This window comes from Microplitis mediator, chromosome 4, assembly GCF_029852145.1.
Source record: "Microplitis mediator isolate UGA2020A chromosome 4, iyMicMedi2.1, whole genome shotgun sequence".
NCBI lineage: Eukaryota > Metazoa > Arthropoda > Insecta > Hymenoptera > Braconidae > Microplitis > Microplitis mediator.
In genome coordinates, this window is record NC_079972.1 from 10,711,692 (window position 1) to 10,965,322 (window position 253,631).

Sequence of the window (253,631 nt, forward strand, 5' to 3'; positions counted from 1 at the left end):
TAATAAATGTCATAGAAATCGGGCTATTGCATTTGTCCTTATGTTGAATTTTTTTTAATTAATCGGTTTCAACTCAAAACTTTTGATTAGCATTGATATTCAACCTCTGATATGAGCGAAGCCAAATATTTTTTAATAAGTGAACTTTGGAAGACATCATAGAAATACTTTTTTTTTTTTTTAACTTCCCGCTAAGAAAATTGCGAATTTTTTTCATTACTTTCATGATAAAATTTTTTTGTTGCAATAAAATTTTATAGGTTTTTAATTAATTAAAATAATTTCGTTAAAGGCTTGAATTCGAATTTTGAGGCGAACACACTGTGAAAAATCAGAAGTGAATTCGGAGTGATTACGGATTTTATTTAAATTTGAATTCAATTCGTTACTCGGAGTTTCGAAATTTTTAAAACAAATCACGTATGGAGTAAATAGGGAGTTTTTCTTTTCAGCGGAGAGATTTCAGAGTGGTCCGGAAATTATTTAAATCCACATTCACTCTGATTTGGAATTTTAATATTAAAATAAACCTTCCTTCGGAGTAAATTTTACTCTGAGGAGTTTAAAAAAATAAACAGTCATCTGCTCTGTATTCACTCCGAATTCACTTCGGATTTAATTAATCCACGTTCACTCGGCAAATTTTTCACAGTGCAATTGTCACCCTCGTTTATATAAAATATCATTAGCCAATAATCTCTGAAAATCCCAATTATCCACATGTTCAAATAATTTGTTGAACAGTAGTAAAATATTTATAAAAAATAAAATGGTTGATAATGGAGTTTATTTATTCATCGCAAGCTTTGTAGAATATTCAAAGCTTCCATTTGTATTAATAAATAAATTAATAACTCAAGCTATAAAATAATTATTTTCATGTTTTTGTTTAATTTTCCGTCGGTGTATTATTTACACCAGACAATAATTAAATACATAACATAATTAATAATCCTCACTGCCAAACAATATATTTTTTATAAATAAGATAATCATATTGTAAAATCTCAACAGGTGGTTATAACAAATTAGTATACTATAAAAAAAAAACCGGGGTAAGTCCAGGTGGAGTAGGTGTTATAATTTTCGGTGTTAAATTTCAACACCGCCACCGGTGTAAATATTCTTTACAGGTCCCGATTCAAAAAACAAATTCGGATTTAAGTCTCAAAGTTCTCAACGAGGTTTTTGTGGATCAATTTAGAATTTGAAGATTGACAACAGTATAGAAAGTTATCCTAGTTTAGTCCTCAAAGTAGTAGTTACGACCTATTTTACCACTTTGAGGACTAAACTGGAATAACATAATCTGGATTAGAGCCTCAACCGTGTAAAAAAAATTCGTTCCAAAAAGATTCCAAAAAAGTTCCGCATGTGGAACTTCTAAACATGAGACAGATTAGAACTTCGACTAGAACTTTTTTGGAACGTTAGTAATTTTGATGGTAAAAAAAAAGTTTTTATGACGTTCCAAAAATATTCAAAAATGGTCCAAAAATCATTACTTTACAACCTATTATTGAACTAAAATAGAAGTTCCAAAAACATTCCAAAAAAGTTCCAGAATCACCACTTTTGACTCTTTTACAAACTAAAAAAGGCGTTCCAAAAATTTTCCAAAATCACTTCTTTTGCAACTTTTGTAGAATAAAGACGTTCAAGAAGAAGCCAAAATAGTTCAAAAATCACTACTTTTGAATTTTTTATAAAACTAAAAAAAATGTCCATAAAAAATTCCAAAAAAGTTCCAAGAACGTCCTTTTGTGACTCTGAGTTTGCTCATACCATCAAAATTACTAACGTTCCAAAAAAGTTCCATTCGAAGTTCTAATCTGTCTCATGTTTAGAAGTTCCAAATGCGGAACTTTTTTGGAATCTTTTTGGAACGAATTTTTTTTACACGATTTGGCCAAATACTCAAAACATACAGGAATAAATTTATCCACATTTGAACCTCAAAAGTCTCATTCGACGTATCCTCTCCCCTCCCTTTTCTATCTAAAATTTTTCTAAGTCCGGAGTACAACTTTTTATTCGTTGAGGCTTTTGAGGACTGAACTAGAATTTGTTTCTTGAGTCGGGGTGTCAAAAAAATTTCCCGGTGTTGAAAATATTTTACTTAGTGAATATTTTTATTTACTCGATCTCTACAATTAAACAATATTCTTATTAATTACCGTCTGCACTAGTGTTACTATATTTTAACACCGCGCGGTGTTAAATTGAGTCCATTTTTAACACTGCTCTTTGTACAGTGTAATTATAATTTTAAATAAACAAACCCTGCAAATAAAACAAATAACAAAAAATTTCATGTGCGATGATATAACGCGCTATTTTCTCTATCAGCTCTAAACACACGAGAAACTCGGTCTATGTAGGTCATGCTAATTTAATGACACTGGCAATTTAATGTTGTTGTAGTATATTTTAACAGTTGCACTATAGATAGTTTAAATACATCGTATGCTAGGCCAAAGTAATTAAAAACAATTTCAATCGTATGTACTTATCTTTTATTTATTATTAGTATTTATCTTCGTTTTATAATTATTTCGAAATATTCAGGCCCTGGAAATATTTTCATTGCATTCATTACAGAAACATTCGGTGCTGAATATTAAAATATTTTTTTTTCCTTTACATTTTACTCATTTTTTTAGTAAAATGATTTGTAAATATTATTATTCAATTAATTGATTTTTTTTTTGTTTATTGAATGCAATATATTTTTTTTAGTTACTTTGTATTTTCAGTTTCAATGAAAATACTTTTCATTGTAAATGCAAAAGAAAGCTTTTAGTAAATTAAATGAAAGCATATGTAAATTCATATATATATACATATATATAGACGTAAAACAATAATATGTATACATAAAACTTATTATTAAAATTAATTTTTTAAAAAATAAATGAGATTAAAAAAATATAAGAAAAATGTTTTTCAAAAATAATATTTTTCGTAATGGAATCTTTGTCAAGATAAAATATAATTATATTTTGTGAGTAAAGAAACATGTGTTGAGATGAAAAAAATTTGTGACGAGTTAGAAAAGTTTTTTTTTTTTTTTTTTCACTTTGTACACTATGGAACAAAGAGCTTTTTTGTATTTACAATATACGTGTTAGTACAAAAGAAGTTACGTAGAAAAAAAATATCTAAAAGTTTTATTAAAAATACAATAATTTAAGAAAAAAAAAAAAAAAACCTAAAATTTAAATAATTTTTTTGTTAAATAAACTTTTTTGTATTCGCGTGAGTTAAAAAGAGAATTAAAAGTTTATGATTGAATTCAAAAAGCTTTAAGTGTATTTTAGTAACACGACAGTTTAATGACGTTCTGACAACTTGACGCCTCTTTGAATTTATTATCGATGTAGAGTTGAGAAAATAAAGATAAAACTTACGTAAATTAAATTAAATTCAGTCATCAAAGTTTTGCCTTTTTTTTTTAACAGATTAATGTTGATAGCCGACCGGAAAAGATTTTATTTTACGCACGAGTCCGCAAGCTTCGTTAAAAGTATCTGCAAACTTTAATAAAAAATTTTCTATGATCATTTTATTACTTTAATGTGTACATACGGCAGTCGTCTGAGTCTATTAAATAGTAATCAAATAAGTAAATAATTTTTTTTAATACCATTTAAATAATTGCGACTTCTAATTCAGTTCAAGTCGTTAAAGTGACTTTTAAAAAAATTAACTATGCTTTTTTATTTAAACTTTATTTTAAGTTATTTCACGAAATTGGAATTTTTAATTAATTTTTCTCTAAGCTTTGATGTTGTATTTGTTTATCATCATGAGAAAAAAATGTCTAATAGGTTAAATTAAATTGGTCAAGTATAATTACAAAGTAAACTTGGAGTTTTAGTGTATACACAACACAATTAGTACAAGAAAACACAATTATCGCTTCAAACTTACACTGAGAGTTGATTAGATATCTTGCGGTTATTTAATATCATAAACACTATTTTGCTCTTGTTTCAAAAACACATTTGGAGCAGTCGGGTAAAATTGCGTTACCCGATAATTTTTGTTAAATTTTTTTTAAAAGTGATTTCAAATTGTCATTTATTATTTTTTAAATTAAGGGATAAAACCCATACAAAGTCGCCGAGCTTTGAAATTTTCCTATAGATCGGCCGATGCCTGGTTTGCAATGATTGGCCAATAAATGGCTAACTATACTGGCCCGTGTATGGTAAATCATTGGCAGCCGTCTTTTTGCTTATAAAAACGGCGCACAATTAACTGCCATTCGTTGGCCAACGGTTTGATTGAGTGCTCTTGATACCAAGCTTTGGCCGATGATTGATTGCCACGATTGGCCAATGCTTGGCATGCCGTTATCATCCGATATTTAGCCAATCTAAGGCCGATGCTTCAAAATTGGTAGCCATTCACGACCCAGAAAGCCGATTCTATTTTTTGTATGGGAAACGGCCGCGCGCATTGACTATAAAAAATTCAAAATTTTTTAAATTTAATTCGGGTGGATTTTTATGGAAGAAAAAATAATTGCAATCATAAAAAATAAATAACTTCTATAGAAGTTTACTTTGATGATTTCATGTAAACAATTTGTTTTACTTTTCGAGTTTATTTCAACCCAAAAAATTTTTTCAGAGTAATAAAAAATAAATTGACTAAAAGTAAACAGTAAAAAAATTTTTTACTAAATATTAAAAATGAAAAAAAAAACAGATCAAAGCTAAAAAATAGTGCGTTAGTGTTCTCAATTTATTTATCAAATTCAAAAAATTTATAAAGAATAATTATCTTTGAATTCTATGTAAATTTATCGGTTATTCAAAAAACAATCTCGAGTTTTTGTATTACTATACACTCTTATTACACTATACACACAATTTACTGGCTATTATCAAACTTACAATTGAGTTATCATTTCGACATGGTTTAAATCAATTCGCTGACCGGAAATTAAGTTCGATACTTGCTAGAAACACGACAATATCATATATATATATGTAACACGAGGTTTATCTGGATGGTCACACGTGGCTATATTTTCATGGTTAAATACAAATTAATACAATATACATTACATGAATATAAATGATTGCGTATGGCAGTCGAGTACTGCCGCATTTATCATTCTCAGTCTATCAAATATCAAATTCTAGATTATCTGTGTAATAACGCACAAGCATATGGATACCGAAATCAAATACACCTTCTCTACCGCGGTGCAGTGATTGATTCCGATATCAAACCGTTTTCAGAGAGAATTGTTCATAATTAATGTAACAATCATCAATAATTAATGTAATAATTGACTAGTTCTATTACAGACAAACACTAAAATTTGTGTTGACCAGCATTTAAAAATTAATATACAGGACTGAAGAGGGTAAAACGGACCCCTTAGAACTTTAAATAAATCATTTACGACTACACGGAAAAAAATAGGTAGGAATGGTTACTGTGCTACATAAGAATGATCGTAAAGGATGTAAAAATTAATCTCAGCATATTACTAGTTTTCGTTATAATAGGAATGGGTCGTTTTTACATACGACTGAGTACGATCCAAAATAGCAACCATTATTATGTTACACATTATGTCGAAAACATGACTGGTTATCGTGTTCAGTCACCATTCGCTATCCAGATAATACAGGTTCCTTTCAGCAGTCGATATGTTACTATATAAAATAGGTCCTGTGTGGAGATGCGAAAGACTCCCCGGACAAATGCGTTCCATTGTCGTTCAGCATAGTAACCATTCCTGTGCTGGACACAGGAACTGTTGATTTCAGTCACATGTCTGATTACTGTTTGGCGGGAACTAATGTTGTAAACAGCACTCAGACATTTAATAGTTCCTGTCCAGCACAGGAATGGTTACTATGCTGAACGACAATGGAACGCATTTGTCCGGGGAGTCTTTCGCAGCTCCACACAGGAGCTATACCTATTTTATATAGTACCACATCGACTGCTGAAAGAAACCTGTATTATCTAGAAAGCGAATGGTGACTGAACACGATAACCAGTCATGTTTTCGTCATAATGTATAACATAGTAATGGTTGCTATGTTGGATCGTACTCAGTCGTATGTAAAAACGACCCATTCCTATTATAACGAGAACTAGTAATGTGCTGAGATTAATTTTTACATCCTTTACGATCATTCTTGTGTAGCACAGTAACCATTCCTATCTATTTTTTTCCATGTAACCATCCTGCCCAAAATTTTGAATTGTTTTACAGTTCGCCCATGATTATTCTGAAGATTTACTTGGGGCTAAAAAAGTGAACTAGTAAAAAAAATCACACTATTGATATTTTTTTTAGAGAGACCATTTTGCCTAGATCTTTTTCTCAATTATGTTAAGGTAAATTAAACAGAATATGTGCATTTCAGTATTTGATATGCGGTTAATATTTTCATCCACGTACTACGTGGATATAATAGTAACATGTAGTCTATACATGTACATGTATTCCATTTGAACGACAAACTTAAGTAGGGATTCAGAGATTAACGTTGCGTATAACATCCCCTTGAGAGCTTCGGAGCCGATTTAAACTGAAAATCCTATCTTGAAGCACATAAGCATATAGGATTGCCCAGTCGTAACAACTGCAGGAAACTTATTTGAGAGTGCATCATGAAACCCAACGAACGTATAGTATATTGCTAAGGCAAACTAACTCAATAAAACTTACAAACTCTTTTTCTTACTTTAAACTTGAAATATTGTTTTGTTAAACAATTGCGCTTTTGAATTAACAATAAGAAAATATATAAATCTACTTGTTACTTATTGCATACTTTAATGCATTCGAAACAGAAATTACAAAAGTACTGAAACAATTGAAAAGTTGGATAAATTCTTTGCCTATGCTATATATATATATATATATGCAAGGATATTTTAAATAGTTTTCTCATTGTTCTGTTCAAGTATTATAAAATCAATTAAGTTTTATGCCGCATTTCCATTTAATCTATTGTATTTCATTTTGTTTTATTTATTTTTTATTCAAATATATTTAGCGCCAAAAATCAATTGATTTAAATATAATTTAGTACTTGGCGCTTCGTACTATTCGGCGAATTACTTAAACTCTATCCTTTAAACTTGTCAACTTATATTCGATCACATAATTTTACTAGATATATATATATGTATATAGTAGTGTAGTCTACAAATCGATTTACTTCACGTTCATTCGTCACTTTAATTGAATCCCAACAGACTCGATATCACTGATAACATAATCCAATCTACGAAAGCGAGTCACCTGCACTCGATGTTTGCATCCAAGAACATATTATTCCTGAGGCGTTTCTATACTATGTTGATGTTGATACCGATTTTCAATACTAAGTACATTTGTGTATTACTTTCCAAGACTGTAGGGTTTTTTCTTTGTCAACAAAGTACAAGAGTTGTTCAACTATTCAACTGGATTTTCAATAAAATACTTTACGAATCGATACCGATTATTGTTAAACAGTTTTGTGAAACACGAAAAATTTTTTTCTATAAATTAAAAAAATATTTAGTTACAATACAGGGAAAAAATTCTGTTTTCTTTTTTTTTTTGATTAAAGAAAAAAAAGTCGTGGTCTAAATAAATTTAAATTTAAACTGCTATTGATGTAGATAAGGGTGTAGTTACATTATCAAAATAGTTCATGCAAATTTTATTACTATCGAGGAATGTCTAATGGGGAGTACGGGATAAAGCACATATGAGACAGCAACATCGATTAGAAATTCCATAATTAATCGAGTAAGATCTCAAACACGGATATTCGATCTTCATTATTATTATTATTAGAGAAATTAGTAGAGCGAAATTATAGTACGTCTTATCTTATTATAACAGTTATTATTTTTTTGTGTAATAGATGGGGAAAAAATTAAAATTGAGTATAATTAAAATTTAATTGTTTTATTTAGAATGTTACAATGAATGTCATACGGCTTAAAAATTATTAGGTAATAATTCTTAAAAAAAATATATACGTTTTGGAGCTAAAATTGACCAGAACAGTTAGGGTAGAAGCACCATTTGTGGCCACTGCTATATTTTTGAACATTTAATATTTTATTTTGATTCATGAAAAAGTATAAGAAAAATTCTATTCTAATACAGTAAAAAAATTGTCTTTGAACGAATTATAAAAACTAATTACGTCACTGTAAATATTCCTATACAGCATAATAATGGTTACATTACTCTACGAGCTGAAAAAAACCGTAATACTTTCCATCTTAACGAAGTAACTATTCCCATTCTAACATTTGAATAATTTAATGAGCTTCTGAGCTTGAAAATACTATAATTAATAAATTTTTGAGCTCTTTAAGCTCAAAAATATTAATGTCGGACCGAAATTAATAACTTCCCTTTCTCGAAAATTTTCAATTTTCTTAGCGGAAAGTCAAAAAAGACAACAAGGATATTTTAATTGTCATTTGGTGTATAAAATATATTTAATCATAGCATAAACGGCTCTTACTATCATTCCCAGAGCTACTCTCAATAACTAACACTACATGGGGACATATGGTAATTTGGATTGGCATATGCAGTTGCATACTGCATGCTGACGACATGAGATTAATTATCACCATCAAGTCACACGTCTCCGCTCTGATATTCACGTCTGGATAATTTTTTAGATTTATATTTACAATACTATAATATCTATGCACATACGAATTGAATTTTTTTTAATTTTATTATTTATTTAAAAAATTATTTCGAGATTTTTCATTTATATTCAAATTCGGTGACCTCATTCTAATTAAATGTATTCAATTTCTTTATTTTATTTTATTTTTTTTTTCCGGTAATTATAATTAAGATCGTCATTTTTCTTTAGGACGTGAAAAAATAAAACTTATTTTTCTAAAGCGGAATTTGAAAAAAAAATTTTTTTTTGTTCTACTAAAATTATATTTTAGATATCAAATTAAAGCTGATGATCTATAGATTCTTGTAATTGTTTTAATATTTCAATAAAACCCAACAAAAATTTGAAAAAATTACCGTGATTTTGAAATTTTGAGGTTCGAAAAAATTTGGGAACACGTTTTCTATATTTTTTAATAAAAATTTTATAGTGCGGGCCAATAGTTTGTCTAAAAAAAAAGTGAATGTGTGGTTAGTTACGAAACATGAGAATCAAAAAAGAGAAAACTTTTTGATCTATTACATAAAGTGAATTATGAGTATCAACCCACATTTATAAATTTAACGGATTTTAAAAAAACATTTGATAATGACTCTGGTACATCATAAATAAAAATAATATATCCAAAACAATAGATGGTTCTTTAATTCTTTTTTTCATTCAACTCATGCTCAGTGGCATTTTCGCCAGCAAATGATGTATGATACTATTGATAGGAATATTTTTATGTAGTGTACAATACTCGAGTTTATTTTATATTTTTTTACCGATAAATTCATTGAGTGGAATGACACGATAATGGCTGGTTGAAAAATGTCATCCCATTTATTGTTGATTTTTAAACTCGATCTCTAAATGAAAAACAAATTTGCATTTTGTTTTACCGTCACTAAATGCTCTAGGCAATATATATTTATATATATAATTTCTCTTTAGTTCACATTTTGTATTGTTCAATATGTTTCTATTTAATTAATTCCATTGCTTTTAATTTCGCTATGAAAAAGATTATTTTCCTAAATAAACACTACGATTTTATTTACTCAATATGTGACTGTAGTTACAAATTTATCGTTGCACTAAATATGTTATTTTTAAATCAAAATGATTATTTTTCTTCATCATCATTATTATTTCACTAAAAAAAATTGGGATAAGTCCAGGCGGTGTATCCCTGAAATTTCCCTCTTAGAACCTAATTGGGATTGCCCAGTTTGGAGTCCACTAGGGATTTCCTTGTTGGGACCTAACTGGCATTGCCCAACTTGGGCCGGAATGGGTTTTGCGTGATATCTCAATATGCGGTCTCAACTAGGGAACCCAATGAGGGCCCAATCGGTTTTACTCAGAAATTTCTGGTCGGGTAGGTGTTAAAATATTTTACTTACTCGATCACTACAATTAAACAGTGTTTTTATTAATTAATTAAATTATTGGTGATTGAAACGGTGGGCGTAAAATTTTGTAATTTATAAATAAATTACGTATAACATAAATAATTATTTAAATAAGTACAAAGCAAAATTGAACACTGAAAAAAAAATACAGTTTTTAAGTATCTGCGTGTTTAAATCCTCCCGAGAAAATTAATTGTTTAATCTTAGTAATAATGTACTCCAACCAAGAATATTTTCTTAAAATAAGTATGAAAATTCTTAAATCAAGAAAATATTACTTGGTTGGAGTATATTTTTACTATGATTAGACAAATATTTACTCGGGAGGATTCAAACACGCAGATACTTGAAAACAGTATTGTTTTTTTTTCAGTGAAATTTCCTCCAGATAATATTCATTAAATTCTTATATTTTTTTATATGTAATACATTTTTTTTTTAATTTCTATACTCTCTAAAAATGAATTAATGAAATTCTCTGAGGTTTATTGAATATGTACTGGGAACCAGCTATAAGTATATACTATAGTATACTATGGTTGAATTAGTGGTTTACTTATAGCTATAGATATAGTGACTATTCACTGATTTGCAGTGAATTCCACTAATTTAACACCGCCAAATTATATCGCCTACACCAGTGTCATTTTATTTCAACACCGCGCAGTGTTAAATTGAATCCATTTTTAACACCGCTCTTTTCACAGTGTATTATTATTATTATTTTAATTGGACTTACCATAAAGTCAGTTACGTAAATTCCTTTGATTTGAACTAGAGAATAATATCGGATGGGTTTATTTTGATTAGAAGTGATGTAATACAACACAGTTTCATTAAGTGAACGATCAATTTCAGTGCTCATTGAACAATGGGAAACGTCTTCGCACTATTGAGCTCCACCACTTAATGTCAAAGCCGATCGACAATCCAATCAGTCTTTCCGTCCATTGCAGTAATTCGTCTCAGGTTAATTAACCTATAAGATTCCACGCAATTAAATTTATTGAAAAGATACTATAATACCTACACTCCTTGTCCGACTTATTGATAATTCAAATTTATTCACCCGTCGCTCATCATAACCACGACCTATTCAACCCTCTAGACTCCAGTACATCAACTTTGTATGGATGCATGCTTAAAAAAGTTATTAAATCCACTTAAAACATACTCACGAGATTTTCATCACTCGCACTCGCACTCGTACTCATAATTATATATTTCAATTACTTTAATCCTGAATCTATCTAAAAATAATAATAATTATTATTTAAAAAAAATGTACATATTTTCAAGCGTTCATTACATTTTAAATTTCAACTCATTAATTTATTTCACTTTGATTTATCAAACATTCCAATGTATTTGGTATAATTATTTTTAATTAGAAGCATTGCAAAGGTTAAATTTCATAAAAAAATATCAAGCAGCACAAAATAGTTGGAACCAATACTAATTATTTCTGTATTCGATTTCAAAAAATTTAAATGACTATCCAAGCGTAAAATGTTTATATTTATCAAACAAAGTAAATTAAAGTATACTCAGTTGTATGTATTTTGTAACAATATTGATTGGTTTAGTTACGTAGAGTCACGTTTGTTATAAATGTGAACATAACTCATCTATTTTGATTCCTGAAACATGAGCTTTAACAATTTATGTGAACGCCGGGAAATTGATGGACAGCTGGTGCTCATATATATATATATATATATATATATATATATAAAAACAACACACTAGGTAAATTTTATTTTCAACATTAAATGAAATAAATAATAAATTATTTTATCCATGAAAATCCCCCAAGTTGATCTGATTCGCTCCGTCAAAGAACAAACTTTCAGTAAAGACTTAATCATCGTGGCGTCATAAATTACATCTTACTGTACTAGTGGACTTGGAGGTTGCACAAGAGTTTGAAGGCCGCCGGTGTGTACGATGATATTAATCAAATTATTCATTGACCCGGAATAGAGCGAAATCAGAGGGTTATCCGAGAGAAGTCGGGGGGCCAGAGGTTACTAGTTACATTAGAGACGGTTATACACTGGCTGCTACCTTTTAAGATGAGTTAGATCCTCTAAACTCTAAGGCTGATAGCCGGTTTAACGACACTGTGGAAAAGATATAGCTCTACAAGCGCCAGAGTGGAAATAATCGCATTCTAAGACAAGGCTACTCTTCCTCCATTTAACCATCGGCAACATATTAATCCTCTTGAACAAATTCTAATATCCTTTTAATAGCTTGCATCGTGAATTCAATTATTAAGTAATTTAAAATACAGGCAGTTTAAATTTAAATCTAAATATACATCTACATGACAATAATAGACGACGGCTTAAAAAAGGGGTACAGACGTGTATATAACTTATTGTATCACTTGGAAGGGTAATAGCCAATGTAATTAGCTCTCACGATCGGCAGTTTCCCCTGTTGAGAGATTTCGAGGTCAATGGGGTATTCAATAAGCACACACGACCCTCGCTTCAGTGGCGCTTGATGCCCTGCATTTGCATACTCCAATCTCTGTCCTTTAATACTTACACACCAAACCAAACTGGGTAAGCTTGAATTGAGGAAAGGGGAACGAGGCCAGTATGGGTTTTAGTGCACCAGATTATCACATCGCTGAATTTTACCCTACACACCCGCACTCGCCTTCACCAACGTCAACGATAAGCTTTTGGTTTCACAAACATTTTCCCTCTCATCATCGGCTTACACATTTCAACACCACTATTCAATTGGTCTTTCTGATGTCAAATCACTTTGCTTAGATTATACACAATTATCTGTTCAAAAACTAAACAAGCCTTTAATTGTTGGCATATAGTGATGATTTGCCACACAGTAAAAAATATTGTGTTAAAATCAACACAATCTGTATGTTAGAAACGGTCAACACAATACTTGTGTTATTTTTCAACACAGACTGTTTGTGTTAAAATTTCAACACACAATTCGAGTAATATGAGAAGTAACTTCAACACTTTTTAAATGTTAATGGCGACACAAAAAAAAATTTTAACTTTTACATTTTATTTTTGTACCACACGGAAAAAAAAAACTTTAAAAATTACTATTTGAAATTATAACTTTGAACCCGGTTGTCAATATGGGGAATTTTAACATTCAAATAGTAAATTTTCTAATACCGTGTCGTCAATTTTCTAAGTATCATTTACGATTTTTAAAGTTTAAATAATAATTTTTCTTACATAGACAATAAATTTTCATACTTATCCTGTAATTATTCACGTTTTAATCATAAACGAAAAAATTACTATTTGGAATGATGGTATTTACTGATCACTTTATCATTATATTACTTGTCATTCTCAATTTATTTATTATATAGTTCATTTTTTTTTGTGCATGAATTATTTTTAAGTTATCAAAAGTGTCAACAATTATTATTTAACATTGAATTATTTTGTGATAGTAAACATGATCCTAAAGTTAGTAGACAGTTAACAATTTTTGAATTTTTTTATCAACAAATCAATTACGAAAAAAAAATAAAAAATAAAAATGTGCGCACGTAGAAAAGTAAAAAAGCCACAGATGCAATTTTTTTTTTTTTTTTTTTTAAACTATACGAATCATGAACTTTGTCAACTTTTTTTTTTATGTCTAATTGAAAATAAATAAAATCAATGTCACAAAAATAATAACTAATCAAGCAAAACTGATGCTCAATGGCGCTTTCCGCGTGAATAGAAGAAAGTCATTTTTTTAACACAATTCAACTGTCACTTCAACACTTTTTTTGTTGATTGTAAAGTAACACTTAATAAATGTTGATGATATTGACTTTTGTACTAGGTAACACTTTTAAAGTGTTGAATAGTAGATCGATTAAAAATGTTTGAGTAACACAGAGAATTGTGTTGATTTGACACAAAATAATCAACACAAAAAATTTAACACGGGCCGCTTTAAACACAGATACACAATATTTTTTACTGTGCAGTATAATAAGACAGTCTATATAAATTAGATTGTAGATTATACATATATATATTTCTGGAGTAATTTTGGTTTTAGTTGTCAGATTAATAATAAAAGCTTCCGGCTTACACTAATGGAAACTATAGCTGGATTTCATTCGCAATAAAGTCCTGGTGGACTTGATTGGTTTTGAAAGATCTACGTACAGATATATATGTATATATATGTTGCGGATGAATAGGATAGAAAGGAGCGAGAGAAAACTGTTGTAGTACTACAGCGGATGAGATGAACACACAGGTTGCCCTAGAAACCCACTACAGCTTTTGTGCTACGGGCGCAAAATTATGTAGTGTTCCATTACCAAAATTGCTCAGTCACCAGACAGGAAATACTCTTAACAGCAATTACTTTTATAAATATATTTAAAATCCTCACTTTGCTTTAAATTAATTTGAGAATATTATTTTTTATTCATGCGCATTTTTAAACCAACAAAAGATAAATATTTAAATGTATTGGCAGCTATTGAAGCACGAGTTTGACATTTTTAGTGTTTTTTTAACTGATGTGGTGACCTTTAAGAATATATTGAGTTGTATGCACAACTGTGGCGGCCCGCTAAGCAAAGATGAAAGAAAGTTTAAAGAGCAAACCAACTCGAGTCAAAAGGGTTCATAACAAGTGCGTATTAATAACCAAGGGAACTGATGTCAACTGTACTGACAGCTGACGGCGACAAAAGTCCCGAACTAAAAATCATTATCGATGTCACGTTCATTTTTCTTCATGTAAAAAGAGCGGTGTTGAAAATTAACTCAATTTGATACCGCGTGGTGTTAAAATGAAATAAACCACGTGTTAAATTGGTGTAAAAAACAAATTCCACTTATAGAAATTAAATGAATATTATCTGGAGGAATTTTAATTTTGCTATGTACTTATTTAAATAATTATTTATATTATACGTAATTTATTTAAAAATCACACAATTTTACGCCCACCATTTCAATCACCAATTAATTAATAAAAATACTTTTTAACTCTAGTGATCGAGTAAGTAAAAATATTCACAAAATAAAATATTTTCAACTCCGAAAAATATTTTAACACACAGTTAGAAATTCTGTGTATTTGTGTTAAAAAATTATTTGGTTAAATTTTTTGTGTTGATTTTTAACACAAAAATCTATTAATTCAACACAAACCGTTTGTGTTATTTTACTTTAACAGATTTTTTATGTTAAATCATTAGAAAATCTAGAATGTAACACATTTCTTGTATTATTCGAAAATTGACACAAACTTTGTGTTGTTTGACTAAACGTTCCCGCGCAATTCTTCATTACTATAACCAAGCGAAGCATTGTAGCAGCATTGTCTGCAGGGAAATTTGGATTATAATTTATTTACAATTAAATATATACATTTTACAATTAAATTTAGATAACTTTCATATCTTTTTGACCCGGTTCAATAGTTCGCTAAACTGACATAAGTTCTACTAAGGGTAGATCAGTATACTTGAGTTGGTTAGGTTATGTGCTTATGTTTATTAGTTGATTTTAACACGGAAAATATGTTAAATTTACACAAATGTTCTGTTAAATGTACACAAATTTTCTGTCAAAAGAACAGATTTTATGTGTTCAATTTTATTTAACATAAAATTTGTGTTTAAGATCAACACAAACGCAATGTGATGAATTAACATTAAAATTTGTGTAGACCGTTTACAACACACGATTGGTGTTGAATTTAACACAAAATTTCAAACTGTGCACCATGAAATTTTTCTGACTCCGGTAAAGAATATTTACATCGCCGACGGTGTTATTTTAACAACACCCTAGCAGATCCAAATTACGGTAATTACCGTAATTTACGGTATCCGGCAGCATTACCGTAACTTGCGGTAATGTACTTTAAATTACCGTAATGTACCTAATTTGCCGTAAATTACGGTAAAATCTCGCAAATTACTGTAGAATGCCGTAAATTGCGGTCTAATACCGTATTTTTGTCGTAGTTTGCCGTAACTTACGGTAATTCTGCTGGATACCGTAAATTACGGTAATTACCGTAATTCGGATCTGCTAGGGGCACTTTCAGTATTAATATTTAACACCGAAAATTTTAACACCTACACCACCTGGACTTATCCTTGTAACATTCAATCATCATCTGTATTCATGACGTGTCGAAAAATTTTTACGTTTTGGTCATCATTCAAAAAATTTTTCCATATAACATACTCGATTATATTCTCTGACGGGTATATTTGAATGTAGTGTGTCAGGAGTTTCATAGAATTTAATATTCTGGTCTATGCCAAAAAATAAAAATTCAAAATGTATACTATTGTTTACGTGGATATTTTGGTAAAGTCTCTATGATATTGCATGCGGATCAAGTCTTGCATATGTTAGTGTGAGGATGGCAACTTCGTCTTGGGTAACATTGTTCCAGGGTCATAATACACGTTCATGTATATACAGTATAGTCGACGACAAATGCCCTCGGGAACAAAATGATACGATATATGAGTCTCGTGAGAGTCGTCGCGGCTCGCGTATATTCTCTCGCCTACTCTTCAACACATTATATGTATTTCTGTATTTATATTATGTACTGTATACAGTATACAGTATCCCTGCATCTAGGTACTATTCTATATATTAAATAACTCATGCCCATGTGTGCGTATCTCCCTCGTGGTACTACGTATCGAATCCATTTGCCCGTTTCCTGTAGTACATGCCAATATTTCGGGGAATACGTGAATTCCCTTGGCGAATATAGAGAACCCTCAAAAAGAAACACTGAAAGATTACTATCGAGAAATGAAATTGTAATATATATTTAATTCATTCGGGTTTATTAATGAAATCGGTTTGAGTGATTAATTATTTTAATCAGTTCGTTTACCCCGGGGATTTATCATTTCGTACTTTAGTTTATTTGATGTTTTGGGTCATTTATTAAACTCAAGACTGAATTAATCGATAAATATTTTAACTAAAAGCATGATATTTATAGAAGTATATCTAGATCATCTTATATTTAATAAATAAAACAGAATTTTTTAACACTGATTTATAAAAACATGAAAGGAAAAATTTATCAGCAAAATGCGGCTGACAAGATCCGAAACATCTTTTTGAATTAAATATTTGACATCCTCTTTGATTTTTATTTTCATCAGAAAAAGTAAAAAATAAAAAAGGTACAGCTATGGCTTTTAGCGTCACACGGTGTTTTCTATCTTTTCTGGTGGTGGGTTCTATTGGAGAAGAGAGCAAGTCGAAACGAAATACGGAGACGGTAAATACTTTGAACCATCTCTCGCCATATACATAGACATTTGGCACGGCACCAAGTCCAGTTGGACCTTTCTACTACTTCTCTTTTTCCATCTGCTTTTTTTATTTTTATTCTATTTCAAATTTTTTAACTCCCACTACTGTCTCTGATCTTTCTTTCTCTCTGCACTTGCACACACTTAAACTTTTATCCTCGTCGCGGGATTCGCACATAACCAATGGTCCCAAAAACTTTACGTATTTTACCTACCTCATCTCGTTAGCCGAACCAAAGAGTTTAGGATTATTTGGCATCCTCACTGGCTGCGGGTGGTCCTTTAAGCAATTCTCTGGAATAAACGATAGAAAAACTTTTTACCTTCCTCGTAAATATAACCTTGCGGGAGAAGAAAAAAAACAGAATACGGCGATATAAATGATAACTCTGTGGTGTCTCAAATAAACGGTTCACTCTCTTGCGACTCATAAAATCCAAAAATATCGCATCCGATGAATTTTTTAAGTTTTTTTTTTAAATCCACGAAATTAAATTTTCTGTATATACCAGCTATAAATATACTTTTTACTCTATATATTTAGTATGTCTTCGTGATATATAAAATTAAATAATAAGTTTTTTCCAATGGGAGATCGTCTATTGAAAATTTAAACTTTAAATTATATTAAAATAATTGAATAGGGAATCCAATTGGAAAATCTCGGGTTTTATTTATTTTTCAATCACTTATAGACTTATTGTGAAAAGAGAGGATCGATTGTAAAACAAAGATTCTTAAAAAAAAAAAAATTGGGGCAAAATGGATTTAAAAAAAAATTATTTTTAACTTCCCGCTAAGAAAGTCGATGATTTTCAAAAATTCGGGAAGTTATTGTTTTCACCCCGATTTTAGAAAATCGAGTTTTCATCAGATGTCGGCGTTTTGAGGTCTTAGGAAGCTATTCTGACTAATTTCAAGATGATGTCTGAGTGTATATATGCATGTATATACGTACGTATGTAAATACCTGTATCTTTTGAATGGATGAACCGATTTTGAACTTTAAGGTGTCATTCGACGCGGCTTGTCAATACCTTGAAGCTGTAAGAAAATTGAGCTTGATCGGTAGGGCTCGTTCAGAGATATTCCAAAAATAAAATTTTTTCAAAAATGTTTTTTTTGGATAACTTTTAATGTGCTCGATGGATTGATTCCAAAATGGACTGGGCTCTAGAGCTTTATATGCTGCGTCGATTGCCACCTCAACCATCAAAATCGGTTCATTCGTTCAAGAGAAACCGTTGTCGAAAGAATTAAAAAAAATTTTTTTTTTTAGTTTTTTTGAAATATCTCAAAATCGACGCAATAAATCAATTTCAAAATTTGATCAGCTGTAGAACTTGATAAAACGCGTCGATTGCCACCTCAACCGTCTCAATCAGTTTATTCGTTTGAGAGATATCGTTGGAGAAAAAATGGTAAAAAACGTTTTTTTTCGAAAACAACAGCATACAAACGTATTTTCGAGCTCGAAAATGTATTCACAATAATGTTTTCGAGGTTCTTGAGCTCGAAAACAGCGGGAAGTTTTGGGGCTGGCCCGCAGGGTCAACTGACAGACCGATTTTTTAATCATTTTTCGATAAAAAAATTCAGAGTTAACTGATTTTTCAGTATTTACTGAAAATATTCAGCGAAAAGTTTTGTGAAAATATATCTTGTTATTATAAATTCAGGATGCGTAGTACCGTAAATTCATTAAACCAAAAAAATATTTTTTCAACGTGAAAAAGCCACTAAATAAATTTATTCCAATATTCTACCATATGAATATTATTTAGACTATTGTCTGAATGGAATCGACGCACAGAAACTTGAAAAAATAAAAAAAAAAATTCCCATGAATATTGATAAAAATAAACAAAATAAGTGTTCCATTGACACAAAATGTAATTTGCATTTAAATTGAGAATAGGGAAAGCGTGTAATTTTTTTATCACAAAATTTGTTTGTCATAAATTAGAAATTTTAGTAATCAGGAATCATTAATTATCAGAAGGGCGCGTTAATCACGTTCAAAAAGCAAGGTATCTGCATTTGTCATCGAACCGTTGACGTTATGACCACAACGGCATATCAGAACCGCGTTCGTTAACTAGACGTCATGCCCTCGGTTTAGATCGCTCTGTCTCTCGAGGGGTTTGTGATATAAGTGGTGAGGGAAATTTAGCTCGATGATTTCATCGTCAACCAACAACATTTCTCGTCAGCAGAGTAGGTACAGAATACTCACTCCCTCGTATCCAAGTACACCCGATACGAGTAAATGCGCGAGTCGAGATCTGGATTCCTCAAATACGTGACCTTACAATTTGTCATTGTTCAGATTCCCGATAAACCACCTACGCGGCAAGACTTTACTTGGCCAATTTAATACCGTGATGAATTACCATCAATTCAAAATACTTTTCTCGAAAAATATTGCGCTACTATCTGTACCTACAGTACACTTTTGTTAAAAATGATCCAAACATATCACGGATGAAAAATCGTATAAAATATTTTGTATAGAGATAAAATTCACGTAATTGTGATATGTAAAATGTATGAATGTTGACAAACATCTCTTGAAAAATATATATTGTCCCGATTTATATCTGTTTATAAATATAAATGTCGAGATGTATGAAAGACATTCGTCGAATGAAATTCTCTCATATATATTTATATAAATATGTGTGTACATAATCAGAAATATATGTCTACAAAATATGTATAGATTTATACATAACTATCGATATAAAGTATATATGAGTTTTTTTTTTTTTTTTTTTTTTTACACCTACAAGATAAACGGATGACGCCGAGTCATGAAGTATATTTACAATTCGTGTTCGTATATTTCATAAAGCTGATTTATGAATTTATGCCAAGTCTCGGAGAATCGTAGCAGGAACTGAAAATGTTGCTACGAGGTGTACGGGTCGACTAATCCTGGATTTTACTCAACTCAGCAAGCACCAGAAACTCTGTATTTATGTATATATATAGATATAGATATATGCGTATATATTTTATGTATTACTCCCTAAGGGAAGCCTCTAAATTGACGACAACTGGGAATTTCATTTTACACTAACGAACTCTGTCATATGATGAGTTTTTCAACGGCTCAATTCGTATGAAATTATCATACATCTTAGATATTCATTACTCTTTAATACTACTGTTAATTACATTTATTTTTTTGAATTTGAAATTTTTAAAACACAGTTCAAAGTTTTATGCTGTTGAGTAGATTAAATTCTTCTGGCGATAGCTTATCAGAAATTTGAATTTAATGAACCGTCCACATGCAGATGACGCCTTGAAAATTTTCAATTGCGGTAAAATTTGAATATCTTAATTGCTGTTAGACTATTAATGTATGAATACGTTTGTAATATCCAAGAAGTTAGTGGTTCTCTTTGAGTACTCTAAGCTGTACTAAAACTATTTACGACGCTTATATTGTTATTTTATTCATTAATCGTAACAATATTCTGCATAATTTTACATTGATGATCTCTAAAATATGGATCGTAGCCTTCAAAAAATTTGACCACAACAATCCCTTGTTTTTAAAAATATTTCATGGGTAAAGTGACTCAATAAATTGAATGAAAAAAGGAATCAAAAGTTTTGAATTTAAAAATAAACTGAAAAGTTTTATTATAATTTATAGCCGATTTTTAATCTTTGTCTAAACAAATAGACAACAACACTGAAAAAAATAATTGGTAGCAGCTACCGATTGGCAATTGATAGCCACTACCGATTATTTTTCGGTAACGGCTACTGATTATTCGGTAACAGCTACCTTAAAAAAATCGGTAGCTGCTATCGAAAATTAGGAAACTGGTACCGAAATAATCGGTAGCGGCTACCGAAAAATAATCGGTAGTAGCTACCGATTGCCAATAGGTAGCTGCTACCGATTATTTTTTTCAGTGAAGTATTTCGAAGAAAAGTATTTAATTTTTCTTTATGAAAATTAAAAATTTTCAAAAAAAAGGGAAGTTATTGGTTTCGATCTGAGTTTCGAAGCTTGAAAAGCTTTCTAAAGCTCAAAAACAGTGGGAAGTTTTGTGGTTGACCCACAGGGTCAACCGTTTTTTCTTATTTTTTCAAGGTGACCCATTTGAATTTTTTTTTTTTAAGGGCTGGGTCACATTGATTTCAAATATTTATTTGGCGACTAAAACTAGTGAAAATATTTTTAAAAAATGATACATTGAGCGAAGAAAATATTTTTGAACTTATGAACTCATTTTCTTGACAAATTAATTTATTGCAAATTATTATTCTTTCAATTTCTTGACTTTAACTTTTCGAAGTAAAATATTTATTAAATTCTCTAGTAGGGAATATTTACCCTCTCATACTCATTTTTCTGCTCGATGCACAGTATGTATTTTTTTGTCAGGCGACTCATCTTGCCCCTTTTCATACAGTATTAAATGCGTCATGAAATTTAATATAGATTATTTTCCGGCTATAAGACATATATGTATTGATGACACTTGACATTTTTTATCGATTTAGACTGAGTAAAAGAATTATCACGGATGCGACGACTCAGTTCCATTTCTCGGATATTGCGCACTCCTTGGGTTATCGATAAAATACCAAGAAAAGTAAAGAAACGAGAAACGGCTAGACAGTTAAAGCTACTAGATAATCGATGGTGCATTTCATGCTTCCAACAATAAATCCATAGCATACTTGACATTATACCACTCTCTCTATATACGTACACACCTTAAAATAAAAATTTACTTTTCGTGCATTAGCGACATCCATTTCCTCCAGACGATTTGCCATATAAATTATTCCCTATAATCTTATACTATCAAACCTATTTTAATACAATTCAAATAATCAAACTCAATTATTTTTTTTTTTTTCGGTGACCAGTCATAATATCCATCCCGGGAAAAAAAATTTAGATCTATTCAGATCAAATTAGATCTGAACAGATCTGCATTTTGGTCAGATCTGTTTAGATCAAATTAGATTTACTCTGATCAGAATAGATCTGCTTGGACCTAAACAGATCAAGGTAAATAAAAAACACTCTTAGATCTGCTCAGATTAAATCTGATCTAATTCGCTAGATCTAAATAGATCTGTTTTTTTATCTCTATCCTAATAAAAATTGATATGTCTGATTGAAAATATATCACAATAATATAAAATATATAGAATTGAAGCCATTAAAATTAAAAGTTAACGTTTCATGTTCCATATGAGATCAGCTTTATCTTCTCCTTTGAATGATACAATTGAAATTTAACAAAATATCCAATAGTTATTGATCACGACAGTAATACAAAATGAGTATAAGTAATTAAATATTGTTATAAATTAGAATGATTTTTTGTTAAATAAAAATGATTATAATCAATATGAAACATTTTGCATAAATATAATGGATCACTTTTTTATAAATAATAATGAAAGTAATCTCTTTCTAAGATATAGAATACTTATTTACCCAATGAAAATAATTTCTTAAGAAATATTTCTTTATAATCTGTACAGATCTAATCTGATCAGAGCAGATCTTAACTTTTTTTCCCGAGAAAAAGTTATATCAGCTCAGATCTGGTTTAATCCGTACAGATCCAATTAGATCTATTTATATTTACTTCATAAATTGATCGTTTAATCAATGTTGATCTATTTTAATCTGACTAGATCTAGGTTGATCTAACTTAATCTAGGTTGATCTGACTTGATTAGATTTGATCAGGGTAGATCTGGACTATTTTTCCCCGAAGAAAAATTTCATATCTGATCAAATCTAGTTTGATCTAAACAGATCAAATCAGATCTACTCTGATCTGGGTTCAGTATAAATTATGATCAAATTTGATCTGAGCTGATCTAATTTGATCAGAACAGATCTAAATTTTTTTTCCCGGGATCATAGAAAGATCCAGTGCAAAAATATCCATCGAAAAAATTATCCATTTATGCAGAAAATTAACGACTTATGGATATTTTTTCCACTGGATATTTTCTATTGGATATTTTTCATGGACATTTTTGCACTGGATCTTTTTACATTGGATATTCTGGCCTAGAAGCATTTTTTCAACCTTCAACTATACGTGACAAGTCGAAATATCAAAAATTAATTGCATTGATTTTTTTTATGACAACAAACTTTTTCAATTTCCTTGATCGTAAATAACATCACACCTTTAGCACCCTCCAGACTATCATTTTTACCTATTTGTTTCTCCGTGGAAGCAAAAAACCAATAAACCAACAGTAAGCCAGACCGAAAAAGTTTTGAATCCATTTCATACTTTACAAAAAAAAACAAATAAAATTTCCAGCAACTTATAACGAGCTGCGAACCACGCCAATGGTCAGCAATAAAGATACCTTCAATAGTTATCAAACCCTTCGGAGCACGTAGTATTGATATATACCTCTCGGTACAGTGTGTACGTAGGCGGCATACCTTCATATTCAAACTCCGTATAGACAAATAGACGGCTAGATACTCAGTCTACCTGGAATTCCATATTATATATACATATACATATGGAGTTTACAGTACGACTCCCATGTCATATATATATATGTTAACTTGGATGCTTAGATTTTAATATTTAATTAAAAAAAAAAACCATAACTTTTTTCTTGCATTGCTCAGCATCCACCTCAGTATAAGGAATGAAAAAATCTAAAAAAGCGAAACAGAAAGAGTAGAGAAAAAGGAGTAAGTAAAGCCGGTTGTAGAAGCGTTTGGTCGACGGTCTGATGGCGGCAATAAGTGACGGTTATATCGTGAAACCGAGTGTACAAGAGTGAGAGAAGAATAAAAAATGCCGTGGAAGAGGAATATAGCCGAAGAAAAAAGGATGATTGGATGGATTTACCAGTAAAATAGAAAGAGAAGGACAACAAAAATAATATATATATGTATACATATATATATAGGAATCCCTGAACCTTTCTCTTGCATCTCTACACACTTTTGCTCCCCTCTTTGGGTTTTTCTCTATCCGGTTTGGTTGTGCGAGCATAGTATAGCATAGCACACGAGAAATGAAGGCTCGTTCGGTTTGGTCTGTACCACTCGCCTGACGACGGGAGAGAACGACTGAGGCCGCGCGGAATGGAACATTTTGCGCGGGTGGTGGGTATGTATGGTGTACTTGTGTTGTGTGTACACTACTACCACCACTAATCTCTCTTTCTCTCTCTATCTCTCCGTCTATATTCATGCCAGCAAGAGTAAGAGTGAGGAGTAAACGGGATAGCAGAGGAAAGCAGTAAATGTGTGAGGGGAAATCATGACTGTGATAAAGAGAGAAGGGGAATGAGTAGAGTAGTAGAGTGTAGTAGTATTGGCGGCGGCGCCGTCGCGAGGTAGAGGGAGATGAAACGTCCGATGGGGTGGTCCGGCCCGTCAGTCATTCGTGCACTGTCGTAGGGGTGAGTTCGCGTTGTCGCTCGTCGACCACTCGTCTCAGTGTGTCACTTTACTCCTTACGATAAAAAAGTTATCGCGTGCCGGTGACATAACACAGCAAGACACCCTTCGGAATTTCGCTCTTTCCCTCTTATTTTAAAAACACGCGGTATATGTATAATTTGAATTGCTACACTCTGCCGTTTAATTATCGAGACAATAAAATGTTTTAAATATTTTACTAATATAAGAAACACTGAGTAAGAAGTCTTGATAAATTTTTTAATTGGACCAATTTTTTTTTCATTTTTTATATAAATTTTATTTTATTGTAATTGAACAGTGGTTCTTTAACAATAAAATTTTATTCGTCACGTGACTGTCTGGGAATGCTAGTCTTGTGTAATAATATTTTGGAGTGGCATTAAAGATTTTTCATTGCCAAAAAAAATTTTGTTATTTTTATTTGAGATTTTATTACTTATTATTTAAGTCGACTATATATTAATTAATTGAATTTATTTTTAAAATATATTTATTTACTTAGTGATCTATTTGGTACTGGAGTTGTATTACTCAGCAGTTCACAGTAAATCTCAATACCGTTATGCCAAGGTATCGTTTGTGCAAGTATATACAGGGTAAATCTTTTTCACCTCATTCTCTGTAACTCAAAACTTTACTGCAAATTAAAAATAATTGCGTATGTAGACTTTGGTACAGGGTAAAATTAAAAGTCACTTTGACATCTTGTTTTTTTTTTTAAATAAAAAAATCAAATTTTTTAGTAAAAAAGTTAAATTGATAAATTGAGTTATTAGAGTAATTAGTAAACTGAAAATTTAAATAATAGTAATAAGTAATAAGCATAGACGTAGATGCAATTTCTGTGGCCACGTGCAGACAATTGCGCCGGCCCAGCACGAGAGTCATAGGAGCCCACGCGTCTCCATCATGTAATGCAGTGGCACTCCCTTCGTATGTATGTACAATGCACTGATGTACTGGATGCACATAAACTTTGGTACTCTAATGCTATGTGTTTTCGTACATACAATTCTTTTGTTCAAGCCATGGCACAATCAACAAAAAAAGCCACTGTGCCACTTTACTTTTTTTTCATATCCCTATTTCCATTCAGTCTCCGGTTGCTATTGCAACTGCAATTGCAATTGTTAAATAATATACTGGATGATAATATATACATACTGTCGCTAAATTTTCTCGTTTCTTGGAGTTTCGTGTCGGCTTGATGCAATCATTACAATACTGTGCACGATCTGTCATTTCAGATTATTTCAAAGAATTATAATACCAAATAATAATAATAGTAACTTCCGTTAAATAACAGTTATTTTTTTCAATCATTAAATTGAAATGCAATAATAAATTTTAAATCGGAGTTTGAAATTTAAATTTCGTTACAAAATAATTTAAATAAAAAAAAAAATTAAAATTAACCATTTTTACTCTAAATTTTTAAATCATTAATTTTGAATTTTCTTTTAGAAATTAATTTTTTTTTAATTTTTAAATTGGAGTTAAAAATCGAAATTTTGAATCGGAGTTTAAATTTGATTTTAAATAATAAAATTAATTATTAAACAATAAATGAAAATAAAAATTTTTAATTTGAGTTGATTCTAAAATTTTTAAATCGAAGTTTAAAATTGAAATTTTATTACAAAATAATTTAAATAACAAAAAAAATAATAATTGACCGTTGAGTAATTTTTATTAAAAATTTTTAAATAATTAATTTTGACTTTTCTTTTAAAAATGAATTTTTTTTAATTTTTCAAATTGGAGTAAACAAAATTTTTGAATCGGAGTTGAGATTAGATTTTAAATAATAAATGAAAATAAAAATTTTAAATTGGAGTTGATTATAAAATTTTTGAATCGGAGTTAAAATTTGAATTTAAATAAAAAAATTAATTATTATTCAATTTTTAAGTAACAAATAAAAATACTTTGACTAAAATAAAAAATTTAAAATTGGAGTTTAAAATTAAGTAAATTAAAAAAAAATGAATGAGAGCATGTTGAAATGACAATAGAGCTTACAAAATATTTACATCCTTGATAAAAATTTCTCGCTTTCGCGTATTTCTTGCACTACCGCGCAATCACGATATTGAATAAACGTAAACCTCAGCTCAACTCAGAAACAAGAGTACGCAGACTAGAGTTACAAAACATCAGGCTGTTGAGTACAAGAGCCACAAAGTTGGACTCTAATACGAGTACTCAAGTACAGAAAATTTAATCAAGACTTTGATCAACTTCTATTGACCTAAGCGTCATTTGATCAGGTCCAGCATTTAACATCGTCCACCGAAAGACGAAACGTGCATCATCACAGCGAATCTGTTAAACTTAAGCTCTATTTACAGTCCACTGTTCTACTACAGTCTCTCCTCTAGTTTATTATAAATCTTATTAAACCATCAACAAATCAAAACCTCTACCATCTAACAAACGTCAATTATCCGCCGTAATTAAATTTAGCAACCCGATATAAATATTATTTACTTCAATATACAGTAGTTACATTTTAGTTTAGTAAACGTAAACTACATTATACACTTATATGTCCGTCCCTGACCTCGTCGACATTTCCGGTAACAAGTTTACCGTCAAGGCCTTTAACTTTTACCTGATGCAGAAACAACTGTTTTTATTTTAAATATTTTACACGCTATAAATATTTTTGCTCTCTTTTTTTATTTAAAAATAATTCACTCATTTTTTAATTTAATTTTTTATTCAAATAATTATTCTGTTAGGCTTTGTAGTTACTGATAATTCAATTAGAGACCGAAATTGTTACTCAGACGAGACACAATAAAGTTTATTGTATGATTGACTACACTATTCAATAATTTAATTGCTTGGACTAACGATCGTAATATAACTCCACTCAATCTTTATATTTATTTATATTATTATTTATTTTATTTAGAAAAGGGGGGAGGGCAAAATTGAGTACAAGGAAATACTAAATTTTTGAGGACTCAAATACGCTAAATATTTTTTTTTATGGTATCCAAAGTAAATAGAAAACATTTTCAGTTGCTGTCAAAAAAAATTTCACTTGCGGGCAAAATGGGATACCCTCTAAAAATGGTGTAAAAAAAAATTTCTAATTAAATTAAATTTTTTTGTAAGTAATTTACGTAAAGAAAAATTAAATTTTATATAATTATTGGATACAAAGGAAGAAAAAAAATTTTTAATAATTTTTATTATAAAAAAAAGTCATTAATATTTTTCGACTGACACTCGATTTTTGAAAAAGTTTAACAAAAAAAATTCAAAATAACGTTCAATTATATTTACAAAAGTGATTTTGAAATGTTTACAAAAATCCATTTTTAAAAAAGGATTTTTTTTTATAAAATTTTGAGGGTACCCCGTTTTGTCCATCTTTCCCTGTTTTGCCCCCCTCCCCCTAATAATAATAAAAATGACTAAATATTTAAAAAATAAATTCATTGTTAATCATATAAATATATATCTATATATATGTTTCCAAATAATTATGCAAAATTGAATCTAGCATTCCGCGATTGTCGCGTCGGCGCGTGAAAAATTAAAAACACTTGAGATGTATAAATGCTTGAGGCATAATTTTCAGTTTCTCAGTACGAGGGAGATAAAGTATTAAGTATACAAAGTAGTATATATAAATTTGTGGGTAGATCAAACGATTTTTATGTACAAAGAGTCAAGAGGATTAATTTTAAGTGTTGAGCCAACTAAATTTACGGTGGCCATAAAGTTTATACCATCTGAATTATATTTACAAAATCAACTTGATATTTAAACAATAAACTATTGGATTTAACTCCGTAATAAATAAATAAAAATAATGGGCATCGATTATTCATCGGCAACATATGATTCAAAAATGACTTTTAAAATATTTATTGGTTGTAATTCAATTGCGATATTTAGCTCATAAATAATTCTATTTTTTGAAATAGACAGAGTACATAAAAAAAAGGTATAACGTAAAAAGAGAGCTTACAAGTGAATTGGAAAAAATATTGTAAGACGAAAAAATAAAGACTCGAGAGTTAAGTTTTCTCAACGAAGGGAATTGTGACCGCTCCCCAGTCAAATGCCTTTTTCCTAGATGCTTCAATACCCAGGAAATCCTGAGTCTTTCCTTTTTTATTCCCTCCCTTACTGGTTCTGCTACTGGTGGTGTTCTTCTCAGGCTAAGGGGACGTAGTCCTTTTGCCAACCGAATCGCTAGCAGAGCAAAGGTAGAACTCAATAAATTGGGCGGATTATAAATGAAAAAAGTATAAGAAGACAAAGAGAATAAAACAAGAACTGAAGCAAGTAAAGATTTCAATCAACCGAGTTTAAGAATTTCCCATTTATATTTCTATGATACTTTTATATGAATTCCGTTGGAGTTGTAAAGTGTAAGAGGATAAAGGGTCAACGTGATCGTAGCAACTCTTGGATTCGATTCAGATTTCCATCTTGACTCAATGGCACTTGTGGTCATAATATTGCCGAGGTGATTTTCCTGATTGCTTCTGCCTTTCACCAGATCCGACTAAAATTTCCGTATTAAAAAGAACGTAGAAGAGGACAACCAGAAAACACTAAAGTCATCCACTTTATTCTCAAGTGCCGGTTGACAAGAAAGTCTGCTATTAAAAGACAGTAGCTAAGAAAGTTTAAGTCAAAGCTCGTGATGAACTGCCGCTAACTTTTAATTAAAACCAGTCAAGATCATCCTTACTTTGCTGCTAAACTTCTTGCTTCGCGACCCAACTTTCCGGAGCTAGACGAGTTCTGGTCACTTATTGAAGCTGCTTTTATGTAGCAACACACTATAGCTCATACAATACCAACCACACAAAGTATACTTTAGTATGGAGACTGAGAGTCCGAGCTCAGGTATAAATCGACCTGGACACATATTTACTATTTGTAAATTAACGTGGGCTTGAAAATATATTTTCAGGCCATTTATTTTCAAGGTTGCCTTTTTTCTTGTCATTATTATTATTATTACTATTGTTATTATCGAAACATCCGTTTACCACGTGCTGATGTATGTCCAAGGACTTGACTCGTGAAGATTGAATCATCCAAGTCGGCCCCCAAATTTCGATCTGGCATCTTGTGTCGAGTGCATCAATAATTGCTTGGCTACTGCTGGTCTATGTCCAGTTTCCGGTATTCTGGTGTAATTCCATTCATCCGATTGGAGTAAACGTAGTGGGAGGGATATAAAACTAATAAATAAATAAATAAATTAAAAAGTGGACAACTGATAGAAGAGTCGCCACTGGCGACACGACGTGTGCGTGACCCATACAAGCAACTACTTAACAGCTTAAACGAAGAGCGGCGTTTCAGTTGTTCCATTGACGAGCTCGTGGTAACATTACGTCAATCGTAATATGAAAGTATAAGTGGCCACGTGTTGCCACTACAGTGTTATCGTCGGTTTATAAAATATTTAATCTTAAATTAATACGCAAGTGTGATATGATGAGTATGAGAAATAATCGTATTGATAATTTATTAAATTGTTAGATCGTTTATTTATTTTTATTTAATACTGAGAAAGGTGTAGATCAAAGTGTCTTTCTCAAGTGAAAGTGTGCGATCATGTGTATCAATAAATGGATGTTTAGTGTGAGCTTATTGTTGCTCGTGACTATTGATAATCGCACGAGAGCTTACTCCAATCAATGGACAGCTAAAATTCTTGGTGGTCCTGATGTTGCACAACGAGTTGCTATGGAACATGGATTTCATTATCGGCATCAGGTATTTTTTGAATATTCAAATTGTTTTTTTAAATTTATGACACGATATGACTGTGAATTATTCCGAGCGCTCTATTCTTATGGAAATTACGGTTTTTTTATTTTTTAGGGAATTATATTAAACATGGTTTTAATTAGACTTTATTGTATTCATATATTTTTGTTAAAATATAAATAGTTTCGGGTTATTTAGAATGTAAAAATTTTAGAAAGTAAAGTTAAAAAAATAATAATATACTTATTTTGTGAAAAAAATGATAAACAAATTCAAGGAGAAAAAAATATTTTTTATTTAATTTTACTGTAGTCATATATTTATTTTTTAAAAATTTAACATTTGAAAAGTTAAAAAAATATTTAATGTTTTTTTAAAAAATATTTATTGCGTTTTTGAAAATTTTATTGCTTTCCAAGGACTTGAGACCAAAGTTACATACAATTAGAATTTAATATAATTCTCATATATTTTATATATTATGATTTTCAAAAAAATTTAGGGTGTAAAAAGTTAAAAATTATGAAAAGATTTTGTAGAATTTTTTTTGAGAAATTGGAGAATGTAAAAGAGCGATTGAAAATATTGAAGAATAAAACGAAAAAAAAAAAAAAGTGTAAAGGAAATTGGAGTTGTAAAGTAAATATCGGTTTGAAGTACATCAAAACTTTATGAATTTACATTTGAAATTTAAAAAAAATATTAAAGTTACGAACGCGAAAAAATGAAAGAAAGCGTGTGTACACAGTTTTTTTTCGCCAGAAATAATCTAAACGTGAAACAGAATTTATTTTTCGAATTCTAAAATTCGATTTTTTTATTTTTTTATTCGACTCATTTAATTTTATTTTTCGGGATAAAAAAGCACTTATCGTTATGCACGATCACGAAACGGGAATTACTTTGGTCCATTGCGTCTGTTGCATTAGAAATAGCGAGAGAAATAAATGCACTACAAAAAAAAAAAAAAAAAAATTCTTATTAATTACAATATTTATTTTAATATTGAAATTATCTAGTAATTATGTATTTTTAATTGAAGTATTTAAATTGTATTCATTTTATTTCTCCGAGTGACGGGATTCCCGTCAGAACGTCAGTAGGTTTGCGAAATATTTAAATATAGATAATTTAAATGCGTGTTAAAGAACGTTTAATCACTTATAGTTCAAATAAATTATTTTAAAAATATCTATTACGTATCAGCGGGGATCAAAGTCTCATTTTAGATTAGATGAATTTAAACGAAAACATTTGATTCCGCGACGGAGTAATCTCTGGTATTTATATCGATAGATTTTGGTCGAATTAAATGTAAATATTTAGTTTTGTGTAAATAAAATCTTGGGGTTTTGGATCGCGTTATCAAGGATAAATATTTTTGAATATCGGCATGTCTGCATATAAAGTATTTCTCTATCATTCTTCGGAAAATCTAATTTTATATAAATGTACATTTTTTTTATATATCTAAAGTATGAAGAATAGTATAAAATATATGTGTATACATATATATTTTTTTTCTGCAGTATATATGCAGGTGAAAATATTTCATATTTCAAATTCGCGGTAATCCCATGACTGTATCGTATATGAATGAGTCAAATGTATATAACTTTATAAGAATATATTTTTATTGAATGGGATTTAAAAATAATAACTCATAAATTTATTTCGAAATCCAAATTTATCGAAATTTTTATTTGAGATTATCATTAATTTTTTTCATTTCGCGCGCTATTATTTGAATACTCAACTTTTTATAACCTATCAAAAAGTTAATAAACTTTGTCACTTAAACTCTACTATAAACAAGTGTATATATATTTTTTTATGAACTAAATAAAGATAGAATTAAAAATGAACCGTCAAATCTTTGGCGTGTAAAAATTTTATTACAAAAAAAAAGAAAATTTTAAAAACGGTGTTCAGAAGTTTATTCAAATACTAAGGGATTAAAAGCGAAAATAAACAATAATATATTTAATAAGTGTTTATTTTTTTTTTTATATTATATTATATGAATATAAAATATAAATTATGTATTATCAGACACTTATAGCCTCGAGTTCATGCATGAAGTTTTCCTTTATCGAGTGCATGAGTCGTCGCACGGAGGTTTTTTTAAAATATCACTCGTTCGCCTTGACGGTACGACGATCACGTGTACCTGTATAAAACGAACAAGAAAATGTCATAGTCTCAGAAAGTATACAAACATATTTACGTTCACACATATGTATACATTTATACATATATATATGAAGATGAACGTTTCATCTGGCAATAATCGCGGTATGATCAAACAACAACTAATAGTTTATCGTGCACTTTACGTCGACATAGAATTTATCTATTGTCATTTCAGCTGCAACCTATATAATCGTGCTTATTTTTTCCTGTTATTATTTTATAAGAGCACGATAAAAGTGCCTATTGTCTGTTTTTATCTTCTATCACTTTTTAAACATCAATTATTTATTACTTCTAAATATAGATTTTTAATTTATTTATAAATAAACATTTTCAAGGATAAATTTTGTATAAAAATTTTAAATATACAGATGATTAATTGGAGAAGCCAAAATGAAGACTATATTTTTTTTTTTTTACGGGCTTCAAAAATTAAATAAAAGAGTATTTTGCCCATGGGTTTCTTTAAATATTTCATGGAAAAATTTTTAATCAGCTGAAAAAATTAAATTCTAATAATTTAATAAGAATTTGACTCCAATGATCAAAAAATCATTTTTCAATTTCCCGCTAAGGAAATTGAAAATTTTCAAAAAAAAGGAAAGTTATTGCAATAACTATGATTCCGGTCCAATTTTCAAAAATCGAGTTTTCATGATATCTTGACGTTTTGAGGCCTTAGGAAGCTATTCCATTTCCGGGTGGACGTCCGCGTGTGTAAGTGTGTGTGGAAATTTATTTTTATCATACGATATCTTTGGAACGAATCAACCGATTTTGACGTATTTGGCGGCAATCGAAAGGGCTCATCAAGACTTAGATCGTGATAGATTTTGAAGTCGATCAGTCGAGTAGTTTACGAGTTATACGAAAAATAAAAACAGAAAATTTTCATTTTTTCAAGTTATTTTTCTACAGTTCATAAACCACTTACCCAATTTGCCTCGAAATGTATCCAGTACTAACTCTTGATGAACCCTTTCGATTGCCGCCAAGTTTGTTTGAATCGGATGATTTGTTCTTAAGATATCGTGCGACAAAAATTAATTTTTTCAAGCGAAATGAATTTTTTCGGTCGAACAAAAGAATAGTTTTAATAATAAGCATTTTTTTAGGTGGTCCATTTCACCCCCTCTCTTTTTCAATATATATAAATATTCCATTCAATTTAATTTCTATTATTAATTGAATATTTTGTAAATATTTTCTTTTTTTTATTTTAAAAATGTTAATAATTTGACAAAATCCATCAAATTCTTGATGAAGATAAAATCTTTTATGTTTTTTAGCTGTAGTTACTACTCGCATATTCCTATAGTCGTATTGTAAAATTTTTTCCGTACAAGTGGAACACAAGAGTGATTTTATGTGTATATTTTTTTTTTGTTCATTTTCTTGTTTTTTTCGTTTTATTTATTTTTATTCAACTGGTATCCGAACTGTGAAGCTCTACCTGAATTGCGTTCACGTTTTGTACGTTTAGTTACACGTTGTTTGATAGCAAGAGCAGAACAGGTGATTTTTTTTTTGTTACAAGAATTCGTTTTATATTTCGTAGTGCAAAAGGTTTTAAAATCGAAATAAGTTCGGATAGAAAAATACATCGAATTCCTTACATTTTCCAACACATATACATAATAGTAAAAATAAATAGAATTCACATATATGATTCAAATATTTCAGTTGGTGATTCAATAGCTAAAGAATTCTTAATTTAATATGGTTACTTTTTTTTGCATATGCATGTATAATAAATAATATTTCAACGAATAGAGGAACTAACAGTAATAATTTAAAAAAATGTTACCGCCCATAAATCTTTGAAGAGTATTACTCAGTTTAATTTATCGTAAACATATATTTTAAGTGAAAGAAAAATAATAAAAAATAAAAACAATAGCAAAGAGATTTTAAAAAAAGTATAATGAACTCAGGAGAAAATAAAATAAAAAATAACAAAAACAAAATAGAGTTTAATCGATTGAAATTCTCTTCTCGCGTCCATTTACTGTATGCTTGTCTGTAGGCCACTTTCAAGTAACTTTCAGGTGAAGGCTCCAAGTAAATACATACGATTTTCTACTGTAAAGGTCGTCTAGATTGATGTCTCTAATGTCTAAAAGTCGTTACTTGATCCACCTTAAATACTTGAGAAATTTAGAACGAATATATATTTTTTGTGGCATGTTAACTAAATACCGCTACGCCTCGGAGTTTTTAAATTTTTTGATTTATTTTTTCTTGAGACTCGCAGTAAGAGCTATATATTATAGACTTAGACGGTCTTTATGTTACCTCGGGCAATCATAAAAGGTGCATGGAAATGAGGCTGAAATATCTTCATTTAGCCTCAGGCTAAATGAGTTTTCAAATTTTCTGCCGTGCAGTAGATATCTTATCATAAAACTTGTCAGCTTTTGGGTATACTTTCATTATTTTTAATTTTCATCAACATTTTTTTTTATTACTTTAACATTAACATAAATTATTTGAAACCAATCTCTTATATAATAAAAGTTGTCAACTTTTAGACAGTTAATTTAATTAAATATTTTGCAACTTAGAATGACATCAATACGCTCCGCAATTTTTATAGTTTTTAGAACTTCTCGTTTAGTCTAGAGCTCTAATTTATACCCAACACGTAATTTTGACAAATGATTTCTTGTGATTCGCCATTTCTATTCCCTTAAGGATAAATAATAATCCTTTAAGATTTGATGTACCTGAAAGAAGACGGCGTTCCTGATCAAAAAAGTCTTCTGGAAGAACGCTAACACATAAAAGTGAAGTTGAAAATGACGAAAATTTATGTAATATGACTGCTAAGGTGACTTAAAGGGTAATTGGGGGTGGCTGCAACTTTCGGCTGACATACTAGTACTTGTGCAAAAAATTTCAAAAATCGAGATCCAGTAGACTTTTTACTTTTCATTTTATATTTTCTCCGCGAAAAACGTTCCGGTCTTCAGATACATAAGATTTGAAAAATTTAATTTAACTTTAATAAAAAAAACAATAAACTTTTATTACTGAAACTAAAAGCTAACAACCCATACAAAAAAAAGAATCGGTCCATTACTGGGTCGTGAATGGCTGCCAATTTCGAAGCATCGGCCGAAGATCGGCTAAATATCGGATGATAACGGTATGCCAAGCATTGGCCAAAGCTTGGTATCAAGTGCACTCAATCAAACCGTTGGTCAACGAATGGCAGTTAATTTTGCGCCGTTTTTATAAGCAAAAAGACGGCTGCCAATGATTCACCATGCCCGGGCCAGTATAGTTAACCATTTATTGGCCAATCATTGCAAACCAGGCATCGGCCAACCTATGGTAAAATTTCGAAGCTTGATGACTTTGTACGGGAATTCTAATAATGGATTCATAATTTCCGGCCAAAGCTAAAAAAATTAAACATTGAATTATTGTTATAAAAACTTTTTCATAAAAATAAAAACAGAAAGTAATTTCTGTATTAAAAAAATTAAATTTTTATTTATTTCTCGATTTTTACGTTTTATAAAAATTGATCAACGAGACTTTACAGTTTAGTCCTCAAGGAGCATTTTTTCCTCGATTGCTGTAGCAAAGTTACTTTTTATACTACAGATATAACTTATAGATCCGAGAATCCACGTTTTACGTTCTTTCATCATGCACTTCTTTTACTCGAGGGATTTACTGATTAGAGAACTACTGCGGGTAAAAAATCAAATGCAATTTGTCCTCCGAGCGTTTGCTCCAAGATATTTTTATCTCTTCTTTTCTTCTTCTCCATTTAATATTATCTTTAAATAAAAGAAACTAAATAAATTATCACTTCTAATATAAATTTCTTTACACAAATTACTTGGTTACAATACACTTGAGTTTTTTTCCTTTGTGCATATTACGTAATGCAAAAAATATATCAGTCGTATTTCATCATCTGTGAAATAAGTTGAGACTCTCGTGGTCTTTGAATTTATTTAAACTTGATTTCATTTTATCGATCGGTTAAAGGTTTCGCCAGCAATATAACCAAGTAAAGTTTTAAATGAAAGTCTTTGTCCAGGCTCATTATACATATTTATATATATATACAATATAAATATATATAAGTAAAGGTTTTCATTAGAAACACTAGACACTAGACAAAGTGACTGAACTTTCCAATAGTTCATTGCACTTAGCGTAAAACTAAAATTGGTGCTTAAACTTTGTGAAACATTGTTAGCAAAAGTTAAAAGTAAAACATAATAGTGTAATAAGAAGTAATAAAATCTATGAAGATGAAAATTTAATCATTTTATCATTAAGATAATGTCAAAGAATATATATTCAACGGTAGCATTAAATAGAATTTCATGATTCCTTCACTGTTAAAAGAGCGGTGTTAAAAATTGACTCAATTTAACGACGCGCTGTTTTATAATGGAATAACACCGGTGTAGGTGGTGTTAAATCGGTGTCAAAAAAAATTTCACGTATAGAAATTAGAAAAAAAATGTATTACATATAAAAAAATATCAAAATTTAATGAATATTTACACCGGCGGCGGTGTTATTTGAACACTACTTTCGGTGTTGAAATTCAGCGCCGAAAATTTTATCACCTACACCGCCTGGACTTTACCCCGTTTTTTTTATAGTGTATAATAATTATAGATTTGAAATTTATTTTCGTCAAACTTTTTTTAAGAGTCCATTAAACTTTAACTCTTTTTCCTATTTCTTATTTTTAGTTTATATCTACCGTATATTTTTGGATTAGTCTAACTATATTAAATTTAAAACCGGAAGAAACGACGAAAAGAAATTAAAATAAATTTATTTATGTATAAATACATCAGTGGAGATGAGTGTGAAAGAAAAAGTTTTAGTAAAATTTTAAGAAAAATAACATACAAAATCTTGTACAATATGGATAGTCGTAGGTGTAGGTGTAGATGTGGGTGATACATATATATATATATATATATATATAGATATATAAAAGATAAAAAGAGAAAGATGTTGACTTATTGTCGTCAGGTGTTGGTAACATGCTTCTGACAGTATAAGCTTTCAGTAGTTTTTATATTTATATTTATATATTATTTTTTATGTACATAGATAGTCGAATGCCTAAGCAGATAATTAATTTTTGTGACTTAGAGCACTAAATATAATCAGTTTCTATCTATTTTTAATTTATCTATTATTATTTTATAATCATAATTATTCAATTTTATTTTTTGGGCTCAATGGAATGCTCGAAAAAATTACTCTAGAAAATTTTTCTTTTTTTTTTCCGTGACCCATTTTACCCAATACTTAGTGTCGCTTTAAAATCGATAATAAAGTCATCAGCTGAAGATTTTTTTCTTTTCACTAATTTTTTTTAAGTGACCCCGTTGAGCCTCGGGTACTTCGTGTCACTCCGAAATTAGTGACGTAAATTATATCAGAAATTACCGTCAAAAAAATTTTAATTTATTCAAAAATTTCTTAATCTCAATCTACATATTTATATTGTGTCATTAAGATAAAAAAGTATGATTCAAAAATATATGACATTCATATACATTGATTTTTTTTTTTTCGAATAAATTAATATTTCATAAAACATGTGGGTAAATAATTTTAATCTATGAATTAATAATTTTGTAGATATTTAATATTTAATATTTTGCGTTGTCAGGAATGACGACTGATAAAATTAAAAATACGTAATTAAATATAAATTTTATAATATTGATATCTGTCGCTTTTGTCAAAAAGTTGTCTGTGACTCGTGTATTTACAAATGCTAAATAATATTCCCTATGTTTCATTAATATGCAAGTGCCCTGGGCATTTTTCATCATCAGTTAGTGAGATGATAGTGCTCTGTGTCCTGGTCAACATAATAAAACGTTTTGACGAAGGGCTTGTCACTATTTTGAACATATAAATAACCCTCGGGGAATAAACTGTAATTGCGTTGGTCATGGTCAATGACACGAATCCTTTTGCCACAGACAATGTATGTTAAATTGTGTGTTATATATATGGAACATTTAATTAAATAACACTTTTTTTATATATGAATAGAATTATTATCAAACAAACAAATTTTAAATTCATATTTTCATATTCAAATAATTATTTTACTCTGGAAATGTAAATTTTTATTTATAAAATAGATTGATAATTAAATTTTACATTGAACTGAAATATTTCATCGATTGATTGTATAATTTTATTACGTCATATTTTCATATATTCGAATGTTCAAGATTTGGAATCTCGTTTTTAATGAGTTTAATTTTTTTAATATGGATATAATTAATTTTTATCAAAGGCATTAAAGAAAATTTTTTTTTGAAAATGATAAAGTTCAAATTTTTATAGAAAAATTTTTTTAAATAATAAAATTTTTTTTTACCAAAATTACATTCAGTTGAAATTTGAATGAATATTTAAATTGTCACGATATTATAAATTAGAAGCTGAAAAAATTCGAAATCTGTTATCTATATTTTAAACAAAAATTTTTGTATTCAAAAAAATTATGAATATGTCAATTAATTACACAATTAAAAAATCGTAAGAAAATTAATGAGTAACAAAAATTGAAATTTAAAAATAATTTAAAAATTAATAAATCATAGTAATTAATAACTAGATTGCACCGGTTAACTTTAATAATTTTTTTCAATGAAACATATTCCAAAATAAATAATATGAAAATTTCTCATTTTATCGAGGATCAAATCAACACGTAGAATATTTTAATCATTCAATTAAAATTAAATGATTAAAAAATCGCATAATAATTATCAATCCGGTTTTATTACCGAGTAATTTAAAAACAAATATAAACAAAATAAAATATATATTAATTGGGTATTTTTGATGTTATCACGTTTCCGTTCTCACTAACATACAAATCATGCGTACCAGCAATTTAATATAGAATTTTATTAAAAACTCCATTACTCTTATCCATTAGACTGTCTCGTTTGTAATAAAATGGTCTACTTAATATACGACCTTATCACAGCATAAATCTTTAAAAAGGTGCATAATGGTCCGTGTTGAAGGTGCGCAATATACAAGGTTGGGTATATATTTAACAAATATGAGACCGGGTGATTGAATATTCAGTGACATTATATTGTAGCTTCTGGTAAGCCGAGGATCGATAATGGCAAGATTTTAATGATTATAAATTCCGGTTTAGTGTGATATGTACACGTACATAAATGTATACATCACCCTCAGTGGTGTATTGTGCTCGAATGCACGGTATAATCATTGAATTGGCCGCAAGACAACGCCCGATTTCGCCAGTAGAAACAGGCAATTTATGCAATCAGCTAAAGATTAAGCAACCAGGATTTACTAGATTATATAGTGGAGCACTTAGACATAAAATGCTTAGGTCAGCTCATTATTATACGGCTCGTCTTTTCTCCCCTCAATTATCGTTATCTACTATTTATGCAACATCACTCCTCTATATATATATCACTCTTATTATTTTATGTTCTGTCTACGCTATTTATGTACTCTAATTCATTAACTGTTTAACATTATTAATTTATGTTAATGCCACTATAAATTTTTTTTACAACCGTCTGCGGCAAATATGACTACGCAAAAATTATTATGATGAAAAAATGTTGTTGTTTCAAGAAAATTTATTTTTTGAAATCGATAGTTTTCATTCAAGACTTTTTTTCAATTAGAAACGTTCTTGCGCGACTCGTGAGTCAAATGAGGGCTAACTGTTTTAAATTTAATTCCGAGGCTATTAAATTTTTGACAAAATATCAATAGAAATTTATAAATTTTTTTGAACTATCAAAAATATTTAGGATAACAGTTATTGTAAAAAATGTAATTTTCTTAATTAGACAATACTTTGACTTAGATTTTTTTTTGTCATAATAAATCCGGCAATATCCCAGTTTTTAAATCTCAATATATACATATATATGTCAATACACGATTAATACATATCATGGATAATAATAATATGAATTATTATTATTATAATGTGAAAAATGATCATGCACAAAAAAAAAATCGGTAGCCGCTACCGATTAATTTTCGGTAACAGCTACCGATAATTTCGGTAGCAGTTACTGATTTTTTTTTCGTTAGCTGCTACCAAGTTCAATCAGTAGCCATTACCGATCAATTTTCGGTAGCTGTTACCAGTTAATTTGGTAGCTATTACCGATTTTTTTGATATAAGTTACGTACACACACACACACACACACACACACACACACACACACACACACACACACTCACACACACGCGTACGCACGTGCGCACACACACTCGCACAGACGCGCACACATGCACACACACGTGCACTCGAGCACACACACGCATGGACACACACGCGATTATTTTGGTAGCCGTGACCGATTGAAATCGGCAGCCGTGACCGATTGAAATTGGTAGCGGCTACCGAAATAATCAGTAGCGGCTACCGAAAAATAATCAGTAGCGGCTACCGAAAAATAATCGGTAGCTGCTACTGATTATTTTTTTCAGTGTGGATCTTTTGAAAGGACATTTGTTTAATTAGTTTCAAAATAACCTCTAATAATTTTATGATCTCCTATGTCTATATTTACAAACGTATTTTTATTCATCGTGTGCTGTTGCCGGTTTTTAAAATGGCCAATGACGTGACGTCATAATTTCAGTTTTACTAGCTATAATTATTTATAATTAATTCAAATTATCGATAAAACTATTTTTCTACAACGATGATGCCATTAGCATAAATTAAAGAATATTTTGAAACATTATTTGTCCCTGTGTCTATTCTAATTATATTTTTTTACAAAGTTGAAATATAAAAATTTATAGTTTTCTGTAAGACTCTGTGTTAAAACTTTGATTTTTGATCGGTAACTTTTTGAATGATCGATAACATACTTTGAAATTTTCGAGAACGATAACTAATGATTCATTTTTGCCAAAAATATAAAATTTGAATTTTTATCTAATGGTAAGCTTCGCACTACACCTGAGGATACTATTTTCAGAATATACATATGTATATATTAGGGTCACATAATATTGCTAAAACAGTACACAGTGTTTTGCCAACACGTATTATAACACATTAGGGTATTGCGCACAAAAGCTATACTACGCGAGAGCAGACAAGAGTAATCGAACCGGGAAAAGAGGATGAAAGAGAAAAGATAAAGCATATATATGTATGAATACGTATGGATGTTTGAAAATCTATATATGTATGTTTACACGTTCGGTTTTCACAGTGAAATATATTCTCATTGATTTGCACTCATGCTCGGGTAATCAGCGTTTTAAAATGTGCATTCACAGATCATTAGCTACTTATTTGACTGTCGAATTAGAAAAATTTATTATTTATTTTAGTTTAAAGAAAAATTCTGAGTCATGGGTTTTTTATCTTTTTAGAACTGAAAGTTTTCCTTGGGTTCTTGTTGGTGTAATTAAAATTAATGAATGTACATGTATCAGCTGATTGTTTTTTAAATTATGTTTGTCGTTGTATTATTTTAACTGAGTGAAAAAATTAAAAAGTATGACTTGATAAATGCTTAAAGTTTTCCACGTTGTTTGCTTATGTAATTTTTTCGAGGAAGTTAATTATTTAGCATTAGGGTTACGAGACGTGATAAAATGGGCATAATAATTTAATAAACAAACGACAAACTTTAATATTTTATTTTTTATTCAAAAAATTATTTATTTTTTTCTCGTTATCTGTAATGTCAGTATTTATCATTAGATATTAATTTATTGCTTCAGTTCAATTTTACTAGCTGGTGAAACAAATATTTTTATTTTTTTAAATGGTCAGGAAAATAAATTTTTTCAAACATCAAAAGTTCAAGAACTCAAATTTTTTTTTTAGGATTTCAGATTTTTTTTTACATTTATTTTATCCAAATTATATATCAAGTATTACATTGAAAATGTTCGATAGAATTTCAAAATATTCTTTGTAGTTTATTTTTAATAATTTGATTTGTTCAGAAATTTATTTGAAACTCAAAAGTATGTCGATCTTTGAAATTAAAGGCTTTAAAAATTAAAAAAAAACAGACACATGTTTATGTCTACACAGAATAAAAGGATTTCTTGGCGCAAGAAATTTTTTGAATTAAAATTTAAGACAAAAATTTTTCTAAGACTCAAAAAAATTTCTTTGCTCAAGAATTTATTTTGGACCCCAAAAAATTTTGGTCTTCAAATTTGTGATGAAAAAAATGTGTTGGGTCAAGTAAAAATTTTCCTGGGGCGAGTAAAAAATTTTGACCCTAAGAAATCTTTTTTTCTGTGTAACAAAAATTATTTAGCGCGGGAATTGTAGTTTTTATTTCAAAAAAAATAATTAATAGATATTTTTTCACTATCATACTTTGAATATTTATTAGATGATTGTTCGAAATAAAAATCATTTATGAATCAATAAATTTAATAATTGATATGGACATACGCAGCTCGTATAAACTTCCATATATTAATATTTAATAAAATAAATTCTTCTTGTCATAGAGCTATAAATAAATTTTTTTTATTACACGTCTCATATCACTAAAGAGACAGTACACAAAAAAATAAATAAGAACAAAGCATAAAATTGTCACCATCATAACGGCGACGCTATTATGTACAGACATTTTAAATTATCGAGATTTCCTCGAGAAAAAAAAAATTTAAAATCATCGCGACATGAAAAATATGACGTACATAAAAGTGTCTTTATTATCCTTAGTAGGATGAGATAATGGAGTGTTACAAAAATGTACTCAAGTTTTCATGATCACCTAAAAAAAGTTTACTGCATTAAATTATAACATGAAAAACTATTATGCGTATACTAGAAAGTAATAAAAATATTTACTGCTTACAACAGCATCGATAAACATTAAATAAACATAAAAGAATATATTAATATATACACAAATATTTTTAAAGTTGATATTTGTTTTTTCTCTTAATTTTTCTGTTTGTTAATGGAAATTTTTAGCGACGTCATTTCTGCGAAAATTATCCTTTAAATAAAATTCCGAAGTCAATGGTCAGAATCACTTGAATAAATCTGTCGTGTTAATATGATTATATACATTATTGTATATTTAACATCAACGTAATAATTTTTCCAATAATTTATCAATAAAAATTTAGCATCAACTTTTAAATATGAATTTTTATTATTTTTTTAAATTGTATATACATTTGTATTTACTGAACAAACACGTAATCCTTATGGTTATTATTTATAATTGTTACATTATTATCACTAAATTTATCACGACCTCGACAAATAACTAGCAGCAATTATTCGTTACGTATAAGATAAATTATTACTCTATTATAATTGCTGGAGATAAAATTAATGCGCACAAATAAATTTATTGTTTTTTTTTTATTTGATTAATATATCTGAAATTCGTGAATCACATTAGATGACTCATTACTATAATTCATTATCGTCAATCATTTTCCGCCAGTTACAAGGAAAAGTTGTTTGTATAAAATTACAATAACCGCGATAAATAATTAAGTGTTTATTTTTTTTTTTTCTTAGTTTTAACAAAAAGTATGTAAACGTATACATATATATGTATATTAGACTGGGCCAAAAAAATCGACTATTTTTCTTTTTTTTTTTAGTACATCGAAAATATTATTTGGAGTGACAAAAAAAAATTATTATGAAAATTTGAGCTCTTAATATTAATATTGTTAATTGATAAAAAATTGTCAAGAGATTTTTTTTATAGAGCATTCAATTTCCTTTAAGAATATTCATTAGTTTTTCCCGGAAACTTATTTTTACATAAATTAAAAAATTCCAAAGTTGAACAATCAAGTTTTAAAATCATACCAATGTTCAAAGCATGATTATAAGGAAAGGGTTCATCTGACGAAAAATTTCAATCAATCCTTTTTGGTAGAGCATCAAATTTCCTTTAAGAAATGTACCCAAGTCAATTTCGTTTATCTCGATGGTTTGAGAGCTATGAGACAAAAACCCGCTTATAAAAAAAAGTTTAAAAATTACGATGATGCACCTCTTAATATTTATATTAAGAGCTCAAATTTTCGCAATATTTTTTTTGTCATCCCATATAATATTTTTGATGTACTAAAAAAAAAAAAATAGTCGATTTTTTTGGCAAAATAATTAATTACTTAATACGCAAAATGTTTTACATTTTATTTAAATTTAAAGAAAATGAAATAAATGTTAAAGACTTGAAAAAAAAAAAAAAAAAAAATACTTTTTTGTTTTCATTTTCGGGGAAAACGGGTCATCTTGAAAAAAAAAAAATATATACAAATAAATAATGGATGTTGTAAAAAAAATTCACGGATGTTGAATTGCTTATAAAAAAAAAATTAGAATTAATAACTGGAGGCTTAAAGTCGATTTAAAAAATTTTTGTTCCATCAAAATATTTAGTCAGGCCATTTTACCCGATCCTTCCATTCCCCATTAATGTATATATGAAATTTAGTTACCACAAATGTGAGTAAAAGTCAACGTCCACGAGAGATGTGCTAAATGACGATAACTAAACTAACCGAACGTCTTTTTATAGCTACAGCGGATTTAACTCGATTGGCTTTGTGACGGGAATCTCGTTCAATGTACGCCAATGTTACTTAGCGAGTATTAGTACTAAAAAAAAGAAGTTACTTTTCGTTTAAAATGAAATTAAAAAGCAATATTACGTTGAATATTGATTATTGAATAATCGATAAGCTATAACGAACCATAAAAAGACGAAAAATTCACGTCTAGTTGATTACGATTAAAATCAGCTTATATATATCTACTTATAAAGAATCACATTTTCCAGTCGAGATGAGTCTATGATAATTAACAAGCAATAAAAACCATAACTCAATTGAACCCTTGATGAGTTTCGATTGAATGTTTTATTTATAGCTTAAGATAGAATACAGAGTTGATGATAAAAATAAATATGCATATAAATATATGATAAGAGTTAGTTGCGAGTAATTGTAGACATTGCGAATTAAGAGCATTTGATGAATTTGATGCATGTGCTGTATGTGACACACAAAGACCGTTTGTATAATGTAACTAAGATGCGGCAATGTAGCCACTTGTATACTATTGACTACTGCAGAGCAGAGGTCCATGCAAATAGACCCTGACAGAGTTAGACTATATAATACTGAACTATACCTAGTAGATCTAACGCGTGTCTCTAGCTATAACCAAGAGGAAATTCACTTTATGCTGTACTATATACATCCCACACATCACAAACAATTTTAGTACACCTGGATACATGTATGTTCATACTGTATGTATTTGTGTAATATGCGTTGATGTGAAAATACACGGTGATTTCATAACGACCAGACGACGGATGAGGAAATGTTACCTCGGTTAATCAATCGAGAATACATAAATACACTAATTTCATATGCGTGCTTATGTTTGTACTTCCGCTTGTATTATATTATTGTACAGGTAGATATATATCGGATGAGTTTAGTTTTTTCATAATGACATTTTTCGAGGTCGTTTTGTCGTATGTACTTACATTAATTTTTGTAAATTTACTTACTGGGGTCTATATTTTTAGTTATCAAAAATTTGTTTTCAAATTTGATGACTATTTCAGTCTAGTAAAAATGCGGGAAAATTTAAATGAGATTTTTCAATCCTTTTTTTAGTGTCTGTAATAAAACACTTGCAAATCCTTTGAGGACGGATGTCTTTCAGTTCCAATAAAACATAAAATATTGTGATCGATTTTTATGAAAAGTCTAGATATGAATTTTATTCATGCCAAGTCGGAAATTAAATTTTTATGTTAAAATATTTTTTATGATTTATATTGAATTTGAAAACAAAAATTACTGAAATTATATGTTGGCCAACCCGGATATACCCGAGTATCAAATTATAGCTTATGATCAGTAAATTCTTAAGTTATCATTTATACTGCTTTTTTATTGATTTATCTGATTATAAAATTCAAAATTATGTCCAGAATCTGACAAATTTTTTAACTAAAAGAACTTAAAAATTCAAGATGGCGGATGTCTATATTTTTAATCAAAATAATTAAGGTACATCTTTTTTTTTTTACAGAGTTATAATTACTTATCTGCTTTGAAATTATTTTATAAAAAATAATTCTATACGTTAATTTTTATTATTCGAATGAAATCGTCAACTTCCGGTCAAAAAACTTAAATTTGTTCTTTTTGATTAAATTTGGCGAAGTAGGTCAATAATTAACCAAAACCAAGTCAAAAATTAATGAAAAAAATATTTGATTTTGACTTGCTCTCGGCTAATTTGCCCCACAGTATCCATTTACATCAAAAAAGTCAAATTTGATTCAGCTTTTGCTTAGTTGACTTGAACTTAAGTCAAAAAAGTAAATTCTGAGTAATTTTTTGTTGACCCGGGGCTGTTACGTAAATATAAAACATATAGAACCTCAGGAAAATATTTACTCATGGGCTAAAGAAAATGGTTTCTCTTGTTGATTTAATATATATCCTCATTTTGACCAAACAATTGTACAAAAACAGTTAAGAAAATATTGTAACTTGGATTAAGAAAAAATAAACTAATTGTAAGTAAAGCAATTGTCCAGTTTTGCAGGTTTTTCATAAACGAATTCATCCAAAATTAATTTTATTTTTACATAACTTGAGGCTTAAAAAATAATACTGATAGTGTCATGTTGATAAAATTACTTAACCTTGTATTTAATTTATATGCCCACCGGCAAATGCCTTTGGTCCCTTTTAGCAGGTTTATTAAACGTAAAACTATCCTTCATATCCCTCTGCATATACACAGTTAACATTAAATTGTGTCGGGGTCATTTAGCCTCAATTATCCTAGCCCGTGCGCAATAAAAAAAAATTATACACATATTTTATCGGCGATATATCTCTCTGCATAATCTTTATCGTTTAGTTGCTTAACAATTTTTTATAATTACTTTTTACATAATTTCTTTCGTCTAATAGTTATTTTCAATCACAAAAAAAATATTTATTTACTGTCAGTAAAGAATTATAATTAATAGTATTTTTAAATAATAACTTTCATAAAATTATATATATTTTTTATACAACTGCCAGGACTTTGACCCTCAATACAAATGTGCGTGTCAGGGTCTTGGTGTACGTGACCTAAAATAAATAGTACTATTTATTGTATCAGGTGCATACTTGAAGACGAATTGCCTTACATGTTACTTTCGTGTATGGCTTGAATTACTTCTCCTACAGTCGCGTGTAAACTTCATCAGAGACACATATATATGTATATATACATATACGAACGTAAACTCGGTTTCAATGTTCCGTGACGTTGGCCGATTAGGGTTCAGTTGTCGTAATTCATGATCACACAACTTTTAATGCTCGTTTTGGATGGACAACTTTTCATAGACACTGACTCTCTTTTTCAATCATGAAAGAAAGGAGAGCAAAATTGCCATCCAGAATTTATAGTTTTTTTTATTGTACTTAGAAGCAACACAGGAGTTGTGGGGTAATTTGGATCATCTAAAATTGCTTATAAAAAATTTCTAAATCCAAAATCAGCAACACTAATGTTTTTTTGAATAATTTAATGAAATATTTAAACAATTTATAATTGAAAAAAAATTTCTTATTGATGATTGAACCAACCCGAGTCAAAAATCAAATTCTAGTTTAGTCCTCAGAAGCCTCAATTCCTTTGATGTTTTATTTGCCGCCCAGAAAGTAACTCTACTTTAGTATTCAAAATTCTCAATGAGAACTATGAGGTCTAAATGCGAATATTTTATCGATTTTAAATTATGAGTAAGACCTCAAAATCCTTAATGAATCAAAAGTTATATTTCGGATTTTGAAAAATTTTATAAACAAAAGGGAGGGGAGAGAATACGTCGAAAAAGACTTTTGAGGTTCAAATGCGGATAAAATCATTCCTTCATGTTTTGAGTATTTTGAGGCTCAAATCCAGATTATGTTATTCCAGTTTAGTCCTCAAAGTGGTAAAATGGGTCGTAACTACTACTCTGATGACTAATTTAGGATAACTTTCTATACTGTTGTCAATTTTAAAATTCTGAATTTATCCTTAAAAACCTCATTGAGAACTTCGAGACTTAAATCCAAATTTGTTTTTTGACTTGGGAAATAATTAGATTCGGGTCAATGAAATTGATTTTTCAACATAAAATTTGATGTCAGGATTACTCTTATGTGAAAACAAAAATTTGACTTTTTAGAGCGGCCTATTTTGCACCAAATTTTGAAATCTTTATGTCAGGGTTGTATAGTCCAGTCGAAACTCCGAAATAGGAGACATTTTTTGAAAAACAAAAAAACTTTCAAACAAAACTTGTAGAGAAAAAAAATTCACATAAAAAAGTATTAGAAATTTTTTTGTATCTATAAAAAATAACACGTAATGTATTGATACTGAATACTTTTTTGAGAACTAAAAAAAAGCAGAATTAGGAACCAAAATTGACTCTATTGACATTTGTCATACGTTAAATTTAATAAAAATTTATTTGTTTCAGGTAAGAGGCATTAACTAAACATTCAATACCAATCATGTACATCAATTTCAACACGAATATAAATGAAATATGTGAGTGAACAATTAATATTTACTTATGAATTATAAATTATGATTTATGATACAATTATGCAGGGTCAGTTTGATAATAATTATATATCTAAAGAGAAAGTTAAATGTATGTATTAACATATACTAAAATCAATATTAGTCTAAGTTGTAATGTCGCATCAAGCAGCATTAATGTTTCAGTATTCCCTAGTTGCCACTGATAACTTACCCTGGTTTCTATCGCGTTATATCTATATTCACTCGACATTCTTTGTAAATAATAATAATAATTATTATTATTGTTGTTATGATGATAAATAATATTAGTGTCATATTTTGTATTAATGCAACCTCAATTACTTTGCGGATGTCGGAGACTTGACTATAAAATTGATGATAAAAATATTTCGGTAAATATAGGATTACTGTTTGTTATCAGTTATCATATATTTATTTATTTATTTTAACAAAAATGTATATAATAAAATTGAGGCCGAGAAATGATAAAGTATATATAAAATGAGATAAAGAGAAAAACGGGAGAATAAAGAAATTTTCTGGGTAATCCCTTGTGTTGCGACCTTATACACGCTCACATCAAAGTTGTACCTTAAGATTTTTTGTCCTCAAGGACATATATAAGTATATAAAGATTCTTCACTACTTTGCCTTTTATTACGCTCTTTCTACTCGACCCATTTTTATTATATTTTATTTGGTTTAGCTGTAAAAAATATACTACTATAGTGATATTACGTTTCGCAATTTATTGGAACGAATCATGTTGATAAATAATCCGACGAAAAATTTTATAACTACTTTTTTGTTTATTTTTAAACATAATACATATGTTACAAGTCATTTTCTTTACAAAAAGTTTATTTACGAGTAGTTATTTCTACAATAGTTTCACAAGAAAAGTCAGGTTAAAACTTTGGTAGCTTTATACATAACTAAAACTTTCTTTAAACATTTTACGAATATATTTCAATAAGATTCTTCAATTTTAGTTACATTCTAAGTTGGAAATCATTTCCGACAAATCTTTTGTTGAATAACATATATTTTTTTTTGTCTTATCATTGTTTACACGTGTCATAAAATTATGGTGTTTGCCATTATGATTATGATAACGTTTAAATATATATTTTTACAATTATTTTTTAGTATGAACTTACTATTCGGACTCATTTTTTCAAAATTTTTTCTAGAAATTGTTTAGTTTCAATACATACTTTTATTTCAAATTATATTTTTTACTTAATTTCATACCGAAATCATAATTTTTCACAAATAACCTTTTTACCATACCTACATCGAAAGTTTGAATTCCTGCCCTGTTTAGAGGGAAGAAAGTCATACAAATGAGATAACAAATAATAAAAATTAGCGCATGCGCCGTTTTTCCTACACAGTTGAAAATTTTGTGTTCTTGTGTATAAAAATTCAATGGTTAAATATTTCATCAATTATTTGACACCATCAAGTGTAAATTTAACTAAAGCTGAATGTGTTATCTGATCTCAACAAGTTTTGAACCTGTATTATTGTTTGACACAAGTATAATGTGTTAACTTAACACAAAAAATTGAGCTGACCGTTTGGGCCATGTGATCTGTGTTCAATTTAACACAAATTTTTCAACTGTGCACAAACAGGGGCAGAAATATAAACTTTCAGGTGCAGATCTGGTGAAAAATTGTATACACACCACGGAGAAAAATACGTACCCATTATGCACGCGGTTTGGAATGTCCTACTTTCCTCCCTCGGTGTGTAATATACTACTTTTGCCCAAAATTCTAAAAATGTCTCTAATGTCAAAATTAAAATTTGTCTTAATTTTTATAATTATTCAGTTTAGTTAACAATAAATATGTATATATTATATATATATATATATATATATATATATATATATATATATATATATATATATATATGTATATATTTATATATATTAGATAAAGAGATTTTGAATATAGATAGGTCAGTGTTTACATCTTTGTACATATATATCTGGTATACGTGGCAAATTGTTATTACGTGCTGTATTCTGAATCGATGGCTCAGCACTGACTCGACGTAATATAATGTCCGCGAGCGATGGATATAGATAGAGAGTAGAGTAGTTGAATACATGTATATATATAGATATATATATATATATATATATATATATATATATATATATATATATATGCAGTGACCGTTATCCAATGTTCTCTTCGCGACTATACATCGATATCGTCGACAGTCTCGCACGGGTGATGAATCGTTTTATAGTTTCATGGAAACCTTTACTAATATGAATACATATATATGTGCATATATAATGTACATGTAGATGTATAATGAACATGGTTGAAATCATTGTCCTTCGTACATAGTACCGTAGAAAATTGTACTAATCTTGTACTCGAAATCGGATCAAATGACATGATGTCATTCGAAACCTGTCTAGGATCGTGTAGTTCAAATTTAGATCCCGATAAAACTTGTCAAATTGACCTCTCATTACAATTAGTGTTTATGTATGCTACTACATAAATACTAATTTCAAATTCGGTAACTGACGTACAAATTTTAAAAAATTTATTCCGTCTAGTCTGCGATCTGTCTAGATGTTAATTTATTCATTTGAATTTATAAATATTCAATTGTCTCAAATAGAATCAGTTCGGTTAATAATTACCATTCGTCTGATAAAAATATTTTTCAAAATAAATATTTAATTATCAGACATTCCAGGCTATAATTGCTTAAAGTTATAAATTAAATATTTATTTATTCACGAAAGAAATAAAACGAGCGAGATAATCTGGATGGCTAATAAAAAAGTATTTATTTATCAATAATTAGAACTTTTTCCAATCGTTATAACTTGACCCAATATCTATTCAATTTAATAGTATATTACACTACAAGGGAAGAAAGTTGAAATTCCTGCCCTGTGTGATATGATGCCCGAGGCGAAGCCGAGGGCATCATGACACACAGGGCAGGGCTTTTAACTATCTTCCCGTGTGGTGTATACGATTTTTCTTTATACCTGGTCGAAAGTACGTTTATTAATTACATTTTTGAATACTATAAACAACACAACCACGTTCTGCCTTCAGCTGACAGGTCGGCCATGTTTTTTTTATTTGCTCCCTATTGACGCGCCTCTTTCGGACATACATAAAACTTTAATTTTTTTCCGTCTCCCTTTTTTTTTTTGTTGCGTTTTTGATGCCTGCCCCGCGACATTTGAAAGCACGAGCGAAGCGAGTGCGTCTGGTCGGCGGGGGCAGGCATCAAAAACAAAACAAAAAAAAAGACATAATTATACTTATAAAAAATAAAAATAAAAAATAATTATTTTTTTTCGAAAGAAATAAATTTATGCCTATGAACAAGATTTTTTTCCTGCCAATAAATAATATATAAATGAATACATAATCTTTCAATAATTAACCTCGCCTCTGCATCAAAATCTTTTATCACCTCATCCTCGTCCATAGAGTCATCAGATGATACTTTTTCAGTCATTTTATTATTGCAAGTACACTGTTTACTTAAAATATCACAAACAACGAGACACGAAAACACTGACGTACATATAAATAAAGCAACGATCTATGATGTTATCGTCAAAAATTTTATTGATAAAGTGGTAGACGTTCAGTAGATGGCAGCAGTCGGCTGTTTCCGTAGGCACGAAAAAATTTTTTGCTCCCGGCGATGTAAGTGGGGCGCGTGTAACTCCACTAGGAGAGGGAAATGAGACTTTAGGCCTTAAAATTAGGGAGGGAAGTGCGTACTTTCGACTAAGGGATAAAGAAAAATCTTTTTGCTCACGGGTTATCCGCATTCTCATTAAAACCGTTGGAAAATCGTATTAATTCCTCATATTGAAATAATAATAAATAAAATACTTATATACGGATTAAAGTTTTTGTTAATGATAATTTTAATTTAAATAGCCGACAAACAAAATGAACATACAGGTCAAATTACTTTAACGTAATCCAAAATAATTAAATTTAAATAAATTTGATATAAATTGTCTACCCAAAGTGTGAAACCATTACTTTTAATTGAGGGATAAGATAAATTCCGGGTTAATAAATAAAAATTTCCTGCTCTGAAAGTTAAAAATGAATAATTGACAGTAGAAAGTTATGTAAATCCAAAGTGAGCACTATATACTTTTTAAAATTTATGATTGTAGGAAACAAATAACACACTTGTGTCTTTTTCGATAATTCTGTCACATCCAGTTCTATATACAGAGTCACGATTGGCTCGGTCATTGATATGAAGGGATATTAACTTTTACGATCGTACGACTGGAACGTCGAGTCCAGCTGACGACAATGCCATAAACTTTCTTTTCAACAATTTCAAAAAATTTATATATAACACAAGTGGGACGAAAAATTCAGCTGAGCGTACTAAACTCAAAGGGAATAACAATGAGGAAATATATATATAGATAGATAAATATATATTTTTTTTTCCTGGCAATTGTCTCTTTCGTTGACCTCAGATTTAAGTTTCCATTGACTTTGTATTTACGTTCCACTTCAGTTACGAAAGTTTGGCCGTAGTAGATAACCTCTGAAAACTTTTTTTTTTTCGTTGAGTTAAGTTCAATTGATTTTGTAAAGTTACGATAGTATTACAAATTTATATTATTATCAGATTTAAAAATTAGATTCAATAGTAAATACTTTTAGTTGAAATTACATGAAATATAATTAAATTTATCGCGAGGAATTTGATCATTTGATGATTAAATGAAATAATTTTCTTTTATTCTGTTATTATAAATTAATGTAGAGTTATGTGAGGCAAGTGTCCGCAAACCCATTCATTTTGGGCTGAAATGCATGGGTTTGCGCACACTTACTCTACATGACTCTATATAAATATAAATATGTTCTCTATAGTGTCACTTTCTCATTTTTTGATGAAGAATTTTTCAAATATACACAATTTGTATTTTCCGATTGATTTTATTTATTGAATATTTCAATTTTGTCCAAAATATCAAAACTATCCTGAGAATTTTAGTAATTGAATCTATTTAATTAATTTAAATTAAAAGTTACTTAATAATTGTAGAAAGTTATTAATTAAAAAAATTTTCTATTTACTGTACTAATTTTAGCAAAAGTTTTATGACATATTTAATATCCGTTTACAAATAATTACCCTGACATAATTGCTTTCAAAAAGTTTTTAATTGTGAATATGATAGAAATTATCAGTTTTTTTTATAAAGAAATTAAGCTGCGGAATTTAATATAAAATTTATAATGAAAACACAAAATTTCACTCTGAAAATAACGAACTTTGATAACTTAAAATTGCAACATTAATATAAATATTTAATTAAGCAGAAGTTTAACTAATGAACTAGTCAATGTTAAATAACCGTTACATTAAATTTTCGTTGAATCGTTTATTAATTTATTTTATCTAGAATTATATGCTTATGTTATCAAAAGTTGTTTTATAATAGATAAAAAAAATTTTGATCTTTTTGTTCAATTTCAATTTTTATTTTCATCAACTGACACATTAGTCCACTAATTCGCGTGCCAACTGCCAAAAGGGCGTATAATTTTTTTTTTGGTGCCAATCGTTTTGTAAACATGTTCTAAGCCCAAAAGTGGAAAGAAAATTTCCAAAGCCAAAAGGGCGTATGTTTCAAATGCCCCAAAAGGACGTATATTTTATGATACGTATTTTTGGCTTTAGTACGTCAAAAAATTTTTTTTCTGCAGATCTTTACGTTTCGAGCGATTCTAAAAAGAATGGCAAAAAAAAATTTTTTTATACGCCCTTTTGGCATGGAACCCTATCTAACTGCTGTAATACGCCCTTTTGGCATTTGGCACCCGAATTGTTTTGAATTAAAACCGAAAGCTCACTCTCAATTATTTTAATTAAAAATATAGACAACAGATGTTGTACTTTTGAAATTTCCTGAAGTTTTTGAGTCAGTTAAGACATCAAAAATGCCTTTGAAGAAACCTTACAAGAATTTGTTGATCTTCATTTTCAATCAGATGCTCAACATATAAATTTTTTTCAAATTTAACAATACAAATTTGAAGAAATTTCGATTCCCTTGGGCTCTAAAAGAACTTATTTTATTTTCCTGCCAATTTTTATTCTAATCTTCTATTGAAAACAGCATTTATCAAATCAATTCTATATATAATGAAAACAGTAAAAAAATTCCGTAAAAATCAACACAAGTCGTGTGTAAAAAAAAGTAACAAATCAATGTTACAACTATCCGGAAACGAACCATAAATTTTTGCCCACATAAATGTCATCTGTAAAACACATAAAATGTTCATTCCAACATAATGGAATCGTGTTTGAAACGGAATTTTTCTCGACACACGCTAAATTTATGCCGCGTAAGTATTCCATCACAGTCACCAAAAATTATCAAAGATTTCCGAAAATTCAATTCCTCTTAAAATTTTTTCAAATACTCCTTTCTATTCTATATCTTATCAAATTAAAAAATCTACTTTCTTAAAGTTGTAAAAAATTATTGAAGTACCCCCACATTTACTAACTTCATACAACCGTTTCTTTTGTGCGATAAAAGAACTTATTGTTCATGCTCATAGTTAAGACTAAAAAGTACTAAAATTTTTAAAAAACTTTTTTATCTCAGCTGGTATCTAGTTTCGAGTAATAAAAAGTAGTGCATTTTTAATGAGAGTAATAAATTTAATGGACATTAACATCAATGTAAGTTTATGACATTGAAACTTTATTTATATAGAATAGAATGAATGAAAAAAAAAAAAAAAAAAAAAAAAAAGACAGATATTGATGACTGCTAGCTGGTGATATTCGGAATATCGGGTATGTTGGGTTCGTATTAACAATAGTAGTAGCATCAACCATAAAATTTACAAGTAGACATGTTTTACGATCCGATGACGAACAACGGAAGATCTGCCAGTAGACTTGTAAAGATCCACATTGATATGAAAATATATGTCGAGTAAACTCGAATGTAAATGCACCATCAAACAATGAACTCACACTCGGTAGTAGGTTGGAAAGCTTCAACTCACGCTTTTATTATACTCACGCTTTTGTAGATGTTTTGAATTCTTGTGCTTTCTATCACTTCTTTCTTTTCCTTTTTTAAACATTTTTTATTCCTTTCAGACGTACATATACACATTCAAAGTCTACTCTGCCATCGAGTTGACACTGCCATATACTTTACACTCCCATGTAAATACAACTTTTAAAAATCCTTTTTATTTTTTTACTACCGAGCATGATCGCTAAATTTGATACCTAAAAAAATTTTATATTTATTTTTCCTTTGACAATGGGACCACGGGTTTTTATTTTTTAAAACTGAAAACCTCTGATAGCATTTAACGATCGGTTTACCCATGAATTCGAACCCATCTTTTTTTTATTTTTTATTTTATCTATTCTACTCTTTTTCTCTTTTTTGACAATCGATTCTTGATTAGAAAGCCACCGAGTACAATTATTTTTTTTTTTTTTTTTATACTCCACCGTTCTATTAAAATCGTGAAGGAATGAGCGAAAACTTAAATCTAAAAGGAATAAAAACAATCTGTGAAAAATGTTTCCGATTACCATTTGCGAATATATATTTTATCGACTCAAATTAAAAGTTGCAATTAAAAAATAATTTATAATCAATAACCTCATTTGCATACTTTTATTCCTCCTTTAATCAGGGAAAAATAGTTTCAACATAAAAGTTTAACAATTAATAAGTTTACTTGTAAATAAAAATTACATCAATTAATAATATTAAATTTTAATATTATTGTAGAAGCTCTCGTTTATTACCTAATGTCATTATTTTATGTACTTAATCAACAGGGATTGTAATTACGAGTTTTTAAATTAATTATTTTCCCGGCTCAAAAAAGTTGTTTCATAAAAAAGTAAAAAAAAAAAAAAAAAAAAAAAAAAAAAAAAAAAAAAACTTAAGCTCCGGAGATTTTTTATTTTTACAAGTTTTCCTTCCGCAGTACGTTAAATTTATTCACGCACACTTACTAGGGATCACAATATAAGGGAAGGAAATTTATTCTTGCACACGTAAGCACAGCACGTTTTTGAATTCTATTTACGTTACAATTCTGTTACATTTAAAGTCTTAAGTTTTTTTCTCTTTTTTTTTTATTTTACTGTTTATGAACTCACCTTTTGTTAATTTATGAATTAAACTCAACACTGAAATAGTGTAGACATGGAATGTTTTTTGAAAAGAGTAATGAGAATTTTAGAATGTCCGTAATAGAAAATTTTTCAAGTCGCATCAAAATGTCTCTCATATTTTATAAAAGTTAATTATCAACATTCCCTGCAGAGAATTTTCTAACAATTTCATTTTTTTAGAGACAAAAAAAAATCACAATTTTTTTTAAATTTTCGGTCTGTTGTATTAAAAAAAATCGTTTTTCATTTAGAAGTTATTCTACTGAGGACTTCGATATACTTAAAAATCGACATATATCTGTTGTAAAATTTGTCAGAATTTACAAGGATTTTTACTAAATGAGAAAAATCAAAATTTTAATTCTCAAAAAAGTCGTTCTAGTTATTTTTGAATTTTTTTTTGACTAAAGTCACATGTTATATGAAATTGAAGCTTATGATCAACAGATTGTTATAATTTGTTTCTAATGATGTGTTTAGTTACTAAATCCAAAAAAGGTTTTTAAAAAATAGAAAGAATTTTAATTGAACTAAGAATAAAAAATTTTTGGATCATTATAATATGAAAAATATTAATGCGTACACAGCGAAGAAGGATTTTTGGCGCAAGAAATATTTTTGACTCTTTAGTAGAAAAAAAAAAAAACCTCATTTGAACCTCTACAGTGCAGAAACAGAAATACGCGCAGCATAGAGGTTCAAATGAGGTTCTAAAATATTTTTATTTGCCGCCAAAATTTAAAGTTGAAATTGAGGTTCAACTTTTCAACCCGGGTTATAAAATGAAATTAAAAAATTTCTTGGCGCAACAAATATTTTCTTGCCTCAAGAAAATGTTTTCAATTTATAATTCAAAAATTTTCTTGGGACGAGTAAAAATATTTTGCGTTAAGAAATCGTTTTTTTTCTGAGTATGTATTTTTTTTTTAACAACATCAAAGTAAATAGAAAAATTAATAGGGACATTAACTCAAATTCGCCAGCTTCAAATAAAACTATTATCATTATAAATTTAAATTGAAACTTTAAATGAATGGGTTTAATTAAAATACTTAGAATTATATATAAATTATAACACCAAGTTAACATGTAAATTGTCCATTCGGGATATCTGCTAATACTCGGTTGAGTGTAATAAATGAATGCAATTTAACAGAAGTACTGTGTTTGTGGTGCAGTACTGAAATTCCAAGAGTAATTTGATAAAAGCTTAGTATAAGACAGTCTAGAGAATTTCAAGTAAATATGTATATAAAGATGTATGTACCCATTATATATGTACTATACTAGTGACTAGTGCATTTGGTAAGTAAAGGATGATCGATTGTTTTAACAAGCTTTCGTTCGTTTACCTGAGAGCGTATACGTGCAGCGGTCAATGCCACTGAGAGATCAACAGGTTGTTCTGACAAGGATATAACTTTAATCTTACCAATGAAAAGGATATCATCCATGAATTGCAAGAAATCATAGGATAATGTCCATCCATTTTTTAAAGTTCCTCTTAAATCATTTTTAAACTAAAAATAATTTTTAGCTTTCGTGAAAATAGTAAATTATGCATCTAGTACGATTATGTATAAAATGCGAGTTGTGAAAATTGATATCCGAGCTAGAGGCGAGGTTGTCAACACACGAGCGTCTAGTACGTAAATTGTAGCAGATTTATTTATTAGATTTTGTAAGAAATATTCTAAAAGTACAGCAATCATTGCTTATAGTCGGCAGTTTATAAAAGACTTTTATAAATATAATGATAAATTTTGCCACTAGATGACTCAGTGACTTACTTCTGTTTGTATAAACGCTACCCATATTTCTGTATGATTAAAAATATGTTTTTATGTACTCTGACGTCATAACAAACGATTAGGTATCTTCATTATCTACTGTAAGATACTAATATTTAGTGATGCGGAATGACCGTCATTTTGAGTTTTGGTCACAAGACGGTTCGCTGACGGACTTGTGACCGACGGACCTAAATGACGAGCCTGTTCTAATGCGAAATGACCGTCATAAATTTTTCAGTCAGAGTCTGTCATTTTGGACCGGCAAAAATCTAGATGATTTGTGACCGTCATTAAATTTTTGATCACAAATTTGGGCTTGGTCACAAATTAACGTTTAATGAAGAATTTTTTCAGTCACAACCAGCTAGATGATTGGACGCAGTCTTTTTTTTTGTAAATGATTGAAAAATTTATTTTTCCCTTCGTATTCTTATCTCGTAGTATTTTTAAGAAGTTGGCGGCTTCAAAATTTGAATTTGTATAAAAGTTATGATGGCTTTTGTAAGAAGTCACCACAATTGTGACGGTCCGTCATTTTATGAACGGTCCGCTGACGGTCTTTTGACCATGACGTGACGGTCAAAAAATGACCTGACGATCAGCTTCACATCACTACTAATATTTAAAACTGCTGACTGTAGGCGGCAAATGTACACTTTGAATATTTATTACAATATTTATTTTGCGGCTCGCTAATAAAAGATTTTGTCTACAAATTATCAGTATCTTAGTTTTGGAATGAGTTTAAAATCCTGTAGATATTTAAGAAATAAATTGAAACTCAAGTAGAAGTAGAAGCGCAAGTACTTTAGGAAAAAAGATAAAAAATAATTGAAATTGAAATCCAATTTTCTTAGGTATTCTCTCAAGATCTAATTTTGTCTTGTGTTAACAGGCTATTTTCAGTGTAATCGAGATATTGCATTTTACTTTTTTATTTTTAGACATAACATAAGCACGTAATTATTATTTTTTTATTTTTTTTTTGACAACAGAAAAAGAAATTAAAAGCTTGAGTATATCGTGAGCTAGAGCTTAAATTTTAATTTAGTCTCAGAATTTATTAATATTTAAAAATAATAATAATAATATTTAACACACCTATTTGCTAACTGGGAATATTGGAAGTTTGAAATTAATAATCGTTTATTGACGTTTTGAAATAGCTTCATTATTTTGAATAGAGAACATATAATCAAACCGTATCGTGAATAACGTATTATATTTACACACATGCAGTGTATTGCATTTAAATTTGTAATATTAACCTCCATCGTTAATGAACTGCCATAGTGCTTTTATGGAAATTTTCAAATATTTTACTTGATATATTATTTCAAAATAAATGAAAACAGTTATTAGTATAAATGATTTTTTTTTTTCAATGCACTGTAAAAAATTCGGGGACAGAACACAGATTAAATTTAGAGTGAATGCGGAACGGATGACTGTTTATTTATTTAATCCCCTCGGAATCAATTCACTCCTAAAAAATATTTATTTTAATATTAAAAGTCCGAATCGAAGTGGAAGTGGATTGAAATAAAATCCGTAATCACTCCCGATTTTTTGCAGTGCGGAGTTAAAAAAATTATAAAACAAATTTTAAAGATTAATTTTTGCACACACAGAAATAAAAAATTCTTGACTGATAGAAAATATTCTTAATTCAATAAATTTTTTTTGAAAATCTCAATTTTCTCAGATAAAGTAGAAATCTCCTCTGACCAAGACGACTTTTCATAGTTCAAGAAAATCCTAACCTGGTTCTCAAAAACGTTGACTTCCAAAATATTTTCTTGACTCAAGATAATTTTTTTCCTCTGTACATTTACGAAACATAAGACAAGTTTTTAATTACCATAACTTTTTATAGTCTCGTTTTCGAACCAAATGAGTCATCTTTCAAAAATTAAAAAAAAATGTTTTTTCAATGTTTTCAATCAAATTTATCAGAAATAGTGACATTAAAGGAAATTAAAGTAAGACATTCAATAATATCATAATTTATGAGCGAAAGCATAAAAATAAAAAAATAAAACTTCTCAACTCCCATTTTTTGCTCAGTTTTCATCTGCATTGTTCAATTATTATAATCAAGCAATAATTAAAGTGTGATATATTTATAGTTACACACACAAAATTTGTTATAAATTTATGACTAAGGCATTCGTTAAAATTCACTCGTGAAATATAAGTTTGCTACAATTAAAAGGCCTTTTCATTGGACTTTAACGAGACAAAAGCGCGCCAGCAATTTAAATTCTCATTGTTTTATAGTTAGCTTGTTAATTTACTTGACAATAATAATTTATATTAATAAAAAAAAAAAAAACATGAATTTTTATTGTAATTTACATTGTATACTAAAATTATTAACTTCCGTATGCGGTAATATGATATTATTATTATGCAAATATTATGTGAATTATGAGTAAACCGGAAAATTTAATAATTCAGGCCATAAGAAGTATTTTTTGTTTTATTTTTAAAAACAATATTTTTTAATATGCCGCAGTTTATAGTGCATATTTATCATTTTCTTGGTTATTGAATTTTTGCAGTTACTTTATGATCATACATTTACGTATAAATATCCGTAATTAGAAGCAAAATTTTCCCGAAAAATTTTTTAACATAAATTTCTAAATGAAAGTAGACTTCAATAATTGCTTTTCCGATATTTTTTATAAATTTCGTAATAAAAATGAAGAAAAGTATTGTAATATTAACGAGAAAATTTAAATTTTCTTTGTTCATAACGAGTCTTTTTTTTTTCAAATGCCTTATGAGTTTTATAGTGAACGCGATATTGGAATTTGCCGACATGTTTTGCTGTGAAGGTTTTTTTTTATTTATTTTCATGTTTCATTGAAGTTTGTAAAAAAATATTAAAAATAGGTAGGAAACCAATCTCGAATCTCAGTATCGCATATCAAAAGAACTTATTTGCTATAAATAAATATATGTATGAGGTATAATAGACATTCGTCAAGTAATTTGAATGAAATATAAATATTGCTCGATGGCAATCAAAAGTTATGTAGCAAATATTATTTAAAAAATCTCAATTAGAAAAATTATTCATGTGAAAAATCAAACATCAATAGTAGAGTTTCATATGTGTTTCGATACTTGTATTACATATATATAGAGACGAGTGATATTTTTTTTATACAAGTTTTGTTTATATTTTGATCGAAATACCTCTGACTCATTAATTGCTTTTTTTAACCTTTTGAATTATCGTTACAAACAGAACAGCAAATTAACAAAATACTCATGAGTCCACAGGGAGTATTTTAAAGTGTCCATGGACACTGCGCCGGTTCAGTTCTGTGATGTAGAAAATCGAGGCTTGTCGGAAAATGCTGGGTATCGAAAATTTCTTTTTTTTCTGAGCATTGTGTCTGACATCTCTGAAGGCAAAAAATAAATTATTTGAGCCCTTTGGTCTTCTCCAGATCTTTCTAAGAAATTCGATAGAAAATTCATAGAAAATCGACTCAGTGGCCTACGCTGGCTATCGAAAAAAAACGTATTTTTCCTAATGGTATAAACTATTTTTTATTTTTTTCTGACCACTGTATCTGACATCTCGGCAAAAAAAAAATTATTTAGACTCTTTAGTCTTCAGATTGCTTCCGGAGAAATTATAGAGAAAATCTATTGAAAATCGGAACTCGTGTTTACTGTTACTGATTGATTTTCATTTGACTTTCAGTTTAAAAAGCGGTATAAAACCCGATTATACACAACAGTGAATATCAATGAATTCCCACAAAAATTAATCCGACAACACTTTGAAATCAATGATATGTATGATGATTGAATATTATTTAGATTTCAACAATTTCTCAAAAGTTTACAATTTTCCATTCTTTGTAAATGTACATTTTCTCTTCCATACTATTGTTGAAATTCAAGTCTCTGGAAATTTATTTATCTAAAAAAATAACTCGATAAAACCCTGTACTGATATAATTACATTTTTTTCATGCACTTTATCCGAATTAGTGGTTACTGTTTATTTTTCAACGAATAAAAAAATGAAGTAATTATTTAACGAATTTTTTCTAAACAAATTTAATCATAACCGCGAAGATTTAATTAATAATTAAATAATATTTAACAAGACATATTTCACTACTTTAATGGTACGGTGAGATAAAACATGAAGGATAACTAAAGCAACTACCAACACGTTGCATGAATTTATAATGAACGCGTTGTGCGTTTCCTCACGTTTGTTAGTTTTTGTTTTCTAAAACTATAACTAGTGTTGATAAAAAAAATTAATTTTCATTTATTACACTTTAAAGTATAAAATATTTTTATATAAATTAAGTAATTTATTAAGTTTAAATATTATAGAGATGTTTTTCACTCTGCAATATGTCACTTTGATAGTTGTAACCACATTTAGATATAGTAAATGTCCGCCGTAGCAGTACAGGGTATAATTTGAATACACTGCCTCTTGTTTTCTCTCAGTATGTCTCATACGTGTTTTCCAGACCAGTAGTCCATAAGTGACTAACGCTTCACACAATCAGACATCTTCATATATGTAATATTAACTCTGTGACATTATATCGTCTTTGACGCCGACATTTGCGAAGTTTAATCTGTTTATTAAATGATTTAAACTATAACTCGTATGACTTTTGTCTTTTCTTAGCTTTATAGAATATCAGCTTTATTATTATTATTATTATTATTATTATTATTATTATTATTATTATTATTCTAATCTACAAAGTATTTAAAAGAAAATAAATATAAAGTTACCGCTTATCGAAATTTAATTTAATCTCATGAAGTATCAGCTTATTTTATCTCTTGTTCTCGTCTTGGGCGTAGAAATATATGATTCACATTATATGTCATCACTCTTATGTATCATACAAATATATATAGATATATTGTGGAGCATCTTGTATATTTCTATATCATATATCAGATATGAAGGTGAAAGGCTAACAAATATACTGGAGTAAAAGATTGATGATAAAAAAAGAAATTCTGCAATTTAAACTGATAGTGCAGATGTTGAAAACGTACATATATATATATATATGCATTGTATATATATTTATATTTATGTATGTACATACGCAAACTGCTTTTGAATAAGCTTCTTTGGAATTCCTATTCTGAATATACCGAAAAATGTAAATAAAATTTGAATTGTTGTTATTTATTCTATTGTTTTTTTTTTTTTTTGTATAGATATATATATATTTGAGTTGAGATATTACTTTCGAATACTCAAAAAAACAGGGGAAAGATTGTTGAAATAGGCTGTGTAAAGAAAGTTGAAAAAGTGATGACTATTTTAAACTTCAAAACGTGACACAGTGACGAATTTTTTTTGAACGTTTTTTAAACTTTTGAAAATTTAAGAAAAGTCAATAAGTATCTTAATATTATTAAGATATGCTAAAACCAAAAACGTTCAGAAATATTTCAAAAATAGTACACGCTGAAAAAAAATGCTAACTATTACCATCTTGCAATAGAGAATGATTACCATCTGTATGTGATAATCATTATCATGCTTTTATGTTACCTATTCGTTTCTCGTATAGTAATATTTACTATTGCCGATAGTAATAGTTACACTGAGAGAAAAGTGCATGGTTGTGGTAACTAGAAAGGGATGGAAATGAAAAAGTACTCATCTTAACTAATATTTCTAGTTTCTTAAGCTATATCATAGTGTCCGAATCTATTTGAAAGTGGTAATTTTAACTAAGCATTTGTTTTGTTGTGGTAACTATTTAATATTATACTTCAGCAGAATCACAAGTGTTTCAGCAATTGTACGATTATAATTTCATTAATTTGGCATCATTTAAGTCGTCGATGAATATAATTAAGGATTTTTCTTCATTTTTTTTTTTTTGGTAATAAGAATACCATTTTTTACTTAGTTACGTTCGCTATTGTCATTGTTTATTGAACTATAACACAGTTAAAATAACTATGATATCATCGTACATTTTACAACTATATATTAGTTATCTGAACTGAGGGTAATAGTGGAGGCTCCATTGAACTATGTTTTTCATAGTTCAGAGAACTAGTTTTTTCTCTCAGTGTACCATCTAGATAGTACTATTTCATATGTCTGAAAAATTTTTGATTTTGCCTTCTAAGATAGTAATGATTATTATCACGGATAAGAATGGTTACTATATAGATAAGAATGCTTACCATCTTCGATAGGAAAAGTTAACATAAACGAATGACAATCATTAAAATGTAAGGATGGGAATAGTTACTTCGTTAAGATGGCAAGTATTACCATTTTTTTTCAGCGTGTAATTTTCTGTACAAATTAAAAGTTGAGGCGCCAAAAAAAATTTTTTGAAAAAAAAATTAATATATCCCATTTTGACCGATTTTTTATATCTGCAATAAAATATTTAAAAAACTACTTTGCGATAATTTTATATTTAACTTTTAATCTTATTTTCAAAGTAAATTAATTCAATTTAATAATTAATTGAATCATAAATTAACTTTTAACTTCTATAGAACTGACTCATTATTCTCAAGATATTGAGTCAGAGTTTTAATGTATTAATTTATATATATCCATTTTGTTCATTATACATTGTATTTAAATATCTAAGCGTCTGAAGGTTTATAACTCGATCTTAACTTTTGAGTTAAAAAAAAATTGAGTTTAAATAATTGATCAACTTATTCGTGAGGTTTCGATAAAAAACAAAGTACTTGAAATGATTTTTCTTTAATAAGTGATTTTAATAATAATGATAATACTAACAATGTTTAATGCTAAAACACAGTGTATATAATAATAATAATTTAGTAGCAACAATTTATTTGCGGTAGAACTCGTTAGCAGGAAACAAGTGCGTGTGAACTCTTGTTAAAACTAAATGTTTGGATCGCATGTTACACAATTAACCATGACACAATTCGCCACATTTTTCTCTCAGGAAAATATATAGCATAGCAAATATTCAAGAGCTCTAACGAATTTCCACACCAACTTTAAATGTATTATATTCTTGTTTATTTACAAAATTAATTAATTCAACGTCAAAAGCTCATAAACTTGAAAATTTATTTTGTATAAACGTTTTGTCTCATGTGTGCAAAATTTTTAAAAATTAAATAATCAGATTTTTTTTTCTTTATATAAAAAAAAATGTTATTATTAATTGTTTCATTAAATTAAAAGTTTAATCATACAGTGAGTTTTTAATTTAGCTAATGCATACGACTATCTCTTATCTTCAATTATTTTTTCTCTTTTCCTCTTTTTCATGCTTAATAGTCGAGATGTCATGATAATTTACAAAAATAATGAATGCAGTGATAATTATAATAAACACAACTCCTTGTTAAAACATCAAATTTAAGTTTATGATAAATATATTCTTTTCATAATTTTAAATTATTTAATTTGTTAAAACGCTTATATAATTTTGAACGTACGTCTTTAATTTTGAAAATTTATGTATCTGAAGACCGGAACGTTTTTCACGCAAGAAAAATTAAAATAATTTATGTAATTTGACTTTAAAAGCGACTCAAAGGGTAGTTAGGAGTGACCTGCAATTTTCGACTGACGTGCGAATCATTTTAGAAATCTAGATCCCGGAGGTTTCACTTCATTTCGTTTTTTTTTATTTTCGTTCCGTTAAAAACGTTCCGATCTTCAGGAACATGGAAATTTAAAGCTCAAAAAATTTTTAAAAAATATCAGGATTATGCTGCTTACATTTTTGAAAAAAATTATTTATAATTACTGTCTAAGTCTTGCAAAAAATTAATCGAAAATAAAAAATGTCAATAAATTACAAAATTTCAATTAGACCGAAGCCAAAATTTTTTGATTTATTCTACGACAAATGCGCCAAGAAATTTTTTTTTTGTGTGTACAGGCATGCATGAATGATACTGAAATCAACTGACATCTAATAATTTTTGGATTACTTTTCAAAACACTAAATTATAAAAAAAAGTATTTAAAAAAATTGCACCTTTAGTTTATTTAATTTTCTAAATGTGCATATTTTTAATTTTTTTTTTAGTAATCGATTTGTTGAAAAAAAAATCCGAAAACTGTTGATTGCCTGTCAATTTCAGTATCATACACACGAATAGAACATCAAAAATAACATTTTTATTTTTTAAAAAATAATTTTCATTATCATTAAGTTAATCAAATAGATATATATTTACATGGGATATTAATTTAAATGTGTAACATATATTATAAAGGAAAATCTAATAATATTTAAACATTACGAAGTACCGAGTGTATTTATTATACTGGGATGTGACGGCTTCAATGGCCCTCCACAGGTTATTGCGGAAAGTCTGAGGGGTCTTCATAATTACTCTTTGAAACTGCAACTACTGCGTAATTTTGTCCAACACTCGAGTCTCTCTCAACTCGCATAGTAGTGAGAGCACAACCCGCATTACTTATATTATATACCAACGAATAGAACCAACCAACACTTTGGCTATTACTGTTGGTCGGAAACTTTCGTCTCATTGCATGGCAGCGCCATATTTTTATCTTTCACTTTGCAAACTATATCACGGGTATTAGTCTGACAACAAGATAAAACCAAAACTTTTTTTCCTTTCACTCTTTCGAAATTTTTCACAACCAATCGGTATAATTTCGTCATGTGTAAATTCGTCATGTAAAATTGAATTCAGGTTCCTTCATATCGACTGCTGAACAAAAATAATAAAAAAATCCTTGATCGATTTTATTTACAATCACTTTTTCATCCAACCGGAAATTTCCCATCTTTTTTTTTTCTTTTCCATTTTAATTTTTTTTATCCTCAATTCATCGTCAACTTTTTCCGTCATGGTACAACTGCATATGACACTCACTCAAGTACATTATATCCGCTTAGAGAATTTTTTCATGATCAGTGTCAATCGAGAAAATATTCGATCTAAATAAAAATTTACATTTAACGTTTTATTATTTCCTGTCATGCTCGATTTGAAATTGTAAATATATGTATGTATACTTAACTACACGCCTCTTCATTAAATAAATAACAGACTTTCTTATCCTCTGTCGAACACACTGAACGTATTTATAAATTTCATACTATTAATACAAGTAAATAATTACTTAACTACTTAAATACTTAAACAAAACTATTAGAGCGGATTTCATCATAAATATTATCAAAGTTTAGCTGACCGTTTATTTTCTTATGGAAAAGTTTATTCTGGACAAAAATATCTATAAAAGACGGTCAGGCAAAATGAAGAACCCCAAAATTTTTTGTAAATTTAATACCTCTGGGATATTTTTAGAAAATTTTGTTCATTTCATGCAAAAGTGAAATAAAAAAAATTTGATCAAAAGTTGCCCCTCTGGGCCAACTCCAAAACTTACTGTTATTTTCGAGCCCTCATTACTCTACTTCCGTATAGAAGGTCAGTAATTCGACGGTCAACTACGAAAATGACCAATACTAGCCCGCATTACTTTACTTTGGTAAAAAGTCAGTAATTCGTCCGTCAATTACTGGCTTCTGCATAAAATAAAATTTGTTTCTATACTTTTCGGGGCTAGTATTCTCCCAATCAACTTGTCTGATATCTGTAAAATCTAAAAATATCCAACCGAGGCCCTACACAGTGAAAAAGGATTCGTCAAAATCAACACATGTTGTGTGTAAAACGAACGTTTTACACTTATTGATATATGTTATTTTAACATGTCATGAGTGTTAAAAAAGTAACACATGTATATGTTAAAAGTAACAAATTTTCCAAGAATTTTTTTGTGATGGTCAAGATTATTTTTAACATATTACTGTGAAAATAAATACTGTGTGTTAAATTTAGTTTTTTAGTTTAGTTTATTAACAATTATGCCAAGGCTACTGTCAAATAGCAAAGAGAAAATATACATAAGAATTTTTACATTATTGTGCACTTTAAACTACACGGAAAGAAAATTATGGCAGCGGTTCCCATAATTTTGTGAAATTTTTTCCTATACCAACATAGGAATTACGACCATAAATTATGGGAGCGGTTCCTATAATTATAGGAATGTTTCCCATAATTATAGGAATAGTTCCTATAATTATGGGAATGATACCCATAACACTATAGGAATGGTTCCTATAATTATAGGAATGGTTCCTATAATTTATAGGAATACTTTCTATAATATTATGGGAATCATTCCTATAATTTATGGAAATGGTTCCTATAATTTATAGGAACCATTCCCATAAATTATAGGAACCATTCCCATAATATTATGGGAATGGTTCCTATAATAGTATGGGAACTATTCCCATAATATTATGGGAATGATTCCCATAATGCAATTGGAATGGTTCCTATACCATTATGGGAATCATTCCCATAATATTATGGGAATAGTTCCCATACTATTATAGGAACCATTCCTATAATATTATGGGAATGGTTCCCATATTATCATGAAAAAATTAATTTAAAGAAGTGTGGTAATCACTTCTACAATACACAGAAATATTATTAAACATAAAAACAAAAATTCAAAAATTGAAAAAAAAAATCGTATTTGGCAAAAAAACATTAAAATTTTTAACAAGAATTTTTTGTCAGCACAAAACATTCAAGAAAATTCAAATTTTGGGAAATTTCTACATTATTGTGCAAAAAAAGAATTTTATGATATTATAGGGATGGTTCCCATAACATTATGGGAATAGTTCTCATAATATTATAGGAATAGTTCCTATACCAATATAGGAACCATTCCCATAATAGTATGGGAATGATTCCCATACCATTATGGGAATGGTTCCAATAATGATATGGGAATGGTTCCCATAATATTATGGAAACCATTCCCATAATGGTATGGGAACCATTCCTATATCATTATGGGAACCATTCCCATAATGGTATGGGAACTATTCTCATACTATTATGGGGATGGTTCCCATAATATATGGGAACCATTCCTATAGTAGTATAGGTACTATTCCCATACCATTATGGGAACCATTCCCATAATGCATAGGAAAGCTTCCCATAATTTTCTTTCCGTGTACATACATTTGAAATGTTTTGCATAACAATATATTAAGGATAGATAAAATTGAATTGATATAAAATTATAAAGAATTAACTAACAAATTTAAGAGTCATCGAGATAACAGTAAAAAAACAAAAAAGGAAATTGGAATTATAAAGAATTTACATCTTATAAGTTCACTAAGAATTTAAAGACTAACAATAAAAATAAGAGAATTGACTAATAGTTTAGGATTAAACATCAAGATTAAATAAATAATCAAACATCTTGTTTTTGAAAACTTCCAAGCTAGACGAATTTGACACCCAAAAAGTGTTAAAAATTCAACACTCAGAATTTTAACACATGCTTATTTTTACACTTTGACTATCCGTTTTTTACTGTGTAGTTTTTGCCAGGATCTTCTTCTTAGAAATATGTATATCACAGAATAGGTTCCTAGGACCTCAAAATATCGATATCTGATAAAAACTCGACTTTCAAAAATCGGGGTACAAACAATAACTTGTCTGTTTTTGAAAATTTCTAACTTTTTTAACAGAAAGTTCAAAAAATCCTAATTAAAACTTTTAGTATTGTTATATTTCATGTAGATGTGACTAAAAAATATGTATTGCCACATTCTCACAAGAAAAAACAATACTTACATTCAAAATATCGACGAACTCAAGTAACCGATGTTAAGTTTACAGTAGAAATTGAATCTCTAAATTTATAAACTAATTCTAAAATAATCACTTGGAAAATAATTATCCGCAAGAGCTAGCGTAGAAAATTCTCAGAAATAAGTAATAATTAAAACGCAAACTTTGAAATAATTATTTGAACTCGGCAACCATAAAAAAGTCCAAGCTCAATTTGCGCGCCCGGCCTTCGCCATTTAAATGAAAGCTTCTAATGAATTTAAAATCGCATCAGACTTGTTTATTAAAATAAGCCCTTTGTTCTAGCGTCCTTTAGTACAAACTTATCACATAAAAATATCAACAGTGAGAATATTTGAATGCAATAAACGAATTAAAATTTTATAATCCCGTATTAAATTCTCAAGAATAAGAGATAAAAACTAAAAGGCAGTAAATAATATTCCTTAAGTAAAATTCCATTACGAGAAATCCCTATCGTAATTTCAGCCTCAAGATACCTATATATACATATATACATATAATAGAGCTGACTATCCATTTATGAATAAGAATCATATATTGAGTTTTTTAAGTAACGTAAAGAGAGTAAATGACAAAAGAGCCGTTATAATCCGCGATAGTCCTTCTATACCTCTAGCCTTTAGCTCTGTGTTTAAAACCCCCATTGTGCAACATATATACATATACATATACATATCTATATCTATATCCATATCCATATACATTACCCAGCATTCTACACGAGCCCTTATGTACGTTCACGCGACAAAGGCTCGCGGTATTTTACTTCCTCCCATTCTACTCATCTCACACTCGGTCCTCGGTCCTCTACTTTGTGTTCGTGGCATGGATAGGACACACAGACGATATAGGATCCGAGAAAGCAATAGAGGCCGCTAGTGTTCAAAGCTCGACCACCATCGCACAGTATCCACCACCATCGCTCGTACTAAACCCTAACACCCGCTACCCCAACCCCGGCTTTTATACTACACTCATATATACATTTATTAAGCGACTGCAGGAATTAACGTATCCCCTTTGCTCTGTCCTGCGTCACATCATCAACATACCCACCCACACACACATGCACACACAACTCTGCCATTATTACATTTCATTTCACCGAATCCCTTTGTTCTCATCTTACCGCCTGACATCTATAAGCCCAAGATGTCGCATTTGCTCACAAAATGCGGCATGCGGACTATATACTTCTTTCATTTCATTTTCTATATAGAATAATATATAAATCTATGTGTACATATATAAAGATAAGATACAGTCGAGTAGCTTGGAGTCGGAGAAAGATAATACTAGTGTGAAATTCTCCACAAAACTTTTCCGCTCTTAATTCTGTTCACGATGAAAACCTGCCACCAAGATACCAGACTAGAATCCTAAATTGCTTCGTTACTTACTTTACTCTTACTCTTCCTCTTCCTATTTCTCTCCCTGTCTCTTTCTCTGGGTTTCTTCTCTAAAACTGTAGTAACATCTCTTGGCCAATGATATCGATCCAATCCTCGCCCTTATACTACCCCAGCTTTCACAGAATGCGATCATTTAAGCGAGTTAGCTTTGTGATTTCCCTTACAGATACGATGAGACGAAATAATAATAAGACCCTCTTATTTTATCTCGCTAAAAAATAATAATAGCCCCCAATAAAATTTTACTTGAGTATTAAGTAAATAATTGCCAATAACGACGTATTTTTTTCCCTCTTCATTTCGTTTAATCAGAATTAGTCGCAGCGTTTTTTGCTGTTCATTTGAGTTTTATTTAAACTGTAATTATAAATTAAATTCACTGTACTGGGAATTCGGGCAATAAATGAATAAATTTATGTACGAGTTGTGTGTTGAGAAAAAAATAAATTAAAAAATGGGGAAATTAAAAAGAAGAAACAAGCGGTGGAATAATGAGCCACGGGTGGCTGTAAAATACGTCTAGCGGTGGCACGAAGAGGGTGAAGTAAACGACCAACGATAAGCATGGAGTGTGTTATTGGCCTTGTTAAGTCTGCTGCACATGCGCGAAATGACACTTGGTGTGCATATGTGTGTGTGCAAATGCTATTTTATGTTCAACTTAAACAATGTGTCCATGTTTTCTGTTTTCACGTGTCATAAGCGGGTTTGTAGCTATGAAATTGCAGAATACCCTCATATTGATACCGTTGAGAGAAACGTCCTGTGAATATTAGGCATTTAATGGTTCTGTAGCAATTTCATCTGTTTCTGGGGCTGGCTGACAGCATAGGGTGATTTTTCCGAGGGAGTTGTTGGGTATTGAGGATAGGGGGCTTTTTATAGCCTAGTAAAAGTACGCTTTACTCGGGTATATATATGTATATGTGTATCTATATATTTTTACGGCATATGGAACCAACCAATTGCACACACGATTCGCTTATACACCATGAATCTCTACTTCTGCGTGAATTTTCTCTCCTGCGACCTTCGGATTATGTTTGATAAATATTGCGTTGCTATAAATCATCCCAACCCTCGGGAATTAATATAAAAAAAATCTAATCTTTATAAAACGTTGTCATAAATACTTCTTTGATGTTCTTATAGTATACTGTATAGGTATACCTGATATTTATAAAAAATCATTTTTTTTTATACTATAAATATTATGTGTAGAAAATAATAATAAATTTAACGACTTGATTTGAAAATCATTTCACTAGAAATATAAAAACTTTTGTGTCACGATTTTAATTCTGTTTATTTATTATTTTACGAAGTAATATGATTGCATGTACACGATATTGCTGAAAAAATAAGACATAACACGATACAATTTAAAGTTTTTGATGTAATTTTGATAATACTGCACGCACTTTTAAACAAACTGAAAATAAGGGCAGAATTTAAAAGCACAATGGACGTAAAAAAAATAAATAAATAAATAAATAAAAAAAAATTGTGATTATAATAATTAACTTTGTAAGCTTATGCCCGGGATGAAAAATTTAATCTGATTTTAGTTTAAGTAAATCGTGTTTGGACTAATTGGTCTGTTTGAATTCTTATAAAATTTTTAGATGTTTTTGATCTAAAGACGATAAAAAACAGACTAATAAAAAATAATAGGCAGTAAAAGTTTGATTTTGGTCTATAAAAAAAAAAGAAAATATATCATGAGAAAAAAGTCTAGCTTTCTGATCTAGAGGTGACCAAAACTAGACTAGAAATTATTAAAAACAAGTCTGAAAATAGTCTAAATAAGGAATAGTACCGGAAAAACTCGATTAAATTTCATCTGTTAATTAAATACAAGTAAAAAGTAAAAAAGTTTGGAAAATCCAAAAGTGCACGCCTCATAACCCCAACTTAATTTTGAAGTTAAAATAACTTGTATTCCTCAATTATAGAGTAAATAAAAAAAAAATTTTTTTGCTACTATCACGCTACTGTTTATGTCAACATTTGACGTCAAAAAAATAGAAAGAAAGAAAGTAAAAAAGAGTTGTGTAAAAAAAGCCGTCTGGATGCAGCACCGGTAAAAGGCCCATAACAATATATCTATATATATGAGGTTTGCAAAAATATCCGTCAGAGGTCGCTCCACTGGAAAAAAACATACACGGGATTTTGTATACAAAAATGCTACCAGTCATCACTTTTAATTTAATATCTAAAAAACGATAGTGAATATCGAAAGGGTTCATTTTGAGAAAATTCTGAACAAAATAAAAAAAACTGCTCTCGATACGATAATTTTTTCAGCAGTTATTCGGACTGCATCCGAAACGAGTTAATACATACAGGCATATGCGGACGTCCAAGTAAAATTTTTTTCCAACTCTTTTTTTCTTTAAAATAGCAGAACAAATGTTCTTTAAAAAAACATAAAATAAGTTTTCTCAAGTCTTTTCTTGATATACGCGTACTCATATTAGTCTATTGATGAAATATGAACGTAATAGAGTCATTTTAAGGCCAGAAAATTGCTTGGCCTTGACGTGTTGAGAGTAGAGCATTACCTCAAACGCTTCGCGTTATGGGGCGTGCAATTGAATAGAAATAACTTAAAATTTGTATTCGATTTAAAACAGATCAAATTTTTTGACTCGAGTATGCAACTTATTTTATATTTTCCATTTAAATTTTAAAATTAAAAAACCAATGAAATGATTTTTTTTTAAATAAATTTTTGGTGGCTGATGAAAATATTTTGAATTTAATGGTCATTGGAAACTTTAAAGTTCTAAATTTAAAAATTAATGACTTTTATAAAAATAAATGCATCTGGCTTATTTTATATATTGAGATAAATACATTTTTTTTTTTTAACAGACGATTATACTTAAATTTATCAAAAGAAAAGATCAAAGTAAAAGTCCAATGGCGCAGTACACATGAGTACGTTAATAAGTACTATCTGCGTTAATATCAGCAAAATGAACTTGTGTTATATTTGACTTGGCTTTGTCAATAAATGTGGTCTCTTTTACGTTTGTGCTTTATAAAATGTACAGAAGGACTTTCTGAGTAAAAGACACACACATATACCCATGCATAGACACATGTACACTTGTAAATGTAAGATATGTACCAAAAGAAGTAAGAAGATTTAAGTTGAAAACAAACTTAACTCTTCAACTTGCTGCTCTGTCAGACTTGCAATCAACATAAACAAGTAGCTCTGGACAAAGATTTTATTTTAGTCAACTACTTCAAGCTTTATTGCAACTATTTTCTTGGATGATTTCGAAAACCACTATTCGATAAATCCTCTAAAAAAAAATTTATTATTTGCCTTATCTCCAGTTAAGAATTTTCTCCGTCACTCGGAATTTCGGAGTTTTAAAAAAAATCACTCCGCGTACGGAGTGAATAGCGAATTGTTTTTCAGCGGAGTGATTTCGGAGAGATGTAGATTTTATTTTAATCCTCACTCACTCTGATCCCGAGTTTTAAAATTATAAATTTTTTTTCGAAGTGAAATTCACTCCAAGGGGACAAAATAAATAAAAAATTAATCACTCCGGATTTAATCCGCGATCACTTAAATTTTTTTACAGTGTTATTCAGAAAAGTAAGAAAATTTTTCCATGGCTTATAATCTCTATTATAAAAGCAATTAATTTGATTAAATTTATAAGTATCGGATATTCTTTGACTCAAATATTAAAACTTAAATTTTAACTCTTTTTTATACGATCATTAACTTTTCCGAGTAGTTATAAATTTTACATAAATTTAACTTAAAAAATCAACCATAAGTTTATTTATTATATTTTTTTTTAATCATATTTCGAAGTTATATATTTATCAAAATCAATAAACTTTAAAACGGATAAGAATAATTGTCGCCTTATAAGCTCTCATGAGACTGCACTGAAAAAAAGATTTATTTGAGCCAACTAAGATTTATTTGAACCAAAGATATCATATATTTCGATATGGCCAAATAAATATTCAATTGTGAGAAAGATATCATATATTTGAGTAGTTTAATTGCGTGAAATAAGTGATTTATTTGTGGTAAAGGAATGATCCAATTGCTACAAATAAATAAGGGCTTCAAATATATGTATAGTATCGCTAAATTTTAGGTTATTTGTCACAAATTTAATATCTTTACCACAAATATATCAATTTCTTACCACAAATAAATTAAATATTTTCGTCGAATTATAAAATTATTTGAATCAACTTTTATATTTTGTTGTACCAAATATATTCATTTGTCATTAAGAAATATTCAATAAAAAGCCACAAATGAATTGATTTTTTTGAACAAATATTTCTTTTTTTCAGTGTGCTGGTTAACAGTCATTTTATTATTTATTTTGATTCATAATTCTATTTAATAAATAAAAAACCCAAACATTAAAAAAAAAAATATATTAAAACACAAGTACCAGCTTAAGTAGTAGTACTAGTACTTAAACTCTATAGCAATTGAGTATCGAGGAGGAATAATATGTTCGTAAGGATGTATACACGCATTGTATTGAAAACAAGCTTACATTTAAAGATATAAGTTGTGTACAAGCACACTTGAGACACTTAAAAATGTAGCATTCATCGATTTGTCTTTAATGCATCGCGTTTCAAAGAGAAAAGCATCGAGTAGTCTGCGAGCGGAGAATAGAGAGCAGACCAATGTATTGTAGAGTTAAAGAGCTTTCAAGCTAAAAGCTGGTTTAATCGTACCGACTACTCCACAGATCATATGAGCTTTGTTGAACATATAGTTCTTATACAATATTTCATATCAATTCATTTATTTTATAATTTATTTTCCGCATCCATTTATTTCTCTTTATTCTATGATGTCAAATAGTTTTTATTTTTGTATATTTAATATCTACATTATTTGCCCACCATTCAAAGGGTTATTTATTTTTTTAAATATTTATTCAATGATCAATATTTCATGTTTGTAAATATATGAGTGTTGATTTGTCGGGACCGAAATTATTTATTTATACATATGTAAATTTATTTTTCTTTATTCACAAATTTATTAATAGTTGTGTGCCTATATGAACAAATATATTATAGGTTATTAAACTGTAAATAAGTCAATAAAGAAATGGCGGTCAAAACGGGCCGCTTAAAAAAAATTTCGATTGTCAGTTCAATTTTTTTTTTAATTTTTTAATTTCTTAAGCACCGCACAATTTTTTCATAATATTGATTATTAATGACCGTGATTAAAAAAAAATATCAAAATGTGACAAAATAAACCTTTGAAAAAAAATAATGAAACATAAGTATTTCAAGAATTTTATCCCCTGCGGGTAGAAACAAATTTTAAGCGAAAAGATAATAAATGAAAAATAATTTAACAAAATTTTAATTAAAAATTTTTTATGACGCTATTTGCTTCATATATTTTGGTCATTGATACACTGTAAAAAATTTGCTGAGTGAATGCGGATTAAATCTGGAGCGGATGACTATTTATTTATTTAATACCCTCGGAGTGAAATTTACTTCGAAGTGGAGTTTATTTTAATATTAAAATTCCACATCAGAGTAAATGCAGATTTAAATAAAACAAGACCACTCCGAAATCACTCCGCTGAAAAAACAAACTCTCTATTTACTTTGTATGCAGAGTGATTTTTTAAAAAAACTCCAAAACTCTGAGTGACGGAGTGAATTCAGATGTAAATAAAATCCGAATTCACTCCCGTTTTTTTACAGAGTATGTTTAAATAAATTTTAAAACCATCTTATGACAAATTTTATCTTATACCAAATTTGACTCCACCCCCCGCCCGACTGTTTCCAAATAAAAAAATTATTATTAATGGATTTGAAATTTTGAACTCTGCGAAGCAGAAAGGGAAAAAATAAATAGACAAAGATATTCGAGTGTCATTTTAAAAATCAGCATTACGTGGAGCACTTATACTAACGTGAGATAGATCAATGGTCTATTTGGTATTCAACGCGATGCGGCTCGTTGAGCAGAACAATAAAGTGCTCACGTTCGGCGTATTGAATGATAGCAGCTGAGAGTTAAGTTTACATGACGTAGTTCTTTACCCATTGCACTCAATCCAACTGCACTGACGAATTTGCGTATATGCCAATGGATAGAGACCATTGAGAGAAAATTCAATGCAATGCACTTGGATTAAAACGCAAGTCGATTCTCTTCACCAAAGTGGGGTCTATATGCGATAGTCTATGCGCGATACTACACTACGATAGATATATATGCACTCGTTTATCATTAGAGCCAAAGCAGAAAACACTCGTCGACTGAGTTTATTACCCAGATTTCATTCAATAAAAAATACCTACAATTTATTTCTATACGTAAACTAAATTATTTTTCTGTTCGTTTTCATTTGTATTTTTATTTTTATTTCCTTCAATGCTTTGTTAATTACATGCATTCAGAGCATCACAACGCGGTTAAGAAAATTTATTTCAATTTTACAAATTGCGCTGCATCAATTCAACAAAAATGAAAAAAATAAAAAATAAACTACTTGAAAAAAAAAAAAAAATTATGAATCACGAGGGGAATGACCAGCTAAATATATTACGTAGATGATTATAATAATAATAATAAATGAGCCAGACGTCTCGGCGTCATCCCAATGAATTGGAATACATTTTATAAAATTAAATAATGTCAGAGTATCCATCAAAAAATTTGTACATTAAATGCATGAATGTCTAAACTGGAAATAGTTATGACTATGAGTCTTATGACAAGTATTCATTTACTGTAGTGTTTTGAATTAAAATTCTCTCTGAGGAATTTAATTATCTTTTAATGCTTCACTCTTGATAAATTTTTATTTTCATGCTTTTAGTTTTATTAAAATTAATTTAATTTCTTAAATATTTATATTAATACTTGACATAAATCTCGTGTGTTTTGACATCCAAGGATAATATATATTAAATTAAATATATTTAAAAATGTTTACAGTAAAAAATTTACGGAGTAAAATTCGGGGTGAATGCGGGCGAATGACTGTGTATTTATCTTTAATCCCCTTGGAGTAAATTTCACTCCAGTTCCAAATCGGAGTGAATGTGGATTTAAATAAAATCCAGTTCACTCCGAAATCACTCGTCCATGAAAAAATTCCTACTTACTCCTTAGGCGAAGTGATTTTTTTCTAAACTCCGGAACTCCGAGTTACTGAGTGAATTCAATTTAAATAAAATCCATAATTACTCCCAATTTCTTACACTGTACGCAAAAAAAGGATTTTTTGGTGCAAACTTTTTTTATGAGAAATAGAAATAAATTTTTACCAAAAATTATTTTTAGTCGGCATTCAAATTTTCAAAAATATTTTAAATTTATTACAAAATTTAAGAACTGAAAGAAATGATTTTTCCATTCATCATATGATAAATATTAATCGTATTTCCCGTATAAAAAAAATTCGTTCCAAAAAAGTTCCGCATGTGGAACTTCTAAACATGAGACAGAATTGTACTTCGAATGGAACTTTTTTGGAACGATAGTAATTTTGATGGTAAAAAAAAAGTTTTTATGAGCAAATTTAGAGTCAAAAAAGGACGTTTTTGGAATTTTATATAGATATTTCAAAAAAATTCCAATATCACCACTTTTGACTTTTTTATGGACTATAAAAGGAATTCCGAAACATTCCAAAATCACTACTTTTGCATCTTTTGTGGACTAAAGACGTTCCAGAAACATGCCAAAATAGTTCAAAAATCACTACGTTTAAATTTTTTATAGAAAAAAAAACGTCTTTAAAAAATTTCAAAAAAGTTCCAAGAACGTCCTTTTTTGACTCTAAATTTGCTCATGAAAGCTTTTTTTTTACCATCAAAATTACTAACGGTCCAAAAAAGTTCTAATCTGTCTCATTTTTCGAAGTTCCACATGCAGAACTTTTTTCAAATCTTTTTGAAACGAATTTTTTTTTACACAGGTTATTTCGACCGTTTTTTTTAAAGAAACAATTTTTTAATTTTCTATTTAAAAAATCAATTTATTTATTCACGAAAAATTTGAAAAATTATTTATCACTATAAATATTTTTGAATAATTTTTTTTGCAATTGTTAACTTGACATAATACTTAAAAATGACAATTCAGTTGCAATTTCCTTCAACATCCTTTAGAAATATAAATATCGCGAGTTTCATACAGGAAATTACTGAATAGACAAACTCTCTAGTAATTTTTATCTCTTCCAGCGACATGATAATAATAATAAGAATACTAATTATGATTAAGATGAGTAATTACTCTTTTTCTATTTTAATACACTCATACATAACCAGAAGTTTTACTCACTCCTTATATTATTCAACATGTTTTTAGTTAAGCTTAACAAATAAAATAAATAAAATTTATTACTTACATTTATGGGCTGGACAATAAATGAATTCATGCATAAAATGTTATTTAAAATGCTAAAATGCTGAGAAAAACTGAATAATTTATAAAAAATTATATTTACATGTGAAAATTGTCACGTTTGTTAACATCAAAAAAAATTTTATAATTTTTTTATTCCTTTCTTTACTTTACTTTGTTTTATTTTTTTGTGTAGACAAAAAAATAGAGAGAATAAAGCCGGAACCTTTTTTTTTCTTTTCTGTTTCATAAAAATTTTCTCTCATTATTAAATTAGCAAGGTGGAAATTTTTTCATGCAGAAACTTGGTGATAAAAAACACTGAAAATAAAAGAAACCAAAGTTATTATTTTTAACATAAAAGAGAGTCATATTGATTTGATATTTGTTACAGAGTTTTTAATAATTATAATTACACTGTAAAAATTACGGAGTGAATGCAGAGCGGATGACTGTTTATTTATTCAATTCCCTTGGAGTGAAATTCACTTTGAAGGGGAGTTAATTTCAATTGAAACTCCGATTTATAGTGAATGTGGATTCAAATAAAATCCAGATCACTCCAAAATCACTCCACTGAAGAAACAAACTCTCTATTTATTCCGTACACGGAGAAATTATTCTTGTTTGAAATGCTATGGTGTCATATTAATGCCAGATCATGTTGGCCACCTGTCGGAAATTGAAATAAACACATTCAGAAATTACTATAACCATAGTAAGATAGACAACGATATCTGACATCATACACGAACAGGCACGATCAGACATAAACAGGCATGAACAGACATGATCATGTCTAATTTCAGGCCTGATCATACATGAACAGACATGGTCATGTCTGAACATTTTTTCCCGGACATAGTAAAATTTCCAATGGTTACAGTTACAGTAATTTGTGATATAATCGCTGTCAATTTTACTATGGCCATAGTAATTTTCACATGTGTTTATTTCCATTTCCAACAAGTGGCAAATTGTTGAAATAATATTTAGTTTTATTAAAAAAATACATCGTACTGTCATATTTTTGTATGTCTGAAGGTGACTCTTCCCACTACTTCTTGACCCTTAAAATATGTAATAAGTGGAAGTGTACCGAGTACCTAGAGTACTGGGTTATAACTAATACCTTTCTGTTTCAGTTGAGCCAAAACCTTTCAGCGCCCAGCATATGTTGCAGTTTAAAACTTAAATTCTGTTTTAGTATCATTCTGATAATTTTGTCTGTCAGACTAACTCTTTATTGTATGTCAAATCATAATCATAATTATTCAAGTGTGTGTCAATTAATTAATCATTTATGAACTAATATTACTATTATCTCTGTATCAATAAATAACAAGTTGAACAATAATTTGCATTATTATTCAACACAAATATGGTCCGGCATCACTATGACACCGTATATAGCATTTCAAACAAGAATAATCTCTCGGTGTGCGGAATAAATAGAGAATTTATTCCTTCAGGGGAGTGATCTGGATTTTATTTGAATCCATATTCACTATAATTCAGAGTTTCCATTAAAATTAATTTTCTATCGGAGTAAATTTGACTCCGAGGGGACTAAATAAATAAACAGTCATCCGCTCCGCATTCACTCCAGATTTAATCCGCATTCACTCCGAAAAGGGATGAAGAAGTGAATTAGGATTTAAATAAAATCCATAATTACTCTGAACTTATTCGCTTTTTTTTTCACAATGAAAACAAAAATAATCAACTATTTAAAAGTTAATATTTTTGTTTCCTTTCGTTAGAAATTTGAATCAATATTGTAAAGTTTTATCTGACTTATAATTTAAATTAAAAAATTTCAAGCACTTTTATGTTGAATATTGAGTTTAAAAAACTAAAACTCAATAAAGTTTACTCGAAACTTTTGTATTGAATAAAAGTGATACAAAATTTATTATTATTATTATAATATATAGAATTATTAATGAACCACTTCAAATATTTGAAAGTAATTGACGGTTTGATTTTCATGCTAATTCTACTGTTGAATTAAATTAAATTGAAAACTGGTTGATGAAGTTTCAATAATCCACTTGAACACTGCTCACCAACTTGGTCTTTTATTAATTTGCTTATCGACGTCATGACCGTGTGTCTCAGAGTTATTAACTAAACTGTATTATTTCGGTCTGACGCCCTTTGTCATTCAATAAATTATGCATTGCATTGTATATCAATCTCTGATACTTAATTATTAACTCTCTGTACTTACTGAGGGGGTTCAAGTAACCCCAATTTATCTTTCCCTCTTCCTCGGGCAATTGATTAATTCAAACGATTTAGTTTTTTCTGAAAAAATTCTAACAGACTGAATAATCTAAAGTTGACTGAAAAATTTAGAGCGCAATTGACCTTTCGAATTTTTATTTTTTGAATTATTAATAGTCTACTTTACTGATTTTATTTTTATCCAATTTAAATTTTTAAAAACATTTTAGATTGTCATGAATTTTATCGAAATCAGTCACCCCATTCCCCTTCTCCCTTTTTTTCTCACAGACTCTAGGTCATTCTAAAAATAGTAAAAGAATTTTTAAAGATTTCAAAATATCAAAATTAAAGTTCCAAAAACAGTAAGAAATCAGCAACTTATTTTTTCTTTTTGAAGAGTTTTAAATTTCATAAAGAAAAAATTTAATAAACATAAAATATGTAAAGAGAATGTGAATATTTATTGCTATAAACTATCGATAAAAATAAAATTATGAGTAAATATTCAGTAATTTCGAAAGTTTTAAAATTAAAAATGTAATAAAAAGTAATAGAACCGAGATACAAATTAAATAACTTCCTGAGCGCACTCGGTTGATTCTTGTTTCCCTAATGTTTGTCCTACTACTATTATTTGAAAAATAAATTCAGTCTTTTTTTTTCTTTTTGTTTTTTTTATTAATTTGGTAGTTAAAGAAAATTCTGTTTGAATTCAGAGGAAAATCACATTTTCAGAAGAACTGTTATTTATCCCTTTGTGATGCTGTGAATAGAGTCTGGCGCCACGCTTTTCACCGGAATAAGACGACAATAGAATAACGATGTTGGCCGCATCCCCGAGAATTAGTTTTGTACCATCTACTTTCTGTTTCATATATATATATGTATTCATTTCGTTCTTTCTATCATTCTTTCTTTAGTTTTCTGTCCTCTGCGACGAACGTCCTAGATAAAAAAGTAAACTCTTATATTATATATACCTTGTCTTTGTCAAAAAAATCCTCAAGTACTAAAAGTACGTCAAGTTTTCTTTGCTTTTCAAACTTTACACTGTATTATCATCAGCTTTACTTCACTTTGCCTTATTATTACCTTAAAAAAATATATATTTCAAACCTATTGAAATTTACTTCAATATTAATATCTTCAAATATTATTTCTATTCACTTCCGGTTCATTTATTCTGTTATTAAGTTGCGATCCTACAGAAAAAAAACACGACAATACTCATCTATATAATTTATTAATTGAATGGTGAGTAATTGAAACGGAAGCTGGAATTTATTATGAAAACTGAGAATAATCAAAGCATTTATTGCCTGCGGGAATTTTATTATTTTATTAAATTAAACATTACAATTAAAATTGTCTGAATATTTTTCTTTAGCAATTTCAACAATTTTTTTTTCTTTCTATTTTTAGCAGACATTACTACTGAAAAAATATTTAATTTAGTCAGCGTAATCCAGAGCATGAACGCACTGTTCTTGAAAAAAGATTATTCATGTTTTTTTTATTTATAAAATTTTTATAAGTAAAGATGATTAAAGAACAATATTTAGAAAACTTGATATTTTTATCAGTATCAGCAAATAAAAATAATTTATGTTGAATTAACCATCGAACAGTTCATTTGAACGGAATATCTTTCGCTAAATTAAAAATTTTTTATATTTTATCAGTCATATATATTAGGGGTGTTCAAAAAGTTCGAACTTATTAATTATTCGTATCGAATCGAATTGAATAGTTCGATTCTAACTTTGAATTGAATAATTCGAAATTTCGAATTAGTCGTGAGTTTTTGAATTATTCGTAATTTTTTGAATAATCCGAAACTTCAACGACTTGAAATTGTAAAAGTTTTTGGAATAATTAAAATTTTTGTCAGAGGTAAGGTAGAAGTGCCGTTTTCGGCCACTTTGTAGCCAGTTTAATTTTGAAAAGTTTAAAATAAAATCATTTGTAAAAAAACGCAATGACAATTAATTGTTTGAATTTGTTCGAAGATACTTTTATCACACTATTACAATGGAATTTTTTTTTAACAGGGGTTTGTACTTGTCTCTCCATTACACTTAAGTCTACGAACGGTATTATCTTTGTTGCACTTGCAGTAAATGGAAACTTTGGCCGAATTTTTCTCTTAAACAAACGAATATTGTCAAACAATTAAAGCGCACTTCGCTAAATTAGACAGTAGTGCATCAATGTGCGGTCTGTATTTTGTATTTAGAGATTTTGTTTCCGAAAATAACTCAGCCAAAAATATCTGATACCCCTGTTAATGAGTTTTCATTGATTAAAATAAATAATAAAGTACTAAATATCCAAAAATGGAGCATTAGCCACAAATGGTACTTCTACCCTAAGTACAGCTTAGACACGAATCTACGAAATAATTATTTTTAGTTGCTTTGAAAACTAAGCTCTCAATTAAATAAAAATTGAATATTTTAAAGCTGACCAGAATTTTTTCGATTCGAATCGAGTAATTTGAAGTTACGAATAATTCAAAAGATTTCGGATAGTTCTAAAATTGACGAATTCGAAAAAAATCGAATTATTCGATTCGAGCCTAATTCACACACCCCAATTAAACATCTGAATATTAATTCAGTTAAACTAATGAAATCAATTGAAACAAAAAAATCACTCACCTGTAACTTATTGAAATATCAAACGAGTTCAAATATTCATTATAAACTTTTTTATTCTTTTCTTTTCCTCTCTCTCTTTTTTTTACCCGCAAACTTTTATCAGTTCGTAACAGTAATCCCTGGAGAATATTTTCCATCGATATTTCACCGCATAGCCTAGAGCAATAATAATTTTTGCCAATTATTCAAGATAATTAATCTTCAAAATTATTTTCAATTACCAACTATCACTTATTGTTTTGTTATATTTATTGAAGAAATCCTCGGGTAATCATTTTTCTTCGTTACTTTAGATTTACTTGACCCACATTTTTTCCCAGGATCAATTTTTATTTTAGACCCAAGAGCACCGAGAATGTCATTTCCGAAAGAAACCGTCATCGGCTTAGACCCGTAAATTTTACATTTTTTTTCAATTTTCGATTCAATAATTTTATCCTCATCAATTGATTGCTGCTCACTTTGATTCGGTTTTTTTTCATTCTCTTCCACATCTTCCTCCTCTTTATCCTTGAAATCAACTGACTTTTGTACTGTCGGTATTTTAATAACTTCCGTTAACTCCGTAACAATTTCTTCTCGATTTTTTTTCTTCTTATATATTTTTTTTAATTCCTTATTCAAAACAACCGGCAACGCATTATTTTCCATCATAATTAATTTCTTTTCCTCTTTATTGCGTCTCATATTTTCTACCTTACTTGGCAATATATTTTTAGGTAAACCCGCATGCATTTCTTCAATCAACGCGTTTATTTTGGACTCTTCCAACTTTAATAAAGAGTCATTATCGTCATCATCTATATCTTCATATTCACCTTCGCTGTTTGTTGATCCTATAAATTTATTAAAATGACTTAATAATAACAAAGCCAAGTATTAATTTACAAAACATCGTTAAAATGAATTTTGTAATATAAACCTCCGTAAATTAAAAGCATAATATATAAGCAAGCATATTAAATCATGCGGCTCTTTGATATCGTTTAAAATCAAGTTCTCCTCTATACTACACGTCTATCTACTCAACATAGTCACCGTAATCTTTGTTATAGATATTATATACTCTATATACTGCACACAGTAATTAGTAAGTACGAGCAAGAGCTTTTGAGTATAGGTGTGAAACTACTGGACAAGTTTACTTAATAGTTAGGCATCTAGCCAAATTTCCTTCCGCTATTAGAGTTACATAAATAATCTTCATTTATAATTAGAGACACAAACTTTTAGTTTTAAAAATTCACTTTACATATTTATTAGGGGTGTGCGAATAGTTTGAACTTACGAATTATTTGTATATCGAATCGAATAATTCGAACTTTCGAATAATTCCAAAATTTCCTTTTTAACAACTTCAAGTTGTAATAGTTTTTCGAATATTTCAAATTTTTGTCAGAGGTAAGTTCAGCTCAGACACGAATCTACGAAAAATTATTTTTGTTACTTTAAAAACTACACGCAGAGAAATATTTAATAAAAATTTTACCCTAAAAGTTTGATACTGTGAAGACATGTGGTAAATATTTAAATTTTTCCCATGCACGTTAAAAAATATACTACTCGATAGCATGTAAATAAAGTGCAATTTCTACTAACAACGTAGTAAAAATTTAGTTACTGACTAGATGTCCTCACAGTAGCAAAATTTATAGGTAATTTTTACTCAAAAATTATCTGCGTGGAAGCTTTCAATTAAATAAAAATTGAATATTTGAAAGCTTATCAGAATATTCCCGATTTGAATCGAATAATTTGAAAAGTTACAAATCAAAAACTTTTGGATAATTTTAAAATTGCCGAAGCATTCGGAAATTCGAATTACTAGTGTTAGATTTAGTATTATTCGATTCGAAACCGATTCGCACACCCCTAATATTTATTGTGTTTCTAAATTTAAATACTAAGAAAAATTTTTTTCGTGCTCGTTTATTATCAAGCAGCTGAATAGAAATAGATTTTTATCTTGTAAATTATTTGTCAGTGGGATTAAGCAAGGTATTTAAAACTCATATTAATTTTAATTTAATGCAAAAAAACGTCTGATGTACTCTAGAGATCGTGATATTACTGTTTAAAATAATTATGGGACATATAATTAACATACGCTCCCTTAAATATTACATCAAAGAGTCTCTATGTTAATGCATGCCAGTGATAATTAATAAGGAGGGGGTAAAACGGGTCCTTAGGAAAAAATTGTGATTCATTTTTTTTTTCAAGTATTTTTTTTATTTTTCATCAAATTGATTTCATGAAAAAAAATCTGTCTATCGGTTGACCCTGCGGGCCAGCCCTAAAACTTTCCGCTGGTTTCGAGCTCCTTGAGCTCGAAAATTTAGTCGTAAATACATTTTCGAGCTCTTCGAAAGATAGAATTATCGCCAGTAAAATTCTCTGGAAATCCCAGAGAAATCCCATAGAAATCCCATAGAAAATATAGACCCAGCACTCGGTGTTGTAAGAAAAAAATAGAATTATCGCCTGTTGAATTCTCTGGAAATCCCATAGAAATCCCATAGAAAATATAGACCCAGCACTCGCTGTTGTAAGAAAAAAATAGAATTATCGCCAGTTGAATTCTCTGGAAATCCCAGAGAAATCCCATAGAAATCCCATAGAAAATATAGACCCAGCACTCGGTGTTGTAAAAAAAAAATCTGGGTGTCGGTTGACCCTGCGGGCCAGCCCCAAAACTTCCCGCTGTTTTCGAGCGCAAGGAGCTTGAAAACATCACTGTGAATATATTTTCGAGCTCTTCGAGCTGGAAAATGCTATTACATGGAATCATTTTTTTATGAGCTTTTCAAGCTCTAACAAGTTACGTTTTATGCTAGAATTCGAAAAGTTAAGAATCGAAAATCATTAATGAAGGAGCGGCTTTTAAATTTTTATTATCGATTATGTTCTCTGAAATAAATGTGTTGAGGCAGAAATCAATATCAGTGATCAACATCAAGATTTGAGTGAGTTTTGACTTAGATCAGAGCAATAATAAATGGAATATTCGAGAAAAACATTAAAGTCTGGGTTCTTCAATTTTTTGATGATAATATGTTTAAAACTAAGGAACAAGTTATATGACATTATCTGATGATCGGAAGAGACTATAATGAGAAAGAGTTGGTATTATTTCAGACACATTTTAGCACATTATATTTTGATTTATCTGGAAAAAATAACATGAAATGTTATTTTTTTAATTTTTCAGCGCCGATATCTTTCGAACTAATCAACCGATTTTGACGTTTGAGGTGGCAATCGGCGCGTTTGCTTGAATTCTGGAGCTGATTGAATTTTGAAATTTATCGGATGAGTCACTTCAAAGATAATCGAAAAAAACCGTTTTTTATCATTTCTTTCGCCAACGATATCTCTCGAACAAATTAACCGATTGAGATGGTTGAGGTGGCATTCGACGCGACTTATAAAGTTCTAGAGCTGATTAGATTTTGAAGTCGATCGTTCAAGTCGTTTCTGAGAAATCACTAAAAAACTAAAAAAAAAAATTTTTTTTTTTGTAATTCGCCAATATTTTCGAGTCTGCTCGATCAAATGATCTGAAATTTTCAGGAAAGTTGAGGGCCAACAAGCTCTTTCGATTGCCACCTCAACCATCCAAATCGATTCATTAGTTAAAAAGTTACAAAGAGTTTACACACACACACACATACATACATACACTCGGACATCATTCTGAAAATAGTCAGAATAGCTTCCTAGCACCTCAAAACGTCGACATCCGATGAAAACTCGACTTTCGAAAATCGGGGTGAAAACAATAACTTCCCGAATTTTTCGAAAGTCGTCGATTTTCTTAGCGGGAAGTTAAAAAAATGTAAATAGTCCACATGAAAAATAATGACATTATTTTTCACAAAATTCTCACACCCTTTCAATAAAAAAAAATTATTATGAACTTGATCAAGCAAAATTGCCATAAAATTTTTAAAAACAAATTTTATATTCTAAAAATATTGGACAGTTTTTGAGAAAAATTATAAATAACAATAATTTTTTAATTAAAGTGACAAAGTTAACGTAAGCATTTAATAATATATAAAATATAAAATAAAATGAACAATACCGGGTATGAAATCACTGCAGATCGGATCACAAATTTCTTGATCGCAGGGCTGAAGTATCTTAAACTTTTTCTTTGGTTTAAGAAACGTTTTACGCTTCTCACGAGACTTGGTATTATTTTTTTTATTCTTTATAATAATTTTTTTCCCTCGACTACCACCAACACCAAGGTCTTTGTCGTCTTCATCTGACGTCGTTTGCTCTAGATATTTTTCATTCTCACTCAGCTCATCTCCTATTATCTCAATCTTTTCTATCTCGTCAAGTATCTCCTCTGTTAGTTTACCGTCGGTTTTTTCTCCCTCAGTCATATCCGACTTTTTCTTTACTATTATAATGTCTTTCATTTTAGAAAATCTACCGGTTGTTTTCTTATCCTTAACGCTTCGCCTTTTTGAAGATCTTTGCTTTCCCACCTCGCTCTTTCTACTTCCTCTCTCCCTATCTCCGTTTAAATCATCGTGCTTTCCGCGCTTAATTGATGATTCTTTAATTGAAAACACTGAAGATCCTTCCATCGATTTATCGCTCTCAACAAATGCCTTAGCTTCTGTATATTTTTCAATCTCCTTAAATAAAATTAGTAATTCAAATTTCATTCTCAAAGATATTTTTATAAATTTACACATCGATTTTGTCTCAACATAAATCTTTTAAGTGTCAATCTTAAATTTTATTCAACAATTTTATCATACACTGTAAAAAGAGCGGTGTTAAAATGAAATAACACCAGTGTAAGCGGTGTAATTTGGCGGTGTTAAAATACCGGTGTTAAATTGGTGTAAAAAAAATTCCACGTATAGAAATTAGAAAAAAAAATGTATTACGAATAAGTAAAAATATTTTTAACAGCGAAAAATATTTTAACACCGGTAATTTTTTTTATCACTGGTAAAGAATATTTACACAGGCAACGGTGTTATTTTAATACCGCTTTCGGTGTTGAAATTTAACACAGAAAATTTTAACACCTATACCGCCTGACCCATGGAGAAAAAAAATTATTTACAACGGGGCCTATCTTAGCACAATATTGGGCTTCCCAGTTTGGTCCTATCGACTTTGGCCCAAGGTCTAGCCAATATTCAACTACCAAGTCCTGGTTTGTAAGCCTTAGCCCAAGATCTAGCCAATATTCTACTACCAAGTTCGAACTTACCCCGGTTTTTTTACAGTGTAATAAATATATTTAAAATAAAAAACCTTTTGTAATGTTTCAAAATATGTTTTTTCATCATCAGCTAATTTCGTATCGCCAACTTGCCAAGTATCTTTAGTTCTTTTCATCCTTAATTTTTTTTTATCCTTATCACTTTTCCTTCTATCATCAATTTTCTTATCCTTTTGTGACTTACGCGACAAACTTTTGCCCTTAACTTTAGCTGTGTAAATAATTTCAATAGGTATTGTATCAAATACACCATAAATTTAAAGGCTAAAGGTAAAATAAACAAACGCGTACCTTTAAGAGACGGTACAGTGGATTCAGACTCTGAATAAGTAACTCTCTGCATAAGACGAGTTTCCTTTAAACGATTGTCTACAGCTTTTTCGTAACGACTACATCGCTCTAAGTACTGAAACAGCAAAAAACGATAACTATATTTTATCTTCACCTTTTTTCATTGATAAATTTTAAATAAACAACTTTTTTTTATAAGTACAACAGTAATATTTTATGTAAATTATTATTTAATCTCTCGCGATTTATCTCGTCAAGAGTGACATTATTTTAAATCAGGTTAACCTGTAGATAAATTTTATATACTTTTTCAATGAATTATTTTTAAAAAATTTTAAAATCCATTTGTTTAAGAGAATCATTACTTTGTAATCTATGAAAAATTCTGTTTCAAATTTTTTTAAATGTTGCAACAATTTTATTTTCAAAAGAAAATGTCACTTTTCTCACTTGCATTTAAAGAAATTTATATAAGGTAAAAGCTCCTATACCCGCTCAATACCATTAGTCGCTCACTTTAACTGTTTAAGGCGTTTTTTTATAATTTTTATAAAAAAAAAAATTACAACTAAAAATATTATTATTGATAAATAATTATTTGTGAATCTAACTATATTAAAATATGATATATCAAATTATTTTATAATAGATTATAAATTTAAATTAAATGACTGTTTTCAAAATCGCGCTCAGCCGGGCATTTTTTGTTTAACGTTCATTCGTTAGATTAAATTTAGGTTACGTCAAATTTTTTTAAAATTCTTATAACTATATCTTATTAAATACATTTTTAAAATTCATGAAATTTTATATTATGAAAGAATAAAGTAGTATAATTTATAAATCATTTTCCAAATCAATAAACTTATTATAGTTTAATTGATATTGTCTTTGAGCGACTATAGGGCCATGGGTTGGTCGAGTAATGGTACATGACAACTTTTAGTGAGCGACTATGGGTACACTCAAGGACCTTATTTAAAAAATTAATGATAATTAATTATCAACATTATTCTTCAAACTGAAATTTTATTCTAATACTCGAACTTCAAAAAATAACTATAAAAAAAAAATTTGGTTTTTCATTTTATTTATTAATTTATATTGAGTGATTTAATCTCACTCCAATGAAAAGTGAGCGGGTATAGGGGCTTTTACGTTACTGATAATTTAAATGCAATTTTTTTCTAAGACGATTAAGAATTTTTTTAAAAAATGAAATTTGAATCCTGACTCATTTTCAGAAAACGCCAAAAATTGTTTATTTCATTTTTCAAACCTTTATTAGCCAATAAAATTGAATAAGAAATCGGTTGCCGTTATTCTTTAACAAGAATATCCATAAAATATTTTTTTAAAAAGTAACAGTCCTCATAAATGATAAAAATAAAAATAATAAAATTACCATTGACATAAGATTTTTATCATTGGGAGCATTGGTAGTCAATGCTTCAGAAGATTCCAGCATGAATATATTCCCAATATTATTACCAACAGCAATAAATTTTCCTTGTTGATGAGGTGCTATTGCTGTGAGATTCTCTTTGCAAACACGCGATGTGAGTACGGGGTCTTTAATACCGACTAATACATCAAATACTTGTATCATGCCATCGTTATTTATAACGTAAAATACTGAATAACGTGACGTGCTCCAACATCCACCAGCTGGAATGGATCCGTGGTGCCTTTATCCACGTTATTTATGACAGTGATTAATAGCTCAATTGTTCTTATCTCCAGAGACTGATATGAGAGATAATAGTACAGAGGATAACAAAAATAAATAATACTCACGTAGTAGAAATTAAATTGCCTTCCTTTGTATCCTCAGCCCAAATTTTAGTTGTCCAATCGCCGATGGTTAAAAAATTTTTAGTGCTAAATGGGTTACGATCAATCGCAACCACCGGCCCGCAGTGACAATCAAATCGCATGGACATTTTTTCCGATGGGTTTTTACCCTTTCGTGTCCCACTTACTACAATACCGTTTTCCATTCCTGCCATAAATTTCGTACCGATCGTCGACTCGAATTGCAATGCCGACACTCCAACGGCTTTCAGCATGTCACCGCGAATCGGATTTTCTAGATCCATTATTAAAATTTCTGTTGGTTTTCTGAGCATTCTGATGTCCCACCAGTTAATAGTTCCATCTGTTGATGCGGAAAAAAATTCGGTATTTGTTTTGGAATTTATCCATAGTACACAATTTGCTGGATTTCTAATAAATAAATCCATAAGTCAGAATGTTTCAATAAAAACTTTAAAAGTAAACCAAAAACATTATTAACTTATGACTATACTGGGAATGCGACATAAAAATAGGGGTATCACTGGTACGTATATCCCAATTGCAAACTTGTCCTGACATCAAACCACTAATCAACATTGACGGGTCGTTGGGATTGAATTCAATAGTTACCAAAGAATCTACAGCTTTTAAACTCATGAATGCCACGTTCGGATTTTCTGAACAATTCAAAAAGAGAGATTTGTCCTTGGATACAATTGTGCACACTAGATACGTACACTATCGATACAATGTACAATACAGATGCACCGAACTTTGTTCTCAACAATAAATACTTTTTTTTTATCTTTTATCTTTTTTCTTTACCAATATCCCAGATGTACGAGGACGAATTGAGATCTGAAGAGACTCTTTGAAACTCAGTAAAGCAATACGACGCAGCCAATCGGTTGCCGTGATCTGGTGACCATGACAGGTGGGTTATTGGTCGTGACAATGTTTGAGGATCTTTGAAGGCATTTACAGTTCTAGATACATTCTTTTGTTTTTATTTAAACTTTGTTCGTTAACAAATAGTTCAACAGTGATTACCTTATTCCCAACGGCAACACCAATTCCGTTGGTATCATATCGTCGAAATAATTGTCGTAAATATTTACGGCATTGTTTTGAAGAATACAATGCTCCATTGGCTTTATAAATTTTAAAAACAATTATTACACAAAGTATCCCTTACGGAAATAAACTAAACAGCACTCTCTTAAAATGAATCAGTGAAAAGTATTCAAATCAGTGAATATTCACTGCATAAATAGTCCCAAGAATATCACTGATTGAATCAGTGATTACTTGGGACTGATTCGCAGTGAATATTCACTGATTTGCAGCACTTCACTGATTCATTTTAAGAGAGCACTAATGGGAAACACTAATGCTTGAGTTTTTCACACACTAATGGTTTAGTGTCATTAATTTGAATTTCACAGTAGAGTAGTACCGACTATTCAGATTACTAATCGACGCTATCGAAATTTGGTCAGCACTTATCACTTACAGCAATATTGTAAGATTTACTCTCTACACATGAATAAGTGAAATAAGTGAATATTCACTAATTCTGAATGCCAACCGAACCACTTTTTGAAATTAGTGGTTCGATTTGCACTTGAAATTAGTGACTATTCACTTATTTTCACTAATTCATGTTTAGAGAGTATTAATTAGACTACTAATGGTTACTAGTACGACGCTATTCAACACTAATCACTTCCAATAGTGCTTCCAGACTCAGTATCTGAATACTAATGATCACGAATACAACACTAATCACTTCCAACAATGTTGCAAGATTGATTAGCCAGAATACTAATGAACATTAATAGAACATTGTTCAAAACTAATCACTTCCAATAGTGTTGCAAAATTCAGCAGTTAAAATACTAATGAACACTCATACAACACTATCTAACACTAATCACATCCAATAGTGTTGCAAGATTCACTAGTCAAAGTACTAATGGTCACTAATAATTATTAATAAGACTTATCAACACTACCCATACGAAAAAAATATATATCCGGGCAAATCTGCATATATGAGACATATATTTATATGTATGTTGCATATATGCGACATATTCCAGATTTGCCCGGATATATATTTTTTTCGTATGGGTAAGGGCCAGTTTTTCAAACCGGGTTCAAATTATTATTGCTGTTATATCTATATATTATAAATGTATAGATATACTAGCAATATTTATATAAACTCGGATAAAAAACTGGATCTGATGAATTTTCAATAGTGTTCATAAGTATTAATTAGTTTTTTCCGTAAGGGATCATCCACATGAAAATAAATAGATAAATAAATTACTGTAGCAAGCTGACGTATTTTGGGAGCCCAATTGTCATCTTTTTCAACTCGCCTGCGATATCTAGTGACAATTTCTTCATCAGTGAAATTGATTTCCTTTGGCCAACCTCCTTCCAGGTGATTCATTCCACTTTCTTTGGTCACAGTGCTTTCCGTTTGAACCTAAAATATATATGTTGAAGCAATCACGAAAAAACCTGTTAAATGTTTTCAGGTAGTTCGTTTCATACAAAGTATCCTTGATCACGAACATACTATTCTTACTTTAAAGTACTGTAGAGCACTCTCTTTAAAACAAAATTACTTTGTAACAGATATAAAAGATAAGACTGGATGAAAACTTGGTTTTTATCTTTTTTCCATTAATCATTTAATGCTCTGAGGGATTCTTCGGAAACTTTAACGGATAAAAAAAAAGATAAAACGTTTTTATTTTTTTTTTACCTCGTGTACTGCAAATTGTTTTGAGATTTGTACAGCTCTGTGGACTGGATTCATATTGACATAATCTTTCATAAAATCACGATTTGGAAATATATTTTCTTCAACAGTTACCTCTGAGTCATCAAAAATACATTGTTTACCAAATTCTGATCTTTTTTTTACAAATACTTGTTTTATTTCCATGTTTATTTTTTTTCCGGAAACTAGTAATGATATTAAAGGTTAAATTATTTTTAAATAAAATTTAAATTTCAATTTGTTGTGATCTAATACATTATTTACCGCGATTACAGTTTAATCAGTCACGTTTTATTCGACAACGAGATTCAAATTAAAATATTTAGAGCGGAAGTTTTATTTCACTGTTACTTCTTCAATAAATATTAAAGTTTATGCAGTAAATTTGCAATTTGTATATCAACCTATCGATATTCAGATGTTTAATATACATATTTATTTATTTAACAAAATAAATATATATCAATTAAGTTTTAAATTAATTGAATACAATTTATTGATTGGAATCGTAACGTAACAAAATTTCGGTCAGCATTTTTTTTTCTTTTTTTTTTCAATTAGTTTGTTTGCCTTCTCGAGTGTACTTTAATTAAAATAAAACAAAATGAGTAAAAAAAACTGTATGTCAAGAGAATTAACCACTTTCGTTAATTATTAAACTCCAGTTAAAAATTCACAAATAAAATCCGTTATATCAAATAAATATATATATACATATATTCATAAATAATAAATAACTAGCTTGATATATTTTTATTTGAAAGGCTCAATTTATAATTCACAGCGAGTAAATTTTTATCTTTTTCAAATTCATGACACAAGTGTTGTAAAAAAAAAAAAAAATTGCAGATAATAAATTACGAATTTAAAAGTGCCGTAAGATCGTGCCGTGGACACTTGGTACAAGTTATATGATACCAGTATCTTTTATGTTTCACCACTCTCAACTATTTTCTCAGTCAAGTCGTTTAAAAGCGAGAAATGGCACATATTCACCGGAAAAAGATGTCTGATGTCCCGCGAAATTACCGCCGTCATTTAAACTAGACATAAAAACACAACCTGTCATCATTCATTTTTCATCTCTCTGTACTCACTTACCCACACAGACATCAGTTCTTTCACATACATAAACATAAAAAAAAAAAAAACCCGCAATTTTTCCTATGAAATTCCAGTGTCACTTTACGATCAATACACTTTAATTTCTCTTTACTTCAATATTCCTCGACTTTTTATTCATTATTCCATTAAAGTTACAAAAAACCCACTAATTTTTTTTGTCCAATATCTCAATCTACAAAAAAAAATCTTTACTGCAGTTGATAGTCACAGGTGCTAAAGATTGACGTTAAGAGTAACTAAAATTTTTCACTTTCAACATAAAAACGCCCAAGATTAAAAATGATCTATCAATTCAATCAAGACTCTGACGTATTCTTTTTACGAAGGAAAAAAATAAAAATAATCAGCTTTTATCTTCTCTTTACGCAACAGACAAGATTGAACGAAAGTGCATGTCGGCATGGCAAGTGCAAAAAAGCTATCGATAACCGTCACTTACTATCATCTCATTCAATGATAAATGTATTTTACGTTATATTCTATTCTATAAGCTATTGTATTATATATTATACATTATACATAGAATATGCTTTCACGAACCAGACAACATTTTCCATCTATATGTATATTTATTTTCACTGATGCGAGTATTCGATGTACTTTGTTAATACGTTAGGGAGTTAGAAAAAGCAGATGTTCATTTTATTTATTGAAGCAAACTTGCGAGTGAATTTAAATTCAAATATTCCCAACTCAAGTAACATTTAAGCAAATATACCTACAAATATATATGTATATCTATATGCTGAGAACGGATCTCTAAATGCTGTACTCCAACACCTGCACCTACTTTAAAGTCTAAATGAAAATACAGACCTAGAGTAAATTTAGTACAAATGTTATTACGTTTAGTCTATAGTCTATCGTCTAGTTTGTGTTTTATATAGAAAATAAAGTAAACTATTTACTTCTTTCAATTCATTCACTGTAAAAAAACTGGTGTAAGTCCATACAATCGAGGTGTTAAATACACTCTCTAAACATGTACCTGAAGGTCGGAACGTTTTTCGCCGAACGAAAATAAAAAGAAAAGAAATGAAAAGTAAAAAATCTACTGGATCTAGATTTCGGGAATGATTCGGACGTCATTCGAAAATGAAAGGTCACCCCCAACTACCCCTTAAGTCGCCTTTAGCCACAAACTTCATGAATTACTTTCATTTTTGTTGCGTGAAAAACGTTCCGATCTTCAGGTACATCTCTAAACATGAATTAGTGAAGATAAATGAATATTCACTACTTCCGAGTGTGAATCGCACCACTAATTCCAAAAAAAAGGTTCGATTGGCATTCTGAAGTAGTGAATGTTCACTTATTTCACTAATTCATGCTTAGAGAGTAAACGATTGTTCATTTTCAGACGACCATAAGTTTACTAAAAAAAACCAGTGTAAGTCCACGCGATCCCGGTGTTAAATAAGTTATCGGTAGTAAATTTAATCCCGAAAACGGTGTTGAAATAATACTGGTAGTGGTGTTAAAAAAAAGTAGTTTTCACCATACCTGCGCTGAAAGTTTAAATTCTTGCCATGTTTAGAGGAAAGAAAGTCAATTTGTTTTTTTACGAGAAAACAAAAGATAAATATCAGAGCATGTGCCGTTTTTCCCATAATCAGAGGCCAAAATTTAAACTTCTAGATGCAGATTTGGTGAAAAATTGACTTCTTTTCTCCCTAGGTGTGTAATATACGATTTTTGATACCAAAAGTCGAATTTTATTTCAAATACAAACAAAAAATTTTTATTGTTTCAAAAATTAATGATACAACAGATTTACTAACGTATGGAAAAATCCAAAGAGTATTTGCGCACAATTACGTGTGAATGTTTTTGTATAAAATATGGGAAACAGTTTTATGATTCGAGTCTCTTCTCAAACTTAATTTGCGAGAAAAATAGAACAAAATTACCAATGATTAATTAATCATCTTTAAATCAGTTACCTCACGAAAAAAACCAGAGTTACAATGAAAATAATCATAATATTGTTCCTAAGTATTTAATTTGATAAGCGATCAACAATTTATGCAATTCGTTCAGCTTAATAAAAGAGACATTGCTTATTTTATAGGTAATAAAATTGTTTTTATTTCAATTAATGATAATTTCGTAATTTCGACGAAAAATTAGTATTGTTTGTTTCTGCTTTGTAGATGTTAAAAAATTTATACTCGCGCCCTAATACGCCAATCAGTTATTTTACTCTGGATGTGCACCGTTTTGGCACCAGTTGAATAACACCGCTACACCGGTGTGAGTTCATTTTAACACCGCTTTTTGTTTATTTGAATCTGGACAACAGAATGATAAATATTTCTGTTTAAAGTTAATTGATAGTTTTTAAAATAATGACAGTGTGGTTAGTGAATACGCGTTTTTTTTATTTTTTTAACTCTGAAACCAAATGGGTGTTAAACATTTGCAAATCGAGCCGTCAATCACTAGGACCAGAAAAGCTTTCGTCTAGACAAATAACAAAGTTAAGCGAAAATCGATACCAGCAATTTAGGATCCTAGAGTTGAGAGTTTAAACTTGTAAATAATACCCACAAAAAAAAATTATAAAATAACTCATTTGTAACCATTCATTTTAATGGCACTGATTATTAACAATAATAACAATAATGAATGTTATTTCTGATTACAGATATTTGAGGATCTTTATCATTTTGATCATAAGTCAGTTAAAAAACGATCATCAGAGCCACATTTGGAAATCAATAGTCGATTAAAAAGAGACACTAGGGTACAAAACGCTGAGCAACAGCGAATATTGTCACGGAGAAAAAGGGATTTTGTTGTTAAACGTGGTCCAGCAAGTTCACGTGCTATCTTGAATGATGACAGATGGCCGCAGATGTGGTACTTGGTAAGTTGTTCTTGTTGTTATTTATCATTTATTAATAATTAATGGGAAAAGTAAGCTAGTGTGCGTGTTATTAATGTTAATGTCTGGAATATGTTAATGACGTTTGAGTAATGACGTGCTAGAAATAATTAAACCGAGCCATAACTATTGTCACTGTGTTCTGCAGAATCGAGGCAAAGGGCTTGACATGAACGTACAGGGTGCTTGGGCTGATGGAATTACTGGTCATGGTATCGTTGTCACTATATTGGACGACGGTTTGGAAAAAGATCATCCTGATATCTACAGCAATTACGTGAGTCATATTATCATGTTTTTATTAAATTTAATTTAAATAAAATTTACATCCGTGGAAATGTAAAAAAAAATGTCACGCTTTCATATTTTTTTTCAAATTAAATTTATATGGATGTACTTTTTAGATTCTGTTAAATTAAAATGTCATTATGTCTATTAAAATATACGTAATTATCTCGAGGAAATAATATATATATATATTAGGGTGGTCGTTAATAATTAAATTTTCTCAGGTGCCCCATAAAAAGCTTTTTTTTAGTGAAAAAATACCTGGGGAATTTGGTTTTTTCGATTTAAGTAAAAAGAATACGTGCCGCAGGACGACCAAAGTTCATTTTTCGATGCAATCGCGGTTTTTTTTAAATATCTCATGAAATATGCAGATTAAAGGAAAAAATTACGGGAACAATTTTGTAGGAAATTAAATTCTTGACAAAAAAGGTTATATTCATTTTTTTTATAAAATGTGTATTTATGAAGATATTTTTAAAAAACTTTTTGAGATCTTATCAATTGAGCATTTTACGGATAATGAATGTCAAAAATAACGTTTTTCCTTGAATATAGACAACTTCGTAACTCGTAACATATCAATCCTTAATGCTTGTTATAGTTTCTATATACTTAGAAAAATTTTATTTTCAAAATTTGTAATCCTTAAAACGCTCAATTGATAAGATATAAAAAAAGTTTTTTAAAAATATCTTCATAAATACACATTTATAAAAAAAATGAACATGACCTTTTTTGTCAAGAATTTAATTTCTTACAAAATTTTTCTTATGATTTTTTCCTTTTATCTGCATATTTCATGAGATATTTAAAAAAAACCGCGATTGCATCGAGAAATGAACTTTGATCGTCCTGCGGCACGTGTTCTTTTTACTTAAAAAGAAAAAACCAAATTCCCCACGTATTTTTCCACTAAAAAGAAGCTTTTTATGGGGCGACTGAGAAAATTTAATTTTTAACGGCCATCCATATATATGTATCTATCGATGCGTCCATTTTATTTAACTTTATCTTTTACGTCAATTTAATAGAAATTAATTCAATTCAAATTTATTAATTATTAATTATAAATTGATTAATCTAACTTAAATTTTAAACGCCTAATTAATATTTTACTAATATGAATAATTAATAGTACAAATTTAATCATCCGCGCTTTGAACGTTAATTATTTAATTTGATTAGTGATATAATATCCACTAAATGTATCGATAAATTCTATAACTTATAAAAAGTGGATGTTTTAAATAAAAATGTTTATATATATTTTTGAAAAATTTTTTTTTTGGTGATATAACATTATTTTATACATATACATTTAGAAATATTATTTACGCACTCAAATCCGGCGGCGTTATTATTACTATTATTATTAATTCATTAAAATACTGAAATTACGATAGAAAAAAGTAAAAGAGAACGTATTGAACACACATTGTATAGAAAAAAAAAATCAATATCAAATACGCTTTTCGTTATTGCAGAGAACATTAAAATGGACAAGCCAGAGAGAATTTTTCGTACTTTTCATCATCACAGATACATGCGTTTTATAGCTATTATTCTACGATGATAACGAGTATTGATAACAATTTTTATAAAATATAACAACTCATTTTTATAAAATTTTTATTTCATCTTATCTAACTTTTAAATTATACGTGTGTGATATTTAATTTTTATTATTAAATTTCCATAAAAATTCAATAACTCTTAATTTTTTTTATTTTTATAATTACATAGTAAATTTAAATTTTTATCTCGTTTAAATATTCATAAAAAAACTGTTTTTTAAATTGTAAATTATAACCATTTAGTTTATTTTTTTATTTTAAGTAATTAATTATTCATTTACAACAAATTAATTTTGATTATTCAAAGTAATTAATTATTTATCTCACTATTTACAACTTTATTATTTAATACATAAAATACTTAAATTTCTAAAATGATTTTGTAAAGAGAACTAACTGATTTTTGCTATTTAGCTGCAAATATTTAATTTACATGCCAGTCATAATTATTTTACCATCCGTATTACGGTAGAAACATTAAAATTTCAAACATTATTAGCAAACAAAACTCGTAGTGTTAATAAATCCTATGCGCTGATAATTTTATGGTAATGATTGTCATTAGGAAAATAGTAATTGTTGAATTATCGGGCATGATATAAATAATATTTAATATTTTATGCAAAAAGTCGAGCTCAAAAAAACGGTTATTTTGTTTTTGAACCAAAAAAATACATTAACTTAAAAAAATAGTATATTACACACCGAGGGAAGTAAAGTAAGAAATGTCTCAGATCACATGTAATTGTTGGCCGAGGCGAAGCCGAGGTCAACAAACATGTGATCTGAGGCTTTCTTATTTACTTCCCGAGGAGTGTATACTATTTTTCTCCTCGACGGAGGCGGGAAGCGGCAACTTCGTTTTGCACAGCGGGACGAAAGTTGACGCTTTCCGCCCGGAGGTGAGAAAAATTAATTTTTCTTTATCCCTTAGTCGAAAGTACGCACTTCCCTCCCTAATTTTAAGGCCTAAAGTCTCATTTCCCTCTCCTAGTGGAGTTACACGCGCCCCACTTACATCGCCGGGAGCAAAAAATTTTTTCGTGCCTACGGAAACAGCCGACTGCTGCCATCTACTGAACGTCTACCACTTTATCAATAAAATTTTTGACGATAACATCATAGATCGTTGCTTTATTTATATGTACGTCAGTGTTTTCGTGTCTCGTTGTTTGTGATATTTTAAGTAAACAGTGTACTTGCAATAATAAAATGACTGAAAAAGTATCATCTGATGACTCTATGGACGAGGATGAGGTGATAAAAGATTTTGATGCAGAGGCGAGGTTAATTATTGAAAGATTATGTATTCATTTATATATTATTTATTGGCAGGAAAAAAATCTTGTTCATAGGCATAAATTTATTTCTTTCGAAAAAAAATAATTATTTTTTATTTTTATTTTTTATAAGTATAATTATGTCTTTTTTTTTGTTTTGTTTTTGATGCCTGCCCCCGCCGACCAGACGCACTCGCTTCGCTCGTGCTTTCAAATGTCGCGGGGCAGGCATCAAAAACGCAACAAAAAAAAAAAGGGAGACGGAAAAAAATTAAAGTTTTATGTATGTCCGAAAGAGGCGCGTCAATAGGGAGCAAATAAAAAAAACATGGCCGACCTGTCAGCTGAAGGCAGAACGTGGTTGTGTTGTTTATAGTATTCAAAAATGTAATTAATAAACGTACTTTCGACCAGGTATAAAGAAAAATCGTATACACCACACGGGAAGATAGTTAAAAGCCCTGCCCTGTGTGTCATGATGCCCTCGGCTTCGCCTCGGGCATCATATCACACAGGGCAGGAATTTCAACTTTCTTCCCTTGTAGTGTAATATACTATTTGTCATACGATATCTTTGGAACGAAACAATCGATTTGAACGTTTTTGGCAGCAATCGAATGGGCTCATTAAGACTTAGAACTGGATTCAATTTGAGGTAAATCGGGCAAGTGGTTTATGAGTTGTACGAAAAAAACCTCAAAAAAAATAAATTTTTTATTTTTATTTTCCGTATAACTCGTAAACTACTCGATGAATTGACTTTAAAATCTCTCCAGATCTGAGTATTGATGAGCCCTTTTGATTGCCGCCAAGAACGTTCAAATCGATTTATTCGTTCCAAAGATATCGTATGACAAAAATTAGTTCACACACCGAAACCAATAACTTCTCTTTTTTAAAAATTTTCAATTTTCATAGCGGGAAGTTAAAATATATTGTGTCATAATGAACATCATTTGTGTGATAGAAACGGTCCACATAACGTTTGTGTTACTTTTTAGCACAGACTATTTGTGTTAAATTTCAACTAAATTAATGTCAAAATTTCAACACAAAGTGACACTCAGTAATAATTATAATTTATTATTTTTGTACTAGGTAACATATTTAAAGTGTTGAATAGTAGATCGATTGAGAATTTTCAATTAACAGAGTGAACTGTGTTGATTTAACCCAATATATTTAATAGAAACACACAACATTTTGTGCTGTGCCGTCATAAATGTTATAAAAATTAAAATCAGAATATATTTTATTTTATATCAATAATTGTTTTTTTATCGTCCATAAGTCAATTGATTTTAAATAACATCAATTTTAAAACTGATAGTTATTTGAAATTCAAATTTTGAATTCTCGTAATTTTAATTGAAAATTCTTTTTTTTTCGTGTACTTATAATTAATTTTTAAATACTCAAAATTTCATAGAAAAATTTGAAAAAACTCACAATTATCAAAAACTATCTTAGGTTTAAAAAAAAAAATCAGTGCTGTATTTTAAAAATCTTTTGGATTAAAATCTAACTTTAATTTTTTTTTATTACACTGTAAAAAATATGATACTGAAGTTAGCTGACAATTACCAATTTTAAAATTTTTTTTTCCATAATTTGATTAGAAAAAAAAAAAATAAATAAAAATATGCACATGTAGAAAATTTTAAAAACTATAGGTGCAATTTTTTAGATAATTTTTTTTTATAATCTCTCATTTTTTAAAAAATTTGAAAATTATCAGACGGTGGCGAACTTCAGGATCACGTAAAAAATCGGGATCGAATTTGGAGTAATTACGGATTTTATTTAAATCCGCATTCACTCCGATTCAGAGTTTCAGTATTAAAATAAACCCTCCTTCGGAGTAAATTTCACTCCGAAGGTATTAAATAAATAAACAGTCATCCGGTCCCCATTCACTCCGGATTTAATCCGCGTTTACTCCGCTAATTTTTTACAGCGTACATGAACAAATAAATTTTATTAAATTTCCATGATAATAATTTTTGAAAATCGAAAAAATTTATTTGATACTAAAAAATAGACATAAATCTATAATATATTATGCATATTTTCATCTGATATTATTTTTATTACAGGATCCACAGGCAAGTTATGATGTCAACAGCTACGACGATGATCCAATGCCACGATATGACTACCTCAACAGCAATCGTCACGGCACCAGATGTGCCGGAGAAGTTGCTGCCACAGCAAATAATTCTTTTTGTGCCGTGGGGGTTGCTTACGGCGCCGGAGTCGGGGGTAAGTTGTACACTACTACTACTACCACTATTTCTCCTATGTCAACTGCTACTGCTACTGCCACTACTCCTACTTATATTTCTGCTCGGTTAGTAATTGAATTTGTTTTCGTGACTTGAGTCATGAGAGAAACAACTCAAGGAAATTGAAAACATTAAATTTTAAAATAAAAAATAACTACAGCATAATCCACTTTTATTTATTATTGTTACCTTTTTATTTTTTTTTTTTATATTTTACAGGAGTAAGAATGTTGGACGGAGAAGTTACAGATGCTGTTGAAGCAAGATCTCTTAGTTTCAATTCACAGCACATAGATATTTATAGTGCGTCCTGGGGACCCGATGACGATGGCAAAACAGTTGACGGTCCTGGAGAACTCGCTACGAGGGCATTCATTGAAGGCATTACTAAGGTAATTTTATCTATAAATTCAATAAGTATCTTATAGTCACAGCAACAACAACAACAACAACAATACCATCATACAAGAACAATAATTATTCCACAGTAACTTTACTCTTGTCGAGATACATATCGTAAGCTAATTTCCGCGCGACCGCAATATACTTTGTATAGTAGCTAAATAAACAATTGACATGACTTACTTTATGATAAACTGTTCAATATTTAATGTGTATCTTGAATAACAATAGACAATACGTGATGTTGTTTATGTGTATGTGTATAGCTGTTCGATATATTTTATCAGTTTCAATGATCTAGTCTATATTTACTATCTATCGCGTGATATTTAAATATTTAATGTTAAAAGTACTGTGAAAAATTGTTTACTCGTCAGATAACTTTATCTAATTGTAAGTTTTTAGAAATTAATGCTCACATTTATCACTTTTAGACAGTATAATTTTTTATAGGAATTCAAATATAACAAGCAATAAAAATATAATTTTTTCATTCATTTATTTTTTAGTAGAAATCTCAGATTATTTAAAATGTTATGATTTTTAAAAAAATTTTTGTTGATTTTTTGCAAAAAAATGATCTCAGAAAAATAGAAAAATTAATTTTAAAGTAAAGTATTAAGACATTGATTTAACGGGTGAGAAGATTTTTTAAGAGCAGATTTTTGTGATATTTTTGGTTAAAGACTTATTTATTGAACCTCGATTTATTTTACTAAAAAGTATCCGTCACTCGGAGTTCTGGAGTTTAAAAAAAAAATCATTCCGCATACGGAGTAAATAAAGAGTTTGTTTTTCCAGCGGAGTGATCTGGATTTTATTAAAATCCGCATTTACTCCGATTCAGAGTTTTAATATTAAAATCAATTTTCCGTCGGAGTAAATTTAACTTCGAGGAGATTAAATAAATATATAGTGATATATCCGCTTCACATTTACTCCGGATTTAATCCGCAGAGTGAACACAGATTAAATCCGGAGTGATTGCGGAGTGGATGAATGCCCGAGTCAATAAACAAATTCGGATTTAAATCTCAAAGTTCTCAATGAGGATTTTGAGGATCAATTTAAAATTTGGAGACTGACAGCAGTATAGAAAGTTATCCTAGTTTAGTCCTCAAAACACAAGAGAATAATTTTATCCACATTTGAAACTCAAAAGTCTCATTCGTTGAGGATTTTGAGGCCATAGTTATAATTTAAAATCGATAAATTATTCGCATTTAGATCTCATAGTTCTCATTGAGGATTTTGAGTACTAAAGCAGAGTTACTTTCTGAGCGGCAAATAAAACATCAAAGGAATTGAGGCTTTTGAGGACTAAACTAGAATTTGTTTTTTGACGAGGGATGTTTATTTGTTTTATCCCTTCGGTATAAAATTCACTCCAGAAAGGAGTTTATTTTAACATTAAAACTCTGGATCAGAGTGGATGCAGATTGAAAAAAAAATCGCTTCGATCCAGAATCACTCAGCTGAAAAGACACACTCCTTATTTACTCCATATGCGGAGTGATTTTTTTAAAAACTCCGTAACTCCGAGTGACGGATGAGTGAATTCGGATTGAAATAAAATCCGAATTCACTCCCGATTTTTTACGGTGTATTTTCTACTCTTATGAGTTGTACTTCTAAAAAATTACAACATCCGGAGTTTTTTAAAAATTTCTGTACGATAATTTCGAACAAAGTTAAAATTTTCTAAAGTTAAGTAAATTTCTACAGAACCACCAAACGATAAATTAATTTCTTAATGAGTACACACATTAATAACATTGAATTTTAGTGCCAACAAAAGTTTTATAATCGAGTAATTTTAATTTCTACATAAAAATAAAGTGATTTTATTCTTTAGCGCATCCATTACCATTTTCATTTTACTTCACTCAGAACTTTGTAATTAACCCGCAACTCGTGAATCATATGCAAATGTTTAGTGGATCGTAGTTTAAATGGAAAAATGCATTAATAAATAAATAACTCGGTCGCATAAAAGAAAATCTGTGGTAGAGCTCCGAAGAAAAAAAACTAACTCCGTTTAATTAATTTACCGGAAGTTGTTAAAAAGTATAATGGTTCATTTATAAAACCAGATATTCACAAATTACAAATATAAAACTTTTAAACAATATTTAATTAAAGTAATTAAGATTCAAATGCGCGAGTTTTATGACTTTTGATATTTTATATTTTTTTTTCTCTAGGGTCGCAGCGGTAAAGGTTCGATATTTGTGTGGGCGTCGGGTAATGGAGGACGCGAACATGACAACTGCAATTGCGATGGTTATACAAATAGTATTTGGACGCTGTCAATTAGTAGTGCAACTGAAAATGGTTTAGTCCCGTGGTACAGCGAGGCATGTTCATCTACTCTTGCGACGGCATATAGTTCTGGTTCATTGGGTGAAAAACAAATCGTTACTATCGATTTAAATCATCAGTGTACAAGTAGTCATACTGGTACCTCAGCATCTGCGCCTATTGCCGCGGGAATTTGTGCATTAGCTCTCGAAGCTAATAGGGATCTTACGTGGCGCGATATGCAGCATATTGTTGTAAGAACAGCCAAGCCGGCAAATCTTATTGCCGCTGACTGGACCATTAATGGTGTCGGTAGAAATGGTAAGTTAATTATATAAATAATTACTTTCATTATTTTTAAGTCATTAAGAGGATATGCCATCTATACTCTTTCTCACACACATGTGAACGAACAGAACTGTCCTTGTTGCACTTACATTAGCAAATGGAAATTTCAAATGAGCCGTTCTCAGATATAAACTGCAATTTCCGAACGAGAAACATTTCATTCGATAAATAATAAGTTTACGCATCGAATGACATATTTTGTTTAATAATTTGGGTCTTTACCTGTGAAAACGGTTCATTTGAAAATCACCTGGTACACTCTCTTAAATGTATTAATGTTCGTATTAAGGGTTGCCAGGTTGGGCGTATTACTGAAATTTTGGCGAATTTCAGACGTGTCGCGCTAAAATTTTTACGGGGCGATTTTCCACAACTTGGGCTATTTTGAAATTCGTCTGTATAATTACTAATTATCTAAGAATGAAAAAAAATATTTTTTGAATTTCTTATTTTGTTCTCGGCTTATTCCCACGTCTTCATAGTTTACTATACTTCCCAATAGCCAAATTTGGTTACCAGAAAGTTGGTATCTGTGAATTGCGATCAACGTCGACAACTTGACTAATTTATAATATTCGGATAACATTGGGCGGTTTTTTATTGTGTGCGCGTTTTCTGTGAGGTCGTGCTACTTTCTGTTTAACACTTCTGGCAACCCTGTTCATATTAATTGTTCAATAACAATTATTGTTTTATATATTTGTCATATGATAGTTGAAAAAAAGGAAATTCCCCTCTTGTCCTATCAATTTTTAGTAGATTTCATAGAAATCTATTGTATTTGTCTTCATGACGGAATTTTCGAAAAACGCGGCTTGTCGCGAAGATTTCGTCCACAATCTTTAAGATCTCAATGAAACTCAGTACACATTTTCTGTAGACAGTTTTAGAAATCAAGTTCGGGAATGAGCAAAATCGGTCAATTAGTTTAGAAGTTATAGCATTTCAAAATTTTCAAAATGTCAATTCATATTTTCAGTGATTCTTCCTTCAATAACTTTTGAATTTGACAACGTATCGAATTTCTTAAAAATGCATCTGAAAGCTCTGTAAATAAGCTTTAATTTTCATGCCTATATATATGCCTAGACCAAAGAAATTATTTTTCTTACTACTCATTGAATGAAATTTTGCTATTGCATTCATTTTTGATGATATTCAAAAAAACTTTTTTGTGGCTTTCCCAATGCCTTCAATTCTGGCTACACTTTTTACATATATCGATTTATACATATAGATATCATGAAATCTACTTTCATTTCGGCTGCCGAATGGCCTTTGTTCCAAATCGCAAATTTTTAAATTAATTGGCAGATTCATAATTTTTAAAAGCAATTTATTGTATAAAGATTGAAATTTTCATGGAGTTCGAAAAAAGTTTCTTACGGTCAATTTCAAAATAATATTTCATTACAGTCAGCAAAAATTTAATTTACGTTAACTTATAGTTGGATTTACTGCAATTACTTGAATGTCAAATAAAGTTCAACTGAGTGGAGAAAAAAAAATAGATAAACATTTGTCACGAGTCAAGAGCATATGTTGATACCGTGACAATAGTAATAGTACTTTTTTTACTATTATATCTCTTGTATAATTACACATGTAAACTTTGGTGTTGCAGTTAGCCACAGTTTCGGCTATGGCTTAATGGACGCGACCGCAATGGTCCAACTTGCCAAAAAGTGGCAGACCGTTCCGGAACAACACAAGTGTGAAATGCTAGCGCCGCATAAAAATAGGTTTGTTATTTATTATTATTCAAATTATTTAATCAAAACTTTTCAACTAAATTACCGTTACCAAAAAATATTTTCATAAAAAATTTAGTAAAAAGTAAGTCGGCAGTAATTTAACAGAGTAAACTTTCAACCCATTTAACTAAACAGGCTTGAAGGTTATCAGTCTACACCCAAAGAGCTCTTATTTGGTCCGTCGAGCCACTCGTTTTACTTGAAATTCAGTAAGATTACAATAGACAATTGAAATTTAAGCAACGGATATAATAAAGTAACTTTGTAACTTTAGTTTCCAAGTAACCAACTCGGGAATATCGTCGTGTTAGGTTTGCGGCCCGTGTCTATTTGATTATACTTGTATTACATTTATACATTACCGCGATACTTACTAACTTTAGATAATACATCAACTATTATAAGTGCACTGTAAAAAAATGGGAGTGAATTCGGAGTGATTACGGATTTTATTTTAATCTGCTTTCACTTTGATTTAGAGCTTTAATATTAAAATAAATACCTTTTAGGAGTGAATTTCACTTCGAGCGGATTACCCCCACAAAAAAAAATATATTACAAATGTATCTTAGAATATATAAAAAATACATTTATGAAAATAAAAAAACAATATATTAAAGATATATTTGAAATTATAAAAAAAATATCAGTATGATGATATAAAAAAAACAGAATGAAATATAAATATACATGTGATATATTTTTTTGACATTTTAATCCATGTTTTTTTCATATATTCTAAGATATATTTTTAATATATTTAAATTACATTTAAAATAAATATAAAGATCGGCCAAAAGTTAGCTATGGAAAATATATTTTTTGCACACTTTTATGTCTATTTATATATTTTTCATATTTTAACATATATTTCTTTATATAAATTTTTTCATGCGAGTAAATAATTAAAGTCATCTGCTCTGCATTCACTCCGGTTTTTAATCACAAATTAATAATGTTATTTAAAAAACATTAATAGCTCAGTAACAAAAGTTATCATTAATATCTTATCATTCTTTTCGGTCTTATTCATTACAACTTTGAATTTTTTTTTAATATCAAAATAATCCATCGAATTTCGCTGAGTAAAAAAAATCTTGATATTTATCTATTAGTTGACCTTTGTACTAAATTACAAGGATAGAGGAAGTACTTCCGCGATCTCAGATATTTTTTTTTAAATTAAAAATAAGCTATCGTTTAAATTTAATGATGTTTTGTAAGTTAAAGCCAATTTACCAACACTTAAAAAAAAAATAAAAATACAAGACCTTTTTTTACATACAAAATTTTTCAAATAAAAATATTGCTCATTAAAACTACATCCTTTGAAGATAAGTTGATAATAATTACTTGGTCCTTCCGTATAAATACATATATACGAAGTTATATTTTTGAAGTCCAGTTCTGACAGAACTAAAAAAAATTAATTGCCGTCAGAAATTGATGAAAAATTTTTTTCATCTCCATAAACTTTTTACTAAAAGCGAATTTTAAATCTTTTTAATATAGATCAATTCCATCACGTAGTCAATTAACTTTGGATTTCCATGTAAAAGAATGTAGCGGCGTTAACTTTTTAGAACACGTTCAGGTATGATTATTATTCATGATTCCACAAACTTTAATTAATCTCACTATTTAAAATCTAATAAAATAATTATTTAAATTATAAATTATTATTTTTATTAGTCTTTTCTTATCATTATAATGATAATTATAATTAAAATGATAATTGTTGTACATAATAGGCCAAAATAACACTATCGGCATCTCGAAGAGGAGATCTTGAGATAACATTAACATCACCACAAGGAACAAAAAGTACTTTACTCGCAAAACGACCGCACGATAATTCTAAAACAGGATTCCAACAATGGCCATTCATGTCAGTCCACACATGGGGTGAACGTCCACATGGCACGTGGAAATTGGAAGTTCACAATGAGGGTCGTTATGTTGGTAAGTTGTACATTTAATATATATTTAATTATTTACATTAATTCCCTTGATATCGATTCACAACTAAATAATAACGACAATTACTGATATTAAATAATTTGAAACCAATCGAATCGATTCTTAAAATCATCAACTAATTTTTATTATTCGAAATATTACAGAGGAAAATCAGATTATTTAACATCAATTAAAATAAAAGGTTTAATTAACAGGTTACTAATTATTGACACTATTTTATTTAATTATATTTACTTAACTTGTTTCAATATTTTTAAAAGTTAAAAATTTGAACGCAGAAAAAAATCATTTCTCGGTGCAAGAAATTTTTTCTGCTTAAAGAAAATTTTTTCATGCCCCAAAAAAGGTTTTATTTTCAATTCTTTGTGTATTCATGGGGCGTGTAAAAACTTTTTGTGCCAAGAAATCCGTTTTTTTTTGTGTAGAGCCATAGTTTTACTTATAATAATAAAAATTAAATTTCCTGAAGAATTTGAAAACAGCGCGAAAATTACGAATTTCTAACAGTAAAAAATTTTCCCTTTAAGTAATAAAGAATGGTCTGTATGAATTATAATTATTCTTTATATCACTTGCATTGATACTGCGAGTTTCAGTGCCTGTTAAGCCAATCAAAACAACTAAATTTCAAACCGATGCGAACTAGTGGTTAGAAAATCGTTGGTTTATCCCCTAGGGAAGAAAACCTCCAGTTTCTACTCGCTAAATTAGTTTCTGACTTGATTTCAACCCCGTCAAGACCAAATTTGTTTATTATTAATCTTAGAATGAACGTACGTCATTCTAACTAATCAAGCTGACAGTTGAATTGATACAACCTATCGGTCTTAAATTTTCTCGTTTCCACTTGTTGCCGACATTTAAACTATAAATTTCAATTTAGATAGTCATGAAATCTTCTTGTTTTATCCCTTGACACACAATATACTATTTCAATAAAGAATCGCGATTTGAGTCGTACAAAATTTTTTTTTAGATTAGAGTAAAGATTAGGTAGCATATCTCTAATTGTTATACTAAATAGTCATAATAAATGCTATATACTTAGGGGAAGGCGGGGGGGCCTTACCATGTTTTTGGTCTCAATATGCCACGTCTGTTGAAAATTAAAAATCTTTAAATTTGGGGCAAAATGGGCCCTCTAAGAAATCTACTAAAATTCGACTATTATTTTATTTTATCTTAATAGTATTCGGCGCGATACCGACATGATCTAGGTTCGAATCCCAATTCGGATTATCTATATTTTTCTCAATTTATGCATAAATTGTCTATTGAGAAGGTTAATTGTAAGTTTAGGTTTTACTATATTTAAAAATCACCTTAATAGTATATTACACATCAAGGGAGGAAAGTAGGATATTCCAAAGCGAGTGTATAATTGCCTACCTGAGCAGAAGGCAAGGGTGGCAAACACTTGGATTGAGATTCCTACTTTCCTCTATGATGTGTATACGCTTTTTGACCAGATCTGCACCTGAAAGTTCAAATTTCGAGTTAAAAGTAAACCACAATCTCAAACACTTTGCAAGGTTTCCTTATTCTTGAATCATTTAAATTGAACAAAAATTTTGGAAGGCCCATCCCCCCCCCTAAGTATTTCGGGACATCCAGAATATAGGGGGTCCATTTTGCCCCGCTCTTCCGTATAAAAATTATTTTAATTGACAATCAAAAAAAAAAAATTGATTAGAAAAAATTTATGTATTTCAAATATTAAATATAATAAATAAAATATGAAATCTAATATATTTATTAGTGTCAATAATTTTAACTTGTACTCTATTCTACTATACCCTTATTTAAATAATAAATAAACTAAGAAAAAAAAAAAATTCCAATTAATATTTACACAGAAGTAACAAAAATTCCAGCTAATTGGAATAAAATTAATATATTTGTACCTTTTGATTATGCAAACTAAACTTGAGACTGAACATATCTCAGAACAGTGAATTTATTAACTTGATGAATATACGTGTCAGATCTGTTTATAACTTTAATACACAATGAGATAGCTCAACAAATTAACGTGGTTGTTTGAAATTACTAACATATTTAACAGAAGCGTGTGAATTTAAATATTTGTTTTTATTTTACATTTTATTTTTTAGCCTTCCCAAACAAATTAGCTAACTAATATAATATCAACTGTCAGTTGTTATAAAGTTTATCCCATTACTCCAGTTAAAACATATACATTTGCAAATACATATATATCTACTAAAGTTAACGTCTTATAAATTTAATGAAAACAGGTTTATCAACATTGATTCGTTGAATCAAAACTTATATCAGACTGCTTTTCATTAGCATATTAAAAATAATAACAATAATAAGGATAGAAAGTATAGGGACAAAAATAAATAAATAAAAAGTTTTGCAATTTCATTGTACAAATCGCGAGTACGGTGAATAAATTTTAAATTAACTTCCTACTTAAACTTTTTGAAACTATAACTTTCCAAACTCGTATCAATCATAGAAAAAATTTCGATAAAACTTGTTCATATATTGTGAATAGGGAAATATGTAAGAAGTAAGAAAAAGAATATTCGAAAGTATTGAAAAATCGGTCGAAAATTCATTTTGCGGAAACCTGGGTAAGATGGACTATATCTTATTTTTTTTTATGTCTACAAAAAACAAATTTTCAGTTGCGGTCAAAATTTTATTGTTTATTTTTAATAAAATTAAATAATTATGATAATTCTTAAGTAGCACAGAGACAACTGTAAGATGTCTTTTAAAAGCACGAGACAATTTTTTTTTTGTGTCAAAGCCAAGTTTTTCTATATAAATAAAACGTACACGGAAAAAAATGAACTATATAAATTGAGAACGACACGTAATGTAATGATAAAGTGACCAGTAAATACTATCATTCTTGATAATAATTTTTTCATTTATGATAAAACGTGAATAATTACAGGATAAGTATGAAAATTTGTTGTCTATGCAAGAAAAATTACTTTAAAAATCGTAACTGATACGTAGAAAATTGACGACACGTATTATAAAATTTATTATTTGGAATGTTCAAATTCCCCATATTGACATCCGGGTTCCGGGTTATAATTTCAAACACTAACTTTTAAAGTTTATTTTTCCGTGTACAGATGTTGGTCCTAGGAGTCATAGAAAATTTATTTTCTTTTTCTCCGTCTTAAAAAAGTCATTTCACTTAAAAAATTTAGATGATGACTTATTTGTAATTTTCTTTTTGCCGCCACTTATGTCAAGTTTTTTAAGCAGATATTTTTGGTGACAAAAATTTCTGATCGTTTTGTCACCATTTTGGCGCCTTATTGATATGTCAAAAAACTGACATCTTATAGATGTCAAAATCAAGCTTGCCTCGAGTTCTCATATAAATTTAATTTGAAACAACGTTCCAGTGAAAGCATAAAAAATATTTTTTTTTTCCATTTTAATAAAAAAAAAATCTTTTGCAAAATCACGAATATCTCAAATGATTTAAAATCATGATTTAAAACCATTTAGCCCAGACCTTAACAGTATGAGTAACAAATTTTTGATGATATAATTCACATATATTCACATATATAATTGATCATAATTTGTTGCCCGTTATGTAAATTTTTAACACACAGCTGTCAATAACTTTACTTCCGTATCATATTTAAAAAAATAACTCACACATTTTAAACTAAATTACATCATTACTTAATATCACGACTTTCTAATTAAAATAGTAACAAAAAATAAATGAACTTTATAATTAAAGTCTACAGCAAAAAAAGCTAAAACAAAAGAAAAAATAATAACTCGAGAAATCGGAAATCAATAAATGATAAATATTGGGGTTGGAACCTTTCGCCCTATTATAAATAATCTAAAGAGAAACAGTAATGAATCTTTGGATGATTAAAATCCCTCAGGTCGTGCGATACTTCATGAATGGTCGTTGATATTCTACGGTACAGGAACTTTACCCGACCCAACAGAGTACGCTCTCTACAGCAGTATCGCCGGTAGTAGTATTAGTTCGACAAACATCAAGTCGCCTAAAAAACCAGTAGTTAAAACGTCAAACTATTCACGCAATGGTTTAAATATCATCGGGATTAAGAGTAAAAATAATAAGTTGATAAAACAGCAGCAACAGAGCCAGCAAAATAGTGGATTAAATCAAGCGTACATTCAACAAAATCAGACATCAAAAAAGAGCAAAGTACGTGGGCAACATAAAAATGGTAAATCAACAAACAAACCGACAGTGCGACCGACAGTACAGAGCTTACGTGGATTAACATTCAGTCGCATTGCTACATCTAAGCCCCGTGTTAGCGGTAGCAATAACACCGCTAGCTCTGCCGGTACTACCATTGGAAACACCACCAATAACAACAGCACTCCCAAAGCAATCCCAGAAACTCCCGTTGTTAAACTGACAACTCAGCTACCTAAACAGCAACAAATTATTGACTCTGTTACATCAACATCCTCGCTACAGAGAGGTTTAATTCTCATGGAACCGGCCGCCAAAGCCGCTACAAATAAGGTTCCGGTTGTGTTTCAACAGTATCCAAAAATCCAACAGCTCTATCCGCTCTACCCGGTCTACCCTGGGGTAAGGGGCGTTAATCAGCACGCAACTCGTGCTAAGGGACTCGATCTACTGCAAGATGAGCAGTTCGATACAAGAAATCTTCAATTAACTGACAAGGGTATCAAGATGTACTTTCGTTTATTGTTCCGTGCGATTTACCTTTTATTTTTTATTTTATCTTATCAAATTTTTATTTTTTTTCAAGGTAGTTTGATAGCCTCAGGTCTTACATTTCATTCATTCGTAAAATCAATAGGAATTTTAAATATTCATTCAAAACTAGGATTAAATTCACCAGCTCATTCAATTAATTCACGTAATAGGGATGAAAAATAATAGGATTTATTAAAAAAAAAAAAAAAAAAAAAACCTTTGCTACTAAACTACCTGGAGCTTTTTATAAAACAATAATTATTTTAAAAATTTGTTTTTTTGTTCCGTATGTTTTATTTATTTTTATTATTCACTGAATGCTAGTTAATGTTGATGACTTTATTATTTGTGTTGCAGTTTTATGTTGATTTGTTTTAAAAATTTCCAGCATGTCCATCATTTAATTGTAGAATTTTTATTTCAGTAGACAATTACTCGTTTCTACCACAATAATTATAATTAATCGATTGTTAATTCTAGCGTTTATTTGTTTTTTTTTTTAGCAAGCCTCACAGAATGGGGGCTGGTGTTCTACGGAACCGAAACCGCACTCAAGTTCGATGACGAGCTGGACAAAGACAAGCCGATAGCCCCAATAGAAATTGATATCCCACACAATAACGCAGCGGAGGACAAGAAGCCGATAGACACCGAAGGAGATGGCGATCTGTGGACCGGGAGACAGCAGGTGGATTTGATATCACACCCGGAGGTGCAGAAGCCCACAACGGAAAACCATACGAGCAAAGCGTGTAACAGCTTTGGCTCCCACGGGTGCCTAGGTGGGTGCCTCTTGTTCATTCTTCTACTCCATACACTGACTAAAGAACCCAGCTGAAGTGATTATTTACCTCCGTATATTAATTAGTGATAGTGATTACTGATTATACTTGGATTATTTTATTTACGTACTCCACAGTATAATAAAACTTTTAAAATATAAATATACATACATAAGAAATAAACACTTCCAGCCATTATTTATTATTTGCTCGCGAGAGCCGAAACTATTTAATGTTTCCGAGCAAATAAATCGTGTAGTAATTAGTTTAAATGCAAATTATCCTGGTGTTTGATGAAAATTAAACAAAAAGAGAACCTTCGAATCGTGTGAATGTGAATACGTGATGAATATCGATGAGCAGCAACATGAAATTATTATTTTTTTATCACCGCTAATTATTCGTTTTATTTTTTAATATTTTTTTTAACGGGCTATTAATCACGAGGAATTGAACAAAAATATTTTTTAAATTCTAAAAAGCTAAAGAGAAATTTTTAATTTAATTATTGAAGCACGCGGAAAATTTTCAGTAAACATTTGAAACTAATTTTTTTTTGATCGATTAATTGCGTTATTCGATTAAAAAGTTCTATTTGTTCGCATTGATGGTAAAAAATTTGATAAAGTAAAAAAAAGTGGAATAATTGAATAAATAATCCGGTGTATCGGATGAGTATCAGAGAAATTCGCGTTGAAATTTATCTTGGATCTTGTGTTTAATTTAATCTCTTTAATTACAAGCGTTCGATAGTTTGAGGAAATAATCTTACTGATAGTCTTAGTTTTATCCCATGAGATTAAATCAACGAGAAAATAAATAAAGATAAACGTATTTTATTCAATTTTCAACGTTACTGCCTCTGACAATTACGTAAGCGGAGAAAAAAAAATAAAATCGAACACGGAAAAAACTAGATAGTACTGGTTACTGTTCTGCATAGTAATCGATGAACAATATAGGAAAAAATACATCTTAATATGACTGATTCATATTAGAACAGGAGTGAGTCATAGCTTAACACGTAGTATGACTTTTTAAACAGTAACCAGTGCTCTGCTGTACAGTAAATGAAACATATGACTGATCACTGTCAAAATAATCGCCATTAACATCCAGAATAGTACTCAGTTCTGTTCCGACATGAACGGTTACTAAATTAATATGTCTCTTTACTATTCTTGACAGTAGAAGTCTACACGGAAAAAAAAAATTTGCTACCGTAAAAAAAGTTAAGATTACGCAGCTATTTGTTAAGATAACAAATTCATCTTGGTCAACGCAACGAAGTGATATTTGTTGTGGCAAGTAAAGTGAAGTTACCGTTGTAACAAATGACATTTGTTGAGCAAAATATTATTTATTTGTTCACAATTGTTATCTGGAAAATAACTGTCTGTCTAAATTGAGCTAAGTATCACGTTTACAACTATGAACAATACTGACTATCAGCCTTAGCAATATATTAGGTGGAAAAAATTCTATGCGTATTAGAAAAGTTTTCCTCAACACATATTATTTGTTAAAACAGCAACTTCACTTTACTTACCACAACGTTAACCAAGATAGTTTTGTTATCTTAACAAATAGCTGCGTAATCTTGACTTTTGTTACGGTAGCAAATTTTTTTTTCAGTGTGGGGAAGCAACAGGATAAAATCCTGTTGTAGCAGCAGGATTTTCATGTTACAGCAACAGGACAAATCCTGTGAGAGCAACGGGATAAAATCCTGTTGCTCCCACAGAATTGCGTCCTGTTGCAGCGCCTATTTTTTTTCCGTGTATGATTCAAATCTGTCGAGTACAGATTATTAATATTTCATTTAAATCGCTATTATTTATTTTCAACTTTTTTTTATAACAAATTATTAGTTTAATTATCAGTTTGTAGAACGCATTAAAGCACACTGACAGAAAACTATTCAACTGTAGAGAAAGGTTAGAATAGACCTCTACTGTCAAGAAAAGTAACGACACATATGAATTTAGTAACCGTTCATGTCGGAACAGAACTGAGTACTATTCTGGATGTTAATGGCGACTATTTTGACAGTAACCAGTCATATGTTTCATGTACTGTGCAGCAGAATACTGGTTACTGTTTAAAAAGTAATAGTTCGTGTTAAGCTATGATCGACTCCTGTTCTAATATGAATCAGTCATATTAAGATGTATTTTTTTCTATATTGTTCGTCGATTACTGTGCAGAACAGTAACCAGTACTATCAATTTTTTTCCGAGAATAAATTAGTGATTTTTTGTGAAAAAAAATGAGTAAATGTTAAGCTTATTAAAGTGTTCAATTATACCCCAGATATTTGCTCAAGCAAAATTATCCAGTAATTATAAAATATTTAAATTAATGGTGTCTCTGATTCGTGATAGTAATAAATAAAATTGAAAGGAGACACAGATATTGGTAAAATAATTGAAAAAATTTATAAATTTTCATGTGCTGCAATCAAGTCATATCTTACATACTTCTTATCTTAATTATCTAGCTGTGCTGTGAATAAAATCACTTTGATTAGTTATTAGTTTAAATTCGACTTGAGAGTTGTTATTTTTTATCATAAAATGTGTGCTTCGCAAATTCATATCGTTCAGTAAATAATCATAATTGTAATATAAATAACAAATATACATATATATAATAAATATAATAATATATGTAAAATAAGTTAATTATTAAAAGCACAAATAATTTAAATAATTGTGCCATTAAGTTATAAACTTTTTTAATTTAGTGCCAATTGAAATTTTTTAAATATTATTTGAGCTCCAATTAAAATTTTTGTTAATTTAATTTATGATCAAATAATTATTCATTTGCAAAAATTTTTTCAAAGTATCGAGAATTTAATAAGAGGTTGAGAAAATTTTTCATTACGGACACGATAAAAAATAACGGATATGAGCGGAATCGTTCGATATCTAGGGTTTCCGGGTTCGAATCCTGACGGTGGTATTTCGATAATAAAATGAAATAAAAAAATTAAGTAACAATATTTTTTTATTTTTACGATTATTGAGTTGATGATAAGGTCAAATAAAAATTTATTTTATTAGATCATAGATAAAATATTTTATTTACGGTGCGATGGCTGCCCTCGCCTTCGGCTTCAATTAACCTCACCCTCGTCTGAAATCTTCTTGTTTCGTTTGATTACTTGCCACACAACATATTTATGGATCATGTTGCCGAATTTTTGAATTCTTAACATCCCTGGTGAAAATTTTTCTAATGTTCTAAAGTTTTAAAGATTTTTTCAGAGTTCTAAAAACTTTTTAAGATAAAAGTTCGAAAAATTTCCACCAGGGAGAGGGCTAAAAATTATGATTCTGAAGTTAGCAGATAATTAACAATTTTCGGATTTTTTTTCAACAAATCAATTTAAAAAAAACAGAAGATAAAAATATGCACATGTAAAAAATTTAAAAAACTATAAGCGCAATTTTTTGAAATATTTTGTTTTGATAATTAATCATTTAAAAAAAAAATTCAAAAATTATTAAAAGCCGGCATTTCACTTCATTAAAAATTTCATATTTTCAAAAATTCTGATTCGTCTTCAAGAAAATTTTTTTTAATTTCTCATTTACTCTACAAGTGCAACAAAAATAGTTGCGTTTTTTTCTGAGTGTAAGAAAGAGGTCCAGTACCGTTTTACCTCAAATGCAAATTGAATAAACAGTAAAACATTTCTACTGATAATTGCATTTAATAAAATCATTATTTTAATTAATTTTTAAAAATGCTTTCAGTTTTCGATTCAAAGTAACGCGTTAGCATCCAAAACTATAATTTTTCTTTTTTTTTCATGTTATAAAAATTGCCAGTAAATTTTTCTTTGTCCATTCATTTTTTCAACAAAAAAAAAAGTAAATAAATAAATAGAATTGGGTTATTAATTATAATTAGTAATCCAACAAAAAGAAAAAAAAGTTTTTATGTCTCATACAAAAGAAATAAAAATAATAACAAACAAAAAAAAAACAATGACAGATAATTGAAGTTGTTGAAACCACTGAGCGCAACTAGAGCTTCTGGCAATATTATTGTTTCAAGTGAAATTGTTGAGCAGTTAATTGGATAAAACATAAATATACGGATGGAAACAACCCAATGACATATACCTATCAAAGGTAATTAATCTGTTTGAAACGAATCTTAACACAAAAACCACTCGTCAATAAAATTAGATAAAAAATTTTTGCAAGCTCAAATAATTATAATTATAAAATAAATTGATTATTCAATTTTTTTTTTAATCATCATGGCACTACTAAACAATACTCTTATTAAAATAAACATAGTTGTCGTTACCCTGATATTTTATATTATTTTATTCATGTGACAAAAAAAGTGCAATTAAATTACGAACAAAACACCGGTTAGTTTATTATCGTTAGCGTTGCCAAATAATTATGTTGAATAAAAACATTAAATTAAAAAAAGAACAAAACTAGTAGCTTACAATAATTACAATAACAATAATAATAATATAATAAATACTAATAATAATGTTAATAAGAATAATAATAATAATAATAAAAAGTAAATAAAAGTTGTGGGTGCTTTTTAATGTGAAGCGATAAATGAATCAGTATTAAAATCCATACTTGGATAATAATATTAGAGTCGTCAATAACATTTACCGATATTATATATATATAAACATATACATATATAAATAAAATAAATTTTAAATGAACAATTAATGTAAATAGTGCAGCAGATATTTAAGTATCGAATGCAAAAGAACAAAAAAACATAAATCGAACATTTAAAAATAATAAACTTATTAAATAAATTAAAATGTAATTGACGTAAAAGTGTATTTTATATGACGAATTATTTCATTTCTTTAATTGATTGGACTAATGCATCATTGTACTGAGGGTTTTTGCTACGAAAATTTAAGAAAAATGGGAATTTATCTTGTGGGCTCAAAAAAAAATTATGAATAGGGGGCAGGGGAGCAAAACGGGGTAGGACAGGCAAAACGGACTACCTTCACACTTGCATTGAAAAAATTTTTCTTTTTTAAAACTTTTTCAAAAATCGAGTGTCAGTCGAAAAATATTAATGACTTTTGTCTTCTGATAAAAACTATTAAAATTTTTTTTCTTTCTTTGCATCCAATAATTATGCAAAATATAATTTTTCTTTAGGTAAATTACTTATAAAAAAAAATTTAATTTAATCAAATTTAATTAATATCCACACGGAAAAAAATTTACTGTTGTTGCGACTTAATAGTAAAATATAGTTACACAGTAAGCAATTTTGCGTCATTGCGTCAAAAAACTTAGTGTTAAAAATTTTTGTGTTAAATATTTACGCAATGACGCAAAATTTTTTGCTGTGTAACTATATTTTACTATTAAGTCGCAACAACAGCATTAATCCTGTTGCTGCAACATGGCTGCCTCCTGGTGCAGCAACAGTAAATTTTTTTCCGTGCAGAAACTTTTTTTTCACTTTTTTAGGGGTAGCCCATTTTACCCGCAAAAATGAAATTTTTGATTGAACAGCAACTAAAAAATTTTTCTATTTATTTAGGACCCCGTTTTCCACCTCTTCCCCCAAATTCATTTAAATTAATGGATAAGTAATTAATTAATTTCAATTAAAAAATTTAAACAAACATCAATTAAATTTCTTTTCTCAAAATTATTATCACGTAATTAATTATTTGAAATAAACTACATACTTTAAGCCGTCCTATTTTGATAAAACGTAAAAAAAAAAATTTAATTGAGTCGCGAGTTGTAAATTTTCACAAATTAAACAATAATAATTAATAATGAATTACCTTTAATAATTATTGTTTAGTAAATAGATAACTACTTAGAAACATAATAATTATAATTATAATAAATTCAATACACAATAAAAAAAACTGCCGATTTTTTACTTGGTACCACTTGAATAAAATGAATTTCTTTTCCGATTGTTTATTGATATTGGTATTGATTAAAAAAAATTTTTCATAATAATAAATAATTATGGGCATTGTATTCTACCAACGAATTGAATAATTAATTAAATACGGGCTGGAGATTTGTAGTTAACATAATTAAATAATTTACTAATTATTAAAAATCAATAATAATACATAAATATCTGTGATTGAATTTAATTATTCATATTTAGTGTCTTTTAGCTGACATTTCATAGAATATAATTGCAGCGTATTGTGCTTTTTTATTGTTATCATTCACTAGTTATCGTAATCAGTAATAATCTTTTAACGAGTTTTAAATATTTGAATTATATTTTTGTTGTTTAATTATTAGAGAAACATATTTACAATTTAAATGTTTATTTATTATCAATTTAACTGGAAAGCTTATTTATTGAGTTGATTATTAACGCTCAGTATTAAATAACTGATTAATTTGTTCTAATTAATTTGATTTTTTTTATATCGCATTACTAAATACAAAAAGACTTGAATTTTTATTCGCCCTTTTGATTTTAGGAAGCTTTTTAAAACCGAAAGGGCGCGCATGTGACTTTTTTTAATTGCCAATCGTTTGGTCAACTTATTTTGAAACTAAAAATTGAAAATTCAAAAAATCCAAAAGTGCAGACCTAAAACGCTCATGCAATATTTTGAGGTCAATTTTTTTTTATTAATTACTAGCGTACATATTTCACACGCAAGCGTGCGGGTGTCATTTTTCATATATTTATTTAATGTATATTTTCGTGTCGTTTGCATATATTTTTTTGCTTTTGACCAATCACGTTACGAATAGTTTGGCTTCACAGATATTTCGTCAAGTCGTTCTGGAAATATTCGTGCCACAGACTTTTTTTGAACTACACGGAAAAAACTATATAGTAGTGGAAACTCTCTGGGGTAGTACTGAGTACTTTCTGTAAAAAAAAAGTTTCAGACAGTATTGTATGCTATCTAGACTGTATCCACTACTCTCGGGATAGTACTGAGTACTATCCCGGACAGTAGTAGATATAGTTTAGATAGCAGTGGATATAGTCTAGATACCCTAATTCAGAAATCTCATTTGAATTGTTTCGGATCGTGTTTGAATTATTTCAAATTAGGTTTCTCAATCAGGGTAGCATACAGTACTGTCTGGAATTTTTTTTTTTTTACAGAAAGTACTCAGTACTATTCCAGAGAGTTGCCACTACTATATTGTTTTTTCCGTGTACAGACTAACTGACGTCTACGATAATTTTTTTTTATAATAATACGTATCGGGCAAGTTAATGAAATTATCAGGCTCATCCATTAACGTTTCCTCTTTATAATAATGTGTTGTTAATAACGTTTAAATGGGAAATGAAAATAATATATACAGTTTAATGTGAGAAACTCGCGTGACCTTAATAAGTCTGTTATAAAGCACAACCTTTCCGCTTCGCGTTTGAGGTATGGGAAAAAAACTTTGAATGCCTGAGGACGCATGACTTAAATTATATGACCCTTTGGCATTCAAATTTTTTTTTAATTTTGAGCTTAAAAATAAGTCTCCAAAACGATTTGTATTAAAGAAAAAATTATGCGCCCTTTTGGCTCTGGGAAGCTCTCGAAGGACAAAAGGGCAAATAAAAATGTAAGTCCTTTTAAAATCAGTAACGCGATATATATATATACATAGTGACATGCTTAGATATCCGCGACAAAATATCCGCAAAAAAATATCCGTGCGACAAAATATCCATCAGACAAAATATACGCGGACAAAAAATTTGTAGACAAAATATCCGTAAAAAAATTCAATTGATATTTAATATGTTTGATGTGATGAATTCATTCCTTTGTTACGTCAATTTTCAGGATATTCTGTCCGTAGATATTTTATTGCAAACACACAAAATTCGTGAAAAAAGAGCGCTATGTTCCACGTTTATTTATGTATGTATCAATCATATGTATTTTCGCATCAAGTATTTAATGAATTAAATGATAAATGTTTATAAAATATGATTTTAATAACTTTCTTCTACTGTTATTTTAACTGAAAATTTTGATCTGATGAATTCATATCTTTGGTGTGTTCATTTCCGGAAATTCTGTCCGTAGATATTTTATTCATCGGATATTATTTCCGCGAGTATTTTCTCGTGTGGTTATTTTGTCGGCGGATATTTTGTCCGCGGATATGTTGTTACGCAACCATATATACATATATATATCAACATCTTAATCATAAATGACGAATGTAATTCTACATTGATGCTATTAGTCCATGAAATAAAGATAATCATCACTTGTAAAATAATAAATAAAAAAAAAAAGAAAGAAAAACTATCCGTCGTTAATCTAGAGCTTTGTGTCCAACAAAAATTTCTACTCGTTAATTTTATTTTCTGAATGTTAAAATCCTATTCAAGCTCACAAACGAAAGTACTCCGAGGAATAAATAATTATAATATCTAGATATGTCAATCAAAGAGGATATTTTAATTAAATTAAATTTATATTAAAGTAATAAAACCAACGTCGGACTTTTTATAGAACGGACTGAGTAATTTTTTCTTTGAAAATCTATTCCATTTATTTTATCAGTAAATCTTATTCCTCTTTAGTTCAATTATATAATTACATCACGATGGGCTCAATCAAAGTCGGCATAATAATTATTATTATTATTAAATTAATTAGTAATTAAAATATGGAACATTCCAAAACTACCGATTTAACGCTTAATAATTTTAAATCAATACATAATTATGAATGAGTCAATCAGTCGATTGTATTAAGAAAAAAAAATATATATATAGATATACCTATATATATATTGCTCGTAGAACAAGACTATTAAATAAAACCCATCGTGAATGTTTAATTATTAATGAGTAATTAATAACTAAATGAACAAAAAAAATAATTGTATTTATTGTAAATGTTTGTATGTAATATATAAATATATGAAAATGTATCTTCGCTTTTGGAGGAGTGACATATCTTAAATATCTTAAGTTATAAAGATGAATGGATGGTAATAATTATTGAATAATAATAATAATTATTATTATAATGACATAATGAGTGATTAAAAATTTGTATCACCCACGCAATTATTTTTTTTTTGTTTTCTTATTGAAAACAACAAAACAATAAATTAAAAATAATTTATATGGATAAAATGATATAAGTGTAAAGTGTGACTGTAATGCCTGATGTTTCACAAGTATATATGCATATATAGTCATATATATATATATATATATTGATAAATTAAATAAGTGATTAAAAAATATAATGAATCTTATACGCAAATTTATTTGTATATCATAAATCAATTAATTAAAGAAAAAAAAATATTATATATATACTTTGCTTTTTGTAACCCGCACGCAATACATTTACGACTGTCCAAATTTAAAATCCAGTGCGCCAAATTTTTTAAGGGTTTTTATTTTCGTCTTTTTTTTTTTAATTGCTATTATATTGCACACCTACGGAGGAAAGTAAGACATTCCATTCGCGTGTGTAATTGCCTACCGCAAATCACCAAATACAGGAATTGGAGAATTGCAACGTCCCCTTGATAGTATTTTTTACCACATTTGCAACGAACTGTTAAAATTTTTGTCATTGTTCGCAGCAAAGTTGACACATGCGCATATTTATTTCATTAGTTTTCTTATGAAAAAAAAAAATGACACTTTCTCCCTTATACACATGCGTGTACACTGTAAAAAAATTTTTGGACCTGGTGTAGTGTAAATGTCTCGGTGTAAAAATTTTGGTGTGAATTTTACACAAAATTCGGTATTCAATTTAGGCGACGTGAATTTAAAATTTTTACACCGCCAAACGCGTAAATGTATAATTTATGATAATTTTGCGTTAAGAAAATGAATCATGAAAATATTTAAATGTTAAAGATACTATTTAATATCTAAATAAAATTAATGTAATTATTAATTAAGTAGTTAAAAATATTCAATGATCGTTTGTTGCTCGTTAATTAAAACTACAACGAGTAACACGGAATGGTCTAAAAAAAGTAGATTACACCGTGTTAAAATTACCCGGATGGAAAATTTATACCGAAAGAATTTCACACTACACGGCCGTGTAAAGTTCTCCGGGTCCATTTTTACACCGAAATTTTTTACAGTGTATACACACACCGTTCGGAAAATAATCGTGAAAATTTTAAAGTTCCGTTGCAAAAATTCAGTCACACCACAGATCTAGATGGGGAACTGAAAGTTTCTTGTTTGCCGCCTTTGCCTTTGGCTCGTGCGGCAAACGCGAGTAAGAATGTCGTACTTTTTTCCTTTGATATACAAAATCATACTGCAAAAAATTGGGAGTGAATTCGAAGTGATTACGGATTTTATTTCAGTCCAAATTTGCTCCATCACTCGGAGTTCCGGAGTAAAAAAAATCACTCTGCATACGGAGTAAATAGGGAGTGTGTTTTTTCAATTGAGTGATTTCGGAGTGATCTAGATTTTATTCCAAGCATTCACTCCGATCCGGATTTTCAATATTAAATTAAACTTCCCTTCGAAATGAATTTCAATCCGAGGGGATTAAATAAATAAAGTCACCCGCTCCGCGTTCACTCCGCTAATTTTTTACAGTGTACTTTTTAAGATCATTTTCATTTTTTTTATAAGAGAAATAAAGAGAAAAATAATAATTGGCTCGCACTAGACTTTAAAATTGGACAGTCGATTTATTTATAAAATAAAAATTAATCTAAGCTTAATATTTCCGGTAGATGTTACAGCTTATTGGTTTTATTGCTTACAATAACAATTCTCTTAGATAATATTTATTTAATTGTGATTTTTTGAAGCTTATCAACTGTTTTATTGTTACTATAACTATTACTTTAAAAGATTATTTTTTATGGACTAGCGCGTTTTATAGTTGTATGAAATTTGCTCACTATTTATCACCAGACATAACTGTAATATTTTAATTCTACGACGTCCAGAAGTGGGTATTAAATATTTTATTATTTATGCATGTTCTGTTTTATTATTTTTATTTATTTGACTGTCGCAATATCATTTATTTTTTTTTTTAAATTAATTTAAAATTATTTTGGGCTCGTGTAATATTTGTTAAAGTTAAACTAATTTTAGTGTTAAGTGTAAGTAATTAAGAGTTGTGTATAATTAATCTGTTGAAAGTTAAATAGGACGAGTTAATTGGAGTATCTAGGTATCCATTTACTCTGGGGCGATTTATTTCCAGTGGATTTTTTCAGCCTACGCGCAACTTCTTCTACATCTACAACAAATTCACTTATCCCTCATCGCTTTTGCTACGGTGAGTTTAGTTTCTGTTCTAAATTCTCTTCTTTATTTTTTTATCACTTCTTAAACTACACGTCCGACTAATTTTTCAAATTTAATTTACTTACACAAATAAACACTGTCTTAATAATATCCTATTTTTTAACACTTCCTTACACTTTGATTTATTATTTTTTTAAATTGCATGCGTGGTTTATTAATAAATAAATTTAAATTAGTTATAAGAATTTGAAATTATATGCATATATATTTAAAATGCTTGTGAATGTCAGATAATGTAAATTATTTTTTTTTTTTTTTTTAGGAATAATTTGCATGTTAAATAATCATTAATTTATTAACAATTATTATAATGAATATTAATCATTATTATCAAAAAGATTTTTTGGCGTAAGAAATATTTTGCGTTATGACTTGAAGACAAATATTTATTTGGCGCAAGAATTTTCTTCTGACCCCAAAAAATTTTTTCTCTCCCCAAGAAAATTTTTGCTTTCAATTTATAATGCAATTTCTAGGAAGTCCTTTATTCTGTGTATGCTGCGAAAAATCGGGAGTGAATTCGAAGTGATTACGGATTTTGTTTAAATCCGAATTCACTCCGTCATTCGGAGTTTTTAAAAAAAATCAATCCGCATATGGAGTAAATAGGGAGTTTGTTCTTTCAGCGGAATGGTCTGGCTTTTATTTAAATCCGCATTCATTCCAATTCAGAGTTTTAACATTAAAATAAACTCCCCTTCGGTGTAAATTTCACTCTGAAGGGATTAAATAAATAAACCGTCATCCGCCCCGTATTCACTCCGCATTCACTTCAGATTTAATCCGCGTTTACTCCGAAAATTTTTTGCAGTGCATGAAGTTCCGGAGTTTTAGAAAAAGTCACTCCGCATACGAAGTAAATAGGACTTTTTTCAGCGGAGTGATTTCGGAGTGATCTGGATTTTACTTAAGTCCGCATGTACTTCGATTCGGAGTTTTAATACTAAATTAAACTCCCCTTCGGAGTAAATTTCACTCCGAGGGGATTAAATAAATAACCAGTCACCCGCTTTACATTTACTCCGAATATAATCTGCGTTTACTCCGCAAATTTTAGCAGTGCATTATTTATTATTATTGTTGATAATTAAGTCGCAATTAGTCATCTAATAGTAAAAAAAACGCATGTTCGAATTTTGAATCAGATGCAAAAAAAATTTATTTTTTGATAAGAAGTATTTAATTAAATATTAAAGCAGTTTACCCCTTTTAGAAACGCATGAAAATTTATATATATTATAAATATGTATCAAATTACCATATGTATTTTATTAACGAAATTATTGTTTAAGACAATTTGTTTTCTTTTATCGATAAAATAAAATTTTAATTATTTTTTTTTTCATATGAGATTTCCTCAGTAATTAAAAATATTAATATAAAGTTTGATTATTATAGAATTTAAAAAAAAAAAAATAATTTAAGAAGACCGAGTAGTTGGAGCTAAAAATTATTTTTCAATTGATTTATTTAAATAATAATTAAAAAAAAAAAATTACAGTCCAGTCGCGTTATGAGTCCGCCGACATATATTTCTTGGAAGAAATTCCTCCTCTATGACTACAAAAATAATCACGTACACTTCACACGCTTGCAAAATAGAGGAAGTCTGAGTTACACCCCTAGGCGGACTCATAACGCGATTCGACTGTATTTAAAATGTCGATTTATATATTAAATAATGTTTTTTTTTTTTTTTGTAGAATGTAAACTCGGGTGGTTTATCTCCGAAGGTCGTTGTTTATCAGAGTGTCCTCATAACATGTATGTGGATCACGACCAACGAAAGAATGCCTGTATTCCGTGTCATTACTCTTGTATGACCTGTTCGGGGCCTTCAGATATCGATTGCACATCATGCCATGCGGATTCTAATCCTATACCACCGGAAATGGAGACCTTTCAATGCATTTTAAAGTCTATCGAGTGGAAGACCAAATCAACTGTGTGGTTTTATCGGATGACTATTGTATTAGGATTAAGCTCCATTCTTATGATTGGTATTGTCATTTATTTATGGATTTCCTCATCGAAAAAGTTACAAAAAATTATCAATCACGGATACATGGAACTGCCTCTACCCAATGATCAACTCAAAGACGGCAACAGTAATCGTAATTTAGACCAATACCAATCCGAAAGCGAGTAGATTTTTTTTTTCCATTTTACTACCCGGGAAAAATAGTTTAGATCTGAATACTTAATCTGAATTTACTCCATCACAGAGTTCCGAAGTTTAGAAAAAATTACTCTGCATACGAAATAAATAGAACTTTTTTTTTTTTTAACGGAGAGATCTCAGAGTCATGTGAATTTTATTTTAATCATGTACCTGAAGATCGGAACGTTTTTCACGCATCGAAAATGAAAATAATTCCTGAAATTTGTGTATAAAGGCGACTTAAGGGGTAGTTGGGGTGGCCTGTCATTTTCGGATGACGTGTGAAACATTTCCGAAATTTAGATCCAGTAGATTTTTTACTTTTCATTTCTTTTTTCTTATTTTCGTTCCGCGAAAAACGTTTCGATCTTCAGGTACATTTTTAATCCGCATTCATTCAAATCCATAATTTTTACGTGAACTCTTCTTTGGAAGAATTTCACTTCGATAAAATTAGAAAAATAAAAAATACTCGGCTTTGGATTTACTCCGGATTTAATATACGTTCACTATGCAAATTTTTGACAATAAAAATTGCAGTTTTGTTTTGGAAACTTGTGAAAAATAAAATTTTTTTTTTTAATTTGAGATCGAAAGAGATCTACATTAATTTGAATAGATCTATTGATGTCAATGAAAATTTTAAATTTCAAAAAATTAAATGTATGTTGACTTAAATTTTTTTTCCTGGGTAATAAATAATGTAAATTATTTTAAAAAATGTTCAGTAGTATTCCATGTAGTTAAAAAATTATAAAAGTTGTTATTTTTATATATAAATTTTTTAAAATGGAATTAGAAATCCAAAAAATTACTTTTGTTATGACTAATGATCAGTCAAAGTTTTTTAATGAGTTCAGTATTTATTTGATATATTTACGAATTATTATAGACTTGAATTTCAAAAAGTTTAAAATTAAATAAAATAATTTTATAATTTATTTTACATGTGAGCGGAAAATTAAATATTCGAATATTCCGAATTACTAAATTTTTAATTTGAATTCGACACAATTTGCAGACCCCTAATTTTTATGGTTCATAAAACGTTAATCATTGAATTTTTTATGTAAAAAAAAAATTAGTATGATTTCTATTGAAAATTAAATGAATGATATTTATAATAATAATTAATTGTAGAAGTCATTAGTATAAATATTTGATATTAATAAGAAATGGTCTCAGGTACATTTTTTAATTAATAATTAGATATTTTATGAGTATCAGTTTAAAGATCAATTTATAAATTTAATTTTATGAAAAAAAAACATCACAAATTTTAGATAATTAATATTTAATGAATATAACCCTACCGGATTCTAATTACAGTAAATTACCGTAAAATACCGCAGTAGTTACGGTAAAATTGCGACGATGCACTGTTAAATTTCCGGTAACCTTGGGAATTTTGCCGTAAATTACCGCACAGTACCTAACTCACGGTAATTTACGGCAAATTTACGGTGAAATTGCGGCAATGCACTGCAAAATTTCCGGTGGTATTGCAAGATTTTACCGTAAAATGCCGTTAAATACTGCATCGTATCGTAAAGGACGGTAATGTAGGTAAAAGAACCGTCTTACGTCAAATTTACGGTAAAATTGCGAGATTTTTATCGTCAAATGCCGCAAATCACGGTATTTTTCGGTAATTCTTCGGAATGCGGTAAATTACGATATTTTGCAGTAAAATACGGTAATTTACCGTAATTCGGCTACTAGGGATTGAACAAAAGCTCCATTTTTTTGAGTAATTAAGTAAATAATAATTGAGGCTAATAAAAATTATATAATTTTAAAATTTAATACAACAGATATTATTTAAGTATTTCACTACGTACGAGAAAATGGACTTGAAATGACAGCTTGTGTAAATGTAATAGTGTACAGCAATACTAAATAATTAATAATAATAATAATAATAATAATAATAATAATAATAATAATAATAATAATAATAATAATAATAATAATAATAATAATAATAATAATAATAATAATAATAATAATAATAATAATAATAATAATAATAATAATAATAATAATAATAATAATAATAATAATAATAATAATAATAATAATAATAATAATAATAATAATAATAGATAATAAATAATTATATATTCTTCGATTATTAATATCTCATATACCAAATAATTGTATTCATTGTTTTGCAATAAATGGTTGCAACTTTTATATAAAAAAAAAATTTAGATCTGATTAAATTTAAAAAAAAATTTAATTCCTTTTATAAATAATAAATTTTAATTTTTTAAACCCGATTATTTTAAATGTGAACATAAAACGTTTGTTAAAAATATTTTAATTGTTAAAAATGTAATTGTTTTAAAATAAATTTAATTATAAAAATAAAAACTTGTCAGTACTTTTTTTTTTTAATTTCAAACTCGTAAATTTTTTTTTGCAAGTAAAAATAAAAATTAAGTCATTAATAATTATTTATATTTTATTATTGCAAAAGTAAATTTAAATGTCACGGATAAAAAAATTTTGACGTTTAATTTTTTCTCACTTGTTGGTACGAGGGATGAAAAACTATTTTTTTGAGGGATGGCAATCTTTCGGGGATGCATCTGATGGAAATGCAGAAAACGTCTTTACTCATTATTTAAAAGGTATAGATAACAGCCCCTATTGATTTTGTGGGCGGGGGATGAATATGGCAGTCGGGCGGATGTCACTCTGCTCGAAATGTACAACTACTCGAAAATATTGAAATTATTATTAATATCTGCTGTTTTTTGTATTGGTAAGTTTTCAAAAAATGTTAAAAAAAAAGTATCAAAATAATTATTATTATTATTTTAATTATAATTATTGATAGGTCTGTGTTCTGAAGATGAAGAAAGATTGGTGCGAGATTTGTTTAGGGGCTACAATAAGCTTATTAGGCCAGTTCAAAATATGACTGAAAAAGTTCATGTAAGATTTGGTCTCGCTTTTGTCCAACTTATCAATGTGGTACGTGTATTTATTTATCTCTTTATGTAAAGAAAAATAATAATTAGGGTAATTAACGATTAGAATTTATTATTTACATATTAAAAATTCAAATGTATTTGACAGTTTCGATAAAAATTGAACCTAAATCATTTTCCGCAACACAATTTTTAGAGAAGACTCAATGTTTACATTTGAAATACAAAATAATTTATCGCGCGATTATTAAGTTTACTTTAATAAAGACTTGACTTAAGTATATGTAAATATATATAATATATTAATTGACAATCATTGATTTTTATTTAATGTAGAACGAAAAAAATCAGATTATGAAATCGAATGTGTGGTTGAGATTTGTGTGGACAGATTATCAATTGCAATGGGACGAAGCTGACTACGGTGGTATCGGAGTATTACGTTTACCGCCAGATAAAGTTTGGAAACCTGATATTGTATTATTTAACAAGTAAGATTTTTATTATTTTAAAAAATATATACTGTAAAAAATTGGGAGTGATTGCGGATTTTATTTCAACTCAAATTCACTTCGTCACTCAAATTTACGGAGTTTTAAAAAAAATTACTCCGCATACGGAGTAAATAGACAGTTAATTTTTTCAGTTGAGTGTTTTCGGAGTGATCTGAATTTTATTTAAACCTGCATTCACTCCGATTTGGAGTCTTAGTATTAAAATAAAGACTTTTTAGGATTGAATTTCACTCCGAACCGGATTTTCAATATTAAATCTAACTCCCCTTCGGAGTGAATTTCACTCCGAGGAGATTAAATAAACAAACAGTCATCCGCTCCGCATTCATTCCGGATTTAACCCGCGTTCACTCCGCTAATTTTTTACAGTATATCCATAAGTACCGATTTTGGCCACTTTAGAGCCAGTTTTGGCCACTCGAAAAATAAAAATAAAATAATTTTTAAAAGACGCAGTGACATAATTAAATTTCCAAATCTAAGGATTCTATTATCCTACTGTTGCCATGAAAATTTTATTTTATACTTTTTGATTAGTTAATAAAAAGTTCTAAATGTCCAAAAATAGAGCAATAGCCACTAATGGCACTTCTACCCTATACGTTTATTATTGAGTGCTCTTTTTTAGAGCCGTGCAAAAAGTGTTTGAATAAAATAATTCAAATTTTTTAATAATTAATAAAATTCATCATTCGCTAGCTTTAGAATTTTTTTACTCAAATTCAAATATTTGATTCAACTCTCTAGTAATAAATTATTAACTCACGTAATAAATTATAAAAATATATTTATAATAATTTACCAATAATTCAAATTTTTAAGATATTAATTTTTTTTTTAAATTATAATGCAACAATTTTCGTCAATATATTTTTTTAAATTTTCTATTCAATAAATTATTAAATTATTTATCTATTCGATAAATATCTAAGTGCATTTAATTTTATTTTACCATTTAAATTTTCATAGCAATAAATGTATCAGTAATAAATATTAACGTTTTATTGAATGATAATTTTCAGTGCTGATGGTAACTACGAAGTACGTTATAAAAGTAACGTTTTGATTTATCCAAACGGTGAAGTACTTTGGGTACCACCAGCAATATATCAGAGCTCATGTACTATTGACGTAACATATTTTCCATTTGATCAACAAACATGTATTATGAAATTCGGCTCATGGACATTTAACGGTGACCAAGTATCACTGGCTTTGTATAACGATAAAAATTTTGTGGATTTATCAGACTACTGGAAAAGTGGAACATGGGACATAATAAGTGTACCGGCATATTTAAATACTTATCAAGGAGACTTCCCCACGGAAACAGATATTACATTTTACATAATAATACGCCGCAAAACATTGTTCTATACCGTTAATTTGATACTACCAACAGTATTGATATCATTTTTATGTGTACTGGTATTTTATTTACCAGCAGAAGCCGGCGAAAAAGTAACTCTGGGTATCAGTATTTTGCTTTCACTTGTCGTATTTTTACTTCTCGTCAGTAAAATATTACCACCGACTTCTCTGGTGTTGCCACTGATTGCTAAATATTTATTATTCACATTCATCATGAATACCGTCAGTATACTGGTGACCGTCATTATCATAAATTGGAATTTCCGAGGCCCCAGGACTCACAGAATGCCCCAGATGATTCGTAAAATATTTTTGAAATACTTACCGGCAATATTATTGATGCGTCGACCAAAAAAAACCCGGCTCAGGTGGATGATGGAGATACCAAACGTGACACTGCCGACGTCGACGTACTCAGGCAGTCCAACGGAACACTTGCCCGGAGGGATGAGTAAATCTAAAATGGAAATAATGGAGTTATCTGATTTACATCATCCGAATTGTAAAATAAATCGCAAAGCGCATCATACCGGCACTACAAGTACTGCCGCTTCTGGTGTAACTGGAGCTGCTGCTGGTGCGGGTGCTGGTAACAATGAGCCTTTAGGTGACAGACGTGGATCTGAAAGTTCTGATTCTGTTTTATTGAGTCCAGAAGCTACCAAAGCTACTGAAGCTGTTGAATTTATTGCTGAACATCTCAGAAATGAAGATCTTTATATTCAGGTTTTTATATTTTTATATCATTCAAAATATTAAATTACTTGACTATTTAATTAAAAGACCGTACGAAAAAAGTATATATCTGGGCAAATCTGAATATATATCGTATATATAAAACATATATTGGATTTTGCCCGGATATATCCTGAATATCGGTTGAACCTGTGGGCTGACCCCAAACTCCGCTGATTTCGAAAATGTTATTATTTGTAAATTTTTGAGCTCTTCAGAGTAAAAAAATGTTTGATTTGTTGTTCAATCAAAAAAAAACCATGTAACTAAAAAAAATTAATTTTTATCGTACGATATCTTTGGAACGAATCAACCAATTTGAACGTTCTTGGTGGCAATCAAAAGAGCTCATCAAGATTTAGAATTAGATACATTTTGGGGTCAATCGGGCAAGCGGTTTATGAGTTATGTGAAAAAAATTCCAACAAAGAAAAATTTTTATTTTTTATTTATGGTATAGCTCGTAAACTACTCGACCAATCGACTTTTATTAAGAAATTTTATCCAGATCTAAGTCTTGATGATCCCTTTCGATTCCCGCCAAGTACATTCAAATCAGTTGATTCGTTCCAAAGCTATCGTACGACCAAAATCAGTTTTCACATAGACGTCCATCCGAAAACAGTCAGAGTAGTTTCCGAGGGTCTCAAAACGTCGAGATCTGATGAAAACTCGATTTTTGAAAATCGAACTGAAACCAATAACTTCCCGTTTTTTGAAAATTTTCATGGCGGGAAGTTAAAAAATTATTAAATTTAATTATTAATTAAAATTATTTATTTAACAGACAAGAGAAGATTGGAAATACGTTGCAATGGTGATTGATCGTCTTCAATTATATATTTTCTTTATTGTAACAACAGCTGGTACTATTGGGATATTAATGGACGCTCCTCACATCTTTGAATACGTCGATCAAGATCGAATTATAGAAATTTACCGCGGAAAGTAATTTTAAATATTTTATTTATTGTTTATACCATTTTTAAATTAAATAGTAATAATAATTATTATTATTATTTATTATTCACAAGAAGAAAAAAAGAAACGTACTAACAAATAATATAATTATTTGTCACGCATATCATTTTTATGACTAATTTAAATAATTAATATAAACAAATTAGTTTGTAAATGCGCATGTCCTTGAAAGTCTTCGAAGTTTATGTAAAAAAATTGTGATAATATAATTTATATATTTTATAATTATTTCGTGCGCCAAAAAAAATATTTTAAATATCGTTACTGTAATAATTGTTTTTATTAATTGTTATTAATATATAAAACTGTTAATTATTTTTTAACTTAATTAGAAAAGAAACGTTTTGTTTAAAATAGAAAAATGTTATTTTATAGCGTGACATTAAATGATAAATAGTTTAAAGTATTGTTACAAAAAAGAAAAAAAACCCAAAGATAAAATTTATGAAAAGTCTTCCTCATAATAAATACAATAATTAGAATTTACTAGTGTGAGAATTAAATAAATGTTCTTTTAAATTATGTAGATAATTTATTATAACGCAACTTATTATTCTTTTTGCTAATTCGCAATAATAATTATTTATTTTAAAATATAATTATTCATTTAAATATATGATTTATACAGTAGACGACCTAATAGCTGATCAGGGAATTAGCATCCATATATTTACATATCTATATTTAGTAAATATAGATATACAAATACATGAGTGATCGGGTTCTAGTCCCTGATCGGGTCCTAGGTCTCTTATCTTAAATATATAATTATAAGAATGCTCAAAAACAAAAAAAAACAAAATTATTTAGTAAAAAATATCTCATAGTCGCAGATATATAAGACATACTATTAGTAGCTACTGTTTATTATTTGTGCATTGTATTAATTTAGTTAAATATAGCAACAATAAGTCAAGTTAGATTATATCGGGTTACTACACTGGTCACAAAAATTAAAGGATCTAAAAAAAATTCCAAATTTTTGAGTGATTTTCAACATGCTGTAACTCGGTGATAAATGGTCGTACACTGAGAGAACAATTTATTTGAGCCAAATAAGATTTGTTTCAGGCAAATAAATCCCATAGTTGAATGGACCTAATTAGTATTTATTTGAGACAAAGATATGGTTCATTTAAATGAAATAATTATTTGATTATAGTTAACAAATCTTCATTTGGAATATTTTTTCAATCAAGATTTGTTAACTATAAACGAATATATATTTGAATGAAATAAATGATTTTGTTCAGTCAAATAAATCTATTTATTTGGCTCAGATAAATTGTTCTCTCAGTGTAGAGTAAAAAAAAAAAAAGTAAATTGTAGCTTCAAGTTTCTAGTTTTCAGATCTGAACTTCAAATTTTTTTATCATGCACGGTTCCGGAGTAATCCTAAGAATTTTTACTCTACGACCATTTTTCACCGAGTTACAGCATGTTGAAAATCACTCAAAAATTTGGAATTTTTTTTATATCCCTTAATTTTTGTGACCAGCGTAATTCCAAAAAAATTTATATTTTTATTCGCCCTTTTGGCTTTAGGGAGCTTCCTAAAGCCAAATGGCGAATGATCTGTTTATCAATGCCAATTGTGTGGTAAAATTATTTCAGAGCTAAAAATTAAAAAGTAAAAACTGAAAAACGGTTGACCCTGTGGGCCAACCCCAAAACTACCTGATGTTTTCGAGCTCGAAGAACTCGAAAATGTTACTATTAGTAAACTTTTGAGCTCTTGGAGGTTGAACCGAAAAAATAAACATTTCGCTGGAAAAAATATCGCGGACGTCTCTATAAAAATGGTCAGAATATTTTTCTAGTACCTCAAAAGGTCGAAATCTGTTGAAAATTCGATTTTCGAAATTCAGACTGAAACCAATAACTTCGTCTTTTTGAAAATTTTCAATTTTCACAGCGGGAAGTTGAAAAAAATTTTAAAAGCCTAAAGGACGCATGACTTAACTTACATGCCCTTTTGGCGTTCAAAAATTTTTTTTAAATTTCGAGCTTCAAAATCGGTCTCCTAAACGATTCGTAATAAAAAGAAAAATGTGTGCCCTTTTGGCTTCTGGAAACTCCCCCAAACCAAAAGGATGAATAAAAATATGTCTTTTTGGAATTAGTAACGTGATATATTAATGAATTTATTAAATGAACATGTTAATTTATAAATAATTAACCGGCTTAATATATTAATTAAATAAACAAATACTAAGTAGTTAATGGAAGCCTTTTAGCTGCGTAATACGCCGATGGATAAATAAATAATATGAATATATATTAATTATATTTATTAATTATATTGTTAATAAGGTCAATGTAATAATATTTATTTGTAAAAGAAAAAAAATATACACCGTCTTTAATAAAATTAATGACGTTAAACATCAATAATTTTATTTATTTTACTCTGATTTAAATAACTAGACTTGAATTATATATTTTAATTGTTATTCCGTTATTAAGTAAAATAGAATTTTAAATTTATTCATAAATAAATTTTTAAAATCTATACACGGAAGTGGGGGGGGTACTATTTGATAATGGATTTAACTTTGAAAAATAAATTATTAGAAATTGGAGAAAACTAAAAATCGGACGTCAAAATAAAATGGCGGCAGAATATGATAGAAAAAGATTTTAAAAATTAAAAAAGAAACTTAACTGCTATTTCCCACCAGACGATGCCAGATGATTTTGCTCAGGAACTTGGAAGTCATCAGCATCAGCAATTCGCAAGACTTTACACTAGCACTGGACATTCAACACTTAACGACACCACAGACACTTTGCACAATTTAAATTTTACAAACACTGCACATTTTAATTAAACAATGACTATGGGCAATAAATTTTATGGATAATTCCGCGAATTAACTGTAATACTGTGTTTTAATTTAAACGTAAAGAAAGATCTGGACTACTACTGCTATTGTTGATGATACTGACTGCCGCTATTGGACCGCTAGTTGATACAAAGCAATCGATTTTGCGATTCATTCTCCCACCCCCACTTTAGCAAAAATTTGAACGTTGAATACAGCAACGCGCAGTAGCGCCAATTTGGCGCGAAATTTCAAAATCGAAATTTAATTATTAAAATTTATTTGTGTCAATAATTATATTAATTAGACTAAAAAATATACTTGAAATTTTTTATTTTCATCAATAATTTATTAATTATTCTTCCTACTTGCGCGGTAAATTTAAATATTCGAAAAATAACTTATTATAAATGGGAGAAAAAGGGTACTTTTTAAATTATGCATTTATTGATATTTTGGCGGGATCTACTTAAATTTAAACACATGCACTTTTTACGATACTGAAGTTAGCCGACGTCAATTAAATTTTGAATTTTTAAAAAATCCATAAATTAAAAAAAACATCATTTAAAAAAATTGCACATATAGTTTTTTTAATTTTCTACATGTGCATTTTTTTAGTATTTTTTTTTTTAAATTAAATCATCAAAAACAAAATTTAAAAATTTTTAATTGTCTGCTAACTTCAGGTTCATGCACATTTTTTAAGACTTACAGTCGGTAAGTGAGAATGTCATTATGTGTCATCGTGATCAGGCGTATTATAATACCCACTAGGCCACTAGGTGACACTTTACAGCCAGCGCATATATAAACACAAATGTAAAAAAAAAAAAAAAGAAATGAAAAAAAATACAGATGAATAACGTGGTCTTTGTAATTAAAAAATAAACATATAAATAATATATGACAACTTATTTTGAATAAACTAAATTATATTAGTTACCTTTATTTAGTGAAATAAATTATTCATTAATCATTAAACGATTTATTTAAAATTTATGAGGAAGCTCATAAAGAGTATTGATAAATTTTAAGGTTACACTCGACTAAGTACAGGTAAGATTAATTTTCAAAAATAATAATGATAACAGTAATAAAATAAAATATTAACGATTTTAAATTATTTAATAATTTTAAAAAAATTTCTACCCTAGATATGGCAAAGACTCTAGGTAACAAAAATAAAAAATCCGAAAATGTGGAAGTGACCCACGTGGATAAAAAATCAAAGAAAAAAAAAAGCAAGACTGCTGATGATAAAAATGACGATGAAGAGCAAGTGGTAGTGAAGAATAAAGTCAAGCAGAAGAGAAAAAAGAATAAGGATGACGTTGCTGAAGAAAGTCCATCGAAAAAAATTAAGATCGACGAAGAAAGGTTTTATTTTTAATTCATTTTGTCCATTTTTATTTTATTTTATTATTAATTTTAATTAAAAACTTTATTTACAGTAACGAAAATCAAGATGAAGATGTAGCAGAGCTACACGAAGACACCAAGATAAGAAAAATAATAAAAAAATCAACGGAAAAAGGCCCATCTAAAAGAGAATTGAAGAGGAAACGTGAAGAAGAAAAAAAAGAGCAGAAAAAATTAGCTAGCAAACAGGAAGCAATGAACAAAGCTTTGAATTATATTTCTCTGGTATTTACTTATATATTTATATTAATATATGGGGCATTACACGCCAAATCGGACGGTTTTAAAAATTGTTTTTTCCGATTTTCTTAATTTTTTGGTATTTACAAGTGTACAATTTCAAAAATCGGTAATGATAATAATTTATAGCGAAAAAAAAATGCTTTCAATTTTCAAAAATCGAAAAAAAATAATAATTTTGGAAGGCCCATTACCGGACCGGGCTTAAAACTTGCAGATTCGATAGAAGTTTAAGATTTAAAGACAGTTTTAAAAACACGGTTGAAAACTTAAAATTCAAAATTCTCGATTAAAAACATTTCGTATATTTGTTTTGTATTTTTTGCTGTAAAGGCCATCTAAAAACGAAAATTTTGAAAAAAAAAACTATTGAATTTCGACCATTATTACGAAAGTTATGATTAAAGCACCATAAAAAGAGCGGTTTTTTTGAAAATTCTAAATTTTTTGAATCATTGATCAAAAAAATTTCAAAATTTACCAGAAAGCCTCTTTTGAAGGGTACTAAAAAATTAAGAAAATCGGAAAAAACAATTTTTGAAACCGTCCGATTTGACGTGCAATGCCCCATATATTATGTAATTAAATTTTAAATTTATGAATTAATTAAAAATATTTTATTGATAGTGGAAACATGCGAGAAGTCAATGGAAGTTTGAAAAACTGAAGCAAATTTGGCTGATGGACAATTTATTAGACGAGGCATCTGTCCCTGACTCTGTTTTCCCAACAGTCTTGGAATATTTCGAAGGCTGCAAAGGCATGGCACGGGAAACTCTATACAAAAAAGGTGTCGAAGTTATAAAGAAATGCGAACAGAACCAAGAAAAAGAAGACGAGACTGATGAAGTTATTGAAACTGTCGAATACAAACGCGCTCGACAACTCTTGCAAGCTTTGCCAACAGAAACTTAAAATATATATCAGTATTTTAAAAAATAAACGAGAATCCTCAATACTCGGCTATAAATTAATAATGACAACTCTCTATTTAAAACAGCTATTTTAAATTTTATGTTCTTAGGCAAATTATCTGATCGATTATTAATTTAAATTTTTTGTACATACTACGGCAATTACGCTGTACAATAAAATAAATTTTATTTAAGAAAAGAAATAGTTTTGGACATATTTATAAATTATAATCACTAAGTCCCTAATAGGAAAATTCATACAATCGGTAACTAAATTAATCCTTCATACTTTATTTATTTATTTTATTTCATTTATATATAGTTGATTTATGGATCAGCATATTTGTCAACGAATTGCCTAAGTTTATCTGTGTCTTGAAGACCGACAATTCGTTCCAAAACTTTTCCATCTTTCATCGCCATTAAAACTGGTACCGTTTGTACCTATTAGAAAATGTTTAAATTAATTGCTTGGTTAAAATAGTATACTGCGTGACAAGGGATAAAACAACGATTTCAGACCAAGGTGAAGTTGGCTGACATCACCCGCAAGTGGAAATCGTGTTTCATCCAGAGTTACACACGAGATTTTTCATGATTACCTGCATTGGAACTTAAAGTTTCAGTGTCAGCAGCCAGTCAGAAACAAGTTAATTTTCGACCAATGGTGGCATCAGCTATTAAATACTATTTATTACTGACACTAATTTTTATAAAACTTAATGACAGTCAGAACTGTCATTTACGCAAATAAAATTACTGCTCTGAAATTACTATTAAAAAAATGACAAGTATCAGAGTTTAAATTGCGAAAGTCTTTAGTCAGCGGGCAGAAACATCCCTGATAGTAAGAAACATCCCAGACATAATATCCCCGACAAAATATCTTTAGATTTGATTTTCATAATTTTTCTGAAAAACTAGCACTCTAAATAGGTAGTTATTTTTTATTTATAAATTCCCGTAATTTTCCTGAAAAACAAGCACCCAAATTAGTTGTGAATAGTACAAATAAAACAGTTAAATAAAAAAGAGAAATTTTGCTGATAGGATATTTTGTCGGGGGATGAAAATGCGCGGAATCGTTGATGACAACTTGCAGCTTTTATAACTGTTGACAAGTTGTTATCAATTTTCCTACAAAATTGGCGACGATCTAATGCCGCAACATGTCGCCAAGTTGGCCGCAACAAATTGATATTTTCATAAGTTGATGACAACTTTATGAGAAAGTTGGGATTACATTAGTTGACAGAAAGTTGCCTTCAATTTTCTCAGAAAATTGTTGACAGGTTGCGGCAGCAAATTGTCACCAACTTTCTGGAAAACTTGTAGTCAACGGTTACAAAAGCTGAAAGTTGTCGTCCACTCGATAACATGTAATTGAAACCAGCTTTCTGATCAGAAACTCTGGCTATCAGGGACAACTTTCTCAGAAAGTTGGCGACCAGTTGCCGTTAATTTAAGGAAATGCCAATTTGATAAGTTGCTGCAGTAGATTGTCGCCAGCTTGAATATCAGGGATTATTTGTTTATTCCCAAGGGACAAAACGTAAATGTTTCTGTCTGCTGACGACATTGACAATTAACGCGTTTTCTAATAATCATTCGCGGCATAGAACTGAAATTATCTTCTATTGACTGCCTTTAGAGACACTGAAACTGAGTTTCGATGCTGCTATCAAGAAAAAAATATTAATTAAAATAAAATTACCTGATAGTCCATTGCTAGATCAACATTTTCATCAATATCAACTTTGGCTAGCAAAATTTTACCCTGTTTTTCAGCAATCACTGATTCTAAACGTGGTGTTAATAAACGACATGGATTGCACCATCTGGAATAATTGAAAACAGTGATTGTTAGTACTTGTTATTTATAACTCATTATTGTATATTAATAAAAAATAATTTTACGTCGCAAAAAAATCAACGATAACAGGCAGCTTTGCATTTTTTACCCTCTCGTTAAAATCTTTGTCATCTTGAACTTTAAAAGCTGGTGAAGCGACAGTTGCTAGTTCTCTTGTATGAAAAGTAACTCCAAAAAAACGAATACCTGCTCGTAACATGATTGTTGTTTTTTAAATAAAAAATAATTATATTTAACTAACAATTACTTATTAAACTTATCGACAGTGATGATCTATTCAAGTAACGATAACCTTTAATTTAATTCAACATGCGCGAGTCTCAGCATTCAATTTATCTTCTGCGCGTAAATTTACCAAAGGCGCGTAATTTGAATCCTGGTATCAATAATCACTTATTGTTAATAAAAATATAAAGAGACGTCAAAAAATTGATGTTTTTAAAAAAAAATCGCTAGCAATTCAAAAATAATTTAAAAATATGCCATAAAAATTTCAAAAAACCCCATAGTAAAATGTGGGGCAAATTAAGTTCATATGAAAATATTTATTAGTAAAAAAAGTTGAAGAAAATTTAATAAATAATTAAATAAAATCATGTCAATAATTAGGTCTGTCTTAATTTTGAATTCAACTTCAATTGACAACTGAGAAAAAATTTTAATTCAATTATTCAAATAAAAATTTGTAGAATTAAAAATTTTTTAGTTTTTATAAAACTAATAATTAATAATTAATTTTTAATTAATAAATTCTACTGCATCCTGTTTAATAAATTTACTTAATTATGACAGTAATTAAATTATTGACAGAAATTTGTTACCTAAAATACTTTATTAATTACAATAAGTAAACAATTAACAAAAATTATTAATGACCAGCAGCAAGCATTATGGTAACGTAAACTCATTGATTATATAAAGGTATTTATTGATGATTATTTTGTGAGTCAGATCATCGAACATATAAATTTCACTTTCGATAACTTATAGAATATATATTAGGACCGCAGGATAGTAGTGAAGCTCCTCTAGCATACCAGTTTGGAAACTTCGTTTGAATAAAAATTGATAACTAAATATAAGGTTTCAAACCTTTTCATGCAAATATCATTTATGTGATTTATTATTCGTTATTTGTCGCATTATCGAGCTTCAAAATTATCTTGTAATAATTAAATAAATAAGAATCTTTTTTTTGTTTATTTTAAATATTATAGTATTTAGAGAAATGAAAAAATTTTTAGTGTTTGTTAATAAATAAAAAACTATAGCACTATTTGTAAAAATATTGATAGCAGTACTTATATTAGTAAAAGTTATATATTATAGTATTGCCTCGGCTGAAATAAAAATTGTATTCATTATTACCACGATAAATATGTGTGTCCCTAGTCACGATACGATTACGATTGCGATTACGATTACGATTGCGATTATAAAAATAATAATTTCTGTTTCGATTTCTATATCTCGGAACATAATCATCTTCATAGTCATAATAATTTCTGTTTCGATTTCTGTATCTCGGCACATAGTCATCTTTGTAGTCGTCGTAATCTTCCTCATCATAGTCCTATTAAAATAAAAACCATTTCAGTATTAAATACTTAATTGTAAAAAATGTATATTTCAATTTAATTAATATTTACCTGATAGGAGTATCTTGATTGCCGACCAGGCACTGCTTCAACAGCTCGAGTTGTAGGAATTGCAGTTTGTTGTCGAGTAGGAATTGTTGAAGATGCAGCTGGAGGAGCTACATAATTAGTTGGAGGTAGAGGAAGTTGAGTTACTGGAGTAGATGCTACTGAAGGAACAGGAGTAATTGGACATACAGAAGCTACTGATGAAGATGCTACTAAAGAAGCTACGTAATTAGTTGGGGGTAGAGGAATCATTGAAGTAGAGAATACTTGAGATCTAAGAGCTACTGATGTAGATGATCCGGAAGGAACAGGATTAGTTGGATGTACAGAAGCTACTGATGAAGATGCTACTGAAGAAACAGGATTGATGGGACCTGCAGAAGCTACTGATGATGATACTGAAGAAGCTACATAATTAGTTGGGGGTAGAGGAATCATTGAAGTAGAGAATACTTGAGATCTAAGAGCTACTGATGTAGATGATCCGCAAGGAACAGGATTATTTGGACGTACAGAAGCTACTGATGAAGATGCTACTGAAGAAACAGGATTAATTGAACCTGCAGAAGCTACTGACGAAGAGTAAACCACTGGCGACGCAGGTACGATTGAAGAACTATAAGTAACTGATGAAGTAGAGGCCATTGAAGCAGCGGGAGTATTTGAAACAGTCGATAATGGATAAATAGCATTATACGAAGCAACTGCTGAGACAGAAGCATATCCAGGTGTATCATAAGACACTCGAGCAGTCGAAGCACTAGCGTACCACCCAGGATACGTTGGGTATGAGTATGACGTTGCATTAGTTTGTGATCCACTGGGCATAAATAAGTTAGGATTTAAAGATGTAGAAACTCGTGACGTTGCTACTGATGAGTCACAAGCTGAAGTAATTCCATGGCTCTGAGTAGTCACGAGAGCTGGAAGAACTGGATTCCCGATTGATGATACTGACGATGAACTCATTTTGGGACTTGAATCAGTTTGAGTAAAGAGAATATTTAATTTTGCCTAAAAGTAATTATTAATTAAATACAAATAATTGATTAAATATTATAAATCACTTACTGGACGAATTAATGGTTCTGGTTTGATATTATTAACATCCATGTCTATCAATTCAATTCCTTGTTCTTAAAACTATCAGTAGTTTGGAACAAAATACAACACAATAAAAAAATGATGCAATTTAATCGTGAGAGTAGAAAATTTTATCTCATATTTTATAATTAAATTGAATGGTAGAATTACACATTAATTCTTTAGCTAATAATATTTTAATGTATTAATACATTACTTATAAATATCTTTATTTAATTAAACAATGCAATTATTTATTTCATGCATGATTCTACATTTCGATATAAAAATTTATATATCTTTTGTCTGCAAGTGAATAAAGATGTCGGAAACAAAAGCGCGACGGTTATTACTTGTAAGCCAATGAAAAATTTTAAAACTCTATTGGACAGCAGATTGACCAATTATTTTTTAAATTTTTAGCGAAGAAAAAAATGCTTGCATATATATGTTATGAGTGAATATAACCGACAAGTGTCACTTTTTTAATCATACTGAAGTTTGCCGAACTCTAATAATTTTATGATCCTGAAGTCAGCAAACAATCGTCAATTTTCGAATTTTGTTTTCAACCATTTAAAATAAAAAAAAAAGAAACCGAAAATATGCACATGTAGAAAATTTAATAAACTATAAGTGCAATTTTTCAAAATATTTTTTTTTTTATAATTCAGTTTTTATAAAAATCCCAAAATTAGTAGACGTTGGTTAACTTCACTATCATAATAATTTTATGATCCTGAAGTTAGAAGACAATATGACACTGAAGTTAGCTGACGTCTAATAATTTTTGAATTTTACTAAAAATGGTAGATTATAAAAAAAAAAAAAAATTTTTAAATCGCACCTGTCACTTTTTCAATTTTCTACATGCGCATATTTTTAGATTTTTTTTTTTTTGTAATTAATTTGTTGAAAAAAAAATCCGAAAATTCTCAATTGTCTGCTAACTTCAGGCTTACGAAGACAACTCAAAATTTTCGGATTTTTCTTATATTAACAAATCAATGACAAAAAAAAAACTAAAAATACGTATTTATAGAATGAATGTGAATATATCAGACATGCGATAATTTATAAATTTTAAGTAAGTAAATAAATAAATTCAAATAATGAAATTGAAAAAAAAAGCGCGTTCTAATTTTTCATTTATATGAATACATACTTTTTAATTTTTATTCTACTAGCATTTTTTTGTTTATTCAAAAATTGAAAAACTTCCAACTGTCAGCTACTTCACACTCATACATGTAGAACATAAAAAAAACTACTGGTGCAAGTATATAACATATTTTCTTATAATAATTTATCGTTGTGAAAAAAATAATTCAAAAATTATCAGGCGTCAGCTAACTTCAGTATTACATAATTTTTGAATTTTTTTAAAAACAATAAATTATAAAAAAAAATATTTAAAAAATCGCACCTATGGTTTGTATCTATATTTATAAATCAACAGTAAGTATCGTATGTTAATTTTAAAATCTTTGTATGAATATTTTCAAAAATAATTTTAATATTTATTCGTAATTAATTTCTAAGTTTAAAAAATTGTTAGACACCCGCTGACTTCTATATCACAAAAAATTTCAATATTTTATTATTAAAATAACTCGAAGTTAAGCTTACGTAAATCGATACTCGAACATTCTATAAATACTTCAATTTGAACTTTATTTTAAATTAAAATGTTAATTTGAAATAAATTTTTCTTGTCATTTTAAAAATATTTTTATTTATTCGAAAATGTGAAGTTAAAAATTTGAAGTTCGTAAGAAGTAAATAAAAAAAGTTACTGAAAAATTAAAAAAATAACGTCTAGATATTTAAGTGATTAAGTTTAATTAATACTTGTATTACTTTGCAGTGTTTGACAAATGACATAATTGGAAAATTAAGATATCGACAGACGTAAAGTTAAAGGCATTAAATCCTTTAATTTTAAAATCTAAAGAAGTTGAAGTTTTTTAAAATGTAACCGGGCAGCAGAATGAAGGAGAGTGTGAAGTTGAAGTAAAAAGGGCCTGATGCATTTGAAGTGAAGCCCGCATCTACATATCGACTCATGCATGTATATAATATTTATTTTTAAAATATATGTTGCTAAAGGAATGCCGCGTTACAAGAGCTCATGATATGAAGTTGGAAGCCTTGAAGCCGCAAGCTTCCGTAGTTTATGAATAAATAAATTACAAAAGGTGAGTACAAAATATATAAGTAAAACAAATTTTTTAAAATTATAAAATAAAAAACAAATTAAAAAATTAAAAATTATTTTAAATTTAAATTAGGATTCGATTTTAATAATAAAATAAAATATTTAACAGGTAAAGGAATTGAAATTTTTCAAAATTTCTTGAAGTAAAAATCAAAAAAATATAATGATATATTTTTATCGTGTAGAGTAAAAATTTGGCTGAAGGTAGGTAGGTATAGTTTGTCGAATTTCTTGATCAAGCTCCTCGACACTCATGGACTCCTGATAAATTGACTCACATCAAAGTGAGATTAATATTTTTTACCACGTATCAACCCTAATATCATCAAACTGTGATATTATAATTACACATATGACGTACCATGTGTGTACTACTTAGCTGTTTATCCAGCTAATTATCCTCTTGGAGTAAAAAAAATATAAAAATAAAATAAAATTCCGAGGAATCGGACTGACACATTTTTAAAACCCAAATTCGTGTATACCTACCCGAGTTTATGTTCGCCTGCTCTCCTCTGTAGCTACTGGGTCAAAGATTGTAAATTTTCCACGGCAATTTACTAAAATAATTAAATCTCAAATATTTTTTTTTATTACAACAATAATTCTCAAATTTTAATATAAAAAAACAATTTATATCAACTCTCTTTTAAAAATCTATATATATAATATATACCTCTACATGTATCGTGTATTCCTAATGATTCGAGTGTCTGAAAAATTGTTTTTTAGTTTTTATTTAAAAAGAAATACAGCTGGCTATAAATTTTACGCTATCTATCAATGCTTCGTCTTCTCCATTACCAAAAACTCATCAATAAAAAATTATTTTTATCGTTTTATTTAACGTCGGTAATAAATTATTTTATGTATTTTTAGGTGTAAAATTTTTTTTTATCGTATGTTAATTTTTTTAAAATAATTTTTAAAAAATACAAAAGGAAACGTGCAACGAAAAATATAAGTACGTTATATTAGGGGCGTTAGAAATACGTTATCTTTTGCTAGGGTCTGATATATAAACTCTCAGGTATAGGAAGCGGGTGTACATATATTTGTATACCTGTCCTATTCATAAAGTCCGGATTAAAAACCAGGTATTATTAAAATTTAAGGTTGCCATCGCCAACTATCATCACCTGTAGGCTACTTTACTTTTAAATCCTGATACATATTTATTTTATTAATATCCAGAGCAACTAGAGTATAAATTTATTGCATCGCTCCGAATAATAAATTCAATATAAATTTATTTATATTCAATTTTACTTTGATAATTTGTATTTAAATTCAATGAATAAATATATGAGATTTTTTTAAATTCCAAAATTATTTAATTTTATAAAAACAAAAATTATTATTTATTATCAATGCGCGCGTAATTTAATATTTATAAGATCAGATGATCTCTGATTTATGCAAAAGTTAAAATTATTCAAAAATATTTTTTTTTAAATTTGAATAAAATTTACTTACAAGTAATTCATAAATAAATAATTAATACGCGCTTAATTTGTGTCAATTTAAATTTTTAAATAATTTATTAAAATTTCAAATTGACATAAAAATTGGCGCCAATTTGAGAGTAATAACCTCAAGACTGGAAGGAATAAAAAAAACAAACGTTTAAATTTATGTTGCAATGAAATAAAAAATAACCAGTGAGATAAAAAATAATAATTATTATTAAAGTAAATAATTAATATGTACTTGGACTTTAAATGTAATTATAGCAATTATTCTTAGGTCACAAAAGGTCAATAATGATAATAAAAAATAAAAAATGGTTAAAATAGTACGAAGATAAAGAGCATGATGGCGTTGGAATCAAATCATCGTCGTGTCTCTCCTCTCCAGAGTTCAGTGAAAAATCCCATGCGTACAGTGTAATATGCACTTATGCATCGTTCACTATTTTTCATACTCTAAAACAAAACTCTGGTAAATTTAAATATATATTTATATACCTATTAATTATTTACATATAAATTTTAAATATAATCTGTGATTTTTCAGCAGAAATGGAAACAAAATAAAAAGTGACTCCAACAAGTGACCCAAGTGTTTGATATTTTGTGTACATCAGTCAACTATTTTGCCAGGAAAATAAAAAAAAAATAATAAATAATAATAACAATAAAAATAAAAAGCGAGTCACGATGATACGAAAAGGAGTAAAAACAAACCGTGAAAACTTTGACTGAATGTAAGTAAAAATATCGTGGGATTACTCCATAGACTGATAATAATTTTCTTTCCCTTTACTTTTCAGCTCATACAGTTTTCCTTTTTTTCTAAACTATAATTTTATTATTATGTATAATTCCTTTTTTTTTTTTTTTATAAAACCGCTATGTGAAGTTTTCACATGCCCGTTAAATAGAACAAACAATTATTTATTTTAACGTTTACATTTAATTGTATATAGACTTATAATACTTGGTAATGTTTTATGTTACAATTACAATTACAATTATCATTGACAGCGACGTGTATTTAAACTATTTTTCTTATGCCCTATACGTTCTTACGCAGCAAGTAGATTTTTTTTTTTTTAACAACTTGATAGAAAGTCGCATTCACGATATGTATACTCATAATATGATTCCTCATCATGGAATATATATATATACAGCATGAAACAGGCTAATGGGCTCATAATATATATACACATATATACATAAGTGTGCGTGTAATTTTTATCTACAGCTTTATAAAATTCTAGCTGCACACCTGTTCACTCTCGAGTGTTGTGAGCGTGGTTCTTTTTATCGATTGTCTAGATCAGACGCCAAAATATAATTTTTTTGTCCCTGGTTTTTAAAACAAGTCTGACGTGTCATCTGCTTCACTTGGAAACCTGTCAAATATTTCCGATCGATTATTGCTGTCTATACTCTTCTTTTTCTCCACTTAACTGCCTATCCACATTTTGCATGGGGAATTTATTATCATGTAGAATATTATATATATGTATGTATGTAGTATGTACTGTGTATATAATGTTTGATTAATTATGAAAACAAATAGTGATTACGTGAATTTTTTATTACCTTGTTTATTGTGTGATATTTATTCTGGAGTCATTAATTAAATTATTGTTTATTGTTTATCACTTATTAATTAATAATGATATATTTTTTGTGATATATTCATATTTATTAATCATGTGTTTTGGTGTTTGATAGGAAGTTCTAATAACTGAAGAACAATGGCAAGTAAGACTGAAGACTCTGTTTCTGTGGACAATGCTCCTGATGGTATGATACTTTTAAATATTATTAGTATATTTATTTTTATAATTAAGTCTGATAGAATTATCTATTTGTTATTTTGTTTATTCGTATCTATTGTTATTGAGAAATGATATATAGCAGGAATGTGGACAATGTCTTGAAAACACTATTTATACATGCAAAGAAATTTTTAGTTAAAATTACCCAAAAAGTTTGATACTGTAAGGACATGTGGTAAATACAGTAGAACCTCGTTGTAAGACTGTTAGTTTCTCTCTCAAGCTATCGGGATACCTGGTTTATAAAAAAGAATATTAGTCTTATAACGAGGTCCAACTGTATCTAAATTTTGCTCACGCACATTGTAAAATATACTACTCGATAGCATGTAAATGAAGTGCGATTTCTACTAACCCGAATAAAAAAAATTCGTTCCAAAAAGATTCCAAAAAAGTTCCGCATGTGGAACTTCTAAACATGAGACAGATTAGAACTTCGAATGGAACTTTTTTGGAACGATAGTAATTTTGATGGTAAAAAAAAGTTTTTATGAGCAAATTTAAAGTAAAAAAAGAACGTTCTTGGAACTTTTTTGGAATTTTGTATAGATGTTTTTTTTTGTTCTATAAAAAATTCAAAAGTAGTGATTTGGGAATGTCTATATAAAATTCCAAAAATGTCCTTTTTTGACTCTAAATTTGCTCAAAAAACTTTCTTTTTACCATCAAAATTACTATCATTCCAAAAAAGTTCCATTCGAAGTTCTAATTTGTCTCATGTTTAGAAGTTCCACATGCAGAACTTTTTTGGAATTTTTTTTACACGGGAACAACATAGTAAAAATTTGGTTACTGGCTCGATATCCTTACAGTACCAAAATTTACGGGTAAATTTTACTCAATTCTCTGCGTGTATTATTTTGTCATTTTAATTTATTAATCAATGAGATTTATCAATTTTGTTGATTATTTATAAGCAGTTATGTAACGTGCAATAAATTGTTATATCCTTGTACACTACAAATTGAGGTAAATTAGTAATGTGCTTGATAGAGTTACTTAATCGTATTTATGTTCTTCATCATTTATTTATTTATTAATTTATTAACGCTTTCCGCAATTTAAAAAATTTTTCAATATTCATTCGCTTTATCACAGTGCGAATAACAAAAAAAAATTTGAAAAGAATAACGTGATCCAAAAATATGAACCATAAAAAAATAAACATGAGAATTTATCATTTATTTATTACTCTATTTTTTATTTCCACGCGAATCCACTTCTTGAATATATTGAGAGACCCACCAAAAAAATTTACCGATTTCAAGTGATCATTTATGATCCTCGTTAACAGACAATTAGCAATTTACGGTTTTTTTTTTTAATGCCAATACAAAAAAAAGAACCAAATATATGCACATGTAGAAAATTTAAAAAACTGTAGGTGCAATTTTTTCAAATATTTTTTTTTTTTTATACGTATGTTTATAGATGTCTGATGAAGATTCAATGAAAGAATCGAAACGTCACTAAATCAATAATTAGTATTTTCAATGTATTGTCCTCATTCCTGCTATATATCATTTATTTTTTTTTATCCTTTAAATTCTGTACTTGTTATTATTGTCTGTTTTTTACAAATGTCTTTTCATATTATTAGTAATACCTATTTATATTCTCTCATATTTTTAATCCTCTAGAAGGCTGAAAGGTCATAGAAAAAAAGTAAATAAAAATGTCAGAAATAATTAAATTAAGTTGTGTAATACTTAGGATTTAAAATAACAAAGTTATTTATCAAGAGTTCAACATAAATTTTTATTAATAACTACTTAAATATCAGATATCAACATACAAATATTTACATCCTTTATATTTATGGATTATTACAGTAATTAAAAAAATAAAATTTTACATCCCTTTAATTATAAGTTGGATTATAATGACAGTACTCACTTGCGATCTCTGCAAGCTTCAGATAATCAGATATCAACTTTGTCACAGAATAAAGCTTCCGGTGTATTGTCAATGTGCTGATGATGAACAATGATAGTTATATATATTGTCACTTTAATAACGTGAACAATTGATTTGTCGTCTGATATATTAATTTAAAAAGCTAGAAAGCCGTGTAACTAATGAGCAATTAATGTTTATTCAGTCATGGTTTCTTGAATTATAAATAAAAAAAAGTCTTTCGATTTGAAAGGAATTACTATTAATTTTCTTTTCGATTATGTACAATTTTATTTATAATAATTCGGTAGAATTTATTGATCAACTAGAGCATAAAAATTATAAGCTTACAAAATTTTAATTATTATATTATAATCCAAAACATTTTTGTCTTAAAAATTACTACAAATTAAAAATATTAATTTAAATTGTTAAATTTGCGTTCCCAATGTCAAAAATATTTAAAATTAATTTTTAAGTTTCATTAATATTTCAAATAGTAATTTTAAAATTCATTTTTTCCCGCGTATACAAAAAGTAAAACATAAATTACTGTCATTATTTTTTTTATGACACCAGCAACGAAACTTAAAGTTTCAGTGTTTCTGCAGCCAGTCGAAACATTTAGTATATTACATACCTAGGGAGGAAAGTAGAACATTCCAACCCGTGTGTAGAATTTCCTAACCGAGCCGAATCTGTACCTGAATGTTTAAATTTTGGCCTCTGTTTATGGGAAAAATAGTGCTTGCGCTAATTTTTATAATTTGTTTTCTCATGAAAGAAAAGAACGACTTTCTTCCCTCTAAACACCAGGAATTCAATTTAAAAATTTATGTAATTTGACTGCCCCAGGTAGCACACTTGTCTTTGTGACATTTATAGATATCAGTTTTTATGCTACTTTTTGACTTGTCGATAAGGCATCAATATGTTGACAAAACGATCAAAAATTTATGTCAACTTAAAAGACTTAACACAAGTGACGACAAAAAGTAAATTACAAATAGTGGTAAAATAAGTCATCTAAACGACTTTTCAATTGACATAAGACACTCTCTAAACATGAATAAATGAAATAAGTGAATATTCACTAATTCTGAGTGCCAACCGAACCACTTTTTGAAATTAGTGGTTCGGTTTGCACTTGGAGTTAGTGAATATTCACTTATTTTCACTAATTCATATCTAGAGAGTAGGAAAAACAACACAACTCGTCTCTATCTCCGGAACCAACATTTGCATGTCGTATTCATACCAAAAAAGATGACTTTGAGACAAAAAAAATTTGTCTTGTCCTTTTAAAAGACATCTTAAAGTTGACTCCGTGCTACTTGGGTGCTCAAAAACGTTCCGATCTTCAGGTACATGAAATTTAAGCTTTCGGCGCGGGTATGGTGAAAAATTTATCATTTATTTAAATAGTCATCGACCGAATAAAAAAATTATTTTCAATCAGTTCAATAATCTTTGAAATCTATAATCTGCAATTTATATATAAAACCAGATAAATTTTAAATACTATCGACGTTAAAATCTATATTTATTAAATATGTAAACATAAATGTTTAAATTATTTGAATATTACTAAATAGCTTATAATTTACATAAAACATACGATGGTTCAATTAGTATTTAATAATTTATTGTCTTAATGGTCTATAAATATAAATGTATATATATTTTTTTTTATAACTATAAATCTCGTTTCATCAAAGAATAAGTTTTTAGAATCGATTGATTAAGTAGGTTATAAGTTTAAATACCCATAACTAAATACTCTGGTTATTTTTAACTTGAACTGTTAGTGAACTATCTGTATGTGAATCTTGTAACTTTGCCCTTTGTAAAAGGCTAAATGAATTTTATTAATAGCTAATATAAGATTTTTGTACCGCAATATATGAGTAAATAACAATTTATAATTAAACTTTAACAGGTAGCGTAGATAAAGAAATATTAAACATAAGTGGATCAAATAATTCAAATCACCGTGTGCCTCCTTATATATACAATGAAGGATCCAATCAAGTGCGCGAAAATTTGGAGCACGACAATCACAATCATTTTCGTCCAACTTCTGAAGATCAATTAGGACCGTTGCCACATAATTGGGAGAAAGCTTACACCGAAACTGGAGAAGTTTATTTTATTGAGTGAGTATAATTATTTTAATTCCCATGATAATTAAAATTAAAAAATACATTAATTAAAACATGTGATAATTTTTTTATTTTTTTTTTACTTTAAAGCCATAACACAGGAACGTCTCATTGGTTGGATCCACGTCTGTCGAAATTCCAGAAACGTTCGTTGGAAGAGTGCCTTGATGACGAGTTGCCTTACGGCTGGGAAAAAATAGACGACCAGCTATACGGGACATATTTTATTGATCATGTTAATCGACGAACTCAATACGAAAATCCAGTTTTGCAGGCTAAACGTGCGCAGCAGAGTTTAACAGAACGCAAGAGTCCCAATTTTACGCGTAATCCAAAGAAATTAAAAGGACAAAGAATACAAACCACACTTATAAAGAGCTCACGTGGCCTGGGTTTCACTATTGTCGGCGGTGATGACGCAGTTGAAGAATTTTTACAGATAAAAAGTGTCGTGCCAAATGGACCGGCATGGCTGGATGGAAAATTACAAACAGGTAAATTGGAAATTACATAACATTTAATGTGACTTTTATCTCACTTCCTTGTCTGTCTCTCCCTCTCTTTTCTCTTCGCAATAACTGTCAATAATAATTTACTATATTACTCATTATTAATTACTCAGGTGACGTGCTGGTGTACGTAAATAACACTTGTGTTCTCGGATTCACCCATAATGAAATGGTAAATGTCTTCAAATCAATAGCCAGCGGTGATACAGTGACCTTAGAAGTGTGTCGCGGATATCCGCTGCCATTTGATCCAAACGATCCCAATACTGAAGTCGTTACGACGATAGCTGTCAATGCGCCAGACATGATGCCCGACGATCCGAGTCTCTATTTGGATCTAGATCCAAATATGCAGAATGACAACCGATTTGGTTTCTTAGACTCTTCATTCTTGCCCGTCCACGGTCTTCAGAATGGCGAGAATCTCGCAACAGCATCCGTAAACTCAATGCCGGATTTATGTATTTCCGATAAAATAAATACGATAAAGCGACCAAATAGCACAGACATTTTATTATCCGACTCGACGGATTACAATGACCGTAAGGAATCACCACCGCCTTCGAAGTCGGAATTTCTAAGTATCCCTGTCGTAAAAGGTGCCATGGGTTTCGGATTCACAATCGCGGACTCATCTCACGGACAGAAAGTCAAAAAAATATTAGATAGAAATCGGTGTAAAAATCTTCAAGAGAGTGATATACTTGTTAATATCAATGACGTTAATGTAAGAAATATGTGTCACACAGAAGTTGTCCAAGTACTGAAAGAATGTCCGCGAAACCAAGAAGCTCTTATTCAAGTTCAGCGTTCGGGAAAATCAAATGACAAGAAAGACAAAATAAATCAGGGTTTTTTCCGCAGTAAAACACCAACCGCAGATATTTATAGCACGCAAGCTAAAACAGTGGTGCCAAGTCGCCCGAAAACTCCGTTGATAGACACGAGAAATCGCACAAAATCTCCAGTGGTGGATGTCAACAGACCCGAGTGGCGAACTGGACCCGCAAATGACATTAATTCTCTTGACAACCGGTGCAAGTACACTGACTACAATCACGATTTATATTACACGGATCCATACAAAGGAAATATGGTCAGTAATTTAGCGGATAATTTTGGACGAATGGTCAACATGGACGACGATCCCATGAGACATATGAAGCGCGACTGGCGTGTTAATGATAAAATGACTTTACCAAATGAAATCTATCAAATGGATCCGTCGCTTCATAGTCCAATAATGAAGCAGAATGGCAACATGCATCCTGATTACTACAAAGATATTTATGGTGCGCGTATGCACCCACAGTATGTTGTGCAGGATTACAATAATTATAGTATCGGACAAGAGCAGAATGTTGATACGGGTGAGATTTGGGACAAACGAAAGGAGACAACAAGTTTTGAACACGAGCAGCCACGTTCTAGTTCTGTTGCTAGATACCATCCTCAGTATAGCAATGAAATGGTCTGTCCTACGATACCGGAATTCGAGTGGATCGAGACATTGGTGACGTTGGTGAGACAAGACTCGGGCTTTGGGTTTAGAATAGTCGGTGGGACTGAAGAAAATTCGCAAGTGTCTGTCGGACATATTGTACCTGGTGGGGTCGCTGATATTGACAACCGACTCAATACCGGTGATTTAATAATGTCAGTTGACGGTGAAAGTGTCATGAATTCAAGTCACCATCATGTTGTGCAGCTGATGATTGCTGCTGCGCAAAATGGTAGAGTTACTTTGGGAATCAGACGGCGTATAAACGCTCAGGATTTACAACCTTCGTATGGACGACCGATGAATCTTCAGTATCCGTATGACGTGACTGTCACGCGAATGGAGAACGAGGGATTTGGTTTCGTTATTATTTCGTCGGTAAACAAAGCTGGCTCGACGATCGGTAGAATTATTGAAGGATCACCCGCGGAACGATGCGGTAGACTTGAAGTTGGAGATCATATTCTTGCCGTCAATCATGTTGATATTACTAATCTTTGTCATAAAGATATCGTTAATTTAATCAAAGACTCTGGTTACTCTGTTACCTTGACCATTGGATATCCTATTGATGATTGCTGTAGCACTACATCGATGTCGCAGAAGGTATTCATCGAAACGTAACTGCTTTTAAAAATAATTTTACTTGTCATATTAATATTTATATTTATTTACTTACTTATTTATTATTTTTTTTTAAGGATGAATCAACTGGGGATGGAGACGGAGGGCAGTATCACGCAGTTGAATTGACTCGAGGTACACGTGGTTTCGGATTTAGCATACGAGGTGGTCGTGAATTTCAAAATATGCCGTTATTTGTACTACAGATTGCTGATAATGGACCTGCGTCTAGTGATAATCGATTAAGAGTAAGTAATAGGAGTTAAAAATTTTATTTACCTTCTCCGCAGAGTTTATGAACGTATTGTAATACTCGAATTATTCCTCTGGTTTAACCAGATAATATTTATGAACCCAGAAGTTTAATCTTTCTCTTCCGTTAATTTCTGAACATGCTCCTGACATGACTATCCTACAAATCATAACTAAATAGCCAATTTAACTATTGGCCGGGTGCGCGAAAATACTAATACTATTTAACTGTCAGTGTGACGTATACATGCATAATGACAGCGCTATCAAAAAAGAGGACCGGAACTTCTTGGGGATACACGTGTACACAATACACACTTATTTCTATAGTATAGTATACGTGTGCGCACATGGCCAATAGGGATCTTCGCTGTCAAAACAATTTCTTACGTCAATGAAACTACATACGCTTACAAAGACTATTTGTCGTATTTTTAAATTAAATAAATGAACATATCCTAAATAAAATACATATATAATCATTTTCTTAATAATACTAAGGTAGTGACCCCTCTATCGGCCAGTTAAGCGAAGTTTTTTTTCGAATTAAGAATTAAAATATAAAAAACCAATTCATGTATAAAACAATGATAAAACCTTGAAGCTTATACATTTAACTTCAAATTAAAAAAAAAATATGTCCTAGAAATTAAACAATAAATGAAAATAACTTCAATTCCTGATGTCCCCTCTATCAGCCTGCCTAGACCCTCTTTATCGGCCACCTAAAAAATAAAATTTTAGCTGCTTGGATGTATATTTTATTTATATCTATTCTAAACATTTATATTTATTTTGAAATATAACTCAATCAATTTGTTTATTTATTTTGACATTAACAAACTAAATGAAATATTTTGCATACAAATACCGATAAACTCAAAAAAAATAAAACTAAAGTGGCCGATAATGCATACAGAGGTAATTTTCTTGCATCTATATTCGGCCACCCTATTTTCAATATAAATTAGGCAAAAATCATTAAATTTTTAACTCCTAAAATTACTATGAAACGCGCTAATAAGATTACAACGAAAAATCGGACATATTGTTATTTTTAATTAGTACCCGATAAGAAATTACCAGAAATCATGTCTGACGCACCACTATTTTCTTTTTGATTATAAAATGAATTTTTTCAATAATCAAAGTACGTTTAATCTAAATTAGATTAATTTTACTATTTTTTGAAAAACTGTTCACGCATGAATCCGTACTTATGATGGAAATATATCGATTTTTCGATTAAGTGGCCGATGAAGGGGGCCTGGCCGATAGAGGGGTCACTTACCTTAGAGACTATTAAATGAACATATGAGTATTCTTAAATAAGGTAACAGAATCGCTATTCGATGATACGTAATTTGCAGATACATTGGGTGGTCATTCTGACAATATTTTTCTCTTCGTGTAATTAAGAGTTAACATTATTCAGATTATTTAATACAGTGAATTTATTGATTTTATTAAAATGAATTGCAGGTTGGAGATCAAATAATTGAAATTAATGGGATAAATACGAAGAATATGACGCATGCTGAAGCTATTGAAATAATTCGCAACGGCGGTCCGTCAGTAAGACTTTTAGTACGTCGTGGATGTCAAATGCCGAGTGCGGTAGGTGCTCCACCTCACCTCTATGACATGAATATATAATTTAAATTTATTAAATGAAAATTATTATTATTATTAATATTAATTATTAATTAGTAATTATTTTAATAACAAATTAACGGATGTTTATTAATGTTAATTAAAGACAATATTAACAGCATCATGTGTCGACTAACGCTAAAGATTATTTATTTATGAGCTTTAGTATCTAACAGCAATTATAATTATAAATTATATCGGAAATGATTATCCGATTAAAATAATTAATTAAACGATTTATTTAGGTACCGATGGATGCATAGACTTATAATTTTTTTTTTTATTATTAAGAATTGAAAATATTTTCAAATTGAAAAGAATAAAAAAACAAATTCAATGGTTTTTGACAATCGTTTTATGCAATTGGTGCTAGAGCACATTGTTTTTTTTTTTTTTTATTATCAATAATTGATAACTTAAATCTGCCTTAACAAATGTGTGATTTAAAGATATTACTTTTTATTTATGGATTGTTAATTATAAAACTAACAAGTGTTTATAACTTTTTTTATTTTTTATAAAATAAAAATTTAATATCTTGTGATTTATTTGTCAGCTGTCTAACTCACGAGAATTGATCATTTTAAATAAATGACATTTAGCTAATTTTATTTATTAAGAAAATTCATTATAGACTAGTGTTACATTTGATGAAATAAACAATCAAGTTATTGATGATGACGGCACCTTAAGAAATACCGAGATAATTAAACATACAAAGTGTAAGAAAAAACGAAAGTTCTTCATTCCACTCTGCTGCTGTTCCTCGAGAAAACGGCAATGATCTGAGTATTAATTGTTTTTATTTTTATGACGACTTTTTTTTTATCGACCATTTTTATATACATTTATATTTGTAATAATTAGGATTTATAAATTAACTGATTGATTGATTTATCAAAAGACCATTGTGCCTCTATCTGTATTAATATAAAAAAAAAAAATTTGCACTGATCTGAATTGATTTCACGATAATACTTAAGCTCTAAGTTAATGGGAAACAATAAAAGATTGAATATTTAGAAAATAATAAATAACAAGGGTCAGAATAATTAAAAGAATATATAGCTTTCATGTACATTATGCATTTATAAATATAATCATAAATTTATATGTAACAAATTGTATAGTCGATCAAGAAATTTACTGACGACTCTTGATTACTTCTAATGATAACTATTATTAATTAATTAACTATTATAATTAATTAATTAATTATAGCTAATAATAACTCGTCAGCTTAATAGTTTTTTTTCCTTTTAATGAGAAAATATAATATCCATTATAAGTTTTTTTAAATAAGTTTTTTATCCAACCAAAGAGCGATTGTCCTTAGCACGATAAACTCAACGAATAAAAATTAATTACTCTCGAGTATTCATGAAAGTATAAAGAAAAAGTAAAAAAATAAGTTGAAATTTTGACTAAATTTAAAATAATGGATAGTCATTTTATAAAAAACTAAGTACACCCTTATACAGTGTAAATGTATTTGAAAATATATTTTTTTACCCTTAGATTATTAGAATACTCATTTTCATAATCGAAATAAAAATTAAATTAATGAAAATTGATTACACGTAAAAAATTATTCAATTTCAAATTTTTTTTTACATTTTATATATGATACTAAAGTTAGCCGACGACTAATAGTTCTTGGATTTTTTTTTTTAAATAATAAATTATGAAAAAAAAAATATTTTAAAAAATTGCACCTATAGTTTTTTTAATTTTCTACATGTGCATATTTTTAGTTTTTTTTTTTTTTTTTTATAATTTCTTGTTTTAAAAAAAAATCTAAAAATTTTTGACTGCATCAGTATCAGGATCATTTTTACATTTTTTTAAATTTTAATGAAATCATGATTATTTTTTTATAACTTACAATTAATCATTAAGCGACATTTCCGGTTGATAATGTGCCTCTTTGAATTGATATTTTTTATATTATTAAAAAGTAATTGCTATTATTAAATTCCAATGGAATATAATTTTTTTAAGGCGATGAAAGTACACGAGAATAAAAAAATAAATTTTTAATAAACTTAATAATAAAATTAAATATTTTCACTTTGCCGCGTCTTCCATTTTTTTTTTCTTAATTTTACGACTGAATGATATCCAATACTTTAATTTTCAATATATATATTTATAAATATATACAATGCGTTTTTTTTGCCACATGGAAGTGATATGTTAGATTAAATTTTGAAAAACTGTATTTATTGTAATGATAATTATAATTATTATTAATTAATCAATTAATTGTGAATGAATTGTATATTGTGTGTGACGAACGGCAAGTGTCTATTATTAATACACTATTAATTATCTGAAAATAATTGTTATAATCATGTAATACAATATTATATAATGTTGTTAAATTTTTATTTAAAAAAAAAAAAAAAAACAATAAACATCTGCATTTACTATCCCAAGAATATTTCAAATTTTATTTAAGTTTTCAAATTACGTGTAAATTTTTAATTTCCCGCTGTGAGAATTAAAAATTTTCAAAAAAAGAGAAGTTATTGGTTTCGATTCGATTTTCGAAAATCGAGTTTTCATCAGATCTTGACGTTTTGAGATCCTAGTGTGTGTATATTACAAAATATATACATATCTATATGAAAAAAATAAAAATTAAAAACAAAATTTTTTTTAGGTTTCTGTTGCATAACTTTTAAATCTATCGACCGATTTATTTCTAACTTTAATCAAATCTAAGTCCTCAAACTTTCGACTGCCGCAAGTGCAAATCGATCGATTTTTTTCAAAAATATCAGGCAAAAATGATATTTTTTTAGCCCAACCATTTCTGAGCTCTTCGAGCTCAAAACTTTACCAATAATAAAGTTTTTGAATTCTCTGAGCTCGAAAACGACAGGAAGTTTTGGGGGTTGGCCGTGAATTCTTGTAGAACTCGACGAAATAAGACTTTTTTAAAGAATAAAATTTTTCGATATCTCGTTTAGTTTTTGAGAAAAATGGATTTCGAGAAAAATGCGATTTTTTCAAAAAAGTGAAATATTTTATGATACTGAAGTTAGCAGACGTCTAATAATTTTTGGACGATATTCTTTTTTTAGACGATAAACCATAAAAAAAAAATATTTGAAAACATTGCACCTATAGTTTTTAAAATTTTCTACATGTGCATATTTTTATTTTATTTTTTTGCAATTGATTTGTTGAAAAACTAAAATTCAAAAATTTTTAAATGTCTGCTAACTTCAGGATCATAATATTTCATAGATTTTAAAATCTTTAATTTTTTTGTATTTTTTTCTGGAAAGTGCATTTGAAGACGAAAATTTTGAAAACAAAAACGTCTGAATTAGTCCATTTTTTGAAGAAGTCATAACTTTTTGAAAAAAAGTCTTATTTTGTCAAGTTCTACAAGAATTCGCGATCATTTGGTGGCGCCACGGAAACCGTAACTTCCCTAAATATGCACACAAAATATTTTCAAATTTTTTCACATGCATTTTCAAATATTTTATCATAAATATTTAATTTATTGATTTATTTAAAAGAAAACAAAATTTTAAACAGATTTCAATTTAAAATAAACAAATTCAAAAACTCCCGCCAAAAAAAGTAGATGTCACTACAATAAGTGTATACATCAGCGTTTCCAAGAAAGCCGCAGTGAAACGTCGACTAGTGACGTCAATGATTTCCCAACATTCAAACAAAATATAGCCGTAAGTAATAATTATAAATCATAGATAATCATCTAATCACTCACTCATATTAAGAAAAAAACAAATTTAATTGCCAATGACGCACCGAATAAAAACACCATATCTAGACAATTAAAATAAAACAAAAAAAGCAATAATCCTTATCGTTGGTAACACTGTCAATTTATTGAACATATATTCTCATTCTCAGTACAGCATAGTATACTATTAGGTGATATATTTATAGCTGGTTAGACTTACAGTGGTTACAGACGACAAATGTAAACAGTATTTTTTTTTTTTATTAAAATATTAAGTGCAAAAGTGACGAAAGTTATTTAAATAAATATATTTATATACTTTCAGATGTAATCCACTAACAAGTCCACCAATAAAGTAAAATGTGGGATCTTATCCAGCGTGCTGTATAAAAAAAAAAGTATCAGTCCTCGGTCTCGATAAAAAAACAAACCGTGAAAAAAAAAGACGAGTTTGGTTGTCAGTGTGCGCGTAAGAGTACGTGTGTGTGTATATTGTAGTCGTGTGTGTGCAGGACACGAGAATTTACTGCTGGCTGCAGTTGGATGTGGACGGCGGCCTAGAATTCATGGAAGTGCAATGCGAGATGTGCTACATGAACTTGTCGTCAGACTTGCCATTGGTATGTATTTATAAGTATATATATTTTTTAATTAAATGTATGGAAACATTGGTTTCGGTAAAGCTAAAGAAAACAGTAATTAACTATCAGCATATTTAAAACCCACGCCCAAAAAAAAATCTCATCATCGTTTTCTCCAATTCTGGGAAAAAAAATATACTCCCATTAGGGAACAACAGATTTTTCTGAGTATCCCTATCGGGTAGGCAGCATGTATATATTTTTCATTTGCCATCAGCCATGAGGCACTTGAGTTGTTTTTTTTATTTTTATTTTATATCTACATATATATATGTATATTTTATAGTATTAGTATTCCTACTATACTTACTATGCCTACTGTATATATATATAAGTATATATCTGTATATAATTCCCGCGTACAGTCACACGCATTACGACGCAAGAGACCAGAGAAAGATGTTTATCTCGTAGTCGACTTGTATATATATATATATATATATATTTATATATATATTACATTTTTGCATTTGTAGGTTTACGATGAAATGGAATAAAATTTAAACCTACGTCACTATTTTATTATTATTATTAATGGGGTTTTTTAACTTCATTTTACTTTTATATATATATGTTTATATATATATATATATTAGACTGTTGTGTTGCAGCAGCTTTTTTATGCTCACTGTTAAAAATTATGTGAACTACTAGTCAGTTTCCAGTCCCTTAGAAACTTGGACTAAATATACAGAAGAAAAAGATTTCTTGGGGCGGGAAGAAATTTTTTGTACCAAGAAATTATTTTTTTATAAATTTATTATACGACAGTAATATTGATAATTTTTTTTTATAGATTTTGTAATAATTAAAATTTATTTTGATGATTAAGATCATTGATAAGATACAATACTATAAGATAATAAAAAAAAATGAGTCAATTTGCAGCAAAACACTTGACAGAAGTCAGGCTCTCGAGATATGTCGATTAAAATATTAATTTAATAGATTTAAAATTATTTTTTAAATAAGAAGTATAGCAGTCAGTAAAAATATACAATTGTCTCTTAAAATATTTTTATTGATAACATACATACCGTTTTTGGCCACCTAGAAATTTTGAATAAAATAATTTGTAAAATACGCAACATAATTAATTTTTTAAAATGTGTTTGAAGATATTTTTATCACACTATTGCAATGAAATTTTTTTTAAATACGTTTTCATTATTTTAAATAAAGTATTAAATGTCCAAAAATGGAGCAGTGGCCACAAATGGTACTTCTACCCTATATGTATATAAAGCGGGTACCAGTAGGGACTGAAAATCGGGTACTTTTTTAAGTATAGCTTAAATATAAATTTAAAAAGTCGGAAATAAATTTTTTACGACCTAATTTATGATACAGAATTTAAAGGCATGAAAAAATCTATTGAGTCAAATAGTTTTTTTAGTTATAAGAATTGAAGCTCAATTTCTTATTAAAGTCTTAATGAAATATTTACTCAAGTTTTATCATTAAAAAAATAGTCATTAAATTTTTTTAGAAAATTACATGGCCTTCAAAAAGTCTTGAATGAATTTATAAATTTTAAATTTATAGTACAGTAAAAAAAAACAATAAATAGTAGAATTCTTTTTTTGTCCTGTTTTGAAAATGAAAACGTATTCAAATTTTGGGCTACTTTTGAAAATTATAATGGAGGACTGTCCTGTCAAAGTGACTTTTAAATTGTTTACTAAAAAAATTACAAACCGAGCATGAAAATAATATTGCCACTAAATAAGAGTCTAATATATACTATACATATATAAGATGAAATTCCAAGTTGTTAATTTGATATAAATAACCCATTGTGCATCTGATTTATTTAAATTTAAAAAAAAACTATTATCAAGCTTCACTAATAAATATTAATATATACAGTATATCGCTTAATGATATATTAATACAACACGTGTAATTTTATTTCCGTATTCAAATGTGGCTTTATCTTTAATATGATAATTATTCTATTGATAACAAGTGTTTTCTTTATTTTTTTTATTAATTAATCATTCTTTGTTTTGTTTTTTTTTATGACGTTTATTGAATGTTACTAATAGTTCATTTTTATCTCGCGAATAATCAAATTTTTTATTTACTTAAAAATAAATAATTAAATTATTTTTAGTGATCACTTTGTAAAAAATAAGAGTGAGTGAGTTTAAATTTACTTAGTATAGATGATGTTGAAAATATAAATTTAAATGAATCAGTATACAATATATGAAGAAATGTATGTATGTATATATATACACGAAAAAAAAAGATTTTTTGACCCAAAATATTGTAATTCGCTTCAAGGAAATTTTTATTTGTCCTAAAAAATTTTTCAAATTATAAATTGAAAATAAAAATTTTCTTGGGGTCAAAAAAAATTTTTTCTAGTCTAGGGGATACGCTACCGGACCTCTCTCTCACACTCAGAAAAATAAACGGGACTATCTTTGTTGCACTCGTAGAGTAAATGAGAATTTTAAAACAATTTTTCTTGGAGACGAATTAGAATTTTTGAAAATACGAAATTTCTAGCCTTCTATTAAGGTTCCAAAAAACGCTAAAGACTCTCTATTTTAGGTTTCGAGTATTTGCCCGTGAATTAAGTGTAATTGAAAATCGATTACCGTTACCCCTTAAGGAGGGTCTACAGTAATTTTTGTCCAAGCTTTGCTCCCAAACAAAACCTCTAAACGCGAAATTGAGAACGAGGCTCGATACATTATTCTATAATCTAGTAATCTATATTTTCCTTTTTTAAAAATGTTCATTTGTTTAAGATAAAAATATGGACAAAGTTTCGATTTACTACGCAAGTACAAGGATAGTACCGTTCGTCGACTTGAGTGTGATAGAGAAAAAAGTTCAGACCCCTCTTAAGAAAATTTTTGTTTTCACTTTATAATACAAAATATTTCTTGCGCCAAGGAAAACCTTTTTTTCTGTGTGTATATGTATGTATGTGTGGATGTATTTATGTATGTATGTATTTATGTATGTATGTATGTATTTGTTTAAAGAACAAGATCGTTAGTATTCGTACAAATATATAATTCAATGGAAAAATAAAGTACGTTAGCTTAACTTTGAAATAATAATGAATAAAAGAATTTCTTATTATTCAGAGTTTTCTGCTTGTTATTCTACATTATCTTACGTATAAATTTAACGGAGCGAGTTCAATGAATTGCTAGATTTTGAAATTATTAATTTCTTAAGGTCTTATAATATAGCAAATATTTCTCTGAATAAATATGATAACTAATTAATAAATAAATAATGATGATGATAATAATGAATAAAGAAGGTAGTAAATGAAATTTACTTCACGATAAGTTGACCAATGATTTTGTATATTAACAGTATGTAACAGTAGTTATTCTATGTATCATGTGCACTAGCTTTTAATTTGTATCCCCCACTGTTTAATATAAGTCCTCGTCTTATATATACATGTATATATATATATACATATTCGTACTCTTCAATCTAATTCCAGTTGCTTAGACTCTGTTGCAACGGTCACTTTCCTTAATTTGCTTGTTACATTACATACATATTTTTTTTTATTAAAAATAATTGTAAGTGCCGGTATATATTTTAAAACTATTTTTAACTCTTTGAATTATGTTCTTTAATTGCTCGTAAATAATTTATAAAAGTACTTAATTTTTTGTGAGTGTGAATGCAGCAGATATGAGACAAGTTTTAAATTAAAAATAAATGAATTAAATAATTAAAAATATATAAATAAAAATAAATGCACATACTGATTTACAAATTTTATAAATCTGCATTTTTTTATTTTATTTGATTTAAATTTAATTCACTTATTTTTAAATTTTAAATTGTTGGCTACGTAAACATGAGTGTAAATGTAGCAGATATCAGACAAATTTTTAATTATTAATTATTAATAAATCGAGTAAATAATTAATAAAGTAAAATTTAAAAAAAATACGCATTTAAAAAATTTTGAAATTAATAAGTGCATTTTTTATAAATATTTTTTTTTAATTATTTACTCTATTTATTTATAATTTTAAATTTGTCTGATGTCTGCTACATTAACAAAAATTTTTTTGCTAAATGGGACAAGTGGGAATTCCTTATATTTTTGAATAAATAAATAAAATGTAAGCAGAATAAAAATAAAAACATGCGTATGTAGATCAATGAAAAATCTGTACACGCATTTTTTTAAATTTCATTATTTCAATTTATTTATTTATTTAAAATTTATAAACTGTCCCATGTCTGCAACACTCACACTCATTTTGCTAAAATTGTTTTTTAATTAAAAAAATTTTTTAATTAACTAAGTAATTACATTCTATTTTTATCTTATCGAATTCTAAATTAACTACGCACAAAAAAAAATTTGATAAAGTTAAAAAAATCAATTTTTTAATTGAAAAAAAAAAATCCTATACACGTAAATTGTTATCTAGAATTAAGTGAAAAATAATTTAAAAGTCATGTTAAGAGTTTTAAAATTACATAATTTATAATCTCGCTTCTATTTTTTTTCTTTTTCTTTTCTAGTAATGGGAAGTTAGGTATGCCGACCATAATGCCTCTGGAACGGGCCACCAAAAAGATGCAGTATCAGCCCTCGGAACTAAATTCTTATGGCCTGTTAAAGCATGGTCACGATCGCTTGGAAAACCGTCCAATAATGACTCACTCAAACGTGGAAATGTATAACAAACAGTTGGAAGTAAATAATTCCAGTTGTAAAGACGTCTCTCGACTCGATTGTGGTCGATCAGTGAACGATGATCCGAACAATAATAATTACTGTAATAATAAACATTGCGATGTAAATTCACATAATTTTAATAATAATAATACTAGCCAACAGTCGCGATTTTTTGTGCGCGATAAAAGTTATAACAGAAGACACTTATTATCCGCGAGTGATTGTGTGTTAAACAGCGATTGTGTCACGGCAATTGAACGTTTAAAATCAACAAAACAAATTATGACAAACTCTGAACCAATAACTCCAACAAAAGAATGTCGATCGAGTTATTGTTACAGTAGTAATAATAATAATAATAATAATAATAATAATAATAATAATATTAATAATAATAATAATAATAGTAGTAATAGTAGTAGTGATAGAATGTCTAGTTGTTATAATCGTAAAAGTCAATTAAAATGTCTCTTACATGCTTTTATCATAATTTCTATTGGATTAATATGTACAAGTTCGGCAAATGAATGTGGTGTTGGTCTCACAACTCCAGGACGTAAGTTATAAATTTATTAATTAACATTTTTAAATTAGAACTTTTCATAATTTTTTTATTAAATAAAAACTGATATAAGTTACTATTTATTGAGACTATTAAAAATGTCATTTATATTTAATATAACAAAATTAAAGCCGGTAGTCAGTAAATATTTTTAGCCTGACGCGAGTGATATTGACAATTTTCTATATTTATCTGTAATTTATAATGATAATGATGATAAATAATTATGAAGGTTTGTATTATTAATTGAAAACAAAAATTTTCATAGGACGAGAAAAAATTTATTGAAAGAAATTTTTTCGTGTCCTAGGAAAATTTTATTTTATCGAAGCGAATAAAAATTTCTTAGGCTAAGAAATCATTTTTTTCTGTGTATAAAATGAGAACACAAACGAATTATTCATATTGATATTTAATTCAAAACACCAGGACGTTAATTATAAACTTATTAAAATTTTTTAATTAAAATCTTCTATAATTATTTTATTAAATAAAAATTAATGTCACTAATAATTGAAATTAAAAATTTTCATTTATGTTTTTAATAATTTAAAATATTTAGTACAACAAAATTAAAGCCGGTAGTCAGATTTTTTTAAATCCAATGCCAGTATTATTGACAATTATTATATTAATCTGTAACATAATAATAATGATAAATAATTATGGTTTCTATTACATATATATATTAATATTAATGGTAATAATTGTAAGAAGTTCATGAAAAAATTTACCAAGGCATTAAAATTTGCTTACTAGACAATAAAAAATAAAAGTTAAAGTTTTATCTTTCATTTTTGAATTCTGGTGACGAGTTTAAATATATGTGTGTATATGTATACTCATATATCCAGAAAATACAGTACAGTTACGATGAAAAATAGCCTGGTAATTTTAAGTAATTGGATTATTACGTATAATTGTACAAAAGCCGATGAATTGAATGGCAATAAAATGAAATATGATACTTTTTTTTTTATTCGTATTAACATTTATAAATGTATAATGTTAAATTATAAAACACGATGCATGTGTAGCATATATATATATGTATATTATTTAATATAAAATGTATGTGTTTTAAAATAGGAACTTATCCTTTGAACGATATTGTTTTGAAGTACGGCCAACCCTTGAGGATTCTTTGTATACTGAATCAGACATCCGTTGACAAAAAGTACCCTGGTAGAAATGCATCGGACTTATATTTCTTCAGAAATGAAAAAAGAATGGAACAAGAGTACTTTCGTATTATCAATTCAACTACTATTGAAATGTTTGTCGAAACACCACCTCCTAGTAGAGACATGTATTATTGTAAATTACGGACTGAACCTGCAACATATGAACTCGTTTGTCTTAATCAAGTCGCTGTTGGATGTGAGTAATTTTATATATTTATTTATTTTCATATTTAGCTATGAGATTATTTTTATTAAACATTTAAATGAACATCGCGCGTAAATAGTTTATATTTATCAGTAGGTCATGAGCTTTTTTATAAAATATAAATATATATAGTCACGTGTATTAACACAACATAAAATATGAATTAAATATTATAGCATCATCATTACAATCGTGTCTCTGAATCTTGTATGTTTTCAATATAACCGTTATCGTAACTTATTTATTTACTCGGGTTAAAAGTCATCTCATGGGAAAGCGACTGATTCATTCCATCAGTCACATATTTTAGTTATTTAGTTTTTATTTCTTCCGTAATCGAATCCTAGAATTGATAAATTTTATTTACAATTTTAATTTATTATCTGTAATTATCTAGTATAAATTAATGACTCAAAATAAATATAAAAATATTTATTTATTTTTTACAGTTGAACCACAAGCGCCGAATAATTTTTCTTGTATATCATACAATTGGGAAAATTTGAAATGCTCATGGATTCCGGTTGAAAATTATGTCCAAACAGATCATTCAATCAGTTTTGTAGCAGCGCGTAAACTTTATCCGTGTCCAAAACAGGATTTAAATTTTACCGCAAATTTTTGTGAATGGGATGTAAATTCAAATCCACTTTATCGTCAAACAATGGAAAATTATACATTTATAATGAATATAAAAAATTTGCTGGGAAGTATTACAGCACAATTTAAATTTAATCACTTCGGAAATGGTTAGTATAAATAATTATACATTTACTTTATTTTAATTACAGCAAAATATAAATGTTTATTGATAAATTATTTTAGTAATACCAGCGGAGCCGGATAATTTGACAGTTGTCAATAAAACAACAGAAAGCGCATTACTGTATTGGGAAGTATCTTATCCCATGCAAAACTTTCCAAAAGGTTTACATCACCGAATAGCTTATCAGCATCAATGGGATCGAGATAAAAAATGGCAGGTAATGTATATTATTTATTTTTATTTTTTAATTTTAATAATCATATATATAGGGGGTTGAACGGGGTACTGCGAGAAATACAAAATTTTCGGGGACTCAAATACGTTAAATTTTTTTTTTTTTTTTTTTTTTTTTTTTTTTTAATGATATTCAAAGTAAATAGAAAAAATTGTCAGTTGCCATTAAAAAAAAAATTTCTGAATATTAAATAAATTTGAGTAACAGGGGTTATCAGATATTTTCGGCTGGGTTTTTTTCGGAAACAAAATGTCTGAATACAAAACACAGACCGCACTTTGATGCATTACTGTCTAATCTAGCGAAGTGCGCTTTAATTGTTTCATAATATTCGTTTGTTTAAGAGAAAAACTCGGCCAAAGTTTCCATTTACTGTAAAAGTGCAACAAAGATAGTACCGTTCGTGGACTTAAGTGTAATAGAGAGAAAAGTGCGAACCCCTGGTAAATTAAATTTTCTTGTCATTCACTGTCACTCGATTTTTGAAAAAGTTTAGCTACTTTAAATTATTATTTTTCTATTTGTTAATAACAAAGTAAAAGACTTAAATTAGTTTTAATTTTAAATTAAGATATTTTTAAAAAACGCAATTATATATTGCTTAAAGTAATAGATTAAAAAATTATTAAAAGTTGATTAAATTTAAAATATTTTTAAATTGATTATTAAAATACCTCTGAAGTAGTGATAGTGATGTGAAGCAAAGCATATGCTCGTCATTTGACGTCAATTGACCAACTAAAAAAAATGACCGCCGGTAATTTTTTGAATTTAATGGTGATTCCCGCCAAAAATTATTAAAAACTTGACCAAAAAATGACCGAAAAATTTTCGACGGTCATTTTCCATCTAAGTAGTTGAGCAAGCCAAATTTGTTTATTACCGTCAGAATTTTTAGATAAATTTTGTTTGAATATTTAAAATATTTAGGTTGCATATGAAATAGGCTGGCTTTTTTTGAGAGAGGAGTTTTCGTAAAAAGAAAAAAAAGTACTCTTGAATTTTTGTGACTGACCAAAGAAAAATGGCGTCAATTGCTCGTGATTTGACCAAAGTTAAAAATGATCGTCATTTCGCATCACTAATTTGAAGTAATTTGACACTGGGAGTTCTTATATTGTAAATTAATAAGAAAAAAAATTAAATTGATGAAATACTATTTTTTTAGAAAAAAAAATTTTTTTGGAAATAATGAAAAGAAAATTCAAAAAATGCTCAATTATATTTACAAGTGATTGTGGAATGATTGAAAAACAATTAAAAAAAAAAAATTTTCATAAAATTTCAGGGATATCCCGTTTTGCCCCTATATATATATATATATATATATATATATATATAACGACATTACATAAACACTTGCAATAATTTTCATTGTCATTCTAAAACTCGATTGCCGTAACATAAAATAGAAAAAAAGTCATATATATTACGCTCGTGATAATTTATTGCAATTAAAAATATATCAAGATGTTTACAGTAATACTCTAAACGCCTTTTCACGTGATTATCATTATTGATAAAAGTAAACTTCTATGAAATTAATATCACACTTCCTGTAAAGATTTTCTTTTATAGATTTTTTTATTTTTAACGATAACTCTTTTTTTTGTGATTACATTATTGTAGGTAGGCGTTTATAGGAAAAAAAAAAAATACTAATTGTAAAATAGACAATTATAAATAATAATTATTTTTTTTTTCAGTTAATAAATATAACTAATGACGTTCATGTGCACAAAAGATATTACAATTTAACGAGATTGGAATACGCCAATACAGTTTATGACGTGAGAGTATTTATGAAGAGTTCTGTTGCCATAGGTGAAGATAAATGGAGTAAATTTAGTGTTATTACATTCCGTACACCACCAAGATGTGAGTTTTATTTATTTATTTATTCATTTACCGCAGCGCAAAGTGGATTAATAATTATAAATAATAATTGTTTTTATTTACTAAATAGTGCCTGGACGATCACCACGTACGGATATCGGAAGTTTTGAAATAGCAGACAATAATGCACACAGAGATATTTATTTATATTGGCAAGCTATACCGCCTTATTTAGAGAACGGTAATAATTTCAAGTATCAAGTTGCTTTGATTGAAGAAAACGGAGTCAGGACTTATCGCCCGCCAAATGAAACCACTCGTTCTTATGCTGTATTTAAAAACATTGGATTCGCCAACTATCGTTTTCACGTTACTACAAGTAATGAAATGGGTGTTTATCCCAACAGCGCTACTATTTATGTGCCCAATGCAGCCAACAGTAAGTATTTCATTTGGATAAATAAATTTAAATCTACAGATTTACTTATTTATTTATTTCTCAAATATTTTCAGTGCCTGGTGAACCTTTGGCGGTTACTAAGATAGCATTCGATGAAGGATTGTACGAATTGTCATGGAAGTCACCGACAACCAACACTGAAATAATAAATTACACGATATTTTGGTGTGAAAATAATCGTGATCGTCCTTACCAATGTACCGTAAGTATAAATATTTATTGTTAAATATTTTGTATGGCAAGAGATGAAACAAAACGATTTTAGATGACAGTAGAATCTCTCTAACTTGGAATACCCGCTTCTCGTTTCTTACAAAAAAGTGACGTGTCCGTTTACTGACGCGATTCTGTAATTTTGATAATTTTTTTGTTAGAGAGCCTCCACTGTACCTGCATTTAAATTTAAAGTTAAAATATCTGGAGCCAACTAAAATTTTATCGAGACAATTTAAGACCAATAGCACGTGTGCAAATTTAGTAGACATTGAAACTCAAAATTTAAATGCGTGACAAAAAATACTTAATTGATAAATTAAAAATATATTTTTTTTTCTGTTATCAGGGATATCTCGACTGGGTCCACGTGCCTAGAAATACAACTATATATAATATAACAGTACCCCATCCCCAGAAAGTTTATCAATTCGCAGTGTCATCGAACTCAGCAAAAGCAAGCAGTGGAATGATTTGGGCATCTTGTACAGTTATTCACAATAAAGTATCCAGTAAAATGAAATCCGTGTGGATAAATACTATTGGATCAGATGTTATTGACATTGGCTGGAAACTCGATTGTTCTGATCGTATCGGTGTCGTTGAGGGATTCATTATTTACTACTGTCCAATAGTTTCACCTAAAAATTCAACGTGCAAAGAAATGAAGAAAAATACAACAGTACGCGCAGACCCTAATACTATGCGCAGTACTGTCACAGGGTTGAAACCATATACTACTTATAAAATAACAATAGCCTTCTGGACAAAGACTGGCCAGGGATTGGAAAGTGATCCGCTTTATAATACAACTCTCGAGAGCGCTCCAACATCACCACCGCAAAATGTCCAGGTCAGTTACATTACAAACAGTTCAATGTTCGTGACATGGCAGCCACCGACGGCAATGAACGGCGTACTCCGTTACTACGAGGTCCACTACAGCGGTAATTCACTTAAAGTTGAAGAAGCGACGACATATGTTTTGTTGAAAGATTTATTGTCTTATAAAAATTACAAAATAACTGTGACTGCTTGTACGGTTAAATGCAGCGTTGGGTCATTGCCAGTTTATGCGCTGACTGAAATAGGCGTACCAGGTAAAATAAATCGACCGCCAGTTGTCAAAATTCAGGACTCGAATTTGGCGATTGTAGTTTGGAGTAAACCACAAAATCCCGGTGGAAAATTGGATTACTATCAAGTGTCTTCACCAGGACTTGATATCATAAATAGTAACGTAACTGAGGCTAAAATATCGATACCTGGTTGTCTAGCTAATGAACGTGACACAACATACAGATTTCATGTACGTGCTGTTAATGTTAATAACAGAGGTGAGCATTTAGTAGGACCGTGGTCGGACATTGGAGAGACCAGTTGCTGGAATGGAGGGCCATCATTCCATGTATGGATTATCATATGGACAATTATTGGTATCAGTATTATTGCTTTCTTATTGTGTGTCGCCTATACGACGAAACGAATGTGGCGAAAGTGTAAAGTTATGAAGCATTGTGAAATAAAATTGCCACCAGGTTTAGCTGATGAAAAATTATTACAAAAACCTGGTGAACAGCACATCAGACAGTCATCAGGTGACTCGAGTGTATGCTCAAGTGCTCAAGAGTCAGTGACGTCTTCATTAACTTCAAATTCCCATGTATCAAATGACAGTGGTACGGAAACTGATCCAGTAACGACCTTGCAAAATAAATTATTGGACTCAACATTAGGATGGGAGTCATCGAGTTTGCGTCAGCGGAACGTCAGTGGTGGTACTACTAGACCAGCTTTAACAGACGCAAGATGGGATTCTTATGTAAAAGTTGCTAAAGCCGGTGAAATACTTGATGACACATTGTCATTGGCACGTTCAACTCCTAATTTAACAGACAATTCGTGTAACGTAATACCACCACAGACTTGGTCATCAACTGGATACATCAGTATGCCGTCTTCCGAAGATGTTTCAACACCAATTTCAAGTCCCGTTCCTCATGAGGCTTCAAATATCGGCGGTAACTACAGTGTCATAGGACTGATGCCAACCAAAGTACCGGCACCGCGATCCAAGAATGAAGAGACACCGGAGTCATTGACAAACGCTCTGCTAAACAGCAAAGCCGATGCTACGCCCAACATTCCGTACGTGACTTTCGCGTCCTTGGATCAGAAGCTCAAAGAGCAACAGTCTCTGGATTCGTTGAGTAATTTAGACAAATTGGCTTTCATTGGCTCTACGCCCGTTTCTAAAGACCTATTGAAGCCTATGACTGTAGACCCGAGTAATAAACCGTACGTCCAAACGGGTCTGATAGACAATTTAAGAAATCCGTCCGTCAATACGACGTTAAATAAATTAATGCCGAAATTTCCAAGCCCGCCAACTATTTCGCAGCAACTGGGTGGTGATCCCTCAGCATCTAAACAATACGTCGCGGTTGCCTCTATCTCGGAAACTAAACCGAAAAATGTTAATGAAAAATTGAATCAACAAAACGTCAATACAACAGATACCTCATCCAATAAACCTTACGTCCAAGCATCAACGGTCTTACAGATGTTTCAAGACAAGAAACACGACACTCCAATGTACTGGGAGACCAGAGGTGACGGTGATTCAAAGACCAACGCGGATACTGACAAAGGATATATAAAAGATAACACGATTAAAACAGATGATCAAACTGTTGAAAGAAATCTAACAGCCCGACAAGCAGTATCGAATAGTGGTGATACCGCTCAGCATATTTTTTAGACTGAACAAAAATATTATTAACGTCAGTGTGCGTGTAATTTCTTTCCTCTTGTTTACGTTCTGTTAAATGTTATTTTTATTGGGTCGGATGGAATTACGAGAAGCTTATCTGTGAATGATTTGTTAATTGTAAGTACAATATTTCACTGATACCTTTTTATAATTCAAGTATCGAGGTCAACTGTACTCTTGTCCATGACGATATTAATATTAATTATTTAATGTTATTAAGCCGTGGATTTTAAATATCAAACTTACGCTATTATTATTTTCTTATAGAAAAATTTTATCGATCACGATTTTTTAAATTCACGGATTTGTGGTTTTTTTTTTTTATTATTAATGCAGGTTGTTATCGATTGTCGTCTATTGTTCGATAGTAATTTTTAAGGAATGATAAATTTAATATTAAAAAAAAAAGATAAATAATAATAATAAATTCTGGACTTGAGTACTGCTCAGCTTATTTGCGAAAGTATGTACAAAATACTTTTATATATTATATATATATATCTATATTAAATTATAAATTTTTTTGCAAATAATTACAAACTTAGTAAACAATCAAGTAAATTATAGCCATATAATTAAAATTAGTTATAAAATAACTAGTTTTATATCGCGTGTTCTTGCTAAAAAATTGGCGCGCAATTAAACTTAGTGCTGAATAATTAATATCGATTATTAATTCATTTAATTATTATTGCTATTACTATTAATAATATTATTATCACGCCTTTTTTTTATTTTATAATCAATTATTTTTTCTTTCCACAAAAAAAATTTCGGCATGTTTTTTTTTTTTCAATTCGTCGAATAAACTGTATATAGATATGCATGACTTGAATATTTTATCATTTATTAAACTAAATATTAAAAATAAAACGTAAATATATATGTACGCCATGTCGTGAAAGACAGAATTTAATGACGGATCATATTGAGCAAGCAGCAATTTAATTATTTACATTACGTTATTACTATTGGGTATTAAAATTTTCATTGCCATTTGACGGGTTAATTTTGAGAGATAAAATATACAGGAAAAAGATTTCTTGACTTTTGCTTAAGAAATTTTTTGCGTTTTGAATTAAAAGGAAAAATTTTGATAGGATGAGAAAAAATTTTTTGATCCCAATTTCTCGCTCCTGAACATTTTTTCGCATCCCAGGAAAATTTTTTTTGTTCAATTCATAATACAAAATTTTCTTAGACTAAGAAATCATTTTTTTCTGTTTAAGAAATAAGCGCGCGAACGAATATTCAATTCAAAATTTAAATTATTAAATTAGTCGTGAGTTTCAGAATTACTTTTAAATTTTTAAATTATGAAAAAATCCAAATTATTGTAAAAAAAAAAAAAAAAATTGTAATTCCATGGAGATTGAAAATTGAATATTTGAAATTCAAACCGAATATTTAAATTCCATTTGAAAAATTCCAATGATATTCGCACACCGCAAATAAAAAATAAATAAATGGATAATGAGAATGATTAAATTAATAATAGAAATAAAGGTGTTATGCATAATATCTCTACGCTAGTCATTGAGTGAATACATCAGTCTACACGACAATCATTTTTTTTTTTTTTTTTTTTATTAATTACCATAACTACAGTACATAAAAAAAATTACAATCGTGTTACTATGATATTGTAGTAATTAATAAAGTTTGTGAGCTTAAGTTGTAAAGTTAATTTTTTTTAATGCCGTAAAACTTACCGTTTACTGTTCGTCAATAATTAATAAATATTTAATTTATAAAATCGTTGGAGACTGATGTAAAGTACCCAAGTTACTAATTTTTGTTTGTGAATTGTCAATTTAAATAATATCCAATATTTATTTTGTCCCGATATTTAATATTTTTAAAATTCAATTCGACGAATCTCTTTCCCGCGTAAATAAAATTCGCTCCAAAAAAATTCAAAACAAATTCGACATGTGGAACTTCTAAATTTGAGACGGATTAGAACTTCCAGTGGAACTTTTTTGGAATTTTGGTAATTTTGATAGTAGGAAAAAATTTATGTCAGCGAAATTTGTAATTGTACTACATTTTACCCTGGTTTCAAAAAAGATTCTCATGAGACCATCGGTTTCCTATGGAAACTTTTGTCAAAACGAGGGTAAAATGTATCAAAATTACGTTTTGAAAAATAGGTTTTAAAAAATTTATTTTTTGACTCAAATTTCGCTCATAGAAATGCCCAAATAAACTTTTTTTTTTACTGTCAAAATTACAAGTTCAAAAAAAGTTCACGATGTTCAAATTTGTCTCAAGTTTCGAAGTTCAAAATCTCGAAATTTTTTGGAACGAATTTTTTTACACGGGTTCCTATAATAGATACAAATAATCAACCGATCAAATTAATTATTAATTATCATCATTATAAGTAATTTAAAAATAAATAATCGAATTATAAATTACTTGATTAAAAAAATTACCATTTTATTTTGATATATATAAATTTAGTAACATTAAATTGCGTATTTTTTTATAAATAAATTATTAACAAACTATCAAATTAATCGTGTATATTTTGATTTAATAAATAAAAAATAAAAAATGATTATTGAGGACAAAAAAAAATTTATAATTTAATTTAATTAATTAAATAAATAAATTGTTATACAAGTGCCTAGATTTTATGCGGCTGTAATTGAGGATTAAATAAATATGACTAAATTTTTACTTACAATACAACGAAAAAAAATATATATTTATATATAAATATATATACTGTGCAAGTAGCTGATCAATTAGTAATTAGCTTAATTTTTTTTACATTAAAGAATTCAAATTTAAAATTTCCCGCTTTGCGTAAATTTAATTAATAATCTAGTAAAGTAATTATCAAAAATTTAAACAAATGGATTTTATTGTGCCTATGAAGTAGTGATAATTAAATAGAATAATTGTATGGTAATATAATTAACATTTAATCAGATCACGTATTTTATAAGTTTCATAAATTTAAAACTTGTATATAGGCCAATTTATCCCTATATTTTTGTTATATATTTATAAATATATAATGCAAAGTTATATATCGCACATTTTAATAATACATTAAATTTATTTAATTAATAAAACAAATTCCTTAATTAAATATCAAATGTCTACTCTAGTAGTTGATAATTTTTTTTTCAATATATCGCCTTAAACTTAATAATAAGAAGTAATTGAATAGATACAGTAATAATATTAATGATAAAGTGTACAACCAACTTAATTACCTGTAATAAAAGTATAAAGTTTTATAGATTTAAAATAAAATATATAAGATTATTCATAAGTACAGTAAAGAAGTTTTAAAAAATTAATTGATTAATTTTTAAAAATCGATTAACTATAAAATAATTTTTAAGTGCAATGAAAAAAATAAAACATATATATATCTATATATATATTGAATACATAAGACTGTTTACATTTTTTTCTCAAATTTTTTCTCTGCTATCGATCGTAAATTGTGACATAAAATTGATCTATAGATCTATTGAATAAAATAAAAAAATTACAGATTAAAAAAATAAAAATTCGTTGCCTTATTAAATTAAAATAACTTGTACAGAGTATTGTAAATTGTAATTGTCCTCAATTATTATTATTGTATTTTTTTTCTTTTCATTTATAATTAATATTATTATTTATTTGATAGAAAGAAAAGTTGATAGAAAATGTATATTAGATATTAAGTTTAATTGATAAATAATTATATTTTTATTACTATTATTTTTTAATGTTATGGTTATATATATGTTATTATTGTAGTAATTATGCATGCTTATTTTATGTGGTAACATAAGTGGTAAACTTCATTTTTTTTTGTTTATCATCATAACAATCATGCCATTAGGGTAGGCCATGAAAACTTGCCATCGTTTTTGATTCATTATATATATACGTATATCTATGTATATTTATATACATAAATTATGATAATAATTAATATCATTATTATTGATTATTAATACATATAATATTATGTATTAATTAGTTAATTAATTAATTAAGGATATCTTTTAATTTTATTTGCAATATCTTAATATGCGTATCATTATAATAAGTATGACTTTAATTAGTTTAAAATAATATAAAGAAAAAAATAATAAAAACTACTGTAATAGTGTTTAATCTTCCAATTGATGGATTGAAAATATAGAATTTATATCATCAATTTCATTTTTTTTTTATTTAATAATTTAATTTTTTTTACAGGAAATGAAAATTTGTATTTCGCGTGCCAAATGCTAAAAGGGCGTATAAAAAAATTTTTTTTTGCCATTCTTTTTAGAACCGGTCGAAACAAAGATCTGCAGAAAAAAAAATTTTGACGTACTAACGTCAAAAGGGCGTATCTTAAGATATACGTCCTTTTGGCTTTAGGAAATTGTCGGTCTAAAGCTAAAAGAGCGTAAAAAAAAAATTAGGATTTTTCAACATTTCGAAAAACAGTTTTCAAAATTGTCCGGAGAAGGTTTGTATGAAAAAAAATTTTGAAAAAGTCAACATTTTCGATGGTAGTAACTTTAATTTTTCATCATTTTGGACAGTCTAATGTAATTAAAATAATCATTAACTTTAATTTATAATCAACCTGGAAATTCCCAAATAATTAATAATTATAAGCTAGAGATAGTAAAGTTTAATATTCGTTCCTATATTCAACGCCACGCGAAGCGTATGGTGGAGAGTTAGTATTTGAGACATACGCCCTTTTGGCTTTGGAAATTTTTTTTTTCATTTTTAGGCTTAGAACATGTTTACAAAATGGATTGGCACCAAAAAAATTATACGCCCTTTTGGCATTTGGCACGCGATTTATTAATATGAATTAAATTGGACAAAACGGAGTTCAAATTTCCATGACCTTGAACTGTCATAACACTTGAACTTTTAATAAATAATTTAAAAAAAATTAAATCATTAATTGAAAAAAAGAAAACTGTTACGATTTCCCCGAGATATAGATTTTAAAAAAAATTACTCAGTTGTTATCAATTAGGAATTAAACGAAATTTGGTAAATAAATTTTAGCTTAAAAAATTTGACATTTCAAATTGTAAAGATTTTACCGAAATTTAATTAATAATTTCCGTTTATCTCATAATTAATATCAACTGAAAATAATTTTTTAAAAATCTGTCTCGGATAAATTGTAACTGCGTTGACTTTTTTTTAATTAATGCTTCAACTTTTTTGAAATTAATTATCAAAATTTTAATACCGTCATTACTATTGAAAGTCATTGAATATTTGAAAAAAAAGGGGAGGGGGGGTCTTGAAAATGCCTTTAAGTATGAATGCTAATTATATAACTTATGAAAAATATATTTTCTTATGTAAAAAAATTAATCGACACGAGACAAAAAATTATTATTTGATTTTATAAAAATATAATTTTCAAAATAACTCATTTTTTATTTTTATTACAAAATTTTCTTCACAGAAAATAAACAATTAATCTAAAAATTTAACTGGAAATAATTATCGAGTCAAAATAATATTCTTAGTAATATTCATTTTTCTGAATGTGAATTTTTTCTGTTAGTATTTAATTCCAGCTCACGACTCAAGAACTTGGATTTGTAAAAAAAAAAAAAAGTTCACGATTTTGAATTGTAAATTATAATTTTTTTTTGTAAATTTTCTAGTTGAATGACAAAGAAAAGAAGTTGAATGTAGTTAGAAAAAAAAAGTTTTATAAAAAGTGACGCAGGTAGAAAAAAGTAAATCTAAAATCTAAGAAATCTTTTCATCACCAGGTATTCAAGTTTTATTTTTTATTTCCATTCTGTTGGTTGAAAGATCTAAACAAGGATCTAAAGTCTCCATAAAGTGGACCCGTAGAATTGGAATACAAGAACCAGCTGTCTACTTACCCTATTTTTCGGAACTACCTGTCCAGGTATACATTGAAAAGCCATTTAAATGTCTAGAGACATATTTTAATGTTTAAAATACCAGATAATAATGCCCACAACAACCTACGGTTCTTGTTTCCTTACTTATTTTTTTTATTTTCAAGACTTGCGATATCTTCAGTCCTTTGAAAGTTAATTTACTAATAAAAAATTCAAATTTTTTTATGGCAATCTGCTTTATTGACAAAAAATTAAACGTATATACATTATATTATTTATAATGTTTACATATATACAGTACGGATTAAAAATGTAAATTTTTATAAAATAATTCCAAAGTTAATATGCAATAAAATATATATAAATATTTTGTATTTAATTAATTATTAAGTACGTGAGGTGTGGAATGAATTGTTTTCATAAAATTAACTTTTAATTTATGTAGAGTAGAAATACTGGTTCTGGATACAAACAATTTTGATAATCTGATAAAACATTTGATGCTTAAATCAGATCCTGATGCTTTTGTTATACATTTATATTAGTAATAATTTCATGATACCAGCATCGAAACTTGAAGTTTCAGTGTCTCTAGAGGCAGTCGAGAAAAGGTAATTTTAGTCCAATGCCGCGAATGATTATTAGCAGACAAGTAAATTGTGAATGTCCAGTCAACGGGCACACAAACTTGTTTCTTCCCTTGGGAATAAACAAATAATCCCTGGTTTACAAGCTGGCGACAATCTACTGCAGCAGCTTGTCACCAAGTTGCTGCAAAAATTGGCTTCTCCATAAATTTACGGCAACTGGTCGACAACTTTCTGAGAATGTTGGTGGCAAAAGTTGGCATTCGTTAGTTGACAGAAAGTTGCCTTTAATTTTCTCAGAAAGTTAGTGACAGGTTGGGACAGTAGATTGTCACCAACGTTCTGGGAAAGTTGCCAACAACTTGTAGTCAACAGTTACAAAAGCTGAAAGTTGTCGTCAACTTGATCACAACTAATTGACACCAACTTTCTGACGAGAAAGTCTTGCTGTTGGGGATGTTTCTACCCGCTGACTGAAGGCTTTTGCAATTTAAACTCTGATACTAGTCATTTTTTTAATAGTAATTTCAGAGCATTAATTTTATTTGCGTAAATGACAGTTCTGGCTGTGATTTAGTTTTATAAAAATTAGTGTCAATAATAAATAGTATTTATAGTTTCTGCTTGATTATAAATTGCAAATGACAATTTAATAGTTGATGCCACCATTGGTCGAAAATTAACTTGTTTCTGACTGGCTGCTGACACTGAAACTTAAAGTTTCAATGCAGGTAATCATGAAAAATATTATGATACTGAAGTTTGCTGATGTCTAACAATTTTTGAATTTTTAAAAAACGATAAATTATAAAAAAAAAAAATATTTAAGAAAATTGCACTTATAGTCTTTTCAATTTTCTACATGTGCAGTTTTTCAGTTTCTTTTTTTCTTCAAATTTAATTGTTCAAAATAAAATGCTAAAATTTTTAATTGTCTGCTAACTTCAGGATCATCAAATATTATATGTGAATGTAGCAGACAGCAATTTTAAAATTTTTGAATAAATAAATAAAATGCAAGTAAAATAAAAATTAAAAAATACGTGTTCATATATTTAAAAAATCAGTACGCGCATTTTTTCAATTTCATTATTTAAATTAATTAATTCATTTACTCAAAATTTAGGACTTATTATTTACTCTATTTACTTATAGTTTTAAATTTGTCTGACGTCTGCTACATTCACACTTAAAAATATTGTGTGTAATTCAGGATGAAAGGCCATTTCAGACTGCGGGTGATGTCAGCCAACTTCACTCTGATCTAAAATTGTTTTGTTTCATCCCTTGTCATACAAAATACTATTAATTGTCCAAGTTGCACACTTGGCTTTGTGACATCTATAAGATGACAGTTCTGAGGCTGTTTTTCGACACAATCCTGAAGTTAACAGACAGTTACAAATTTTCGGATTTGTTTTTCAACAAATAAATTACAAAAGAAAAAAAACTAAAAATATACACATGTAGAAAATTTAATTTAACCATAGGTGCAATTTTTCAAAATATTTTTTTTTTATAGTTAATCGTTTTTAAATAAATTAAAAAACTGTCAGACGTCTGCTAACTTCAGTATCATTTTTCGACCTATCGATAAGTAAATTACAAATAATTGTCTGTCATATAAACGATTTTTTAATTGAAATGAGGTTTTTGGCTCAAAATAAAGAACACAAATTTCCTATGACTCCTGGGACCAACATCTGTACGTCTTATTTATATAAAAAAAAACTTGGCTTTGAGACAAAAAAAAATTTGTCATCCTTTTAAAAGACATCTTTATGATATCTTAAAGTTGTCCCTGAGCTACTTGGGTAAGTATCAAATCTCCACAAATGATCGTGTTTAAAACCAGTGATTCGATTCTACATAAAATCATTTTTTCTGTTTACATTTAACGTCACATTTAGCAAATTAATTTAAAAATTTAAACGTGAAATCTAATATTTATTAATCGCAGTGTTACAAAAATATTTATCAACTTCTCATTATTTAATAAAATTATCATTATTATTTTTTCAAATTAATGACGTTGAGGTTTGTGTTTGTGTATTAATATATATATTATATATAATTGTAGCAGATATCTATGTACTTATATTTAATTTTCACTATTATACTTATATTTTGATTTAAACTATTTTTTACAATTCAATCAATACTTACACTGTAATTATCATTTATTTATAACTTTAAATCATTTTTTTGATACATTTATATATCTATTTTTTTTACACATCGTCTGACAAATAAGACAACGATTGAATTCAAATAAGCTGCGTTTAAAAAATTAGATTTCATTATTTTATTTTTTAAGCAAAAAATTGTGCATTCTAAAGACGTTTTAAACGTCAGTTAAAATTGATAAGATTTTAAATATTTAATTTTTTTTTTAGGCCAATGATTTATTCATTTATTCAAAAAATATTTTTTAATTATTTAACAAGTGAGTCAATGATTTAAAATCATTTTTTACAGTACAGTTAACAATTTTATTGACTTATTCACGTCCCTCTGAGTTTCATTTTCTCTTTTTTTAATTATTTAATTACAGATCTAAATACAGTATTATTTTATTTCTTTTTCTTTTTTTTTTATTGATGACAAAATATATCTAACAGTGAGCGACAACCTTTTGAAACAGTATTCAGTATTCACAACCACATATCAAACTTTTTTTTATATTTATTTGTTTGTTCTTACGGCAGATTTTAAATTTTCAATTAAAAATACTATTGGTGTTACGTAATTAATTTTTACAATAAATATTATTCAATTTATTTATCACTAAGTTAAGTAAATTACTGCAATTATTGACAATTTACACTAAATCAAATACATAAGACATAATTTCGTAAATATTGAGGGCATTCTTAGACAATTTTCCCGATTTTTTTAACTTTAAGTTCCAAAGATATTAAAATTTTGAGCCCTTTTTTTCGGTGCCGTGATTAATTACCAGATGACAAAATAACGGGAACTAAAACTTTTAAGTGAATTTTTGGAATATAATAAAAGTTATATATATTTTTTAGACATGTCAAAAAAAAAAATAAATAATAAAGTGTCAATAATTGGGTCTTTTGTGAGCTTGTATGAGCAAATAAATATCTATTAAAAATTATTAAGGACGTTGATGGGAAGGCATCAGTTGCCTACAATTTTTTTGCCGATTGTATCAAATGCCTACAATATTTTTTCGTACATAATAAATACATACTGCTCAGTTTCTTACTGCTCAATTGCCTACCAAGCTTTATTGCCTACAAAAATAAAAAATATATATTCTAATTGCATACAAAATTTATTGCTGACTGTTCTATTGCCTAGTAAAAAAAATATTTTATGATGTCCAATTGATTACTATTCAACTGTGTACCCATCAGAGAAATACCTGATTATTGTAGAGAAGCTTCTGATTTATTTGCTAAGAAAATCAAGTACTTATTGATGAGAAATGATGAATGTTCAAGACCGATCATTTAAAAAAAAAAAAAAAAACTCAGATGATCTGAAAAATATCATAACCACGGTAGTTTACGCAATATTAACTGGAAACTTCATTAAGTTTTCTATCAGATTAAAAATTAATTAACATTGTTAATGATTGAAAACATATTCAATTATATGTTCATACTTTTTATTTTTGTAGGCAAAAAAGTTTGGTAGGCAACTGAGCAGTAAGAAACTGATCAGTATGCATTTATTGTGTACGAAAAAATATTGTAGGCATTTGATACAATCGGCAAAAAAATTGTAGGCAACTGATGCATTCCCCAAGTTGGTAACTCAATAATTTTTTTTAAATTAAAAAAAAAACAGTCAAAATAAAAAAATTTCGTTGCCGACTTTTTAATACTCAAAAATCATTAATCGATTTGTTCGTTAATTTTCTATCTTACAATTGGCTTTTACCGTTAATTCAAAAAAAAACTTTAATAAATAATTATTTTGAATAAAAAAAAAAACAATGAAATTGTTCACTCACATTTGAAAATAATTATCAGTAGATATAAATGAATTTTAAATTATTCATAATTAATTATAATTTATAAGGAATTAATTATGATGAGGCCTAAATATTTGAAAAAATTGTCTCCAATATATATTATTTTAAATTCAAATTCAAATTAGTTATTAATTATTAATTATTAAATTATAATAATAAAAATAATTATCAATCCGGATTTTTAAAAAATGAATTTTAAAAAAATGCTTTCATATTAATGGCACTTGTAACAATTGCGTTATTGACTGATCAATTTATTAATAACAGATGAAAGTATACTTAATACCTTGTGTATTTAACTTAATAACTTTCCAGATAATTAATTAATTATTTAAATTTATTAAACTAAAGCAGAGTTGCATAAATTATAATCCTTATTTAAATAATCCTCATACAAGATTGCCGCAGATAATGAGTGCACCCTTGCTTTTTTAACTAGTAACTAAAACAACAAAAATATATTATTTAATAAATATGTCTTAGGTAGAAACTGTTAAATAAATATATAAGTAATAAAATTACCGATAATAATTAGGTTTAAAAGGCCCAGCTTTATTGAGTCCCATGTATTTGGCCTGTTCATCAGTGAGTTCTGTTAAGTGTGCGTCGAATGTGGGCAAATGTAACGATGCTACATACTCATCTATTAATAAATTGCATAATAAGTTAATCAATAAATGAATATATAATTAATACAGCCGACTACCCGTCATTGGCCTACACGGAGAGAAGTTTATGGTAACAATTACAATATATTATGGAATGGTTCCCATATCGTATGGTAACAAATTTTTTTTGAAATATCAATTATAGGAATGGCACCCATACAAATTATAGTAACACTCTCATCTATATAGTTTTCATAATTATGCGACATGGGAATAGTTCTTATGAAATTAGTAATAGTTCCTATATCATTATGGTACAGCAGAATTTTCAGAAAAAAATGTATAGGGTAGAAGTACCATTACTGCCACTGCTTCATTTTTGAACATTTGAAACTTTATTTTAATTAATGTAAATTTAAGCTTCGAAATTTCAAAAATTCGTTACGTGTTTTTTTTACAGATACAAAAACATGGTGGCCACAGATTTTTGAGATTGAAATTCCCTGCCTTTTCTAGATATTCCAGTCAAACAATTCAAAAATTCCCTGACTATGTGTAGTAATATTATATCATTGGAAATATTTATTTAATTTAAAATAAACTGGTATAAGTCAGTTTAATCAATAATTAATCATTGTCGATGAATGAAACTTTTTTGTATTATTTGTCAATGTTCATTTTTTTTTTTTTTTTATTTATTAAATGAATAATTTTTTATTCTTGATTTGAAATCCATGTTTTTATATACCTTACTCTATAATAAGATATAAATAAATTTTTCATTTTCACTAGAATAAATTTCATAAATAAGAATATTTCATAGAATATTAATAAAGTATTAATGAAGTACGCGAATAATAAATATAGTGAAACTTATTAGTTCATTACTTATGTATACATATAATGTTTTTAGTTTTTTAACTTGTCAATATGGATGTTAATAGCATGAAGATCCTGGCGATTGGTTTCTACTAAGACTTTTTTTTTCTAACAGCCTTGATAATTCTAACTGCTTCATGTTTTCATTATTGAAATCAATTTCTACTAATTTTTTTTCAAGATGGTTTTACAACCGCATTCGCGCCGCGTCACTTTTTGAACAGTTTTGATAGAAAACTAAATTTGTCGGATTTTTTGTCAAAAGAACGAAAATGAAAATTTTTCCAGCTTTGTGACGAAATTCCCTGACATTTCCCTGACTTTTTCAGTATATTTATAATTCCCTGACATTTCCAGGTTTTCCAGAAATGTGGCCACCATGAAAAAAAAAATTCTTTTATTCTTTTATATGAATTTTTTTTCACTACAAGTTTTGTTTTGAAGTTTTTTACAAATTTTTTTCGTTTATGAAATATTTGCAAAAAATCTGTTTTTATTTTTTTGCTCATCAACCTCTGAGGTAACATCATAGACCTTCAACAAAATTTGCACTAACTTTCGAATGTCTCCTATTTCGGAGTTTCGACTGGACTATTAACCAGCGAAACTGAAAGGAGTGTCAAGTGGAGGAAGCTGTTTGGACTCAGTAATTCCTGATTTAGGAAAAGAGGCAGGAAGAGGCTTATGACGTAGTCGCCTGTATATTAAACAATATTTATAATTACCCATTTTTTTTGGCAGTAAATAAACGTCACTTTTATAACGACCCGCTGGGGCATTAAACAGTTCAATGAGAGCTAAAGCTTGGGTGGCAGCTGTGATTGATACAACAAATGATGGTATGCTTGAACATGATAAATTAACTAGACGCCCTTGAGCTAAAAGCACAATACGTTTTCCATCTGGCCATATCACATGATCTACTTGTGAGCGTACTTTTTCCCAAGTTAAATCGGGTGTTCGTAAACTATTCTATTATTCAAATAAATCTATTAATATTATTATATAATTAAAGTAATTAATTAATTATTTGTATGAATAAATCTTACGACATCAATTTCAGTATTACTGTGACCCATATTACAAATAACACAACCGTTTTTCATCTTATCCATGTGCTCACGTGTTACTACATTTTTATTTCCAGTTGCTGTTATCACAATATCGACATTTCTGATTACTTCGTTTAATTTCATTACTCGAAAACCATCCATACTAAAATATAAATAATAATAATAATATTTTTCTGCTCTCCCCCGGAAAGTGGCAACTTTCGGGCTGTTCTGAACGAAGTTGCAACTTTCCGGCTTCATCGAGCAGAAAAATAATATACGCACCTTGACCAGTAAAAAAAAATCCTCAGACCATATGTTTGTCAACAATTACATGTGCCCTGAGACTTTTCTTATTTTACTGGCCTAGATATGTAATATATTTTATTTAAATAAAATATTTAAAGGGATTGGTGACCGGGTACTTTATAGTAGAAGATCCGAACTAAAATCGACCTTCACCGAGCTGATAATAGAATAAAACTTATTTTATAATAAATTTAGTATATTAGAAAATATACAAAAATGGGTTGTCTAAAAAAATCCTGGACAGAATATTTCTAATTATTTTTTAAAAAATGATTTTTCATAAAATGTTGCAACATCAAGATAATAAGAAAATTTTATCCTGACTTGAAGTATAAAACATATAGAACATTCAGATCTTAAACTATGATCAGTAATAAAAAAATAAAATTCTGAAGAGAATAAAATATAAATAAGTCATAACAAAACATTAATTTAGTTTATTTACCTGGCTTGTAAAGCGCAGATAGGATCAATTTCAGTGATGTAAACAATACAACCCAGGCCTTTGAGCGCTTGACAACATCCTTTACCAACTTCTCCGTACCCACAAATGACGACTTGTTTACCGCCAAACATAACATCCGTTGAACGTTTTAAACTGTCAATAATACTTTCACGACAGCTGTAAAGATTGTCAAACTTTGTTTTTGTTACACTGTCGTTAACATTCATTGCGGGGACTGAAAGTTTCCCGGCTTTTGATAACTGGTACAATCTATGCACGCCCGTAACACTTTCTTCAACAATTCCTACATAAGCAACACATTTATTTAGTTAATTATGTAATTTTAAATTGATTAATAAGACACAATATCAATTCCTCACGGAAATATATACATATTTAATACATACGTATATGTGGGAGTATATACCTTGAATAGCTTTAAACATAGTATTATATTTTTTAAGCATAAGATGAGTTGCATCACCACCATCATCTAAGATCATATTCGGCTGCCAATTTTCAGCGCAAACACATTTATCGATACACCACCAAAAATCTTCTTCCGTTTCCCCGCGCCATGCAAATATCGGATAACCAGAATGAGCCAGAGCCGCAGCAACTTCATTTTGAGTTGAATAAATATTGCAAGCAGCCCATCGTATTTGTGCGCCTAATTCTACCAGTGTCTCTATTAAAACTGCTGTCTGTGCATTTATATGAGTGCACCCGACAATTTTAGCATTTTTTAGCGGCTAAAAAAAATATAAAGTATCGATTAAAACAAAATATTTTACGTACCTGAAGATTGGAACGTTTTTCGCGCAACGAAAATGAAAAAATTCATGTAATTCGACTGCTTAAAGGGTCGGTCCGGGGATTGGGGAGTAGTCTAAGATTTTCGGCTGACATACCAGCATCTATATGCGAAACATTTCAGAAATCTAGTCATCCAGCAGATTTTTTACTTTCCAATTTTCTTTTTCATTGCGCGAAAAACTTTCTGATCTTTAGAGACATAATATTTTAATATAAATTCATTTGTAGTAAATGAAATGATAGGGTAGAGGTACCATTTGTGGCCACTGCTCCATTTTTGGACATTTAATACTTTATTTTAATTAATGAAAAAGTATAAAATGAAATTTTCATTTTAATAGTGGGTTAAAAGTATCATTTAACATATTTTTTAAAATAAATTATGTCATTGTGTATTTTACAAATTATTTTATTGAAATTTTTCAAGTGTCCAAAACTGGCACTAAGGTGACCAAAAACGGTACCTCTACCCTATATTAATTAAAAATGAATTATTTATAATATAAGTACTCTATCTTCAGCAGCACGTCGACGTAATGCCATAATCCCAGGCATTTCTTGCTCAGCTATTTCAATTTCACGTCGTCCAAATGCGTATTGATTAATATTCCTGACGCAAAAGTCCGTAAACCCTTTCTCCGTCTTTTGAATTTTTTCCCGCGGTGACACATCGTCTTCACCGGATGAACTTCCTGTATAAGACGCTGAGATTTAAGCAAATGACAACAAAGTTTTTTATTAGTTGCACTGCATGATCTAATTGCGAGTAAATTAATGACATTTGATTGTGACTATGCTACATTTATGTATTAGTAATATTTTTTTTAATAATTTCTTTACAGTCAATGACAATGTCAATGAGTTTAAAAAAAAATAACGCGTAACTAATGATGTGATAATTGTATTGTAAGCAACTATAATGCATGTGATAAATTATCACTTAAATAAACGTGATAATAAATTCAAATTTTTGAGGATACAAGATCTCAGAGTTACGTATTTTAATAAATAATCAATTCACTCCGCATTTAATCAGCGTTCACTCTGCAAATTTTTTAGTGTATAGAAGAAAAAAATGCACATGTAGAAAATTTTAAAAATTATAGGTGCATTTTTAAAAATAATTTTGTTTTACAACTTATCGTTTTGAAAAAAAATTCAAAAATTATTAGACGGTTAACTTCAATATCATTAAAAATTATGAGTGTGAATGTAGCAGACATCAGACAAATTTAAAATTATAAATAAATATAGTAAATAATTTAAAAACAGTTTTACAAAAAATGCACTTATTAATTTCAAAATTTTTTAAATGCGCATTTTTTTTAAATTTTATTTTACTTACAAGAAACTTATTTATAAAAACGAGCAACTTGCAGTCACTGCGTGACTGCCCAAATATCACTACTAAATTTATAAAATACGCAGAAAAAAAGGATTTCTTGCCGCAACAAAATTTTAATTTGCACCAAGAAATTTTATGCATTATCAATTAAATACAAAAATTGTCTTGGGTGAGAAAAGATTTTTTTGGTCAAGAAATAATTCATTACACCAAGAAATTTTTTCTAGTTCTAAATAAATTTTTGTTCTCAACTCATAATGCAAAAAATTTCTTGGGGTAAGTAAAAATTTTTTTTAGGCGAGTAAACATTTTTTGTGTCAATGAATCCTTTTTTTTTCTATGCACACTTTTTTGGCTTTGAAAAGCTTCCTAAAACCAAAAGGGAGTAAAAAATCTGTCATTATGAAATAAGTACCGCGATATAAATAATATAGCTATATATTCAGTGACATTCAGTCATATTTAGTGACAGAATAATTAAAATATTAATTTATTCAAAGAAAATAAATACGATCGTCTTTTTTCCCGCGTAATTTAAATGTAATTCGAATGATATAGATAAATCTATTTATCTCAATACTTGGCAATTAAAAAGAGTTTAAAGTATGAAAAGGCACAAATTCAAGTCAAGACCTATCTCATGATACCAATTTCAATAACATTAACTAATTCTATCATATAGATATGGCGGGAACAAAATTTTCCTTATTCTCTTAATAATATAGATTACAAAATTGTCTGATCGCTACTTTCATTATCACTATCATAAATAAATTCAAATTTAAAAATTTTCGCGGTATTGTGTCACTAAACTATTTTGACTTTGGGTTAAAAGTAACAGAATACCGAACCCTGTATCCTCATAAATTACAATTTATAACAACATAAATATTAAAACATTTTAACAACGGAAATTAAAAGATTAAAAAATATAAAGTACTTGCATTTAATAAATAAAATAAATAATTTTTTTTATCTTACCAGAACTGTAACTGTCATTACTGCTCGCTGATAATGACCGACTACGATAACGACTTGATTTTTTTAATGCTCCAGATTTTGATTCCTATAAAAAAACAATTATAAACATAAAACAATAATTAATTATTTAAAGAGCATTAAATAAATAAATTAAAAAAAAAAAAAAATATTAGCCGTGACACAGGATTGCGATGAATTATAAACTACAAAGAAATAACAATGCGTATGAAACGATATAAATTTAAATAAAAAATGATTATTATATTATTTAATACAAGTAATGTATTAATAATTAATAATTGATAATTAATATTGATATTAATTATCAAAAATATTGATATTATCTACGTGCGTGTTTACCAGGACGAAGAGTGATTTAATATTAGTATTAAAATAAATATAAGCTTACCATTGTAAATTTGTATGAATTTTATTAAGATTCATTTAATGATTAATGATAAATTAATGACATGAATAATTGTATTATTATTTATTATATATATTTTTTTAAATTTATTATGACGGTTGATTAATTTGAATTGTTATTATAACATTTTCCTAGAGTAATTTATATCATTGTTAATTAATCATGCATCAAAGTATTTGTATATATTATTAATTATGTTTATTAATTTATTAAATAAATCAAGTATTGGATGATTAGTTTATTTAATTAATTTTGATTATATTATTTCATTTAAATTAATTACCCATGCCAGTAAATCGAAGGCATGATGGCAGTAGTCAATTAAAATTAATTAAGTAATTAATTAATAATTAACCATAAGAAGAATAATGATAATAATGATAATAATAAGAGTAATGATGAGAATAGTAAGAGTAATTAAATTGACAAATAACACATCGTATAGTCACAGTAAGGATTCAAGCGATCCTTAATTATTAATTATAATTAATATATATGGGATATTCGGCGGCAAATTTGAAATTGGAAAAAATAATTCGCAGTTGCAAGTAAAAATGACTTGATTTAAATGTATATGTATATGTTATTGTTGTAGTGACAATGACATATTTTGAATCAAGTAAATTATCATTCATGTTTATATATATATTAACTTATATATTTATTTGAATTAAATAAATATGTATTTTATCCGGTAAACATTTAATCAGTTCAAAGAATCGTCAATAAAGTAAATGATTCACTTGAATTTGCGAATAATTTTTCTCAGAGGTTTAGGACACAACATTTTTAATTTTTATAATTTTTTTGGAGGCATTAAAAGCTTTTATGTAAAATTTTTTAAATCTGAAAGCAATAAATTTTAAGTTTTAGATCGCAAGGTTTTTAATTATTTAGTCGCGATATTTGTATGATAAATAGTTATAAGTTTTGGTATTTGTTAAAAAAAAAATATGAAATTTTGATATATATATTTATTGATAAAACCCAAGCTCGATAGATATTTTTTGTACAAGTGGAAATAATAAAAATAAAAAGAATAAGTTTCAAATTTTTCGTAAGTTTTGAAATTTTTACTTTCGACGATGGAGAAGTTCAATTTATTTTTTTACATTTTTCCTGATAAATTTCAAAATTAACAAAATTATTCGACTTTCGATGTCACTATTCTTTATAAAAACATCGCGATTTAAAATTTAACTTTTGATTATAAATCATGGATTAAAAAAAAAACGTTAATTACTTTCAATACCAATAAAACAAAAAAATTATCTAAATGAAAAATATACTGCGTCATATCCTCATTCATTTGCCCAGAATTTCCAATATAATAATATAAGGAACGAGCATACTCTATTGCAAAGGGAATAAAAAATTTATATAGATATATGTATATATATTTTCTGATTCATACACAAATTTTTTTATATTCTTACTTACTAATTTTGTTCTCGGGCCGTGAAAGGCATTATTTGAAGCCTCTAGGCTCTGAAATCACAATAACCAACCATTTCATAATAGAACCGCCTTTCATTTCATCTATTTTTTTTTTAAATCATCTTATCACGTCTCTACATCTTGTCCTTGGTACACATTTCATTTTGTAGTTCATTTTAATATTACTAATAACTAAATTTATTTATTAGACCTCACATATGAATTAATTTAATATAATTTAGCATAAGTAATTTATTTAAAACACTTTTCTTCATCATAAAAAATTAACTTAAATTTATAAGAAAAAAAAATATTTGAAAAATTTAAAATATTTATTATCAAAATTTTTTTATTACTGCAAATTAAAATTTTCTTTTATGGACTAAACGTTCACATATTTTATTCTATATAAAATAAATATTTATATCAATGATAAATATAAGTGACTTACTTTTTTTTTTATTTTTGTTAGCTAAAAAATTTTAATCAAAATTTTAATTAATATTATTTTTATTTAATTGATAAATAGAAAATTTAAGATTTTTTTTCTGTGAAATGAAATTGAATTTTTTTTACATGAATATTAAAAAGTGAAATTTTAATGTGATTGTGTTAAGTGCAGTAAATAATAAATATATTTGTGATTAATTAGAGCCCTGATTAAAAATACTCATTGAAAAGTATTGAAAATTATTTCAATTCTTGTCAATCCATACGGAGATTTTGAAAAATATTAAATGGAATCGAAATTTCTATCATACTTTCTAATTCTTATAATGAAATTCAAAAGTAGTGAAAAGAATTCAATCTTTCATCATTTCAATACCTTCCAATTCCAAACTATTTTGCTATTAAAAAAGATTCAGAAAAATTCGAAAATGTGAATTCATTTTAATTTATTTCAATTCAAGTCAAAACTCGAAATATGAAATTGTTTTAGTATTGAGAAAGATTCAGAAAAATTGAAAATTTTTAATTTCTTTCAATTCTTTTCAATCCTACACTCGATCCAAAATATGGAACTATTTTGGTATTAAGAAGGATTCAGAAAGATTGAAAATGTCAATTCATTTTAATTTATTTCAATTCAAGTCATAATTGGAAATATGGAACTATTTTGGTATTGAGGGAAATTCATAAAGATTAAAAACTGTCAATTCATTAAAATTTTTTGAACCCCACACGTGACCCGAAATGTGAAATTATTTTGTTATTGAGAAAGATTTAGAAAGATTGAAAACTGTCAATTCATTTAAATCGTTTTCAGCGATTACAAAATAATTATTATGTTTTAATTGATTAGCATATAGTACAATAATTTTGTACCTTTTGAAGCGTTAATCGATTCAAGTTACTGTTGTTTTTCTTTAAAATAAATTTAAAAATATGAAATTAATGTTATGTATACTGCCGATTGGCGTGAATAAATAAATAAATAAATAAATAAATAAATAAATGAATAAATCTTTTTCATTTCAACAATTAACTCGAAATATGGAACTATTTTGGTATTGAGAAAGATTGAAAACTGTCAACTTATTCGAATTTTTTTCAATGCTACTCGTAACCCTAAATTCTAAACTTTTTTGTTGTTGACGAGGATTCAGAAAGATTAAAAATATCAATTTATTCGAATCTTTTTCAATTCTTTGAAAGTTTAGAAATTCTTATATTATTTTTAGATTCAATATAATTGAAAAGTATTAATTTTATGTCCAGATGAAAACCTTGTGGTATAGAAAGTATTCAAAAGTATTCAATTCTCATCTTTTTCAATACTTTTCAATGAGTATTTTTAATCAGTAATAAAATTACTTTTAAAAAATGCACCTCCAGTTTTCATAATTTTCTATATGTGCATATTTTTTTTTAATAAAATTGTTGAAAAATTGCGACATTAATTATAACAATATATTGATTTATTAATTGTATAATAAATCATGATCGAAGTCAGTAGACAATGAAAAATTTTTTTTCAACAAATCAATAAAAAAAAAAACTAAACTAAAAAAATGCGCATGTAGAAAATTAAAAAAGCTACAGCTGCAATTTTTGAATTTTTTTTTTTGTGATTTGTCATTTTTAAAAATCCAAAAATTATTAGACGTCAGCTAACTAGTATCATTAATATGATCCTCAAGTTAACAAACAATTAAAAACTTTCGGACTTTGTTTCCAACAAATTATCAATTAAAAAAAAAAATTAAAAAATATACACATGTAGAAAATTAAAAAAACTTTAGGTGCAATTCTTTAAAATATTTATTTTTCATAATTAATCATTTAAAAAAAAATTAAAATATTATCAGACGTCTGCTGACTTCAGTATCATATCATTAATTAACAAATGGGTAATTGTGATTTTAATTAAATTCTAAACTATTATGAATAAAATGCTCTAAATGTTTCAACAAAAATAAAGCAACATAGGTATTCAATATATTGAAACAAATATATATACTTATTAATTTGTTTTAAAAATAAATAAAAAAAAATATAGGACATGCATTGACATTCATACGTTCAAACTTTATAATAAAAAATGTCAAAAATTAACCTTATAATCTTAAATAAAAAAAAAAAAAAAGAGTAAATAATGCGACAGTACACAAAGTAATAAAATTTTTCTTCATCTCCATCACATATTTTATAAATTAATAATCAATTAAACTTAATTGACAAATAGGACAAATAAACACACATTGTACTTAATTACCAGAAAAAAAACATCTGTCAACTGTTTTAAATTCAAGATACATAAAATTACGTAATAATCGCATGTGACAAGTTTTAATAATTAAAATTTTTCTAAAAATTACTTGTTAATTTACAATAAAAAATTTCAAATAATTACTTCAATAAAAATATCTATTAATAGATATACTAAATTTAAATAATCGAATTGTCAATAACTGTTTACTTTATCGTTATTATCAAGTATTTAAAGTTTTGATAAATTAAACACTTAGTTTTTATTAATTTAATTATATATTATTGTTTATTTACCTTTATTGTTGATGCTGGATCAGTTATTGGACCATCGGACACATTTATTCTTGTAGTTTTTCCAGAGGATGTATTGCTTGGACCATCCCCGTTGTCAGCCATTTTTGATACTCAATCAAGAGTGAGCACTGTAGTGAAGAACATGCTTTATATATATACATATATAGGTATAGGTACATATATATATATATATATATATATATATATATATATATATATATTGTACTAGTCAGCTGGTTCCAATGACAAAATTTATTACCTACAGTAGCGTACAAATTTTTTTCCAGCCCGAATTTTAATTTTAAAAAAGTGTAAGATTTAAAAAACTTCAATACTCGAAATTTAAAAAATATTTATGCAAATGTTTTAATTATTTTAAATAAAATTTTCATTATATTGATAATCAGTGAAAAATAAAACTGATAATTTGCCGCTTAATTTAAAATCGATAAAAATAAGTGTAGACTGATTTAGATAAAAATAAAATTTATTTACAAGGTTTTATTAAATAATTTAATAAAAATACTTAAGGATTATATTATAAGGTATTATAAATATATAAAATATATAAACAATTGTTTATTTTATTTAAAATTTTCAATTTATTGCGAGATGGATTTACAATAAACAGAAAATAATTACTGGGCAGTGGGTGCTGACGGTGCTGCGGCAGCGGCCTGTGCCTGTTCTTCGCGGATGCGGTCTTTCTTGAGCAGACCCATGAAGGAAGCTTTGTCGGCGGCTGTCTGGAAACGACCGTGTCCGAATTTGGAACTTGTGTCGATGAACTTCAAGTTTATCTTCTCCAGAGCGGCACGTTTCGTGTGTACCAACAGCGACTGTAATTACAATAATTAACTTTTAGTAAACTATTTTCAATCAAATTACAAATTTATTTACGTATGAAATATAAATCAGTCCTATCATTAAAGATCAAAGAATTTCATAAAGATATTTTTTGGCTCTATCTGATATTCATCATAAATTTCATTGAATTTTCATATAAAATAATTTTCTTCTTCATATATTTACCTTACGAAGAGTAATGATACGTTTCTTGGGTCCCATGCAGCAACCCTTGATCATGATGAAGTCATTGTTTACTTCTCCGTAGTGAGGGAAACCTCCCATTGGAGTAATCGATTTTTCCGTAAGATCGTATTCAGTTGACGCGTTGTTCTTAACGATCTGCAATTATGATATATATGATTAATAAATTTATTAAACACAAGTCAATTAATAATTAAATACTTTATCAACTGTCCCTTGATTTAGAGGCCCAATTTAAACAATTAAATTGGGTACTATGAACAAGTGATTATTCTCAGCCCCGTAATAAATTTATAAATCAAAACTTCTCTCTTTTGGAAGAAGAATTAACCTGTCTAGAGGCTTGAATATCTAGTGGTTGATTTAAATGAAAGAAAAAGTTACCTTTCCGTCTTTAGTATGGATTCCCTGTCCAATTCTGTAGATCTTCTTGTTCATTTCTGTACGATGGTGGTATCCTTTCTGACCAGCACGAGCTACAGTGAAGGATACTCGACTTGGATGCCATGCACCGATACAGGCTACTTTTCTTAAACCCTTGTGGGTCTTACGTGGTAATTTCTTTGTATGCCAACGGGAAGTGACACCTGTAATTTATTTTAATTATTACAAACTCAATAAAAATAATTTATATTTATTTATTTATTTAAATAAATAAATGAATAAATAAAATACGAATTATTATAAACTTCAGTAGGAAGGCAGCATGATTGTATCGTCAAAGAAATCAGACAAGGCACATCATGTTTTTTCATCATTTAGTTTATCAATAAAACGTATTTAATTTAAAAAAATTAATTAATTTAGTTCACTTGCAACCTATAGTGTGTGCTATTGTTTACTCTTTCACTTACTTTTGCTTTCTCTTTTACGAAATATCGCTTACTCACTTTTTCTCCTTTTGAAATTGTGAGACAAATTTCTTTAAATATTTATAACTTTTTTATTAATCGGTGGTACGATAGTTTTGATATATTTTCAAATTACAAATTTTTGTTTCTACATTCTATTACATTTTGGAAAAACTTAATTTCTGACACTCAGAAAAATGAGCGGGATTGTCTTAGTTGCACTCGTAGAGTAAATGAGAATTTGAAAACAATTTTTCTTGGAAACGAATTAGAATTTTGGAAAATACCAAATTTTTAACCCTATTTCAAGGTTTTAAAAAACGCTAAAGACTCTACTTTAGGTTTCTAGTGTTTGTCTGTGAATTGAATTGAATTATAAATCTGTTGACGTTACCCTTCAAGCAAAATAATTCAAAATGACTTTTTTTTCAAGTTACTCCAAGCTAGTAAATGTTAACTGCGTGTACTTTGATTATCAATATCTCGTTTTATAAACCGTCAAAAATTTTGACTTTTCAAAATTACATGGAGGACATTTTGATATCATATTCAAGTTGCAGAAAATTCTCATGAAAAGTCGGTTTGCAAGTGAACTACCTCAAGTAATCAATAAATAAAATATACCTTTGTATCCTTTTCCCTTGGTGACACCAATGCAGTCAATCATCTCATCAGGAGAGAATACATTGGAAACAGCGACGGGTTTTTCAAAGTGTTCTCTTGCCCACTGAACTTTTTGGGCGATGGTTCCACCGTTCAATTGGATTTCCATGATGTTGGCTTTCTTTTGACGTTGTCTCAAGAGTTTCATCTGAGTGTGGGCGATGACACGGATGACTTTGCAGTATTTAACCATTTTACCGAAATCTTTCTCGATAGATTTACGGCCCAAATCATCAGACCATTTTTTGCTGGCTTTTGTGAAAGCCTTCTTTTTGCTCTTGTACCTAGACAGAAGAAATGGCAAAAACCGTCGTCACGTCCATCTGTAATAGTGACAATCTCATCGTAACGAGCGGAGATCGATCACTACTTATGGAATAACCATAAAACGAGATACTAGTCTCCTGGATAATTCCAAATATAATCCTCTCATCTTACGAGCGGAGAGCTGATTATTTATTTTTTAATTTATATTCGTACTCAGTGGTAATAAAATATAACTTGACAAAGTAAAAAAAAAATAGAAAAAAAAACTCTACGGGGAATTAAATGTTCAAAATATTTACCAGTTCTTGTAGAAACGTCTGCGGCAGTCTTCTGAAAGATGCTCAGCCCAAACAGTAGTAAGAGCGCGAAGACCGTGAGGAGTTTCAATGTATCCAACAACACCAACGATAATCATTGGTGGAGTTTCGAGGATAGTTACTGCCTCGACAATTTCTTTTTTGTTTACCTCTGTAAATAAATTAGGTAATTAATTAATAAACCGAATCTTGAATTTTAAAAACAAATTAATAATTTAAGAGTCGGAAGAAAAATGTACTCGACATGGTTTCTCTCAATTGTCCCAGTCCAATGGACTACAAAAAGATCAGAATAATGCCGTGTTTCCGTACATTCCTAAACAAATAGGCAACAGAATTAATCTCCGATATCGTGATAAGGAACGTACTGCACAAAATCAAACAGCTCAGGCATCACTATCTCTGGAAGAGGTTTCCAGGAGATAAAGACATCGGATTTATTTTTTTCGGTTCAGTCAATTGCAATCTTTAATTTATTTTTGTTTTTTTTTTTAATTAAATTTAGTCGTTAGTTTTTGATTTGAATTGGGACTTTTGACAGATGCGCAATTATACTGATGTGCTAAAGAGACTGTACAAGCATGGTCTGCCCCAATGGTCACAGTCCAATGGACTACCATGAGGTATATGGAATATGCTGTGCATCTACACACCTGCCGAAACAGGGCAGATTTAATCTCCGACACCGTGGCGACGAATATACTGCACGGGATCAAACAGCTCGTTGCCACTACTCTGAAAGACCAGTGTACGAGACACCTATCCAACATGAGTATAAGTGTCGGGTTTAATGTTCGTGGAGTTCTTGACCGAATTAAGGCCTTAGTAAACTTGATAAGTTACGCGGTGAAAATCATTTTGAATCGAGTATTTTTATTTAGACAAACTTGACTATGAACCTGAGTTAAGCAGACAATGAATAATTTTTGAATTTCTGTTTAAATAATTTACTTGAATTAAAAAAAAAAATAATCTAAAAATATGCGTGTAGAAAATTGTCGTTTTTTAAAAAAATCAAAAGACAATAGATGTTTGCTAATTTCAGTATCATATTCAACTACTTGCTGATCGTAGCAAACTGACCATGAAAATTCATTGGTAGCCACCACGTGTTTTAATTAAAAACTGGAGTATTTTTAGTAAATTACTAAGGTCTTAGTTCGGTCAAAAACTGCCATGAATTTTAAAATTAATCCTAGAAAAAATGAGTAAGAATAATTGATGCTTACTTGAACCAGGACGATCAGCTTCACGTACCACGTGGGTCATACCGGCTTTGTAGCCGATAAAAGTGGTCAAATGGACTGGTTTGCTTGGGTCATCTTTTGGGAAAGCCTTTACTTTACCACGGTGACGTTGGGATCTTTTTTTTGGGTAGAATCCCATGGACCCATGTCGGGGAGCACTGAACTTACGATGAGACTGAAATTTAAAATAAAAATTATCTTAGCGGTATATTCTAATGTCAAATAATCATTTTAAATAATTTATTTAATTTATCAGACCGCCCTAGAATAATATCGTCATGGTTAATCAGTATAAACCATAAACATTAAAATCTAAATCATCATTTAAAGTTAGAGGTTAAGCGTGTGGCATATGCCGAGGATTCAAAAAAATTTACTCTGTTTAATTATAAAAAATTAAATTTTAGAGAATAAATATTTTATTTTTTTAATTGAATGGTATTTTGTAAATACTTTTAAATTATTTTTGAATATTATTTGCAAAGGATGTTTGTTGTAAATTAAGATTTAGTGAGCGTGCTTACCATGGTGAAGTCCAAGGAGAAAATGGCAGAGTGAACGAAAGGCTTCTGAGGAGTGGAAACTTGAAACTTGCAGAGAGATGGCGCTCATTTGAATGCCAACTTGACAAAAAAGGGAAATGACTACCAACATTTAAATAAAATAAAATCATTGAGAAAGAAACTTGCACTCATGTTTTCCTGGTGTTATTTTTCCTAATGATTAAAAAATAAATTGCGTTTTGTTAAAAAATAAAAATGAAATAAATAAATTTAAACACGAGGGTTATGAAAAAGATTTAATTATATTTTTTATTATTTATTTGTATAAAATATAAAATATAAATAATTATTAATGATAACTGATAAGAATAATTATATTTTAAGAGAGCTTTTGATTATTTTTTTTTATACATTTGATGATTATTTAAAAATTACATTAAAATATATGCATTTTTTTAAGTAAAATTAATTTTATGAATAAATCTAATCATAGGTGGATTACATTCATATATTATTTATTTCTGCGCGTTCGTAGGGAGCGTGTTGACGACGCAGGTGACGGGAGGGGCTGTAAAATTTTTTAATTGTTTAGTTATGAAAATTATTAGAGATCTATTGTAATTTTTTAATAACAAATTACCTCAGGAGTTGTTGGTATGACGATTACGCCATCTTCTATAGGAGTATACAGTCTTCTTCCACGAGTTTGCCTTTTTCCGGTTGACGGGCATGACGTCTTGGCTGTTGTTTTACGCGTTGATCTCCTAAAATAATATTTATTAATTAAGTTATTCAATAATTAGTTAAGGGCATTCTCAGGCAGTGCCCCCACTTTTTAAAAATATTAAATAATTCAACTGTCATAACCGTATTAAAATTTTATTAATTAATTAAAAAAATTAAAACCTTAATTGAAAAAATGAAAATTTCGCAGAGATGTAGAATTTAAAAAAAATTATTTACTGTTGTTATTAATTAGGAGTTCAAAGACATTTGGTAAATAAATTTTAGTCCACAATATTTGAAAATTCGAATTATAAAATTGACGTGAAGATTTTACTGAAATTTAACGAATTTCTTTTAACTCCCAATTGATACCAACTGTAAGTAATTGTTTATTAATTTACATCAGCGAAATTGCAATTACGTTGTCCTTGTTTCAATTAATGAATCCTCCTATTAGTACCCTTAGTAAAAGAATCGATTTAAAACAATTAGAAAAAAAAAATTTTAAATACTTTTTAATGCTTTTGAATACTTTTGAATCACCCTTCTTATGGGCATTTAACATTGCAAATCGTTTCGAATCGTTTCTTTTAATCAGGGTATTGCGTCACAAATGATAGACCCCTCTCCCCATTATAACGGAAATGTATGCATAGAAATATCTATATATTTACAAATATGAAACGAGTGACTTTCAATCATAACAAAAAAATTTAAAAAAACCGAGAAAAATTTACGAAATTCTTTGATGAGCGAACGTCACATTTCCTTAAACCCCCGGCCCCTTTGTCAAAGTAAGCGACACCCCCTCCACAATAAGTGCGAACGGCCCTAATTGATAAAATTTCGATACGCTCGACAGTTGTCATTGAAAATTTTTAAAAAGTGGGGGTCACTGTCAGAGAATGGCCTCAAATTAATAAAAATAAATGATTTCATACGTAGACTCTGTTTCGGAAATTTCTACTATCGGAATGTTATGATTGGGAGACGTCGGCTCGAGTACTTTTCGTGCGCGTCTGCCACGACGTTCTGTAACGGACTCGTCTTCAGACGTCTCTTCTTTAGTGTCTTTAGGTGGCTTATTTTCTCTTAATTTCAACTGAAAATTAAAAAATAACATTGTTAATTAATTATTAGTAAAATATATACATATATATTTAGTGCAGTATTTTTACCTGAGCTCTATCGCTTGACGGTGCTCGGAATTCATCACCTTTATCCCGAGGCGTGTGACCTTTAACAAGGAAAATATCTTGAAACTTCTTCACTTCCCTTTTTTCTTTCTCCAAATCTTCTTGCAATTTTTTAATTAAATTCTCTGATTTGTTAACCATTTCATCTCGATTCTTTTTGAAGCTTTCGAGCTCCCGCTCTTTTTCATCGATCGTATTCCTATATCTGCCTTCACAATCCTTCAATATTTCCAGTTCTCTTTTATAATAATTGACAGTTGATTTCATTTCTTCAATGTCTTTATCATAATTATTATTTTTAGTTTGCAATTTTTTATTCAATTTATCCAACTCAGACAATTTCTCTTTAGCTTCATCGCGTTCTTTTATCATCTGCTTTAACTCCTTCTCCAGATCATCAGTAGCTCCTAATTTAATTGATCCTTTTATTTCTTTTTGCAAATCATAAATTTCTTTATCTTTCTCCCTCACTGTTTTTTCTAACTCTTCTATTTTACTCTCAAGTGATTTTTTCGATTCCTCGAGTTCTTGTCGCAGGATTTCTAGCTCCGATATCCGGGACTTGAGATTTTTCACCACTTCTTCAGCTTCGTCTACAGCCTTCTCCAGTTCTGCGATACGCGGCAGATGTTTTTCCCGACAGCAGTTCAAATCAGTTTCATAAATTTCCCTTGACTTCTTGAACTCTTCATTTTCACTCGAAAGCTCCTCAACTTTCTGTTCCATTTCGATTAATTTAATATCCAATTTTCCTTCAAGCTCTCGTTTCTTTTCGATAGACTCCAGCTGTGACTCCTTATCCTCTAGCTCATTCCTAATGCCGTCGGCTTGTCTCCTCGCTTCGGACAACTCATCCTTCACTTTCCTCAAGTCATTCTCGCAAGTTTCCTTCAGCTCTTCCAACTTTTTATTTTCATTACTGAGCTTCTCAATTTGTTGCTTCAACTCTTCAAATTCAATCTCCATTTTTTGTTTTATCTCCAACTCTTTCTCCAGAGAATCTAACTGAGTTTCCTTGTCCTCCAAGTCTTTCTTTATAAAATTAATTTTATCTTCAGCTTCAGCTAATTCTCCATTCTTTTTACTCAGATCACTCTCGCAAAACTCTTTCAGTTCTTTCAACTTTTTATTTTCCTCAACGAGTTTCTCCATCTGTTTATTCAACTCATTAAGTTTTACTTCCACTTCTCTGTTAATCTCCAACTTTTTCTCCACAGAATCCAACTGAAGTTCCTTTTCCTCCAGGCCATTTTTAACAGAATCAAATTTATCCTTAACCTGAGCTAATTCTTCATTCTTTTTATTCAAATCATCTTCGCAAGACTCTTTCAATTCTTTCAATTTTTTATTTTCGTCTTCAAGGACCGTGACAAGTTGTTCCAACTTTTCAAGTTTCAATTCCAACTCAGTTTTCACGCGCTCTTTCTCATCCAATTCACCCTTGATACTAGTAATAGTTTTCTTCGTTTCAGTTAACTCTTCATTAATATTGTACAAGTCTTCCTTGTAGTAATCTCTCGCCGCCTTCATCCTCTCATTTTCTTCATTATGTGCCTCCAACTCTTCATTTAATTTTATTACACGCTCCTGCTCCTCTTCATATTTAGCCTTCAACTCTGAATACTTATCCCGCAGTTCCTCCAGCTGATTTTCCTCGCCATCAACTTTATCATCAGCGAAAGTCAACGAAGTTTGAAGAGATTTATTTTCAACCGACTCACTGAAACTGGTTTGATTACTCTGAGTTGAAGTGGACGGCGAAGTCTGACAGTTATGGTCGCGAACTTCCTTATTGTCATCGCGCTCTTCACCAGCATCAAACTTGACACGTTGCTCCTTCAATTCATTATAATTATTCTGGATCTCCCTCAAATTATTTTTCAATTCCTGAACCTCGAAAATTTTTCTCGACAATTTTTCACTCACCAGATTATTATCTTTTTCGAGACTCGCCACTTTCTCTTCCAGCTCTTCTATCATATCACGAGCATCAGATGTCCTCTCTTTGATCTCAAGAACTGTTTCCTTAGTACTCTCTTTGTACAATTTTTTCAACTCATCGTATTTATTTTCCAGTTCGTGGAGCTGCTGGACCAGTGCTTTTATTTCTTCTCCCCGTTCTTGAATCAAATCTTCTTTCTGAGCCACAACCTCCTCAGCGTTTTCTAACACAGCATTTAAATCTGCTAGTTCTTCATCCTTGTGCGCTAATTCAATCTCCAGTTTATTGATCCGACATTCTTTGCCATCAATTTCATTACGCAGTTCAATGAAATCTTTCTTGGCTTGATCTAGTAAATTCTCATAAGATTTTTTCTTCTGCTTACACTGGTGCAGTTCCTGCTTCAACTGATTGACGTAGACTTCACTCCTATCTTCAATGCAAGAGTTTTCCAAAGTGGCAACAAGATTCATAGACACTTTTATTTGCTCTGCATCCAGACTTTGCTGATAGAGAGCTTTATTTCTTTCTACCAACGCTTCATCTTTCTCTTTAATTGTTTTCTTTAATTTTTCCTTCAAAGAATCAACTTTCTGATTCAACTGTTTTATCTGAATTTCCATTTCATCTTTCGTAACATCCGCATCTGAATCATCGTCTTCATCCTCATCATCTTGTTCAGAACGTTTACGTTTACGGCTTTTGGCTGCTGCTGCTAATTGGTTCTTGTAATACGTCTCCAAAGTTTCCAGTTCCCATTCATAGAGAGTGCGATGCTCATCTTTGACATTATTAAGTCTTGATTGATGATCTTCTTCCATTCTCTTAATAACCGCGGAATAATATTTACTGATCTCGTCACGTGTTTCAAGATCTCTTTTAAAAGCAGAAGATTTCATCTTTTCAATTTCTTTACGTAAATTTCTATTTTCTTCAACGAGTACTTCGTAGTCTTCAGCAGCTACATACGCACACTCTTCTTCAGTTGACTGCTCAACGATACTCTCAAGATCACATTCCGTAGCCGGTTCATCCCAATCAGTTGCAGTATCCGTGCTTTGCAAAACGAGATGGGAAAATCTTGTCTTAGATTTTCTGCGTTTTTTCATTTTAGGTTGAATCACTATTTTTTTTGCCATGGCGGCAAAATTCAATACGTTCTGAGTCTCGATGTATAAATTTGGTGACGGATTCACGTTTACGACCAAAGCTATCGGTTCTTTTCCCGACAATGCGGTCTGGAATAGTCTAGTTAATTTTGATTCTCGGAATGGGCCAATTAGATCGCTCCGCTGCTGCTTCACTGTCTGAACATCAAAGATTGATTTTAAACAACGACCCAGTACCATAAGACTTGTGTTTATGTTCTTTGCTTCTTTCAAACGATCGCCCTGGTTTAGAGTTTTTTTCAAACGTTCAGATCCAGCTAAATCGCAGAATGTGAATCTAAAAAAATTAATTAACAAATTAATTAATATCAATTGTTGTGGTAAAAATAAAAAAACAGGGTGGCCACAAAGCAATGATTTCAAAATTCCCTGATATTTCCCGGTTTCCCAGTAAAGTTTTTCACACTTTTCCCTGATTTAGAAATTTTATTCGTATCATTTAGATATTAAAAGTTTTTATTATATTTTCATTTTTAATAATTAAATTTGATAATTAAATCATGCGAAAAACTATTCGATGTTAAATATGTATAAGTTAAAATATTTAATAAGAAATTTTATAATTTAAATAAATTCAAAATACACTGGTTACAAAAATTAAGGGATATTAAAAAAATTTCAAGTTTTTTAGTAATTTTTACCAGTTTGTAACTCGAAGGAAAATGGTCGTACAATAAAAACAAAGAGTCAAACTGTAGCTTCAAGTGTCTAGTTTTCTGATCTGGGGCTTTAAATTTTTTTATTACGCACGGTTCCGGAACAATCAAAAATCAATCATAATGATCGAAAAAAAAATATTGAAGCTCGAAGACCGTTTTTAAGACGAGCAAAAATTTGGTAAATTTCTTTTTCGATGGTTTTCTTTGGATTACTCGGGAACCGCACATAATAAAAAAAATTTCAAGACCAGATCAGAAAACTAGAAACTTGAAGCTACAATTTGCCTTTTTTGTTTTTGTTGTATGACCATCTTCCTTCGAGTTACAACCTGTTGAAAATCACTTTAAAATTTGATGTTGATGCTGGATGACTAGATTTCTGAAACGTTTCGCATATAGATGCTGGTATGTCAGCCGAAAATCTTAGACTACCCCCCAATCCCCGGAACGACCCCTTAAGCAGTCGAATTACATGAATGTTTTCATTTTCGTTGCGCGAAAAACGTTCCAATCTTCAGGTACATAAAATTTTAAATTTTTTTAATATATCTTAATTTTATAACTAGTGTATAATTGAAAATTTTTTAAATTTTGAACTGTTACAATTTAATTCCCGAATACTTTTCGATATCCCCTGACGTTTCCATGATATTTCCCGGTTGCATTAAATTCCCTGATAATTCCCGATATTCCCGGTTCGTGGCCACCCTGAAATAGAAAAATAATAAATACTCACGTGCTCATCTCTACAGACTTGGGATCGTTATTCAATAAATTACGTAGCAATTTAATAGAAAATATGCAGTGGGAACGAGAACTATGAGCATTAAGTGCAGTAGCCGCAACTTTGAGATTATACTGGCCAGCCATTAAAATTTGATAGGCTTCGCAACTGGAAGTAACAAAAATAGATTTCAATCCTTTGATAAAAGTCGCGCCGTGGCTATCAGTAGCAAGTTTCAGAGCTGGACGACGTTGAGATGAGTCATTGGAGAGTAAATCGTATATAGTTTCGTTGTATATTTCCGCGAATGAGATCCAGACAGCACATGGATTATCTGACAGCATGTCGGATTTCATTTCACCAGCTTCGTTTTTAAGTACTTGCTGCATTTTTTTGAAAGCATCGATGTACTGATTACGGTCCGACGCTCCATAAGATACGAGCTTGCTTTTGTTCTCCACCTCAATCTGTTTTTCCAATGAGGATAATTTTATCACTTCGCTGTGGTTGAGTGGCTTGTAGTTGGGTATCTCCGTGGGAATTATATGGGAAAAAAGATACTCCAAACTTCTGGGGATAAGACCTGGTTCGGATGCAGTACCTTGTAGTGTATAAGACTTGCCGGAGTTTGTGGTGCCTATAGAATATTATAAATTAATTGCCTGCAAATTTGATAAATTAAAATAAAAAATTACCGTAGGTCATGATGGTGGCATTGTGTCCTTCTAAAAACTCGGGCATCTGAGGCTGCAAAACGCGATTGAAAAACTCAGCTTGCGAGGTCTCAGGACCGAAGGTCTCTGTGAAAGTGTACTTGCGACAAACCAAATCAATTGTTGACGATCTCATAGACATGGTGTGATTATCCTGACTAGGTAATTTTGTAAGCAAAGATGTTGAGCTGGTAATACGATAGGCATCTTCCTGCTCAGAAGTAAGCTTTGGTTTTTTACTGAATGGTTTTAACCGCAAATAAACTTTTATTGTTTGAGCTGAAGACACGTCTAGACTTGCTTGCGTCTCACTTTGGGTTTCTTCAACCTCATACACTGAATATAAATTTTTTTTAGCCTCCACCGATGGTCCAGGTCGCTGTCCAAATGATAAAATACTAGGATCCCGGCCAAAAATATATGACATCTCACCTGTCAACAGCGACGAAGGTCTGATGGGATCGAGCGTCTTATCCATCTAAAAATAAATCATCAACAAGTCAACTCATCATCAATATATAAAAAATAAACAAATAATTATCAGTTGATTAATTTTGTTTACTTACCTCTAGATCATCTGGATTAGTTTCATTCATTTTTATTTATTTTTTGTATAAAATTCATTCAATAATTAAACTAAAACGCCGGGAAATAAATAATACAATCAACAAAGCGTCATGGCTGAATATTTCCCTCTCAAATGAATAAACTATTTATCCTAAGGACGGTTGTCGTAAAACGGTTACAATGTTTTTGAAAATACAGGCTTGCTATTGGATGAATTTTACTTTTGTTTTTAGTCTCTAGCGACATTGCAGCAGTTGAAAGTATTCAGTATCTCCATCTACTAAATTTCTTTTTAAATATAAATGGCGCCAACAATGTTCTCATTCAAATGGCCAGTGGCCAGCTAAAAAATCATTCTATTGATGAGAGTGAATATAGCAGACGTGAGACATTTTATAAATTTTAGATTTTTAGATAAATTTTAGATAAATTTTAAATTTTTATTCTACTGACATTTTATTTATTTATTTTAAAATTCAAAAAATTCCCACTTGTTACGTCCACACTCATTTCTATCAGTGCACATAAAATTATATATTTACTTGATGTAAAATGACAGCTTTAATTTTACGTGAAATTTACATGAGTGTGAATGTAGCGGACATGAGACATTTTATAAATTTTAAATAAATAAAGGAATTAATTAAAATAATTAAATTTAAAAACAATACGCGTACTCATTTTTCATTGATCTAAATACACATTTTTAAAATGATAGTAAAGTTAGCGGTCATCTAACAATTTTTAAAACTTTTAAATAATAAGTTAAAATGTTTATAAAATAAAAATAAAAAATTGCATGTTTAGAAAATTCAGAATTCAATACATGAATTTTTTTTAATTTTATCGTTTTAATTATTTAATTTTTTTGTGTAATTAAAAAATTTTCGTATGTCTGCTACGTTTACACTCATATTTTGAAATTTTTATTCTACTTGAATTTTATTTTATTTATTTATTCAAAAATTCAAAAAATTCCCACTTGTCAGTTACATTCGCACTCATCAAATTTATAAGTATGTTCTTTTAAGATTCTGAAGTTAGCTGACGTCTAATAATTTTTGAATTTTTTTCCAAGCGGTAAATTATAAAGAAAAATATTTGTTTACCCAAAGATACCCCAGGAAAGTAAACCAGAGTAGAGTTTCAGCTCAGAAATTTAAAATTAAACTTTTGACATCTCGATGGGGTACAGTATATTTATATAAAAATTTCAATTCAACTTTATAGCTCTCCTATATCTAAAATAACATGAGTGTGAATGTAACTGACAGGCGGGAATTTTTAAATATTTAAATAAATAAATAAAATGTGAGTAGAATGAAAATTACAAAATGCGTATTTAGATAATTGAAAATTATCTGAATATATGAAAATATATTAAAATTAATTTATTTAAAATTCATAAATTGTCTGATGTCTGGTACATTCACACTCATAAAATAACATGATCCTGAAGTTTGAAGACAATTAAAAATTTCGAATTTTTTTTAACAAATCAATTAAAAAACTAAAATAAAAATATGCACATGTAGAAAATAAAAAAAACAACAGGTGCAATTTTTCAAAAATATTTTTTTTATTACCCAGCAATCTTTTTTATCAGTTGAGTTGAACATGCAGACACTCTGTTGACGAAATTTTGAATTAATTATCATGTCTGTCTATTTTTCATTTTGCTTTATTTCATGGAGAATAGAGACTCTATTCTCCATGCTTTATTTTATTATTATTGTTATTATTATTTATATTTTTGTCTCACAAATTACAAAGTATATATATGAAGTGCAAAGTGTGTTCTGTGTATCGAGACTTTTCTGTTACTCGTTAATTTTTTTTCGTCACTACTTCATTTAAATTGAATTGAATGAATTTATCAAATAAAGTATTCCATTTAAATACTCATTTTTATTCATCATATTTGTTTTATATTCAATCAGGTTCGTATGAGTTCTTATTTATAAATTTTAAAATTAGGTTATCAATATGTGATAACTCATATTTTATATATTATATATATCTGTATATATTATTAACAGATCATTCATTTTTATTAATGTTTTTTTTCTTTATTTATTCATACTCTAGATCGTGATAAAAGATAAAAAAAATGTCTCAGCAATTTGTTGGCTGTATGGTCTCAATAAAATGTGTTGATGATCTTGGTACTTATCAGGGTCAAATAACAAATTTTAATCGAGAAACTGTTACTATTTCAAAAGCATTTAAAGATGGTATACCACATTCTTCGCAAGAGGTTACTATTAAGTATGTATTTTTAAAATAAATTTATCATATGATTTATTTGCTTGTTTATCACTCGATACTCTGTAAGAAAATTAAGTATTCTGTGTAGTGTAAATGACTTGGTGTAAGATTTTTGTGTGAAAATTACACTGAATATCGTATTAAATTTACGCGGTACAAATTATAAAATTTTATGATACCAGCATCGAAACTTGAAGTTTCAGTGTCTCTACAGCCATTCGAAAGAAGATAATTTCACCAATGCCGCGAATGATTATTATTAGCAGACAAGTAAATTGTGAATGTCCAGTCAGCGGGCACACAAACTTGTTTCTTCCCTTGGGAATGCACAAATAATCCCTGGTATCCAAGCTGGCGACAATCTACTGCAGCAGCTTGTCACCAAGTTGCTGCAAAAATTGGCTTCTCCATAAATTTACGGCAACTGGTCGATAACTTTTTGAGAATGTTGGTGGCAAAAGTTGGCATTCGTTAGTTGACAGAAAGTCGCCTTCAATTTTCTCAGAAAGTTAGTGACAGGTTGGGACAGTAGATTGTCACCAACATTCTGGGAAAGTTGCCAACAACTTGTAGTCAACAGTTACAAAAGCTGAAAGTTGTCGTCAACTTGATCACAACTAATTGACACCAACTTTCTGACGAGAAAGTCTTGCTATTGGGGATGTTTCTGCCCGTTGACTGAAGGCTTTCGCAATTTAAACTCTGATACTTGTCATTTTTGTAATAGTAATTTCAGAGCATTAATTTTATTTGCGTAAATGACAGTTCTGACTGTGATTAAGTTTTGTAAAAATTAGTGTCAATAATAAATAGTATTTATAGTTTCTGCTTAATTATAAATTGCAAATGACAATTTAATAGTTGATGACACCATTGGTAGAAAATTAACTTGTTTCTGACTGGCTACTGACATTGAAACTTTAAGTTCCAATGCAGGTAATCATGAAAAATCTAGTGTGTAACTCAGGATGAAACACGATTTCCACCTGTGTACTGAATTTTATTTATTTTTTCTTCAGTGCCAGAGATATACAAAACTTGGAGATAATATCAACAGAAGAAGCGGGAGCTAAAGAAGAACAAATGGAGAGTAAAGTTACTGTTAAAAGGCCTATTGCTAAACGTGCTAATAGATCTGTATCAGAATGTATCCCACCTTCAACACCTCCAGTTAATCAGAATCAGAATCAGAATCAAGTTCAAGTTCAAGCAAATTCAGTTAAAAAAACTGAGCAAAGTCATCCTGAGTATCCAACTAATGGACAAGTTCTTGCTGGTACTGAATTTAAATTAAAATTTAAATTTTTATATTTATTTCATTTTATTTAAAAAATTATTTATTTCAGCGGAGACAAATGCTAAATTTAATCAGAAAAAAGTGATACAGAGAAAAGCGCAGGGCAGAGATGTACTGGCCTTTGGTACTCCGATAGACCAGTTTATGAACCAAGAATTTGATTTTGAAAAAAATCTAGCATTGTTCAATAAAAAAGTATGTACATTATTGATATTAAATTTACGAGCTAGATAATTTTAAACGTTAAATATTTTTTAATTTTGTCGTAGGCGGTGTGGGAAGAAATAAATTCATTGAAACCCGGGATTGTACGAAAGTCGGAGAGTGGTAGAGGAAAATATCGCCATGATGAGAATGTCATCGTGGCAAAACCCACGACATTGAGACAAATAATCGTTCCAGTGAGTGATGAACGTGAATATGTGACGGACGATGGTCTGGTGATACCCAGTATCACTGTCGATCTTCACAGACAGTTAATCGGCGCCGCTGATCGTCTTGGAATAAGTTGGGAAAGACGAGTAATTAATTATTTTTATTTATTTAAATTCACTTCTTACATTATTACGGACAAAAAATAATTACTAATTTTTTTTTTGTGAATTAAAAACAGGTCGAATTAATGGGACGAGCCGGAGCAGAAATAATTATCCAATTGCTGGGTGGCGCTCATCGATTGAATCCTAAAAATGCTCATCAGTGGCCGACAATTGTTGCGCTGTGCGGAGCTCATCGTACTGGAGCTGCTGGAGTTAATTGTGCACGACAATTGTCAACTCACGGTATTAGAACAGTTGTTTATGTTGAAAATTCCGAAAATATATCATTACTACAAGAGTTATCGTTATACAAAATGACGGGTAACAAAGTTGAGACTAAAATAGACAAATTAGCGTCAGTTGTTGATCTGATAATACTTGCGCTTCATGACGAGCATTCACCGAAAAATAGTATTCCAGCGGTTGCCAAATGGGTCAATAGTAATAAAGCTCCTGTCCTTGCTATCGAACCTCCTTCAACTGGTACTCCGGGTATCTTAAGTAAATTCAGTCTTGTCGGCGGATTACCATTGTCACATAGTCCTGATAACGGGAGACTGTACCTCTGTAATTTGGCATTGCCAACAAAAGTTTTTACAGACGTTGGGATTACATATCGATCGCCATTTGGACCAAAATTCGTAATCCCACTTCACTATGATGACTCTTAACATATTTTTTTTTTCTAAATGACCAATACAATGTATTTGATGACATTATAGTGAGTTTAATATGACAGTGACAATTTATTTTATTTAATAATAATTATAATAATTATAATAACTAATAATATATTGTAATACTGTCTTATTTAAATCTAAAATAATTCATTATTTCATTTTTTTTTTTTTTTTTTTTTTTTTTTGTTCAATTCATTCATTAAATCAATTACTTAATTTTTAATCGTTCAATTGAGTTTATAATTTTTTAAAAATTATTTTTCAATAGATTTAAGGTGAGAGACCCAGTACCCGGTCAGGGAACTAGTACCTGATCAGGTACGAGGTCTTTTACTTTAGTTTACATAAAAACATTTTTTTCATCCTTAAAAAATATAAACATAGACCTGAAGATCGTAACGTTTTGCGCAACGAAAAAAAAAAAATTGATAGTAAAAAATCTACTGGATTAGATTTGATAAAAGTCGAATATAGATGCTGGTATGTCAGCTGAAAATCTTAGGCCCCCAACTTCCGGAACTACGATTTAAGCCAATCTTGTTGCGCGAAAAACGTTTCGATCTTAAGGTATATAAATAAATAGACATTGATATACTTTAATATATGTACAGATATATATTAAAAATATCAATAAAAAAATTGTTAATAAAATTACTACGTTTACCTAAACATTACGTACTGAAACAGTTATTTAATTATTTAATTAGTGAAATATTCTTTTAAGTACTCAGTTAAAAAAAAAAAAAAACCCTCATCTTGATAGTGAATTTTTATAAATAATTTTATAAATTATTTATAAAAACGTATCCAATTACTGAGTGTATGATACATAAATTTGTTGTAATTGTCGTTAGAAAAAAATAACGTTTTTTTATATTGTAAATTAATGAGTTGCGTCTCGAATTATGTGCGATGTCACACTCTGATAGTTAATAATAATAAAATTAAAAATTATATACGTTAAAAATTTCCAATATACATAACTACTTATTGTTATATTATCGTGTTTATCCTTCAGCGATCCCTCTTAATATATATTATAAGTGATATGACACAAATGAAAAGTGAAAGCTATATGTCATCACAACAGCGATTACTTCAGTCTTAAGCTTTTTATGTCTTATATTTTATGTTAAATGAAGATAATGAGGAACAATATTATTAGATACTTGTTGTGTCTTAAATAATTTAATAAATAATTTAAGTATGATATTTTTTAAACAGCTCAAGTAATTGGTAAAAATTATTTATAATTTACCAGCGAGTATGGTTCGTTAGCTACTAAGTATTAATTATTAGTTAAATTAAAAGTACTTCCGTTTTGATTTATTTTTTATTAATCATGACCTTGGCCACAGTGGCTTTATTTTCACATTACCGTTAATTAAGATTATCGAGTAATGTTTTATGAAGATATTCATATATAGAATTATCTTAGTTTTTTTTAGTATTAAATTTTATTATTTTTTTTTTTTATTTTCATATCGTATGCGTTATCTTTATATAGGATTAAAATACAATACTGTTATCAATTCATCGTCGTGGCAGACAGTCGTATGTTGTTTCTTGTGAAAAAGTTATTTTGTGAAAAGCGTTAATGTGACACGAAAATAATAAATTTATATTTTTAAAATATCTGTAACATAAAATATTTATAATTTATTATGATTATTGGATATAAAAAATTGACTGTTCAATAATTTAAAATAAAATAATAAGTAATAATAGTAATTGTTTAGTTAAGTAAACTTTCGTATTACCTTGATGATTACTTCAATGTCACACGATTACTTTTTTTTTTATTGTTACAAAAATTTAATTCACCTTAATAAATCAAGTGTATCAGTGTACTCGATGAGTAAATCAAATAGCTTTTATTATTCACAATTTATTATCAAAATTCACGTTTATTTTAATAAATTATTGTCGAATGAGAACTGATAATTGGATTTTATTATTTTGAGTTTTCTTTTTTTTAATATTTATTTTATTTTTAAAAAATGCCTGGCGCCTTGACTTCTCCAATGTATGTTGGAGTTGAAAGACCAGGTCATCGTAGAAGAGCCAACACTTGGGATTCAAGAAGTCGGAGAAGATCAACTGTAACTCATGAACATGTTGCGCCACAACGACCTACTAGATTATCTCTTGCTGAATTAATTGTAAGACTTAATTATTTATATTAATCATTTTTTAAGTAATTACTTATTGATCAAATCCCTTTAGATGCTTTAGAAAAAATATAACTCGATACCTTGGAGATATTAATTGCCAAGAAAATAAATTTTAAAAGAACTTGAATTTTTTAATGAAAAAAAAAAACTTTAGTGGTTTCTTAATCTATAATCTCGCGTGTAAATATCTTGTATATCATAGTTCAGTAATGACGTCTTTACTTGTGGATATATTTAAATTATAATTAAATAAACATTTGGTATTCAAAATATGAGAGAAAATCTAGCGGACATCAGACAAATTTTAAATTATAAATAAATAGAGTAAAGAATTAAAAAAAAAATATTTCCAAAAAATTCACTGATTAATTTTAAAATTTTTTAAACGCGCATTTTTTAAAAATTTGATTTTGTTAATTATTTAGTCTATTTATTAATAACTGTAAATTTGTCTGATGTCTGTTACATTCAGACTCATTTCAAAATCTATTTATTATGGAATTTTATATCGTGTATTATTCAATAGAGCTATGGGTAAAACATAAAATAAGATAGTAGTTGGAAATCGATTGATGACATTTTGAAAATTGTCACAGAATTTATTGTAGAACTTATCAACTTAATGATTAAAGAACATTTATTATTTATATTTAAGTGAGAATGTCAAGCGTTAATGATCGATAGTTTATGAAATTTATTTATTGTAAATTAGTGTAAAGTTTATTTTTATAACTTTCTACAAAAACTTTCTTTTCTTTTAAATTATTTTGTGTTTAATAGTTTAGATTTTTTCGATTTTAAAAATGTTTATTAATCCTGAGTGTTTGATTCATTAAAAAAAAAAGAAAAAATCGATTTTTATTAAAGAAAATAATTTTGCGGTAGATAAAAATATTAAGGAATTTGAAAATTTCGCGCCATAATCACGGACGAGGAAAAAAATTATTTAAAAAATAAAAAACTTCAATAATGATCCGAAAGTTACCAGACAGTCAAAAATTTTTGAATTTTTTTTTTTTAATTAATTACAAAAAATAAAAAAAATAACAATATGCACATGTAGAAAATTGAAAAAACTCTAAGTGGAATTTTTTAGAATTTTTTTTTTTTCAATAATTTATCGTTTTTAAAAAAATCCAAAAATTATCAAACGTCGGGTAACTTCAGTATCATTCTGGTTAACATACAATTAAAAAATTTCGGGTTTTTTTTTCAACAAGTCAACCAAAAAAAAAAAAATCAAAAATATGCACTTGTAGAAAATTAAAAAATCTATAAGTGCAATTTTTTCAAATATTTTTTCTTAATAATTTATCGTTTTTACACAATTTATTATAGAAATAATATAAATTATTAGACCTCGACTCACTTCAGTAACACAATAGTAATTAAATATTTTATGATCCTGAAGTTAGCAAAGAATCAGTAATTTTCGGATTTTTTTTAAACAAATTAATTACAAAAAAACAAAAAATCAAAATATGCACCTACAGAAAATTTAAAAAACTACAGGTGCAATTATTTTAAATATTTTTTTTTGCAGTTTATCGTCTAAAAAAAAAATTCAAAATTTATCAGACGTCTGCTAACTTCAGTATCATAAATATTTTATGTTAATTAATTTAATTCATCCAAAATATTATCCTTGATAATTAATAAAATTAAAAAATAATTAATTATCTAGTAAAATATAATTAAAAACAATACAAACAATACCAGAAATCTGATAATTTTTTAAATTTCTCTAAACAAATTTAAAATTTATTACAGTAAACATTCAAATATGCGCATTAAGATTTCAAAGTCCTTGGTATGATTTAAAAAAAAATTTTTACTGATATTTAACTCGCTTAAAAAACTAAAATTTTTCCATCTGCTACTTTCACTGAAAAAAAAATTATTTAAATAAAACAAATAAATTATTTTTTTTATTAACAAACCGAAAACTAAATGCTACACATATTTGATAAAAAACTAACAAACCATTTTATTAATTAATTAATATTTAAATAACCTGATAATTAATGAAATTAAAATAATAAATTACATAATAAAATAAGAAATATTTAAACGCCGATGTAACGTTGCTTCATGTCCCGGTTTAGTTGCCATGTTTAAAAAATTCGATGTCATATCCGTTCTGTCATAAATATATATATGTATATAAATATATATACGTATAATAAAATAAAAGTGGTGGGGTTAACACACAAAATAGGTTTCTTCATGGCACATTACATATGAAAATAGTGATAACTTTATTATTAATTATCAAAAATATATCAAAACAAAAGGGTATATTTGTATAAATAATAAAATTGTCAAGAGTATTAATGGCAGAAGAGCATTTATATGGATATAATCCAACGCCCGGCGTTGATGACGACAGTGTATGTAATTTTTCTTACATTTTTTGACAAGCAGAGGTTGGAATTTAATGTCGATAAAAAAAAGATATTTCTTTGTGCTAAAAAAAAAAAAAACATTAATTACGCATGATACATAAATATTAATTGAGCAATTAAATTAATTAATTAACATTTAACATATTTAGTGTCTAAATAAAAAGTTTCTATTGTCAGTAAATTAAACTTGTGGGTAAAAAAAAAATTGCGTATTGACGTCGAACAATTTATTTAATATGTTTTATGACAACTTAATTATATTGATTATCATCAGTGTCTATTGATGTTTAGTTAATGCTAGAGCTGGTTTTACTTTTTTATATTTAAATATATGTATTTTTATATGATTTTAGTTTTTATTTTTTTTATACTGTGGTATTTTTTTGGAGCTGTCATTTATTTGAATAAAAAATTTGCAGAATGATGAATCCATCAGAAGGCTGAGGCTGAAAGTTATTGCTGGTCATCAGCTGGCTAAGAAAGATATTTTTGGTGCTAGTGATCCTTATGTTAGGATCGATTTGTATCCAATCAATGGCCATGAGACTGTCGACTCCGTACTTACTAAAACTAAAAAGAAAACATTGAATCCTGTTTGGGAGGAAGAGTTTTTATTTAGAGTAAGTATTTTTTTTTTTATTTATTTAATTATTCAAAAAATGTATGAGTGTTAATGTAGCAGACATGAGACAAATTATAAATTTTAAATAATTAATTTAATTACAAGAACGAAATTCAAAAAAATGCGCGAAATGATTTTTCAAATATTTAAATACGCACTTTTTAATTTTTACTCTACGGACATTTTATTTATTTATTTAAAAATTCGAAATTTGAAAATTGTCAGCTACATTACATTCATAATAATATATATATATATATATTTATGCTGAATATTTGAATTTAGGTAAAACCATCTGAACACAAGTTAGTTCTTCAAGTATTCGATGAAAATAGATTAACACGTGATGATTTTTTGGGTATGGTTGAATTAAATTTAATGAATTTACCTAAGGAACAATTCGGTAGAAGTATTCCAACAAAACAATACATTTTACGTCCACGCAGGTACTTATTTATTATTAATATATTTTATTAATTAAGGCCATGTAGACAGTGCTCCCTACTTTTTAAAAATATTCAATGGCTCAATACTAATGACCGTATTTAAATATTGATAATTAATTTGAAAAAAGTTAAAGCATTAATTTTATTTATTTTAACGTCAATCGGCTATACACTAATGAAATATAAAATGATAAAAAGATATATATAATTATAAATAACTCAAAAGAAAAATAACAATCTATATAAAGATAATATTTTTGATGATTAGTATTGCAAAGGTAGCTTCTTGGTATTGGCTGAGAATGAGGCAATTGTATTGCCAAAAAAGTCGATTGACTAGTTTGCTATTCTATTAAGTGACCCATGAACTACGTAATTTTTATTCGATTTGACAGTGCAGAGTAGTCGAGATATTCTGAGACCAGGTCTAGGGCTAACAAACCCAAACATTTCAAGTGTCTCCGGTGAGCTTATTAGACTGTTGATAACCTTGTATACAAATGTCAAATCCGCGACTTCTCTTCGGCTTTGCAGGCTGCTTATTTTAAATTTGGAATTAATATCATCAACATTAACTGGAGATCCATTAATTCTTGTCCAGTGAGACAGAAACTTAATGAACTTATGTTGTGTCCTATCGATCATTCGATAATTGAAAAAAGGGCAACGCAATTACAATTTAATCGAGACATAGATTTAAAAAAAAATTAATTACAGTTATCAATTAAGAGTTGAACGAAATTTGGAAAATAAATTTCAGTAAAATCTTCATGTCATAACTTTGAATGTCAAATTTATTTACCAAATTTCATTTAATTCCTAATTGATAACAACTAATTAATTTTTTTAAAAATCTATATCAGCAAAAGTCCTTTTTTCAATTAATGCTTTAATTTTTTAAAAATTAATTAATAAAATTTTAATACTGTTGTGACAGTTCGTCTTTTAAAATTTAAAAAAAATGGGGGACACTGTCCGAGAATGCCCTTAATTAATAAAATACGTTTTTTTAGTCATTCCAGTCAAAGACCTAAAATAAAAGGCACACTAGAGTTATACCACGCGTACGTGACAGACGATTCAACAGCTGAAAATGGTGATGCCGACATAGCATCTGATTCTGGTGGATGGGAGTTACTAGATCAACCAAGTCCTACATCGAATGATAGTCCAGTTCAACCGACTGCTGAAGTACTATCACATATAAATTACTAAAAATACTAGGATTATTTACAAAATTAATTTTATTTTAAATTATTAGCCGGCAGCAAACGGTCCATTGCCGTCTGGTTGGGAAGAGCGACAGGATGCTAATGGTAGAACTTATTATGTTAATCATATAGCTCGATATACTCAGTGGGAAAGACCGACAACGTATGAAATTTTTAATTATTTGTTACTATTTTTATTATTACTATTATTTATATATTTTTTTAAATTTTATAGACTAAATTCAGCGCCCGTAGGTGGAGTAACTAATGAACAACGAAGCTTAGATACAGCAGCAACTGAATTCCAACGACGATTTCATATTAGTGTTGATGATGCTGAGAGCAGGCAGCATCGAAACTCAGCAATTAGTCAGGTGAATATTAATTATAAAGTTAATTAATTATAAATAAATAAATAAATAAATAAGGGGGTAATTTTTAGTTGATAAGTCTGTAGACTAGACGATAGAAACCCTTGTAAAATATTAAATTCACAGAGCGTTCATTGATAAATATTAGCTGTTAGTTATCAGAGTGACATTAATTATCAATTATCGATTACATGTCAATAATAAATAAATAAAAAATGCAATAGCTTATATACAGTAGTTTGCTTTTAAATAAACGGGTTTGATAGAAGGTCATTGAATATTTAAAGTCATATATATTTATAAAGAGATTTAAATAATAAAATGAATAATATTTATAAGTAAAAAAAATAAAAAATCGCAAAGTAGCATGAGGAATGTAGAAAATGACGCATGTGTGTGTAAGGATCGTGAATTAAATCGACAAGAGGATGGTGTCAATAACGGAGATGATGATAGTGAGGATTGGGATGAATCGGGCGGTGTGAGAGATCGCGAGTCTTTAACGCGTATTTCCGGCGAATCTACTTCGACGTCTTCTACTTCTGGCCAGTCGGTTGATCACGATGGCTATCTTGGAGAATGTGACGATCAGGTATTCCTGAGTATTAAAAATACAGGCATATATATTACGTCTGTTATATATATATATTTATTATTTATAATTACTGCTTGAATCGACTGTGCATGCATTCGTATTTTTTTTATACATTATTTATTCAATAATAAATAATAAATTCACTAGTTTTGTTTATTTATTCACCAAGGCCAAGTGTGATTTTAATGGTTCATGGAATAGCTTTACATATAATAATTATTTTATATTTTTTTTTAAACTGTTTTCATTGTTTTCATTTTTTATATTTTTCATTCTACAAACGTCAGAAACATTTGTTTTTATAATTTGCCCACAGACTGACGACAATGTTGACAGCCCAGCTGGTTCAAGACGATCATCTGAACAGGTATGTTATTTGTTTTTCTTTAACTGTATTTATTATTATTTGTCATTGTAAATACATCGGTGGCTTTGTTGCTGATTGTCTTTGTTCAATAGTATATCATTTAAGGTCAATGATAACTGTTTTTAGCCCGCGGAGCATCCGGTTCCTAATGGCGATGGACTGCCTCCAGGCTGGTGCATGCAGTTAGCTCCGAATGGACGTATGTTTTTTATTGATCACAATGAACGTGCTACGACGTGGGTTGATCCGCGGACAGGAAGACCAAGTCCAATGCCTAATCATAATGTGCCTTCGGCCACTTCTCGAAGTGATCTAGATCAGCTGGGACCACTTCCGGAGGGCTGGGAAGAACGTGTACATACTGATGGACGAATTTTCTTTATTGATCACAGTATGAATTTTTTCTCAAGGCCATTTTCGGACAGTGCCCCCACTTTTTAAAAATTTTCAATGACTCAACTGTCATAAGCGTATCAGAATTTTATCAATTGATAAAAAAAAAAAATTAAAATCTTAATTGAAAGGACGACGTAGTATATACTTACTATATAGTAATTTCGCCGAGGTATAGAAAAAAAAAAAAACAATTGATATCAATTGGAAGTTAAACGAAATTTGGAAAATAAATTTCAGTAGAATCTTCATGTCGATTTTATAATTTAATTTTTTTAAATTAATTAATAAAATTTAAACACGGTTATGACAATTGAAAGTCTGTACATATTTTTAAAAAGTGGGGGTCGGGGGAGCACTATCTGAGAATTCCCTCAAACACTAAATTTTTTAAGATACTGAAGTTAGCCGACGTTTAATAATTTTTGGATTTTTTTTAAAACGATAAATTATAAAAAAAAAAAAATATTTTAAAAAATTGCACCTATAGCTTTTGAAATTTTCTACATGTGCATATTTTTTGTAATTGATTTGTTGGAAAAAAACCCGAAAATTGTTGATTGTCTGTTAACTTCAGGATCATAATTTTTTTTGTAAATTATTAATCTATTATTTTTTTCTTAGATACTAGAACAACGCAGTGGGAAGATCCTCGTATGTCAAACCCTCAAATAGCTGGACCTGTATGTCAATTAATTTATAAATCAATAATTATAGTTAATTAATTAATTAATTAATTAATTAATTAACTAAATGATGAATTTAAATGAAATTAAAATTTTACTTTCAGGCTGTACCTTACTCAAGAGATTATAAGCTCAAGTACGAGTATTTGAAGTCTCAATTGAGGAAACCTGTAAGTACTTAATTGACAATTAGAGATGATTTTGATTTTATTAACGAAGGCGTGAATCTAATAATTTAAAATTTTTCACAGAGCAATGTACCAAATAAATTCGAGATAAAAGTTGCGCGGAATAATATTTTGGAAGACTCGTATCGTATTATAAGCTCAGTAAACAGAGTTGAGATATTAAAGACAAAGCTCTGGGTTGAGTTTGAAAGTGAAGTGGGATTGGATTACGGTGGATTAGCACGTGAATGGTTTTTCCTATTATCAAAGGAAATGTTTAATCCGTACTACGGGTTGTTCGAGTACTCAGCTATGTACGTTAATTTCTTTCAAAAGTTACAGCTTTATAAATTAATCTAATCTAATTTATTTAATTATTGATTTTTAATCTGTCCCAGGGATAATTATACCCTTCAAATAAATCCCTTCTCGGGGGTATGCAACGAAGAACATTTAAATTATTTTAAATTTATTGGACGCATTGCCGGAATGGCAGTTTATCACGGAAAACTTTTAGATGGTAATTATTTATTTATTTATTTATTATTTATTACTGCGGTAATTATTAATATATATTTATATATTTTTCTCAGCTTTCTTTATTAGACCATTTTATAAAATGATGTTGGGCAAGACAATAGATTTAAAAGATATGGAGAGCGTTGATTCAGAATATTACAATTCACTGTTATGGATAAAAGAAAATGATCCAAGTGAATTGGAGTTGACATTTTGTGTTGATGAAGAAAGTTTTGGACATACATCGCAACGCGAATTAAAATCAAACGGCGCAAACGTACCCGTCACTGATGAAAATAAAGATGAATATATAAGCCTAGTAATACAGTGGCGATTTGTATCACGTGTCCAAGATCAAATGAATGCATTTTTAGAAGGTTTTAATGCCTTGGTACCGCTAACGCTGGTTAAAATATTCGATGAACATGAATTGGAACTTTTAATGTGCGGCATACAGCATATTGACGTAAAAGATTGGAAAAAAAATACATTATATAAGGGTGACTATCATGCGAATCATATTGTGGTGCAATGGTTTTGGCGTGTTGTGCTATCGTTTAACAATGAAATGCGAGCTAGATTGTTGCAATTTGTCACCGGTACATCGCGTGTACCCATGAATGGCTTCAAAGAGTTATACGGCAGTAACGGACCGCAATTATTTACTATCGAGAAATGGGGAACACCTGAAAACTATCCACGAGCTCACACATGGTAAGTTTTTTTTTTATTTTCACTCCACTGATTTATTGTTGTAATTATCTGCTCTTTTTTTTCCTTTGGTTAATATTTATTATTTAAATTTTAATACACTGTAAAAAATTAGGAGTGAATCCACAGTGAATACACTTCGGTCCGAGTTTGAATACTTGAATAAATTTATATTTAATAAAAACAGCTGTTAATTATAAACATAATTATTTAAATAAATGATTGACTCAGATATTAATAATTAAACTTAAAATATTATGTTTTTAATTTATAAAATGTTTTAGTAACTCACTAAATTATAAGTTCATATATATAATACATAGTGAAAATATGAAATTATTGAATAGCTATAGTGACATAGTTTTTATGGGAATATTTGATATTTCCGTACAATATATAATGTTATCTCGTGGTATGGTCGATGTAAGTCATACGACAGTTTGTGACTCAGTGTAGTTATATTTGTTAAAGTTTTATTATCAGCTGATAATTTTTAAAAATCATTTCGCGTGAATATATGGAAAGGGAGCTCGTAATTATTTCCGTAAATACAAATGTCAAAAAATCAGACCTAAGCTCACTATGTATTAGTAATTTTTTTATAATTAATATTTTCCGAATCTCTCCTTCGGAGTGAAGTTCACTCTAGGAATTAAATAAATAAAAAATCATCCACTCTGCGTTCACTCCAAAATTTTTTACAGTGTAGTAATTTTTTTTAAGACTTATGTATTTATTGTTGTCATTAATATATTTTTAGTTTTAATCGAATTGATTTACCGCCTTACGAGAGTTACCAGCAGCTCAGGGATAAATTGATCAAGGCTATTGAGGGTTCACAAGGTTTTGCTGGAGTTGATTAGCGCGAGATACCATTTTTTATGATTATACCTGTAATATAATGTATATTTATGCATATAGATATTATTATTATTATTAAACTCAATATGTATTGTTTTTAATCGCTTAAAAAAAAGAAATTATTATTATTATTATTATTATTATTATTATTATTATTATTATTATTATTATTATTATTATTATTATTATTATTTTTATTACTATTACTATTACTATAAAATGAAAGTAATTGAATTCTCTGTACGAATTTCTTTCATTTTGTTTATTGATATTTTTTTTTCTTATATTTTTATGATATTTGCACTATTAAATATTAAAACATAAAAGTGCCGATTGGGAAATGAAATAATATTTCAATGCTCAAAATGGCATGTCAGCGATTTAAAAAAGCAGCATTCCGGATTAAAATTTTTTAAAAATAATATATACATAAAATAATATAATATATATAAATATATTTTACTGATGTAAGGTAAATATTAATAGAGTCACAAAACCATTAAAAAAAAATTAACTATTAATTAATTAATTTCGTTAAATTTAACGCTAGTGATTTTATGCACTTTGAGAAATTGCTATTGCTAAAAAAAAAAATTATAATAATAATGTACATATCTTTGTAATCTGATGATTTTTATTTTCGATAGGCAAATTGCGATGACAAAAAAATGTAATTGGTTAATTTGACTATGAAAAATTATCATGGATATTTTATGAATTTTATTAATCGTTAAAAAATGTAATTTTATAACACTAGTTAGTAATTATAAATTTTTTTTTAAAAGTAAATAATAATTTTATTTTATTACTTGGATCATAGAAATTTTTTTTTTATATAAATTTAAATAAAATTAGTGTTATAAAATTACATATAATTAATTTTGACAATTTACATAATTAATTTTTTTGTAAAATAATTTTTCACTCTTTTAAAAATTATAAAAAAAAAAAATCATGCTCCGTGGTTGAAATTTTTATTGTAAATGTATTTTAATTTATATTAAAATTTAAACCATTAACAAAAAAAATAATAATGTGGTAGTGGTAAAAAATAAATGATTATTTACTTATTTTGTGTACATAGAAAATGAAAAATCACGTAGCTATTATAAATGAAAATTATGTTTTTATTTAATATAAAAAAAAAACAATAATCAATTTTATGTAAATTAAAGGATTACATTTAAAAAAAAAAAAAATTACTTTAAAAACAGCTAAAAACGATTGAAAAAAAAGTTTATGTTATGTAAAATAAATAACACTGGTTATGTATTAATAAATAATATTAGTATAAATATAAATATATATAAACATATATATTTTTTGAAATGTTAATAATATTTTAAGATTTATCGGGTACACATTGGGACTTTACGAGAATTAATTTTAATAAAATTATTTTAATTAATATTTCATAATTCAGTGCAATACTTCTTTAACACAAACAATAATTTATGCTATTTTACAATTGCAATTAATACTTAATTTATTCTGAGCATTACTTCTGAGCATTAATAAATATTTTATTTAAATATTTTTGGGCCTTACAAAGGAAATAATAATTAAAATAATGATAAATAATTACACATGTCCCGTCCAAGTTTAAAATAAAATAAAGTTAGTAACTGATCGAATACGCGCATAGATAAATGGAATGTTTCGTAGTTTGTTTAGTTTAAAAAAATTAAACAAATAATTTAAGGACATTCTCAAATAATACCCTCCATTTTTTAAAAAAATTGCCATCGGTATTTAAATTTTAGTAATTAATTAAAAAAAATTAAAGCATTAATTTAAAAATAGTCAACGCAGATTTTTAAAAAATTACTCTGTTGTTATCAATTAGGAGTTAAACAAAATTTGGTAAATTAATTTCAGCAAAATCTTCATGTCGGCATTATAATTTTAAATGCCAAATTTGGTTGGCTGAAATTTCTTTTAAGGCCGTTCTCAGAAAGTTCCCCCACTTTGTTAAAATATTTAATGAATCCAATGCAATGATCGTAATAAAATTTTTAAATTAATTTAAAAAAAGTTGAAACATGAATTGAAAAAAGAGCAACGCAGTACAGTTTTACCGAGACAGATTTTTAAAAAATTATTTACAGTTGATATCAATTAGGAGTAAAACGAAATTTGGAAAATAAATTTCAGTGAAATCTTCATGTCATAATTTTGAATGTCAAATTTTTTATGCTAAAATTCATTTACCAAATTTCGTTTAATTCCTAATTGATAACAGCCGTGAGTAATTTTTTTTAAAATCTATATCGGCGAAATTGTAACTGCGTTTTCTGGGTTCAATTAGTGCTTTAATTTTCTTGAAATTAATTAATAAAATTTTCATTGAATATTTATAAAAAGTATGGGGGGGGGCTGAGAATGCCCTTGTCCCAATTGATAACATCTGTAAGCAATTTTTCTTAAATCTCCATCTAGGGGAAATTGTAACTGAGTTGTCTTTTCTTCTATTGATGCTCTAACTTTTTAAAAAATTAATTAGTAAAATTTAAATACAGTCATTACAGTTAAAAATCATTTTTAAAAAGTGGCGGTCACTGTCTGAGAATGCCCTTAACAAATAAATTTAAATTATCGTAATAACAATGCCATTAAATTACCAATGAATTTTTACGCTACCGGGTGATAAAAGTTGACATCACAGTGTTCGATATTTAAAAAAAACAATAATAATATATATTAAAAATAAAACAATACATGGTCGTTGAATTGGATTTTTTTCCATAATTGTGAAGACTGATTGCGTATCGAAAATATATACGTCTCTAGAGACGTAAGTTTTATTTTTATTTTCCTTTACAACTTAATTGATGGATTTTATAAAATCAATCTTCAGTTTTATAATTAAAAAACACTATGCAAACATTCCTGCTTAAATTTAAAACTATGTTGTGTGAAAAAATTTAATTAAACTTTATTTACAACATGATATTTATAAATTAAAATTTTTAATCATATTCTGTATTAACAATCTAGAGGTTTAGATAATAAATAAGCTTATAAATAATTAAAGTGATTAATATAAGGTCAATTGAATAATAATAATAATAATATTATTAGTAAAAAAAAAAAAAAGTTTTTGTAATATTTAATAAAAATTATACACTAGAAATTTTTAATCAAAATATAAATATATAAATGTTAGATAGATAAAAATTTTGCCTACAAATATAATCGAATTAAAATAAACGATCGATTATTGAACATAAAATTAATTGTATTTGAAAAAAAAAAACATTTTTATGCTTCATTTAAAACTGTCAGAAAATTAACATAAATATTTTTGGTAAAATTTTCGTCTAAAATAAATTAACTGTAAATAAATAAATAATAAAAATGCCGTATTTGCAATAAAATTATTTGTCTATGACTAAAAATTGTACTATCATATTATTTAAAGTATGTAAACATTATTATTATTATTATTATTATTATTATTATTATTATTAATTATTAATAAAAACAAATTACCAATAATTATAAATGTATGATTATTTATTTTATACAATACATATATTTATTTACCTAAGTAACACTCGGCTTTGTGATAATTCTAAGATATCAGTTTTGAAGCTGTCTTGTGACCTATTGGCAGGGTACGGAGTATAGGGTGGGGACAATCGAATTGATTGTAGCGCTTTCAGTGGACGAAATACGCGTTAAATCGCACTTGTCTTGTGAATAGTTAAATGAAAGCAATGTTAAAAACTAAGAACAAGTAGTTGTTGTGTTGTTAATTGCAAAAATACTGACAGAAATAGTAATTGCAAGTTTTATACATTTCCATCCATGATATTCATCTTTGGCTAAAAATTATTACGGGGAATTTTTTAAATTACAAATTTTTAACCCAAAGTATTTTTAATTGTTGAGTTTTAAAATTTAAAATTACGAATAATTTAATTCACTTCAATTTCTTTACTTAATGCAAATTAATAATTTTAACTTTGAAAAAATTATAATTATAATTATTTTAACTCATTTGTTATTATGACTATTATTGTTGTTATTATTATTATTACAAGCTAACCTTATGTCGTTCAAAATAATATTTATTTTGTATTTATTAAAATTTTTTATACTTATTTTTTTCAGTACAATCTACTCTATATTTTTCCACCTTTCAAATGTGGTATCACACATATATTTCGCAATCTTTAAAAATTTTAATTATTTGTTTGTAAAAACTTTCCGTATTCTCTCTGTGCTTTTTGAGGATGATTTAATGCGGTCGACAGATGTCGTTTTCGTCGCGCACCTTGCCAATCGATAAGGCGCCAAAATGCAGACAAAATATTAAGAAATTTAGGTCATAAAAAATATCTGCTCAAAAGAGTTGACACAACCCAAGTAGTGGAGAGACAACTTTAAAATGTCATAAATTTGTTTTTTAAAAGGACGACAAATTTTTTTTTCTCCCAAAGCCAAGTTTTTTATGATACTGAAGTTAGCAGACGTCTAATAATTTTTGGATTTTTTTTTAGACGATAAACCAGAAGAAAAAATATATTTGAAAAAATTGCACCTGTAGTTTTTTAAATTTTTCTACATGTGCATATTTTTAGTTTTTTTTTTCTGTAATTGATTTTTTGAAAAAAAAAAATCCGAAAATTTTTAATTGTCTGCTCACTTCAGGATCATGCTTTTTTATTTAAATAAATAAGACGATTCTGAAGTTAGCCGACGTCTAATAATTTTTTGATTTTTTTTTTAAACAATAGATTATTAAAAAAAAAATATTTTAGAAAATTGCACCTGTAGTTTTTTAAATTTTCTACACGTGCAGATTTTTATTTTTTATTTTTTTATAAATTAAATTGTTGAACGAACGAATCGAAAATTGTTAATTGTCTGTTAATTTCAGGATTATTAAATAAGACGATGATCCTGAAGTTAACAGACAATTAAAAATTTTCGTTTTGTCCTTTCAACAATTTAATTTATAAAAAAATAAAAACTAAAAATATGCACGTGTAGAAAATTTAAAAAACTACAGGTGCAATTTTCTAATATATATTTTTTTTTATAATTTATCATCTAGATTAAATTTCAAAAATTATTAGACGTCGGCTAACTTCAGTATCATAATAAAACGTACAGATGTTGATCCTAGGAGTCATAGGAAATTTGTCTTCTTCCTTCAGTCCTAAAAAAATCGTTCACATGATGACTTGTGAACAAATTTTGTTTAATTTCTAATTGATAAAAACTGTAAGTAATTATTTTAAAAATCTATATCCCGCCGAAATTGCCCTTTTTTAAATTAATACTTAATTTGTTTTAATTAATTAATTAATTAATTAAATTTTACTACACTTATGACAATTAACTCATTAAGTTTTCAAAAAAAGTAGGAAGGGGGCACTATCTGACAATGATCGTAATTACAAATAATTATCAAACAACTTGTCAATTAAGATAAACTTTTTAACCCGGGAAAAATAATTCAAATTTTCTAGGACCACAATCCTTACGTTTTATTCACATAAAAAAAACTTTAAGACAAAATAGAAAATCGTTCTCCATAAAAAATTTTTCCGACACCTAAAAATAGTCTAGTATATTTTTTAATTTTAACATTTGAGTTTACGCGGCAAAAGTAAAACCCGCGCACGCGCAAAATTTAAAATTTCGCCCGCAAGATGGCGGAGTATCTAAATGTGACATCCGTAGAATCAAAAAAGACAGCTGGGAAGTAGGTTCATCCACACATCGATTTGGAAGCCCTACGTGTTCGAAAAATAAAAACTCCTTTATAAAATACCCATAAATATATGTATTATATTACCTTAAATATATCCATGCATACATTTAAAAAAAGTACCGCAGAAAATCTAAATATGAAGTTCGACGTTTAAGTATCGATAAATAAAATAACAAAAAAGTAAATTAAAATTTAAAAAAAAACGGAGTTTGAATAATAATTAACGCGAGTGTTTTTATAATGTGTGTGACGGACTTAAGTGCTGGTTTATGTTTTATTTAAAGTGATACGATATCATATCGATTAATATGGTGATTTAAAATATATATAGATACATAAATCTATATATACATATATACATATACATCCACAAACTGGCATAAAAACCGGTTGACGTTTATTTAGCAGAGGCTATTGGTTATGCGGTGGTTCTGGACACCGTCAGCCCCCGATCAACCCTCGATTCACAATTTTATCAACGACAGACCAGAGGGAATAAGAACAAGACGTGAATGTTTTTATCATGGAGTTGACTGCATTGCGGTGAGTGTTTTAATTATTTTATATTTTTAAAAATATATTTATATATAAATATATCAAAGCTCTATAATTTACATTGCGCTTTTTTTCTAACAACTTGTTTATTAGTTGTTACAAAGTTCATTACCCTCTGTCGCGTGAAACAATATAGGTTACGGTTAGTTGTCAACTTTTTTTCTTTTATTAGCTTTTTTTTTATTCCCTTCAATCTCATCTTTCATTTTTTTTCTTATGAATAATTAATCCCATTAATATTCAATGCATAAGTCAAAAGATAATTTCATTAGTTTTTTTTTTACTCATCAAACTTTAGGTTTTCATAAAACTTTTATTTGTTATCATTGTGATTATGATTTATGATAATTTATAAATTAAAAGAAGATTTTTTTACTATGGAAATTTTATTGATACAATCAATTATTTTATTTATTTTTTTATGAGCGTGCGTGTGCATGTTGAGGGTGTGCGGTGCGGCACTGCGGCTTTGGCAAATTTAGATTTTAGATATACGGACATATATGTGTGTAATATATTATAAATATAAATATATACATATATGGGTATGAGAAAAGACGGGAGTCTTAAAAAATATACAGGCATCAGTTGCTACCCTAAATTCAGCAAAGGCTGTAGGCTTTATTATTATCCATTCATTTAAACTGGCGTTAATGCTAATACGCGGCATCTGCGACATCAACATCAGCAGCTCAAAGCCTCAAAGGACGCTCTCAATTGCACGATTCATACCCTATTCTCTTGTACAATAATCTTTACGGTGATCTGCAAATAAAAAGATTCTTTATACACTACCGTATTTATATACGGAGTAAATATGTGTGTAGATATATTTTATTATCTCTATTAAACGTACACTTGGGATTGTCATTTCATCTCAATAAGACTCAAATAATTGTATAATTTTTAAATAATCTCTGCTGATTATTTCACTTGAATATTAATTATATTGTAAAAAATTTGCGGGTGAAGGCGGATTAAATCCGGAGTAAATGCGGCGGATGACTGTTTATTTATTTAATTTCCTCAGAGTGAAATTTACTCCGAAAAAAGTTTATTTCAAAATTGAAACTCCGCATCGGAGTGAATGAGGATTTAAATAAAATCCAGATCACTCCGAAATCACTTCCGATTTTTACAGTGTACGGTAATTATTTTTCAGCGATTATAATTTTAATGACTTTTTTATTTTGGGCATTAATATTTAAATAATGGATACTGGATACGGGATACTGGATACTAAATAATTGATGGTGAATAAAAATAATATGGACGGTAGAGAATGTGTGATATGAGTCAGAGAATAAAATTTATTAGTTCATTGGCCTCATTGAATTGGCATGCCAGCGTGACGCGAAACTCTCTACTCAGACAACTCACAAGACAGGGATGAATTAACTGCAGAATGTATTTACGAGCAGACATGTTATATAGTGTGGGGATAGGATAGAATAGTATAGTAACGGACAACAATCGCGGGAAGTCACGAGATTGAAGAAGAACGGGATCTATCATTTGCTGGAAATCCCGAAGGGTCGGTGTGGCTTCTTCCGCTTATTCTGAGACCAGGAGTCAGGATAGAGGGACATGACGATGGCTATATGTCCGATGCATCATGAATCTAACAACTATAAAGATTAATGGATTAGTGATAAAAAAAATATATGAGATAATAAAATGTGATAAAATTGTTATTGTATCACTTTTTATTGTAATTTTATATTTTTTTTATCTTGGAGTAGGTTTTATCTTGTCGGTTTTTTTTTCTTCTCCTTGTTATTAAATGTTATGAACAGGTTAATTTTTATATATTGTTAGGGCGGTACAGACTATTGGTGCATTGCGGTGAATCCTACTGGTACATTTCAGGAATGTACCCAGTAGAGGACCGAATAGTGTGTGGCCGGTGGTTGGTAGTGAGTACCATGCGTGCGCAAAAGATACGCGAGGGTGTGAGAGAGAAAGATAAAAAGGAAGAGAGAGACAGAGATAATATTACACACTAACTTGTTCTCTACTCGCGTTTGGTCCATTGTTAGTACAGTACTATAGACGCAATCTTGTCGCTTGCAAAGTCCCGGAAACACGTACACGTAGGTCCTATAGCGTCGGCGCGAACGCCAATTTTGCTGGCTCCTGGCTCCTGTAACTGCCGTTCCTACTGTGCTGAGCAAATTTATTTTTCATCGTCATTACAACGGCTACTGGTACTTATACTCTTACACTATTCTGTCTGGTACACAATCGTTGGTTGTATTAAAAGTATGAGCAAGACGGGTAAAATAAACGAAAGGAGAGACAGTGGAAAAGGATCTTAGGGAAAGAAGTTACGAGGAAAAATATAAAAAAAATATATATATATATATATTTTGAAGTTTAAGTATATTAAGTATTAATTTAACACTTGGAACAAATGTCGTCTCATTAGAAAATGAAAAAGCTTTTTTGATTTAACACGACTTTTTATGATAAGTCACGGTTGCTTTTTTATTTGAATTTACTTTTTTTATTAGCTTAAGTGGGCTTATTTAATCATCCAAAAAATTCATAAGCCGTGGGAATAATATTTTTTTTTATTCGCTGTCATCTTTTATTACGCGTGACACTTGACGAGACAAAAAATTAATTTTGCTCGGTGTGTTACTGCTACTACTTTATGTTACTGGAAAAACCCGCAGCAAGTAAAGGGGGTTTTTAAAAGTCATTTCAAACTTCTTAATGGCCACTGTTGCCAGATGGTAACATATGAAAAAACACTTTTTGTTTTTATATATATATGTTATATTATTTTTAGTTTAGATATATTATATTTTTTTTAATTATTATTTTTAGTTCAGAAAACTCGTGACTTTTATTTTTATTGCTGTTTATAAGCACAGAAACTATTATTTTAGTTTTTTTTTATGGCTAGTTCGAACAAAAAGTTGGACGAGATAAATTGATATTGATCTATCGGAACACGTGATTTTTTTTTTAATGATTTTAAAAATATCTTGGGTATTGATAAATAATATTTATCAAGTTAGTGTGTTATTAATAAAAACAATTATGAAGAATAAATATAAAATATATATTGATTTGGTTTATTCTGTGCAATTTAAAACAATTACTGTTGTTATAAAGTAATTAATTAAATGAAGATCTATAAAAAGATTTTGATCAGAATGCTATAAATGGACTGAAGTTCTTTTTAAATATTGCAACGTTGAATTTTATTATGGAAAGTATAATTTAAAAATAGAAATCAAGGAATATTGGAGGTAATAATTAAGTTGACTTGGATAACGAATAATAATTTAAACAAAAATATCCATCCTCCAGTTAAAATAATTTTAGACGACATTTAATTTTAAATCACATTCAGTTATAAGAATGAGTGTGAATGTAGCAGAGAGACAAATTTAAAATTATTAATAAATAGAGTAGGGGAGGGAGAGGCAAAAGGGGGTACTTAAGGAAATACCAAGTTTTCGAGGACTCAAATACGCTAAATCTTTTTTTTTTTAATGATATTCAAAGTAAATAGAAGAAATTTTCAGTTACCGTTGAAAAAAAAAATTTTTCATTTCTGCGGGCAAAGTGGGGTACCCCCTAAAAAAGGTAAAAAAAAAAAATTTCTAGATTTTAAACGAATTTGATTAAGTTGAATTTTTTTTGTAAGTAATTTACATGAAGAAAAATTATATTTTACATGTTTCTTGGATACAAAAGAAGAAAAAAAATTTTAATAGTTTTTATCATAAAACAAAAGTCAGTAATATTTTTCAAGTGCATTTCATTTTTTAAGTACTTACTCTATTTATTTATAATTTTAAATTTGTCTGATGTCTGCTACATTCACACGCATTTACACAGAAAAAAATGATGCTCAAAATTTTAATAGTTTGTAGTTTATTTTTGACTTAAAATTAGTATATTTGTATACTAATATCAAACTAGGATCATTATATATTACAAAATGGCTATTATTTATATTAAAATTTGATACACATAGAAGAGCAAAATTTGTAATTTCGTATATTGAAATTAATATGAAAAAGAATTAATATGAACATAGAAAACTAAAAAAAATTTACCACCTATTCGATTTATGTATATAATAAATTAATTTATAATAACGAATAAATAACGTTTTATATTAATTATTAGTCAATGGGATAGAATTTATAAAATAAGAGTTAAATGTTTTCGGTATTTTTATGAGCAAAAAATCAGTATCTAGAATACTAATTTTTCATTTTATTATTTACCACTTATTCGATTTACGTATATTGTAAATTAATTTATAATGATGAATAAATGATATTTTAAGCTAATAATTGATCAGTGATATCGAATTTATAAAATAAAAGTTAGTAACTTTTGCAATTTTTCGGCTGGAAAAATCAGTATCTAAGATAGCAATTCTTAATTTGACTAATCATTACTTTTTAATAGATGTATGCCATAAATTAATTAATTTTCACTAATAAGTCACGTATTTAGATACCTAAAAGTAATAATATTTATTTACTTTTTGAAATAATTGATAGTAGTTTTTAGGAATCTACAAAAATTAGTAAACTACTTTACATTAAGTACATAATAGTACTAATTATTGATAACAGATTCCACTTTTTACCATTATTTATTAATTTTTAATATTCTGTTTTTTCCGTGTATAAGAAACCAAAATTTAATTTTGTATTGAATATTATAAATATAAAATCACTATACAGAAAAAAAAGATTTCTTAGCGTAAGAAATATTTTTCATTTTGAAATGAAAACAGAAATTTTTCCTTGTGACAAACAAATTTTTGTGTTTAATTCGTAATCCAAAAATTTTCTTGACTCAAAAAAATTTTTATTATCAATTCATAATCTAAACATTTTTTTTTGGGGGTGTAAAAATGTTTTACGTCGAGAAATCCTTTTTTTTCTGTGTACGTAAATAAATAACATAGTTTATATATTTATAAAATTTGTCTTTGCAAAATTAAATTATTAATTCATCTTGAGAGCTTTTGAATTATTGAAACCAAACAAAACGAAATGAAAAACAATTTTATTATTTAAAATAGTAATTCAATATTAAAAAAAATCTTTTATCTTCAAAGCCTGACAGACATTTAAAAAAAAAAGAAATCAATAAATCAGTTGGCGACAAGATCAAAAATATATCATGAATATTTACTACACAATAACACGCAGATAAGTTTGTCACTGACATACTGACATTACATTTAACGTTTTTTTAAAGCTTTTATTTATAAACGTTATCAGTGAAAAATATTTATACATAGACAGATAAAATTAAATGTCGTGTCTATTTTTTATATCACCCTCTCGTCTATTTGAAAGGATTCAAGGCGGGCTTTCAATAAAATTGTTTTCGTTTTAACGCATACTTTTACATTTCACATTCCATAACTAAAAGCATAAACCAATTGCCATCGACGCTGTAAATTTCAATGTTACACGCACTCGACACCTACAGACTTGATTGGTTGGATGTCCCATTGAATTTTAAATAAAATGAAAAAATAAAACCCTCATCAACTAATTTACGGTAGTCTAGGCCAGTATCTATATAATTTATATCTATATAGCCATGCATTTATTTTGTCCCATCTATATATATACATATATATTTTATATATGTTCACTGTAAAAAATTTGCGGATTGAACGCGGGCTAAATCCGAAGTGAATGTGGAGCGGATGACTGTTTATTTCTTTTAATCCCTCGGAGTAAAATTTACCCCGAAGGGAAGTTTACTTTAGTATTGAAATTTCGATTCAAAGTAAAATTTATTCCAAAAAGGAGTTATTTAAATATTGGAACTCCGATTCAGAGTAAAATTTAAGGGAGTCGAAATTTAAAGCCGACATTGAGCCTCCTAAGGTAGTTCTTATCTTGAACTTGAGGGATTAAAGTAGATTCAATTCCCATGTTAAATTAGATCTGACTTTGGACCCCTAAGTGGTACAAATTTCCATTTTTACCACATTGGTGTCCAAAATCGGGCCTGAAGGGAATAAAAATTATTTCTTATCATATATACTGTTTGGGAAAAGTTATCATTGCTGATTGAAATTTAAAAGTTCCAAAAATAATTTAAAATATTCAAAATAGTAAAAATATTCTGGAATGATTGAAAAAAATTACAATTTAAGTACTGTTACTTACTACTTATTAAGAAATTTTAAATTAAAAAAAATTTATCTCGTACTTAGCGGTTCAAAATAGTACTTCATAGTAAATGGTAGGATCCTAAGGTTCAATGGAGGAGCTAAGGCGGTTTACAGCGCTCTAAATCGGTTCCATTTCGGACTAGAGGGATGAATGTAGCTTTTAAATTACGACTCGGGTCCGATTCAGAGTAAAATTCACTCCGAAAAGGAGTTTATTTAAATATTGGAACTCCGATTCAGAGTAAAATTCACTCCAAAAGGGAGTTGATTTAAATATTAAAACTCCGAATCAGAGTGAATGTGGATTTACATAAAATCCAGATCCCTCCGAAATCACTCCGCCGAAAAAAACTCCCGGATTTTTTTTAAACTCCGGAACTCCGAGTTACGGAGTTAATTGGGATTGAAATAAAATCCATAATCACTCTGAATTTTTCTAGTGTATGTGTATATAAAGATACTTTTTTGAAAATATTTATTAAAACATGTCACCCGAGTCAGAGTGTATACTTTCCATGTGACCGCAATGCGGATGCAATACCATCGCGGAATAGAAGTTAAAGCAAAAGCAAATGCTGTAGAACCAACAATATAGTAGCACCAGTAGCACACAGCAGTAGCAGCAGCCCATTCTCAAGATTAATTCGTCAACGTTGGTATTGTCTTTATCTCACACAGGATCCATTGGAAACAATTTCTCGTTCAATTTCTCTCTCTATCTATTCATCTTCCTATCTATCTATCTATCCATCTCTATGATGCTGCTGATGCTATTTCTTCTTTTTAAACATTATTGTCTTTATATATACATATATATGACTTTTTATATCCATCACCATTATTCACTATTCACCTTTATAAGTCTCGTATATTGCATTGAATTGATTCGACCAAGAGTCGTCGTGTCTCTTGTAAAATCCGTTAAAGCTCTGTAGTAGTGATGGTGATGGTGTGCGGAAAATAGGCAAAGACTTTGATTGGGACTGAAAGAATTTCAATCGTAGTCAAGCGACCAGAGAGTGTTCCGATTATTCGTTTTATCGTCTAGATGCTTCGTTCATTCGTTTCATTCGTTCGTTGATTCGCTTGTTCGTTGGTCGGTTGGTTGTTTTCTCGTAAATAACGTTCGTGTCTTTAACTCATGTTTGATAAAAAAATTCTTTGTCTTTTCTATCATCCGAGGAACCTCAATACTGACTTATATATATGTATGAGGAGAAGAAAATAGATAGATAGATAGATAGGTTATATATATATGAATTTCTCGTCATGTTTTACGGCGATGGTTTTACGACAGCCACACGGAACTCGTCTGTGGTCTAATAACTTTATAACTTGGTCGTAATCCAGCCTCGGGGAATGCAAGAGACGGTTCGACATATCTGACAATCTTGCGGTACGGCCACGTTACACGAATGGACAATCAATAACGTCAATTTCAAATAGTTGGCCCAGTTTTTTTCTCTAGATTTTTTATTTTTATACTCTATCTCTCTCCCTCTCCTTCTTTCTCTACTTCTTGTAGTTAATAATCAAAGAATTGTAAGAGGAAAAAAAATATATTGAAGTAGGAAAAAAAGTTTAAGTGAATGTTGAAGAAAAAATTTATTTAATGAAAAAAAATATATAGGTATATATTTTCCAACTATCATCTTCTCTTGAGTTTTTGAATAAACCCAATGGCTTTCTTCTCGCCTCGTTCGCGCTTACTCGATCGTAAATAAAATTTGTGCTCTCCACTTTGCGGAATTTTCACAGCAGAACTTTTGTAAAGCTCTCACTCAGTATATATACATACATATACATATATATATATATATACGACTATACATTTCGAGTTTGTCGATATTCGGGAATTTTTCTGGAGTACAACGATTTTAGTTCTTTACAATGGTAAAAAAGTTTATATATACATATATATATATATATATACACTGACAGGCATTTGACTTCATTGATAGTCATGGAAATAAAATAAACCCCAGCCAATTTATATGTCTTTACAATTTAATTTGTTTTCCCATAAAGTCCGTCTTACGTACTTAGCATTTTAAAAGAACTTTTAATTTAATTGCTTGAGAGTGAAGTTATAAATAATATTATATATTTATAATACCACTATTTAAAGAATACCGAGAATCTTGAAGGGTAAGTGAAGGTGACAATCGACAAGCAATTACCCCGGTAGGTTAACGTGCGTTTGTCGTGTACACACGTGCATACGAAGGGCGGAGATGGCGCAAGAGACGACTACTGAGATCCTTTACTCGTTTACATATATGTATATATGTATGTATGTATATTTATCGTTTCCGGAAGTCGCGGAGAGAGTGACGTTTACGAATGCCATGCACCACATTTGAGTCTCTCGATGGATTCCGTATGTACAGAAGTGCTTAGCTAGCGCCTATTCCACGAATAGAACCAGAATGCTTTTCCTTTACTGCGTATATGCCATATATAAACTTATATATACATATGTAGATGGCAAATGTATTTGTATATACGTATATACTAAAGGGAATAGTATCCCGACGAGAAAAAGACAGAAATAACCCCAATATGCTGACTACATTTCGGAATGGAAGCTTTTTGTTCGATACATTGACCTAATAAAAAGAACGAGAGAGAACAAGATCCCACGCCAGCAATTCTATTCATTCATTTCATTTTATTTCATTTGTTTTTCCCTTTTTTCCCTTTTTTTTTCTGTTTAATATGTTTTATCATACTCTATAGATTAATATATATTTTTCTGCGCGGTCATAAATTAGTTATATTATTATATTAAATGTATGTGTACATATATGTGTTGTTAACGTAAACTTTTGTTCATGAGATTTAATGGAAATTTAGTGAAATCCAATATTTGTCATTACTGTTCTACCGTCCAGTTTAAATAATGAAATATTTTTCTGTGTACAAAATGTTTACGTATTTTGATTTACTTGAGATAAATGTGGATTTTTTGGTTGTTAAATAAATAGTCGGTTTCATGGTACAATTCATTTTTAAACATTAAAATTGAATTAAAATATATGTGTAAGCATACATACATACATATATTTTTTTTTTGCTGTATGTTCTGCAATATTTTATTGCCAGTATTTTATTAAATATTGAGCGACTTTTTTCTGCGCTTATTTGCTTAAAAGTGCGACGATGGATTAAACCAATATTTTTTAATTAAATGATAAATTTGTATTTTTATATAAAACCGCGGAATTTATTGAAAATTAAAATCAATAATTAGCAATAATAAAAGTATAATTAAACATTAAAATTACTGAGTTGAAGGTTGAATAGGTGTGTAGAGACGGGGTAAAAATAAAATGATAGCCGTGTATTATTATTATGCACATATGCGATGATAAATATATATGATTTAAAAATAGATTCAATAACCGAGTAACCAACTGTAAGAAAATAGATGGCTTTACAATGCGCCTGGAGAATCAAGATTCCTGAACGTGTTACGATCGATTTCGGGCCATTTGCTTTGAATTTAACACGAGACATTGCGTGTGCAACAAGAGTCTAAACGTTATTATGGCTAAATGTGTATACACACTGGTTTATATAAAATTATTATACAATATAAAATATGCCTACTTAGTATTACACATATATATATGTATATATTGTGTATACAGTACTAGTATACTAGTGGTATAAATACGGTATTGTACGGCCCGGTTCCCCAATGCACATATATGTGTTTAAAATAAAGCTCGTGTTTTAGTTTAGCTGATCGTGCGACAGAAATTACTAGTGCATATCTGATGAAGCCGATAACCCGATAACCAAAGACTAAAGAGCGTACTCTTCTGTTATGTCGCTTTCTGTTGCTACGAATGTACTGCCTACGAATAAAGTGAGCTCGAGGTAAATCTATTTGTTAGTTCTTTGTTCTCACATTCTACCTGATTACCGAGTGAAATATTAATGAGTATGCTTGTGCGATCAGAGAATAAATAATGTGAAATGCTTACACATATATGTATTTATATGTATACATGTGTGGAGTTATGGAGTAGGTTGGATTTGAATGCGTATAGTTGATGTAGATTGTGCGGTTTTGCGATGAGGATGTCGACTCGTTGTATAAGAAAGAAGATGACTAAAGATGTATATGTATATATGTATGTGTGTGTGTATGAATAATAAAAAAGGAAATATAAGAGAGGATAGAATAGAGGCAAGGAGAAGAAACGACCCGTACCGTTCCAATGCGCTTCATGTACGTTAAAGAAAAGTGTGCGTCTCGAGTGTCGCTGAGAACAAAGCCAGATATCTTGTGACATCGCATTTGCCACTCCTTCTTCCTTTGGTTTATTTTTATTTTTGCTATGTGTCCATCCAATCTTCAATGAGTCACTCGGCTTTAAATTTACAATAAAACTTTTTTTTTTTTACTTATCTCCTATCTAACTCCTGCTAAGACTTGGACATATTTTTTCTGACAATTACTGTAATTGTTATCTTTAATGTAGAACATTTTTTTTGGGTTGGTTTCTTTTTTTTTTCAACTCGAATTTCAAGTACTGTTTAATTTGATGACGCAAGATTTTTCTTAAAATTCATGACCCAGCGTAATTAGCAATTAAAAAATATTTGTTTACTCGGATATTTTTTTTAATAAGAAATTTATTCTATCAAATACTGAAATTATTTTAATGAGAATTTACGAAGTCAATAGTCATTAATTAAAGCAGATGGATAAAAAAAAATATATATAGACTAGATAAATAAGTATATTTAATTAAAATAATTTTCATTAAATCAAAGTGCAAATAGATGTAATTTAAAGCTTACAAAGTATAACTCTGGAGAATTTTTCATTTTCTTCATGCCACCTACTATATATTTTTTCTTTTCAAGTACACGTTTTTATGTGTCTCTGGAAGCGAGACAAAATAAAAACAGCATGACTAAAAAAGTAAAATAAAATATAAAAAAAACTTAAAAGGGATATTCGAGTATCCGAGAGATGGTAGCGCCACACCCTTATTGCCCTCCACATACCAACACAACTAATCATTCAAAGTTGCAACACAGTCTCTCTTGCTCTCCAGTCTCTGCTCAGTACGTTTCCTTTGTGCTCATCCAGACCCACCCACTCACTCGCCGGATATAGATACATCTCCTCGTGGGTGTACAGTCGTATCAATTATCATTTTTAACATCCACCTCCGCAGGATTATTATTTTTTATTCGTCTTAATAATAGAATATTTATTCACTTCGATTAACTTTTTTTTTCACCTCCTTTTACTTTCATTTTATTTTTATCTACAGTTTCGCTGTTGCTAACTAAACTTTTATCTGCTATCGAAAAATTTTAACCCCAGTGCTAACATTACCCAATTAATTTTTTGGCTAAAAGATAATTTTTTAATCAATTATCGCGGGTAATAAATTTAGATATATGTCAAATGGGATTATTTTAATATTTAAATTATCGTCGGAATGAATTTTATTGTTATTATCTCGACAGTAATATATATCGATTTAGCTTTTATTATTAGAAATGAAAATTTAACTTCAATTATTCAACTGTCGCAAATTTGATTACGTCAATTTCAATTAAAAATGACTTGATAAAATAAAAAAAAAAACAAATAATGAAAGAAAAATAAAAACGTTTCATTAACTTAATTTAAGTATCATTAAATTATTATTAATTATTCCATTCGATTAAAATAATTAATCTTTTGTATTAATTATCTTAACTATTCATTATTCATAATAATAATAATAATAATAATAATAATAATAACTATTACTTTTAAATATATTAATAATAATTTCATACTTAATGAATTAAAATTAAATTACATTGAATGAATATTAAATTATTGAATAATTCAAAGTATAGCGCTCGCAATAAATTATTCTACACATCACTAATAACCAATTGATTCAATTTAAATTTCATTTATGGTATCATTTAATGAAGTAGTGGACATTTATAAATATAAATATAAATTTATATAAACTATATTTGTGCATGGATAAGATACGAAAATCTAGGTGGCTGAATGTTATGAGTGGGTACATACCATCTATAGGCTGTACTCTCTTGCCTTCCGAAAGTCGGAAGTGACGTAACGAAGTTCCGCTTATGCCGGAAGCGAATCGGTATTTCATTTGGCTTGCCGTGTACTAAACTGTACTTTTCGCTATACACTACACTAGTATTATGCATTATAGTTGAGTTTAATATATATATATATATATATATATATATATATATATATATATATATATATCAGTGCATAGTAGGCCACCATGAAACGAAGCTTTTGGGAACTTGGGAAAGAGAATGGAAGCTGCAGAGATATAACCCCAAATTCTACTATATGTGAACATATATATGTCTATATATATATAGATATATCTTCTCTCCCATTCCTTGCTGCTTTCCAAGTTAACGTGCTCGGTTTGCTTCGTTATGGTTACATACTACTACAACACTACTCGAAAGCGGTTTTCCAATATTGCCAGTGAGATAACAGAATAAAACTTTAAATTTATTTATACTTTAATTTATAGATTTTTTTTAAACCGAAATTTTATTTACTCACTTTTTTTCATTAATTTCATTTTTTTAACTTCGTGTTGTAAAAAGTTTTACTTAAAAAATAAAAAAAGTTATTGATTTTCGTGAGATTTTTCCAACCTATTAACGTCCAGGAAATTTTTTCAGGCACTTTAGTTTCTATTGAAAATATTATTTTTAAAATCATGAATGTGTCAGTTAGTTAGTAGAGTCTGGTTTGTAATTTTAAACTCATGAGAAAGTATTTTTTTTTTTTTTAACAAATGTTTATGTTCAGATATTTATTGTAAAAACAAAATATTTGATAGCTTGGAGAGTTCATAAATTATTTTCATATTTATGAATTGTTTGAGTTTTGAAATATCGTAACAAGTTGAGGAATCGCCTACAGGGTCGGTCGATTGTTGTGGATTTATTACCACGCAATTATTAAAATCTAATGTTATTCAATATTAAAATAAACTTTTAACTCGCATAAAAAGAAATAGATTGAATTTTATTTTCCCTCCGACAATTCTTATTGTTTGACTTATAAAATAGGGGAATCAATACTGGAAATTTAAAAAGTCGTTATTGGGTACACGGTAACGATTTATATTTTATGAATTCGATGAAAGTATTTTTATTCATCTTGTTGGGTATTCTAAAAAGCTTTTCTCATCTCTTTCATCCTTTAGTTGGCTCTCTACTTCTTCATTTTATTTTATTTTATTATTTATTTATTTTTTTTCTTCTGTATACTACAGTACCCCCTAGTATTGCATTTTTTTCGTCCCGTTTTTATTTTATTTTATTTTTCCTTTATTTTCCACTCACCTAACCCAGCACAGAACGACTTTCCAACGTCCTTGTCTCTTTCTTAAACTTGTCGCAGCTCTACTCGTATTTCTACCAGCGGAAATTGTTCTGAGCATAGTATACCCTCCCTTGGCAATCACCCCGCGCGAGGATCCCTTCACTCGTTCACTAGACTTTGTACCTGTTTCGAATACCAATTGTCCCTCTCATGCAATCGACACATCGTCTTCTTTTTTATCGCTCTATAAAACACCTCCATCGTCTTTCATTTCATTCTTTATACTCTCTGATGTTTATACCCGTGTATTTACATTCAAGAAATCTCGATTCAATCGTCTTTAATTTTTATTCGCGTCATATTGACTAAGAAGATTTTTTTGTTTCACTTCCGTCCATCAATTCCTTATTTTACATCTTAATTAATAAAAAAATAAACTTTTAAAATTAGTGTTTGAAATTATAACCCGGAACCCGGATGTCAATATGGGGATGAAGCTGAAGCTAGCGGCCGTAATAAGTCGCGGCCAACAATTTTTTGCCACTAGCTTCGACTTCATTAATATGGGGAATTTTTACATTCCAAATAATAAATTTTATAATACGCTTAAGTATCAGTTACGATTTTTAAAGTTCAAATATTAATTTTTCTTGCATAGACAATAAATTTTCATACTTACACGGAAAAAAGATCAGTTGAAAAATTACAGTTTCGTATAGTAGTAAAGCGCTCCGAGTCTGAAACTGTAAAAATTACATTTTTTATCAGTAAATTTTACAGAAATAACAAATATTACAGTTTCAAACTCAATATTGTCGATTTTAACTGTAAAATTTGCTGCTTAAAAATGATCCTGAAGTTAGCAGACATTTAAAAATTTTTGAATTTTCGTTTTTCAATAAATCGATTGCAAAAAAATAATATAAAAATATGCACATGTAGAAAATTTAAAAAACTACAGGTGCAATTTTGTCAAATATTTTTTTTTTTAATGTTTTATCTCCAAAAAAAAATCAAAAAATTATTAGACGTCTGCCAACTTCAGTATCATGCTTAAAATTGTATTAATTTTATTACTATAACAAATTTCTAAAATTACAATTTAAGCTTTAATGTTTAAAGATTTTTGTCCCGAAAGCCTTTTTTACTGTAGAAACTGTATTTTTTCAACTGCTCTTTTTTCCGTGTACCCTGTAATTGTTCACATTTTAATCATAAATGAAAAAATTACTATTTAGAATGACAGTATTTACTGATCCCTTTATCATTATATTACTTGTCGTTCTCAATTTATATAGTTCGATTTTTTCCATGTACTTAATTAATTTTTTAATATTAGAAATTTTTATTTCATACCAACAATAATTTAAAAACCACTGCATAGATAATTTTTTTTTTCTTCATTGTACTTTTATCAGGGCAATTAGACATATGGGAATGTAGTGCACCGACTGATTGTAAATAAAAAATAACCTGAAGCTGAAAAAAAAAAAAAAATAAATAAATGAAAACAAGTAAAAAGTCTTTTTCTCTGGCACATTTCCGAGTTCGATTAGTTCGTTCGGTATATTCAGAGTGTTCAGTGTCTCTCTATTACTATATAGTCAAGCACGTCAGAGAACAAGAGACAGAAAAAAATAGTGTAAAAAAAATTTGCAAGGGTAACTCTCACCCTAGTTTGACTCGACCAGTTTCCAGTCACGATTGCTTCTCGATCGGTGACGCAGTCCTTAACGGTTCATTAGACACTTCAGCACGAACACTCGGCCATTTGAGTCCCTTTCAATTCCCCATATAACGCAGTCGCGTGAATGTTTAACGCCGATTCTCTCTTTCTCTTGTAAAATCATAAAATGGCTGAGTGAGATGACGCAATAATCACACCCTCATAGAGAATCGTGAATTGCATATATAAAATTTACTGTTGCTCATACACTGTCACTAAAAGTGTATATGAATTTTATTTTTTATTTTTTTTATCACTAAAGCACGTGTGAATGAGTAATAGCAGACAGTTTAACAGGTAACTTTACTATAAACGTTAAAAAATTTTAATTTTTAATAAAAAGTCAAATGAATTTTTTTTATTAAATTTAAACTTATGACACATTAAATTTAAAAAATCATATCACATCATAAAGTTTATTATTAAAATCATCCTTTCAGCGAATGACGATCGATTACATTTTAATTGAATTTTTTACTATAAAGCCGTATAAAAAAAAAATAATAACGATCGTTCTTCCCATTATTTTAATATTTAAAATATATTTTTATTTTCCCAGTTTATTGTTAGAAATAATTGTTCATTTATTGTAATCCACGCTCAACAATGTGAGTATCGATTAGCGAGGCTCCTCTTCCTCCGCATCGGTATAAAGAATCCAGGGACATGCATTGTTTCGCGATACGATCAAGATAACGCATCGTTAAACACAATGTCAAGCATAAAAAAAAAAAACAAATGGCTTTGATATCCATTGTTTTCCATCTTCCTTCTTTCGTTCACCAAATATATATTTATTTAAGCATATATATGTGTGTGTCTATAAATTCATTTATACATACAAATATATTTATGTATACTCAATACTATTATACATAGTAGATATGTATATGTTAAAATATTTATATATATATATAAAGTGAGTGAGTGCGTTGGTTCGACCGGTAGTTGGTCGATTACGAATGTATTTCGTGTGATAATTGGAAATTGATTGGTTGAACGTAAAGTCGAGCCGATATTGGCAGATCCTCGTGTACACGTTATCACGCGGTACTTTCCAAACGTGAGAGGGATAGTCTCTATATATATGTGTATATATTTTAGTGTATGTACATATATATAGAGGTATCTCTCCCAGTTCCGCATGGCAAACCGCATTCCCGACGTTTCCCAACCAAGTTTATTCTCCGTTGTATGTTCACCTATCGATCCTGCCAATACCAACTCACTTTTCCGTATCCCCCTGGTATTGGCATCGCCGTTAGAGCACCACTGCCACCACTATCAGTACCACCCGACCACCCCCGACTGTCCGTTCAGCTCAAAAGTGAACATTGACAAAAAGAATTTTTATTGCATGCAAATTTTAACGTGATTGTTGTTAATAAGCATTAGCTTTTGCTGAATACACACTCTATCGTTACCGTTATATAACGCAATGGTATATGTGTGTGTATATATTTATGTATGTGTATGCATTTATGGATGTATGTGTTTTGTTAGTCATATTTATGTGGATATGGTTGTTGTAAAATAGAGTGGGTAAGAATTAATGGCTAACTCTTGTTACATTTTCATCATCGCAAATATATTGTACATACGCATATAAATTTATCCTTTCGAGTTGTGCTTTATTCATTGCCCCAGATGGATTCATATGTCTTCACTGAAAAATTCAACATTTGTTCGCTGTAGTCGCCGCTCCTCAATGTACAATTCAACTTGTTGAAAATTATTCAGTGTACTCAGCTTACAAATATTTTATTTTGTATAGATTTTTTAATACCAAACAATACTATATAAATATATATCTATATTTGTATATTGTAGATATTATTTTGTTGCAGTAAAGAAACCTTATTTTATTTCTAAGGGTCAAATGTGATTTATACCAGAGTCACTATAGTCTTGTTATAGATTGCGTCTGTCTTATTAAGGTTGATAAATGTGTGTTGTAAGATTTAAAATAAAAAAAAAATACCTGTTAAAATTTTTTATATTTTTCCCGGCTTACAAATACTCGGTCGCCAATTTATTCGCCTCAATATTTCAAATCCTTTTAAATAAAAAATAAATAATACATTCACTATTTATTTATTTTTTTTCCAAATTAGATAAATAAAAAATTCAAAAATTCAAATATTAACCGAGTGTACATCAAGTAGCTTCTTAAAAGCTCAAAGCGAACCCGCAAACTTTAGTCTTCAAAAGATGTGTACATATATATTCATATTCGTGTACATA

At 28.6% G+C, this 253,631-nt stretch overlaps 13 protein-coding genes and 1 non-coding gene across 29 annotated transcripts; 7 read left to right on the top strand and 7 right to left on the bottom strand.

Annotated features, from left to right (window-relative positions):
* Positions 1–24,840: 24,840 nt before the first annotated feature.
* LOC130667078 (furin-like protease 1) lies at positions 24,841–131,994 on the top strand. Of its 2 annotated transcripts, XM_057468483.1 has the most exons (13): positions 24,841–25,082; positions 28,463–30,627; positions 99,811–100,032; positions 100,199–100,327; positions 105,292–105,457; positions 105,700–105,872; positions 108,087–108,504; positions 110,156–110,273; positions 111,798–111,879; positions 112,037–112,247; positions 116,168–116,956; positions 117,495–117,773; positions 130,784–131,994. In XM_057468483.1, exons 2-13 carry the CDS (start codon positions 30,466–30,468, stop codon positions 131,227–131,229), a joined length of 3,195 nt encoding a protein of 1,064 aa, XP_057324466.1. In that variant the 5' UTR covers positions 24,841–25,082; positions 28,463–30,465; the 3' UTR covers positions 131,230–131,994. The 2 variants fall into 2 exon arrangements, with proteins under 2 accessions (XP_057324466.1, XP_057324467.1); XM_057468484.1 differs by lacking the exon at positions 116,168–116,956 and having other exon boundaries at positions 130,784–131,990.
* LOC130667079 (dynein intermediate chain 3, ciliary-like) lies at positions 83,931–96,433 on the bottom strand. 2 transcript variants are annotated; one of them, XM_057468489.1, is made up of 15 exons: positions 96,303–96,433; positions 96,021–96,223; positions 95,577–95,738; positions 94,292–94,392; positions 94,067–94,227; positions 93,741–93,918; positions 93,242–93,670; positions 92,850–93,132; positions 91,445–91,559; positions 91,186–91,364; positions 89,984–90,551; positions 86,118–86,732; positions 85,897–86,052; positions 84,329–84,510; positions 83,931–84,181 (listed from the first exon to the last, which is right to left on the bottom strand). In XM_057468489.1, exons 2-12 carry the CDS (start codon positions 96,201–96,203, stop codon positions 86,128–86,130), a joined length of 2,964 nt encoding a protein of 987 aa, XP_057324472.1. In that variant the 5' UTR covers positions 96,204–96,223; positions 96,303–96,433; the 3' UTR covers positions 83,931–84,181; positions 84,329–84,510; positions 85,897–86,052; positions 86,118–86,127. The 2 variants fall into 2 exon arrangements, with proteins under 2 accessions (XP_057324472.1, XP_057324471.1); XM_057468488.1 differs by lacking the exon at positions 84,329–84,510.
* Positions 131,995–133,890: 1,896 nt separating the features above from the next.
* Positions 133,891–137,828, top strand: LOC130666711 (acetylcholine receptor subunit beta-like 1). Its single transcript, XM_057467939.1, has 5 exons — positions 133,891–134,011; positions 134,087–134,223; positions 134,517–134,671; positions 135,718–136,792; positions 137,589–137,828. Exons 1-5 carry the CDS (start codon positions 133,954–133,956, stop codon positions 137,751–137,753), a joined length of 1,590 nt encoding a protein of 529 aa, XP_057323922.1. The 5' UTR covers positions 133,891–133,953; the 3' UTR covers positions 137,754–137,828.
* Positions 137,829–141,441: 3,613 nt separating this feature from the next.
* Positions 141,442–143,319, top strand: LOC130666727 (uncharacterized protein C7orf50 homolog). Its single transcript, XM_057467958.1, has 4 exons — positions 141,442–141,666; positions 141,765–141,987; positions 142,062–142,254; positions 142,897–143,319. Exons 2-4 carry the CDS (start codon positions 141,767–141,769, stop codon positions 143,182–143,184), a joined length of 702 nt encoding a protein of 233 aa, XP_057323941.1. The 5' UTR covers positions 141,442–141,666; positions 141,765–141,766; the 3' UTR covers positions 143,185–143,319.
* Positions 143,320–143,345: 26 nt separating this feature from the next.
* LOC130666728 (thioredoxin, mitochondrial) lies at positions 143,346–145,358 on the bottom strand. The gene is made up of 3 exons (XM_057467959.1): positions 145,101–145,358; positions 144,898–145,021; positions 143,346–143,627 (listed from the first exon to the last, which is right to left on the bottom strand). The coding sequence occupies exons 1-3, from the start codon at positions 145,253–145,255 to the stop codon at positions 143,511–143,513; spliced, it is 396 nt and encodes a 131-aa protein (XP_057323942.1). The 5' UTR covers positions 145,256–145,358; the 3' UTR covers positions 143,346–143,510.
* Positions 145,359–145,892: 534 nt separating this feature from the next.
* LOC130666442 (uncharacterized) lies at positions 145,893–148,288 on the bottom strand. Its single transcript, XM_057467439.1, has 3 exons — positions 147,774–148,288; positions 146,706–147,716; positions 145,893–146,629 (listed from the first exon to the last, which is right to left on the bottom strand). Exons 1-3 carry the CDS (start codon positions 147,813–147,815, stop codon positions 146,363–146,365), a joined length of 1,320 nt encoding a protein of 439 aa, XP_057323422.1. The 5' UTR covers positions 147,816–148,288; the 3' UTR covers positions 145,893–146,362.
* A 3,516-nt stretch (positions 148,289–151,804) lies between these two features.
* Positions 151,805–163,564, top strand: LOC130666414 (membrane-associated guanylate kinase, WW and PDZ domain-containing protein 1-like). 3 transcript variants are annotated; one of them, XM_057467389.1, is made up of 9 exons: positions 151,805–151,944; positions 152,020–152,209; positions 153,192–153,263; positions 157,134–157,350; positions 157,447–157,850; positions 157,979–159,972; positions 160,068–160,238; positions 161,725–161,859; positions 162,530–163,564. In XM_057467389.1, the coding sequence occupies exons 3-9, from the start codon at positions 153,215–153,217 to the stop codon at positions 162,677–162,679; spliced, it is 3,120 nt and encodes a 1,039-aa protein (XP_057323372.1). In that variant the 5' UTR covers positions 151,805–151,944; positions 152,020–152,209; positions 153,192–153,214; the 3' UTR covers positions 162,680–163,564. The 3 variants fall into 3 exon arrangements, 2 of the variants coding, with proteins under 2 accessions (XP_057323372.1, XP_057323373.1); XM_057467390.1 differs by having other exon boundaries at positions 151,817–151,944; positions 152,023–152,209; XR_008989672.1 differs by lacking the exon at positions 162,530–163,564 and having other exon boundaries at positions 157,979–159,986.
* Positions 163,565–165,737: 2,173 nt separating this feature from the next.
* Positions 165,738–180,789, top strand: LOC130666613 (cytokine receptor). Of its 2 annotated transcripts, XM_057467769.1 has the most exons (10): positions 165,738–165,862; positions 165,948–166,242; positions 170,791–171,503; positions 172,599–172,889; positions 173,348–173,647; positions 173,724–173,881; positions 175,606–175,777; positions 175,866–176,174; positions 176,249–176,397; positions 176,758–180,789. In XM_057467769.1, exons 3-10 carry the CDS (start codon positions 170,807–170,809, stop codon positions 179,167–179,169), a joined length of 4,488 nt encoding a protein of 1,495 aa, XP_057323752.1. In that variant the 5' UTR covers positions 165,738–165,862; positions 165,948–166,242; positions 170,791–170,806; the 3' UTR covers positions 179,170–180,789. The 2 variants fall into 2 exon arrangements, with proteins under 2 accessions (XP_057323752.1, XP_057323753.1); XM_057467770.1 differs by lacking the exons at positions 165,738–165,862; positions 165,948–166,242 and adding an exon at positions 169,724–169,826.
* Positions 180,790–185,267: 4,478 nt separating this feature from the next.
* On the bottom strand, positions 185,268–201,071 carry LOC130666614 (adenosylhomocysteinase-like 1). Of its 7 annotated transcripts, none has more exons than XM_057467774.1 (11): positions 200,944–201,066; positions 198,389–198,409; positions 197,941–197,988; positions 196,074–196,158; positions 194,258–194,439; positions 193,359–193,683; positions 192,932–193,235; positions 192,175–192,340; positions 191,851–192,097; positions 190,161–190,281; positions 185,268–190,080 (listed from the first exon to the last, which is right to left on the bottom strand). In XM_057467774.1, the coding sequence occupies exons 1-11, from the start codon at positions 201,043–201,045 to the stop codon at positions 190,074–190,076; spliced, it is 1,608 nt and encodes a 535-aa protein (XP_057323757.1). In that variant the 5' UTR covers positions 201,046–201,066; the 3' UTR covers positions 185,268–190,073. The 7 variants fall into 7 exon arrangements, with proteins under 7 accessions (XP_057323757.1, XP_057323755.1, XP_057323758.1 ...); XM_057467772.1 differs by having other exon boundaries at positions 194,258–194,451; XM_057467775.1 differs by lacking the exon at positions 198,389–198,409 and having other exon boundaries at positions 194,258–194,451; positions 200,944–201,071.
* Positions 201,072–201,518: 447 nt separating this feature from the next.
* LOC130666616 (60S ribosomal protein L3) lies at positions 201,519–205,965 on the bottom strand. Its single transcript, XM_057467780.1, has 7 exons — positions 205,863–205,965; positions 205,321–205,513; positions 204,074–204,242; positions 203,469–203,791; positions 202,378–202,580; positions 201,976–202,131; positions 201,519–201,782 (listed from the first exon to the last, which is right to left on the bottom strand). The coding sequence occupies exons 1-7, from the start codon at positions 205,863–205,865 to the stop codon at positions 201,582–201,584; spliced, it is 1,248 nt and encodes a 415-aa protein (XP_057323763.1). The 5' UTR covers positions 205,866–205,965; the 3' UTR covers positions 201,519–201,581.
* LOC130667242 (small nucleolar RNA U43) lies at positions 205,587–205,662 on the bottom strand. Its single transcript, XR_008989813.1, has one exon. It is a non-coding gene; the product is annotated as a small nucleolar RNA U43 (small nucleolar RNA).
* Positions 205,966–206,158: 193 nt separating the features above from the next.
* LOC130666615 (kinesin-like protein KIF20B) lies at positions 206,159–213,695 on the bottom strand. Its single transcript, XM_057467779.1, has 7 exons — positions 213,537–213,695; positions 212,953–213,448; positions 212,270–212,894; positions 207,746–211,151; positions 207,509–207,669; positions 206,482–206,605; positions 206,159–206,409 (listed from the first exon to the last, which is right to left on the bottom strand). Exons 1-7 carry the CDS (start codon positions 213,564–213,566, stop codon positions 206,353–206,355), a joined length of 4,899 nt encoding a protein of 1,632 aa, XP_057323762.1. The 5' UTR covers positions 213,567–213,695; the 3' UTR covers positions 206,159–206,352.
* A 1,618-nt stretch (positions 213,696–215,313) lies between these two features.
* Positions 215,314–220,033, top strand: LOC130666619 (enhancer of mRNA-decapping protein 3). The gene is made up of 6 exons (XM_057467787.1): positions 215,314–215,477; positions 215,626–215,805; positions 216,825–217,081; positions 217,152–217,297; positions 217,372–217,623; positions 217,716–220,033. The coding sequence occupies exons 2-6, from the start codon at positions 215,648–215,650 to the stop codon at positions 218,310–218,312; spliced, it is 1,410 nt and encodes a 469-aa protein (XP_057323770.1). The 5' UTR covers positions 215,314–215,477; positions 215,626–215,647; the 3' UTR covers positions 218,313–220,033.
* Positions 220,034–220,321: 288 nt separating this feature from the next.
* On the top strand, positions 220,322–229,980 carry LOC130666618 (E3 ubiquitin-protein ligase Nedd-4). Of its 5 annotated transcripts, none has more exons than XM_057467781.1 (15): positions 220,322–220,483; positions 223,320–223,520; positions 223,808–223,968; positions 224,982–225,159; positions 225,230–225,342; positions 225,415–225,553; positions 225,954–226,142; positions 226,462–226,512; positions 226,639–226,903; positions 227,530–227,588; positions 227,696–227,761; positions 227,843–228,072; positions 228,157–228,278; positions 228,352–228,991; positions 229,749–229,980. In XM_057467781.1, exons 1-15 carry the CDS (start codon positions 220,322–220,324, stop codon positions 229,849–229,851), a joined length of 2,679 nt encoding a protein of 892 aa, XP_057323764.1. In that variant the 3' UTR covers positions 229,852–229,980. The 5 variants fall into 5 exon arrangements, with proteins under 5 accessions (XP_057323764.1, XP_057323766.1, XP_057323767.1 ...); XM_057467782.1 differs by lacking the exon at positions 220,322–220,483 and adding an exon at positions 222,678–222,885; XM_057467783.1 differs by lacking the exon at positions 225,954–226,142.
* The last annotated feature ends 23,651 nt before the right edge of the window (positions 229,981–253,631 follow it).

What these genes read in the sequence shown, in the direction of transcription:
- LOC130666613 (XM_057467769.1), top strand. Translation starts at nt 170,807, where the DNA reads ATGCCGACCATAATGCCTCTGGAACGGGCCACCAAAAAGATGCAGTAT. An exon ending in TGGTCTCACAACTCCAGGAC is followed by an intron (nt 171,504 to 172,598) that starts GTAAGTTATAAA and finishes GTTTTAAAATAG; the next exon opens with GAACTTATCCTTTGAACGAT. An exon ending in ATTCCGTACACCACCAAGAT is followed by an intron (nt 175,778 to 175,865) that starts GTGAGTTTTATT and finishes TTTACTAAATAG; the next exon opens with TGCCTGGACGATCACCACGT.
- LOC130666711 (XM_057467939.1), top strand. Translation starts at nt 133,954, where the DNA reads ATGTACAACTACTCGAAAATATTGAAATTATTATTAATATCTGCTGTT. An exon ending in ATCTGCTGTTTTTTGTATTG is followed by an intron (nt 134,012 to 134,086) that starts GTAAGTTTTCAA and finishes AATTATTGATAG; the next exon opens with GTCTGTGTTCTGAAGATGAA. An exon ending in ATGAAGATCTTTATATTCAG is followed by an intron (nt 136,793 to 137,588) that starts GTTTTTATATTT and finishes TTTATTTAACAG; the next exon opens with ACAAGAGAAGATTGGAAATA.
- LOC130666616 (XM_057467780.1), bottom strand. An exon ending in AGCTGATCGTCCTGGTTCAA is followed by an intron (nt 204,243 to 205,320) that starts GTAAGCATCAAT and finishes ATTTATTTACAG; the next exon opens with AGGTAAACAAAAAAGAAATT. An exon ending in CAAGGGAAAAGGATACAAAG is followed by an intron (nt 202,581 to 203,468) that starts GTATATTTTATT and finishes AATAAATTACAG; the next exon opens with GTGTCACTTCCCGTTGGCAT.
- LOC130666414 (XM_057467389.1), top strand. Translation starts at nt 153,215, where the DNA reads ATGGCAAGTAAGACTGAAGACTCTGTTTCTGTGGACAATGCTCCTGAT. An exon ending in GGAGAAGTTTATTTTATTGA is followed by an intron (nt 157,351 to 157,446) that starts GTGAGTATAATT and finishes TTTACTTTAAAG; the next exon opens with CCATAACACAGGAACGTCTC. An exon ending in GATGTCAAATGCCGAGTGCG is followed by an intron (nt 161,860 to 162,529) that starts GTAGGTGCTCCA and finishes AATTCATTATAG; the next exon opens with ACTAGTGTTACATTTGATGA.
- LOC130666615 (XM_057467779.1), bottom strand. Translation starts at nt 213,566, where the DNA reads ATGAATGAAACTAATCCAGATGATCTAGAG. An exon ending in AAGTCTGTAGAGATGAGCAC is followed by an intron (nt 211,152 to 212,269) that starts GTGAGTATTTAT and finishes TAATTTTTTTAG; the next exon opens with ATTCACATTCTGCGATTTAG. An exon ending in ATTTCCGAAACAGAGTCTAC is followed by an intron (nt 206,606 to 207,508) that starts GTATGAAATCAT and finishes ATATTATTTTAG; the next exon opens with GAGATCAACGCGTAAAACAA.
- LOC130667079 (XM_057468488.1), bottom strand. Translation starts at nt 96,203, where the DNA reads ATGGAAATAAAACAAGTATTTGTAAAAAAAAGATCAGAATTTGGTAAA. An exon ending in CATTCCCAGTATAGTCATAA is followed by an intron (nt 93,671 to 93,740) that starts GTTAATAATGTT and finishes TTTATTTATTAG; the next exon opens with AAATCCAGCAAATTGTGTAC. An exon ending in GGCAATTTAATTTCTACTAC is followed by an intron (nt 93,133 to 93,241) that starts GTGAGTATTATT and finishes ACGTGGATAAAG; the next exon opens with GCACCACGGATCCATTCCAG.
- LOC130666614 (XM_057467772.1), bottom strand. Translation starts at nt 201,045, where the DNA reads ATGGCTGACAACGGGGATGGTCCAAGCAATACATCCTCTGGAAAAACT. An exon ending in ATCCAGCATCAACAATAAAG is followed by an intron (nt 198,410 to 200,943) that starts GTAAATAAACAA and finishes AAAATTTTTTAG; the next exon opens with CTAACAAAAATAAAAAAAAA. An exon ending in ACGGCCCGAGAACAAAATTA is followed by an intron (nt 196,159 to 197,940) that starts GTAAGTAAGAAT and finishes GTTTTTTTATAG; the next exon opens with GAATCAAAATCTGGAGCATT.
- LOC130666619 (XM_057467787.1), top strand. Translation starts at nt 215,648, where the DNA reads ATGTCTCAGCAATTTGTTGGCTGTATGGTCTCAATAAAATGTGTTGAT. An exon ending in TAGCATTGTTCAATAAAAAA is followed by an intron (nt 217,298 to 217,371) that starts GTATGTACATTA and finishes ATTTTGTCGTAG; the next exon opens with GCGGTGTGGGAAGAAATAAA. An exon ending in GAATAAGTTGGGAAAGACGA is followed by an intron (nt 217,624 to 217,715) that starts GTAATTAATTAT and finishes AATTAAAAACAG; the next exon opens with GTCGAATTAATGGGACGAGC.
- LOC130666442 (XM_057467439.1), bottom strand. Translation starts at nt 147,815, where the DNA reads ATGGATGTTAATAATATCAAACCAGAACCATTAATTCGTCCA. An exon ending in CAGAACCATTAATTCGTCCA is followed by an intron (nt 147,717 to 147,773) that starts GTAAGTGATTTA and finishes AATTACTTTTAG; the next exon opens with GCAAAATTAAATATTCTCTT. An exon ending in AATCAAGATACTCCTATCAG is followed by an intron (nt 146,630 to 146,705) that starts GTAAATATTAAT and finishes TTATTTTAATAG; the next exon opens with GACTATGATGAGGAAGATTA.
- LOC130666618 (XM_057467781.1), top strand. Translation starts at nt 220,322, where the DNA reads ATGCCTGGCGCCTTGACTTCTCCAATGTATGTTGGAGTTGAAAGACCA. An exon ending in ACCCTCAAATAGCTGGACCT is followed by an intron (nt 227,589 to 227,695) that starts GTATGTCAATTA and finishes TTTTACTTTCAG; the next exon opens with GCTGTACCTTACTCAAGAGA. An exon ending in TTGTTCGAGTACTCAGCTAT is followed by an intron (nt 228,073 to 228,156) that starts GTACGTTAATTT and finishes AATCTGTCCCAG; the next exon opens with GGATAATTATACCCTTCAAA.
- LOC130667078 (XM_057468483.1), top strand. Translation starts at nt 30,466, where the DNA reads ATGTGTATCAATAAATGGATGTTTAGTGTGAGCTTATTGTTGCTCGTG. An exon ending in CTAGCGCCGCATAAAAATAG is followed by an intron (nt 110,274 to 111,797) that starts GTTTGTTATTTA and finishes TTTTTAATATAG; the next exon opens with ATCAATTCCATCACGTAGTC. An exon ending in ACTTTTTAGAACACGTTCAG is followed by an intron (nt 111,880 to 112,036) that starts GTATGATTATTA and finishes TGTACATAATAG; the next exon opens with GCCAAAATAACACTATCGGC.
- LOC130666727 (XM_057467958.1), top strand. Translation starts at nt 141,767, where the DNA reads ATGGCAAAGACTCTAGGTAACAAAAATAAAAAATCCGAAAATGTGGAA. An exon ending in ATTAAGATCGACGAAGAAAG is followed by an intron (nt 141,988 to 142,061) that starts GTTTTATTTTTA and finishes CTTTATTTACAG; the next exon opens with TAACGAAAATCAAGATGAAG. An exon ending in CTTTGAATTATATTTCTCTG is followed by an intron (nt 142,255 to 142,896) that starts GTATTTACTTAT and finishes TTTTATTGATAG; the next exon opens with TGGAAACATGCGAGAAGTCA.
- LOC130666728 (XM_057467959.1), bottom strand. Translation starts at nt 145,255, where the DNA reads ATGTTACGAGCAGGTATTCGTTTTTTTGGAGTTACTTTTCATACAAGA. An exon ending in ATCGTTGATTTTTTTGCGAC is followed by an intron (nt 145,022 to 145,100) that starts GTAAAATTATTT and finishes CAATTATTCCAG; the next exon opens with ATGGTGCAATCCATGTCGTT. An exon ending in ATCTAGCAATGGACTATCAG is followed by an intron (nt 143,628 to 144,897) that starts GTAATTTTATTT and finishes ATTTTCTAATAG; the next exon opens with GTACAAACGGTACCAGTTTT.